Source organism: Heteronotia binoei, chromosome 7 (assembly GCF_032191835.1).
Source record: "Heteronotia binoei isolate CCM8104 ecotype False Entrance Well chromosome 7, APGP_CSIRO_Hbin_v1, whole genome shotgun sequence".
NCBI lineage: Eukaryota > Metazoa > Chordata > Lepidosauria > Squamata > Gekkonidae > Heteronotia > Heteronotia binoei.
The window spans coordinates 134,319,746-134,542,937 of NC_083229.1; the positions used below are offsets into that span (position 1 = coordinate 134,319,746).

General features: G+C 47.2%; 2 protein-coding genes and 1 non-coding gene across 3 annotated transcripts; 2 read left to right on the forward strand and 1 right to left on the reverse strand.

The window, feature by feature from the left end:
- The first annotated feature begins 9,227 nt into the window (after positions 1-9,227).
- OTULIN (OTU deubiquitinase with linear linkage specificity) lies at positions 9,228-27,800 on the forward strand. The gene is made up of 8 exons (XM_060244313.1): positions 9,228-9,582; positions 13,787-14,104; positions 18,615-18,691; positions 20,388-20,491; positions 21,357-21,500; positions 22,736-22,852; positions 25,568-25,837; positions 27,574-27,800. Exons 1-8 carry the CDS (start codon positions 9,257-9,259, stop codon positions 27,766-27,768), a joined length of 1,551 nt encoding a protein of 516 aa, XP_060100296.1. The 5' UTR covers positions 9,228-9,256; the 3' UTR covers positions 27,769-27,800.
- Positions 27,801-42,002: 14,202 nt separating this feature from the next.
- ANKH (ANKH inorganic pyrophosphate transport regulator) lies at positions 42,003-189,078 on the reverse strand. Its single transcript, XM_060244314.1, has 12 exons — positions 188,938-189,078; positions 90,191-90,407; positions 85,348-85,466; positions 84,788-84,871; positions 82,427-82,597; positions 80,677-80,811; positions 68,413-68,505; positions 65,913-66,008; positions 47,457-47,586; positions 46,817-46,940; positions 45,393-45,492; positions 42,003-43,933 (listed from the first exon to the last, which is right to left on the reverse strand). Exons 1-12 carry the CDS (start codon positions 189,031-189,033, stop codon positions 43,817-43,819), a joined length of 1,482 nt encoding a protein of 493 aa, XP_060100297.1. The 5' UTR covers positions 189,034-189,078; the 3' UTR covers positions 42,003-43,816.
- On the forward strand, positions 173,334-173,400 carry TRNAA-GGC (transfer RNA alanine (anticodon GGC)). The gene has a single exon. It is a non-coding gene; the product is annotated as a tRNA-Ala (tRNA).
- Positions 189,079-223,192: the final 34,114 nt, after the last annotated feature.

The window sequence follows — 223,192 nt, forward strand, 5'->3', positions numbered from 1 at the left end:
CGTGCACACAAAAGCGCATACCCTGAATAAAATGCTGTTGGTCTAAAAGATGCCCCAGACTCAAATTTTATATTATCATTCCCAGTTTGACTTAGATGATGAATGCATCCATTAAAATCATTTTGACATATTTGGTCAATTCTATTCCTTACCCATCCTCTGGGTTTTCCTGAGAGGAAAAAACCCCAGTCTACTTACATGGCAACTGCTAGATGCTGAGGAAGTCAACAACTAACAGATTTCTATAAATGGGAAAAATTACATTTGTTAGCCTGGCAAGAACATCTAGAAGAAACAAGAGCACAAAACGGAAGCAGGTGACTAAAATAAGAAGGAGGGCAAATGTCTAGACCTGCCTTTACTGGACCAAGCGGACAGAAAACATGAGCTTTATGAGGTACATGTAAGAAGATGGGAGCCACGAAAGAGATCGTTCGAAGACAGCAACCTCAGCAGTAGAAAAACAATACCTAGCCAAAAAGGCATTTCAGTTGCCACATCATTGCCAATTACAGCTTTTGGAAGCAACTTTAGTGGCACAAACTCCATAGGGATTTGATTAACAATGCAATCCCATACAGATTTACTCCAGTCTAAACCTACTAATTTCAATGGATTTATACTGGAGTAACTTCACATAGGATTGTACTGTAAGTGTAGCAGTTAAGCTTCTGGTCTGTTAGCGATTTCCATGGCTAAGGATCACTGATACCCATGGACAGAGGGGGAGGGGGGGTTGTAGAAAAAGCCCAGCAGCTCATTTGCATATTAGGCCACACCCCTGACACCAAGCCAGCCAGAACTGTGTCCCTGTGCGTTTCTGCTCAAAAAAAGCACTTCCGATGTATCTCAAACACTCTAAGCATTGAGGAAAACTGCCAAATAAATATAGGTTTAAGCAAAAGACTCCTTACCAATGTCTAGCTTCTCTCTCTTTCCAAGGATTCAGCTGTTCAAGGGCAGTAATAATGAAATGTGAGAGGAACCGAACGATGTGTGTGAGTGAGGGGGACGGAGGGCAACATTTACAAAGGAGGAGGGAAAAGACTGTTCAGACTCATGGCCAGGAGCTCTTGGCAGCAAACTGAAGGGACTATTAATTATAGCTCTCTTGTGACAGCAGGAGTAGCCAAAAACAAAGATAAATGTGCACTTTGAAAGCAAAACAAAGAAATTGTCCAGTTGCAAGTCCAAAAATGCACATTTGGGGAGGGGGTGAAAAACAAATCTGTTTTCAGGCCCAATCAGGTGACCGTGCTAAATATCAGGATAGTAGACCCAGAACAGGAGAGTAACCATGACAGTTCGAAGCCTAGCTATGCCTGAAAACAAGACACCAAAGCGTAAGCCTTGCTTTCAACACACTTCAGGATCCATGACTCTATAGTGAGAGGGGAAGGTGCCACTTGTGGCCATTTCTGAGTGCAGTCCCTTAAGCCAGACATGCTTATTCTGGCTAACCTTTCGTGTATTACCAGACTAGCATAGAAAGTTGCTTCTCCTGATCTTTTACTAACATCACTATATTGTCTGGTGATGGGTTTGTCCCCTCACTATGCCTGTCCTCACTGGGCATAGCAGAGCTAGCCCGTTGACTCCACAGGAAAAGAAGTTAAGGGGGGCATAATATAGTGGGTTCAATGCATGGCAAGGCGAGGTGGTGGTGAATCATCAGCTCTTTATCGATTACAGCATCTTGAGGCAGGCCCATAAGACTGGCTAACTGGGCCCACAGGGCCAACTAGATACACACCCGTGTTCCCGCGCAAGCATTTGATTGGTCCATTCAAACCAGTAGGAGGCCCGTGATTGGAGCTGGGCTGCAGGGTTTTGGATCTCAAGTTGCCCATTGTTCTCAGGTCCCCAAGCTCTGGCCCTCTGGCTCCAGTGAGCCCGACAGGAATGTGCTTTCAGTGCTCACTTGAGTCCGCATACATTACATTCCTCCCCTCCTAGTTCATGAGCCCTGACATACATAGTCTTTGAGGTACGTCAGCTTGTGGCACTCCCTTGTTGACCGCCTGGTTGCCAGAGAGGGTGGCGGTGTTGTGGCTGCTTCGGGCATGACGGATGGAGGAGCCAGGGATGCAGAAGCTTCTGTTGGTGGCTCCCGGATGTGTCCTGCTCTGATGGAAGATCGGGGGTTGGAATTGCAGCCCCCATTGGTCCGGGGTTTGTCAGAGCCGGAACCACCAGCAGGTCCTGTGTCCCGCTGTCTTCTTCGCCCTCTTTCCCGGGTGCCTTTTGAGACCTCAACTGGGGTCTCAACTGGGGACATTACATACCTCCCCTGCTAGTTCATGAGCCCTGACGTACGTAGTCTTTGAGGTACGCCGGTTTGTGGCACTCTTTTGTTGACTGCCTGGTTGCTGGAAAGGGTGGCGATGCTGCGGCTGCTTTGGGAGTGGTGGATGGAGGAGCCGGGGATGCAGAAGCTTCTGTTGGTGGCTCCTGGATGTGTCCTGCTCTGGCAGAAGGTCTAGGGTCGGAATCGCAGCCCCCGCCGGTCCGGAGTTTGTCAGAGCCAGAACCACTGGCAGGTCCTGCGTCCCGCTGTCTTCCTCACCCTCTTCCCCAGGTGCCTTTCATGACCTCAATTGGTCTGTGCCGCCGCATTGTGAACCCCCCCTCGGTGGTGATCTTGTAGATGACTGACCCCACCTGGGAGATTCTGGCTGGAAGCCATGCTGGGCCACCCCCAAAGTTCTTTGTGTACATTGTGCCTTGCATGCGTGGGTTTGAATCCCACCTTTGTCGCCACTACTAGAATGAGGGTGATCAATCTTGACTGGGCTGGTACTTTCTAACGAGCAAGAATCGTATGTTCCACTCTGGCCCTGGGTATGCCTCCTCCTGAGTCTCTTCCTTTTTATACTAGATCCCTAAAAACACCTAGTCCCAGATGTGCTTTCACTCTTGCTAGGCTTAATTCTTTTCTCACTGCTGAGCTGACAGGTCGCTTTCCTAAAGTCCCGTACTTGGATCATTCATGTGATTGTGGGTCTCGAACTGTAGAAACACTTGTTCATCATCTAGTATTTTGTCATCTGTGGTCGATTCCTAGATCAATTTGGATAATCCCGTTCTTACCAAAAAACAATTACCAACTGAACTTTAGGTGGTCCCCTACTTGTTGGCAGGTGTCAATCCTGAAACCATCTATTTTGTTACAAAATTTTTAACGATAATTTTATCTGCAAAACGGCAAAAATCTGGATTGATCTGATTGTAATAGAATCAGGTATATGTTTGACTAACATGATAATTTTAGGTGAATGATAGGTTTTATTAGAAATCCCTGTTTTAATATGTTATTTACTTTTAGATTTATTATTTTGACTGCAATTTTTGAATTCTGTGAATATTGTGAGTAATGTTGTATATCCATATACATTTTGATAATTGATCTATCTTGGTTGAGCTTAAGACCTTTGGTCATGGAAGCCAATAAAGGAAAGAAGTATGAGAGAGACTTGTGCAGAATTGATCACTTGATGCAAGGAAAGGCAGAAGCCCAAGGAGGAGTGACTGCTGGTGAGGAATCGGTACAGGTTTGTAATTCTGGCTTCCTGACAGCTATACCTATAAGGTACATATTTGTCATGTTCACCATTTTAGGTATAGGAATATGGTTATTAATGTCCACATATCTATAGAAATTGTCATTCTGACTTCAAAACTGATAGACTTTAACAAACCACTTGAAACTACAGGTGAAGGGGCTTTGTGAGCAGCTACACCTCCTCCCCAGGCAGCTTTAAAGACCCCCCCCCATTTTTTTTGTGTGTGAAGAAACCAGCAGAAAAGTTTTCAAGGAGCAGCTAAATAAGAATCTGGGTTTAGTGAGACCACCCTTGCAAAAGAAGTCAAGCAGTGTATTTCTGCACTCCTGCTTTCTCCACAGAGCTGGCGGGGATGGCTCCAGACGGATTCACACAAGGCATTGTAGACTGTGATCTCTAATAGCTCTACATACTGACTGGAGCTTGGAACTGGCCCAAAAGCAACAGCACAGCCTACTAACATTTTATTTCCAGTATTCCCTGATGGAATTCACTGAGCCTGCACAAGTTTTTTGGCAAAATGACATTACAGTGAAGAATTCCGCCCCCCCTTAAAGCAACCTGCACCCTTAAGTTTGCTCTTTTCAACCCACACGTCATACAGCACATATACTTCACTATATGGCCAATGGACAGAGGATCTTCGGGGAAGACAACGCAGGAGAACGTTAGCAGACCTGAGAGGGGCACGTCTAAACAAGCTGTAAAAGAGGAAATGCCTTCTCCTTCCTCATTTCCTGCTTCCTGTGCAAACAACCAAGTGGCAATGCATAGATCTTTCCACAGACTTATGTCACCATTTTGTTTCATTTTTTACATACAGTTAAAAACAAAATCTAAATCCCAACCCAGATGAACAGATTTTTAAAAAAATAAAAAACCCTGCAGTGCTGTAAGCTGCCTTGTCACCTGAACTGCAGAGCTTAGCGGTAAATACCCCAGCAGTTTTAGCTGGCTTGAAGCAAAAGTCCCAGTAAAAAGTCCTACAACATTCAAAATATAAATCATTGGACTGCAAGATGAATTAGCACAATCCAAGGGCAAAGTGGTTTCTAGCAGTCAAGGCCCTCCCCACCCCACCCCCCCAAAAGTTGAATTAGCCTTTTAGTGTAAGCGGCCAAAGTCCTCCTGTTAGAGATCCTTATTCTTCCCCTGCCAACACACACACAGAACCCCAACAAGGAACCCGCTTGTGGAAAGGGCGGGATAGAAATTTAAGGTAATAAATGATAAAAATAAATAAATAACCCCCCAATTTCCAGCCTTTCCCAGGCCCAGAATGCCTACCTTTAAAGCTGGAGCAGAACTGGGCCCTCCAATGGGGTGCTCCGTCAGGACCTTTACTTTGGAACAGAATAAAGCAGGCAGCCCCATAAGCAGGGCCGGCTCACCTACTAGGCAAACTAAGCCTAATTAGTGGCAGGTAAACCCCTCCCCGCCCCCAAGGCAAATGCAGCTGCCATCGTCACTGCCTCCTCCTCCCTCCCCTGCGGGTAAAATGCTGCCACCCTCGCTCCCTTCTGCAGTGGCACACTCCACCACCCTCCCTGTGCACTCAAAGGAGCACTAGAATCGACCCTACCCACTTAAATGCGGCCTGGGTCTCTCAGTGCTGAACAAGGCTTTGCTCTTCTCTCACTACTAGCAGCGCTCCTCTAAGTGCACCAGGGGGGTGGGCAGTGGAGTGCGCCACCGCAGAAGGGAAGGGGGAGGGAGGGGTGGCAGCAGTCAGCTGATTGGCAGGGGGGGCTTTAAAGAGCCCGGGGAAGCGTTGTGCTCCACAGCCCCTTCCTGGGCACTGTAATGGTGGGGAAGGGAGGGAGGAGGAGGCACCACAGAGGGGTCATGCGCCCCAGGCCAGCCCTGTCCATAAGTAGTAGAAAAAAGGAAGAATTCAGGAGCACCTTCAAGAAAACCCCTCCCCTACCACAAATTCTGTTAGACTTGAAGGTTCTGGATCTTTTCTGTTGCCGCAGACAGCAAGTCCTATGGATGTCCGCAGGGCCTTTTCCACAGTAAGCATGCTCAGGAGGACTGAAGAAGACGACATTGGATTTATATTCTGCCCTCCACCCTGAATCAGGGTCTCAGAGTGGCTCATAATCTCCTTTATCTTCCTCCGCCACGACAAACACCCTATGAGGTGGGTGGGGCTGAGAGAGCTTTCCCAGAAGCTGCCCTTTCAAGGACAGCTCAGAGATAGCTATAGCTGACCCAAGGCCATTCCAGCAGCTGCAGGTGGAGGAGTGGGGACTCTTATTCTCCCAGATAAGAGTGGATTCAAGGGAACAATATTATCACTAAGGAACAAACAGAAGGGAAATTAGGAGCCAATATCAATTGGTATCAATACCTTCAAGATCAGAATATGGTATATTATCTTCAGAGGAAAGTAATCATTAGTTATCAATTGACGCCATTTGAAGTCTTACTTAAAGATGAGGACATTAGTAAGAAAGGTTTGCTTTCTAAAATATATAATTATTTAATTGACTCTTCATTCATATCCATCCTCTTATATTAAACGTTGGAATTTAATGCTACCTCAAAGGCTAGTGGAAAACAATTGGGAAAGGATCTGGAACTCTCCTTCCATTAAGGCTAAAAGCATTGGTATTCATCTCCAATTTTTAAAAATGTATTCACTTTGGTATTTAAACCCTGTCACGATGAGTAAAATCTCTAGGGTCTCAAGTTCAGATTGTTGGAAGAATTGTAAACTAAATTGTAAAACCGTATCATATGTGGTGGGATATCAAACTTTTGGAATAAAGTGGTAAAGCAAGTAAAACTTATATTCAATCTAACTATTCCAGTAGATTTTAAACTTTTATTTAATATCTGGCCTGATAAATTGATGAGTAAAGATCAGAAACCTTTAATCTCGACAATGTTGGCGATAGCTCTATGATGATTGCTAAGAATTGGAAACCCCCACATACTCCCACGATTGAAATGTGGTATGATGAGTTATGGGACCAGTGTGTAATGGGAAAGACAATGGATAACCCTTTCTTCAAAAATGATACTGATTTGGCTATAGATCATTTGTCTTGGGCCCCGGTTTTGGAATTCCTTGGGAATATTTCCTTTTTGCCTAATAGAATAAATGATAGGCTTTTTCTTAATTCTTAATACCTGGCATATTATTTATTTATATCCCGCCCCCCCCAAATATTATGTATTGTTTTTGTAAATTGTTTGTTATGCACATCCAATGATCTAAATTGGATTCTTGTATGTTGAATTTGTATTTCTGTTATTTGTTTTCCCTATGTTCCCCTTGGTTTGGATTGGATTCAATAAAATAAAATTTTAAAACCGTCGGTTCTCCCAGATAAGATTCTGCACACTTAACCACTACACCAACTGACTGATGCCTCACTCCCTCCTGTTGTGCCCTAGAAGTCATGAAACTGAACCAAAACAGGGCATGGCAGAATTTTCAGGCTCCCCCCTTCATATTGTTATCTGCATTTACATCTGAGGATCTACGGCCACCCCAGGGGCTGGCTGCTGAACTATTGTAGATGTGATCAGAATTGAAGTTGCCTGGCTCATTGGAGCCTGCAGGACTGAGCTTGGGGACTCAGGAACAATAGGCGGCAGGATCCAAATCCCTGCTGTCCTGCTCCAATCATGAGCCCCTGCTGATTTGAATGGTCCAATAGCATGCTAGCTTGGGAACCTTGAGTGTATATATAGTTGGCCTCATTTCAGTCTTTGAGTGCAGCGCTATACTATGCTGTATCGAATATAAGAGCTATGATCACTACCACCTTGCCTCATCATTGCATGGAACCCACTATATTATATGAACAATTAAGGAATTTTCAGCAACCTCTTGTGGCAGAACCTGGGAATATCTATAGTACCTAGGGTTGCCAACTCCAATTTAAGAAATATCTGGGGACTTTGGGGGTGGAGCCAGGAGACATTAGGGATGGAGCCAAGATCAAGGCTGTGACAAGCACAATTGAACTCCAAAGGGATTTCTGGCCATCACATTTAAAGGGACAGCACACCTTTTCAATGTCTTCCTTTCATAGGAAATAATGAAGGATAGTGGCACCTTCTTTTGGGGCTCATAGAATTGAACCCCCTGGTCCAATCATTTTGAAACTTGGGGATATTTTGGGGAGGGGCACTAGATGCTGCACTGAAAATTTGGTGTCTCTACCTCAAAAAACAGCTCCCCAGATACCCACGGATCAATTCTCCATGATTTTCTATGGGAATAAATCTCCACAGGGAATAACAGAGTTCCCAGCAGACATTCCCCTCACCTCCCCCCCGCTTTCTGATGACCCTGAAGCGGGGGGGGGGGGCTCCAAACCGGGGGATCCCCTGCCCCCACCTGGGGATTGGCAACCCTAATAGTACCTGCTGCTGCCTCTGTTGCCATTCTTGAAACAAGGAACGAGTGGAATTTAGCTCCTCCTTTCAAGGAAAAGACACACAGAGACACACACACTTCTTCACCTTGGAGCAACTGAACTCTTCCAAAACTATTGTGACTGTTTATCCTAGAATACTTTGCTTAGAATGCCTGTAATAATTATTAGATTTCACAGAACAAAGTTTGAGTCCCGTGGCACTTCTAAGTCCAACGAAGTTTAATTCTGGGGATAAGCTCTTGTGTGCATGCACGAGCTCCTTCTCTGCCACAAATTTTGCTAGTGTTTAAGGTGCTACTGGACTCATGCTCTTTTCTACTTCTTCAGGGATTATACTTGTACTTGAAGATCTCAGGAACTGTTATGTTGCTTCTCATGTTTGCCAATGCATAACAATTGGGGTGTGTGTGTGTGGAGGAATTATATACATTCCCTGCAGCTTTCCCCTTCAGTTGCAAATGTAGCTGTTTTATATTTGAATCACCGAGTGTTTGGCATGTGAGCTGATTACAAATTGCATCAAAAATATATATATTTTCAACCCAGTGGCTGATATTGTAAGTTAGCACTTCTGCGGTCCTATAAAGAAATGTACATTTTTCATCCTCGGGAAAGCCTTTTCTGTAAAACGACACACCCCTTCTGAAACCCTGGATTTGAAGGACACCTGCTGGCGGGAACTCCCAGTTCTGAAATCTCTCCCCTGCCAGTGTCTCAACTGTTTTCAAAAGGTTTCTGAGATCGCTCTTCGGTTTTTAGGGCAGGCTTTGTGCGGGGTGCTTTGCCACTGCCTTCCCCATCAGCGGCCCCCAGCGGGTTCGGTGGTTGCTGCCCCAGAAAGCTCGCTGGTCTCGCTGGCGCAGGGCCTGCTTGGCCGCCCGTGCCGCGCAGCTTCTGCTCCTTCCCCCAGCCGGAGGCTTGGCGGCCGAGAAGCCCCCCAGAGGCCACCTGTTTTGGCGACGCCCCTGGGCCGGAGCGGCGACGAACTAGAAGCCTCGCTGACCTGCGCCCGACCGGAGGCCACGTGGCTGCGCGGGAGCCGGCCCTTGCGGGAGCCGCTGCTGCCCGGCACGCCTCTCGCCTGCAAAGCCCGCCCCGGGCAGGGAGGGAGGGGCGGGGCGGGCTGCCTCTGCGGCTGCGGCTGTTCCGCGTGCGGGGCTCGGCCCCCCCTGCCGGGCGGAGGGCGACTGGAAGTAAGCGCGGGGGGGGGAGGCGAAGGAGGAGGAGCCTGGCGCTGCGGGCCCCGCCCCTCCTGCCCGCCGGGGGGGGGTCACCTCTTCCGCGTCTCGCTCCGGGATGCGCCCTGCCGCTGGGCTCCTTCCCGGGCTGCGGCCTCTCCCGCCTGCCCCGCCCTGCTCAGCCGCAGCCTTCATAGGAACCGCTCTCCCCCCCCCCCCCCCCTGGCTGGAGCCTGTGCAGATGAGCCTGGAGAAGAACGAGCGGCTTTGCCCGCCGGCGCAGGCTGCTGCGGAGGAGGAGGAGGAGGAGGAGCCCCAAGCGGCTGAGCCGAGCTGCGCCGCAGAAAGGCAGGTTTGCACAAGCGCCGGAGTCAGCGCCCTGACAGCCCGCACCAAGCGCTTCCGCCTCAGCAGCACCAGCCCGGAAGCCGCCTGCCGCCCAGGGTAAGTCCTGCTCCCCCCGGAGCGCTGCTGCAGCGAGACTCTTGCTGGGTGACCCTCCCTGGGCCTCCCCTGCCTCCAATGCGAGAGGAGAATGAAGGCAGCTCCCCGTCCGGGCGAAAGGAAGAACATTGATGCTTTCGTTTTGTTTTATGCACACACAGTCTATGGACAGGTGCTACACAAACCATGACCAATTTGTTGAGGGTTCTGGTTACCAGGCCCAAAGCTTAAAACCCACCTATTGGCTCTTTCCAACAGACAGTGTGGCAGCCGAGCACCTTGGGAGGACCTCGGAGGTTGGCAGGCTCCCAAGATGCCTGAAGAGCTCTGCACTGGTGTTTGGATTTCAGAAACACAGTTTAAGTTTGGTAAAGTGTGTAAATCATCCTGGTGTCTGCTTTCAGGTACCACAGCAGCTGCTCTGTACACAGAGACCACTTTGGTGTCCTGCGGCGTCTGTGCTCAGCTTCACCTTCTGATTGACTGGGCCCCGCGGGGCTCCTTGGTGGCAGTGACACAACTGGTGCATGCCCTGATTTCATCATATGCAATCATGTACAATGCAGGAAACAGTTTTCTACACAGGTGTGTTTTTGCCAGGAGCAAAAGAGTGGGCTGGAGCAAAGAGTTCTTCCTATCTGAGAAAGGGAGGGAGCTCTGCCTCTCAGATCTCTTGGGGTTTTAAATCTTCCTCTTCTTCAGCAAGACCACCCACCTGAAACTTGCTTCCCCTTGGTTTGCATGTGGGTGGTCCATTCTCCCAGACACTTTGGAGGTCACGCAGTCTTCCTCTAGTTGCCCAGCCTACAAATCCTTCTCAGATGTTGATCATCAGCACCAGAGCAGCTGTTTGCACCTGCTGTGACTTGACTGGGACTTCCAGAAAGCCATCTTTTGGGGGTGAGGTGGGGGGATTTCAGCCTTCCCAGCCCTATTGCATTCACTGGCTAGGCAGAATGCCCGTATTGAGAAGCAGGATCTCTAGATGTTCAACAGTCCTGCCTTAATGTTTTGTCTGGAGGCTTCCTCAGCATCATCCACTGGGACCCCAAAGGCCTCCACTGCCTGCTGCAGCCAGGACTGGGAGGGGGTGGCACCCAGCAGGAGGTATCCGGGGAGCCTTAGGGAAAGACTGCCATGAAACAGTAAAGGGGGGGGATCATGTGGGTGGTTCTGGAATGCTCTGCTAGGAAAATGACCTTGGGAAGGGGAGGGACAGATGACTGGAGGTGGGAACCGTCGGGTGTGGGGGCAGCAGGAAATGGAGAGGGGAAATGTGTCTGTAGCGGGCTTGAAACTTCAGAGTAATTGTAGCCCTGTTCTGAGGGGAATGTTAGGATTCTTTTAAAACACAGGTTTCTCAGGGCCCGTGCCAAGTTACGACTCTTGAGAGATCTTTGGGGAAAGCCAGGGCAGTTAAACTGGTATAAACCCTGATGCATGTTTGTAATAAAGTAGAGGAGAAGAGAACCATATAAATAACTTTTGGTTCCCATTGGAGAGAAAGGGGAGGGTCTAAATGAAGGACGTTAAAATAGGCTTTGAGGGGCAGAGACAGTAAGTGCTTCTGTGATGTCCCGGGGCAGTCAGAAGGCATATAGGGAGCAGGTCGGGGAGGACAAAGGAAGAGAGAAATTCGAAAACCAAAATTAGCGGCCGTGTAACATCTGTAGCCTTCTAAAGTGACAAACAATTCTCATTCTGATAATTCTTGGGGCTTAGTCTCATGGCATTTCGATGATGATGAATCGCCCCATCCCAGCCAGTTCCAGGCTCTGGGCAATGTACAACATAGAAATAAAATACATACATATAAATCAACAAAACCAGTTACATTAAAAAGAAGTTCTCAACCCCAATGCTGTTGTTTAGTTCCGAGTCATTACATCGAGGGGGATGTTTCATCAGTCTATCCCCTTTCCTCCCCCACCATTGCACATTTCTTATGGGGAAGTGTGCATGTTTGTAGCCCCTGCTGGTGTGTGGTGGATTTTCCAGCGTTGACTGTTGAAGAGATGCTCAGATTTGAGTTCAGTGACACTGCAGGGTTAATAGTGTAAAGATCTGTGGTTCCTCTTTGAAGATCTCTCAGGTGCAGTTTTTTCTATTCACGCCCAGCAGGCCGTTCAGTCTCTGACTAATAGGAGCTACCTGCGTTTGTTTTGCCCCCCCCCCCACCCCCACGTGATAATCTGGTAATTCCAGTTCATTGCCAAATTGAGTGCAGAGTTGAGAAGTGGGCGGGGTGGGAGAGATTGTTCCCCAAATAGGTGGGTTAAACTTTCAGAATGTCTGAACACAGAACCTTTGTGAAAGCAGAGAGAAAACTTTCAACCTCAGGAGGGGAGAAATGTCAGTCAAATATTTAAAATGCAACAGCCTGACTTTGAAATTTCTTGAAACTATGTAATGTGGCTCATAGTGCCATTGCACATGAAAATGAATGTTGATTACAAACACAGGGATTGTACAAGTGTGTTCATCAGGGAGGCAAGTTGCTTTGCCCCTCCCTCACGAGATGTGAACCTGAATATTCTTCATTGTAATATGTGAACTTGCCTTTCCTGTAGTTCTGACAAACCCGTATAATGGAAAGCCTTGTGCCTTGAGATGTTTTGAGTAAGTTAACTGATGGATTAGGAGAGAAACAGTCCAAGTGAAGCCATCGTGGTTCTATAGCTTTTGGAACTTAAATCTTTATACTAAGATTTTTAAAACTGGTATGAGTAGCATTTTCAAAGGAGGGTGATATACACTGGCTGTCAACATTTTTATCCCACCTTTCTTCTAAGTAGTTTACAGCAGCACACACGGAACTCCATTGCTTGATCCTCCCAGCAGCCCTTTGAGGTAGGGTGAGTGTGTGTCACAGACACAAGTCCATCCTGTGAGCTTCATGGCAATGTGCAGATTAGAACCCTGGTTTCTCAGATGTTACTTCAGCACTTTAACCACAACACCACAGTGGCTCTCACTGACTGAGCATGTAACTTGTCCAGCTTTTGTCAAGCATCTGTGGTGCCCATCAGAACAGAGTTGGAGTCCAGGGACACCTTTAAGACCCACACAGTTTAATTCTGGGCCTGAGATTTCATGTGCATGTACACTAATTCAGATTCACGTGAAAGCTTAATGAATTAAACTTTGTGGGTCTTAAAGATGCTACTGGCCCAAACCTTGTCCGGTTGCTTCAGATCAACAAGGCAACCCACCTGAATCTATCTTTGTGGAAGAACTTTATGGCATCACTTCTATAACTCTGCCTTGTATGTACCACGATGATAGCTGTCCAGTCTGGCATTGCCTACCCAGGAGAAATCCTCCTCCTCCTTGCCGTGTTTTCTGTGGGACGGTGGATTTGGCTGTGTTGGAGGGAATGGAGAGTGGCCCTCCCCCAAAAGGGACCTCTCCCACCAGAGGCTCAATAAAAACACCTCATTTTGTTTCCTGTTGAGTGCAAAAAGCAAAGGATGTACGTGAGCACCTGGCAAGCTACAGTTCAGAGCTGATAAGCCTCATTCAGCTGAGGGGATCGGGAGGTATTCAGACCTCTTTTGTCAGGGCCCGATGGATCTTTCCACAGAATCATAGAAGCCATCTAGTCCCACCCCCTGCTCAATGCAGGATCAGCCTAGAGCCAATACCTGACAAGTGCTTGTCCAGCTGCTGCTTGAAGACTGCCAATGAGGGGGAGCTCACCACCTCCCTAGGCAGCCAATTTTGAGCAGACTTCCCCTCTTACATTCACCTATGTATAATAACTTCTGTCAGCCTAACGTAACATGGTGAAAGGTTATAGGCACTCATAAGAACATAATAACTTAAGAGAAGCCATCTTGAATCAGACCAGTGGCCCATCCAGTACAACACTGTGTGTCACACAGTGGCCCAAACCCAGGTGCCATCAGGAGGTCCACCAGTAAGGCCAGAACTCCAGCAGCCCTCCCACTGTGCCCCCCCAGCACCAAGAATACAGAGCATCACTGCCCCAGACATAAGAACCTGAAAAAAGTCATGTTGGATCAGGCCAATGGCCCATCCAGTCCAACACTGTCACACAGTGGCCAAAACTCAGGTGCCATCAAGAGGTCCATCAGCAGGGCCAGAACTCCAGAAGCCCTCCCACTGTCACCCTCCAAGAAGACAGAGCATCACTGCCCCATACTCAACACTCACCATGGTTTTTCATCTGTTTTTATTCTAGCCCTGGGATGTTGCAGTCCAAAGCCAGGAAAGCAGCCAGCCCTTCGTGTACCACAGACGAAAAGCTCAAAAAGAGTGTGTTTTCTCTGCGGCTGACTAGAAATAAAAAAGAGAAACATGTTCCCCATGACAGAACCGCTTTGTCAAGTGCCAGCCACAAAGGAAAGCCTACCTCAGTGGCCAAAGAAGATGGTGCACGTCATAAGGAGAGGCCTCAAATAGGCATTCCACCAGCACTTCAACCCAACCAAGAGAATTACAGCAAGGGTGAAGTAAAACCGTCAGCCATCTCTTCACCTGCCGGATCCTCTGTAGACTAGTGAGTCCATGTCAAAGTTTGGCTGAGGCAATCTGTTTCAAATGCTGTTGAACCACCTGCTTTTCTCTTCCTGACATGTAGTAGGTAATACGATGTGTTGTACAGGAAGAAGGACCAAGCCTCCATGTCCTGTTACATCTTTCCTTGGACCAAAGCAACATTAAAATGGCAGCCTGGAGCAGATGCCATTTGGCTCCCGATGATGATGGCGGCTTGCAGAGTGGAGGCAGCTTTGGGACACCCCGATGCTCTCCTTTGGAAATCGCTCCACTGCCTCTTCGCCCCTCTTCCAGGGTCTGCCCCAGCTGTGCTTTAATGTTGCATGCACATCAACACAGATGACTGGGCGGCAGTTGACCAAAGCTGGCCAATCCATTTCAAACCCTAATGGCTTCCTTTTGGCCCACTTTTCCTTTTTGCTGGATTTTGCTATACTGGCAGGTACAGCTGGTAATACAGATTCCCTTCTGGCAGATCTACAAGCTCTATTCTTGACGCTGACATTTTTTCATCTTGCAGCAACCATGGTAAATGTTTTAATGATTTACTGAAAACAGGTATTGCCCAGGGATTGGATCCCAGAAATCTGGTCAGCCAATAGAGCAGTCTTTATCTAATGCTTTGCCCTGGAGCATGACCTCACTTTTGGGCAAGTCAGTCATACCCCTAGGAAATCAACTTTACAGTCTTGTTTTATTTTTTCAGGTGACAGGCAATGTGATCAGTATCTACATGGTCTCTCTCTCTGATCAAACCCTGTAAGTCTGAATACAGACTTCCCTGTCCCCAACAAGAGGCAAGGAAGGAAGATTTTTGCAGCCATCTCGTTTTTCTCTCCTTGCATCCTGTTTTGTGGGAAGACTATTTGACTAACAGAGGTGCTACCCAGTCAGTTGGTTTTCTCAGATAAGATGTCTGTGGTGCATATGATAGGAATAAATCCCAGAGGGTTCTAGTCTGACAGCTGTATTGACGGATGTTCCTGGAGTTGTGTTACTCCCGAGAGCACTCAGACACCAGAGTTGTGTGTTCATCAGTCCTTGATGTCTCTGGTTGTCTCACCAGCTGCAGCTGGGTTCTTGGTGCATGCAGGAGTCTCCTTCAGCAAAGGACGGTGTCAGAATATTGTTGTGTTTGTTTTTTCAGAACAAGTTTAATACAGTTCAAATAATCACAGGAGTGCCTCTTTTCAATAACAATAATTGGTAATCGCTGTATGGCCATGTGTGTAGAGTAGCCAGGAGATCCTAAGATTGTCTGGCAGGCAGAAGTTCTAGCTCTTTCAGCATCATGCCTCACTAGGTGGTGAACTAGACTTGTTTTAAAGGCAAGAGACGTTTTGGAGGTTGCTTTTGAGGGCCTGGGCCAGTCACAGTTCTCTCTGCAGACTCTCACAAACCTTCCCCTCCTGCCTCACAAAGTGTCTGTTCTGCTTTGAAACTCTAAACCCCCCTCCTCTTCTTCTAGTATTACTGCAGCAGCGTTTACCATCACTAAAGGGAACCATCAGAGCACAGTGCTCTGGTCAGTGTTGTAAGACTCAGGTGGTCACCAAGCTAGACCGTTATTTGCTTATTATTAAAAGAAACCCCAACTCTACCAAGCAGCCGGATGGCAAAGAGCCATGTTTCAGCAAATGCAGCCTTGTGCTGGAGGCGTTAGAGGCTCAGGCTGTGGGGAGGCTCAGTGCAGGACAGTGACCAAAAAGCTGCCTTTATTTATTTATTTTTCTACTCTTCTGCCCCTCATGGATTTCTGTCTCCTCCTGCCCACTAGGATGACTTAGCATGCATTTTGATGGTGGTGGTGCAACGATGCCCCCCTGACCTCGCAGTTGACTCACCAGGCCTACAGTAAGTAATTCTCTAAGTTAGCACCTTTCCTTTTTCTAATCTCATGGCAATTTGGGCTGACGCGTTTCCCTGAAACCACCACCAACCATTTTGTTAAATCCATTGGGTACGATCCCAAGACACCGGAGGTTGCTTCTGTATGCACCCTGGGATTTCTTGGACTTGCTCTCCCCAGAGCAGCTCAAAGAAAAACCACTCACTGAGGCAAGCATGGGGCGGGGGGGGGGGGGGGGCTACCACATAATGATGGACTTTACAGTTAAGAGACGTTCCCTTGTGTATTATGCACTGTTATGAAATTGGTCATTTGTAGACTCGCCCCAAGAGGACACGACCTTAGTTTGTTTCGAAGACAGTTTAGAGCAGGGGTCCTCAACCTTTTTAAATAGGGGGCCAGTTCACTGTCCCTCAGACTGTTGGAGGGCCGGACTGCCGTTACTGTACAAGGCCGTGGGCCGTCAGTTCTACGTCTTCTGCATCTCTCTCCCTTCCCCACACCACACACCCTGGCCTGAGAACTCACCTCACCTCGGTATCACCTCACACTCTGTCTCCGCCGCCTCAGCCCAGTGCCGGAAGTGTGCGTTGCTAACGCGAGTTTAGGTCGAACGTCACTTCCGGTCTGATTTTGCCATAACCCGGCGGGCCGCATAAACGTCCTCAGCGGGCCGCATCTGGCCCGCGGGCCGTAGGTTGAGGACCCCTGGTTTAGAGGCTTTAAAATTTTATTTGTTCTTCAGATTGGAGACACTTTAAGGTATTCTTCATTCTGGAAGTCTTTAACTGTGGATCCAGAAATATTACAGCCATCCAAAGCCAGTCAGGGAAATCTCATACACAGATCAAAGCCCCTTCAGTTGTGTCCATATGGAGCTCTCTCTGTGGAGCCTTGGTGTATTCTTATGCGAACCACTTTTTAAGGAACAACAAGATTACAGCAGTGAAATCTTTAGCCACCCTCCCCTTTGGGCATAGTCTACACACAGCTACCCCAAAGTAACCTATGCCAAGGAAATCTGATAGCCCACATCCCCCACATTTGTACATACCTGCTTGCTGCATACAATTTCCTGTGTCTCTGCTAATAGCAGAGCAGAACGACAAGCTACAAATGCCACGATTCCTGCCCCTTCACCACTGGGGCCCAACCTCGTAAGAACATAAGAGAAGCCATGTTGAATCAGGCCAGTGGCCCTTCCAGTCCAACACTCTGTGTCACATAAGAACATAAGAGAAGCCATGTTGGATCAGGCCAGTGGCCCCTCCAGTCCAACACTCTGTATCACATAAGAACATAAGAGAAGCCATGTTGGATCAGGCCAGTGGCCCCTCCAGTCCAATACTCTGTATCACATAAGAACATAAGAGAAGCCATGTTGGATCAGGCCAGTGGCCCCTCCAGTCCAACACTCTGTATCACATAAGAACATAAGAGAAGCCATGTTGGATCAGGCCAGTGGCCCCTCCAGTCCAACACTCTGTGTCACATAAGAACATAAGAGAAGCCATGTTGGATCAGGCCAGTGGCCCCTCCAGTCCAACACTCTGTATCACATAAGAACATAAGAGAAGCCATGTTGGATCAGGCCAATGGCCCATCCAGTCCAACCCTCTGTGTCACATAAGAACATAAGAGAAGCCATGTTGGATCAGGCCAGTGGCCCATCCAGTCCAATACTCTGTGTCACATAAGAACATAAGAGAAGCCCTGTTGGATCAGGCCAGTGGCCCATCCAGTCCAACACTCTGTGTCACATAAGAACATAAGAAAAGCCATGTTGGATCAGGCCAGTGGCCCATCTAGTCCAACACTCTGTGTCACATAAGAACATAAGAGAAGCCCTGTTGGATCAGGCCAGTGGCCCATCCAGTCCAACACTCTGCGTCACATAAGAACATAAGAGAAGCCCTGTTGGATCAGGCCAGTGGCCCCTCCAGTCCAACACTCTGTATCACATAAGAACATAAGAGAAGCCATGTTGGATCAGGCCAGTGGCTCCTCCAGTCCAACACTCTGTGTCACACAGTGGCCAAAAACCAGGTGCCATCAGGAGGTCCAACAACAGGGCCTTCCTTTCTATGTTCTGAGACTTCATTGGGCATTATCTGCACATTCAAAAAGTGTCTTTAAGGGCTAGAAACTTGCTTTTTAAAAAAGATTAGGAAAATGGTGTGTCTTGCATTTAAAATGCTGAGGTCTTTTTTTTAAAAAAGGGCATAACTTTCTTAGATTGCGTTTGAGCCAAATGAGACTTTTGTTTCCTTGTCTAATCTCACAGGTTTTGCCATCACCAGCAGAATGCATTCTAAGCCAGGAGGCATCAGCCTGTTGCAATATCCATCATGGCCTCAAGGGGGGGAAAAGGTGTGTCTTTTAAACTCTGATGATGTTGCTTTGAATCTTTGCAAGATAGATGTTCCCCCTTCTTTTCTGAGGTTGCTTAGATGAACATGCTGTTAAGTTACATTGCCTTCCAGTAACAGTTGCTAGCAGAAATTGTTTGCACAAAATGAGTATTGGTGGATTAGACTCTTTTTGCAGTTCTGTGACATGAGGCTGTTTCTCTGCTGCCTCTTCAGAGTCCAGAGGCAGCTTGCAGTTAGAACGCCATTGTAATACTAAACACAAGCTCTGATGTGTGTCAATGTTGTTGCAGTGAGGAGGACATGTACCGAGATGCGGAAGAAATAGAGAGAGAGAAAGAGTTGCTTGTGTTTGGGACAGGCACTTCAGGTACATTTCAGAACTACTTGTGCATGCTGCATTGCCTTAGCTGAACAATACAGGAAGTTTGGGTTGGGAGCCAGAGCCCTCGGGGTAAACCTGGCCCTCTGAGGAACACGAAATGCCCAACAGATATAGAAACCGTCATCGGAAATTCAGCCTCATTCTTTAAGAGGATATTAATTTGCTCTTGAAAAGTAACTATATTGGTGTTCTCTAGCAGAATCAGAAGTCAGTGTTCACTTTGTCCAGCACCTGAAAGGGCTTAGATGACGGTAGCCATAAAAAGCAGCAAAAAAAGTGTTCTAGGAGGACAGCTGAACGTGTCAGGCCAATCACATGACAAGAGCAGATTGCTGTTCAAGGCCCACAGGGGAAGGACTTGCTACAGATACTCCTTATGGATCCTGCCACAGGAGGCTGCTGGGATGTGGTGAAGAGGAAGGGCTTTCAGAATCTCTGGTTCTGAGCTCCACCTACCATGCCACGTTTCTCTGTTGCATCCCTCAGGCCATGCTGTGGAGGGCGCTGTTGCCCATGTACCAGTTGTGTTCTTCTGCCCATCCCCTGCAGTCACAAGCTCAGGAGCAGACTGGGAAGGGAACACGGCTCTGGAGCAAGCAAGCCACGTCTCCCCTGGGGGACTATGAGCCAGCGCTGCAGGGCTCACCCAGTGGTGCAAACAATGGGCATTAAAGGACATCCATTGCTCCTCCTGAAAACTACAACACAAGGAGTTACAAACACAGGATCAAACATGGTGTTAAAGGTACAGCAATGCAAAAAACCCGCCATGTACTTCAAAGATAACTCTTATGCAGTCTTGTACTTTTGTAATAATAAAACTGATATATTTGAAAAGCAATATGTGTGACAACACTCAGGTTATTAAGTGTTGCCACACATATTGTTTTTCAAATATATTGATTTTATTATTAGAAAACTACAGCTCTGTATAGGCGTTGCCTTTAAAGTGCATGGTGGGGTTTTTTGCATTGCTGTGCCCTCCTGAAAGCTGGCAGGAGTGTGAGAGGGTGGACAGTTGGCGAACCAACACCAGCTGCCTGTTGCCAATGAAGGGCCTAAGCCGAGGGGCCTCTGAGGCTCTGGCAGAGTTGGTAGACCTTGGTTATGCTTGCTCCCGGCGACCAGCGGCCCTCGAGAGCAGTGGCCCACCAGGAAATGTCCTGGCTAGTCCCCCCCCCCCTTGCAAATGACAGTTTGTTAATGGGGGGCTGAGAGATGCCAGTCATCATTTAATTTAATTTAGGATTTATATCCTACCATATCCCGCAATCAGGCCCAGGGCTGCTTTCAACAATAAAATCGAACAGAATTAAAACAGCATCATATAAAAGCAAGTAATGCAAAATCAGGAGCAGCACAGTAACAGACTTGCCGACATAGGTGGCAAAACCACCCCACAGCAAGTGGCTGGTGACTAACAGCATGAGGTAAACACCATAATGGGGAGATTATGAAGCTGAGTGTGAAGTTAAATAGATGGGGTTCACCTGTACTTATAGGGGCATTTTGTACCTGGCCTCTGCCACTTGACTGTGAGCAACCCTGGGCTTCCCACGGTAGAAGGGAAAGGGCTGGAGTTTCTGAATATGGACACACACAGATTGCCTTCCCTAGAGTGAAGAAGAACCGTTTCAAGATTTCCTGCTAAATTTTATTTTCTTGTCTTAATTGCAAACAGTTTCCACAGAAAATAAACTAAGTGTTGCACCAGAAGTAGATATCATGGATTATTGCCAGAAGGAATGGAGAGGAAGCACTTCTAGTGCCAAGCGTATGAGAAAGGTCTGATCTCCCTGTTGTTGTAAAAATTTCAGAAGTTATAAATGTAAACCAGATTTATCTCTAAAGGAGTAATATCTATACCCCGATGTTGACAATAATATTCCTTCTGTATATCACTGTGAGGGTTTTCAAAGTTAAGATTGCCAAAGTACACTTTTTCTGCATTAAAACCAGATGTATAGGCACTACCTGACCACAAGGAGTCCACTTTAAAGCAGGTGGCCAAACTGAGGCTCAGGAGCCACATGTGGCTCTTTTGCACATACTGTGTGGCTTTCGGAGCCCCCCTTGCCCCATCAGCCAGCCTGGAGAAGCCATTTGCCTCTTTAAATTGCTTCTCCAAGCCAATCTAGCCGGTGGCTTGGAGAATGCATTTAAAGTTAAAGTTGCTTTCTTTCTACCTTCCTGCCTTGCAGCTCTCAAACATCTGACATTTATTCTGTGCGGTTCTTATGTTAAACAAGTTTGGCCACCCCTGCTTTAAAGTACACTCCATAAAGGAGTGTACTTTAGTTATTCCTAAAAATTATAACTATTGATCTTCTAATTATGTAAAATTCTGAGACAAGCTATTGATATGCAACATACGTACTGAAGTGTTTTTGCTGATTTCCACCCCACCCCAGAATTTCCTCTCTCCAGCCTTCATGTTAAATGCCAACGACGAAGGTTCAGTGTTGGCTAAGCCCCCCAGAGCTACAATAGGTGGGAGGAGAGAGCAAGAGTAAAAGACCCCTCTTCCTCCACATAGCACATGCTCATTTCTTTTTTAAAAATTGGGGGTGGCTAGAAGGGAGGGAAAGAGTCGGCTGAGAACAACAAATTATGTGCACAGCTAAAATATTTTCTGCTTTTTTAAATGTAGGGCTATGAAGCAGTTTCACAAAGGTTCATTTCCATCAGGAGAGTGCGAGGGGACAACTACTGTGCAGTCAGGGCGACACTGTTTCAAGCCCTCAGCCAAACACTCCAGCTTCCTGGCTGGCTCCAGAGCAAGGACCTGATGCTGGTAGGCCTCACCCTTCTAGTCCTTCCCATGATAAACCTTTGCACGGCAGGTGGCAACTGAGGCACTAAGCCTCTGGATCCAAGAGCCAGGAAGGCCTCAGCTGCTGTGCCCTGTTGTTGGCCTTCTGGAGGAACTGGTTGGCCACTGTGTGAGACAGGATGGACCACTGGTCTGGTCCAAGAGGGCTTTTCTTATGTTCTTATGAAGGTCTCTAAGCCCTGATGTTGGTTGTCCAGAGGAACTGGCTGGCCACTATGTGAGACAAGATGCTGAACTAAATAGAACCTCACTGGTCTGATCCAGCAGGACTCTTCTGAGATTCTTCTCAGGGGAAGGCCTCAGCCTCTCTGTCCTGTTCTTGGCCCTCCAGAGGAACTGGTTGGCCACTGTGTGAGACAGGAGGCTGGACTAGATGGACCCTCACTGGTCTGATCCAGCAAGGCTGTTCTTAAGTTTTGTTCTTGATAATATTGGATTTATATCCTGACCTCTACTCAGAGCGGCTCACAATCTCCTTTTATCTTCTTCCCCCACAACCCTGTGAGGTAGGTGGGGCTGAGAGAGCTTTTTACAGCAGCTGCCCTTTCAAGGACAACCTCAGACAGAGCTATGGCTGACCCAAGGTCATTCCAGCAGCTGCAAGTAGAGGAGTGAGGAATCAAACCCAGTTCTCCCAGATATTAGTCCACACACTTAACCATTACACCAAACTGGCCCTCTTAGGTGGTTCTTTAGGTTGAATTTGGAAGCCATCAGAAGTACCTGGACATGCCCCTACCACCACCACCATTCTAAAAGGGCATTCAAGGTGGCTTCCTTCTCAGCTTTTTAGTTAAAACAATTTCATTGGTAACATATGGTAACAAATCTATTTCTTACATCTTAATAACTTCTTTTATCTACCCCATATATTACTTTCTACCCACCCCTTCCCCCGTTACTTGACCCCCGCCAGTGTTATTTACTTAAAATGCTAATATTTAAAGGTACCCTTAACTATTAAAACAAAAACTTGTATTCTTCTTCTTTCTAAAACTTAATCATTATCAAAAATTGTCCAATGTCCTTTTATTCTCCACTCTTTTTCTACATATCTTCTAAACGTTTTCTGCTTCCTTCTCAACTTGACTTTCAGTTAGAGAGTTACGAGTGGTAGGGAGGGAGGAGGGATATTTTGACACTCTCTTTTCAAATGTTGATATTACTCCTTGGTAACTCTGTAACCCTAATTTTAGCTACCAGAAAAGTTGATGGCCAAATACGACTGGATCTCGGAGTGGCAAAAACTAACTGGGAAGGCAGAAAACTGGACTGACGAAATCAAAGAATGTTTACTGTTGCTGAAGCAGAAGGTCAGGAAAGCTGCACGTTCATTCTTTAAATAGCTATCTGGCCATTTGATATAAACTCTTCTGTAAAACTAGCAACTGTTTGAGAAGTGACATGTCTGTGGCAGTCTTAAAGCAGCCCATTTCAGCCAGGAAGGCAGCTAAAATCCATTATGCAGAATGCTTGTTCTTATGCGCAGAACATAGATTCATGAGAACCATCAGCTCTGGTGGTCCTGATCCTGCGGGGTTGCCAGGGTACAGAAGGCAGAGCACAGGAGGCAGCCAGAGCGAAGGCCGTCTGTGTAGCCAAAGAGAACCTCACCCACTGGACACGTTGACTGTCTGCCCAGGGAGGGGGGGTGTGCTGCCCCCACCTCTGCTGAACTGCTGAGTCATTTCCATGGTTTAAACATTTGTTTACTTTATTGGATTTATGGGATTTCTATCCTCTCCCTGTTTCCAAGCTCAGTGGGATAACATAATAAAAACATTCTAAAACGTAAATACAATAAATATAATAAAATACCTAACAATACAACACATTATGTTATAACAGCATAATAAATAATATAATAAAAGATGGTGTAAAACTCAAGGGGAAGTGGGGTACAATTTGTCTCCTCTAATGGGGGGCAGAGAAAGGGAAGGGAGAGAGGGGACGCCAATCCTGGATGAAACCTGTCAGTGTCCTCAGCCATTGGCCCAGTGGAACACCTCTGTTTTACAGACCCGGAGGAACTGCATTAAGTCCCACAGGGCCTGGATTTCACATGTGAGAGAAGTACCTGTATCTGCATCCTCACTGATTCCAGGGAGGGGTGTGTGTACAAGCGGTTTCTCTGAGCATTCAAACTGTATAACTCATAGTCTTGGGGGAGGGGGTCTTGGCCTCATAGTCATGCTTAGGGAGGAGGGGGGACCGGTGTGCTGGTTCCTGCTTTTCCTCAGCACACAGGCAGGTGGTCTACACAGAGCTTGAAGCCACCGGCATGTGAGGATTTCTGTCCAGGGGCCTTGGATGTGTCCCTGGATTAGCCTTTTGTCTCAGAGGGACATCAAATTGGGAAGAACGAACTGATTATGCTTGTACCCAAACAAAGCATCTCTTGGGATAAAATCTGAGGGTGTTTTCTTTTAATGTCTGCCAGGCAAGAATTCTAGCAGTTCAGCTTGAGCACATTGTGTGTCTTTTTGGTTGGCATCAATAGTGTGTAGTGGGGCTGGCTTGTTGTGTTGGTTCCGTGCAGCAACTACCTTGGTGTTCAGCACCTGCCAACGGCCTGGGTGGAATTGTGCTCTGGGCAGGCGGGGGGGGGGGGGTGCTGCTGATTCATTAAGGTTCAGCTGGCACAGGAACGTAGCTCACATCTGTTTCCATAGGCTTATTTTAACACCTTGCCTATTAAGTCAACCAGAAACTCATCTATACCAGAGAAAAGTAAAAGCATTTTGGGCTCTTAGTTGAGTGAGTGTTATAAAAGCTGGTGATGAATCAGTTAGCTGAATCACCAGTTGGCCTAGTATACTGATATGTGTATGTTACCGAAACCTAATACCTGCCTTTGTTAGCTGTTAGGTTCAGGTGGGTCACTGTGTTTGTCTGAAGCCAGAGAACAAAGTTTGAGTCTCATGGCACCCTGAAGACCAATGGAGTTTAGTTCTTGCTTGAGCTGAGATTTAGCTGAAGCTGCTGATCCTTAAATAAAATAGTATAAATGGCCTTCTCAGTTCCACAAATAAACCACACTCAAATTAGTCCCACCAATTAAAAATTGGCTTCCGTTGACTAGTCAAATGAAGCTTCCGGTCTTGGTGGTCTTTCTGGCTTGGCTCCAGCACATGCAAGTGGGAACATAAATAGACTTAATGCAGTTCCATTGATACAAGAACTTGTGCAATACTTAACACTTTCCTCCCATATATATATTTTATAGTGCCCAGAAATTGGTTGCACAAGATTTTGCACAAGTGGAAATACAAGTCGGAATATGATAATTTTACCTTGCTGGGAGTGGTTACCAGGGTCTTTTGCTTTTCCGCTTGCAAAAGAGCATGTGGAAAAGTGATGTGTCTTCTGATTCAGTGATGTGTCTTCTGATTCAGTTTTAAATGCAGGCATAAGACGGTGTTTTTCCCCTGAGCCAAAGTCCACTTTGTCAAGCATGCGATTTCCAAAAGAATGAGTCAAGTGGATACAAAACTACATTTATTGCTAAATTGAGATGCTCTCTTGGTTCAGGACCTTGAGAGTGATACTAGAAATACATTGATACAATTCTTTTAAGACACACTTCAAAGGATCCTCAAAGGAGGGGGTAAGGAATACCAGCCAACACATAAACGACCATAAATGTCTACGTTCCCACAATGTTATCAGTGTCTTGTCCTTGCTTTCCCAGATGGCTTACGCTCCCATGTAGGAATGTATGGGAAGGTGTTCATTCTTCTTCTCCCGCTGCTAGTTTCATTTCTCACCATTCTACTACACAAAGCAATAAAGCAAGGGGTGTGTGTGTGAAAGAATAACAGAGCCAAACTACACTGACTCTCCATGATGTTTCACAGACCAGCTTTATGGAGGGCCCCTAAAACCATAGATCACCATTGAGCTTTTACCATGCTTGACACACTTGTTCTAAAAGTATGGCAGTTCTTTACCTTGGCAAGGTGTGGCCTCCTCTCCCACATTCTCCTTGTCTGCCATTTATCTGATCATCACTCCTATCCCTTCTGCAGTGGGAAAGCATAAGTGAAATGAAGACCCTTGTGGAGAGGCAAGCTGCTTGCGATGAGCTTTTCAGAGGCGAAGAGGACGAATACAACCTGTACGAAGCAGTGAAGTTCCTCATGCTCAACACGGCCATCAAGTTATACGAAGACAACAAGAAGGGGCTGGAGGTGCCGGAATTCTCCTGGCTTCTCTTTGCTCGGGACACGTCCAGCGACCCTTTTCAGCTCATGAAAAACCACTTGAACCAGCTTGGGCACACAGGAGGCCTCGAGCAAGTAAGCCCTGCTCCTGGTTCTTTGGTCTGAAACTCATATTTTTAACTGGTGTCAGTCCCTGCCGTGTGCTTGGAGCTGTACAGAAGTGGCAGCTTCTCCCCCTAATGAATTAAGTAGGTAAAGGGGCATAATGTAGCATCCCCAAGCAAGAACAGGGTTAACCAAGAAGTTCTAACTGCCTGACGAAGTGCTGATGCACATGACATCCTGAAGAATTTTGTTAGCCTTTAAGGTATTTCTGGATTTAAATTTTGTTCAGCTGCTACCAACTGACACACCTGTCCAGCTGGAAGTCTCAAAGAGTTCTTATTGGCCAAGCTACAAAAACACGAAGCTTCTTTGCCTTTAGACAAAATACTTTTTAAAAGTAGTACTTGCTGTTCATTTCACATACATTTGAATATATTAGAGCCATAAAACTTTTATCCTCCTTGCAAAATTTGGGGTGTTTTGTTTTTAAATTTGCACACCTGAAACATTTGTTGTTGTTCCCTTTGATTGACTCGCTGAATAAGCCATCTCTTAACCAGTTGTGGTTTCAAAAGGTGTAATACAGTTGCAGAAGAAATATACAACTGAAAAACATGTGCTAATCTGAACTAAAGAACCCCAATAATCTCTTTTTGAATATGCCTTTTTGTATGTCAGCGTTTTGATATGGAAAATTCCAGGAAAAAACCTGGGGACCTGATTCTAGGAAGCCAGGTGGGTTAGCAAATAAGTACTATGAATTAATGGGACCAACCACTTTGTGGTGTTGCACAGTTGTGATGCATCCTGTGCAGTTCTCATCAAGTCAGCATCTTTGATTTGAATCAAATAAGGATTTTATTGAAAAGATACATGTTCACAGCAAGATGTTCTTTGTTAGAACTGTCCTCATTGGATAAGGCTGGGCACTTAGTGCAACAGGTGTGTTAAAGTGGCAGCAACAGGTGTGTTAAAGTGGCAGCAAGAAGCATTTGAATCATTGTGTGCTCAATAGTACTCTCAGTGAGAGTAAAGCTCCAAACCACTCTTTCCAGCAGTTTAGAGAACCACCTGCATTTCAAGGCTGTGAGCACATTCCAGTTCACTCTAAAATTACTTGGGTTATAAAGCAATGGCAAGAAACCTCTTGACACCCATGCTTGGATTCCGGGCCTTGTTTTGCCAGGCTGCTGGGAGCTCCTTGTCATTGAGAGATGGTTGTCAGGCTGCAGCCAGCAGCCTCCCCCAGGAGAAATGGAGGGGGGGGGGGCTGGTGTACCTGCCTGCCAATGTCACTTCCAGATGTCTTTGGACACTCTGGCATTTACAACATGTCATCAAATGCTAGAGCATCAATGTTGTCACTCCCCGTTTTTACCAGAAGTGCCATCAACATTTGCTCTTCCCCCCACCCTGTTTCCTTCCACCTGTGCTTGGGGCACCTGCAGTCAGTAAGCTGGGATATTGGAGGGCCTCCTGCTTTAGCAGGGGAAGGCAGGCATCCTCAGGCTGGAGGAAGGAGGTAATGATTGGAACTCAGTAGAGCCTCACCCTCTTTGCACCCCACTGAAGAAGCCCTGTCTCTGTTTGCCACTTGCAGGCGGGGGCACCAGAAAGCAGGACTAGGACAGGAGGAAGCAGAATTCCCAGTCCTCTGTGACCTCACAGGCAAGACCCTGCATTGTGCCCAGAAAAAGGTGGGCAGCCAGTGCCGGTATTTTTCAGCACAGGGATGATGAACGCACCTCTTTTGTTTCCCTGCCTAGGTGGAGATGTTCCTCCTGGCCCACGCTCTGCAGCTTTCCATCCATGTTTATCGCCTGTACAAGCACGGCACAGACGAGTTCCTCGCTCTCTACCCCAGTCCCCCCGTAGCAGACTGGCCCGTGGTGACCCTGATCACCGAAGATGACAGACATTACAATATCCCTGTCAGAGTGTGTGAAGAGACAAGTTTGTAAAATGACTTTTGTGAATAAACAATGACCAGGCAGATTTCTTCCATTTCTGTTTGTAGCTGCACTTATGGTGGTAAAAGGAGCTGCGTAGCTAGGTTTACAGTACGTGGCAATGCTAATTTCATGAAAAGTGAAGTCCCCCACCCCCACTTCCTCCTGGGCCAGGCTGATGAGAAGGTGGCAGGAAGGAGGCTGCAGACTTGTATAGGAAGACAGGAACAGAGCAGGGGGGGGGGTGCGTGCAGGCCGCTGGGCTCTTCTGACTCAGGGGCCCCTGAATTAGTGTCCTCCCTCCCAAATGTCCCGCTGAGGCCTTGCAGACGGAGAGCCTTTGTGGATCCCTTCATGCAGTGAGGCCATCTCAGGATGAGTCTTCCTCTTTTCTTAGCATCACTGGGATTAGATAGATTCATGGAGGAGAGGTCTGTATAGACCTATCTAGGTAGGTCTATCGATTCATGGTAGATGGCAGATGGCTGGGGAAGGCAATGGCAAACCACCCTGTAAAAAGTCTGCTGCAAAAACGTTGTGATGCAACATCCCCCCAGAGTCAGAAACGACTGGTGCTTGCACAGAGGACTACCTTTACCTTTTATCGATTCATGGAGGATAATAGGCTACTAGCCATGGTGACTGAGGGGAACCTTGATATTCAGAGGCATTAACCTGTGAATCCCAGAGCCAGAAGGCCACATCAGGGGGAGGCCTCAGCCTCCATGCTTTGTTGTTGGCCCTCCAGAAGAACTGGTTGGTTACTTGTATAAGACAGGAGGCTGGATGTGATGGACTATTAGTCTGATCCAGCAGGGCTCTTCTTATGTTCTTATGAAGGCATCAGCCTCTGTGCCCTGTTGGCCCTCCAGAGGAACTGGTTGGCCACTGTGTGAGACAGGAGGCTGGACTAGATGGACCCTCCCTCGTCTGACCCAGCAGGGCTCTTCTGATGTTCTTACGAAGGCCTCAGCCTCTCTGCCCCTTTGTTGGCTCTCAAGAGGAACTAGTTGGCCCCTGTGTAAGACAGGATGCTGACCTAGATGGACCCTCACTGGTTTGATCCAGCGGGGCTCTTCTAAAGTCTTATCCAGTGACTCTTCACACAATGTGACCTTTGGTCATAGTAGCTGAGCCTGTTTGGGGAGGACGGGATATAAATATGATAGAATAAAAAATAAAATAGCTTCTAAGGAAAGTTCAGCCTTGATTTGATCTAGAACCCACTGATCTGTCTTTGGCGCTCCATGGAATCTAAAATTTTCCTCCAGCACCACTTTTCAAATAAATCTGTTTTCTTCCTGCCAGCTTTCTTCATTGTCCAACTGCCCATGTGCTAATGGGCTTCCTGCACAGTGGTGCTCTGAGGGGATCCCAAACTGCCCCAGGAGACAAGCCAGATGGGCCATCAGTGCTTTCCTGTGTGCTGTTGTGATTCAGCAGCAGGAAGGGGGATATTGGCCCATTTCCCCCCTCCAGTTAGTCCAGCAGAATCTAGAGGGGTTTCCATGCTGACAAGTGTGCAGCCAGAGGCTTGGCTTGCTGTTATACACTGAACAAAAGGCAGAAAGGAAAAACCTCTGAATTGTCCATTCTGTGTAAAATAGCTGCTGCCATGCCAATCTTCCAACAATGCTGCTTAGGTGACTTGCCAACAGATGGCACTGTAGGCAAGAGAAGGTTATTGTGAAAAGCCTTCTATCTATCCTTGTTCTCTGTCATTCATATAGCAAAATACTGTAAATTTCCATTGGGCGGGGGAATAACTTTTTTCCAGGTGTGTTTCCTTTTGAACCTAGATAGTTCAGTTGATGTGATGTCATTTCCAATGTCTTGGTTTGACAAATCCGTTCAAGAACTTTGTGGTTCTAACGTAGGGTTGCGAAGTCCAAATATCTGGGGACTTTGGGGGTGGAGTCAAGAGACTTTGGGGGGTAGAGCCAGGAACAAGGGTGTGACAAGCATAATTGAACTCCCAAGGGAGTTCTGGCCATCACATTTAAAGGGACAGCATGTTTTTAAATGTCTTCCTTCCATAGGAAATAATGAAGGATAGGGGCACCTTCTTTTGGGGCTCATAGAATTGGACCCCCTGGTCCAATCGTTTTGAAACTTGGCAGGTACTTTGGGGAGAGGTGCTAGATACTATACTGAAAATAGTGGTGCATCTACCTCAAAACACAGCTCCCCCAGAGCCCCTGAAACCTCCAGATCAATTCCCCATTATACCCTATGAGAATCAATCTCACATAGGGAATAATGAAATGCTCATCAGATGTTTCCCTCCCCCCCCCCCGCCCCTGTTTCTGGCGACTCTAAAGCAAGGGATTGGCCTCTCTACTCACAAGTTGCTGCCAACTTCTTCAAAGTAACACAGACACACCATCCCAAGAGGAAGCCTTTCAATCGGAGACTGAAGCCTCCGGAGGTGGAAAGGCACATGGTCCTCTGGCTTCCCCCCACCGGCCAGCTGACTGGGGGCAGGAAGGAGCCTGGGAAAGCAGAAGAACCCCCGCTGGGACCTGGGGATTGGCAAGCCTATTCTAACGGCCTTGCATTAAGCAAGGATGGCTTGGCTCCTCTGCTTTTCGAAGGCAGCTCATGTGCAGTTTAGAAGAGAGGTGGCCAATTCCTCCAACTCCCTGTTCCGGACGGCCAGTTGTCATTTAGAAAATCTGCCAGGGGGTTCAGGTGTTTCCACTAATAGAGCAGCCATCCAGTCACTGGTCACAGCTCAGTAGCCAAACATCTGCTTTGCATCCAGAAGGTCACAGGTCCAGCCCTCAGAGCCTCCAGTGAAAAGGTTCAGAAGGCAGGTGACAGGAAAGATTCCAGCGAGCCACTACCAGTCTGCATAGACAACACTGACCTTGATGGACCACAGATCTGATTCAGGAGTGTTGACATTCTGTTATGACAATAGAGCTTCTCAGGCTCTGCAGGTAAAAATACACCTGCCCTAATTTAAGACCTCGTGTTCTTTGTGCTTTCCCTTGATTCCAAGAGAGTGTTCTCAGGGTGCTCTCTGTGCTTGAAGAGAGTGTCAGGGTCCCTCAGTGGGCTCCTTCAGGCCGAGTGAGGGGCCACTTTCACAGCAGCAGTTTCATCCAAAACCACAGCTGTGGATGGAGACAAAGTACAGACCTGGCCTGTGCAGTTCACACAAGGGCTTTTACAGAGTGGCTGATCTACACAGCTCCTTGATACAGTTTTGCTCCTCGGCAATCCGTGCTGAACTAAGGAAAGCTGGATGTGCAGGAGGCAAAAATACATGGCACCCTGCTGCATTTCCTCAGTGGGGGAGGTGAAAGGAGCAGTTTGGGCCCCACTGCCAACCATGAGTCTTGGAAAGCAGCCATCTCTCTCCCCCCGCCCAGTGGGGCCTGCACCCTTGGCAGCCACAGGGGCTCGAAGCCCTTCCTCCCTGTGAGGGCAGATCCTTGGGGGAACATCAGCGACTGCCTTCTTGGGGGTGGGTTCAAGTGGGTGCCCAGAAGGCTCTGAAGCAGAATGAAACTGGGCTGGTCTTAAAGGTGCTGCCAGACTCCAGCTTTGCTCTGCCTTCTCCAGGGCAGAAGTTCTTGCACCACAGTGGCACTTTTATCGGGGCAGAACACGCAGGCGCTGACTAGCCAGGACAGCAATTGGGCTGAACATTTGGGACTTTTGGGCTGTAATAAAAATGGAAAAGGGATCACAATCCTTCCTCCTGTCAAAGACCTACATTGCATTTGCAAGGCCTCCAGACTCCCAAGAGGCACCCGCCCCTCCCTCACGCTAGCCCTCTGAGCAAATCCTCCAGACCCCCGGGACCAGCAGGATGAGCTCCTTCACAAAGAAGTTCACCTTCTTTCTAAAAAGGCAGTGCCATTTTGCTTCTCCCAGAAGGCACGGCCTGTTCAGGACCAGCCTAGGGCGCCAGCCTTCTGGGGGCACCAAACTGGGCATGCCCATGTGACTCTGTGACATGATCAGTGCGGGGGAGGGGGCACCAGAAGTTAGCCCTGCCTGGGGTGCCCGGCATTCTGGGCCTGCTGGTGACCTCTGTGTCCTGAGTCTGACTTGCACTCCTGCGGGGAGGGTGCTTCTTCAGAGAGATGAGTTGCCATAATGGACATGAATCCCAGCCCAAATGTGGAAGACTGATATGCCGATCAGAGCCGTTGATGGAGTTAGACGTGAATCACAATTCAGTTTAATCACAGGGAGATGATTAAATGTTCATGTTCAGATTTGCCCGTACTGCCCTCTCAGGCAGGCATGTTTGGAGCAAGAATGATGAAGCCCCTGGCCCCTGTGGGGCTTTGGGGACGTTTTGTCCTAATTCCCTCAGGGGCACTTCTCTGTGAAGACAGGGTGTCCGTGACGTTCCTTGGCCTCTGTCCCAAAAGCAGAAATAGTGAAGATTTCCCATCAGTGACTTATTTCAGGGTTTATTCCAACCATTTACATCCTCACTCAAACTTATAGCAGCTTATTACAATGTTTACAGTCCCTGACTTATTTGTGATGCGACCCTGCATTTCCGCTACTGCAGTTACTCAAAAGGAAGACAATCTTGACTGCTAGACCCTCTTGCACACGTGATGCACAGAAAAAAAGAATTTTTGGATATGACTGTAATTTGGATGACAAGCCCTCTCCTTTTGATGGCATACCTGGGGGGAGGAGCTAGTCATGTAGTTGAGTAAACACTGCCTTTAGGAATAACAGAGAAGAGCCCCGTAGTGCAGAGGGGTAAAGCTGCAGTACTAGCTCTCTGCTCACGATCTGAGTTCGATCCTGGCGGAAGCTGGGTTCAGGTAGCCGGCTCAAAGTTGACTCAGCTTTTCATCTTTCTGAGGTCAATAAAATGAGTACCCAGCTTGCTGGGGGTGGAGTGTAGATGACTGGGGAAGGCAATGGCAAACCACCCCGTAAAAAGTCTGCTGTGAAAACATCGTGATGCGACATCACCCCAGACTTGGATACAACTGGTGCTTCTTGCACAGGGGTCTCCCTTTTCACTCTGTAACAGGTATCATTCAGGGAGAGTGTGTAAAAGAGTCATGGAGATGGGGGGCTGGCTGTGTGGGCTGGCCTAGATTCTGATGAGGTCTTATGTTGGGTCAGGTTTAAGAGGCTCCATACCATTACCCCCAAAGCATAGTTAACTAAGCTTGAGAGCAGTTTTGTGCACTGGTTAAGAGCACGGACTCTAATCTGGAGTACCAGGTCAGCTGGGTGACCTTGAGTCAGTCACAGTTCTCTCAGGGCTCTCTCAGCCTCACAGGGTGTCTGCCATTGGGAGGGGAAGGGAAGGAAATTGTAAGCCACTCTGAGACTCCAAGTTAAAGGCGAGGTATAAATTCAATCTTCTTCTTCTTCTTGATATATTTTAATGTTTTTATGTTTGCTGTGTCTTGGACCCTGGTTGGGCAGAAAGGTGGCATAAAAATGTTTTAAATAAATAAAGCTGCTTCCAAGGAAGTGACACAGCCTAAAAACTGAAACACAATCACATGTTCCTGAAGTCAGAGGTCTTCCTTCACTCCCAAAGTCAGAGTCCTCAAACTTCTGGAGCCTGTGGGCATCTTTGAAATTCTGACCCAAGCTAATCAGGACAACCGCAAAATGGCCACCGTGGGAGGTGGAGCAAGCTACAAATGGCTGCTCTGAAAGGCAGAGTCACACACAACAGGAGGGGGCAGGAAGAGTTATTTTTAAAAATACCCTGGAAAAGAGGAGACAGAGAAAAGACAACCAGCACTGGGGTGGGAGCTGCCACCACAACAGTGTTCTTCTAATTTGCATAGCCAATCAGAAGGCCTGCTGGGCAGGAGCCTTGCCTGGCCCCACCCACTTCCTGAGAACACTGGGCAGGCTTCAGGAAAGGTGTTGGCAGGGGGCATGGGCACCATGTTCGGGCAGGACTGGACCCAGACTGTCTGGCACCCGAGGAAAGGCTAACTTCTGCCCCCTCCCCACCGCACTGATAACATCACTGAGTCACATGGGGCGCCCCAGAAGGCTGGTGCCCTAGGCAATCACCTAGTTTGCTTAGTGGCTGGGCCAGCCCTGTGTTCAGGACCCCTGAACTACATCACTACACATTAGTAAATTGTAGGACCTTCCTGAAGTGGCGGATGGGGTGTGCCTTGACGGTTCTTGAAGGCTGCGTCATCAGGACTTCACTTTCTATGGCCATCTCGCAATTGCAGGCCCAAATTCAGATCTGGTTGTGGCCAGCAGGCTTCAGACTGGGGACACCTCTGCAGCGTCACCCTGCTGGGCCCTCTGCAAGGAGGACGCATGGCTGCAAGCACTGCGGCCACTGCGCCCCTCTCCGCGCACCACGCCCTGGCCGGACCAGGATGGGTCTGTCTTTGGCTGCCATGCTAGTCTTCAACGCTGCGGAGCCAGACATCACAAAGAAGATTCCACTCTGGGAGAAGGTATTTAAAAGTCTTTAATCACGATGTGACTCGATATTCAGTCAACGTCAGCACTACATATTTGCAATCCCAAGGAAAGCCATCCAGGGCAGAATGCTTTACAAGAGGCTTCCTAAAAGGCAAGTGAAGACCCCCCCCACCCCCCAAAAAACCAAAACCCACAATAAGGAACAAGCAATCCTCTTAATAAATATTAAACTATCCCATCAGGAGAAAAAAAAAAACCTCTGAAAAGGTCCTGTATTTTGAAAGAGTTGCAAGAAACTGTAACAAAAATACTCTCCTAGAAGCGACTGAATTATCTTGTGTGTATATTTTATAGCACTTCAAGGCTACAGAGAATGATGCACATCTTTTAATCCACAGCCAAAGGTTTCCATTTCTATCCTGGCAAAGGCTGAAGGCTGCTTCCGGGGGTGCAAATGTGGGCTTTCTTTCTCCCACCAGTGTTGCTCTTTGGGTCTTAAAGCATCACTGCACTGGTGATAATACACCCTGCTGAAACGTCCTGCCAATGCACAGTGACCCCATGGGAACAACACTGCACTGTGTGAAGTGAACAGAAGCCTTTGTGCCCAGTGTCTCTCTCCTAATACTAGTCGGGGGCAGGGGTGGGGCTGCGGAAAGACCAGATGGTGCCTTACGCTGCACCCCTTTCTCTTCCGCTGAAAATGCCTCTTGGCCACTGTGTTATTTTATCTTGATCCCCAAATTGGTTCTAAGAGAGAAACCCCCCTAACAGCTGGGCTGTGGGGGAAACAGGCAGGACACCTGGCAGCCTCCTTGGTAGCTTTACCTCCAAAAAGACCTACCCCCAAGTTGCACATTTAAGAGTAGCTAATTCTACAATCCATGAACTTTTGTAAGATACTTTATCCTGTGCTGGTAGAATTCACATATTGCAGGCAATTCTGAGCCAGACGATGGATGCCCTATTACCAATAAGACCTGTCACTGGGTGCCTTCATACCCCTCTAGTCTTAACTGATTGGTTGGCCGGCCGAATGTCTTTAGCAGCAGTGTCCTGCTTCATAGACTTCATCACCTCCTAACTGTTGCTTCCTCTGTGGAGCCACAGTAGCCATAGGTGTCCACAGTAGTACATGAGTGGACAGTGCATTGCCAATGATAAGCCTTCTGCTTGGTGGTGAGAATTAGGCTCCTTAGATAATGTGTGTGACCAACAAGACAGCTGAGTAACATCAGAGGAAGCTCTACTGGCCTTTTAGTCCTCCTTCCTGTCTCACACAGGGACCAAGTTGATTTGAAGGACCAACAAATTCTCTATTCTACATGCTGGCTAAATTGTGCTATCAAAAATCTAAGTCAATTAAATCCGATTATAGTTTAAATGTATGCTCTTCCATTCAATTGGGTTGCATCTTTGTTCTAAGAGGTGGCAACTGGCATGGGATACAATCCCATCACTACAATTAAAACGTTTTCACCTCTGTCTGCCCATGTGAAATCATGAGAGCACAGATCACTTGGCTACGATTGTTTCTCAGGAGTTGCACCTTGGTGAATCAAGTCCATACAGCTGGCCAGCATAAATTCCTCCTCCAGGACACGTGGTTCGCAATAGGGCAAAACTTTCATGCTTGATGTGCTGTGAATGTTGCACACACACTTTAATGGCAAAGCTGATCTTACGTATTCTAAATGAAGGAACAAAGAACACCAGCAAATTGTCTCCTTACAAGATCATTATAAAGACAGACATTTGGGGTCTGGTGGGCTGGGCAGGGATCGACCTCTCCGGGAACAAGGAAATCCTTGTCATGAGTTGTTGAAGCCCCTGGGATGGGCACTGTTGCTCCATTCGGCTTCCCTCCAGCAGTGAGAATCCATCCGCTGATGCAAGACAGCTCCTTTCTTACACTTGTCCCCCCCGTCCCCTCCCCCCCGCCCATATTCTCTCACTAGGCCGTTTCTCACAAAGCTCTCTCATAGCCCTACGCCAGAATGGAATAACAGGGGAGGGGGACCCAGCACTAGGAAATCTGAGACTGCTGTGGGACCTCATCCAGCACACATGGAGCTGCCCATGGCTGACAAGAGCCTTGCCTTCCCCTCTAAGCCCTCAGAATGGAAGAGGAGGGGACTTCAGTCTCACATTAATCCTCCACTTACCCTAGGAAAAGTCCCCTGTGCAAGCACCAGTTGTTTCTATCTCTGGGGTGACATTGCTTTCATGGCAGACTTTTTACGGGGTGGTTTGCCATTGCCTTCCCCAATTTTTTACACTCCCCCCCAGCAAGCCGGGTACTCATTTTACCCACCTCGGAAGGATGGAAGGCTGAGTCAACCTTGGGCCGGCTACCTGAACCCAGCTTCCACTGGAATCGAACTCAGGTCGTGAGCAGAGCTTAGGACTGCTGTACTGCAGCTTTCACACTCTGCACCATGGGGAAACCTGTACATCCCCTAGGAGGGACTTGCAAAAGCTCCTCCCCTGCCACAAGGTTGGTTAGTCCTGAAGGTGGTGCGGCTGGACTCTGGCTCTTTCAAGCAGCTACAGGCAGACTAACATGGCTGCTGCCCATCTTGATCTATATTCTTCAGGTGACTGAAGCAGTGAGCCATGACTCAGGAAAGCTCCTCGCCTGCCACAGGTTTTGTCTGTCTTGAAGGTGCTCCTGGACGCTGGCATTCTGAGGATGGTCCTAGGCCTTGTGTGCTAGCTGTCTTTGGAGGAGACATGCACAGGAATGTACAAATCATAGAATCCTAGAGTTGGAAGGAACCTCCAGGGCAGTATGAAGCTGCCTTACAATCTATCAGGCCCTTGGTATATCAACATCTGCATTTACTCTGTCTGGCAACAGTTCTGCAGGGTATCTTTTGATCCTTTTCCAACTGGAGATGCCAGGGATTGAACCTGGGACCTTCTGCATGCGAAGCAGGTAGCCCATCAGTGAGCTAGAGCCCCTCCCCAATATCAAGAGTCACCCCGGCATGAATGTTCCTAGTGTGACACAAAACCAAGATCACAACAGGAAGACCTGCAGCCCTGTCTTGCACCAAGTTAATTGGCCCATGGAAATCATTGTGAGTTATATGCTTGCCATTTCCCAGGGTCCTGTATTCTGCAGGCAGGGCCAATCAGGCCTCCTCGAGGGGCAGTGGCCTTGGTCTCGGAAGCATCAACAAGAGCTGGAGGTGAAGCACTAGGTTTACAGTGGACAACTGATCCAGCCCCAGGCTGAGAAGGAAGCCGTTCCAACTACCCTGGAAGCAGCATCTGGGGGTCACTCATCTATCCAGGCTGAACTGGGGCCACCAGCCTGCAAGGCTTGGCCCAAGAGGAGGAGCCTGGCTTTGCACCTTTGTTGGGCTGTCCTGGCAAGAGCTCTATGTCACTTTTGCTGAGTGAAGGCAGATTCTGGTGGGCTTATGAACCAGGTACTGGACTGGCACTTTATTGCCCCAGGACTTAAAGGAAGAGAGGGAAGTGCTGGTGGAGGAGCTCCTTCTGCAGGCTCCTCAGGGGCAACTTCTGGAGGATCTCCAGTTGCAGGTTCCTCAGGGGCCAGTTGTGGAGTGTGAACTTGTAAGCTGGAAGAAGACTGGGAGGGACAACAGAGGAAGCCCTGTGGAGGCTGTCTGGTTGCAACAGGAAGACTCATCCCCTGAAGTAATTTCAGAGTTGGAAGAGAGAGGTGAGCCTGTGAGGAAAAAGAGATTGGCTCGGTATGGAGCTGAGAAACATCTGCAGAGACAGGGCAGAGAACCAGAGCTGAGAGTCAGCTGGTGTGTGGAGCAGAGGGAGGAAGGGAGGAGCAGCAAAGACACACCGGCTCAAAGCTGCAAATCAGCTGGACTTCAGAATGCATCTCATTGAGAATGGAGAAGGTGCCTGCCAAGGAAGAAGGGGAGTTCGTTGGCCATGAAAGGGCCCTGGTGAGCAAAAAGAGAAAGCTCTGTAAAATTGTAGCTACTCCAAAGCAGGCTGAAGAATGGTGGCAACTGTTACTTATCCTTCAGGCTCCTTTAATATATTTTGCTTGACATTATGGCTGAGTCTGGAGCCCACAGTGGCCAGGTGTTAAAACAACAGTTTCTAACAAATGACAACTTAGCATCATGCACGGAGCCCTGATTTGGAGGTCCTCCCCCTACTTCAGGGTCATCAGAAAGCAGTGGGGAGGGAAATGCCTGCTGGGCACACCTTGATTCTCTATGGAGACTGATTCTCATAGGGTATAATGGAGAATTGATCTGCAGGTATCTGGGGCTCAGGGGGGGGGCTGTTTTTTGAGGGGGAGGCACCAAATTAGCAGCATAGCATCCAGTGCCTCTCCCCAAAATACCCTCCAAGTTTCAAAAGGATTGGGCCAGGGGGTCCAATTTTATGAGCCCCAAAAGAATGTGCCCCTATCAATTATTTCCAATGAAGGGAAGGCATTTAAAAGGAGGGCAGCCCCTTTAAGCGTGATGGCCAGAACTCCCTTTGGAGTTCAATTGTGCTTGTCACAACTTTGCTCCTGGCTCCACCCCCAAAGTCCCCAGATATTTCTTGAATGGGACTTGGCCACCCTAGTCTTGTGTGGGGCAGCTCAGGCTGACCAGCCAGGAACATCTGGGCCTCAGCATTGATGCCTGGCTTGGAAACCTACCAGGATGGCTGGCTGGCTGTGGGGCTTCTGGCAACTTTATGGACACCAGCTTTGCCCAGCAGCGTCAGCCCAGCCCAAGCCAGTGCCTGTCGCTATAGAAACCATTAACAGAAGGCCCTGGGACTTTGAGGATGGTGCTGACAGGGAACCACTGGGAGATAATTTCTTTCAGCCTGGCCATGTCCCCCCATTTCCTGGTAGTTCTGACACAATCTTCCAGGGCCACCAACATGTCACCTCCCAATCCCCCCACTGCTGGGAGCCCTCCAAACTGCTGGAGCCACTGCTCCTGAGGGCTCTGTGGACCAGCCGACCTCCCTTCCAAACGCCATGACCATGCTGACGTCTTCAGTCCCAAAGAACTGGACATGCTTTCTCCACACTGACCCTAAGACGACCCTCCTGATCTGATCCCTGGAACTCCGACTCCAGCAGGGCAACTAGATTCCCTCTCAGAGCCAGAACTGGCTGCCTTGAAAAGAACCTGGCCAGAAGGTTTATCCGGCCTCCGTCTTCCCTGCGGCAGCCCCTGCTCTCTTTGGCAAAAGGAAATCCCTAGAGCTTTGCCTTTGTAAGGACCGCCATGCCCTGAATAAGATAACCCTCCACAACAGGTAGCCTCTGCTTCAGTCTCTTTGACCAAGTTAGCACTTTGAGGATCACCCAACCTGGTCCAGCTCCAGGAAGGGGACAAAGGGGGAAGGACATTCTGTACACACTTTTGAATATACTTCCATGACTTTTAGTGATCTTGGACCCAGATATCCTTTGCCCTTATGCCAAATTACACTCCAAGGTGGCCCTTTACACACCTGTACGCTACCAACATTCTCTCTCTATCTTCTCTGAGCATTTGTTCTTCTGCATGTTGACAGTCTGAATCGGCCCATTAGGGGTTCACCAAAGGACATTCAGGCACAAAGCAAAAGAAATGTGGTTTTGCTTGGTCAGATAATATCTGCTCTGTATGTTCCAGTAATATATAGAAATTTAGATTAGAGTTTTTATTAAGAAAATACCTGCAGATTATCTCGCAGCATAATGGTTTGAAGAGTTTGGGGGGTTCAACCGTACGGATGCTACAGCTTGGCAAAAAAGGAGAACATTTGCTTAGTGGAGCTGTGCTTGGTCAGAATATGCTCAACTCACTGAAAAATAAAGATTAAAAATATCATAAGAGCCCTGCTGGATCAGACCAAGAGTTCATCTAGTCCAGCGTCCTGTCACACAATGGCCAGCAAGAGGGCAGCTGATCCCCTGATGATGCCGCCTGGCTCTGGGACTCAGAGATTAGTGCCTCTCCATGTGGAGGTCCCCCTCATTCCCCACGGCTAGGAGCCACTGGCAGACCTCTCCTCCAGGAATCTGTCTCGTCCTCTTTCAAAGCTGCTTGTGCCTGTGGCCATCACTACATCCTCTGGCAGCAAATCCCATTTTAAGCACTCTCTGTGTAAAGTCGTATTTCCTTATAGGATCATATCTTAAGACGACGGTACAATTTAAACATCTCCAGCAACAGTTATCAAACCCTGGTGTGCTGTGATTTCTGTTCATTGGCTCCAGTGACCTTACCCCGCAGTGAAAAGAGGGAGGAGCTACACTGGAGATCACAGGACAAAAAGCAGGGGGAGTGGGGCTGTGGGTACTCAGGAGCGAGACTGAGGGGAAAAGCTGGCTAGATCCAAACCACTATCAAGAATAACAACAAATAATAATCTAATATCTGCCTGGAATTGAACATCCTTTCTTTCAATACAGCAGCATCTGAGGGATGGCAGTTGCAGGGCCAGAAGCTTCCTTATTTCAACCATCTCTGTCCCCAGAAAGTTGCTAATTATCCATCCACCTAGCTAAGAAAGAAGCACTGAAATACTGGAGTTTTAAATTTTTTTTTTATGGCTCTAAGCCAAAATAAATATACTGCAGCATACATTTCTAAAGACATACCAGAAGAAACATCACAATAAAACCACTCTTATTTTAGAAGAAATGCAAGTTTAGAGTTTGCTAATGTTGAAGAACTCTGTGTTGCCAAAGTGCAGGGGGAAAAGAGGAACGTCTGTTGAGATTTCTGTGCACGAGTGCTTCACACACAGAGAAGTCATACGGTACACACAGAATAGATACTATACGGTACTGATTTTCCTCTGTTTAACATCTGTAAAAATCAGACCGAACAGCATTGAAAACTTCAGATCAGGATTGTTCTCCTCTGCTTCTATTGTGCAACATTTCCAGTATTTAGACCCCCCCTCCCCCTCCCCCCCGTTCAGCAACTGCCCTGGCCTGGATCGTCCCGCAGGCCAGCCTGATCCTGGAAACTAAGCAGGGTCCAGCCTGGAGGGGAGACCATGAAGGAATAGCAGGGCTGCTGTGCAGAGGCAGCCAATGGAAAACCACCTCTGGCCTTCAGAACTCTTTTGGGGTCATCAGAAGTCTGCTGTGACTTGATGGAAAAAATAAAACCAGAAACTAGTCTTAGACCCATTTTGAAACTAGGTGGGGGGAGGTACAGCCCCCCTTTCTTTCTCCATGGTGGGGTCTTGGCACATGCTGTTGTCTCCAATGCTGCCTTCACACACAACTCGCCCCTTTGGGCTGGCATCAGGAGTGGACACCACTGGGCACTTGTCAGGGACAATGACTCACTGCCAACTCCTGACAGTGTGGTGATGCAGCAGCCACTGCAACCCGCCTTTGTTCTCCAGGTGGCATGACTTGCTGTCTTTGGTGCTGCCCCACACTGCCACCTGGTGGTGACAGCACTAAGTCCTCCTCCCTCCTCTTCCAGATTCCGAATAGCAGCACCCGTGGGCTGCCTTCTTGACTGCACACAAGCAAGGATGTGTGGCCACGTAAGCATGTGCCAGTGGAACTGAGGAGGAACTGTTGCTCAGGAGGAGGAGGAGGAGCTGCCGTTTGGTGGGCACGGCCCTCTGAAGGGTTTCTTGCTTGGAGCTCCCTAAACCTGGCGTCAGGCCTGGATTGGCAACCAGAGTCCCCCTGGCATTCCCAAAGAGCCAGATTTGACTCTGGAGCCTGCAGGTGCTCGTCCCTTTGGAGAACAGATTCATCACATTAGCGTCTTCATTGCAACTGTGCAAGTGCAAAGCTGAATATCAACTCTGCAGAGATGTGACGCTTCCCAGCACAGCAGACTTCTTTAGACTTAGTTTCAGCACACAAGCAAAACTTGTATTGTACAAGAAATTCTTTACTGAGCTTTGGAAAAATAAGAAATTTACTGCAGCCTCAAATAAATTACACATAATATACAATATATATATTTATACACTTACATGTGTATATGTACACATATATTGATATAGGATTGCCATTTTATTTTTTAAAGATTCCATCTATTCTAAGCTACTTGCTCTAGAAATCTAGAAAATGGATTTGTGCAAAATTAAATAAAATAATTTCCACCATTCTAAAGCATATAGAAAAATATAATTTGGCTAAAGAAACCTTGAAATATTTTATTTCAAGACATTTCCTTTAGGATTAAAAGAACATTGTGTTGCACGGCCAGAGCCAGCCCCCCCATGGCCACTGACGCACCAGCTGTTCCCTTTGCAGTGCACATGTGCATGGCCACTTCCAGGGAGCTGGAGTCAGCTGTGCAGTACACAACCACAAGCACAGGAAGAGGGCAAATCCCATCCCCACTCCAGCAGCAGAAAGCCAACTGTAGAGGTCCTACAGCCGTCCCGATGGTTGAGAGCTCCAGAGGAGCCTGAAGCCCTGTGCGCACCTGGCAACACATTCAGACCATGGGCACATGCCTTGCACAGTCAGATTGATGGGCAATGGATGCACCACTTATTCCTTGGATCAAGTCCTCTCCAGGTCCCCTTTATATGGCATGGAAGGACCTTTATTTTTGACAAAAACATCCCTCTGGTGCATGCTTTGTTTCTAGAGTTCAGTCTTGGAGAAGTGTTGCAGTAGCAGCCCTATCCCAAGCTCTCTACATCAAAATGGATAGACCATGATATTCTCTGTATAAGTTAGCAAGTATATTTTTGAACAGACAGAACAAACAGCCACACTTTCAAAACACTGGATTTGAACTTTGGTTTAAATATCGATGGATTCCTCCCCCCCTCTTTGTCATCTTCCTTCTAGGAAATAATCTCAGAAGCAATTTCTACACCACCTCTCAGCACCGTCTCCTGCACACCGTTAAGCAGAGGAACAAAAGGCTTCTCAGGAAAGGGCCTTACATGGGACAATAATATTCTATATAAAGCTTCCACTTTAAATACCCATCATATTCTTTAGAAAACATCTGTAAGGTTAGTGTAGTACAGGTACTGGTTCACAGCTGAGAAACCAGAGATTTATAAAAGACTGTTCTGTATCTCAGATGATACAATGAACTCTAAACAGAAAGACTTGTCTTGTATTTATCATGGTCTATTTAATGTAGTCTATTATTTACCTTTTTTCTTGACTCCTGCCTCCGTTTTGACCCTTGTTTCGTAGCAATATACAGCACATCACATTGAATGACGAGAAAGCTCAACTCAGTGAGTCCACCATGACACATGTCAACAAGTCTTTTTCAAGCAAGTAAAATAAAGCTAATTTTTGTCAAAAACGCTGCATTTTCAATCATTCGTTAATTAAAAAAGAAATTGTGTGTGTATGCCAGAGTGGAGGGAAAGCTTCAAGGAAGTTGAGAGGACGGCAGCAGGGTCCATAAATGAATAGCGTGACTTTGGTTGACATACGGAGACTGCTGAAAGAAAGGAGGTTCCCTCTACATCACAGCAGCCACATCTGTTGAGTTTGCATGGAGTGAGAGGCAGAATTCAGCTGAAGAAGAGAAAGCAGAGACTGTTCCTTTAAGCCCCTTGTCTATGTCAGCATACTTGGTATGCTAGGGAATTCATTATCTGAAACCTCTGGAATCAAGGCCTCTTTTTTAAAAAAATAAACCCAAGAAAGAGAAGAAAGATGTTTCCAGTTTTCCTACAGAGAAGAGTCACCCCCAATCCGTCACTCATTCTCTTCTCTCATTTCTACGATGTCCGTCATTTCCTCTGTCTGAGGCATGTCAGTCATTGCTGAGTCTTCACCTTCTGTAGCTGTCTCATTGTCATTCCTCTTCTTTTTCTAGGTTACAGAGGGAAAGAAGAGCAATGGGGCAGAGGGATAGCACTCGCGCTGGATTTTCAATCAAGGAAAACGCTTCCTTCTCATTCTCACTGTGGTGGGAAACTGGTCTCCAGGCTGTACCACTCTAGACTGCAGCTCATACGGCTGAATGCTTCTCCACAGAAAACATTCCATGCACTCAGGAAACTAGATGTCAGGGAGAAAGCTAGGCCACAGCACTGCTTCCTGACATCTAGCAGTAGGTGGGGAGTTAATTTGTGTATGTTCTGCTGGGAGAATCATGCAGTTACGTGAATCTTCCCCTATCGTTTGAAAAGTTCAGGCTAGAAACAGGTTTATCACTTCAGAAATATGTCCAAACGTACTTCATGTATTATGCTTCACAGGTGGGGAGACTACATATGCATACACACGTGTAAGTATAAAACATTTAGCACTGCCATTCTTAAAGCTTCAGCTTGCCTTTGATACCTGCTCCCTTCCTCTCTCCCTCCTGCGGGACTATTCCCTTTTATGTGACTCAGGGCCCTTTCTTTAGTTGGCTTCTCCGGAAGGGAAGAGGGTCACATCAGTTTCCTACATTACACCCAAGGGTGGCTTGCAAGCCAGTCCATTAAGAGGCTCTTCTACCCCTTGGGAGAGAACATAAGAGGAGCCCTGCTGGGGCAGCTGCCTCCCCGACCTGTGCTCCCCCCCAGCACTGAGATGATGAGGCAGGTGCCTCTGGTACTGCATCTCTCTATCAGGGCTAGCAGCAGCCATTGAGGCCAGTCCCAATGGAGAGACCCATCCTCCCGGAAGTTGCCCACTCCCCCTTTAGAGCCTTCCAAGCTGGCGGCCCCAGCCCCATCCTCTAGCAGCAAGTTCCACAGTTTAACTATGCGCTGTGTGAAGAAGAATCTGTCCTGAATCTCCTACCCCCCCCCCCCCCAGCTCCCCTGGGGGCTCTAGCGCTATGGGAGAGGGAGAAGAGCTTCCCCCTGTCTCCACACCATGCAGTTAAGTACACCTAGAACATCCATGAACATACAGAAAGGGGAACCAGTTCAAAGAAATCACATCTTACAGACCTTCTTGACTCAAATTCAAATGTTTCAGCTCAGTTAGTAAAATTACACACTGAGATGCTCAATAAATAAAAGATAACAATTAATGAAAGAAGGGAAAACTCCATTGATTCGTAGACCAGACTGCCTCAGATGTGGAAAAAAAATCCAGCTGTTGGCAAAAGTCCTTCAAGGAGTCATCAATGATTATAGGCCACAATATATAACTATATAAAATAGCAATCCATTAAACAACAAAAAAAAGCAAGGTTAGAAGCCAAGAAAGAATAAAAATAGGCCTCTGGTGAGTAGCCTGAATTAATATATCTGGAATTCAAGAGAGGTTCCTTTCCATTTCAGCAGTCAGACAAACAACAGCAGAGATCATTTCTCTGCAAATGACCACTTACCTCTTTCTGATAAACGTAGCAGGCTGCTATTGCGACCATTGTGGATTCTCCAACAAAGCCAGCCAGAAGGGATCCAACACCTAAAGTGGCTCCATGGACACTAACAACAGCAAAGGGGAAACAGAGAATCCAGGATCAGCCTTAATGACTGGGATGCTACACTACAGGCTTTAGAAACGATAAAGCAGAGTCATTAATTGCCAGTCATTAAAACGGCATCAAACTGTCCACAGAATTAGAGTCATATTGATTGGGAGCCTGGAAACTGCATGCATGAGGAGTGGGAGCCACATGCAGTTCTCCCCATTTTGTCTGAAAGAAGAAACGCGTATTTTCAGCTTCAGTTCATGTGAATTAGAACCCTGGAAAATGAGCGCGTGTGTGTGGGGGGGGGGAGTTAGGGCTGCCAGGTCTCCTGGATTAAAATATAAATTCAACTGGTTCCGATGTGTAAATATGGTCAACATAATCAACACCAGAAATATATTTATTATCACACCAAAGTGTGTAAAAACATATATTTTAGTGACAAAGACTTAACAACATTCAAACCTACAGTAATGCTCCCAGAATAGCGCAATCACAGAAGAAGTCTAACGGTGAAAAAGTCCACACAACTCCATATATGGGGCAAAGCCCGCTTCCTGTGCACGTTTCTATGTCCTGTCGTCTTCTGTGCTACTACCAAGGAATCAAAAAAATTCCACTGGAGAGAGAAAGGGGACCGCACTCCTAGGTCAAATTGCGGTTTCATTCCTTGTCCCTTCATCAGCCTGATCTCTCCACAGCCATCGTTTTATGGAGCCACTGAGAAATAGTTTTGCTTTCAGAAATTATTAGGAAGGGAATTGAAAACAAATCAGCCAGTATCATAACGCCCCTGTATAAATTGATGGTGCGGCCTTATTTGGAGTACTGTGTACCATTTTGAGCAGAAGCTCACAGGAGCAGAGCTCCAGAACCTCTAAATTTTACTGCTCTCTCCCCCCCACCAAATACTCTGGGCTCCATTGTCCCCGCCCCCCTTCCCGGTGTGAATTTTGCTGAACTCTAAGATTTGACAAACTTTCTAATATTTCCCATTCATGGGAAAATAGGCCAAACTGCCCCACTCTCATCAGATCTCGGAAGCTCAGCAGGATCGGTCCTGACTAGTATTTGGATGGGAGACCTCTAAGGAAACCCAGGGGGATGAATCAGAGGCAGGCAAGGCCACACCACCTTGGAACGTCTCTTGCCTTGAAAACCCCACCAGGGGTTGCTATGACTTGGCAGCCACTTTCACCTCCCCTGTCTGTCTCTTGTGCACATCACTTGCCAAGCAGATGGATCCAGTATTGTTGGTTTATGTCGCATATTGGGAAGTGGGATGTGTGTGTGTTGGAATGTCAGGGGAAGTGGCAGAGAGGAAAGGGGGCTCTTACCCCAAGTAAGGCAGCACGATCAGGCTGGTGATGAGGACAATAATCCGCAGCACTGAGCTTGGGGCCAGCACAAAGGTCTTCTTCAGGGTCATCAGCCATCCGGTCAAGTGTGCCCGCACTGTGACTGTGAAAAGAAAGACTCCTCAGGTCTCAGCCCAGGGCAGCCCGAAGCAGAGATGATTTCAGCGCTCTCTGTCAAAATGCACAGCCACATTTGGACCCCTGCGGTCCTCTGAGATCATGTGCTCACAAGGGCCTCATAAAAGTTCATGCTTTGCCTGACAAAGTTCAAATTCATCAGGGGTTATTATTAATGGCTCGGTTATCGTTAATGGTTCAAAGAAATTAATAACATTGGTGAGATGGGAACACCTTGGGCTCAGCTGTTTGACAGTGTGATCATAATGTCTGTCTACAAACTAAAGTGCAATGTATGAGCCAAACTCCAGTTTCCTATATTGCAAGACAAAAAAAAATTGGACATTCTCCATCAAAGCACTTTCATCTTTTGGGTGAACTATCACGGAGTCACGGTGTTCTCTCCAGCTGAACTTTATTCAGTAACTCTGTAGAGCAATGAGGGACTGCTGTGACCAGTGTTATCTTCCCTGCCTCCCTCCCCCACACATTTTCCCCATACCTGGAATTGGGAAGAAGGAGAAGATACGCAAAGGAATGACACAAAGCTCCGCAAAGGCAAAATCCACTCCAATTATGTCGACTAATATCCTCTCTGACACGTTTGGAGTCCAAAACATCACAAAGCAGAGCTGGGGACAAAGACCAGAAAGGAAATAAGAAAAGAAGAACCGGACAGCATCTCACACTTTCCCAATAACTGGCCTTTGACACTATTTACTGACCTTTGAAAGCCTCCATCCTTTTTACATATTGCTGCATTTTCAGCAGGACCACTGTGATGCCTTCTTGCCTAACAGTAAACCTCACCCTCCCTCAAGGAATCCCATCCCTCTTTTTAAGAAATATACTTTTATTTCCAGGAGAAAAAAATGGTCAGCCTATAAGACCTGCCCCCCCCCCCCTCCCCAGACCATGTCATCTGGCATGCAGGCCACGTGATGTTCCTCCTCAGAGCCCTGCTTGGGCTGTTTGAGCCAACTACCCCGGCTGACACCTCTTGTGTTTGACAACGTGGCTCACAAAAGCACAGGCCACTACAAATGTGTCTGAACACCAGGGGTCGTTTTGTAGGAAAAGAGGTGGTGGAGCTCATCCAGGGATTGTGATGCAGCTGCACCTGCTATTCAATGGACAAGGAGGTGGAACTCTCAGAAGGAGGAGGTGGAACTCTCAGAAAGGTTCAGGAGCTGTGCTCCTGTGAGCTCCCACTGAATCCGAGGCCTACTGAAGACAGCACACAAATGTAGAATCTGTCGCCAGAGAATTACAATTTCATTCAAAGTTATTAAACTCCACCAAACTTCGCCTTCTTGATGTACCAAGCTAGGAAGCTGTTCAGCAGCATCATACAGAGACAATGAGTGGCATATTCACAGAAACTGACAGTGACAGGACACAGCAGATGACCCATCACAGCCAGACTAGACCAAATAACTGCACACTCTGGGCTCTTTTAATGCAGTACTGCTTAAGAAACGGATAGCAGAGCTAAATACATGATGGGTTCCATTCATTAGACTTTAGCACATGCCAATGGTTTCTTTTTCTTTATGAAAAACCTGTTCCTTTTTCTCTTTGCCCCCCCCATATGTCATTACACTCTATCTGAAAAGAGGAAAGGCTGTGAAAGGGGCTTGGGGGTGGGGCTTAGAACAGGTGTCACCCACCTTTTCTTTAACAAGAGCTGTTTCTGCATAATTAAAAATATCCCAAGCTATTAAAGTGTTGTACGTAAATAAGTTTCCTGTTAATTTATTAAATTTGCTTCCCACCCATAAGGCAGACCTCATTCCAGCCCCCTTCACATACATACATGTGTGCGTGCACACACACACACACACCCACAGAGACTCTTCTCAGGTCTTTGAGTTTTGCATGATCATTCTCTACCAGCAGCTGAAGAGCTACCTATGGGAGAATCCCGCTTACAGGAACGTTCCAAAGTTAGCAACGAAAGGGAAGGAAGGAAGGCTGTTTCATTCAATATATATTTTAGTAATACTATAAAAGGCTACCATGCAGCTCAACAAGGTCTTAAATTAGGCGTGGACATTGCCTGAAAGGGTACAATGATATCCACCCAGTCTCAGTGGAAAGCTTAATGGCCAGTGCCAATAAAGTGACATTAGATAAGCCCTATGGCGATTTCCATGCTGTGTAGTTTATCTGACTGTTAATTCATTTCATGTGCCCCCCCCCCCCATTTGTGTTTCCATTCTCCTCGTAAGAAGCACAGCAAGTGTCCTTGGTCTCCCCCTCAAAGCAACCCTGGGGGAGAAATCAGCTCCATCTGAGAGAGAGAGTGACCAGACCTCCGTGGCTAAATGGCAGTGCCCGGGGTCCAGCATCTCCTTAGCCTTCCCTTCCTACCCCATACTGGCTAGTTACAGGCTCCAGAAGCATCTGCTTTCCAGTTCTCACCCCATCACTTCTAGAACAGCCCTGTCATAGAATCATGGAGTTGGAAGGGACCTCCAGGGTCATCTAGTCCAACCCCCTACACAATGCAGGAAACTCACAAATACATCCCCCAAAATTCACAAGATCTTCACTGCTGTCAGATGGCCATCTAGCCTCTGTTTAAAAACCTCCAAGGAAGGAGAGCCCACCACCTCCAGAGGAAGCCTGTTCCACTGAGGAACCGCTCCAACCATCAGGAAGTTCTTCCTAATGTTGAGCCGGAAACTCTTCTGATTTAATTTCAACCCATTGGTTTTGGTCCTACCTTCTGGGGCCATAGAATTCCACACCATCCTCTAGATGACAGCCCTTCAAGTACTTGAAGATGGTGATATCACCTCTCAGCCGTGTCCTTTCCAGGCTAAACATCCCCAACTCCTTCAACCTTTCTTCATAGGACTTGGTCTCCAGACCCCTCACCATCTTCGTCGCCCTCCTCTGGACCTGTGCCAGCTTCTCTATATCCTTCTTAAAATGTGGTGCCCAAAGCTAAACACAAGACTCCAGGTGAGGTCTTACAAGAGCAGAGTAAAGCGATACCATCCCTTCAGAGCCAGTTTGGTGTAGCGGTTAAGTGTGCGAACTCTTATCTGGGAGAACCGGGTTTGATTCCCCACTCCTCCATTTGCACCTGCTGGAATGGCCTTGGGTCAGCCATAGCTCTGGCAGAGGTTGTCCTTGAAAGGGCAGCTGCTGTGAGAGTTCTCTCAGCCCCACCCAGCTCACAGGGTGTCTGTTGTGGGGGAGGAAGATAAAGGGGATTGTGAGCCACTCTGAGATTCGGAGGGGAGGGCGGGATATAAATCCAATATCTTCTTCACATGATCTGGACACTATACTTCTGTTGATACAGTCCAAAATTGCATTTGCCTTTTTAGCCACCACATCACACTGTTGACTCATGTTCACATATGGTCCACTAAGACCCCTATACCCCTGTCGATGGTACCGTCTCCTTTTCTGCCATGACCTTAACCATCCAGCTGTTCCCATGGAGCTCATGCCCTCTGTCATTCTAGAAGCCAATAATAGGAGACCTAAAAGGTGACCTTGCTACTGAAAGCAGAGAATAAGCTGCAAAGAATACAGATGAACAGAAGCTGAGCACACCATTGTCCAATTAAAAACCACTTTGGAATCCTTGTGATCTTATCTTACACACACACACACACTAACGTGGACATGGAGAATTAGATAAATTCAAGGTTGGGTTTTTTTTTAAGCTCTCCTCCTTATTGTTCTTAATTCTAGAAAGAGATTTATCCACTTTCATGGTTGAAGAGAAGGCATTGAAGAGGGGGAGGATTTGCAGGATGGCAAATATCTGCAATTATAACAGCAGTGGAGCAGGCAGATTTGAAGCGCAGCATATTCAGAGGAGAATAAATTAATGTTTGCTTGCACAGACAAGTACTTATGAAAGTCAATTCCCTTTGTACATCAAGAGACTCTCTTACATCTTCTAAAGGCAATCGGATGTTAGATTTGTAATGCCATGTATTTCTCTTGTTTGTTAGGGGAGCTGAGATCCCAGTGGTTGGGACTAATGAAAACTCAAGTTGCTTTAAGGCCTTGCCACAGGAGCTGGGACACAAAACAAAGGGGTATGGGTAATGATTTCTACATATTTAGCAAGTTACGCTTCAGTGAGTTCCTTGTTCCTGCACTGAATATAAAAGCCAGCAATTCTTCTCTGTACAAACACAGCTCCCTTCAAAGTGGTCCCCTGTTATTTAGGTATACCTGGGCAATGAAGAAAAACACTCTCCTGCTCAAAAAGTCCATGGGTAGGTTTGCTCTAAAAGGAGCAAACAAGTTGCACAAATGACATTAAATCTTGAAAACATTTCACACATTAAACTGGAGACTGCACTGCAGCAGAGTCAGGATTTCCTGCTCTGGAAGTCTGAAGCAGAGTTCAGGGCTCCATTCAGAAGCTGCCTGGAAGCGGGAGTTCGTTGATGCCTGTTTCACTGCTGAGGCTCCCTCCTCCCCCCCCCTGTGCCCTTTGCCGAGTCTGAAGGAAATAAAAACAGCTTGTGGCGACATCTGCATGTGGCCAACTGAGGCTTGCTTTAGTTCTTGAACTAGGAGGGGGGGGGGGAAGGGGAGTGGTTTCATCTGAAATGAGGCCAGGCTCAGTTTCCTTTCGCCATCCAAAGGTGTCCCTCTGATGTGTAAACTGCTTGCTAGCCAGCCTGGATGAGGTATTTCCACATCATTGCAGTCAAAACAAATTTATTATAAATGAAGCAGAGAGAAATCATGACTGTGGTCCATCTTTACAAGAGTTCCAGATATTCTCATTGCACTATTGGTGTGTGCTAGCTTTCTACCATGCAGGGACAGGATAAGCCCAGCACAGCCTGCTTCCCTGCTCTGCCCAAGGCACAGCAGGCTGTGAGAGGGGAGAGGCCAGCAAACACCACCTGGACAGGCAGCCATCTCCGCCTCTGCACTGCAGGCCACTCCTGGGCCAAGCTCCACAGCCAGTTCTGGCCGAGGCAAGAGTAGACTGAGGAGGGCTCCAACCTCATCCAGTCTGGCCTTGTCCGGAGACAATTTTATCTTCCTCAAATCACTAAAGGCCCCAACTCAGCAAGCCGTGCACGAGCATGGAACAGTTCCTTAGGGATCTTTCCACAATACTGGTTACTCGGTCTTCCATCAATCGCGGACTAGCGGGCGGGGGGGAGGAGTGGCATTATTTGCACGGGAGGCTTACTCCTTTAGGGCGCTCCCGGCCCCAAAGATTGAGGGCATTGAATGTGCCGGACTGGCGTGGGGGGATGAAGAGGGGTTGGCGATTTGGCTGGTGTACCGTACGCCTAACGCACCGGCCAACGCCTTGCCGTCCCTGCTTGAGGCGGCGACAGGCTGGGCGCTGGAGCACCCAAGGTTGATAATCCTGGGTGACTTCAACGTCCATGCCGATGACCCGTCCTCCAGCCAGGCGATGGACCTAGTGTCTTCCATGGCGACACTGGGACTCTCTCAATTTGTTGTAACCCCCACCCACCAGGCCGGGCACATGTTAGACCTGATCTTCGCGGCCGGGATTGTAGTGAGCGATATAACCACAGAGGTTGTGCCATGGTCGGATCACTTCGCCCTCAAGGCCCGTGTAAATATGCCCCCCCAAACCTGTTTAGGCGAGGAGCCGATTATGGCTCGCCCGCGGAGCCAAATGGACCCGGAACGGTTCCAGATGGCCCTGCGGGACTCCTGGCCCTCTGGTGACTCTCTTGATGGCCTGATAGAGACCTGGAATAGCCGGCTCTCTGGGGCCATCGAGGAGATCGCACCTCGGCGCCCTCTGCGACCTCGGATTAAGCTGGCTCCGTGGTACACCCCGGAATTACGCCAGCTGAAACAAGGCCTTAGATGGCTAGAGAGGCAATGGCGACGCACTCGTGACGAGGCGACTAGAACATCTTATAGGAAGTTTATGAAATCCTATGAGATGGCAATCAAGGCTGCAAAGAAAACATACTTTGCAGCTAGGATTGCATCTGCAAATTCGCGCCCAGCCCAATTATTTAGAATAATTCGGAATTTGACTACATTGCCTCAAGGCAATTCTAAAGCTAAGGAATTGGAAATTGGCTGTGAGGCTTTTGCGAAATTCTTTGCGGATAAGGTCCAATCGCTCCGCCAGGACTGCCCCGCCAATTTGGAGGCAGTAAGTGGACTCGAAGCCCAATGCGTGTCTTCTGATTCAACTCTGGATTGCTTCGACCCGCTCAGCTTGGACGAAGTCGACAGAATTCTTGCCACTGCACGTTCCACGACTTGCGATCTGGACCCTTGCCCCTCCTGGCTAATTAAGGCCTGCCAGGAGGAACTAAGATATCCTATACGGGATATTATAAATCGATCCCTTTCAGAAGGTGCCTTTCCAACACCTCTGAAAGAGGCATTGGTCCGCCCTCTCTTGAAAAAACCGTCATCAGACCCGGCCGAATTGGCACACTACCGGCCGGTCTCAAATCTGCCTTTTTTGGGCAAGATTATTGAGAGGGCCGTGGCAGCGCAGTTGCAGGAATTCCTGGAGGACGCTTCCGTCCTAGACCCATGCCAGTCCGGCTTCCGCCCGGGCCATGGGACAGAAACAGTCCTGGTCGCCCTCATGGATGACCTCCGACGGCAACTGGATCGAGGCGGCTCGGCAGTATTGCTGCTGTTAGACCTATCGGCGGCGTTCGATATGGTCGACCACCGGCTGCTGACCCGTCGCCTCGCCGACGCAGGAATTCGGGGGCTAGCCTTACAGTGGCTCTCCTCCTTTCTTGAAGGTCGGGGACAAAGGGTGGCAATTGGGGGGGAGCTGTCTCAGAGATACCCACTTCATTGTGGAGTGCCTCAGGGAGCAGTTCTCTCCCCGATGCTGTTTAACATCTTTATGCGTCCCCTTGCCCAGATTGCACGGAGGAATGGGCTGGGTTGCCATCAATATGCAGATGACACCCAGCTCTATCTATTGATGGACGACCGGACTGGTGATGTCCCAGCAAACCTGGACCGGGCACTACGAGCCGTGGCTGACTGGCTCAGGCTGAGCGGGCTGAAGTTGAATCCGGCGAAGACTGAGGTCCTTTGCATGGGCCGCGGCGAGCCAGGAGGGGAGACTATTCTACCGGCCTTCGACGGGGCGCCACTGGTACCGGTGCGCAAAGTCAAGAGCCTGGGAGTGCTACTGGAGTCCTCCCTATCAATGGAGGCCCAAGTAGCTGCCACTGCTAGATCCGCCTTCTTTCATCTTAAGAGGGCGAGGCAGTTGGCTCCCTTCCTGGAGCGCGCCGACCTAGCAACTGTGATCCACGCAACGGTCACTTCGAGGTTAGACTACTGCAATGCCCTCTACATGGGGCTGCCCTTGTACCGGACACGGAGGCTTCAGGTAGTCCAGAACGCGGCGGCCAGGCTGTTGGAGGGACTACCACGGTGGGAGCCTGCACGGCCTGGGCTGCGTAATTTGCACTGGCTGCCGGTTGTCTACCGTGTCCGATATAAGGTGCTGGTTATCACCTTTAAAGTCCTATATGGCCGAGGACCTGCCTACCTAAAGGACCGCCTCTCCCCGTATGTACCCCGGAGAGCACTGAGATCTGGTTCCCAGAACTTACTAACAATCCCTGGGCCAAGAGAAGTTAGGTTGAAGGCCACTAGGGAGCAGGCCTTCTCGGTGATAGCCCCTCGTTGGTGGAACGATCTACCAGAGATGGTGCGAGCCCTGCGGGACCTGAACCAATTCCGCAGGGCTTGCAAAACATTTCTCTTTCAGTTGGCATTTGAGACAACATGTGGTAATTGAATTGATATAGAACCGGATCAACGAATGAACAGATATTTAGCCATCCTAAATACATCTGGATTACATCATTCTAGCACCTACCTTAATATATCTTATTATATTTTATTTGTTTTTATGTATTTTAAATAACTATTTGTAATTAATGTCAAATTATTATGTTTTATGAATCATGGGACTCCCATGTCTGTTATACTGTCCAATAAGAATCATGGGATTCCCGTGCCTGTTAGCCGCCCTGAGCCCGCCTGGCGGGGAGGGCGGGATATAAAAATAAAATATTATTATTATTATTATTATTATTAAATCTTGCTACGTTCCAGGATGCTTTTTGTCCACTGTGTGGGTGTTGGGGGGGGGGGATGTGGGTGGTTTTAGGTATCTGTAAAGAAAAAGAAGCAGCAGCAGCAGCAGCAGCAGTACTCGAAGGGCTGTCATCTAGAGGATGGGGTGGAATTGTTTTCTGTGGCCCCAGAAGGTAGGACCAGAACCAAGGGGTTGAAATTAAATCAAAAGAGTTTCCGGCTCAACATTAGGAAGAACTTCCTGACTGTTAGACCAATTCCTCAGTGGAACGGTTCCTGTTACCATTAGGTGGATCTGTAACTGGTTGACAGATCGCACCCAAAGAGTGCTTGTGAATGGTTCCTCATCCTCTTGGAGAGGAGTGACAGGGATCTGTCCTGGGACCTGTTTTGTTCAACATCTTTATCAATGGTTTGGATGAAGGAAAGAGGGAATGTTTATTAAATTTGCAGATGATACTAAATTGGGAGGGGTTGCAAAGACAGTAGAAGACAGAAACAGGATACAGGATGACCTTGACAGGCTGGAAAACCGGGCGAAAACCAATAAAATGAATTTTAACAAGGATAAATGTAAAGTTCTGCATTTAGGTAGGAAAAATCCAATGCATGGTTATAGGATGGGGGGAGACTTGTCTTTGCAGTAGTATGTGCGAAAAGGATCTAGGGGTCTTAGTGGATCATACGCTGAACATGAGTCAACAGTGTGATGCAGTGGCTAAAAAGGCAAATGCAATTTTGGGCTGTATCAACAGAAGTATAGTGTCCAGATCACATGATGTGATGGTATCACTTTACTCTGCTCTGGTAAGACCTCATCTGGAATATTTTGTTCAGTTTTGGGCACCACATTTTAAAAAGGATATAGACAAGCTGGAATGGGTCCAGAAGAGGGCGACGAAGATGGTGAGGGGTCAGGCGACCAAGTCCTATGAGGAAAGGTTGAAGGAGCTGGGGATGTTTAACCTGGAGAGGAGGCGGCTGACAGGTGATATGATCACCATCTTCAAGTACTTGAAGGGATGTCATATAGGGGATGGTGTGGAATTGTTTTCTGTGGCCCCGGAAGGTAGGACCAGAATCAATGGGTTGAAATTAAATCAAAAGAGTTTCCGGCTCAACATTAGGAAGAACTTCCTGACCATTAAAGTGATTTCTCAGTGGAACAGGCTTCCTCGGGAGGTGGTGGGCTCTCCTTCCTTAGAGGTTTTTAAACAGAGGCTAGATGACCATCTGACAGCAATGAAGATCCTGTGAATTTAGGGGGAGGTGTTTGTGAGTTTCCTGCATTGTGCAGGGGGTTGGACTAGATGACCCTGGAGGTCCCTTCCAATTCTATGATTCTATGATAAGAAGAAGTCATTTGTCAACTGTCATCATCACTATTTTATTATTATTCCACACTCCCCCCAAATGAGGCTCAGCCGATCAAATTAAACTGCAATACAGTTAATATACAGCCAACCACTTTTCTCCTCCGCTCTCAGCCTTATAAAACACCTGAGTGTTCTACGTGGAAGACATCCATCCGATTAACCCTTAGTTTTTGTATTCAGAAATGGGGGCCGTCATTGTTCTCCTTCTCTTCTTTCTGAAAGGCTGGGGGTGCCTGTTATCACCGGGGCTTTGCACACAGCAAGCTGGATCATGAGTCTGTTTGAGGCCAGGAGAAGCAGGCTTGGGAGGCAGTTTGGAAGTTCACCTTCTGCTTCAGAGACTGAAATAAACAACAGCAGAAGAACAAAGACCATCTTTGAGGCCAGCCTATAATTCTGGAGGGGGCTACGCACAGGCAATGGAGAAGGAGGGTTGTAGATACAGCCAGGGCCGCATTCCCTCCTGCCAACCCCCCCCCCCCCAATTGTGGGAGAGGAAAAGCAGCTTCTTCTCCGACTTCCCTCCGTTGAGGCTTCTCTCTGCTAGGGCTCCTTGTAGTTTAGGGGGCCAACAGTCATAAAATATGTTGCAACTATATTATTAGCCCGGATACATAACTTTAGAAATAAAGTTGCCGATTTCCTGTCCCTTTGATAAAGCTGAAAAACAGGTTTCCTACCTGTAACTGATGATCTTCGAGTGGTCATCTGTGCAGTCACACTGATGGGAGAAGGCGCCAACGCCGATCACGATCGGTAACTTCAAAGCTGCGGATTTCCGCGCCCCTGTCTCGGTGCACATGCCCAGAAGCCCCCCTGCGCATGCTCACTGGGACAGGAGCGGACATCCCGCCAGTTCTCTTCTGACCGCCGCTGGGATCAGTAGATCTTCGCTTCGGTCGGTGGATTTTCTTCTTAGCACTTCGTAGGGTTTCCATGGAACCAACGACACGTGTACTTGTTCCTTCCAATTCCACTAATCACACGGGTAGTCCAGAAACTGTCCAGAGAACGTCCGAAGGGAGTGCTGGTCACCCCATGGTGGCCCAGACAACATTGGTTCTCCCCCATCCTACGTTTATCCAGGGGAGTCTTCCACCATTTTCCCATGGTGCCGAATCTACTGCTATCCCACCAGGGGCTTGTGGTCCACCACGATGTCCCGCATCTGAAGCTAACAGCGTGGAGACTCATGTAAACTCTTTATCCCGGAGGGTTAGGCAGTTCCTTCTGACCGCTGCATGAGCCCTAGAACGGACCGGCAGCAGTGGGGAAGGTGGGCGGGTAGTGTGACTGCACAGATGGCCACTCGAAGATCATCAGTTACAGGTAGGAAACCTGTTTATCTTCTTCGTAGTCTCTGTGCATCACACTGATGGGAGAATAGCAAGCTAACGGCCTACCTGGAGGAGGGTGCCCCGGTCCGTCAACAGGAGAGCGACTGCAGGACAGCCCGGCCCACGGACGAACCTTGATGCCACCGAAGGTCCAACGCATAATGTCTGATGAAGGTATGCGGAGAGGACCAAGTAGCAGCCTTGCAAATGTCCCGCAATGGCACCCCTTTCATGAACGCTCCCGAGGTGGCCATTGCCCTTGTAGAATGCGCCCGAATAGGCCCTGAAAGAGGCCTCTTGCTCAGTAGGTAACACAGTTTAATTGTCTCTGTCAACCATTTTGAGAGTCTTTGAGATGAGATCTTCCGACCCAGTGAGGGCGGGGCATAGGAGATGAAAAGCCTAGGGTCCTTCCGGGAGGGCCCTATCCGATGCAAGTAAAAGGAGAGCGCCCGCTTGACGTCCAGGGCGTGGAGCCTCCATTCTGACTCCGTAGCTGGGTTAGGGAAATAGACCGGCAAATAGATTTCCCTGTTTAGGTGGAAGGATGACACCATCTTGGGCAGGAAAGTAATGTCTAGACGTAGCCATACGACCTCTGAACTGAACCGGAGATATGGGTCATCACACCGTAGTGCTGCGAGCTCCCCTACTCTCCGTGCTGAGGTGATGGCCACCAGGAACGCTGTCTTCCACGTCAGTAACTGCAGGGAACACGTTGCCATGGGTTCTAAGGGCTTTCCCATCAGGGCCTCTAGAACCCCAGCAGATCCCACGATGGAGTCGGATCTTTAATAGAGGGGTATAACCTCATCAACCCCCACAGGAACTTCTTCATGGTAGGATGCGCGAAGACCGAGTGCCCTTTGATGTGCACATGGTTGGCCGAGATAGCAGCCAAGTATACCCTCACGGATGACACTGTGAGCCCCTTGTCTAGTAGGGTAAGCAGAAAGTCCAAAATTACAGGAAGGCCCGCAAGAGTCGGGTCCCCTGGAGTGTTGGATTTAAACTGTACAAACTGCGCCCACTTGTGAGCGTAAGACTTCCGCGTGGATTCCTTCCTACTATTGAGGATGACATGCCTAACCTTCCGGGATAAAGAGTTTACATGAGTCTCCACGCTGTTAGCTTCAGATGCGGGACATCGTGGTGGACCACAAGCCCCTGGTGGGATAGCAGTAGATTCGGCACCATGGGAAAATGGTGGAAGACTCCCCTGGATAAACGTAGGATGGGGGAGAACCAATGTTGTCTGGGCCACCATGGGGTGACCAGCACTCCCTTCGGACGTTCTCTGGACAGTTTCTGGACTACCCGTGTGATTAGTGGAATTGGAGGGAACAAGTACACGTGTCGTTGGTTCCATGGAAACCCTACAAAGTGCTAAGAAGAAAATCCACCGACCGTAGCGAAGATCGACTGATCCCAGCGGCGGTCAGAAGAGAACTGGCGGGATGTCCGCTCCTGTCCCGGTGAGCATGCGCAGGGGGGCGTGGAAATCCGCAGCTTTGAAGTTACCGATCGTGATCGGCGTCGGCGCCTTCTCCCATCAGTGTGATGCACAGAGACCACGAAGAAGATCGATTGGAAACGGGATAGTGAAGCTCTCCAAGGCCCACCACCTCTTCACTGCCTGCAGATCAAGCTGACATGAACAGGAAGGTGAGAGGGAACCGTTTTAAGGCTGGCAGGTTTTGTGGGAGAGTTGTGGTCTGCACAAGAAGAAGAACCCAGTGGCAAAACTCTTCCTAGACTGTACCACGTCAATGCTGAAATTAGGGGCATTTGCATTTTTGCCAGCTCAGGTTCTCTAGGGGGACCTGAGCCCTTCTCTGGGAGATTATGGTGAATTTTCTCCTCCAGAATGCTCACCCCAAGTAAAAGGTGGAAGTGAGAAGGGCCTTTCTCCCAACCTCATGGGGTCTTCCTGTTAAAGACTGTGTGGCATAAGGGCATCTGGACTCCCATTTGCAGAGATCTCTTGAATACCATAATGTACATGGTCAGAGGCCTTCGCAGTTTTGAGGGCTCTGGCTTCCATGTTCTGCTGTGTGTGTGTTTGTGTGTGAGAGACAGACAGACACACTGAATGTGGCTTGGCTCTTTCCACGTGTGGCTATACAATGAGATATCGTCAACATACTGCTCCATGAATCTCACCAGACACTCCAGTAATCTTGCTATGAACATATGAAGCTGCCTTCTACTGAATCAGACCCTCCTGGGTCCACCGAAGTCAATATTGTCTATTCAGACTGGCAGCGGCTCTCCAGGGTCTCAAGCTGAGATTTTTCACACCTATTTGAGTTGGAGATGCCAGGAATTGAACCTGGGACCTTCTGCTTACCAAGCAGATGCTCTATCACTGATCCACCCTCCCTCACCTATGCTTTCATTCCCTTACGGTAATAAAAGATTTTCTGTCTTGTCTCTGCTGGGACAGCACAGAAAATCAGTTAAGGCCTGGATCCTGGTGCAGCAGCCTCAGGAAAATGCTGCAGCTGACCTATGGTGACCCCAGCAATGGTCTGTCCAGGTGAATGAGAAGCAGAGGGGGCTCCCCCTGCTGCCTTCCCTCCCAGGACTGCTCTGGCCCCAAGGCTTAGACTGAGAGATGACTGGGAAGAACAGACTTGCAGGGAAGTGCAAGAGTTGTGTTACTCTTGCCTTTTCAAGGATTAAAACCAACCCAGATGCCTGCATTTTTGATACACAAATCTGTAGTTAGAACGTTCTGCACAAACTCCATCTTTAGCATGTGCCAAGAAGTCAGGGCACCTTCGTTTTCTAAGTGGGCTTAAAACCTTCTAAGGTGTCAAAGGAACCAAGTGCTATGCATTCAGGGTATGAAGAAGGGCAGGCACACAACTACACTTTGCAGCCCATAATCATTCCTCCATTTAACAAGTAATGTTGAGAAAATTCCTCCCATCTTCCAAGTCAAAATTAAGGATTTAAAAATACACCTTGCACCTTCTTGGGAGGGGGGGAGAGAACAGAGTGTACAGAACAGGCAGTGCCAGATATACTCAAAGCTGCAGAGCCGGCACACTCGCAACCGTCCAGTGGCCCCCATGTTGCTCAGCTCTGCTACTATCTATTGATGCCCCTCTGGAAGTCACAGAAGGGCCACTCTCCTGGAGCGGGTGCAGGAAGCTCCGCTGCCCCCTGAGCCAACGACCCTGCAGTGGGAGCCCAGGAGGCCCCTCGTGATGAGGAGGCAGCAGGTCCCTCTAAAGCTCCACCCACAGCCTGATGTGGCACAAGCTCAGCTGGCACAGCACCCCCCCCCCCCCCGCCAGTCACTGGGTTTTCCCCCCCAGACAGAAATCTGAACCTTTCCTCTTCACCCCGACAAGGCAAAATATGACCCTCACAAGCTGCTTTGTTTAGATCCCGCTAGGAAGCAAAGGAAAGGCATCACTGGGTCTTTTCCTAATCCAGAACTTATTTGCCACTTCATTAGCCACTTGTGCAGCGACAAAATACAACAAGAAAAGCTAATAGAGATTGAATGAACCAGCACAAGAATGCCAGCAGCTCTCTTTCCCTTTAGCTGATGCCATTTCTAATGAAACTGGGCTTCAAGCTGCTGAACATTGTGAAGCCTTCTTAGCCTCTCCCTTGGCTGGCCGGCCAGCCAGACACACAATAGAAAGCTCCTGGCATTGGAGCTGAAGAAGTATTCCACTAATGAGAAATAAACTGATCATACATGGGGGATCAGATTAGCGACAGATGTTACAAACGGACTCAAGAGTTGCCCGATGTCCCCATCTGTAGGGCCCTCTCGTTACAGGCAGAAAATGGCATTGGTCCAACCCCTCCACCACAGGCCCCCTCCTCACTTGGCAGGTCTCAGCCAAGGACGCAACAAGGGCATTGGTGGAGTGGAGGCAGTCTCAGCTGGGCCAGGAGCCCACAGGAAGCATCACCAGGCAAAGGGGAAATCCTCTGGGTGCTTTGTTTGCTAAGCAGGAGGAGACATACAGACACTCCCAATGGCCTGGTTTCTACTAGGGACAGTCCCTGTTCTCTGGTGCCTGGTTCTGGCAATCACTGTCCCCATGTGGGGACACTCATCTGCACCAGCGCATTAGATGGCTGCACCCTCCCTTCCACTGCTGCTGCCCTGGGACTACTCCTGAGCATGTCTGAGTTGCAGCAATGCAAAAATAAGTACAACCAGAACATCAGTGCATCCTTTAGATGATCTCACAATGGATGTATGAAATTGGTGAGCACTGATGTTTGCAAGTTACAGCAACCTGTTCCTCCAGTGGTGAAGAGTGAGCAAAACAAGGTGTGCACCATGAGAGACCACAGCCTATGACTCCAGGATAACACTTCACAGAGAGATGGAAGCTATTTGCAAACTGCTGCTGAGGTTGCAGTTGTATTACCGGGTCAGCAAGCAAGCTCCCCGCCCTACAAACAATGCCCACAAACCTCTGCTACAAATACAAGTTGATGGGGTGTGAACTGGCAGAGACTGACCAAGAGAGAGATCTTGGGGTCGTGGTAGATAACTCACTGAAAATGTCAAGACAGTGTGCGTTTGCAATAAAAAAGGCCAACACCATGCTGGGAATTATTGGGAAGTCAGTATCATAATGCCCCTGTATAAATCGATGGTGCGGTCTCATTTGGAGTACTGTGTGCAGTTCTGGTCGCCACACCTCAAAAAGGATATTATAGCATTGGAGAAAGTCCAGAAAAGGGCAACTAGAATGATTAAAGGGCTGGAACACTTTCCCTATGAAGAAAGGTTGAAACGCTTGGGGCTCTTTAGCTTGGAGAAACGTCGACTGTGGGGTGACATGACAGAGGTTTACAAGATAATGCATGGGATGGAGAAAGTAGAGAAAGAAGTACTTTTCTCCCTTTCTCACAATACAAGAACTCGTGGGCATTCGATGAAATTGCTGAGCAGACAGGTTAAAATGGATAAAAGGAAGTACTTCTTCACCCAAAGGGTGATTAACATGTGGAATTCACTGCCACAGGAGGTGGTGGCGGCCACAAGCATAGCCACCTTCAAGAAGGGGTTAGATAAAAATATGGAGCAGAGGTCCATCAGTGGCTATTAGCCACAGTGTGTATATGTGTGTGTGTGTATATATGTGTATGTATTAGCCACTGTGTGACACAGAGTGTTGGACTGGATGGGCCATTGGCCTGATCTAACATGGCTTCTCTTATGTTCTTATGCTGCAGTCTAGTTAAGTGGCAAAAACTTAAGAGACTCCAAAACAAGCCTCACAGACTTGTGAAGTATTAGGAGCAATGAATTACATTCCATTCTCCTGGTTTAGGAACCGTCATGTTCCTCCTCTTCTCCTGCCCCTTGCATGGCTGAACTCAGACTCTCCAAAAGGCACCCCATGGCGGTGATGGGAGTCCATCTCTGTGGCACCACAAGCAAGCCCAACGCTGCTGCTGGGACTACAGATGAAGCTGACCACTGGGGCCCCTTCGCTCCACTCCATCTGCTCTGGCCACATTCCCAGGCAGGACCCTCACAGCAGATGGCACCAAAAACCTCCTCTGTGCCAAGCAGATGCTGTGCCGCTGGACCACAACCCTTCTCTTCTACAGACGGACCATGAGGATCCTAATCAGGGTCCAGGTTTTACTTCCGTCCTCAAGAAGAACATCCATTGTTCCATGAACAACAGAAAAGACACCGTCAGACACAAAATCACCACCAGGTTTCTGAAGCTGAAAGGATGCAGATCAAACCAAGGGCAAAAGAGGCATGCAGCCATTTCAGTTTGTCCCATCAAAGTCCACAGGACTAGCAATTGATCTCAGTCTCATTTGGTTTGTGAACTACCTGCCGTAAATGGCCACTTAACCATTCCAGAGCAGTTCAAAAAAGAAAACTGACTCGGAAGGTACCAGTGCAACCCTTTCCACTGTCACTATCCTTCTGTATCTGAGTCACTGTGGCACAGCCAGGGCTTTTTTTGCAGCAGGCACTCCTTTGCATATGAGGCCACACACCCCTGATGTAGCCAATTATCCTGGAGCCTCCAGTAGGCCCTGTGCAAAGAGCCCTGTAAACTCATGAAGGATTGGCTACATCAGGGGTGTGTGGCTTAATATGCAAAGGAGTTCCTGCTGCAAAAAAAGCCCTGGGCATGGCTATGCACAATGCCTGGTTTAAACCATTCAGAGTAGTTGCAAAGTTCTCACTAATCTGATTAATTAGACAGGCCCTCTGCTTACATTTAAGAGCTGCTCTTGAGCTGCATGAAGCCCTTGCAGTCTCTCAGTGGAACCGTCTGTGTAAGGAAACCTTTTCCCCTCAAAGGCAGCCATCTCCCTAATTGCCTCTCCAGTCATGCAGGGCTGCTCCACTCTCTGTTCTCCTGGGGGATTTGGTGAGTCGATCTAATGGATCAGAGGGCTCCTGAGTTCCCAAACGATGCTCTTGTCTCAGATGGGCCTAAGGCCAGGCCAAAGCCTGGTTACCTGCTGTGCTGCAGAGTGCAATGTAGTGCAGGCTCCCCACTCAACCTGCACAGTCCCAGTCCCCCCATACTAGAGTCATTATGGACCAGTTTGGAAAGCTCTTCTCCCAGCACTGTTTTGGGGACTGGGACACTTTTCAAGAATGCCTCCTTGTGCCTAACTTCTCCAATCCATTTCTGGCTTTAATGAGCTCTCCTGCCTTCTTATATTGGCTCAGCAAAGTCCAGCCATTCCCCTCCCATCCCAGCCAAGTGCCAGAAAAGGAGTTGATGAGAGAGAGACCAGCTGCCTGCTCCGAGCTGCTTTCCCAGAGCTGGCCCACCTGCCCTCCTCCTCAAGGTAGCTTCATGCAACACAGACCCCACAACCTCCATAGGATGCTCATCAGCACCCACTGCAGCAGGTGGTGCAATGGCAAGCAGTGGGACTTGCTGCCAGGCCCATGGGATGCAACAGCGCTATCATTATGAGAGACTGAGGCCCAAGAACCGTGAGGCGCAAAACTGCCTTTGCTTAGATTCTGCACTCCAAACAACCACACCATGCTGATGCCATGCAAAGACTTCTTACGGACTCCAAAAACCACCAGGGCCCAAGTCCAGCATCTCAAGCTGAAGCCATTTCTGTCTGTACCATCTTCTTCCAGGTGGGGTGAGGCTCCCTACAAAAGCCCAGGAAGAAGCAGGTCCCCCCCCCCTCATGCTTCACCCTATGACTCTGCAGTGAGCAAGAACAAAGAGGGAGGTGAGTGAGGGCTGGAAGAGGTGGCGCCAGCAGCTCGCCTCCAGTGAGTCAGCACCCCTTTCCAAGTTCTTATGCAAGTGCCCCTCACTCCCAAGCACGGGGAGAGCAAATGACACTGATGGGCCTGACTGTGTTTGCAGGAGCCTCCTCTGCTTTCAGCTGCTGATTTATTATCCCTTGAGCAGGAAGCAGGCGACAGGCCTCGCATACATCGAGGACAACCTTTTGCATTTGTGAAAGGTTTTTTTAAAAAGTCTTGAATGCCGGAATACACAACCTTGTTGGAATCCCATCAGTTGCCTTCCAACGTAGGCCAGCAATATTTCCCCCATGCTGGACACGAGAGGAAGGGAGGCCCAGAGAAAGCCGCTTGCCTGAAGTGACCCTAATGTATTTCTGGCTGAAGTGCAAACTAGATATTATGTTTGTCACAGGCTGGGATCGGCACTGCAAGCCTCCCAGCACAGCAAATAGGTCCACCCCTGTGGCCATCTCAGCTGGGGAAACCAGCATGGGAGGGAAGGCTGAAGCCCCTGCATCTCCAGCACCGGGCTCCTTGGCTGAATAGGGCCCCAGCACCCTTGGGAATGCGAGTTCTCTGACATGGTGTCTGACTGTAAAAGCAACAGTCATGCCATGGCAGGATAACTCTCAGCTCAGGACTTTCCCACTCATCCTAAATTCAGTGGACACAGAAGGGCTAGACTTCACTTAGGGTTGCCCTGTTAGTCTCTACACCACACCACCACACCGCTACAGACAATCTCTCTCTCTCACACACACACACACGTGTGCACGTGCCAGCACAGAGGCAAAGGAATGGAAATATGCATTTGGAATAAGCACTTGGTTGTTCTTCCCTGTTCTGACACCCTGTGAGGATGAATCCCATGCTCAGTCCAGTCTGTTATCTGGTGAGACCTGCCAGAGTTGATTCCTTACCGTCAAGGAGAGGGCCATGCAGACAAAAGTGAACTTTTTGATATGTGTTGCTGTGACGGTGCTGCTGGTATTCACCATTTTATTGCTGGGGTTATTCTAGGGGGAGAAAAGAAACAACAGGCATCAGTATCTAGAAGACCACCAGTGAGAATCTACAGTAGAAAAAAAGGCAAAAAGAAAGTCTCCGAAAGGAACAGAGTGCACAGAGTGCTTAAGCGAACATTGATTTGGCTGCTTAACAATCCTCCCTCTATGCTGAGGAGTCTGGCGAGCAAAAATTCTACTTTGTGAGCTCCTGGCATTAAAGATTTGAGCAAGCAATTTGACTGCAGCATAAATTAGTTTGCTCTGGGGCCATCCTTCCTGAGCTAAGTGAGAGCTGGACGCTAAAAAACTGTGAGCTAGCTCACACTAATTCAGCTTAGAGGGAACACTGCAGCTGAATGCTACTGAGTTTGAAGCACAGAGGAGCTAAGGGGGAGGGACTGGCCAGGGTTTTGTTTCATGCAAATACTGACCCCAATGCAGTGAAGCAGCCCTGTCTGCCCAACCAGAGTTTACCCACTGCTGGGAGGTGAACTGGAAGGCACCCTATACCCTTGGAGCACCCCCTCTGCCATGGATTGCATTGCAGCAACAAGACACGTGTGGGGTTTGTCCCATCAGCTGTGTTACCGCAGGGCTCCATCTCTGCAGTCCTACACATGGTAATTCAGAGCCAGTGAATTTGTGGCTGCGCCAGTTATAACTAACTGGGTGCAGCTTGGAGAGAGAGAGAGGCCCCCACAAGGGAGAGGACATTTTTCCACATCAACAACTGGTGTACATCTTGGCTCTGAATTAATTAATCTGCTCTGTTTGTCTGATGTTTGCACTCTCAGCCCCTTAATGGGAGTTTAAACAAGGAAACCCAGTGGCTTAAAAGGCAATAAAATGCTACCGGAGGCGCTGAACACATGAGCAGCTTCTGCATTTCTGTCTTGCACAGCTGACAGAACTCGGGGCAGCAGCCCCTGACTCATTACCTCTCCAATTAGCAAAGGAAACAATCCACGGAAACCAAACCTCTGGACACCTGGTTCTGATGCACTCTAATGATTGGTACACAAGTTAAGTGCCCAATGTTCTGTCCTGCCCAGAGATGCCGCACAGGCTGTGTAAACACCGAAGCTCCCACTCCCCCCCTCCACCCAAATGTCACTATGGAAAAATAGCCGAGGGCCTTCCACACGCCAGCAGGGGAATCCTTTACAGACACTGTCAGTGTAGACTTAGGGATGGAGCTGGAGAAGAAAGAAGAAATGTTTTTTGTTGCAGCCAGATTACTGATACACTTTTCTCTGTGATTTGCACCCCCACCCCCCGCAGTGAAAATGGGAAGAGGATGGGAAGGGAGGCAAAAAGCAGGGAAAACTGGTCCGGCTCTAACAGAAGATGAGAAGTGCAAAAATCCACTTGCCAGACATGGGCTTTTCTGACTCTTCATGGATGCTTTGTTATGGCCCAGCACCCCTCTTTCGGTAATGTATGTGGGACACAACAGAGAAACTATCTTGGCCATTCATTTTGACTGGCTTTTTTAAGTATGTAAAAAGTAAAGAAGAAGACGAGTTTGTTTTTATACTCCACTTTTTCCTACCCTAAGGCATCTCTAAGTGGCTTCCAATCGCCTTCCCTTCCTTCCCCCACTGGGACAGAGAGACAACCGGGACTGGCCCTCCTTCGTGGGCTTCAGGTGGAGAAGGAAGGAAGGAAGGAGGGGGGAATCAAACCCAGTTCTATCAACTCTTAACCCCTACACCAAACTGGCCCTAGACATGCACGGGGGGTGAGGGGAACAAAATCCATGGCTTGAATGGAGATTTGCAGAGCAATGATTTGGAGTAACCTCCTCCTTCGTCCTTCAAGGCAGAGCCAGGCTGGCTTGAAGATTTCTTCCCCCTCCCATTCCAGGGCAGGGGCTTCTTAGTATAGGAACCCAGGAATCACAGGAAACTCAGCCAGGTTTTGAATTTGCACAGGGGAAGCAGCCATGCTGTAACAGGCTCTTGAAAGGGGCCACTCCTACTAAGTGTACCCAAAACACTCCATGACTTCCTGAAGCATTTTTTTTTGGGGGGGGGGTCTCATTTTGTGCATGGAGTCTCCACTGCTGTGGCAGCTCAGACTGATGCACTGCTTCTGGAAATATCTGTGTCCCATGATCTGATTCACCTCAGGCGGCTGTTCAGACTGCCTGTCCGGATCAAGCCCACCTTGCCAACAGCCACCACAAGTAAGACGCTTATCACGGGCACATTTTCCAGAAATGGAAAATGCCAAACTCTCTTTTATACTAGCTGCCACAAAGATTCACATGATCTCCCTCCTTTTTTTAACCCCCCCCCCCAAAAAACAACCTATAAATAAATCCGCAGGATTGTCGGGAAGCACATTTCAGAGGGAGGCATTTGAAAGAGAAGCCAAGGGTTCATTCTTATGGCAAGAGAAACAAGCTCACCTTATCAAAAGCAGGATAAACAGCTCGGATCTCTGTCAGCCAGCCATACGGCATGTGTCCCACTGGATAAGTAGCTGTCAGAATTGCCACTGCCTAAGGAAGAGGAAGAAAGAGAAAACGACAGGTCACCTCCTCGAGAAGCTCCCTAGACCTGACTGTCACCTGATATTCAGAGAACCCCCTCAGAGCTGCCTCCAGTGTTTTCAGTGGCCACAGTCAGCCACAACTGGAGCAAAACGAAGCTGGGTTTGCAAGGCAGGGTTTTTTTGATGGCCCACCTTCTTGGCCACTGGCTTCATTTGGCAGCTTTCCAACTCATCTCATGAGCATTCCTACTTTCTTTGTTTGGATGGCTACTGACAGACACTGCTGCTCAAACTGCAATGTGATGATATAACTGCATCTGTTAACAGAAGAGAGTTCCTCAGCTAAAAGGAGGGAAAGGCTGCCAGTCTAAAAGCCAAGGAGACAGCTTTAGCCTGGATAATCCAACAGCAAAGAGAGGACATCAAAAAGTAATTCTAAATTACAGCCTGGTTCAGGCAGAGGGGTGCACTTAAGAAACTCTGGGGATCTAGTTAGCTTTCCTGTACCAGATCATTTAACTCCTGGCCAGAGGCATACCTCAGTAATGCCACAGGTTCATTCTGGGTATAGTACTCTCTATACATATGTATAGAGTGAACTCACTATAAGCCAAGAAATATAATCTACCAAGAGATGTGGTTATAAGATATATGACAAAAGAAATGGTGGGGAAAATCTTGAATAAAAATTTTGAAAAAGACATTGATAGTGGGAGGCAGCAGAGTAAGAATCATGAAAGAATTGCCAAGACAAGTGATAAATGACAGAAAAGCATACAAAAAATTGACAGAAAAACTACGTGACAATGAAATGAGGTATAGATGGATAATACCTGAAGGTCTGAGCTTTGAGCTGCAAGGAAAAAGGATTACAATTACAAGCACACAGGAACTGCGTAGGTTTTATGAAGAACATAAATAATTTGCACCATGATGGATTACAAATTATTATCTTGGAATGTAAATGGACTAAATTCACCACAAAGAAGAAAGGCAACGTTTCATTGGATTAAAAAGCAAAATTGTAATATAGTTTGTTTACAAGAAGTGCATATCAAACAAAAGGATTACACATTTTTATGGAATAAACAACTGGGACTAGAATTTTATTCATTGGCTGAACAGAAGAAAAGGGAGTGACTTTCTATATTAAACAAGAATTGGAGCCGAAATTAGTGTTTAAAGATAAAGATGGAAGATTTGTAGCGGTAAAAATAATATTAAATGCAAAAAACCCCGTTGTTATTGGGACTGTATGCACGAAATGGATGCTTTTTAAAAAGACATTATACAACAATTTGATGAACTGACTTATGACCAAGTTTTGATAATGGGGGACTTTAATGGAACAATTAAGAACACACTGGATAGGTCTGGGGGTAAAAAAAAAATAATAAGGAAGGAAAATTGCCAAAGTCTTTTTTTGAATTGGTCAAACAAGAAAATTTGGAGGATATATGGAGGAAATTTAATCCTGAAGTGCGGGACTATACCTTTTTTTCAGCAAGACATAGAGTTTTTCTAGAATTGACATGTTGTGGTGCACTAAAGAATTAGGCCTTATAACAAAGAAAATAGAGATTTTACCTAAAATTGGGGCTGACCATAACCAAATAATGTGGATTACAAAAGTGTCTAAGAAGTTGAGAAGATGGGGATTGAATGAAGATTTACTACAGAATAAAGAAATAGTGACATCTCTAGAAAATGAAACTAAAGCTTTCTTCCAAATAAACAATAAAGAGGATATAGAATTTCAGACCGTCTGGGATGCTTATAAAGCAGTAATGAGAGGAATATTGATTACATTGAATAACAAAGATAAGAGGGCAAAAGAAAAACAGATGTTGGACATTCAAAATGAAATAAAGAAAAAAGAAGGGGAACTGAGAAAAAGGCCAGGGAAAAAGAAAGTTATAAGGGAGATTACAATATCACAAACACAAATGAGACATTTGTTAAATAAAGAACTGGAATGGAATCTGAAAAGAATGCAGCAGAAATCTTTCGAGGGAGCAAACAAACCCGGAAAATATTTGGCCTGGCAACTGAAGAAAAAGAGAGAAAGTAAAATTATTAATAAAATTGTGGTGGATGGAAGACAGGTGGTAGATCAAGAAGGAATAAAAAGAGAATTCTTTAAGTATTATGCCAAGTTATTTAAAGGTGTTAAAATAAGGAAAGAAAAGATGGATGAGTACTTACAAAAGATAAAAATAGCACCCTTAGCAGAAAATATGCAAAAAGTTTTGAACGATCCAATTGAAAAAATAGAAATTGAAGCAGCAATTAATGCAATGAAAAATGGAAAAGCACCTGGGCCAGATGGATATACAGCTATTTTTTTTAAAACCCTCAAAGAGGAGTTAATCCCGAAACTTCAGAAATTGATGAATATGATAAAAACAAAAGGGAAAATACCAAATACGTGGAAGGAAGCTGTTATTTCGTTGATTCCAAAGGAAGATAGAGATGTTACAAACGTAAAAAATTATAGACGAATTTCATTATTAAATAATGACTATAAAATATATACAAGAATCTTGGCAGAACAGTTTAAACAATATTTGATAGATTTTATAAAGGAAGCGGGGTTTCTTCCCAAAAGGCAAATAAGAGACAATATCAGAACTGTTGTAAATATTGTAGAATATTATGAATATTGTAGAATATTATTCTTTGTGGATGCAGACAAAGCATTTGATAATTTAAATTGGGATTTTATGTTTGCAGTAATGGAGAAAATGGAGCTGGGAGAAAGCTTTATAAGAATGATAAAAGCAATATATTCTGAACAACGTGCAAGGCTATGTATAAATGCTGATCTTACAGAAGACATGATAATTAGTAAAGGTACAAGACAAGGTTGTCCACTTTCCCCACTGTTGTTTATAATGACTCTTGAAATATTACTGATGCAAATTCAAGAAGATAAAGAAATAGAAGGATTACAAGTAAAAGGATTTACTTACAAATACAGAGCATTTGCAGATGATATAATGTTTATAAATGAAAACCCCATACAAGTCACACCTTTGTTGTTAGCCAAAATACAAGAATATGGGGAGTTGGCGGGACTTTGTATTAATAAAGAAAAATCAAAACTTCTATGTAAAAATATGCAAATAAATAAGCAACAAGAATTGCAGAGACTAACAGGCTGTGAAGTTACCTCCAAGGTATAATATTTGGGTGTGGAGATAACAATGAAGAATATTGATTTGGTCAAAAATAATTATGAGAAGCAATGGCGTAAAATGGATGAAGATATGTTAAAGTAGAATAAACTTAATTTGTCACTGTTGGGTAGAATAGCTGCAATTAAAATGAATATTCTACCAAGAATAATGTATTTGTTTCAAACTATTCCGATTGTGAAAGACAGTAAACAATTTAATAGATGGCAAAGAAAAATTTCAGAGTTTGTGTGGGCACGGAAGAAACCAAGAATTAAAATGAAAATTTTAACAGATGCAAAAGAGAGAGGCGGATTTCAGTTACCAGACTTAACATTATATCATGAAGCAGTTTGCTTAGTATGGATAAAAGAATGGATAATGTTGCTAAACAAAAAACTCTTAGCGTTGGAAGGTCATGGAAATAAATTTGGCTGGCATGCTTATATGTATTATGGGGGAAAAAGATAGACGGCTTTTTCTCTCACTGTTATATAAGAAACAGCTTGCTAAATACATGGATGAAATATAAGAAATATGGAGATGAGAGAAAACCGTTATGGATAGTGCCAGCAGAAGTGATAAAAATAACAGCTGAGACGGGTGAAGAAAAGCTGTTGTCATATAATCAACTATTAAAAATACAAAGTGGCAAAATAGAATTGAAAACTGCTGAAGAGCTGAATAATAAATATGATTGGTTTCAAATGCAACAAATAAAGAGCTTGGTGGAGAATGACATTAAAACAGAAGGAATAAGAAAAGAGCAAACAGAAATGGGAAAAGTTCTGCTTGGAGACAACGAAAGATTAATTTCAAAATTATATAAATAACTTTTAAAATGGTCTACGGAAGATGAAGTAGTGAAATCTCAAATGATTAAGTGGGCAATTAATGTAAATAAAGAAATACAGATGGAAACTTGGGAATATTTGTGGAAGAACTCTAGGAAGCTTTTGACGTGTTGTAGTATTAAAGAGAACTGTTTTAAAATGATGTATAGATGGTATATGACTCCTAAGAAATTGGCAAAGATGAATAATAAGATGCCAGACAGATGTTGGAAATGTAAAAAACATGAAGGTTCTTTCTACCATATGTGGTGGACTTGTGAAAGAGCAAAAAAGTATTGGCAGATGATTCAACAAGAAATTTCTAGGATCTTGGGATATGAATTTAAGAAAGTTGCAGAGACTTTTCTGTTGGAATTACAAATGGAAAAATTTCCAAAAGAAGATAGAACTATAATTTGGTACTTGCTTTCAGCTGCTAGGACATTATATGCGCAGTTGTGGGATCAAGAAAAAATACCAGAGAAATGGGATTGGATTTTAAAAGTTATGACATGGAGTGAAGTGGACAAATTAACAAGCATTTTAAGAGACTATGATTTAGAAGTTTTTAAGATGGAGTGGAAAAAGTTCAGAAGATATGTAGAAAAAGAGTGGAAAATAAAAGGACATTGGACAATTTTTGATAATGATTAAGTCTTAGAAAAAAGAATATGAATTTTTGTTTTTATTAGTTAAGGGTACCTTTAAACATTAGTACTTTAAGTAAATAACACCGGCGGGGGTCAAGTAACGGGGGAGGGGTGGGTAGAAAGTAATATATGGGATAGATAAAAGAAGTTATTAATGATGCAAGAAATATAATTTGTTACCATACGTTACCAAATAAAATTGTTTTAATCACCATTCTGGGAATAGTACTCAAGGAAATGCTATTAGAGAATCCTGCTTCCATTCTAAGATTGTTTATTAAAGCACTAGGAATAAGGCCTGTTGTGAAAATAAATACATCGGGCTCTAGAAAGGGGCTCTGACTGAGTGCCTTGGCCTTGGGCACTCAGCGTCAATTTGCTGTGGTGTCATAGCATGGCAATGGCCATGCAGACACTGAAGCTCAGAGTTCCTTTTGTATGCAATGCGTTGATGTTTCCTTTTCTCGTCATATTCAGCCTTGCAGCTTTTAGCATCAGCATGCACTTGTGACATGATCTGTCTTTTTTGGCCTGGCATGAGCCCCATGGTTCAGAGTGTTAAGCTTCAGTACTGCAGTCCAAGCTCTGCTCACAACCTGAGTTCAATCCCAGTGGAAGCTGGGTTCAGGTAGCTGGCTCAAGGTTGACTCAGCTTTCCATTCTCCCAAGGTCAGTAAAATGAGGACCCAGCTTGTTAGGGGTAAAGTGAAGACAACTGGGGAAGGCAATGGCAAACCACCCTGTAAAAAGTCTGCCAAGAAAATGTCATGATGTGACATCACCCCATGGGTTGGTAATGACTTGGTGCTTGCACCTTTACCTTTTTTATGGTTGTGTTATGGTATACCATAGAGTATGCACCTCAAGGTGGCTGTTTTCTCCAGTGGAACTGATTGGACTTCAGCTTTCCATCTCCTCCCCCTGCCCTGCAGCCTCTACCTAGAAAAAGTACAGTCTTTCTCCACACCAAAGCAGGAGGGATGCAACTTCAGTAGGGCATAAGGTTTTGCCCAGAATCTATCACAAGACTTCTTGAGTGGATGCAAAAGAAGCTTTAAAGAAGAATCAGATAATAAACACTTGTAGTATGTGTACACAAGACTACTTGTCTTGCCAGACTGACAATACACAAAACTTACAGCCCAGATATAGGTTAAAGGAAGTCTGAATTAATTCCCAGACCATGGTGTTGCTTCTCTCCATGGTCACATTCCAGCCTGACATTTTCAGTTGGTACCTGTCTTCCATTCCCAGGGAGATGAGATTAGGCCCTTGTTTCCCACTGTAAACTATACTCATTTATGGCCTTATATGTTCCCAATTCTAGTCCACAGAGTTCCATTAGTAAATATTGACATTATAATATGGGAGGGAAGGGTACTGCAGTCATGAATACAAGTACATAAATGCATATATACATGGAACAATATAATAGTGGATGTATGAATATGCTTGAGACAGTTAGCCATTCACCAGCAATGACACTAATATTAGGAAAATCAATAAGCTGTCACTGAACCACAAAATTAAAACCAATCCTTGTCAGGCACTTGTACCTGGCCATAGTGTCACAGAGCAAAGCAGCCATTTTCTCCTGGACAGCTGATCTCTGCCATCTGGAGAGCAGTTGTGATTCTGAGGCCACCCCCTGCCTTTTATTGACAGAACCAAGCTTGGTTGCCTAGCAACAGCCACTGCCTAGCAGCTTCCAAAGTGGCCAGTTCTTCTCTGTCCTGGGGCTGGAAGGTGGGGTTGCTCTTTGAGTGACATGTGTCTCAGCCAAAGGGAGGGTAGGTTAGGTCAATGTGACCTCCTCAACCAATGGAATGCAATAGAACTTGTGTGGTGATTGACAAGCCAATGGCTGATACAGTGAGTTGTCCCCCGTATGTCTGAGCTTTTATATAAATAAAGGATGATTATCTGTGTTATTATTAACACAGATAACATAGTCAAAGCATTATACCATCCATCCATCATTGTTACATAGATAATTAAAAGAGAGAAATTATATGAGTCCCAAAGAGTTTCTTATCCCAAAAGGAAGAAGGTCAAAGGAAGGAGCTCCTTTTGAGAAGAAGCTCTCAATCAATACAACTTCTCCTATTTATAGGATTTTAAAATCATCCTCTAACAAAAGCCAACTGTCCCACTTGATAAAGGCACCACACATTCTTGGTGAACTCATTAACTTATAACTTCAAATACCATCCGAGGTTATCTCTACTTAAAATAACTTTCTAGAATATATAAAGAATGTTAGTTCATTTTTACTACCTTTTATCTTAACAAAGTTTGTTTTAAAATAATGATTGCAAGATTCTCACACGTGTGGATCTGTTCTGGCCCTCAACCAAAACCCCCATCCTTGAATCATATCTTCACTTCTGTGAAGTTGGACAATCCTGCAGTTCTTAGATATTTCTGGGCTGTGTCTCAGCAAATTGGATCTACAGATAATGCGTTAGACAGCTTCTAATCTTCACAAGACCATATAATTGCTGCCACTCTGTCTTCTTACTGCCCTTCAAGGCTATTCTATTCTGCATCAAGGCTATTCTATTCTGCAGGCTTCCCTGAGAGCCTGAGTTTGTTCTGTTTATGGGTGCTGTAACATCCAGGGCTGGCTCACTCACTAGGCAAACTAGGCGGTTGCCTAGGGCACCAGGAGGTGCCCCCCTGCCCATGGCAAATGTCTAGTTTGTCAGCCTCCCTCTTCCCCCCCCCACACTGCCCTCCTCCCTCCCTCTGCAGCGTTGCAAGCCAGAGCTGCGTTCCGTCGCCGCCACCCCCCCCAGCTGAGCCCAGGCTGGTCCTTACGAGCTTCAATGTGGCTGGCGCAGCTTCTAATCCTTTTCTGTGCACGTACACTTCTTCAGATATCTGATGAACTGTGCCTGCACACAAAAGCTTATACTTCGAATGAAACTTTGTTGGTCTCAAAGGTGCCCCTGGACTCCAGCTTTGTCCTGCTGCTTCAGACCAACACGGCTGCCCACCTGGATCTAGATTGCTTTACAGTCTCTCTCCACTTTCTTTCTTTTTTTTTTGACATCTTAGAGATACGGCTTCCACACCAAAATGTCAGTTTCCTGTTCAAATAATCCAATGACCCGATAGCGACTCTAGGACAACAGAAATCGCAATATTTCCACCCTCGAATTCCACCTTTGTATTGAAGCGACTGCAGCCAAACATTTTTCCACAGCCAGTGTTATACCAAACCCAATATCAGTTAGAAAAAAAAGCCAAGGAAGCAGAAGAAGTCCTGGAAGCCATCACTGGCTGAAGTCAGACATTTCTCAAAGGCAGATCCAGGTGGGCAGCCGTGTTGGTCTGAAGAAGCAGAACAAAATAGGAGTCAAGTTGCACCTTTAAGACCAACTTAGTTTTATTCAGAGTGTAAGCTTTCATGTGCTCTAAGCACACTTCATCAAACGAGGAATCCAGTACAGTGAGCAGAGCCACACATAGCTACCCCAGAGCCACACACAGCTACCGGATTCCTCGTCTGATGAAGTGTGCTTAGAGCAGGAACTGCTACTGCCTAATCCTGCTGCTGCTTGTGCTCCTCTAGTCCTGCTGAGGCGTGGCCAGTTCCCGAAAGGGACCCAAGCAGGCAGAAGGAAACCCCTGGCCCAGGCCAGGCTCACAGTGGCCTAGCCTGTCTTGATGAAAGATCCCTAACAGAGCAATCCTTATCAGGTCTACTCAGAAGTAAATCCCCCCAAGCTCATTAGGGTTTACTCCTAGGTAACTGTGCAGGGGACTAAAGCTTAACACTGACCCAAATGACACACACCCCTTGGAGCCCGTGGACTTTGGTGTAAGCATCTCAACAAGAAAATCCAGGAACTGAGTCCCACGTGCAAGTGAGCTGTTTCTCCTTCTCTCCTCTCCTCTTCCTGCCCCCATCAAGGTTTACGGGCTGCACCATGTGCAGAAATCTGCCCTGCGCTTGGCTGCCTGGATTGTTGGCTCTGCCAGTGCTTTCCTTCCAGCCCTCTGCTTTCAGGAACGGAAGCAGAAAGAACAAATGAACAATGGGGCACTAATGAAGTCAGCTATCAGCTGATAGCAGGAGAGGCATTTGCTTTCAAGTGACTTGCACTTAGCAACACAAACCATGCTCAAACGATGTACTTAAATATTAATTACACAAAACGTTATGGGTAGAAAGAGCAAACTGTGCAATTTCCAGATGGACGAACTCCGAGATTCATCTACATCACAGAGTTCTAATGATGCAGTAAAGGATGAGCAGTAATGACAGGGCTGTAGCCAGCAGAGGGGCACAAGGAGCGGTGCACCCTATAAAATCTGCAACACCCACCCACCCATTCTGCAGCTTCTATAGCAGGCAGTGCCCCTGTGCCCTGAGTAACGACACACAGAAACCGCCAGATCAATACTAGCATCTATTGCTCAGGGACACTGTAATTGTGTAAACTTTGGTATTGGAGGAAACATTCTGAGAATCTTAACTTTCGTTTGAATGGATAAAAGTACCTAGTCCTTAAGAGCTGCAAAGATAGGCTGAGAAAAGTATGTGGGAAACAGATGGGGAAACCTCAGTCTCCTTCACGTGCATTCCCTGAATTCTTGGAACTGCTTCAGTGTGGTGTGCTCTAAATGTGCAGCTATGCATGCATGAACTGCATGACTGTATGGAAATGAGCAACCATGTGGGTCTTACCTGCAAAACTGACACCTTCGGCAATGAGCCAGTTCTATGGAAATGACTCCTCCTGTCAGCCCCAGCCCCCCAGAGGACAGGGAAACACACCGTGCTGTAACAGTTCCAGTGCTGCCGGGTGTGCATGTGAGGACGGGTCATCCGATTCATCATGCAGGCTGTGGAACCCAGGAAGACTCCAAGAAATCATGGCTTGGGGAAGGGGGCAGTATTGCTTTCAGGCCTGTAGCTAATGGGGGGGGAGGCGCAGCTTGCTTCCCCCCCCTTTTTTTGTCATGGCTGAGCCAGCAAAATGTCATCAGTGTCAGCTGGAGCCAGATGTCGGGTGCAAGTCCCTGACCATGGTTGCGTTGTGGCTTTGTGAGTCAGAAACAACCAAGCGATTTTCTTGTTGGTATTGTATTGTTATTGCTACTGAATGGTCAGTTACTCAGAGTATATACAGTGGCGGTCTGGGTCTAAAAATATTGGTTGCCAGGGGGACCCAACCACAACTCTAAGGCTATCATTTAATTTTTATAAGAAATAAATAAAATTTTCAAAAATACAGAAGTGGAAAAAATGTACAATTAAAACATTTCCGAAATAAATATATGTATATTTTAATAATTACAGTGTACATATATTGTACCTATTACTAGCAGTATACAGTAGATACTAAATGTAAATACAGATTGCATTTTCTCCAGGGAAGCTGGAATCTCGAGATCAGTTGGAAAAGGAGGAGATCCCCAGGCCCCACCTGGAGGCTGGCAACCCTAAATGCAACATAAATTTTAGTGGCATTACAGGAGTAATATCGGGACATCTATTATATTTTCAAGCTACTAAAAGGTTATTAACATTTTTAACATATTGTCTAAAGTTTAAAGGGAGCCGCTTCATCAGGGGCCCACATCTCATTGGGCAAGCAGACACCCTGGCCAGCCCCCCACATATATTCATATAATCATTCATATCCATTTATATATTCACATATATTCTTGCATTCATATCTCATATACTCATGTATTCATATCTATATTTCCACTTGTATGGTTTTATATGGTTTTGTATGTAACTATCCACGTATATTGATGACTGTATTAATCTTTGCCTTTTAATAACAGCATTGATTAACACACACACACAGATAGTCCCCTGTACAAGCATCAGTCGTTTCCGACTCTGGGGTGCGGCCGCTTTCATGACGTTTTCATGGCAGACTTGTGATGGGCTAAGAGTTCCCCCACAGGCTTTGGCTGGAGCTTCAACCCTCCTTTGGAAGCCTGAGACTGTCTCCGCAGGGAGGTGGCTTTTCCTGAGCCTGACCTCTGGCTGACCTCGCCTAGGACTGCACAGCTCAGCAGGCAGCAGGGGCTCCCCTAGACCTCAGGCGGAGCTCCTGCCTGCCTTCCAGCCCCCACAGCTTTCTTTTTTTAAAAAATACCAAAAAATGCCAGTGTCTGAAATGGTGATCTTTGGCACAATGTCTGGCTCATGGAAAAGCAGCTGTTAGGTGGACTTGGATAACTTCTGCCCCAAAGGACAGTGAACCACAGATAGAGCTCTGCTCATAGAACAGCACTTTCCTTTATTCATTTAGAACATTTTCTAGCCTGTTTTCCTCCAGAAGAGGATTTGGGGTGGTTTGCAAGATTAGTCCCCTGGGCAAGCACCAAGTCATTAGTGGCCCATGGGTCATATAATACAGAACACAAAACAAGTCTACAAAATATGAAGCAAAACCGGATGTTCAATTATACACCAAAATACAAAAAACTAAATTATGTTCAAACCCTCGAAATGGTTAGCCCTGCATTCAAAAAGCCTGTCTCAATAATTTGGTCTTGCAGTACTTCTGAAACATCAACAAAGGGAAGGCCTGCCCTGCCCTCCCTGCCCTGCATAGCCCAGGCCAGCCCGCTCTCCTCAACTCTCAGAAGCTGAGCAGGCAAGCACCTGGATGCGAGACCTCCTTGGAATACCAGCAGTCGGGAGGCAGAGGCAGGCTTTATTCAGCCACCTCTATGAATATTCTCCAGCTCCTCCAGCAGGGGTCAGTCTCACCTGAGGTCGTTATGACTTTTAGGTGCACACACAGACACACACATGCACATAAAAATACAAAAAAGGAGGGGGAAGGTCCTTCCTGATATACCAAGATGGGGGCTACCACTGAAATAACTCCCATCACCTGCCTGTGAGATGGCACCAAAGAATGCCCAAAGAGAGATGGTCCTGTAGGCAGGGGGTCATAGGCCTTCTCCCCCCACCCAACACTTGGCAGGTTTCCCTGCCCTGGCATGACGCCCTGGCAGTCCAGAATTCAGAAAAAACATAGCCTGTCATTTAAGATTTTATATTTCAATTAATTTATTGTGCTGTTTTTAACTAGTATATTGTTTTAATGTTTGTTGCACATCGCCCTGAGCTGAGAGAGGGTCATTCATTAAGTTGAATAAACAACGATGATGAAGCCTAATTGCATAATGTCACCCTTCTGCCTCTTCCTTCCGCTGGTGCCCAGAAAACAGTGCTGGGCATGATGCAAGCCAGCTTTGAGTCCCCCCTCCAACAGGGAGGAGTGTGGCCTCTGTGGAATTTCTAGTGTGGCCTTTAGTCAGGACAGAAATTGCTATAGATACAGGAATGGGCAGGAGTGAAGCTTGGATTCTGAGACTATTTCATGCAGAATTTTTCATCCCCTGAGAAAACCCGAGATCTTCAGCACCTTAGCAATATTTCTAAAGAAAAGAGAGGGGATACAAGCAGTTGCCTTATGGAAGTTTGGGTGCCCTGCTTTTCCACACATGTTGTGCATTTCAAAAAGACTCCTCCTACCTCCGTGGCTGCTGAGCTGCCGCCCAGATCCCGGGACACAAAGAGGTTGACGATCGGCCGGCTGATTCTCTGCGTGGCCAAAATTAACGCCAGAGGCCACCAGAAGCTCAACATCTTTCTTATTGTAGCGTCTCCCTGAAGGGCAGAATGGAGAGAGTGGCTGTGAATCACAGTCTCAGAACAGAGCTCACCCCCTGCTAAAATTGAAGGAAAGATTTTTCACTTCAGCAAGAAAAAAGAACACACATGCACAAACCCCACACACAAAACAATGACAAAAGGAAGCAAAAAACTCTGAACAATATGACAATTTGGGGATAACTGTTGCACAGAAGAAACTCATTTGCATATTAGGCCACACCCCTGACGCCAAGCTAGCCGGAACTGCATTCCTGCTCAAAAAAAGCCCTGAGATTGTGGTTCTAGCCAGGGGACTGCTTCTGCCCATATGAGCCCTGTAGGACCCTATGACTGGGGGCCTAGCATCTTCTGGGGGTCCCTGGCCCCAGGGAGGTCTGATTTGCCTCCACAAGGGCCTGGGCCTTTTCAGTGGAAGGAGCTTCCATCAGAGGTCAGGGCCCTGCAGGACCTACTGCAGCTCTCTTCCACCAGGCCTTCAGGCGTCTCCTTGCGATTAGGCCTCCCCTGAGCCACAGCTGAACAACTGTATTTTTCTGTCAATGGCTGCTGAATTTCTGGATGTTTTAATGTGGAATGTGAATGTTGTGTTTTTATTGTTGTACGTACATAGATGATGGCACCTGCCCTGAGCCTGTAATGGGAAAGGAGGGATATAAATCCAATAAAATAAAATAAATAGCCTCCAACCAAAGGTATTATCAGCAGCTATGCTGGTGCTGCAAGGCATTCATGCAACCACCGGTAGGTCTTCTGATGCGCTTCTCTGCAAGGGATACAATAATGCCCTGGGCTTGGACACTCCTTAAACGGCCATGCTCAGCAGAGACAGAAACCAGGGGGAGGGGAATTGCCAGGTCCGGTTCTGCTGCAACTCTCTTTACTTCCTTTATACCCCCACATTCCTCTCCTGTGGCAACCCAGAGTGGCTCACAATATCCCCCACCCCCTTTATCTTCACTCAACAAAGTTCCCCAGCAAGCTCCCAGGGCAGAGGGGAAATCCCAGCCTGGACTTCCCAGGCCCGGGCAGAACAGTGGAAGGAGAGGCAGGGACAGTAAAAGGACATTTTGTGTACAGAATTTGGCCATCCTAATAGTCACTATACAACAAACCATTAAAATACACAACGAAACTAAGGAAAATAGATTATGCTGAAATTAGTGGGTCTTACTGCCAAATAATGGGTACAGGATTGTAATGTTAGTCCATTCTTTAAATAGAAAAGAATCTGGATCATTTATCAATTTAATAATAACAATCCATTGCAGTCCCTTCCCTGGTGGCCTGGGGTTTAAAAAGTGCGCTTCTCTTGCTGCAGGGACACACCTGTCGGACTATCATTTCCCGTCTGAATCGAAGGTCCTTCTTTTGAGTTACCTTCACATACTGCTCTAGATAAAGACTTGGAACTTATTTGGGGCTTGATCATTACTACTCATATTTGCATTGCTGCAAATACCCACCATCACTTATATATTGGTTTAAAATGAACATGGGATTTCACATTAAAGACAAAATGAATATAATAGAGCAAGACCTACTAGGCAAAGGAGTTCCTGTTACAAAAAGCCCTGCATATAGTTAGATCCATGAATGCATCAAGACCTACCCCCATCTCGGGCCCGCTGCTGTCGGGAATGATCTCATGGATGTTCCTGTAGTAGCCCAGGCATAAGGTGGTGCATCGGACTAGGGCTCCCATGTACAAGGACAAGATAGGAATAAGGAGAGGCTCTTTGCACTCCAAGTGACTGTGCAGCAAAATGGCTACGAAAACAACCTGTGGAGAGGAAAGAAAGGGGAAAGAAAACTAAACCACTGAGGACACAATCAGGGTACTCAAGATACACTTTAGAAGGTAATTCAGAGCATAATGTACACTTCCATGGCTATTCAGAGGTGCTGGCTGCTTAGTCATTAAGAGCAGACCACCAACTCTTTTGCTCCAGCCTGCTGCTTTCTCAGGAGACGGAAGGCAGTAACAAGCTTCAGGCTGCCTGACCCACATGTCTGGGCTGGGGAGGAAATTCCCTCGATCCTGGACATCGATGCCTGAATATTCATGCTGTCCAGCTTAGGGAAACACCTTGGAGGTCAGTGTTGGGGAGCTTTCCAAACTCTAGTATAACTGCCCACCCCCTTCTCAAGTTCTATCGAGGAGAAAAAAGATGTTCTCAGGACTTTTGGCTAACAGAGCTTGCGGATTGTATTAGAATGATCGTTCTGATGTGAGCCTTTTCAAGTGGCCAAGTCTCACCAACAAGCTGACAACAAGATAGATTCAGGTGGGCAGCAGAACAAAGCTCAAGTCCAGGGGGACCCTGAAGACCAACCACAGTTTATTCCGGGTAGAAGCACACACAAGTCGATACCTTGAATAAACTTTCTTGGTCTTCAAGGTGCCCCCGGACTCAAAGAACAGATACAAAGTTCTTCTTTTATAGGATAAGACCAAACAAAGGGATCAGATTTTTCAACAAGAATCAATCAATTCTGTAATTCACTCTAGCCTCTGTTTAGAGTACACCCTACATTCCTAAGAGAGACATAAAGAAAATAAACCTTCTACACTTTTCCCTGACAGATAAGGGAGGGAGAGACCCTTGACTGAGCTCTGGTTCTGGAGATCAGGAGGTCAAAGAAGGGCAGAAACATCCTAAAATACAGCAAATCAATCCAAAAGATAACAGATCAACCTCACTAATCAAAGTTAACACCAGGTTCTTAAATCTTTGCTAAATTCTTACTAAGTAAACTTGAGGTCTGTTCTTTGCTCTTAAAACGCAAGATGCAACATTAAGATCCCTAATGATTATGCTCAGCATTCATGCTCAGCTCCTTTAAATGTGAACAGTCCATCCAGTTTAAAACTGTTAAAAGCTGATGAAGGAAATGTAAAACAGTTCACTCTTGACATCTTTGATGCCTCAGTTTTTAAACTACTATTTATTGCTTTATTATGTATTCGTGTGTTGTTATATTGACTAACATTTCATAAACATTATTTTTCCTGCAGAACTGGTCAGCCCTCCCCTCTCCCCCTGGAGCAGGTGTCTTGTTCTGTTTGTCCCCCGCCCTACTGAGAGGCAAGGGACCCCCTCGAGTGCTCTCAGAGGGACCTGCAGAACCACAGCACCAGGATGCAGCTAGTACACTTCCAGGTTAATCCCAAATAGAGTTACACCCTTCTAAGTCCACTGAATGGGTTTAAAATGGTATAACTCTGCTTAGGATTCCACTATCAAAAATCCGTAATATAATAATTATTTAATGACAATTTCTGGAAGAGTCCCATGGCGCAGAGTGGTAAAGATGCAGTACTGCAGTCCTAAGCTCTGCTCATAACCTGAGTTCGATCCCAGGTGGAAGCTGGGTTTTCAGGTAGCCAGCTCGAGGTTGACTCAGCCTTCCGTCCTTCTGAGGTCAGTAAAATGAGTACTCAGCTTGCTGGGGGGAACGTGTAGATGGCTGGGGAAGGCAATGGCAAACCACCCCATAAAAAGTCTGCCGTGAAAACACTGTGAAAGCAACGTCATCCCAGAGTCGCAAATGACTGGTGCTTGCACAGGGGACCCTTCCTTTCCTTTTCCAATGACAATTTCTAAGTGCTGATGTTGGCCATGCATAAATTTTCGCCCCATTATAGACAAATGTGTTTGTGCAATGCACCAAGTTGCAGCCAACGTAAGGTGATCCCACCAAGGTGCTTTCCAGGCAAGTGAGAAGCAGAGGTGTTTTGTCCCTGCCTTCCTCTGCACAGTCTTTCTTGGAGGTCTCCCATTCAACTACTGATTTTGCTTAGAATCCAAGATCTGATGAGACTGGCTTGTACCATGACTGCCTTCCCTCTCAGCTACGGACAGATGCTGCATCAAAAGCTGTTCTGTAAACATTACATGTTCCAAGTACAAGTATGGAGTACATTTAGCTAGGTCTAATCTGCAATAGAAATACTGGACTGACTTCTTACCTGAGCAATGACATCTGAGATGGACGCACATCCCACTAGGAAACTGTACTTGTGTTTCAGAAGAATGCCTGCATGGGTCCAAGCCTGAACAGGACAGAGCAATGAAATCAGTAAGGCTGACCAGAATGGGTGACTGTTGAGCTTGCCACCAAGAATAGTGGAACGGCCCAGGGCTGTGTGAACTGCCTGCCCTGCATGCATGAAGCTACCCTGCAGGGAGCTACCAGAGCACCTGCTGGGCGGCCTCTCCCAAGAGTCTCAGACAGAGGAGATTCACATCACCCACTTCCAAGCCGTCTCGACTGGAGGTGCTGCCAGGGACTGGATCTGGGACCTCCTGCATGCCCAGCAGATGCTCTGCTACTGAGCCATGGCCTGCCATTTGCCAGCCCTCATCAAACACTGCCCAAGAATAACTGGGGCACAAGGATTTTAGCTCTTCTAAGAAGGAGGAAAGACTTTGGTGCAAACTGTGGCTCCCAAATGTTATATGAAAAGCACTTGATATTCTGTGACTTCATGCAATTGTGCCCAAGAATGTCCCCACACTGCAGACTCACCATGGCATCCATGAATGGGAAGGCAGCGAGATAAAGGAAGGCCTTGCGTGTCTTACTTCCCACCGATTCATCAACATGGTGCAACTTGTTGATAATGTAGTATCCCAAATCACTGTATGCTGTGGAAATAATGGTGATTCATTATTTTGTGGGTCCCCCCCCCCCAATCAAGTGTTTATGTAACACGCACACATCACAAAATGCCTGGATGGCTTGGCCACTGGAAATCCTTCTTCCTCCAAATGGCAGCTGGGCCAGATGCCTCCTTCTGCTGTTCCACTCCTGGCCAGGGGATGTACCCCCGCTTGTCACCCCCCACGGCCTTTCCACTACGGATGTGCACAGGGGAAAAAAAAAGGTGTTTTTTGATCCAGGTATTGAGGAGGGCATAATTATCAGCAGGGGTGATTTTGTAGAAAAATAGGTGGTGGAGCTCATCCAGGGATTGTGATGCAGCTGCTCCTACCATTCAATGGACAAGGTGGGAAGGAGGAGGTCCAACTCTCAGAAAGGCTCAGGAGCTGTGCTCCTGTGAGCTCCCACTGAATCCGAGGCCTGATTATCAGTATCCCAGGTTATTTGGGTACTAAATACTGGTTTGATATCTGGATTCCTTTTTTGGGGGGGGGGGGCATGATTCCAAAATTATTCGGGTCTATTATTTGGGAATCTTTCAGGAGGAGAGGGGGGAGGGACTGGTTTTGGAGAGACTGCATCAAGACTGCAGCAGACTTAGTGCTGACTGTCCCCTCAGCAGCCCCTCCCCAAGTCCCAGGTGAATTAGGCCAAGGGGTTCTTGAACAAAGTGCTCCCAGCCATCCTCCATTATTTCCTATAGGGGGAAAAAATCCCCTGCTTTCTCCAGGGTAAACACACAAGAGCCGGCAACCACTGTCCACAACTTCCCAACACAAACAGAACCAAGAAGCACAATACAGCCAGTGTCAAACCAGAGAATCCCAATAGAACCAACCTGGCAAGATCCCCTAATAATGGGATCCCTTTGGCTTGTGAGAGCTGCCTCCCTCCCCTCCCCCCCCCCCCCCCCCCCCCGCTGCCTGGGGAACCTGCAAAAAAGCAAAACAGTCCTTGAGTATGGTGCTCTAAATTTCAGTCACAGATATTCCTGAACATTCCTAAATATTTTTAGGAATATTCTGGATTGGGACACCAGTATTGACCAGGATTCTTTAATGTGTATCCAGATCCAGAATACACCTCAACATTTTGGGGTCTATTTTTGGATGAGATATATCGGAGCACAAATCGCTACTTTCCATAGCTCTCTTTTCTACTCTCCTGTCCTACTTTTTCACACCACAACTTTCTGTTTTCCTCATTAGCTTCTTGCCTGGATTTCTACTGGATAGAGTCAAAGTTCCATTTTAAGGGGAATGAACTAGGATCAAAATGTACAAACGGACAACTGCGTTTTTCAATATGTTCCTATTTTGCCATGTTATCATTATGCATTAGAATATTTTATGAGATGTAATTAAATATACAGCCAATAAAGCCTTGAAATATAATGTGGCAAAAAGATCTTTAATGTAATCTACATGAACAAGGTAGTTCCATTTTGCTTGAGTTAACCAGCCTGTTAGGTCTCATTAATTGCTTGTATATTTCTTCTAACAGCAGATAACAGATCTGGGAGGCTATTTAAGGGCTGGTGTAATAGTGCAGGGTCAGTTTCACACACACACACAGCAGTGGCCCACACCTCAGCTACAGAGCACTGGTGCTGCTTTTTATCAGCCAAAAGCCATTCACAGATTTTACTGAATCTGTTTTAGCCATATGTTCAGTGGAATTCTGACATGATCAAAGCCTAACACTTTATTTACTGAAGTCCTCGGTGCATGACAGGGAAATCCGTGTCAGTCAAATCTGTGGATCCCTGATCATCACAATCTGAAACTGCAAGCTGTAATAATAGCTTGCAGTATCTGCTTCCCACCCCCTTTAAGAACAAAACGGGATAGCTGCAGCCAGTGGTCTTGAGGGTTTATTAGATTTTCCCAGCAACTTTGCAGAATGTGTTTATGAACTCAAACAAATCTCCAGCCTAACCTTTGAAGGATTATGTTTAATCCATCTGACTTCATGATTGCATCATCAAAAGAAAGTCCTCCTTGATTAGGTTATTACTGTTTGTTTTCAAAGTCCTTCTCCAGCTATTGCTCTCCCATATTGCCAAATCTTCTCGAATGACTCTGGACTGAAGCTGTGTTTCCCCAGACACATTTTCATTGCTTTGGGGGCAAATCTGAAAAATGACTTCTGCAAACTTATAGAATGAGGAGGTAGCAGGTGAGAGGATCCCAGAACCCCAGGGCTGCATTAGCTCAATTGGCTTGAACTAACCTAATTTTTTTTGGGGGGGGGGGGGAGATGAATGGGTCCCACAGAGATGACAGGACCTCATTTAACTTGCTCTGTAGGTCATATGTGACTTTCAGACATCAATGCAAAATGGTGAAATCCAACCAGATGTGAAACCCCCCCCTTTTGCCACTAGTTTTGAGGAGACAAGACTCAGGTAGCCTCGCACCAGTAACAGATTTTGCCATGTCATACCAAGCTGGCATTGGGGATGCCATCATTATGCGGGGCTTAAGACGAGGTAAGAATGTCTTAGTGCAGTTGCTTTAATAATAAGGTAAGGGAAGCTGCATCATCCTAAGAAGAAGAGGATGAAACTCAGAATCCAACTCTGGACAGATTTGCACATAACCATACATACATAACATCACTTGCACATGTGTTTGCTTTATAACCGGAAAGCCTCCCTACCAGGCCAACTCAAAGGAAGGATCGATGTCAACCACCAGCTAGAACACACTAGTGGTGGGGTACAAGATTCATCTCCATGGGACACAGGGCTTTCCTAAGGATTACGAAGAATTCACTTTCCCACAAGCCTTATGTCTATCTGCAAATGTGATCTGCACAGTTTTTTTTAATGTTCTTAACACTTGCTGTAAATAACAAATATAATAGCTTGGATTCAAACTAGATATTTCTGCAGTTGCAAGGATTAGCTTTTATTGGAGTGTGATTTCCCTGAAACAGCCCAAAACAGGTTGGTGTCCAAAGCCAGCACAGCCCTGGCCCCACACTCACCAGCTCCACCCAGGGCTGGCACACCCACTAGGCGACCTTAGGTGGTCTCCTAGAGCGTGGCCCTGGCGGCCTCCAATGGAGCACTCTCTGGGACGGGGGGGGGCTGCCCAGGAGCAGCCAGTGCCCTTCTCCTGCCCACCAGCCCCTGCCCCCACCGGCAATTCAAATCACACAGGAAGAGCAGGAGGAGCAGCTGCTTCCCTTCCTGCATGATTTGAAGACCCCGTTGGCAAGCTGGTCATCGGGCTCTTTAAATGGAGGGGGAGGCCAGCCTAGCTACCCGTGATCAGGAGAGCACCCAGGAGCAGGTGCTGGCCTCCCAGGCAATCAGCTGATCGGTGGGACCTTTCCTGGGCACCAGAAGGTAATGGCTGTTCCTGGATGCCCTCCCACACAATTTAAATTGCCCAGAAGGGAGGGGTGGCCTCACCTTCCCATCCTAGGGCACCAGCAAGCCTAGCACCGGCCCTGCCCCAGCAGAAAGAGGTGATGCAGGATGGCCAGGAACGGAAAGAAGCAACTGGGCAGCTTGTGAAGCAGAGGGAGAGATGGCAGGAACAGCCAGTCCTAGGGGGATGGAGGGGCGGGAGCCTGTGTGGTCCAAGCAGACAGCCCTTTGAGGCAAAAAGGAGGGCCAGAAGGCCCAGAGGCTGTGGAGGAGGAGCCATTAGCACTGGGCCCTGTCCTTCCACCAAGCCCAGCCCCAGGACTGTTGGGATTGAGATGCCCCCAGTCCACCCTTGAAAGAAGCTGTCCACGGGTGGGTCAGAGAGGAAGAACCCAAGAAGGGGACAAGGTTGAAGCTGAACCCTGCTCCTCTCACGCTTTTGAGGCCCCTCCTAGGACAATGTCAGAAAGGAGGCTCGAGGGGGAGCCAGTCCTGGGCTCCAGGCACCAACGGGGCAGCTGGCCTCATTTGCTTGGAGAACTGGCACATGCTGCTCTGATGGTTCCAGATATGTGCTGAGTTTTACTTGCACAGCCCTTCTTTTTAATTGGCACTGACAGAATGACCAAATATGTTTTGAAAGTTCTCACACCTCAGGATGGAAGATGTGCTGGTAAACTTGAGCAGAACATCTTTCCCGGAGGGAATAAAGTTTTTCTGGAAGCACCCCTGAGCATCTGCAAAGGAAGTTCCACGCTGACAAATGTCGTTTTATATTAAATCAATGCAAGGCTAGAGTGCATCTCCAGAGCATCAAGTATCATCTTTTATCTACAAACATGCATGCCTCTTTTAGAAAGCAGGGAAATAAGAAAAGTACTCCTCTTTTTGTTCTCGCCAACGGGCAAGACAATGAAATTCTGGGCAGTCATTCTGGCCTTCAAGCAGACTCAGGTGCAGAGACCCCATTCATATCTAATCCCTTCTTCTGAGTTTCTTCATTCCACTTTTCTTCAGCTGCCACTTTGCAGAATGTATCTGCTCATAAACGGTCCACTGCTTTTTTGCTCTCTAATTTAGTTGGACAAGATGGGGCTTCTGACTCCTGCCAGCCTGTCACTCTTCTGCAACGCTGCTCATGAGCAAGTCAGGCCGTGGCCAGCAGGGATCAAACAACAGACGCCATTTTAGGTGGCCCTAAGATCCTTCCCGTTCCTTAAAAACCTCCATGAGCACATATGTAGGAAGGCAAGCTTTGCAACAAGGTGGGGGAAGAGGGAGGGAACCAATCAACTGGTCTATGCACCCAATAGGGGTAGGAGGGCTTACCTATCAATGTGTGAAATACAGCGGCCACTGCACCAGCTACGACCATGCACAAAACTGCTTTGGTTCTGTCTCTTTTGCTGTTAACAAACACCAGACCCACATTTTTGAAGTCACTCATTGGACCGGTGAAGAACTTCATGAGGGAGTAGGCCAACCCATAGCTGGCTAGCATTTCCACAGCATCTTCTTTGACGGCTGCAATGCCTCTGTTTAAAGCCTGAGGATCAAAAGCAGAGGGAAATAAAGTGTTAAGGTATGCCAGGAATTTTCAAAAACCCAAAATGACAAATAGCACTAGTCTATTGTGCTACAGAGAAGGCAGATAACAAATATACACGTGCCGGATAAAATTAATAACCCTAATATATTTTTAATTTGTTTTACACCACGTAGACACTGCTCACCATGCCTAACAATATGGCTAGCCTCACCAATAAAATGTACAAGGAGCAAATTGGCTCAAAATTTATTTGTTTTATTTATTTAAAATGTTTTAATGCCAACCTTCCTTCCCCGCTGTCAGACATTGTAACTCAAACTTATTTCTATAGCAAATAGATGTACTTGCTTGACATGACTAACCCCATTTCGTAGGCTGCTATAACCCCTGCCTTCTACTAACCCTGGGAACAGAGACATGCATTTCAAACCAAAGCAACTGCTAACCACAAGGGGGGGAATTTCTCACTTGGTACAAAGAACATCTGGGTCCTTTAAAGCTAGCATGCCCCAAGGTAACCAGCAGGGTTCCTTCCCTGGGAAGGAGATAAGGGAGTATGGGAAGCGTCAGCTGTCTCCGAGAGTGTGAGAATGGTTTTATTGTTATGCTCCTCTGTAATGTACAAAAGCCCAAGGTTTAGCCTTGGAGAGTATCAAACTCAATCTGCTTCTATACCAGACCGCTTGTTCTCAAATAAATGGATTAATTTTGAAACAAAATGATTCATTCTTGTTTGAAGTTCCAACGTCTGACACCCGCTTAGATTCTCCAAGGCAGCAATCACCAATGGGAAAAAAACCCTTTAAAATAAATTTATAACATGAACTGGAAGAAAGGTCAATGAGAGTCAGTGATGGAACGCTGAACAAAATGGAGAAAAGTCTTTGTCTGCTGGTGGAAGGCAATGAGAGAATGGCGCAGACCACTCTCCTGGTGGAGGGAATTACACAGTTTTGGTGCCATGACTGAAAAGACTCAAGACATTTTGGTACCTGAGGCAGAAAAGCCATATTGTGCCTTACATGGTGCTAAAGATGTGGCACAAAATAAATGTCAAATCTGCTGCCATTTGAGGATACTGAAGGATCAGACACCACATAGACACTGCTCATCATGCCTAACAATACGGCTAGCCTTGCCAATAAAACGTACAAGGAGCAAATTGGCTCAAAATGCTTAATTTTTTTTTTAAAAAGCATACAAGACTGTAAAAATTTCCAAACTGCTGACAAATCAAGATGGGCAGCCATGTTGGCCTGTCTGTATCAGTAGAAAAGAGCCAAAGATCCAGAGTCCAGGAGCCCCTTTATGGCCGGCAAAATCTGTGGCTGTAGGAGGGGCAGCTTCTGTGAGTCACAGCTCACCTCTTCAGATATCTCTAAATCACTGACCGAATGATTCTCTTTCAAGGTGTGATTAAAATGAGAGACCAAACAGGTTTCAAAACTTCTGCATTTGGGGTTTTGCAAATTCTTAAGTACTCTTCATGGAAAACAGCATTTTGAATGGCTAACAATAATGGTCGCCAGCTTTTTAATTAGTACTGAATATACATCCAACTAATAAATGAAAATGGAGAAAGAATGTTGGGACAGAAATACAACTGGAAGGAAGAGATAAGGAAGAATATGGCTAGAAATCTGATAATTAATGTTTAGTTATATGAAAATGTTTGCATATAATAGTTCAACTGCTGTAAGACTCCTGTATGTCTCGCAAACCAATACATAATTTACAGAATAATTAATTATTGACATATCATTTCCCACTTCAAAAAGAAGACTATCAGCTGCCAGATGAATTAATTGGTTTTGTTTTTTACTGAAAATGCACTGGAAGAGTAAATTTCCAAGACAATATTCAAATATATATTTTCATTTCGTAAAGTTATTATATATTTGTATATATATTTGAAAAATAAATAAAATTAATAAATAACTATTATAATTACAAAAAAATAGTTACTGAAAGGGGGGTTATATTTTATGCAACAACTCTCAGATTCTTTATAAAGGCAAAATTATTTACAGTCATAGCTCATGAATTGTTCAGGCAGTAGCTGGAAAATCCAAAATATCATTGAATATAATTGGGTATGGTATCTCACGTAAGGTTTTGAGGCTCATCTGAGGCTCAGTATGCTAGAGAGAACTTTGCAATAAATTTGTTGTATACACTGCCCATAGGGGGTTTTGCAGTTATTTTTCTCCTTCTTCTGGGGGGCGGGCAGAGGGTGGCGCTTGGGGGGTGGACCTCCATGTATCATCCAGTGGAATGTGGTGTGTCACAGGAGGCGATCCTCTCACCAATATTATTTAACATCTATATGTGCCCCCTTGCCCAGTTAAGAACATAAGAGAAGCCATGTTGGATCATGGCAATAGCCCATCCAGTCCAACACTCTGTGTCATACAGTGTCATAATTTTTTTATATATATATATATATATATATACACACACACACACGCACACACTGTGGCTAATAGCCACTGATGGACATCTGCTCCATATTTTTATCCAATCCCCTCTTGAAGCTGACTATGCTTGTAGCCTCCGCCACCTCCTGTGGCAGTGAATTCCACATGTTAATCACCCTTTGGGTGAAGAAGTACTTCCTTTTATCTGTTTTAACATGACTGCTCAGCAATTTCATCGAATGCCCACGAGTTCTTGTATTGTGAGAAAGGGAGAAAAGTACTTCTTTCTCTACTTTCTCCATCCCATGCAATATCTTGTAAACCTCTATCATGTCACCCCGCAGGCGACATTTCTCCAAGCTAAAGAGCCCCAAGCGTTTCAACCTTTCTTCATAGGGAAAGTCTTCCAACACTTTAATCATTCTAGTTGCCCTTTTCTGCACTTTCTCTAATGCTATAATATCCTTTTTGAGGTGCGATGACCAGAACTGCACACAGTACTCCAAATGAGACCGCACCATCGATTTATACAGGGGCATTATGATACTGGCTGATTTGTTATCAATTCCCTTCCTAATAATTCCCAGCATGCCATTGGCCTTTTTTTATTGCAACCACACACTGTCTTGACATTTTCAGTGAGTTATCTACCAAGACCCCAAGATCTCTCTCTTGGTCAGTCTCTGCCTGTTCACACCCCATCAACTTGTATTTGTAGCTGGGATTCTTGGCCCCAATGTGCATTACTTTGCACTTGGTCACATTGAACCTCATCTGCCACGTTGACGCCCACTCACCCAGCCTCAACAGATCCCTTTGGAGTGCCTCACAATCCTCTCTGGTTCTCACCACCCTAAACAATTTAGTGTCATCTGCAAACTTGGCCACTTCACTGCTCACTCCCAACTCCAAATCATTTGTGAACAAGTTAAAGAGCATGGGACCCAGTACCGAGCCCTGCGGCACCCCACTGCTTACCGTCCTCCACTGCGAAGACTGCCCATTTATACTCACTCTCTTCTTTCTATTAATCAGCCAGTTTTTGATCCACAAGAGGACCTGTCCTTTTACTCCGTAACTCTCGAGCTTTCTAAGGAGCCTTTGATGAGGAACTTTATAAAAAGCTTTCTGGAAGTCAAGGTAAACAACATCTATTGGGTCTCCTTTGTCCAAATGTTTGTTCACCCCCTCAAAGAAATGTAACAGGTTAGTGAGGCAAGATCTTCCCTTGCAGAACCCATGCTGAGTGTTCCTCAATAACCCGTGTTCATCAATGTGCCTACTCATTCTGTTCTTGATAATGGTTTCTACCAACTTTCCCGGTATTGAAGTCAGACTGACTGGCCTGTAATTTCCCGGATCTCCTCTGGAACCCTTTTTAAAGATGGGGGTGTCATTTGCTACCTTCCAGTCCTCAGGAATGGAGGCAGATTTCAATGAAAGATTACATATTTTTGTCAAAAGATCCACAAGTTTAACTTTGAGTTCTTTCAGAACTCTTGGATGTATGCCATCCATACCTGGTGACATTAGTTTTTAATTCGTTTGATCCTTTTGGAGCTTATCCGAAACTGGTAACTTCGGCTGGATGGCCGCCAAAGCACCAGATAACGGAGAGCCCACAGAACCAGCAGAAGAGCCGACCGTGCCCCGAGGAGTGACGGTAACGCGGAGGAGAGCAAAGTCACCCATGCACTTCTCCTCTACACCCCGAAGCAGTGGAAGCCGTGCACCTCGATGGCCCTGATGGACGAAGTGGCCGGCCACTTCAACAAACTACTGGCTGGAGCGGGCGCCGAGGGAGAGGAGGACGCGGCAACAGGGGTCGAGAGAGGGGGCCGAGATGAGGACAGCAGCCAAGCCGCAAAAGGGACCGAGCTGCTGCGGAACGAGATGTTCATCTGGGCGAGGGAGATCCACAACGAGGTCCACGCCAGCCACGTGCAGATCACCCGAGAACTACAGAGACAGCTGGACACGATCCGGGAGCAGATCCGGGGGGCGCCAGTTCCGATCGAGCCGCCAGCAGGAGGCAAGCTGGTGGAACCGCCGGCCGGAGGCGAACCAGCGGAGCCAGGGCAACCCGGCGCCCCAGTTCCAGGCCTGCCGCACATCCTGGCGCCCCAACCCGCACTACCACCCGGCTGGCCAGCCGGGCCTGCAGCACCCTTTGCCCCGGGGCCGTGGGACGGAGCGAGGGGCAGAGAGCTGCAGATCACATTTGACGGGGACCCGGAGGAGGTGGAATACTTCACGATCCAGTGCAACAGCTTCATGACCCACTAGGGAGTGACCTTCCCAACCGAAGCGAGCCGGGTCAACTACCTGGCGTCCAAACTGAAGGGTGCTGCGAGGAAGTGGTTCGTAAGCATCTACGCGACCTGTGGGCCGGCGCTCGCAATGGTGGGCGACTTCCTCCAAGTGATGCTGCGCCAGTATGGGGACCCGCTCCAAGAGGTGAAAGCGCTCACCGCCCTATGGGGAATGGAGCAAGGGTCGAGAACGATCCGCAAGTATGCGGCCAACTTTCAGAGCCACTGCGCCAAGGTCCAAGGATGGAGCGAGCGCATAAAGTATGAGGCCTTCCAGAACGGTCTCAATGCCAGCATCCTTGACTGGTGCTACCAACAAGGGCGCCCCGAAACCTTAGTGGGGTGGATCCAACTGGCCAGAGAAGTCGAGACCAATCTGCAGCATGTCATACTACGCCGCCAGCAGCAACAAGCGGGGAAAGGGGGAAGAGCGCCAAAAACCGTCGCCAAGCCAGAAGGGAAGAAAGCCGCAACCCCGGGGACCAGCCCGGCTCCGACCCCGGGGAGGCTATGCTTCCGATGCGGCGACCCAAGGCACCTAGCAGCCAACTGCCACAAGAAGCCGCAAGCGCCCCGCAAACACCGAAAACCACTCCCGGGGCCCCGAAGAAAGGCGGAAGCAAGGGGAAAGAGCCCAGTCGGGGCAACGTCGCCACATCCCTGGCGATAGACAAGGATATTATAACCGTCGAGGACTCGGGAGAAGAATCGTGGGACCCGGAGTCACCGGGAAACGACAGCGACCTGCACTGAAAGGTGCCGAGTGGCAGGTCGTGGAGCTGACGGCACCACTGAGGACGAGAATAACGGGGGAACTACTTTTTATGTCTGTGACACTAATGAACCCCAAGCTGAAGAGGTTCATGCACACCCGAGCTTTAATTGACTCGGGTTGCACCCGGGAGATCATCACCCCCCATTTAGTAGAAGCCCTGGGGTTCACTAAGGTCCCACTCCCCCACCCTATCCAGTTCGAGCAGATGGATGGGACCACGATGAGGGGAAAACCGTGCACAGAGGAAACCCAAGAGGTGCCGGTCGGGACCATGGACCACTGGGGGTGGAGGTGTTTGTGATAGCTCCCTCCTCCTCTTTCGATGTAGTCGTGGGGGTGGGGTGGTTAGCCAGGCACCAGCCAGACATCCAGTGGGAGGCCCAGAAGATAGACTTCACTGACTGGCGGTGCAACCACCACCATTGGCGGATGAAGTGGGGCCCCAACCCCCCTCCGAAAAATGAAAAAATAGGTGTGACTGTAGAAGAAATCAGGTCCATCCCCAAGGAGTACCGAGACTTGAAGCGTGTGTTCAGCGAGGAGGAAGCTGACGAGCTGCTGCCTCACAGGGACACTGACTGTGCAATTGAACTAATCCCGGGGCAGGAGCTTCCTCGCACCAAACTGTATTCCATGGGGTGGGCAGAGAAGGAAGAACTGAGAAAGTTCATAGACAAGAACCTGAAAAGGGGTTTTATAAGACCCGCCACGGCGCTACATGCCGCCCCATGGAATACATTAATCCCTCTTCTGGAAGAAGAAGGACGGGAGTTTGAGACTTTGCACAGACTTTCACGGGATTAATGCGATTTCAATGTCTAATGCCTACCCCATCCCCCTCATCAAAGACCTTTTAAGCACGGTGGCAGAGGGGAAGGTGTTCACGAAACTCGATCTTAGAGATGCCTATTTCCGTGTTAGGATTAAGGAGTGGAAAACGGCGTTTAACACCCCAATGGGCCAGTTTGAGTTCGGGTTGCAGGGGGCGCCGGGGGTGTTTATGAACTTTATCAATGCAGTACTGCGAGAGTACCTATACAAGGGGGTGGTGGTGTACCTGGATGACATCATTATTTATTCCAAGGACCTAGAGTCCCACGTGCCACTAGTCCAAAAGGTGCTAACAACCCTTTACCAGAACAAACTGTACGCCAAACTGTCCAAATGCGAGTTCCACCAGACGGAACTAGACTACCTGGGGTTTCGGGTCTCGGGGGAAGGCTTAGCGATGGACCCAGCGAAAATCCAGGCAGTGTTAAACTGGGAGACCCCCAAAACCAGATGGCAGCTACAATCTTTCCTCGGATTCTCAAATTTCTATAGGGGGTTCATTAAGGGGTTCGCCCAGATAATGCTACCCCAACCGACCTATTAAAGACCAAGGGGAAGGGGTTAGAAGCGAAAAGGGTCGGGGCGCGCCTCCCCTGGACCCCACAATGCCAAGCAGCGTTTGAGAAACTAAAAAGGGCATTCACAAGTGAACCCGTGCTCGCCCACCCCAACGAGCTAAAGCCCTTTGTGGTACAATGCGACGCCTCCAATGTAGCCATTGGAGCAATATTAATGCAAAAAGACCCAGAAGGGAGACTCAGACCCTGCGCCTATGTGTCCCGCAAATTCTCGAACGAGCAGAGAAATTGGTCGGTGTGGGACAAAGAGGCTTTTGCAGTGACCTACGATCTAAAGACATGGATTTCCTGGTTAGAAGGAGCTCGGGTCCCATTTGAAATCTGGACAGATCATAAGAACCTAGAGGCCCTGACTGGGCGGCGGAAGCTAACAGCCAAACAAATCCGCTGGGCAGGGTTCTTTGCCAAATTCGATTTCGTGCTAAAGCACATACCCGGTTCGAGAAACTTTCTGGCTGACGCCCTATCCTGCCTCCCGCAGCATGAAAGCCAGAAGGAGGAGGTAGTGGACTCCCTCATTCCCCCCTCAGCCATAGCGGGAGGGGTGACCACCAGGTCGGGGAAGAAAACGGGACCACTCGAACCTGGGGGGGGCAGCCGAATCCAGGAAGAGGCAGAAAAGGAAGGGGAAGGAAGACCGGAGAGTGTAGAGAAAGGGGAAGGGGGGTTCTAGTACCACAATGGAAAATTTTACGTTCCCAGAAGCCTCAGGCAAGAGATATTGCAGCACTGTCATTGCAGCAAAATAGCCGGGCACTTCGGGTATGTAAAAACCCTCCACTTGGTGAATAGACAATTCTGGTGGCCTCAAATGAAAAAAGACATCTCAGAATTCGTTGGGTCCTGCCCCACATGCATTATGGCAAAAAAGAGGGGGGGGGAACCACCAGGCTTGCTGCAGCCACTATCTACCGCATCCCGACCCTGGGCGGTCGTGTCCATGGACTTTATAGTCGAATTACCCCCTTCTCAAGGGAAAACGGTGATATTGGTGGTAGTGGACACCTTTTCCAAGCAAGCGCATTTCATCCCATGCAAACAACTCCCTACGGCCAAGAAACTAGCCTATCTTTTCTTCCATCACGTGGTCAGGCTACATGCGTTCCCAGAGAAGGTCATTAGCGACCGTGGCCCGCAGTTCGTTGCCAACTTCTGGCGGGAGTTTTGTAAATTGCCAGGGATAGAGCAAGGGTTGAGCTCAGCCTACCACCCCCAGACGGACGGACAGACAGAGAGGGTGAACGGGCTTCTAGAACAGTACCTGCGCTGCTACATTAATTTCCAACAATCCAACTGGGTGGAACTGCTGCCCTTCGCTGAGTATGGTTATAACAACAGCCTGCACAGCTCAACCAAAGCCTCACCCTTTCAAATTGTGAACGGCTACGAGGGGCAGCCCTTCCCGACCCTGCCTGCGAGAGAGGGAACAGCGCCACCTAGCTCGTGCCGGCAGTGGTGGGAAGGAGTTAGGAAAGGGTGGGAAGTGATCCAGGAGAAACTCGAAGCTGCCAAGAAGGACTACAAGGCCAAGTTTGACAAAAAGCACTCACCACAATGGGAGTTCAAAGAAGGGGAGAGTGTATTTCTGTCAACCAAAAACCTGCCCCCACCGCAAACCTAAGGGAAACTAGCATACAAATTCTTAGGGCCTTTTAAGATCAAAAGGGTGATCAACAAGGTGACAGTAGAACTGGAATTACCCAAGTTATTTAGTAAGATCCACCCTGTTTTTCATTGCAGCCTTCTTCGCAAAGATCCTGGGCCCATGTGTTGGCACCCCCGCCCTCCAGAGCCACCTCCAATTCAAGTGAAGGGTCAGAGCCACCAGGAGGTGCAAGAGATCCTGGATTCCAGGATCCAGAGGGGGGTGCTGTACTACCTGGTCCGCTGGAAATATTTCCCCAACAGCTGTGACGAGTGGGTCAAGTCATCCAACCTATGGGCCCCTCAGCTTCTCAAGAAATTTTACCTGATGCACCCAGACAAACCCCGAGCACGAGCTTAGGGGGGGCAGTATGTCAGACATTGTACCTGTTTTAACTTACTGTTAGCCTGGCTTCCAACTGCTCGAACCCCCCGGCCGTCAAACCTCCCCAAGGGGGGGCCAAACCCAGTACTCTTGGCCACAAGAAGCAGACCAGCCGCCCTAAGGAAGCGGCAAAGAGCAGCGTGGCGGTATCAGAGGACCTGCTGGATGAGGAGGTGCTGCTGTCAGCGGAACTCGCCAACCTAGCCTGGGTGAACGAGCCGGCGGGAAACGAGACCGGCCTGTTTTGAAGGGTGCCAGCCAGCAGGTCCAGCCGGAAGAGGCACCAGTGACGGTGAGAGTAACAGGACGCTTGTATTTTGTTACGGTGAAACTTCTGAACACCAAATTGAAAAGGTTCATGCAGATCCGGGCCTTGGTAGACTCGGGGTGCAACCGAGAATTAATTTCCCCCAAGGTAGTGGAGGCATTGGGACTAGAGAGCTCTCAGCTACCGCACCCTATACTGTTTGAGCAGATGGACGGGTCGGTGATGCGCGGGGAGCCGTGCACCCTAGTGACCAAACCACTCCCGATGGGAATTGAGGAAAACTGAGACCAGGAGACTTTTGTTATTGCCCCGTCGTACTCCTACCCTGTGGTGCTAGGAGTGGGCTGGCTGGAGAGACATGAGCCCTGCATCCGGTTGGAGGCCCAGACAATCCGATTCATAGATCCCCTCTGCAAGGACCACTTGTGGGACCCGGCCTGGGGCCAACGCACTCCTGTAGCCAAGGAGCGAGGGTGCATGTCAGTGGAGGAAGTGCACTCCGTCCCGAGCGCGTACCGGGACTTGATGGGGGTGTTTAGCGAACAAGGGGCCAACCAGCTACCCCCCCACAGGAGTACGGACTGCGCCATAGAGCTGATCCCGGGGGGAAACCTGCCCAAGGCAAAACTGTACCTGATGGGGTGGACGGAGAAAAAGGAACTCCGCAAATTCTTAGATGTGAACTTGGAGTGAGGCTTTATTAGACCGGCCACAGCCTCCCATGCCGCCCCAGTTTTGTTCAGGAAGAAGAAGGACGGATCGCTTAGACTTTGCACAGATTTTTGCGGGATAAACACGATTTCCATGTCCAACGCCTACCCCATCCCCCTCATTCGAGACTTACTGAGTACCGTGTCGGGGGGCAAAATCTTTACTAAACTGGACTTAAGGGATGCGTACTTCCGGGTGTGCATCAAGGAAGGGGATGAGTGGAAAACGGCATTCAATATGCCCATGGGACAGTTTGAATACCTGGTGATGCCCTTTGGGCTACAGAGGCCCCCGGGAGTGTTCATGAACTTTATCAATGATGTACTTAGAAAATTCCTGTACAAGGGGGTGGTGGTGTACCTGGATGACATCATTATTTATTCACAAGACGAGCAGTCGCATGTGAAACTAGTGAGGAAGGTGCTCAGCACCCTGCTGGAGCACCAACTGTACGCTAAGCTGTCTAAATGTGAATTCCATCAGACAGAGTTGGATTACTTAGGGTTCCGCGTATCGGGAAAGGGGTTGGCGATGGACCCGGCCAAGGTACAGGCGGTGCTAGACTGGGCCCCCCCGAGGACACGTAGACAGCTCCAATCCTTCCTCGGGTTCGCAAATTCCTACAGAACCTTCATAGAGGGGTTCGCCCACATTGCCCTGCCCTTGACAGAGCTCTTAAAGACGAAGGGAAAAGGGCCAGAGGCTAAATAGCCGGGAGCCCGGTTAAATTGGACCCCGAAGTGCCAAGCGGCCTTCGATAAACTGAAACGCCTGTTCACAAGTGAGCCGGTCCTGAGTCACCCCGACGAGCAGTGGGCCTTCGTGGTGCAATTCGACGCCTCCGACGTTGCCGTGGGAGCCATTCTCATGCAGAGAGACAGGGAGGGGAAACTAAGGCCCTGCGCTTACATCTCCCGGAAATTCTCAGGGGAGCAAAGGAACTGGTCGGTGTGGGACAAGGAGGCATTCGCTGTTATGTTTGCCTTAAAAACCTGGCGGTCCTGGCTAGAAGGGGCGAAAGTGCCATTCGAGATTTGGACAGACCATAAGAATCTCGAAGCCCTCACTGGGAAGAGAAAGTTGAGCGAGAAACAGGTCCGGTGGGCGGGGTTCTTTTCCAAATTCGACTTCACCCTACGGCACATCCCAGGGACAAGGAATTTTCTAGCGGACGCCCTCTCCCGACTTCCCCAACACGAAAGCCAGAGCGAAGAGGTAGTAGATTCCCTGGTCCCGCCTTCCCAAGTGGTGGCCATGGTCACCACCCGATCGCAAAAGAAGAGGGAGCTAGAGCAAGGAAAGGCTGGCTGTGGACACAGAGAGGGAAGGGGAAGAACGGCCGGAGGGGGTGCAGAAGGGGAGAGACGGACTATGGTTCCGGGGGGAGAAACTGTACATCCCGAAATCCCTAAGAAGGGAAATATTGCAGTTCTGTCACTCCAACAAACTGGCAGGGCACTTCGGCTATGTGAAGACCCTGCACGTGGTCAGCAGGCAGTTTTGGTGGCCGTCCCTTAAGAAGGACATGTCGGAGTATGTGGCTGGCTGCCCCATCTGCATCATGGCAAAAAAGAGGGGGGGGGACCGCCAGGACTCCTCCAACCCTTAGAGACCGCAAAGTGCCCCTGGTCGGTGGTGTCCATGGATTTTATAGTGGAGTTGCCCCCCTCGCGAGGGAAGACGGTAATCCTGGTGGTGGTTGATACATTCTCAAAGCAAGCCCACTTCATCCCGTGCACCCAACTACCGACGGCGAAGAAGCTAGCCACCCTATTTTTTGACCACGTGGTAAAACTCCACTCATTCCCCGACAAGGTCATTAGCGACCGCGGGCTGCAGTTCATTGCCACCTTTTGGTGGGAGTTCTGCAAACTGGTGGGAATAGAACAAGGCCTAAGCTCAGCCTATCACCCCCAGACAGACGGGCAGACTGAGAGGGTGAACGGGGTTCTGGAACAATACCTCAGGTGCTTCATCAACCACCGCCAGTCTGACTGGGTTGAACTCCTCCCCTTTGCAGAATACGGTTACAACCATAGTATACACAGTTCAACCAAAGCCTCCACTTTTTCCACGGTACATGGCTGCGAAGGCAAGCCAATGTCTTTATTACCAGGAGGGGAGCTCGCCGGGGAGCCCTCCGCTTTCGAGCAGTGGTGGCAGGGACCGAGCGGGAGATGGAAGACCATTCAGGAGAATTTGGAGGCAGCAAAAGAGACTTATAAAAAGTACTATGATAAATCCCATGCCCCAGTCTGTGTTTCTGTCAACAAAAAACCTGCCTCTCAGCCAACATTCCAAGAAGCTAGCCTACAAGTTCCTGGGGCCATTCAAAATTAAGAGGGTCATTAACCCAGTGACTGTAGAAGTAGAATTGCCCAAAGCCCTCAGTAAAATACACCCTGTATTTCATTGCAGCCTGCTCCGTCAGGACCCCGGTTCTTCGACTTGACATCCTCGAACAGCAGCCCCCCAACCGGTGTTAATTGGAAATCAGAGTCACCACGAGGTCCAAGAAATCCTGGACTCTAAAGTCAAAAAAGGGGTTCTGTACTACCTGGTGAAGTGGAAACATTTCCCTGTCAGCGAAAATGAATGGGTAGCAGAAAAGGATGTATTAGCTTGGGACTTGATTAAGAAATTCCACCAGACCCAGAGGCGGTGGAGGGGGCTTAGGGGGGGCAGTATGTCAAGTCTGTATAAAACTCTGGTCAAGTCTGTATCTAACTTTGGCTTGGGAGAAAGGCACCCTGGGTAAAACCAACCTGTATTCCATTGCTGCTAGCTTGAACTCTCCTTTCCCCCCTCCTTTCCTTTGTTATGTAGTTATGCTTTGAAATGGGAATATGTGAACGTTTTATCTGAGCCTTCTCAGGGTGAGCTCAGGGGGAGGCTGGAGCCAACAACGCTCAAGGCCAAAGTAGGCCTGAGAACCAAATGGTAGCATCAATGTGTGAATGTGCCCTGCATAGTCCCCCTCCCTAAAGAATCCCTTTGAAGTGTACCTTATATGATTGCATTCTACTGTATGATCTTTAGTCTTTCAATACTAGCCTAGTCAAGAACAACAGTATCAATAAACTAGTTATTTTGTTTCAACAACGACTTGTTATTGAATCTGCCGACTTGACATGAAGGGATCCTCCACATTCAAAGGCACTAAACCTCAGAATCCCAGAGCCAATAGATATCAGGGGAAAGCTACGGCCTCTGCACCCTGTTGTTGGCTGTCCAGATGTACTGGTTGCCCATTTTGTGAGACAGGATGCAAGACTAGATAGATAGATCAGTGGTCCTGATCCACCTGGACTTTCTGATGTTCTCACTTATGCATCCTAAAATTTCTCATCACATATGCAAACTAAGCTATGTATATCATACCCACAATTCACTATTGCAGGCATTTCCCCTCCTATAAAAAATATCAAAGGAATCAAAGGAAGTGAAGGTGAATTTGTCAGCTAAGAAAGTGAGCAGTGACTCACAAAAGCTCACACCCTGCCACAAATGTTGAGGGTCTGAAGAAATGGATAAAAGAATTGGTGGCAGAAGTATAGAAGACTGGACCCAGGGTGAAGCTCTATCCAGTCCATGAAAAGATAAGCCCACATTAGCCAAGTAGCCGACAGCCTGTCCAAGCAAGCTTAGAAAGCTATAAAGCATAGGGGATAAGATGGACCGTTTTCTGTAACAAAATTGGTAGTTGGTTACGAGCTAGGAATGCTAACCGATATTTCATAAGGACTACGAAGTTACTTGTGAACAGAGATGGGTTCTGCAAATAAGCAGTGAATACATTGCATCACCTGGTCCTTTTTTTTAGAGGTACCTCCAAGAGTAAAGCAGATCCCGAGGTCAGTGAAAAATGCTGGACTTCACTTAAGAACAGGAGGGCCACTAGGCCACTAGATTAAAGAGAAGGCTTATTTCCAACAAGATGAGGCAGATGTTTCTTCCCACAAACCAAAATTACACATTAAATTTTCCCCAGTTAAGCAGGATCAGCCCTCATTAGTACTTTGATGGGAAGTGCCAAGGAAGTCCTGGGTTGCAATGCAGAGACAAGCAATGGCAAAATTATCTCTGCTTACCTCTTGCCTTGGAAACCCTAAAGAGCAGATACAAATTGGCTGTGAGTTGACAGCGGTGTCCACCACCAATGAGATATATATAGCCTCGTGAGCGCGCTGTTCTTTCAAATCTCCTTCTGCTGGGTTTGGGAAGAACATGAATGACAAAAGAATTTTGAGCCTAAATTCCCCTCTGGCCTACTCATGCTGGTCTACATCTTGGTTTACAGTTACTGCCAGTGTTCCCTCTAAACTGAGTTAGCGTGAGCTAGCTCACAGTTTTTTAGCCTCCAACTCACATATTTTTGTCTTAGCTCAGAAAAAATGGCCCCGGAGCAAACTACCGTAATTTATGCAGTAAGCCAAATAGCTCTCTCACAACTTTAATGTCAGTAGCTCATAAAGTAGAAGTTTTGCTCACAAGACTCCACAGTTTAGAGGGAGCATTGTTGCTGCAGCACCACTGTTAATGTAAGCCAGTATTCCATTTTCAGCAAGATTTGAAACCATCATAATCCATTACACGTTGCAGCAGCCCAGGATTACATAGTCCTGGATCTACAATACACCATTGCAAAACAAAACGTACAATTTTATTGTTTGCATGTGTTTCAGGACACTATTGATTGAGAACTCCTCAGCTCTTCCTACCACCCTGTGGATAAAAAGTTGTCCACTGCTTCTCTGGCCCCTGAATGCACAAAGTTCCTGGCAGCACCTAAAACCGGTAGTATCGTATCATTCCATGACTAACTCACAACTCCTTTTTTCTTTGCTTTTCCACATTTTTGTACCCATCTGTTAAAACAAAACAAACCCAAACCTTGGGATCCAGACTGGGTGTCACAAAGCCATTCGATGACGTAGATTCAAGCAATGAACTGGTGATGGTCTGGGAAGAGCAGCCAGCCAGTCGGAGAAAGTCTGTTTGCCAGGAAGAGTGATGACTGCAAACATCTTCCTACATCATTGCCCAAAACAAATTGTTATCCCAACGTAATGGGCAAATGCCAGAAACCTCCTATGAATATGAATACTGTAAAATGGAACCCAGACTGAACTCTATTTATAACTGCTTGGGGCCTGAAATAGGATTCCTGCATGTTGTGGTGTAGGAGATGTAATTAAATGACTTCAAACTAGAAAGGAGATTCAGGGGAGTGACTGTGTTGGCCTGCAGCAGCTGAACAAAGTTTAAGTCCAGTAAGGCACCTCGAAGACCAGCAAAATTTTATTCTGGGTGTGAGCTTTTATGTGCAGGCAACTTCTTCAGATACATAGGAGAAGTGTGTGTGCACACAAAAGCTTCTACTCAGAATTAAACTTTGTTGGTCTTAAAGGTGCCTGACTGGACTCAAACTTTGTTCTTCAAACTAGAAGATTCTGGACAATTCTAGAAAACTTCACAGCTCTCAGGAAAGCCCAAGGAGATGTAATGTGTAGAAGAAATTTCTGTATTGTGTATTAGGTCATAAGCAGCCCCATTTTCAGCTCTGGCACCTGCATAAAACTCTCGTTGTATGGCAGAAAAACAAGTCATAGCAGGGCCAAGTGACAGGGCAAGAGTTCAGTAGATGCTTTTGCATCTACACTGAAGTAGGACTGCACCACTACAGTGCCCTACTTGCAGTCATACTGCCAAGACAGATATGGGCTTTTCCCTCAGCAGTGGTGTAGGGAGGGGAGGGTGGGGGGGCGGGTCGCCCCAGGTCTGGGGGGCCCCCGCATTGCCAAGGGGGGGTCCCCGTTCACCTGCCGCCGGCTGCAAGTTGGCGCGAAGTTCGCCGGGCGACGCAGAAGGGCCCCTCGTGCTCGGCCGTCCTCCCCGCGACAGCCCCACAAGTCAAGTGAGGCAGGCAGCTTCCCCGCGCCACCTTTTCTCCTCGCGCTCGCTCTGCCTGCCCGGAAACATTTTAGCGCCGCAAAACGCTTCGCTGTGGCCGTGCCATTTAACACTTTGAAGTTCGCGCAAGAGAAGACTTCTCCCCCCTCACTTCCAGTTCCAGGAAGGAGGTCTTCTCTCGCACGAACTCCAAAGTGTTAGACGACGCGGCTGCAGCGAAGCTGGTAAGGTCCAGTTTCGGCGCTGCTTGGCTCGGCGCGATGGGAGGGAGGGAGGGTGACAATGACAGAGCACCATGCTGCATTGCAGTGCTCCCACTCTGCCAGCCCTGGGGCAGTGGTGGGTGAGTCAGCCCTGATGCCGTCCCCGGTACCAAGAAGGTTGGGGACCACTGTCCTAGAGAGTGATGTGGAATTCACAAAACAACTTAACCCTTTTTTTTTAAAGTATCACATGCTAGCAGAGTCTCATGAAGGTAGTCCTGGGAGCTCTCCAGTGCTGTTTTGGGTTGCCATGGCAAAGGCAACTCCAGGCAACAATGCCACGACTATGTGCCTCACATACAAACTTGTATGAAGCTTGCAAATGTGCTTATTGCCTATTCTTAAGCATCAAGTGTCTCACCTCACTCAAGGGGCATGCAAAAAATGTTTTTTTTCCAGTTCAGGATATGAAAAACATTAGTTTTCCCAAATACCAATATTGGTATTATATTGGGACTTGGGCACACATTTGGAAAACTTGCTGAGTTTACTTGCCAAGTCATGTCAAGTGAACTCAGAAGGGATTTAAACTTTAAATGCCTTCTGAGTTTACAACTCGGTAAGTGAATTCTTATCTGTGGTGGCCATCTTGCGGAAGTGACATCACCGGAAGTGACATCATATCCTGTTTCTGGCGGCGTGCACACACATAGGGGGGCCCACATAAATCTTGGGCCCCAGGCCCCCAAAGCCCTAGCTACGCCCCTGTCCCTCAGTAACTCCAAGAGGCAAAGAGAGGTGATAGACCTCAACACTCCAACACTTTTATATTTCTGAAACCTTTTTGACAAAGATACTATGAAGTTATGCTATAAAACAATTACAACTTCATCTTTTCAAAACACTCAAAAATTCTCATTTCCTTCTCTTCAACCTTGCCTGTCCATTGTCTCCTCCCAAGTCCATTGTCTCCTCCTCCCCACTGCTCAGGCCCTAAACTTTGAACTGCCATGATCCAGTAGCAGCTTTCATAAGACTGGGGTTTGAGACTGGATGGCAAAATAACAACCTGACATATTTTGACTTCAGCTACTGCACTGATAATAGTCTGGAGGAGCTAGCAGAATCATACCTGCAGAAAACTGCTCTGTACTAATTAAGGTAATTATGGGATGTGCCTGCCAGGAGAGGTGCAAAATTTTGCATTCAAATATTCTAGCACTATGGAACTGAATACCTCTGAGCATACACAAGGCACTTTTCCTTTGTGAATACAATCAGGTAGGTTATTTTTAAAGCAATGGACTTATAATAGAGTATCTTTTGAAGGGATGTACAGCATGTTCTTCCTCTTTGATAGAAGAGGCCATCTAGCCTCTTTGGTAAAATGATTCACCAGCCCTACTTGTGCCTGCCTGTCAGCGTGTTTCTTCCACAGACCCCTTTCACACAGCAGCCAGAGGCAACCTGCTCAGCAAGGAGCTGCAGCCCATCAGTGTTTCCTTACAAGGCTGGAGGACAGTTGTGCTCACAAACATGCGCATTTACACTTTATAGCTGAAGGCGTATTTACACCTAAAGAGCCCCATGGCACACAGTGGTAAAGCTGTATTATTGCAGTCCGAACTCTCTGCTCACGACCTGAGTTCAATCCCAGAGGAAGCTGAGTTTTCAGGTAGCTGGCTCAAGGTTGACTCAGCCTTCCATCCTTCCGAGGTGGGTAAAACGAGTCCCCAGCTTGCTGTGGGGGGGAGTGTAGATGACTGGGGAAGACAATGGTAAACCACCCCGTAAAAAGTCTGCCGTGAAAATGCTGTGAAAGCAACGTCACCCCAGAGTCGGCAATGACTGGTGCTTGGACTACCTTGACCTTTATTTACACCTCAGGTGCTGAACAACTAAACACTGGCCTGCAGAAAAGCTGGAGAGGGAGGGTGACTGAATCTGCTCTTCTTTTCCACACCCACACTTTCACTGTGATGCGCCAGTTCTTATCGTCATCTTACAGCTCAAGGCTGCTTGATCCTGGCTAGTTTTCTTGGACAGCAACGTATCAGTCGGTGAATCTCTCTCAATACTCAAGAGGAGAAAAAAAGAATTGTGGAAAAGAGCTCGGATGCCTTTTTTTTTTTTTAAAGGTAAAGCCCCTGTGCAAGCACCAGTTGTTTCCAACTCTGGGGTGACGTTGCTTTCACAATGTTTTCATGGCAGACTTTTTACGGGGTGGTTTGCCAGTCACCTACACTTTCCTCCCAGCAAGCTTCTACCGCCCTTGGAAGGATGGAAGGCTGAGTCAACCTCGATCCGGCTACCTGAAAACCCAGCTTCTGCCAGGGATTGAACTCAGGTCGTGAGCAGCTTGCCATGGAGTAATGTAATTACTGCACACTAAAAATCCTAAACTGTGTTTGAGAACGCTGAAGTCCTTTTCTAGTCTCTAATGGTGCCATACCCTTGTGTTTTTAAGACTGTTTTTGTCAGTATTGCTCACTTTCCTGTATCCTTCTCCCACCAGATGTCTCAAGTGGAATGAAGCTTCATTCCATGACTGAATTTGAAAGCCCTTCTCCTTACTAAGTGCCCTGGAGCACACCAAGCCCACAGACGAGGCTGTGGTTTTCATAAAACAGCAAGAATACTAAACAAAGTCTCAGACAGCACAACAGGAGGCTTCAACAGCCAGAAGATGCCTGACGCTGCCAGAATCATCAACAAAATGATTAGGGTATAGAAGTTGCATTATAAAACAGATGACAATTTTGTTAGCCTTTTTATTTGTTGCTCTTGGAGTCTACTGTTAGCATTTAGAAGCTGGGTTGGATTTAGCCAGCTCTTTCATTCATTCTTACTACAGTTTCAGTAGGGTGGCCAGCTTGGGATTGGGAAATACTTGGAGATCTGGGGCGGGGGGGGGGCAGGCTCTGGAGAGAGGAGGGGCCTTAGTAGGGTACAATCCATCGCCTTCAAGGCAACTGATCTTTATTGGCTGAAGACCAAAAGCAGGAAATCTCCAGATGCCACCTGGAGGATGGCTACCCCAAGATTCAGTCTCATGTGGCCTTTGTCCATCCTGGTCCCATGATGCCCAGAGAGACTTTTGGAAGTTCAAAGCTGAGCCCCTTCCTCCTTTTTTCACCGGTGGAAAAACTGGTTGGAGCCAACCCAAGTTTACAAACTGATGTCATCATGAAAGGATCAGCAGAACAACACGGCCCTCTGACCTTTTCATTTGAAATTGTCTGCAGGTATTATTAGTTTAGCAGACACTTAGCAGTAATCATGACTCCTACATAAAATAAATGCTAGCAAATTCCTAAGCAGAAGGGACAAGATTTTGCTGTCCATCATGAGTTTTAATTTCTTTATAATACAGTTTATCTGGCGTGCATTTCACAGAGCAGCAGAGATGCTCTTTAGAGGGGGCGGGGGGGGGGGGATCCTCACTCCTATATGTAATTATTTCCCATCAAGTACTTGTTTTTCAGCCAAGTCATTAAGCTGCTGTTATTCTAAGAAATGGGTTCATGTACTAGTTATGCATATTATAAGAACATAGGAAGAATACTCTTGGATCAGACTAGAGGTCCAGCATCCTGTTTCACAAAGTGGCAAACCAGTTACCATGGAGGGCCAAGAAACTGGGCATAGAGGCCAAGTCTTTCTCCTGATATTGCCTCCAACTACTGGTATTCAAAAGCAAGATGCTGAAGTACAATTCCCTTTCTAAGGAGTACAGCCAAGTTAGAGACCAATGGCACCTTTAACACAAGCAAAGTTTTATTCAGGATGTGAGCTTTTGTGTGCATGCACATTTCGTCAGACAGAATGGAGTGAGACGTAACAGTCCATACTTTGTTCTGTTGCTTCAAACAAACATGGCTACCCACCTGGATCTTTCTAAGGAGTGACTGTTTTGAACTATGCTGAGAACATCAGTATAGTTGTCCAAAGGCATTAAAAAGCAGTATTAAAACATATTGGGAGGGGGGTGCAACAATCTAGAATATATTTAAAATTGTGTTCATGAATGTCACCATCTTGTCCTTCACATTACAGCTTGACCTACCCGCTGAAATTCCTTCCTTCTTTCCTTCCTTCCCTCCCCCTCTGACCTACAGTAGGATCAATCTATCCCAGCCATACTGAAATTTTAAATAGTGCTTCTGGGTAGTTGTGACGGTAATGAGCGGGTTAACAAGAAAACTAAGGACGCATAGAGCCTGCGTCAGATGATCTGAGGGTGGGGGCCAGAGTGCTCGGAACTCTCAGAGGTGATTGACAGCTAACAGCTGAGGGCAGTTAGTGACAGACAGAGTCTGAGGGAGACTGCTGAAGAGAGCAGTTGGTCTGAGAAGGAGCTGAGACAGGAGCTGAGGAGAGTCTTCGAGAGAAGTGAAGCTCACTGTTCACTCTATAAAGACAGCCACGGGGCTGTGTGTGACTAAAGGAGAGTCACAGTAAAAGACCTGTGAGATCACAGACACAGAGACACTTCTCTTAACAGCTAAAGAGGTGGTTGAGGGAAAGATGTGGGTCTAGAAGTCTGAAGGGCTGGGAGAAGAGACACCAGTCAACTTAAGAGACTTGGCACATTATACCCAAGAGGCCAACCTAGAATAGTGTTGGAGAGTGAAATCTATATGATCTGTGAAACCTGAAAGACCTAAGCGAAATTAATATTATAAAGCCTGAACTATGAAGAAACTGTTAACTGCTTGAGATACAATATAGCCCATGTATATATTTCCCATTCCCCAGCTGAAGACGGTGTGTGTATGTTAATAAATTTCTGTGGTTTACTTTAAAGTTCTCTGGGGCCAGTATATTGGGAAAGCTATCAAAGCTGCTGTGGTCCCCTACAAACTGACTTCATATCCATCTGAAAGCAAAACAAAACCCCCGAAGAGACTAGTATTGAGAAATCCATATTACACCCACCCCTTTAGTTTCATAGCCGTGAGGTAAACACTGATATCACATCCAGGTTTTCAAGGGGATGTGATGTCACACATTGCTGGAGGTCCTTTCACCCTCCACTGCAAGGTGCAAAGGGAGGAGGGGCCCAACCAACAGGAGGCCTCATTCTACACACTGGCCACTCACATCTCAAGGGTTAAGCAAGCAAAGGGTCTATTGCCATGACAGAAGAGGCCTGGATGTCTAGCCGAACTGATGGAAAACTGGATACTAATATCTACCATTTCATTTGTTTCAGATTATAATTTCCAGGATGTGTCTGGAGGCACTTTATACATCAACCTGGCTGAAACTAAACAGCAGTCAAATCCATGCCCTGATGGAAGATCTCCAAGAAACCTTATGAAATGAGTTCTGCGATGAAAAAAGTGGAATATACATGTTACAAGCACCAAAATATGAACACTTTGGGCCAGAGTGGGGCTCTAAGGGACAGGGCTACAGAGAAGTTCCATTCTGCTGCTAGAAGTGCCTTCTGTTCACTGGAAACAGTGGATCCAACTTAGTACCCTAGGTAAATTCTTCAAAACATCCATGTTAAGCTTTTTGTTTTCACTTTTTTAAAAAAGGCATACCCGCTCTTGCCCCTGTCTTCTCTCAAAGCCAATACATATTTTAGAAACATCAAGTAATGAACACTAGATCAGTCGCACAAATCATCTGCCTTCATATTAAAAAATGAACACAAGCGACCCACAACATAGTTTCTACTAACTCTGGAAAGAACTTCTGGAATGTGATCAATCCATAACACCATGAATAGGTCGATTCAGATGGGTCTCCACATTGGCAGGAAGCAACAGAACAAAGTTTGAGTCCAATAGCACCTTGGAGACCAAAAAAGTTTAATTCTGGGGGAAAGCTTTTGCACGCATGCACATGAAAGCTTCTACCCAGGATTAAACTTTGCCAGTCTTAAAGGTGCCACTGGACTTTGTACCAGGAACGTGTAGAAAGAGTCTGTAGGGTGAGGAATTCAACAGAGATCTCACCAAAGAACCACAGTTCCCAGTTTGAAACATTTACAAGGTAAGTGTCCTCATCCCTAACTGAGCTGCAGGTGCAATCACTCAAGCTCCGTATAACATCCCCTTGGTAATTATCAATCTACTCTTAGATTCATTTTCCTCTTCTGACTCACTGCTAATGGTCCCATGTTTTTTCCAATTTGTTTTCAGTAAAACACTTTGGTAGTGTCTGATTTGTGTTTAGATAGGGGGGTTTTTGTGGTGGGGGGAGAGCAAAGTAGCTGTTTGACCACTGCTGGCCACACAAAGAAGTTCTGTTAGCTGCGAGAGTGTGGCCAGCCACAAGATTCGCTCACGTCTTAACAGTTCTGAAGCAAGGATTAGAGGTCGCCCATATCCCCGGCTCATCATTTCCAAAAACTTACAACATTAACTGCATCAAAACACACAATTAATGGTCCTTTCCACTGGCATTTCCCCTCCCTAGAGTTTAATATTTTCAAGTGAAATGGTCAGGGCAAGCTGAAAATAGACTTCTTCACAGTAACATTTCCTCTGTGAAACAAAGTTTGGGTCCAGAGGGGCACTTTGAAGACCAACAAAGCTTAATTCTGGGTAGAAGCTTTCAAGTGCATGCACACTCCTTCAGATACATTGAAACAGGTCTCCTTAAGCATGCACATTAAAACTTATACCCCAAATTAAACTCTGTTGGTCTTAAAGGTGCCCCTGGACCCAAACTTTGTTGCTTCAGACCAACACGGCGACCTACCTGAATTTCCTCTATTGATGAAGGATGCCACTGAAAGGCCAGCAGGCAGACAGACAGGCCAACAAGCAAGCCGGCCTGGTCCTGGTGAAGCCATGTAATTGAGTTAGTGGAGGGTCCCTGGCTCAGTGGAAGAACATTTGCTTTTCATGCAGAAGGCTCCAGGCTCTGGCATCTCCAGTTTAAAAAGTGTTCTGTGAATCACTGGGGAGCTGCTGTCAGTCAAAGCAGACAACACAAGCCTTGCCAGATCAACAGTTCAAATAAGGTGGCTTCATGTGTTCAAATGTCACTCACTATATGTTAGATGCAGGTGTTGGTCTGCAGCAAGAGAACGAAGTATGTGTCCAGTCAGTGGCACCTGTAACACCAGCCAAGTTTTGCTCTGGGTAGAAGCTTTCATCAAGAGAAGACTCACTGGAAGAGACAATAATACTAGGAAAAGTTGAAGGCCCAGAAGGCTGCAAGACCTAGAATCACAGAGTTGGAAGGGACCTCCAGCGTCATCTAGTCCAACCCCCTGCACAATGCAGGAAACTCACAAACATCTACCCCTAAATTCACAGGCATTCGATGCAATTGCTGAGCAGTCAGGTTAAAACGGATAAAAGGAAGTACTTCTTCACTCAAAGGGTGATTAACACGTGGAATTCACTGCCCAGGAGGTGGTGGCAGCTACAAGCATAGCCAGCTTCAAGAGAGGATTGGATAAAAATATGGAGCAGAGGTCTATCAGTGGCTATTAGCCACAGTGTGTGTGTGTGTGTGTGTGTGTGTGTATATAATTTTTGGCCACTGTGTGACATAGACTGTTGGACTGGATGGGCCATTGGCCTGATCCAACATGGATTCTCTTATGTTCTTATCTTCATTGCTGTCAGATGGCCATCTAGCCTCTGTTTAAAAACCTCCAAGGAAGGAGAGCCCACCACCTCCCGAGGAAGCCTGTTCCACTGAGGAATCGCTCTAATGGTCAGGAAGTTCTTCCTAATGTTGAGCCAGAAACTCTTTTGATTTAATTTCAACCCATCGGTTCTGGTCCTACCTTCTGGGGCCACAGAAAATAATTCCACACCATCCTCTATATGATCAAGGCTGTCCATGACAAGACATTGTGGAGGTCATTCAGTAATAAGGTTGCCATAAGTTGGGAGCAACTTGATGGAATATACAAAAGCATGTTGTGAAGGATTCTGTTTAGGGAAAAGGACTGAAGGAAGACCTTGTGGTACACACAGGTTAAATGCATATAATCCTCTGGACACAGGACAGTAATCTTTATGGGATGCTACTATTATTTCTTTGAAAAAGTAAAATCGGTCCTGTGCAGAATACCTACATTTCATTTGCCTAGTTGATGCACTCACATCAAGATGCAATCAAACGGAAGAATCGGTAAAAAGACCCTAAATTGGGGACAACTTCACACAAACAAGTGGCATTTATTTCCTCCATGCAATCATGCACTTAAATATACAATAGTGTCTAGAAACTTTTAATGGGAACACATGAACATGTAAAGCTGCCTTTTACTGAATCAGACCATTGGCTGCCTGGTCCTCTGAACTGCCTGGTCCTCTGAACTGGAGATACTGAGGACAGAACCTTGGACCTTCTGCATACCAAGCAGATGCTCTGCCACGGAGCCATGGCCCCTCCCCAAACCATATGAGGCATAACTGCAAAGATTTCTCTGGTCACAACTGTTCTTTTTCCAGTACACAAAGAAACAGGAGTAGCTCTAAACAGCTTATTCTCAATAAAAGTTTCTTCTTAAGGCCACATCATTGCCTGCATGTTGATGTGAACATGTTCTGCGTGTTGTCATGTGCTCTCATCTTCTACCCCAAATTGTGCCTTTTGATATTAAAGTGTCCAAGACTACATGTAACTAAGAAAACAAATCTTGCTTGTAAATGCAATACACAATGATTCTCGCAGCATACTAAACTCACGCCTACATTTGCTGCGATGATGAAACCCATTTTTGCAGGCTGTTTCCTTTTATCTCTCGCAACAATCTAATCCCATAAACCTGGCAAGAAATTAAGCCTTTCATCTCTACCCTCCCTGTAAATCTTTCACCCATACATGATGAGTACTGGTTGACCTGAAATGTCTATTTTGCTTTGCTAAAGAATGTCGTGTGGCTGGTTCAATAAGCAAAGGCCTGGAAAGTCTCACACCACTTTCATTCTGCAGTAAGCTCAGCTGGGTTTTTGACAGCATGTGCTTTCTCTGGTGGCATCTCCCAAGCAACCACTGCAATCTTTGGGCTGCAGCCTTCCAGTTCTTTTCCTCTCAGGGTGGCCTCCCTCTTTTATCGGAGCCTCGACTCTGTGAGAAGCAAAGGTATGGAGAATGCCACCGTTATGAGTTTTTTAGAGGGTGCTGCAAGGCCATTTTGCCTGTGAGGGGCTTTTAGAAATGTTTAAGGATCAGGCATTTTCTTGAAGGGTTTACAGTACTCTGTATATTTTTAACTTTTGGAATTGTCAGCCACTTCCGAGCCATAAAGGAAAGGTGGGCTGATTACAGACCGGGCTGACTCAGAGACATCTGCTGCCCGTCCCCATCCCGCACTCACCCCGTCCTCCCGGCTGCTCTACCAGGCTCAAATTTTTGGGCTGGCCGCCAGGTGTCTCAACGTTGTCCAGAAGGGGAAGGGCACACAGGAGGCAACTTGGCAGTGTGGAAGCGCCAAGTCACCCCGAGCCACTTCCGGCTTTTTTTTGCTTTGCAGCCTGGTGGGAGCACTTGCGCACAGGAGCACACAATCCATTAGGGAAAAAAACATAGCGCAACTTCTGAGGCACCTTCCCATGTGGAGGTGCCCAGCTGCCTCACAGGATGCGAGCGCCATGGGGGTGAGCATGTGGAGGCTCCGGAATGGCTCTTTTTGAGCTGTCCTGATTTGGGACGCCTCCAAGCCACTCCAGAATACCCGTCTGTTCTCAGCCCTGGTGTATCAAAACTTTAAAAATATGCATATGATAAGCATAAGAGAAGTCATGCTGGATCAAGCCAGTGACACACCCAGTCCAACACTCTGTCATACAGTGGCCAAAACCCAGAGGCCATCAGGAGATCCACCAGTGGGGCCTGAACTCCAGAAGCCCTCCCACAGTTGCCCCCAAGCACCAAGAAGACAGAGCATCACTGCCCCAGACAAAGTGTTCCACTGATACCTTGTGGCTAATAGCCACTGATGGACCTCTGCTCCACATGTCCAATCCCCTTTTGAAGCTATCTATGCTTGTAGACACCACCACTTCCTGTGGCAGTGAATTCCATGTGTTAATGACACTTACACAAGAATTTTTGTACATTCCTAAATGATATGACCCCTAAATGCAAGTGTTGATTTCTGTTTGCTGCCTGTCACTTTTCAAGAGGCCTGGGGAAGAAATGTCCTTGGGCTGGGGGTGAAAATCATACTGCTTATTGTTTGGCAGCCACTGCAAGTGGGAGATGGGGGATGCCTAAAATCCCAAATACTCCAAATTACCCCACCTCCTTCTGAATGCCCCCACCAGGCTTGTAGAGGGATACAAAGCCTGTTAAGACTCTGGCTGCACAGAGCTAATGAGCACAGAGTCAACAGCTCACTGAGCGGCTGTTCTGCTTAATTTGCGGCCCTCATCCAACCTCCGAGCAAGCGACTACATGTGTAATATTCCATCTGCCATCTTATAAAACACCGTTAATGATTTGATACTATCCTTACATGATTTGATACTATCCTAACAGAGAAATCCTAAGAATGCTTTCCTGGGAGTAAGCTCCATTCAGTAGACTTCAGTAGTATCTTGAGTAGACCTGTTCAGCATTGCACTGTAAATGTAGCACTTGATTATTTGGTGTCCATTTTGCACTCTTGCCCAGGCAGCATCCAGAATATGGGCCAAAATCAACCCACAGCAGTTAATACAAGTGAGAGAACCTGACAGGAAACTGGAGACATCTCACAAGGAGAACTCTCTCTCTCCCCCACCCCCACTTAACCACTGCACCAAACTACACCAGTATGGTGTAGTGGTTAAGTGAATGGATGCTTATCTGGGAGAACCAGGTATGATTCCCCACTCCTTCACATGCAGCTGCTGGAATGGTCTTGGGTCAGCCATAGCTCTCACAGAAGTTTTCCTTGAAAGGGCAGCTTCTGGAAGAGCTCTCTCAGCCCCACCCACCTCACAGGGTGTCTGTTGTGGGGGAGGAAGATAAAGGAGATTGTCAGCCACTCTGAGACTCTGATTCAGAGAGAAGGGCAGGGTATAAATCTGCTCTCTCTCTCTCTCTCTCTCTCTCGGCTCTGGAGTAACAACCAAAACCTGCTCTGTACTGAAATCCTGGTCTGGCCCTGCTGAAGTCAAAACTAATTACCTGAAGCAGAGAGCAGTGACTCCCAAAAGCTCGCCCCCTGCCACAAATTTGATAGCTTTTAAGGTACTCCTGGACTCTGGCTCTTTTTCTTTTCTCATTTTGCCTCCTCATCAGCTCAATCTGTCCTGTGTCCTCCTGGAAGCAAAATCCTGCTTTAAAGACAACGCCAAGGAACCCTTATTATCCCCTTGGTAATTCTTAAGAAGTAACTTGATGGCCATCATCACACTTTAACACAAAGTTGTGTCAACAGTAATAACTATAATTGTGGCTGGTCCGTCACTACAAACCCTGCAAAGTAAACAGCATGAATGCCAAACAGGAAACATTTATTTTGTTCTCTTTTTACTCATGCTCATCCATTTCAGCCAGAACCAGAGAACACGTTAGCAAAATACAGGCATGGTATGCCAGAAACATCATGAATGATACAATACTATCTCTTTGATCAACAGGGCATTCATAATGAACTAATAAAATGTCAGATTTATATTTAGCTTGGAATGTTTTCACCAAATGATTGGCATTATTCTTCTCTGCATGACTAAGCACGATTAAAGTTGAGCACCAGGCAACATTCTTTCTCTGCTAATAAAAAAGGTTGGAAATCAGCTGCTAAGGCCATGTTTCAGTTTCACTATAGCCCCAACTGCGAATAGATCCAGATGGGCAGCAGCCATGCCAGTCTGCCTGCAGCAGCAGAAAGGAGCCAGAGCCCAGCAGCACCTCCAAGGCTGACCACATTGTGGCTGAAGGGAGGGGCTTTCCTGAGTCACGGCTCACGGCTTCAGTATCTAAAAAAAAACCAGTATCTGAAGAAGTGAGCCGAGACTGACAAAGCTCCTCCCTGCAGCCACCAATTTTGTTAGTCTTGAAGGTGCTTCTGGACTCTGGCTCTTTTCTACTCCCAATTGCAAATATACAATTTAAATATATTTCTTTTGATAAGTTTTCCATTAGATCTGAAAATTTCCTAAGAAGCTGAGGCTGAGAAACCCTGGGTCACCTGAAGCCACCTTGTGAGTTTATGGCTTATGGGGGGGGGGGTGGATTAGTGGCAGATCATCTGCTTTTTGTGCAGAAGATCCCAGGTTCAATCTCCAGCATTTCTAGTTGTTGTTGTTCAGTTGCGCAGTTGAGTCCGACTCTTTGCAACCCCATGGACAAAGTCACACCAGGCCCTCCTGTCTTCCACCATCCTCCGAAGTCTGCTCAAATTCGGGTTTGTTACATCTTTTGCTGTCCTCATCTTCTTTTGCCTTCTGTCTTTCCCAGCATCAGGATCTTCTCCAGTGTGTGCTCCCTTCTCATTGGGTGGCCAAAGTATTTGAGCTTCAGCTTCGCCATCTGACCTTCCAGAGAACAGTCTGGGTTGATTTCCCTTAAGACTAACTGATTGGATCTTCTTGCAGTCCAAGGGACTCTCAAGAGTCTTCTCCAGCACCACAGCTCAAAAGCTTCTATTCTTCTTCACTCAGCCTTCCTTATGGTCCAGCTCTCACAGCCATACATTACTACTGGGAATACCATTGCTTTGACTTTATGGATTTTTGTTGGCAGTGTGATGTCTCTACTTTTTATTATACTGCTCAGGTTTGCCATAGCTGTCCTCCCAAGGAGCAAACATTTCACGGCTACAGTCATCATCTGCAATGATCTTGGATCCCAGAAATGTGAAGTCTGTCACAACTTCCATGTCTTCCCCTTCTATTTGCCATGGTGTGATGATCAAGATGTCATGATCTTAGTTTTTTTGATGTTGAGTTTCAAGCCTACTTTTGTGCTCTCCTCTTTCATCCTCAGCAAGAAGTTCTTTAGGTCCTCCTCACTTTCTGCCATTAGAGTGGTATCATCTGCATATCTGAGGTTGCTGATGTTTTCCCTGGCAATCCTAATTCCTGCTTCTGCTTCATCCAGGCCAGCATTCCGCATGATGTACCCTGCATATAAATTAAATAAGTAGGGTGACAATATACATCCTTGTCGAACTCCTTTTCCTATTGTAAACCAATCAGTTGTTCCATACTCCATTCTGACCGTTGCTTCTTGACCCTTATACGGGTTTCTCAGGAGACATGTGAGGTGGTCTGGTATTTTCATCTCTTTAAGGACTTGCCACAGTTTGTTGTGATCCACACAATCAAAGGCTTTAGCGTAGTCAATGAAACAGAAATAGACATTTTTCTGATACTCCCATGCTTTCTCAATAATCCAGCGAATGTTGGCAATTGGATCTCTAGTTCCTCTACCTCTCCGAAACCCAGCTTGAACTTCTGGTAGTTCCCTATCTATGTACTGCTGAAGCCTAGCTTGTAGGATCTTTAACATGACCTTGCTGGAATGTGAAATGAGTGCAATAGTGCGATAGTTTGAACATTCCTTGGCATTACCCTTCTTTGGGATTGGAATATAAACCAACCTTTTCCAATCCTGTGGCCACTGCTGCATTTTCCAAATTTGTTGACATACTGTGTGCATCACTTTAACAGCATCATCTTTTAGGACTTTGAATAGCTCAACTAGGATACCGTCATCTCCGCTCGCTTTGTCATTAATAATGCTTTCTAAGGCCCATTTGACTTCACACTCCAGGATGTCTGGCTCAAGGTCAGCGATTTCACTGTCATGGTTGTCAAGGACACTGAGGTCCTTCTTATATAATTCTTCTGTGTATTCTTGCCACCTTTTCCTGATCTCTTCTGCTTCCATTAGGTCCCTACCATTTTTGTCCTTTATCATGGCCATCTTTGCACGAAACGTTCCCTTGATTTCTCCAATTTTCTTGAAGAGATCTTTTGTCCTTCCCATTCGATTATTTTCCTCTATTACTTTGCATTGTTCCTTCAGGAAGGCCTCCTTATCTCTCCTTGCTGTTCTCTGAAAATCTGCATTCAGTTGGGTGAATTTTTCCTTTTCACCTTTGCCTTTCGCTTTTCTTCTTTCCTCAGCTATTTGTAAAGCCTCATCAGACACCACTTTGCTTTCTTGCATTTCTTTTTCTTTGGGATGATTGCTGATTGCTGCCTTCTGTACAATGCCACGAACCTGCATCCATAGTTCTTCCGGCACTCTGTCTCAACTCTAGTTCCATAAACCTATTCTTCACCTCCACTGTATATTCATAAGGGATGTGATCAAGGTCAAACCTAAATGGCCTGATGGCTTCCCCAGTTTTCTTCAGTTTAAGCCTGAATTTTGCGATGAGTAGCTCATGATCTGAGCCGCAGTCAGCTCCAGGTCTTGTTTTTGCTGACTGTAAGGCGCTTCTCCATCTTTGACTGCAGAGTATATAATCGATCTGATTTCTGTGTTGCCCATCAGGTGATGTCCACGTGTAGAGATGCCTTTTAGGTTGCTGGAAGAGGGTGTTCGCTATGACCAGTTTGTTCTCTTGACAAACCTCTACTAGCCTTTGCCCGGCTTCATTTTGTTCTCCAAGGCCAAACTTGTCAATTGTTCTGGTTACCTTTTGATTTCCTACTTTGGCATTCCAGTCCCCTATGATGAGGAGGACATTTTTTTTTTTTTTGGTGTTAATTCTAGCAGGTGTAGATCTTCATAGAACTGGTCCACTTCAGTCTCTTCTGCATCAGTGGTTGGGGCATAGACTGGGATTACTGTGATACTGAATGGTTTGCCTTGGATACGGACAAAGATCATTCTAACATTTTTGAGATTGTATCCCATTACTGCCTTCCCCACTCTCTTGTTAACTATAAAGGCAACACCATTTCTTCTACGGGACTCTTACCCACAATAATAGATGTAGAGATCCTCTGAGTTAAATTCACCCATTCCCATCCATTTTAGTTCACTGATTCCCAAGATGTCGATGTTCAGTCTTGCCATCTCTTGTTTGACTACATCCAGCTTACCTTGATTCATAGATCTTACATTCCACGCTCTAATGCAGTATTGTTCTTTGCAGCATCGGACTGTTCTTTCACCATAAGACACATCCACAACTGAGCGTCCTTTCGGCTTTGGCCCAGCTGCTTCACTCTTTCTGTGGTTACTAGGACTTGCCCTCTGCTCTTCTTCCCCAGTAGCATACTGGGCACCTTCAGACCTGAGGGGCTCATCCTCCAGTGCCATATCTTTTAACCTTTTGTTACTGCCCATGGGGTTTTCTTGGCAAGGATACTGGAGTGGTTTGCCATTTCCTTCTCCAGTGGATCACATTTTGTCTGGGTTCTCAGCTGTGGCCTGTCCATCTTGGTAGATGATCTAGTAGATGATGTGAAAATCTCTTCTTGTGACTTTGGAGAGCAGTTGCCAGTCACTGCAAGAATGACCCTGACAGATCAAGAGCCTCACTCAGAGGTACTTTCATACGTTCATGTTTAGAATTAGGGCACAAATCTGTTCAACAGGTTATAATCTTTCCTCTCGGGACTCCCTACTCTCCACCCAGCACATCCATTATAAATACCCCAGAGAGAAGGAAGACATTTCTTCTGAACCAAAAACATCTTCCTATGATCCCACACCGGCTCTACAAACCTCTTGGGGCGTTCCCTGGTCATGTAGTAACATAGATCTTAGATATTCATATTATCTCTTTTTAAAAAAACTTTGAACAAAATGGTTCACTGAACAAAGCGTTTATTAAAGTTGATTCCATTTAATCTCCAGGATTTTCTTAATGACATTGTTGAAACTGCTTCCTGTATAATTGGCAGGTTTCCACCTCCTACACTTGTGCCTTAAGGTGACCGTAACATCTAAGGAGTTATCGACTGAATGGTGGTGTAGTGTACATCAGCAGGCCCGGCCCACCACATCCCACCAGCTGTCACCTGCCTGCATGGCTGGTTCTGGAAAACAGGGGGCCTCTCGAGCAGCCTGTCAACCTGCTGCATGGCTTTTGCCAGCCAGATTTTGTTTGCAGCTGGAAGACACACAAGGTGGGATCCAACCAGCTTCCCCACTGGTGAGGAAGGGAGGAAGAGGTCCCTTGCAAGCCCCAAAATGGCCATGCTGGGGATCAGAGGACCTGCATGGACTTACAAGCCTTACAAGATGCCACTGTCAGTCTGTCTGGAGCAGGAGAAAGGAGCCAGTCCAGGAGCACCTTCAAGACTAACCAGATTGGTGGCCGCAGGGAGGAGCTTTTGTGAGTCACGACTCACTTCTAGCTGTATCTAGAGTTGCTCACAAAAGCTCCTCCCCTGCCATAAATTGTGTTAGTCTCTTGCTCTTTCCTACCGCAATAAGAAGGGCAACTGAGAGAAATGGAACGGAAAAGCTGTCTGGATCCATCTCATCAAGGAAAAGGAAAGGTCCCCTGTGCAAGCACCAGTCATTCCAACTCGGGGGTGATGTTGCTTTCACAATGCTTTCATGGCAGACTTTTTACAGGGTGGTTTGCCATTGCCTTCCCCAGTCATCTACACTTTCCCCCCAGCAAGCTGGGGACTCATTTGACCAACCTGGGAAGGATGGAAGGCTGAGTCAACCTCGGGCCGGCTACCTGAAAACCCAGCTTCCGCCGGGGATTGAACTCAGGTAGTGAGCAGAGCTTAGAACTGCAGGACTGTAACTTTAACACTCTGCGCCACGGGGCTCTTTCATCTCATCAAAGCCACCATCATTATTGATAGGATTTGTAATGAACATTTATGTTAGCTTTGCACACTGGTATAAAGAGCATGTTATTTATAACATCTACTCCACACACACGGTATTTGGATTTTTCTTTCTCTGCCTCATATGGCTGCTAAGCCTTATTAAAGTATGTACAGTTAAAGTAGCAGGGCTGAGACAGGAAAACTGGGCTAAAATCAATAAAATGAATTTTAACAGGGATAAATGTAAGTTTCTGCATTTAGGTAAGAAAAATCCAATGCATGGTTATAGGATGGGGGAGACTTGTCTTGGCAGTAGTATGTGTGAAAAGGGTCTAGGGGTCTTAGTGGAGCATACGCTGAACATGAGTCAACGGTGTGATGCGGTGGCTAAAAAGGCAAATGCAATTCTGGGCTGTATCAACAGAAGTATAGTGTCCAGATCACGTGATGTGATGGTATCCCTTTACTCTGCTCTGGTAAGACCTCACCTGGAGTATTGTGTTCAGTTTTAGACAAGCTAGAACAAGTCCAGAGGAGGGCAACGAAGATGGTAAGGGGTCTGGAGATCAAGTCCTATGAGGAAAGATTGAAGGAGCTGGGGATGTTTAGCCTGGAGAGGAGGCAGCTGAGAGGTGATATGATTACCATCTTCAAGTACTTGAACGGCTGTCATATAGAGGATGGTGTGGAATTATTTTCTGCGGCCCCGGAAAGTAGGACCAGAACCAATGGGTTGAAATTAAATCAAAAGAGTTTCCGACTCAACATCAGGAAGAACTTCCTGACCATTAGAGTGATTCCTCAGTGGAACAGGCTTCCTCGGGAGGTGGTGGGCTCTCCTTCCTTGGAAGTTTTTAAACAGAGGCTAGATGGCCATCTGACAGCAATGAAGATCCTGTGAATTTTGGGGGGAGGTGTTTGTGTTTTCCTGCATTGTTCAGGGGGTTGGACTAGATGACCCTGGAGGTCCCTTCCAACTCTATGATTCTAAGCAAGTCTTCCCATTCATCCCTCCCACAGAGGGAGGCACCTGAGCTCAGTGACAGAAGGCATGTTTTGCTGACATCCCAAGAAGGTCCAATGTTCAATCAAGATTCCCTCTAATTCTCCCCACCCCCACCTGCTGTAATCTTAACAATTAAGATACTGAAATGGGCGTTTGAGAGAGAACTTGGCTGGAATTTTCAGTTGGCTTACGAGGGAGCTGCAGGAGCAGCGGAACGCAATCAAAGCCGGAGTTTGCGTGAAGGCTAGAATTTTTCCTTCAGAAGCCAACAAGCAATGGAGGGACTCCTGTGGAACTTTATTATTGAGTCTTAGTACTCTATTTGGAATTAAGAGACTGTGAGGGGTCCTCCCTGGAATACTGTATTTGAGACTCTTGTTTGGCTTTAATTTTTGATTGTATGAATGTATGCCTACTTTTGTAGGCTGCTCATTATATGACACAATACAATTTACTTAATTTTGCATAAACTATTCAAGAGTGTGTGTCTTGCACAATATTTTTGATATTTTTGTAATCTTAACACGGGCAATGGGCAGTGCAACACCCACACAGGACTTCTTGTGTTCCCACGCACAGTTCTTGGAGGAATGCTGTGTCCAGTCTCTGGACTCTCCAGTCAAAAGACTTAAAGTAGCACGGCTGAGACAGGAGCTTCTGTTCTGAGACAGGCCAACTGATCTCCATACAAGCAGGGACCCCCGAGATCCACACTGGGGAGTCCCATCCTGCCACCCCCAATTGCAGCCAGGCTCAGGGGCCAAGGGTGCAGGCGAGACGCCCGTGTCTCCAGCTCCCCTAACATTTTCACCTGTTTTAATACCAATTACTTTTGATGTTTAGAAAAAAACCTTTGTTCAATATAGCATATAAAATTTAGATGGCATACTTTTAACAAGCTTTATTTATCAAGCAGACATCCTAAACCAGATCTCTCAAAAACATTTCCACATCACTGGTAAGATTCCAGCTTTGGTCCTTGAGATCTCCTGTAAGGAATGCGCGGGCAAGGCCAAGGGAAGGAGTCTGTGCCTGAACCCTTGGTGCTAGGATCCCCAGTCTGGCGCCCCCACCCCTCCAGGCCCCACCCCCACGTTTTTAGAGTCAGCAGGGCCAGGGGGCCTCCTGAGATGGGCTGTGCAGGTTAACAGGCATCCTGCTGAACAGAGCTTCGGCCTTCAATGCTGAAGAATCATCACGGGAGTTATGCACAACCTTTGCTCAGTGGCATTTTGTGGCTGCCTCTACTTCCTGCAAAGACATGGCCAGGCAAAGCCGACTAGTAACCTGACTCTGTCTAAGGCAGTCCCACATTCAGTACCACCTGCAAACCCCACTTTCTTTGCCTGAAATAAGCAAAAATGGCCTCACATGCGGCTGGACTCTGTCAAAGCCCAGCTTTTCAAATGACTTCACAGCTGCCGTTCAGTGAGTTTATAGGTCACTGCTATGACCTTAGCAATAGCCTGACCACAATGAGTTGATGCCAGAGTCAGAAGATCCAAAAATAGCAGCCTACAGATGCAGGGCTGATGGTAGCTCTTAATTATTACACTGTTAAAATAGGATCTCTCCACCACCACCCCCATTTAATTTTTAAACACACACACACAAAGACTATTAATAAATTCTAGATTATAAAATGAGACAGTGAGGGAAATCTGCCATGCCCCAGAGTTGGGGGCCCCGGAGAAAGGCACAGCAGGGCCAAGGCTTAGCTTCATGAAAGCCCTCACACCCAGGAAATCACAGCAAACAAAGCTCTTCTCCAGAAGAGAAAGCAAACCTTGAGTATTTGGTGAATTTCTGGGAGCATAGGTAACTGCATATCTCATTCTCTCCACCAAAACCAAACACCTTATCATGCCCACCTGAAATGGGCCTTGTTCCCGCCACCTGCAGCCATGATGTTTCTTGAGTGAGACCCCCCTTTGCCCCTGGCATGCAGGAGCCTTAGAGGAAAGGAGAGAATGAGGGACAAGATGAGGAGCTCTTCCCTGTCAGCCAGAAAGGGAAACATGACCTGGGCCTAAGAACAAGAAAAGGGCCAAAGATCTCCCTGAGGAGAGAGTCCCCTCACATGAAGTTCCTGTCACCTGGGTGTTGGTCTGGAGCAGTTGAACAAAGCAAGAGTCAAGCTGCACCTTTAAGACCAACCAAGTTTTATTTAGCACATAAGCTTTCATGTGCTTAGAGACTTGGTTGGTCTTAAAGGTGCAGCTTGACTCTTGCTTTGTCACTAGGAATGTCAAGTCAGTCAGAAGACGCCAGAGCATTCACTCAAGAGACCTGGAGGTAACTTTAAAATGTCCACTCAACAAAAGGCGGTGTGAGTGCCAGCACCCAAACTAAAATTCTACTCTCCTGGAGTCGGTTCTGCACAGATACAGACCCGCTCTCTCTGGGGTGGCACACAAGACCCTCAAAGAAGGAAACAGAAGAGGGACAAGCAGGGAAAGCACTTCAGAAGAAGAGCAGCTCCAAAGGGCAGCAACAGCCTCAAGACTCTTTGACAGGGAGGTGTAAAACCCTTTCTCATAATTCTGCAGATCCCTTCACCTCCCCACCTCACCTACTTGGAACTCAAATTGCTATGACAACAATATGGCCCTGAAATGCATGACCCCACTGGCCATGGTGCCATCATGGTTCTCATCGAAAAAGTGCAGACTTCTCCAAGGAGGACAGTGGAGATGGAGATTGCTCTTGTTTACCAGTGACCTCACTGTATGCCTTCAGAAGTAACTGCTGGTCATTGTGTGTGTCTTATTTACAGTTGGCTTAACCCAGGACATCATCTTTCCTATTCAAAAGCAGCAGTCTGAATCATCATTGTGCATCACCAACTTAATAATTCCTCTGGCAGAAATCAGGCTCCTGTCCAGGATACTGATCCACCACAGCGATTAGGCCCTGCTCTCTCGTCAGCAGGAAAACACAGATTATTTACAGCATCCCTAGCCGCAGACTACAGAAGTGCTGTTTGGATTCTGTCCTGGGCACAGTTCACCCCTTTCCCATTTCAACCCTTTTCGCTACAAGGCAGCTTCATGCGTTCATGTGACTTTTGCACTGAAGTCCATGAAGTGATTTCCTGATTTATTCATTCATTTTTGCTCCGCCTTCCTCACTGGGCCTCATGGTGGATTACAAGCCCCGTTCCATCGACCAGTAAGCCAGTTACACAGTCTGACAGCAGCAGCATGTGAGTCCCACAGTGGAGAGCTGCTCCTAGCAGCGTCTGAGCAAAGGCTCAGTTCTGCCGCTGGCACAGAGCTTATTTTCGAGGCAATCTTATGAAGCAGAATGGAACAGCACCAAGCCAGTGGGAGGCCAGGCTGCTGCTTCTAGCCGGCGTCACAGTGCTCTGTGGATCTCTTTGAATCACCACGTGGGCGAGTTCCTGGAACTAATGCTTCAGTTGCATTCAAATGGGCAACATACTTTTTACCCACGTAACAAGTCAATAGTTAAGCTTGTGCAATGGATCAGGTACAACAACAAACACAGAGTGCCTGTAGAAGGGGAAGCATTCAGATTCAGCACCCCAGAAAAAAAAGGGACAGCCATCAATTCCCTTTGCACATAAACTGCCCTCTTTCACCCTGGGGGTAGCAAGAGACGTTCTCTGCCACTTCCTTTTCTCCACCATCTTTTTACAGTTTCCACAGAGAATTAATTTTGTTACAATAACCTTCCTTTTTCGGTCTGCTTTCCACCTTTGGGTACAAGAAGCCAGCATTCCAATTTGAAGGACGCCCCTCCCCGTCAACCACTCAGTTCTGCCCTGTTTATCTCCTTCCCACAAAGCAGCAAGGTCAAGCAGTTCAATGATGCCATCGCCTCCTCGGAGCAGCTATGGTTTCCCAAGTGGTCTTTTTATAGATGTTTATCTGCTTGTCTTTCTCCACACTGTGGTTATGCCTGTCGCCACCCTCCTCTGGTTTGTGAGGGCTTCTTCTTAACACCCATGCAGCCAGCTTTTGGGATGGTCCAGTCAGAGAGGGAAAGGACCCCTGAGCTGAATACCCCAGGCAAGTCTGATCTTGACGGATCTTGGAAGCTAAGCAGGGCTGGCTCTGGCTAGTGCTTGGATGGGAGACCTCCTCAAAATACCAAATTGGGAGGACAGGGGCAGAATATTTTCCAGGCCCCCAGTAGGGGTCAATCACCCGAGGTTGCCATGACTTCCAGGTGCGCGCACACACACACACACAGAGTACAAAAAAAAAAAGGGAATGGGATATCAGAGGAGGTATCTCCTTTCCATCCAGCTCCCATCTGGCTGGATATTAGGAAAAATTTTTTACAGTCAGAGTAGTTCAGAGGTGGAACCAGCTGCCTAGGAAGGTGGGGAGCTCCTCTTCATTGGAAGTCTTCAAAATGCAGCAGGATGATTATTTGTCAGAGATGCTTCAGGCTGATCCTGCATGGAGCAGGGGGTTGGACTAGATAGTCTGTATGGCCCCTTCCAACTCTATGATTCCATGATTCATCAAGAGTCCTCTTTTTCAACAGTAGTGCAACAGAAGCACACTACAGCTCTTTAACTACGCCTTCGGCCACAGAAAATTGTCTTTCTTCTTATGCCAGTTGCACTGCCTTGAATAACAGGGGTCTCCTATTCTTTTCCTAGTTACATCTTTATTTGCACTTCAAGTTGTACACAGGCGATGCAATTACTAAGAGTCTTTCTTGTGCTGAAGTGATCCTGGGCTTCCACAAGCAGATGCAGGCAAAGGCTGGCCAGCTGCAGCCCACAAGGGGCTTTCAAGGCAAGCCAGAAGCCGTTGCCTTCCCCTTCCCAGATCGGACAAGGCAGGGCTATAGCAGGCCATTCCACACTCCCACCATTCATGGATTGCCACAAAATTCACAGGGAACTAACAACAAGGAGCAGATTGAAACTCCTTGGAGCAGAGAGTGAGGGTGAAACTCTGGCAACTTAGAAGACTTGGACCAATTTCGCACTCAGCTTACCCTGTTGTCACGTTCCTCTTCTCCTTCACATTTCCCACTATCTGCTCCGCAGCTGCAGCAAACATCGTGGTTTTTGAGTGGCAAACAGAAACCGCTAAAAACCAACCGCGATGTCTGCTGCAGCTCCAGAGCAGATAGTGGGAAATCCGAAGGACGCTGCGCAAAGAGGAACGTGACAGCGGGGTAAGCTGAGTGCAAAATCGGTCTTGGTGTATGTTGGAGACTAGGTATGGAAGGATGGTGCTTATGTTGTACTTTTAAAATATTTTCTGCTTAAACATTTACTTCTTTAAATAGTAAAAAAATATTTTTTAAAAAATTGTGCCACTCATATTCCTTTGGCGTCAGGTGCCCTCAATGTTGAGGACAAGAGGAAGAGGGCAAAAAATGAGTCCTCTGCAATGTGTAGGATGACTCTTTCCCCCTCCCCACAAATCCTGTGTGACTCACCCGGTTGGCCAGCTATTACCCTGACATCATCAGACCCGCTCTTTCCTCAGTTTCTGGAGGGGGGGGGCAAAAGGGGGACTTTTGCTGCCTGCAGAATCAAGCACTAGAAGTAAAGAGACACAGCACACTAGAAATCAGTGAAGTGACATTTGGAGAGCTCTCTCATGAGCAAAGTGGTTTCCCAGGTCAAGAGGCCTCCGGAAACTGCCTAGAGTGTCCACTTTGTGCCGGAGAGGAAAACAACCTCAGGCCTCCAAAATGCTCTCTATGTATTCTCTCCCCCACCCAAGGGTTTAGGAACATTTTTCAGATTGGAGGAACTTAAAACTCTCGACTCCTAAGCTCCATTAGGCAGGGATTCTGCAAAGGAATCTTTTGTTATATGGCATTAAATAATCTAATGTCAAGGAAGGAAGGAAGGAAGGAAGGAAGGAAGGAAGGAAGGAAGGAAGGAAGGAAGGAAGGAAGGAAGGAAGGAAGGAAGGAAGGAAGGAAGGAAGGAAGGAAGGAAGGAAGGAAGGAAGGAAGGAATTCCCCCCCCCTCCCCGAATTGTTTAAAAATCAAGCAGGGTTTTGTATACATATTATGGAGGAAATTTTGGTGTGGGGGACATATTCTTGGCATGGCTCCCCAATAAATAATCCTTAGCACTTATAAAGCACTCATTGGAAGCAATTCATAAGACATTAGCTTAAGATAAAGATTACTGCAATAAATCTATGAAAAAGCCTGTAGATAGAAAGTGGTTGTGTCCTGCAAGACAAGGTGCTGTTCTCTGCATGCCACAGCTACACAGATGAAGAGGTAGTGGACCAAATCCTGCCTGGAGGCACTTCCCTCCAGCAAAAGACTTCTTCTGCCAGAAGAAAACACCTCCACCAGGGAAAAGGATCTGTGGGATCCAAACCTGTGTGGCTGATCTTGTGTCCGCTGGAGGCAAAATCTGAACTGGGACTACTTTCCCCAGTCTCTCTCTCCCTCTCTGCCACTACATGCCTGAGACAATTGATTCTATGCCTGCAGAAATCTTTCCATAGATAAAGGTTTGTATCAGCAGCATGTCCAGCAACTCACAGCAAAGGCAACATTGCTGTGGGCTGGTTCAGACAGACCACCAGGCTGTGTTGTGATTGTGCTTTTCTACTGTGGTTTGAAAGCAAGCAATCTTTATTTCCTTCATTTGCACCCTGCCCTTCTCCCCAGTGAGGAGCCAAAGTGGCTTCCTCCCCTAACCCACTTTATGCCCCCAACAACCCTGTGAGGAAGGATGCAGAGAGCTGAACCTGCTGTGAAGTACCTGCAAACAATGGTTTGCCACAAAAAGGGGAGAAGGGGACCCCCATGCCCAAGCAAAATAGGGCTTGGCATTACATCTGAGCTTAGCCACAAGCTGAACACTTGTCAAAGCAGAAACTACCTGCCATTAGGGTGGGATTCAACAGGGCAGGCTGTGCCACAGTGCAAGAGTCTAGGTTAGCTGTTCCTCAATCTCAGATGTGGAGACAGCAAAAAGAACGACTTTTTCATTCAAGTCAGCTGCTTTATCAACGTGACATTTCTTCCCAATTGATTAAATCTAGTGTGTTAAAAATATCCTGCTGTGGCTCGTGTCTTTCTGTGGCATCGGATAGCACAACCACAGCTGTGCATATTCCTGGGGATTGAGCTGTAGGAAAATGTCCCCAGGTCCCACTGGTTGTTACAGGTAGTTTGAGAAGAGGTGCAGAACAGCTCAAGAAATTAACCTAAGGTTGCTTTTGGATGCCCAGGTGTCAATCAAATTAAATCCACCTGTGTTCCCTAGAACATTGTGTCTTTTGGTTACCTTTCCCATTTTTAAAAGACCTAAACGATATCCATGGCGACAAAGCAAGGAAAGATGAAGATCCCACTGCCAATACTGTTCTAATTTAGAAACACAACGGATGCTGCCTCAGCAATTTGCCTTCTTTATTTACACCATCTGCCTGCTTCAAAGGCTGTTTCAGGCTTATCTCAAATCAACAACTTTTTTTTTCAAAGGGGCTGGGATTGCCTGTCTATAATAAGCTGCTATAAGGAGGCTGCAATAAAGGTCATCTCATTGGCTCAGCTGACCTTGTCATCAAGATGGACTTTGCAAGGTCACTCAGCTGAATATGGTAAAGAAACCCCAGCAAGAGACCCCAATTTCTTCTGGTTTCAACGTGCTGCAACTTATGATTAACCTTGGGAAACAGATCAAGCATGGAAGGCAGTTAAGGAGTTTCTACATTCTGGGTTTAAAAATTTCAAAGGCCTTCACTGAAGTTACTTAGAAACAGCATTTCTCTGTACATTTCCAGTTGTCCAGCACCTTCCAAAACTCATGACTTGAACTTTTAAAAAGCAACTGAACAATACCCTGAAGGGAGGTCAAGATGAGTAACCATGTTAGTCTGTCTGCAGAAGTGAGCTCAGGACAGCTCCTCCCCTGCCATGGGTTTGGTTAGTCTTGAAGGTGCTCCTGAACTCCACCTCTTTCCTCAGACCCTCCTAACGAGTCGGACCAAGGGAGAGCAGGGCAGTACTCCTGGGAGTAGGTTAGGCTGAGAGAGACTAACTGGTGAGCAGCATGGCTGAGAGAAGGTTTAACTTGGAGTGAACTGAACAGATATCTCGCAGAATCATAGAGTTGGAAGGCAGCTCCAGGGTCATCTAGTCCAACACACACACACACACCCCCGCAATGCTCGTGTTGGCTGTGATCGCAAGAAGCATGGGCCCAGGGGTCATAATGCTTTCAATAGACTTTTTGTCAGCATAACTGCGAGATTTATATGGGGATTCAGAGTAAGGGTGGTGCTAAACTGGATGTAGAGAATCTGGATTTGAATTTCCCTCTTGGTCAGGAAAGCTCACGGGCTGGCTGATTATGGCCAGTCCATTTTAAACTCCTTTACAGGATTGTTGTGGGAATAAAAGTAGCGGTGGGGGAGAATGATATTGTGAGTCTACACAGGGAGAAAACCAGGCTATAAATGCTAATGCACTTTAATAACTGAATGATTTTTAATATGGGAACAACATATGCTGTTGTCAAAATATACATTTCTGGCCAGTAAATCAGAGGTGCTTTAAAAATAAAAATAAAAGGACTGGATAAAAATGGTTACTTAGTTTAAACCCTAATTCTGGGTATAAGCTTTCTTCAGAGAAGTGAGCAAGTATACAAAAGCTTATATCCAGAATAAAATTTTGTGGGACATAAAGGTGCCACTGGACTCAAAACTTGTTCTGTTGCTTCAGACCAACACAGCAGCCCACCTGAATCTAGTTTAAACTCAGTTAGTTAAGAATTCTTAATTGTCTGAGAGAGAGTCTGCTGGACTCTAACAAGCCGCGGACGTAAAGCAAGGCCCTCTTTTGAGGACTGGGAGTGGCTGATCCAACTGGAAAACAAAATCCATCATTTTGTTTGGGTTTGTGAGTAATGATCCCTGAAGCCAACTTTTCCAGAAGGGGCACTCTCTTGGTTTGTGTGGCCAGGATGTTTTGCCACCAACGTGAAGGTGGAGTTAAAGAAGAATTTGTTCTGAGGCTTTTGTGGTACATTAACATGTTTTCTAATTTTAAATTTCTCTGCTGGGCAAAATGCTCCAGTTCCTCTGGACCCAGGCGGGCACTCGAGTTTTCCTGTTGTTTACGCCAGCTGAGCCCAGAGAGAGAGAGTAGCTCCTGGTGAGAGGGCTTCCTTGGCCTTAGCTGGAATGAAGTTCTGAATCAAAGCTCTTCTTCTGGTTTTGATTCTTTTGCATTGCTGGAAGTGCATCTCAGACTGAACTGTTAAGGCTACCTGGAAAATGCTCCCTCTTTGTCTGCAGCCCTGATTTTAATTTTTCTGGGAAATTCAATGGAGCACAGTTTCACAGAAATGTATGAACTCTGGTAGTTCCAAGAAGACAAAAGACTGCAGTCTCAGTGGCCACAGTCCAGCCACCCAAAGTTCCACTAGTTTCACGGGACTGTAAAGTAAGTATTAGAATCTTTCCCACTGAAATTAATTAAATGTAAAAAAATTAATTCTGCCCCTCAGTGTTGGCAGAACTTCTGCACAATGCCCAAAATCTCATGGGAGTCCAACTGTGGCAGGGATGCCCCCTGTGGGTTGAGAAATGCCTGAAGATTTTGGGGCTAGAGCCTGGGGAGGGCAGGGGTTGCAGAGGAGAGGGCCTCAGCCAGAGAGAGTGCTACAGACTCCACCCTCCAAAGGAGCCATTTTCTCCAGGGGAACCAAACTCAGTTGTCAGGAGATTAATTGTAATAGTGGGAGAGCTCCTGGAGGTTGGCAACAATAAGCTGCATGCCAGACTACAGCCTTTCAAGAGAAGTATTGAGGTTGTTGCTTTGAGTATGAGAACAATGTAGGTGCGTATAGTTAGTATATACTCGAAGGTCAAATCTTGTTCTTTTCTACAAACTAACATGGCTGCCCATCTTGATAGCATCCCCTCTCCAACTGCTTCTCTGACTCCCAACTGCCACAGCTTGACCGTTAGAAGCAGCTGCCCAATCACAGTAGTTCCGTGACCCGTCACTCACTGAGAATTCCATCATATGCACTGCCCCTTTCTCCTGCACAGGCTTGCAGTTCATCACAGCAACGATGTCATTAAGGGGAAAGAACGTGTGTTCAACACATCTTCTTAATTGACCAAGAAGAATGAATATGAAAACACTTATTGAAAAATATCCATGCAACTTTTTAAAGGTTGCAAACTACAGATATGCATCCCTGGGTATTTACAAGGATTGGCAATTCTGGGATTGGTAAATTCCTGCAGATTTTATACAGCCGCCCTGAGCCTGCTTCGGCGGGGAGGGCGGGATATAAATAAAATGATGATGACGATGACTTTATGCCCTATTGCTGGCCCTCCAGAAGAACTCATTGGTCATTGTGTGAGACAGAGACTGGACAAGATGGACTACTGGTCTGATCTAGCAGAGCTTTTTTGATGTCCATATGAAGGAAAATCTACAACAATTAATTCTTATGGAGGCTTCAGCATCTATGTCCTGTTGTTGGCTGCTGTCATGATCCCCTCTTCTTGGGTGGCAGGGGGGTTTTGGAGGGAAACTAGCCCAGAGAGGGGTGGGACCCGGGAGGAGAGCACAGACAGGGTGGGTCCTCTCTGGGAAAGGCTGCAGGAGAGAAGGCAGCAGGAGCGCCACCCAAGGGGTGAGTTTGGTATTAGAGCAGGGAATGTTTAGCAAGTCGAAATTAGGGCTTTTCTTTTTGTTTTGCACCACCTTTATTGTTTATTTCACTGTTTTTACCCACTTACTATTTGAGCACTGTAAATAAACTATTGTTATACTGCTTGGGTCCTTACATCTCCTTAGTCACAGTTAAGTATTTACTAATAAGGAAGATACAAGGGGGGTTGGGTGCTCCGGGTCCTTCCATGCAGATGGTGGCAGCCAGTAGAAGGCCCTCCTAGGCCCCTGCTGTGTGACAGCTGTCCAGAAGAACGGGTTGGCCACTGTGTAAAACAGAAGGCTGGATCTGATGGACTATTGGCCTAATCCAGCAGGGCTCTTCTGATGTTCTTGGGGGAAGGCCTTGGCCTCTCTGCCCTGTTACTGGCCCTCCAGAGGAACTGGCTGGCCACTGTGTGAGACAGGAGGCTGGACTAGATGGACCCTCACTGGTCTGATCCAGCAGGGCTCTTCTGACGTTCTTCTCAGGGGAAGGCCTCGGCCTCTCTGCCCTGTTGTTGGCCCTCCAGAGGAACTGGCTGGCCACTGTGTGAGACAGCAGGCTGGTCTAGATGGACCCTCCCTGGTCTGATCCAGCAGGGCTCTTCTGATGTTCTTCTCAGGGGAAGGCCTTGGCCTCTCTGCCCTGTTGTTGGCCCTCCAGAGGAACTGGCTGGCCACTGTGTGAGACAGGAGGTTGGACTAGATGGACCCTCACTGGTCTGATCCAGCAGGGCGCTTCTGAGGTACTTCTCGGGGGAAGGCCTTGGCCTCTCTGCTCTGATGTTGGCCCTCCAGAGGAACTGGCTGGCCACTGTGTGAGACAGGAGGCTGGACTAGGTGGACCCTCACTGATCTGATCCAGCAGGGCGCTTCTGAGGTACTTCTCGGGGGAAGGCCTTGGCCTCTCTGCTCTGATGTTGGCCCTCCAGAGGAACTGGTTGGCCACTGTGTGAGACAGGAGGCTGGACTGGATGGACCCTCCCTGGTCTGACCCAGCAGGGCTCTTCTGACATTCTTCTCAGGGGAAGGCCTCAGCCTCTCTGCCCTGTTATTGGCCCTCCAGAGGAACTGGTTGGCCCCTGTGTGAGAAAGAAGGCTGGACTAGATGGACCCTCACTGGTCTGATCCAGCAGGGCTCTTCTGACATTCTTCTCGGGGGAAGGCCTCAGCATCTCTGCCCTGTTACTGGCCCTCCAGAGGAACTGGTTGGCCACTGTGTGAGACAGGAGGCTGGACTGGATGGACCCTCACTGCACTGACCCAGCAGGACTTTTCTGACGTTCTTCTCAGGGGAAGGCCTCAACCTCTCTGCCCTGTTATTGGCCCTCCACAGGAATTGGTTTGGCCACTATGTGAGACAGGAGGCTAGACTAAATGGACTATTGGTCTGATCCAGCAGGGTTTTTCTGATGTTCTTACAAATCAGCTATGATCTTATTCAGAAAAAGTAGAAGCCTCAGGCAAGACTTGTAGTATGAATTTAGGGGGGAGGTGTTTGTGAGTTTCCTGCATTGTGCAGGGGGTTGGATCAGATGACCCTGGAGGTCCCTTCCAACTCTATGATTCTATGTAGTTCAAATCTGCCTTTAAAAGACTTTTTGAAAACATTTTTCTTACATAAAATATTTGCATATATTTTGCAGTTAAAACATTTGGAATGATGCCCACATTCAGAAATGTCAGCAATATTTCACTACATTCAACACCATCTACAGATGACCACCACCACCACCACCACCACCCCGGGAAGCATCCGGCTTTCAAAGGGAGAGGGTGAGTTCTTAAAGGATGGGCTGTCGAGATCTGTTTTTTATATGCTGGTTTACAGCTTCTAAGTTTCAGGAGCAAACTCTTCTGTCATTTTCAGCAACACTGTTTGTCAAGAAACCCATAAAGTCCCCAAATGACCAATCAATTTTCTAACAATGAACACAATAAACAAAGCTGGCTCTCCAGAGGTAAACCACAAACCACTTTTGCGTACTTTCTTTGTTACAATCTTTATGGCTTTAAAAAAAAACATGCAAGTGCTTAGCAGGTCAGAAAATATATTTTCAGTGTTGTGCTTCTCTTCTCAAGTGTTGCTGCATCTTAATTTGCTTTCTGGTTCATCTCCTTGCTTTGGGTCACTATAGCAACAGGATGTCTGGAGGAGAAGAACAGGAATATATATTGCAGCCCCATGAAAGCAGGTGCCCAGCAGCAGGGCACGATGGACAGGAGGTTTTGAAGAAGGGACTCTTCTGTTTCTCTTCCAAAGAAACCGACTCCAGCAAGAATTTCACAAGATCTGTCATGGTGATATTTCAGCATGAAACATGACATACATTCCTCCTTCTTGTAAGAATTACTGGAAGATGTTAGCTTGTCCAAATCTCTTTCTTTTTCATTTGAACCATTCATTTTGCCACCTCTGGATCTGAAGACAGCCAGAAGGCATCCGCTGAGGAGCTGAAAGGCAGCCAATGCTATGTAGTTAATCCCCCCCCCCCACACACACACATGCCTTAATAAGCAAAGGGCTGCAAGCAACATAGCTAACAGAGGGAGGGACCACACAGAGAGAACCATTTTTATATGAGGAAAAATCTAGAATACAGGATTATTTTAGAATGAGAAAAGAACTCTAGGCTAACCAGCAGAATTGCCCTTGTGTTCCCCCTGTCTTCGTCCCCCTCCCCAAATTGCTTTCTACTGATTTAGTACAATATTTGAGAGTCCTGCAAGGGCTAGTCTTTCTGAAGACAAAGAACAGGGGATGATGCTAGATCCTTTCTCTAATGTCAGCGGCCCCATTTCCCTTCCTCTGGCGATGGTCAGGCAAACGCCCCACCCCCACCCACAAACCTCAGCAAGCTCAGGGGTGCAGGTTGCGTTGGCTCATGGGAAAGCCATTTGCTCTGGAGGTCACTGAGTAAGGAATTAAAGAAAAAAGGCTGGTTCTTCATGGGTTGGCGAACACGTCCTGCCTCTGTATGTGTTATTACGCATTCCCCACAACTCTCCTCCAAGCAGTGGGGAGCCGTTTACTTGAGGGGCCCACCATGTCCCAGTGAGTGAGGAGGACTGCACAGCCGAGGGATGCAGCAACACCCCCCCAGCAGCACACGCATACACATACACACCCAGAGAAAACAAACTAAACAACAAAGCAGGACAGCTGGGAGCTTATAGCCTACACAATGCCAGAAATAACCTTTTGTATCACAGAAAATAGTCACCTCTCCCACACAGACTGATCACGAACACAAAGACTCAGTTTTGGCATCTCTGGAAATGGCTTCTTGGTGAAGGCTTCCCACGGGCTCAGGCCTCAGCGGGCAGCTCTCTGGCTATGAAGCAGCCCATTTCTCTCCCCAAGCACCAGCCGGCCATCCCTACCTCCTCTGCCATTCTGGCTTCTCTTTCACGGAGGTGACAACATCATGACTGCTTCAGAACGTGAGAGACAGCTCCCACTTGGAAGAAAACACAAAAGTCCCCTCTGCCTAGAAACCTAGGCTCCACTCTTCCTTCCTTGAGATGCATGCCTGCCTTCCAGGACTAAGGCTTTTTTAATTTACATGGGAAGTGTTTTGTCATGAGAGTCTTCATTCACCTACTGCAACGTTTTCCAAGCCCTATGGAGAAGTGGGAGGATGTGAACAAGACGCAATTTAACAAGGATAAGTGCCGAGTTCTACATCTGGGTAACAAAAGTGAGGGACTCGCATATTGGATGGGAGTAGCAGTGAGTGTGAACAAATCTTGGGGTAAGAGTGGATTGTAAGTTAAATACGAACAGCTAGTGTGATGCCACAACAAAAAAAAGCTAATGCAATCTTGGGGTGCAGCAACAGAGGTATAATATCCAAACTGCAAGAGGTCCTAGTCCCACCTTGGTAAGGCCACACCTGGAGTCTTGTGTGCAGTTCTGGAGGCCTCCCTTCAAGAAGGATGTAGGCAGAATGGAGGGGGTGCAAAGGAGAGTGACAAGGATGATCAGGGTCCTGGAGACCAAGCCCTACGAGAAGGAAAGGCTGAAGGACTTGGGAAAGTTCAGTCTGGAGAAGAGGAGGCAGCGGGGGGACATGATTGCTTTCTATAAGTATCTGAAGGGCTGTCACTTAGAGGAGGGCAGGGAGCTGTTCCTGTTGGCAGCAGAGGAGAGGACTCACAAGAATGGGCTTGAATTAAAGACAGGAAGGTACTGGCTGGATACCAGGAAAAACTTTTTTACAGTAAAAGTTCAGCAAAGCAGTGGCTGGACGAGCACTCGTCAGAGATTCACAAGGCTGATCCTGCACTGCGCAGGGAGTTGGACTAGATAGCCTGGATGGTCCCTGTCAACTCTATGATTCTAGGATTCTTACTAATTCACTCAGGGCCAGCGTTTCCCATATGGGCACCCCTTCCATGGCAAGCGAGGGCAGACTCTGAAGAAGAAGATGATATTGGATTTATATCCCGCCCTCCACTCCAAAGAGACTCAGAACGGCTCATGATCTCCTTTACCTTCCCCCCCTCCACAACAGACACCCTGTGAGGTAGATGAAGATATTGGATTTATATCCCACCCTCCACTCCGAAGAGTCTCAGAGCGGCTCACAATCTCCTTTCCCTTCCTCTCCCACAACAGACACCCTGTGAGGTAGATGAAGATACTGGATTTATATCCCGCCCTCCATTCCGAAGAGTCTCAGAGCGGCTCATGATCTCCTTTACCTCCCCCCCCCCCTCCACAACAGACAGCCTGTGAGGTAGATGAAGATATTGGATTTATATCCCACCCTCCACTCCAAAATATCTCAGAGGGGCTCACAATCTCCTTTCCCTTCCTCCCCCACAACAGACACCCTGTGAGGTAGATGAAGATATTGGATTTATATCCCGCCCTCCACTCCGAAGAGTCTCAGTGTGGCTCACAATCTCCTTTCCCTTCCTCCCCCACAACAGACACCCTGTGAGGTAGATGGAGATATTGGATTTATATCCCGCCCTCCACTCCAAAGAGTCCCAGAGCAGCTCACAATCTCCTTTCCCTTCCTCCCCCACAACAGACACCCTGTGAGGTAGATGAAGATATTGGATTTATATCCCACCCTCCACTCCAAAGAGTCCCAGAGCAGCTCACAATCTCCTTTCCCTTCCTCCCCCACAACAGACACCCTGTGAGGTAGATGAAGATATTGGATTTATATCCCGCCCTCCACTCCGAAGAGTCTCAGAGCAGCTCACAATCTCCTTTACCTTCCTCCCCCACAACAGACACCCTGTGAGGTAGATGAAGATATTGGATTTATATCCCGCCCTCCACTCCGAAGAGTCTCAGAGGGGCTCAAAATCTCCTTTACCTTCCTCCCCCACAACAGACACCCTGTGAGGTGGGTGGGGCTGGAGAAGGCTCTCACAGCAGCTGCCTTTTCAAGGACAACCTCTGCCAGAGCTCTGGCTGACCCAAGGCCATTCCAGCAGGTGCAAGTGGAGGAGTGGGGAATCAAACCCGGTTCTCCCAGATAAGAGTCCGCACACTTAACCACTACACCAAACTGGCTCTCCAAACTGCCTCTGGGCACCTCCAAGTGCACCTGCCATCATGCCACCCCCACTCAGCCCCTTCCCCACCACAACCTGCCTTTCCACCGCCCTCCTCAGCTTCACTGCCTACCAGGAGTGCTGCGGGTAGGCGGTGGCAGGGAAGAGGCTGAGCAGGGGCAGTGGGTGCGTTCGGAGCTTCCACAGCAAGGGAGGACAGGCTCCAACCACACAGCCACCCTGCTGCCCCGCTCTGTGGAAGCAAAGACCCGGGAAGGCTGAGCAGGGAAAGCGCAGCATCATGTGCTTTCGGAGCCTGCCCTCTCTTGTCGCGCAGCCCTGCTGCCGCCACACTTGCCCTCACCACCGCCCAGTCTAGCCAGGAGTGCTGCAGGTGGGCCCTGGCAGGAGAGGGGCTGAGCAGGGGCTGTGGGGCTGGCGTGGGGGGGGGGTGCCTAGGGCTCCAAAAATCCTCTATTTCCTAATGCCTAAACTGATTGTGTGAAACAGGATGCAGGACTAGATGGACCTTTGGTCTTCATCTACGAAGTCCCATTTCAGTCTGGCGCTGGATATTTAAACCAACTTGGTCACCTGTTGCAAATGGGCTTCATTGGAAAAGAGACAACGGGGAGTATAGGGATGCTTTACATCTCTTCGTGGCTTTGAAAGACCATGGTCTAACTCATAAGCAACTGCTGGTGATGGGAACTGGACTCCAAAATCCAATTGTTCCATTCCCATTAGAGAAGGTGGGAGTAAAGGAATTCTTCTCTGCTCTACATGTTCACTATAGGGGGCTCCATCTTGACCTATATTATTCAGCACATATATCAAACTCTTGAAAGCCATTTGGGATCTGGATGGAGTACACGGACGACTCCTACCTCTATTTCTCCTTTTTGTCAAATCCAGGGGAGCAGGAGGTTCTGGAGCTGGGCTACTAAATGGACATTCATTCCAGATAAGACTGACACTCTGTGGCAGGCAACAACATTTGTGGCAGTAACATTTGTGCTCACACTCACAGCCAGGTGTACAGCTTATCTGTTCCTGGAATTCCAAATGGCATCTATGGTTCACCAGCTGCTCAACCACGCCCATCCAGTTATTCATGCTGTGATTAGATGGATTACTGCAATCTGTAATTCTCGGGACCATCTTTGAAGACTGCTTAGAAACTTCAATTGATGCAGAATACAATGGCTAGGATAATAACTAGGGTCAGGAGATCTAGCCATAACTCACCAACACCTATGTGCTAGTTTGTTTCTGGCCAGAATTCTGTCCATAATGCTGCTTTGGACACTGAAAACCCTATACAGCCAGGGTTATTTTAAAGGATTATCTGCTTCTAGTTCACTACCTCTTGATAGGTGATTAATACAAAACAGGGCCTTTTCTGTGGTAGCACACAGAATTTTGAAGTCTCCTCAGCTTTACCTATTAAGAGTTCGTGCTGCTCACTTTCAAGGCATCTATTTGGAAAAAAAAAATCTGGTAGCATCCAATAGGTCTGTGGCCCAGTTTCCTTTTATGAACTACTACTAAAGGGCTCTCTCTCTCTCTTGATCCTATAACTCCTTTCCACAAAGAGAGAAGTCTGGCTCTGGCAGAAGGCACATTGCTCCTATTATCTTTTTATGTTAACATTATAGAGGCAGGCAGTGGAAAACCACCTCTGCTCCTCTATTGCCTGGAAAACTTTATGGGGTTGACATAAGTCAGCTGCAATTTGACAGCCCTTCCCACCCACAAGGAATGTCCCAAGCTCCCCGGGAGACAGGATAGAAATATTTCCAAAGGGCTAAGGGGGGGTGAGGGCATTCCAACCCAACAGTCGGCAATCCCCTGCCTGTCCCCAACAGCCCACAGTGCAGGTGTGCAGTGACTGAAGGACCAGCGCAGACTATGCCAGGCCGCTGGAGCAGACGCCTTGGCAGGATGTTCTGATCCGTTAAGGCACAAGAGAGAAGGCAGGGACCTCTTCAGCATTCAGGATCCAAGCCAGTGACAGACAAAATTCCTAGAATTCTAAAGGGGGGCACAGAATGCAGCACAGCCCCCCGCCCAACCACGTCACCATTCAGGAGGGGGCAGAAACTGCTCTTGCTTTAAGAACAGGTTTGTGTCATGCAAGACCCAGCCACAACAGCTCACCTCTCCCTGGCTCTCTCCCTGGTGCTCTCGCTAGGGCTTGGAAGAATTCCTTCAGTAGGCATCGGGGAATGTCTTTGAATGCATAAAAACACTACATCAAGTCAATAACAGTGAGGCAGATTAGACATTTTCTGTGATCAACAGGGAGCTGTGAACGGCTGCCATTTACCAACTGACACACTGGTTATTCCTGTAACCCACAAAACGTGCACAGATTGATTTTCCTGTATACCTGCAACAAGCAGTTGCATCTGTCCAATACATAAAGAGCTCTGGAGCTTGCCCACTCTGCAAACAGCTCTGTGGAAACAAAATGCATGATGCAAGGAGGGGAGAAAATGCTGTTTTAAATCCAACACTGTGCTATGCTTTTTCACACAATACATAATTAACTCATGGGATTTATGACCACAAGATGCAGGGGTGGCCACAAGCTTAGACAGGCTTTAAAAAAGGGATCAGATGAACTCATAGCAGATGGGTTTTATCATTGGGTAAGTGGAACCTCTACGTTCCAAAGCAGTGCACCTCTAAACACTGAGGATGAAAATCAAAAAAAGGCGGTGCCCCACTTTTTGGCTGTATCTGGCAGCAGTGACCAGGAACAGGAAGTGAGGCAGGAAGGACACTGTTGACATCAAAAGCATACAAAGAAGCCTCACGATATGCTTAGGCGGTTTGAGCTTCAAGTTAGCTTCGCATCGCTTAAGGGTTCATTTTGGGGGGAAATAAGAGCCTCTTCACATTGCCTGCCCCAATCATGTTTACTGTGGCTGCAACAGAGCCTGCCATACGATGCATAACAACGGGGAAGGCAAGGCCTTGAAGCCACAACAGGCTGAAGCTCCTGACCACATGTCCAGCTCAGTGATTAAACAAGACGGGTGGCCAACTGTGTTCATCTCTCTCTGGCAGCAGAAAAGAGCAAGAGTCTCACAGCACCTTAACAACCGGCCAAGTTTGCGGCAGGGGAGGAACTTTTGGGACACACCGTGTGACACATGGAAGTCCATGCCCCGCCACAAGTTTTGCTAGTCTTTAAGGTGCTACTGGACTCTTTTCAATGAGTATAGGTTTTTTAAATATAGTCTCAAAATATCTGTTTGTTTTCCTTTATGTCACTACTTTGGGGGTGTGTGTGTGGGGGGGGGGGGAATCTCTCATCAGCCAGTAAAAAGACTCACTGTTAGCATACAAGTAGCTTAGAAATACATCGACACCCACGATCACACCTGAAGCTCCCTTGTACAGTACTGTCAACTCAGACTGGCAGCGGCTCTCCAGGGTCTCAGGCTGAGGTCTTTCCCATCACCTCCTGCCCTTGTTTGGTATTTCTGTTTTCTGGAAGTCATGGTGACCTCAGGTGACTGACCCCTGCTGGGGGCCTGGAGGATTTTCAGGGAGGTGGCTGATTAAGCCTGCCCCACCTCCTGACAGGGGGTGCGGTCACACTCACCATTAAATCCATCTGCAACGCGCCTGTATTATAATCCGCAGAACCAATTTTCCAATCAGACAACAGCCAGGCTCCCGTTCTATCCCATGTGGGTCCCGTCGCTGGTCGATCAGATTGCTCTACCGGACCACGTTTCATGAGACGTCAATCTGCATTAGCGCAGGCGCAGTGATGCCCGCTATCTGCAGCGCGTCACTTTTAAATGGGTCAGATCACTAAAGTTTTGCTAGTCCATTGGCACTACTTTTCCAGCACGAGCACTACGCGTGCAGAAAAGAACCCAGGAATTCATATCAGTTCACATCTACTTTCAAAAGTGATTTTTGTTTCCGGACATAAGGGCGGGTAAACGACTTATCGAGCCAACATTCGCTCGCTCATTCACTGGCGCAGTGATATCACTTGCGGGGCTTTGGGAGGGAAGCGGTGGTGCGCTTCCGACGAGTCGCCAACGATGGAGCGTTCAAACAGAGAAACTCCGCTCAGGAACCGTCAGAAGGATTTTGTTCCTGATTTAAAGCAGTATCAAATTAGTCCGCGCCCAGTCGTCTCAACGCGGGACTCGAACGAGCTAACCACCATTCGCAGATGCTGACGTTTGGACAACCGCTTAAAATCCGACATGCTTCCGGACTCCACTCATGCTAGTAGCGGGATTCTATGAACGTCTGACCTCACCCTGGGTATTTCAAGGCCAGTCTCCCGTCCAGTCGACCCTGCTTAGCTTCCGAGACTGGGCTCGCCTGGCCTGCCCACTTTAATTGGAGAGGCTGCTGGGGACTGAACCTGGAGTCCTCTGAGCTCGGAGAGCTTGCTGAGCCACGTGGCAGAAGGGGGAAGATGGGAAAAATATGCAAATCTATCAGATTTAAAAACACTGGACTTTATTATTGGATGAAATGAAAAGGTGGAATTTAGCACCAGAATGAAGACCTTCCCTCTGAGGAACGGCTGAAGGGTTTGGGACTTTTCACTTCAGAAAAGAGAGGACTAAGGGAGGGGGGAGCATGCCTGCAGTGGAGAGAGTTCCCTCTCCCAAAATATTAGAGCTCCAGGGCAACTGATGAGTTAATGGGAAGTAGGTTCAAGACAAACAAAAGGAAATACTACTTGACCCAGAGCAGGGGTGTCCAAATGGCGGCTCGGAAGCCATAAGTGGCTCTTTCACAAATGTGGCTCTTGGTCAGCTTGGGGAAGGCATTTGTCTCTTTAAGTCCAAGCAGCTTGGTGAATGCATTTAAAGTTGCTTTCTTTCCACCTCCACCTCTCCCATTTCCTTCCTTCTTTCAAGCATCTGATGTCCATGTCTTGCAGCTCTCAAACATCTGACATTTACTCTATGTGGCTCTTATACTATGCAGGTTTGGCCACCCTTGACCCAGAAAGTGATTAAAAATTGGTGCCAGAGGATGTAGGGATGGCCACAGGATTAAGCAGCTTTAAAAGAAGATTAGGTAGGTTCATGGAGGAGAAGTCTATCAGCGGCAATGGTGACTGAGGGGAAACTCCACATTGAGAGGCAGTCAGCCTCCAACTCTGAATGCTGGGTGGCAACATCAGGGGGAAATCTCAGCCTCTATGCTCTGTTGTTGGCTGGCCAGAGAAACTGGTTGGCCACTTGGTGAGACAGGATGCTAGACTATATGAACTATTATTCAGATCCAGCAGGACTCTTCTTAGGTTCTTAAAAGCATGTGCTTTTTCATTCTTCTATAATGTTATTGTTGTTGTTGTTATGACTCAAAGCCCCAAGCAAAAGAGCAAAAGAAGAAGAAGAAGAAGATGAAGAATATATTGGATTTATATCCCACCCTCCACTGTGAAGAGTCTCAGAGCGGCTCACAATCTCCTTTCCCTTCCTCCCCCACAACAGACACCCTGTGAGGTAGATGAAGATATTGGATTTATATCCCGCCCTCCACTCCGAAGAGTCTCAGAGTGGCTCACAATCTCCTTTGCCTTCCCCCCCCCACAACAGACACCCTGTGAGGTAGATGAAGATATTGGATTTATATCCCACCCTCCACTCCGAAGAGTCTCAGAGCAGCTCACAATCTCCTTTCCCTTCTCCCCCACAACAGACACCCTGTGAGGTGGGTGGGGCTGAGAGGGCTCTCAGCAGCTGCCCTTTCAAGGACAGAGTCTCAGAGCAGCCTACCATCTCCTTCCCCTTCCTCCCCCACAACAGACACCCTGTGAGGTGGGTGGGGCTGGAAAGGGCTCTCACAGCATCTGCCCTTTAAAAGACAACCTCTGCCAGAGCTATGGCTGACCCAAGGCCATGCCAGCAGGTGCAAGTGGAGGAGTGGGGAATCAAACCTGGTTCTCCCAGATAAGAGTCTGCACACTTAACCACTACACCAAACTGGCTCTCCATTAGATGTGATTAGAGTCCCCTCTCCATAGCTGGGACCAACATGGTCAGGTCTCTCAGAAGAGATGATCCCCTCCCTCCTGTTATGGTCAGACAGCAGCAGCCAGACAAGCTGGCCGGCCTTGTGTGGGTGCGTCTGGGGAGATCACCGAGAGCCACATGAACCAGTTCCTCAAGAGACACATGCGGCTCTTTCACACATAGTTTGTGGCTCTTGAAGCCTCCACTGCGCTGTTGGCCAGCTTGGAGAAGGTGTTTGTCTCTTTAAATCACTCCTCCAAGCCAAGCCAGCTGATGACTTGGAGAATGCATTTAAAGGTACAGCTGCTTTCTTTCCACCTCTCCCTCCTTCCCCCATCTATTTGCCTTCCTTCCTTCCTGCTCTCAAACATCTGACATTCATGTCTTGTGGCTCTCAAACATCTCAAAGATCTTGTGGCTCTTACATTAGGCAACTTTGGCCACCCCTGACCTAGAGGATCGGTGCTTGCCAAGGTATCATTTCTAATTATCCAAGATATCATTTCGAATGATCTAAAGCACAGCAGACACCAGTCTGAAAATGAAGTGAGCTCAATTGGTTGCTTGGGGGGGGGGGGGGGTGGAGGGGGGGATTGCCAAAGCAAACAAGACAATGTCCTGAGGAAGAAAGGAAGTGGGTTGGTGGAAACAGCACCGCAGGGTTGTGGGAAGCATTTTAAACTTTATTCTCAGCCATTTGACGTCAAGAGGGAGGGGAATACAGGTGTTTGGACCAGACTCTTTACTGTGACGTGAATGATGCACTGTTTAGAAGGAAACACTGACACCCTTTAGAAGGAAAGGCAGCCTTGGCTGCTGCTTCTTCACTGGCTGCTAAGCTGCTGGGTTAAAGAAAAAGTTAAAGACTCAGATGTTACAATTAAATTGGAGCAGCCAGCTCAAGAGTCACAATGGAAAGAATGGTGGCGATACCAGAGAAAGATAAGATTCTTGGATTTTAAAAAACATATTAGAGGTTCTTCAGGGGGGTCACCATGCTGGTCTGAAGCAGCAGAACAAAGTTTGGATCCAGGGCACCTTTAAGACCAACAAAGTTTTATTAAGAGTAGAAGCTTTGATATGTGCCTGCACAAAAAAAGGTATATCCGGAATAAAACTTGCTTGGTCTTAAAGGTGCCACTGGACTCAAACTTTGTCTATAGTAGGGTTTGTGATGGCTGCTGCTTCTCTTCTGCATAGGAAGGAAGGGGTATAAAGGCAGAAACATCTTAAATAATTATGACAACCCTTCAATGTAATGCAATGGAACACAATTACATTGCCATAAATGTATTCATAACTGCCATAAATTAATTCCATCCCCGCCCCCCCCTTAATAAAAAGCATCCCTACCTGCTCCTCTCACAGCAATGGCCTTGAAAGGAAAACAAGGAGCTTGGTCATTTGTAAAACCTCTTTGCCTCCAGGCAATTCTTACTCATCTCAAGCAGTCAGGAGTGGCTATTTACAAGGCTGACTGAAAACATCAACAAAGATATTTCCAACACCTTTATATCATCTTCAGGATTAAAAAGCACTGCCTCTTCTAATTCCTTGCTTAAAATATAAGAAACAAGAACAAGGGAATGTCACTCACAGAAGGACCACACTCCAGAAGCCTTTTTTAAAGCTGGGGGTCCCAATCCTCAGGTTTGCAAGCTTTAGGAGCGACAGGCTCCTCATTCACCGCAGGGCCTAGGGCAGTTCCAGGCACAGGTCAAGTTGAAAATCCATTTTTCCCCAGTGTTTAGAGTTATGTTGGTAACATTCAGGGCTTTTTTGGTAGAAAAAGCCCAGCATGAATTCATTTACATATTAGGCCACGCCCCCCTGATGCCAAGCCAGCCGGAACTGCCCTGGTATCATTAAAACTGAGAGATTGTTCTTCCTCCCATTAGTCTTTGTTACATAACTCTGAACATTTGTCTGATCCACTGTATTTAAATTATCGCTGAAAAGGAATGGAACGCTATGATGGGAAGTGAAATGGGACTGGAGTAGAATCAGCCTTCCCCCGCACCCCCAACAAGAGGCTCTGGGCATCTTGTGTCAGGGAAAGAGCCCTCCCTGCTCTAGTGGAATGGATCCCCCCCAGGTGCAGCCCCACAGCCCCGCCAATAACAGCCACAAGTGACTAGTGGAGGTAACATCAGGCAGTGGTGCAGAGTTGGGGGGGGGGGCAGACAACAAACATGTCATTTTCAGCAGCTGTGGCATTTTTCTCACAATATTTGGTTTCAGCCGCCATACCCCATTCATTCTGTTATAGTAATACTGAGATTATGTATCTTGTACACAAGTGTTCTCACAGGATCCAGTTTCATTCACTTCATTTACCACCCCCCCTCCCATTTCTGCCCTGGGGAACCCGAAGCAGCCAACCTCGTTTGCCTCTGATTAGAGCAGGGGGGGCCAAACTTGTGAGGGGCGGCCCAGGCTGGGCAGGTGTGCCTGGCCCAAGGTCACCCAGTAGACCAACCACGACACCACTCTGATGACTGCATCCTGGACAGCTGCCAGCTGCCTCATCTCACAGTTCCTGGTGAAGTCAAAAGACTCGCTGTTACAAGCATGTCCATCATACACTGTAATATATTTTATGATGCCGAACTCCTTGCTGAGATGGTGCTCTGCACTCCCCTCTCCAATAGCTTGACTGCATAAAGCGAAGGCCACAGAGAGGGACTGGGATGGAACTGCCTTCATGTTGCTCTTCTGCCTTCCTGGAAAGTGAGCCTGGCCCCTCCCCTCTAAGGTTCACTGTGCACACTTCATGGCCTTCAGCCAGTCAAAGTATCCTGTGCTCTTGAGCCACAATGCTCAACCCCCATATCCGCATCATGAGAATGGAACTCCCTCTGGCATGTCCTCCTCTGCCTCCTCTGCCCCTTCTCATCACCCATTTGCCATGAGGGGTCATCCTGGCACCAAGGGCAAGACAGCCTCCTTGCATGCATGAGCTCTGCAGCTTAACCCCTGCCATCTCTGAGGCTTGTGGGCATCAGGGGGTTGGTGAGACTCAGAGACCTTGGAGGTCAGAGTAGACCATACTGACCTTGAAAGACCAATAGCCTAATTTGGCAGGAACCACTTCATATACTCAGGTGCATCTTCTTGAACCTACTCAAGACAGGGATCCTTTTTTTTAGACTCCTCTGTGAAGTGTTAAATATATGGATATACATATCCAAGCAAAATAAATGTGATGGTGAGAAAAGCCAGACCTTGTGAAATGCCCTCATCTAGACAATTCTGAAAGCATTTCCTCATATCCAGCTACTCTCCTTATGGCTAAGGGCTGTCTACTAAAATGCCCAGTCCTTAATTTCGTCATCTAACCTGTCTTTACTGATTAACAGTTAAATAACGCTCTAAATGGAACACTAATGCTAAAAGACTAGTAGAAATCCAAATTAGTAATCCGGTTAATGTGAAGGATGTATTTTTTACTGTATATTTGTTTGTTAATATTCTATGTGGTTTTTAACTGTTGCCAGCCACCCTGAGCCCATGTGGGGAGGGCAGGATACACATTTGAGTAAACAAACAACTTCAGCAACCCCTCACGGGGGCAAGTTGAAGCCCTCCTGTTTTACGAGATGGAATATTTTTTTTGTTTATTGTTCTGCTGCTTGTTCAGCAGTAATGAATTTTAAAATAAGTGGATGAATTAAAAATATTTTAAAATTAAACCTCATTTTGACAACTTGCATTTCCCTGCAGCATTTGGCCAATATAAACGCAGCATCCTTCAAGCACCACATGATGTCTGGGGGGCCTACCTCACATAGTGCCCCCCCCCATGAACTGCAATCCAAAGAGAGTCATGTGCAGGCTGAAAGGGGTCCTGCCAATTTTGCCTTTCAGGTACAGCCCTTCCATTTGTGGGAGTTTGAGGGGGAGGTTCAGCCAAGAGCAAGGCAAAGTTTTGCTCAGGTATCACTTGGGTAGACTTCTCATGCAGATGCAGAAAAAGTGTATTTGAGGTGAATCAGCAAAGCAAACGCTTGTTACAGCCTTGTAGCATGTTAGCAAGATGGAGGTATTGCCAGAATGAAATAAAAACAAAACCTAAAAGTCTTTTATAGACACCAGATAACTGACACACCCAAACCTCCCTCCAGAGATTCCAAGCAGGGTTCCTCTAACCTGAGTTAGTGTGAGCCAGCTCACAGGTTTTTAGCCTCCAGTTAACACTTTTTTTCTGAACTCAGGAAAAATAGTCCCAGAGCAAACTAAATTATGCAGCAGCTCACAACTTTAATGCCAGTAGCTCATGAAGTAGAATGTTTTGCCTACAAGACTCCACAGCTTAGGAGGAGTGTTGATTACAAGGTAGCCACCTCTTGGTTTCTGCTCATCTCCGCCTCTCTGGAGACGAGATAAAAGCTCTCCAGGATGCTCTCACTCTCATACATGCCATTCTACTAATGTTAGGTTAATGCTTTAAAAAGTTCAGGGTTACAAAATAAACTTGTTAAAAAAATACATGGTGGTTAGTTCCAAGTGAATGCATATAGCTAACTGAATATATGAATACATGGTGAGAGTTATTTGGCTAAATATAAAGACAATTGGTGCATAATAATAAGTAATGACAATAACAATAATCCAAACCAATCAGAACAAATTTACAGCACTGAACCAGAACAAATGATCTTGTCAGGACAAGCAACTATCAAGATCTGACTTTTCAGAGGCCCTAAAGGACTTGGGTTTTGAGCAGTGGGGACCCTGCACCATCTGTGAGCCTTTGGATCACAGCCATCGTGTGAAACTGGACGTACACCAGAAAAGCTGTGCCCATTTCATACAATGCAGACAGGAGCACATGGCAAGTATAAAAGCCAATAAATGCCAGTCAGGTGCCAAGTTTCTTTTTTACCTAAAAAGCTTTTTGCTCCTACTGAAATTGACCCAATAGAAGGCCCATGGCTGTTCCGAACCTCTGCAGCTGAGACCCCCAAGTGTCTATACAAAAACTAAATCCTGAGCTGTCCTCTGAAGATGGAGCTAAAATGTTTCTCATGTACTGACCCATTTAGCCTCTTTTTCTTCTCTGCTGTTGATAAACTGCCAGATCTTGCTCAACTGAGATCAAACCACTATAGCACTAGCATAAAAGAAGAGCTGGCACTAAAGCAAAGTACCAGAATATTGGTTTAAAAAGGGGACTCAAGATTAAAGATTTTCATCTTGGTGACTGCTGTTCTAAAAATCCAAAACCCTGGTCCACAGAACACTTGATTGGCTTTTCTGTTTCTTTACTGAAAAAGTGAAAGTGAAGAAGTGAGCAGTGATTCTCAGAAACTCCTTTCCTGCAGCCACAATTTGTGGAAGTCTTTAAGGTGCTCCTGGACGCTGGCTCTTTTTTACTGGGAAGCTGGCTATTAAGCCAAGTCCCTGGCTTTCGTGAATTCTGCCAGTGGCACCTCTAAGACCAACAAAGTTTTATTCTGGCTGTAAGCTTTCATGGGCATGCAGACTGTATCTGAAGAAGTGTGCATCACGTGAAAGCTTCTACCCAGAATAAATCTTCGTTGGGTCTTAAAGGTGCCTGACTGGATTCACACTTTGTTCTGCTGATTCAGACCAACATCTATCCTCTCTAAAACGTCAACTCGCCTGAGCTTTTCTATTGTCTAAAACGATTATATAATCTTCTTTTATAAACATTCATGGAATGATGGGATTTGTTTCCAGACCACTTTGCATATGATGTTCACTGCCAGGAGGCTGGCTTCCGGGGCTGCTTCAGCCCCCACAATGTGGATTCTGCACGGACTCCTCTGGGGCATTCATTTCAGGGCATTCAAACCTGTCTCAATACAATCAGCATGGCTGTTTAACATTGGCCGGATCTTGACAATGCAGTTTTAGAGCCAGGGGAGTTATAGTCGTGTCCAAAGGCATCATGGTTAGGAATTCACAACAAAACTAGGCCCTCTTTCCTCCCCTTCCCTCATGAACTAGATTTTTGGTGGAGGGAACATTTTCTAGAGATGTTCTTTGATATACAGGCTATCAAACTGAGGCTAATCAGGGGCCCAGAGACCGAGGCTGAGAGGATGTTCAGTCTAGAGAAGAGGAGACTGAGGAAGGACATGACTGATCTCTTGAAGTATTTGAGGGGCTGTCACTTAAAGGACTGGGGAAGGCAATGGCAAACCACCCCGTAAAAAGTCTGCCGTGAAAACGCAACGTCACCCCAGAGTTGGAAACGACTGGTGCTTGCACAGGGGACCTCTCCTTTCCACTTAAAGGAGGGCAGGGAGCTTTTCCTGTTGGCAGCAGAGGAGAGGACTCGTAATAATGGGTTTAAATTAAGGATGGGAGGTATTGACTAGATATTAGAAAAAACTTTTTTACAGGAAGAGTAGTTCAACAGTGGAATCAGCTACCGAGGGAGGTGGTGAGCTCCCCCTCACTGGCAACCTTTAAGCAGCAGCTGGACAAACACAGGTCAGGGATACTGGTTGATCCTGCACTGAGCAGGGGGTTGGACTAGATGGCCTCTATGTCAGCATATGCTTGCTGCTTGGAGTCAGATGCCAGAGATCTGTGACAGTCCCTGACAGCTTCCCTTATCTGGTTCATACCGGTTCTGTCCAGACTATTGTGCCTATGCAAGGTGACTCAGCACTGAGTGCTGATTGGTGCTTCTGTATTGCTGCAATGTATATAACTGTGAATAGACTGTACAGTTCATCTCTGCTCTCAATCGTGTTGTCTGGTGAAGCACTTTGTCAGTGTGTACCAGCATAACTGCAAACTTGTAAATAAATGTAAATAGTTAGCACAAGTCAGTGTGCCACAGTTGCTTTCTGTTACTAAGCCTCACAAATCCAGAGCATAGCAGCACACACGTCAACACTCTATGGACCCTTCCAGCTCTAGGATTGTATGATTCTATGTCCTCAAGAGGAATACATGCTACACCAGTCAGATTCCAAAAACCAGCTACATGTTTCCAGGGGGCTGTCCTATATCCATTGCCTCTTCAAAAATACTACACCCCCTGGCTACCAGAAGGGAGCACACATTGCCTGCCCCCCGCCCCTCACCAGACACCAGTCTTAAGGGAAAATGTCTCCCTCCAAAATGTTTCCTTCCTTTAGCAGTTCAAAGCAACCTGGCCCACCAGCTGCTCCCAGCTGACACTAACCCCCTCCCCCCCATGTCTGAGCAAGAACCCCAAAGCACAGAGGGGGAAGAAGGGCTCTTTTCACATGGAAAGGGAGAAGAGAGAACATTGGCACGATGATTCCAACCCACACATGGCTGCTGGTTCTTAGTGCTGGTGCAGCCAAAATGTCCATCAGGGTGGGGTGCTGGGCAGCAGCCTCCCTATGGGAGGGGGAGAGGCCATGGAGCCAGACTGGAGGATCAGGCGTGCTAAGGGAGTGGGAGGGGGCACAGAGCAGGGCGGCTCCCTGGTCCCTGCCATTAGCTGAGACCGAGCAGCAGGGGGCTGGGGAGATGCTTCATGCCTACCTCCTGAGGAGGCTCTGCAGCAGGTGAGGCCAGACGGGGGAAGGGCCAGGTGTGGTGCAGAGAGGAACCGGCCCCTCAGCCAGCCAAGTCAGCCAGCACACAGGGAAGGACAAGACGGGTACTGAGGGAAGAAGAGGCCGGATGACGCAGAACCCCCTCCCCTCTCACTTTCAAGGGGGGCACCTGGTGAGCAGAAAGGGATGGGGCAAATGACAGTTTAAAAAGGCTCCATACATAGGGATGCCAACCTCCAGGTGTGACCTCATTATCCTCTGGAATTACAGCTCATTGCCCCCCCCCAAAGAAAATGGCTGCTTTGGAGGGACTCTGGGGCACTGCACCCCACTGAGGCTCCTGTCCTTCCCGGGCTCCACCCCAAATCTCCAGGAATTCCCCAGCCTGCATCTGGCAACCCTTCCCCACCCCCACCTCTATCTGCACCCTCACCGAAAAGCCCCAAGTGCTCAGATGCTCACAAAATATTCCTGCCCTGAAGAAGGGTGGGCATTGGGTGGTTCGAAGAGGCAGGACAGACTTGCTTAGACAGCCAAGCCTTCTAAAAGCCACCCCTGCGTCGAAGGAGAAATGGCCCCCGGGGGTTGGGTGGCACCGAGTGACTCCTCCAGGTGGAATCTCAGAAGAGACCTCCACGTAAAGCAAAGGGACAGCTGAGCTCCCCCAGGCAAGCAGGCCCTCTTCAACATGGCTCGGCATCATGGCTACTGCTAACCATGCTTGGGTCGGGGGGTTTAAATCTTCTAAATCTTCTGCAACGAAAGCTGATACCAGAATAAAACTTTGTTGGTCTTAAACGGTGCCATTGGACTCTTATAAGATGTATATTATTTGAACAAGCACAAATGCCAATTTTGAAAAGGGGGAAAAAGTACTCCTAAACTGAGGTCAGAAGAATCCATGGCCTCCTTCCAGCCACTAAATGGCAGGCAGTTTGCAAGGGCTCTCCATCACAGGCAGAGAGCGAAACCACTCCATGAATGCATGAGGCTGCTCTATGCCAAGTCAGGCCACTGGCCCATTCACCTCATCTGGGCAGCTGCCTTCCCCAAACTCTCTCCTGGCCTCTCATCTTGGGACCTTCTGCAGGGGCCCCTGCCCTTTAGCTGCTCGTTGGGGCCAGAGCTCTTAACTGATGAGAGACCCGTGGGAGGTCATGACCAGTGACAGCCCAAAGGGCCAGTGCTGCCGCAATGTGCACAATGAGCAGCAGGCACCCCTCACCCAAAACATGGGCTGCGTGTGAACCTGCATTTTGCCCATCTTCTCCCCCCTCCCCCCATCTCAGAGTACCTCACAGAGGACACTTAATCATATGTTACCCAGGTAGAAGCTGTGGCCGCCAAGCATAGTATTATGCCTTCTTAATTGCACATCTGACTGGCCTGCGATCTAAATGGGGCTTGGAAAATAATACTGTCCTGAAATTGCTCCTGTCTTCATTTTTCCTTTTCTTCTTCTTTTTGCCCTCGTGCTGTAGCTGTATTCTGCATCCTATATAATGAGATCTTTGTCCTGAAGAGACTGGAAATGCAATGACTATGGTCTGAGAACTGAACACGGGGCAGGGGGAACACTCCAGATCAAGGCTGAGCCGCTTGACTAAGTGACTTCTTTCCCATTCTAAGATGCCCTTCTCTTTCTGTTGTCCTCCTTCAGACAGAGTGAAATGCTCCTCTCTTGAATTCATCAGTGGACACATCAGTTTCCCCTCTTATCTCATGAAGACAAACTACCAAGGGTGGAAAACACACTACTGAGAAGGGTAACTGGAGTACCTAATGTTCAGTCCCTCTTGAACATTTGGGCCATGTTTTTAAACCAGAGGCACAGTGTTTGTTCAGAGGAAGACTGAAATGGAAAGGGTTTCAGCCAGGGCAAAGATACACAGTCTATTATCTAGATTTAGACCCATTTCTTTTTTATTATATTCAAGGTCTTGACCCATGAATGTTCACTGAATGCCAGGAATGGAAAGTTTCTGTGTGAAAGGCAACTGTTATTTCTGCAATTCTGTGCCATTCATGTGGTAAGCTATTATTTTAGCAAGCTCTCATTTGCATTCAGTTCTTCAGCACTTCAGTTCCACATGAGTCAACTCTGAAGGGAAAAACTGAACGACGCTGGAGAATTTTACAAACACATGGGTGTAACTGAGGAAGAACCAAAGAGGGTCTTTTCTGGGCACAGGAAAATGTAGAGGAAAAAAATACTCCTCAAGAAACACCTGAAGCTGCTGGAACTCATCAGTGCAGAAACTAAGGAAACAGTCTGCTGAGATCATCTCCACTTGCACCTGCTGAGATGGCCTTGGGTCAGCCGTAGCTTTCACAGAAGCTGTCCTTGAAACGGCAGCTGCTATAAAAGCACTCTCAGTCCCACCTACCTCACAGGGTGTTTGTTGTAAGGGGGAGAAGGTTGAGGAGATTGTGACCGCTCTGAGACTCTGAGATTCAGAGCATAGGGCGGGATATAAATCCAAAAATCATCTTCTTCTCCAAAGACTCTATTCCAGGTACTTCGTATCCCTCAGCCACAAGACTCCTGTCCCTGTTAGACAAGACCGCTTCCAGAGTGGTCCATGCCCCAGTTGGAGCATCCGCTCCCCTCCTCACTCGCCCCTTTCAAAGCACCAAAGGAGGAGTCCGGCAAGCTGTGAATCTGGCTGATTCTGCAATTAGGAGGAACAGCTGCTTCTGGATGCCATCTTTTCCTCTGCTGGCTTCACATTTTGACACCGGGTTATCTCTAACATCTTATCATCCACTTTGGATATTTATTGTAAAGAGTACAGAGTACATTTACTTCTAAACAAACAAACAGAGAGTGAACAGTATAAACCCAGCAGCTTTACACCCTTCTAAGGGCCAAACTACAGAGTCCCCAGGGACACTGCTGCCACTTCACTACTGGAATCCCCTCACTTGACAACTGCTGCAGGGCCTGATTCTCCTTGGGACAGCAGTCCAGGAAGGACTCCTCTCCCACCTGTTGCCATTTTCAAGAGCCCAAGCTCCCTTCTTGCAAGTGGCTCAGGGCCAGAGACGCACCTTCCTCCCCCACCACTGCGCTCCCAAGCAGGAGAGGGCTCCAGGGTTACATCAGCACAGTGAAGAAGGGCCAGTGGTGCCCCGAGGTAGCCACGATCATCTAGTCTGGCCCACTGAAGTCTGAGGGCTTCTTAGGAGGGTATAACTCTGCCTAGGGTTGCATTCTGACTTGGAACATTTCACAGAGCCTGCCACAGTAGCTGGGGGATGACCTGCTCACTTAGTAGTGGGGTGTAGCCAGCCATGCAGTTCTTTTGCCAAAATGGCATTTCTGTTGGCCAAAGAGGGCACTGCCATTTATGCCAATACCTCTCCTCCCACAAAGCCTCCAACACTGTTCCTGAGGTTTTGCTGATCCCCAGAACAAAATCTGGGATGGCTGACCAGGAGGAGGAAGCAAAAGGTTCAAGGGTGGTTGGTCAGACCACAGAGGGGGTCTACCCTTCAGATCATCACAGCTGCAGCAGCTATAGAAAGCTGTGGGAATATGACCCACTCCCTAGAACAGATCTTTGAGTATAGACAGAAAGATCTGATATGTACTGGCTGTGTCAACCCACGATCCACAGTGAGGAAGGCAGACAGCCAGCAAGCCCCATATGGATACCCTAGAGTTATTGGATGGTCAGTATCCCTACATCCCTTTCCTCTCATTCTCAGTTCATGAGTGCTGTATTCCATAACTAACTACCTTTGTTTCTCCCCCTGCCCCCCCCAAAAAAGCACATGGTCTTACTCAACAGAATTTGTCTGTTAAGTTCAACTGTTAAGTTTTACTGCTATTCTCCAGGTCACAACAATTCATTGTGTATTTTAGCTTCCTGATCTAACCTGTTGTTGTGCGCAGGTATCATGAACATTCATCCCTATTGCAGATCACTATTAAAAATGTTAAATAAAATGGGCCTTAGTATTGATCGCCAAAGACTCCAGCAGTCATTTCCCAATAACCAGAGTCTGTTTGTTTTTTATAACTTGTCACATAATGTGCAGATCTGACATCCATCTTTCTCAATTTGAATTTTCTTATGCCATGCTGCACTGAGCACACTGCTAACATCCAAACAGATTTAGACTTCCTATGTTTCCTTGGACTAGAAACCCAGTTACATTCTCAGAAAGACTTATCCACATTCAGTCACATTGGCCACCAAGGTAACTGGCAACAAGCCAACCAACACAGACAATTTGGTGGGGGGGGGGCAGAAATAAATATATATATATATATATTGTATGCATGACATTTTGGACCAAGACAGACAGTGATGACAAATCAATCAATGAAACCCGTCTTTGATATATCGTTAGCCTTTGACACAAACCCATAAGCCAGCATGTGATAGGGCATTCAAGAGCAATATCATGTATCCCTCCTTGCGCAGTCCTGAAACTCTTGAAACAAGCATTTCCCGATGAAGTCTGCCTGTTTCCCTGCCTCCCCCCCCCCAGCCCTGCCGCAATCCTCCAGGAGCCCCTTTGCCTTCTGCCCCCACTCATTCTTTCCCCAGAGACTTCACAGAGGCCTGTCTGTTCCTCGCCTGCCCTCCCAGTAATGCCTCCACAACCCAGAGAACAATCCAGGCCTCTTCAGAAAACCGGGACGCAGCCACTCAAGAGCAGCTTTCTGTTAGAAGAAAAATGTTGTTTTTACATATTTCCCACAGAAACAAAAACTAATAAAAACTTCTTTTAAAGCTATGGCAGACATAAAACATACAAGTCTGTCTACATCACTTGCAGCAAGCGCACCCACCACACTTGTGTTGCGCTCTGCCAGGGGTGTCACCAACAGGCTCCACCCATATTTTGGGGGACAGGCCCTGTTCTCTGCTGCTTCTACAGCTTCTAGAACTATGTCACGACAGAGTCAATAAACTTTATCCCACTTTCTCTTGATCTCTAGTTCCTTTTAATGTGAATTTAATGTTTTTAATACTGTATTGTTTACTTGAAATGCTGTTAGCCGCCCTGAGCCTGCTTCGGCGGGGGAGGGCGGGATATAAATAAAATTTTACATTACATTACATTACATTTGTCTTCTCTCTACCTACATATATATATATTATCATTCTCCACACCCATGCAATCTCCAGAGAGCTCATGGCAATATAAGCATGGCAATATAAGCATGCTGTGACTGCGTTCCATTTTGACGGTTGCCTGCTAGCCAATCAAATGCAGACAAGACTGCCGTGCTCCGCCCTCAGGAAGCCAGCCAGGGGGCATTTTGCTTCCAAGCCAGAGGAGGAGGAGACGACAGCAACAATACCAGAACAGGCGAGCAGCTGAAAAGGAGGAGACTTATTTCAAGGAAGCACATTTTCTTTAACAAAACCACTTAGGAAAGTTGACACAGAAATTAAATAAACAAACATTAATATATGGCACAAAGTTTGAGTCCAGTGGCACCTTTAAGACCAACAAAGTTTTAAGAGAACTAAGGCGGTAAATTGTAGAGAAAATCTATTTAAGATGTTTCACAGGTGGCATATCACACCAGCTCAGCTAGCTAAGACATACTCAGGAGTATCGCCAAAGTGCTGGAAATGTGGTGAAAAAATAGGCATGTTCTATCATTTGTGGTGGACATGCAGGAGGGCAAAAAAAAATTACTGGGTTAAAGTTCATGAACTCCTTCAAGGAATGTTGAAAATGGTAATTCAGTTTAAGCCTGAAATTGTCTTATTAAGTCTGGTTAAGAAAGACGTGGCAAAGGAAAATGTTCATTTAGTAATACACATTCTCACTGCCGCGAGAATGTTATACACAAAATATTGGAGACTGGAGAAAACTCCAGACATGGGGAAATTAATAGAAAAGGTTTTATAAGCTGCAGAAGCAGATATACTTACGACAATAGTCAATGGAAAATAAAAAAAAATTGGCTACTCAAAGATGGGAGAAACTATATGATTGGATACAAAATAGAGTTAAAGACGAGGAATGTAATGCAAGTAAAGGGTTAAAATTGGAAGAAATGATCAATAGAGGATAAATAAATGAAAATGAATGGTTGGACTGTAAAGAATATTAAGCAATGTAGGAATTTATGAAATAACTATCTTTGTTCTCTGTTTTAATAATTTTGTGGGGGGGGGTTCTGATTATTTTTGTCTGGATTATGAATTAGGATATAAATATCAGGATGTATAGTATAAAGATGTAATGTGTGAAGAATTTATAATCAATAAAATTGTTATTTTTCTTTAAAAAAAAGACCAACAAAGTTTAATTCTGGGTATGAATTTTCAGGTGCATGCACACTTCTTCAGATACGTGCACATGAAAGCTTCTACCCAGAATTAAACTTCGTTGGACTTAAAGTTGCCCCAGGACTCAAACTTTGTTCTATTGCTTCAGACCAACACGGCTGCCCACCTGGATCTATTAAAATATGGCGCACCTTTTCAAGTTTAATTCATCACTCCCCACGTTACAAGAACAGTATATTCTAATAAAGTACTATTTTTTGCTTATTTATTTAAATATGTACATGCCTGCCTTTCTCCTGGGCCTCTTAGGCCCCCAAGGCAGATAACAACGAAGTAACTAGACCCAGAAATCAACAAGCAGCTGATGAAGGGATCTCTGAAGAGTATTGTGGTTCCCTGGTGAGCTCTAGATAAGAAACGGGCTGCGGTATCTTGCACCAGCTGCAGTTGCTGGATTGTCTTCGAGGGCAGCCCTATATACAATAAGCTAACCTTGAGGTTACTGGCACACAAATCAGCCAGCTTGCAGCTAGATATGGCTGCAAAAACAAAACTCTGCAGCAGAGGCCAGGATCCAGCGAGATCTCCAAGCCATTAACAGAGACTTTCAGGGAGAACTGCACACCATGGCAGGAAGAAGTGCAGACCACCAATGGCAGAAAGTACAACCCTATTTAAAGGAGTGACCCTCCCAGACAGCATCACCTTCGTCTCATCTAGATGCAGCTTCAGTTTTTTCTCCATTCAGGCCCGACGGCTGGGCCAAGACGGAGCAAGCAGTAGCCGGGGCTTATTCAGTGTAGTGTGTCATCAGCAGACCCACTCCAAAACTGCAGATGATCTCATTATAAGGGACTTTACACAGACATTAAACAACAGGGGAGATAACACAGAGCCTTGTGAGCACTGCTCTGAAAAGCTAATCCATCATCCTCTTGTGGGCTCACAGTCCTTCAGCTGACAGCTCTGTTGATCAGCAAACAACGATTAGCCCATCCTGTACACTTTGAAGAGATCCTGGTTTCCCTCATCTCCCTACTGAGATGAGCAGGAGAAGGAGGATCTATACCTGCCCTTCACTGCCCAAAGGAGTCTCAGAACAGCTTCCAATCTCCTTTCCCTTCCCCACAAAAGACACCCTGCAAGGTTGGTGGAGCTGCAAGAGCTCTGACAGAAAATGCTCTTGAGAGGAGCAGCTCTGAGAGAACTTGTGACTGACTCAAGGTCACATCAGCAGGTGCATGTGGAGCAGTGGGGAATCAAACCCAGATCTCCCAAATAAGAGTCCGCGCACTTAATCATTACACTAAACTGGGAATGAATCTGTTTTAAAAACTGCCATCTAGTTTTTAAGCTCATGTTACTTGGAAACTAGATACAACAAAAACATATGCAAAAGGAGCAAAGGTAGCTTCCATCTTGAGTTCTAGTGTGAGGCAGGAAATATGGTGGTCTAATTCTGACAGATGCTAAGAAGCGATTTCAGTAAGCTCAATCCATCTCCCTCTAGAGCAACAGTTCAGACTCCTGCAAGTGTAGTGCGTAAAAGCTGGTATGTATCACAGGGGATCCCATGAAACCTCTAATGTCTGCTAAAGAGCTTTCAGTGAATGAGACTAAAGAGCGCTGCTAATGAACAGGGTGCAATCTAGCCCTGCTCAAGCAATTAGCCTCTACAGGAAATGAGCTGCCTGCCCTGAACAACTCCTCTGAGGGCACTCGCAACATAAAACGGCCACAGACTAATTCCTTGCATTGTATTGTAATAAGGCTTGCAATCTTTCATCCTTTTAGAAAGAAGTTTTTAAAAACACATTCGTATCCTCTTTTGATAGAATCATTTGTGCCCCAACAGGTGTCTGGCCTGCTTTTTATATATATATACTGAGGGAATGAGCTGCCAAAACAACTGGACTGTTGTGTGAGCCAGGAGTTCTCAGCCTTTCTGAGCATGCAGGCATCTTTGGAATTGTATGAGGGGGTGGTGAGAGCAGTAGGGAGGGTTGGTATTAATGAATTTCCTGCATTGTGCTAGATGACTCTGGAGGTCCCTTCCAACTCTATGATTCTATGATTCAAAATTGCTGGCACAGGAGGAGGAGTCTGAACCAAACAGAACCCCTCCCTCCTCACACTGCCTGCCAAGAAGGAGAATGGAACCAGCCACTGACCAAGGGCAGCCCTGGTGCTTCCCAGCCCTCCTCCTGATCCTCCAGTGGAAAACCCTTTCAGTATGACAGAGGGGGCAGCCAATAACAAGCCCAGCTTTACAATGGCCTCACCCACTTTCTGAAATGCTTGGCAAGCGCTGAGGGAAGTAGGGTTGCCAATCCCCAGGTGGGGGCAGGGGATCCCCCGGTTTGGAGGCCCTCCCCCCGCTTCAGGTTCGTCAGAAAGCGGGGGGAGGGGAGGGAAATGTCTGCTGGGAACTCTGTTATTCCCTATGGAGATTTATTCCCATAGAAAATCATGAAGAATCGATTTATGGGTATCTGGGGCTCTGGGGGGGCTGTTTTTTGGGGTAGAGGCACCAAATTTTCAGTATAGCATCTAGTGCCTCTCCCCAAAATACCCCCCAAGTTTCAAAAAGATTGAACCAGGAGGTCCAATTCTATGAACCCCCCCAAAAGGTGCCCCTATCCTTCATTATTTCTTATGGAAGGAAGGAATTGAAAAGGTGTGCAGTCCCTTTAAATGTGATGGCCAGAACTCCCTTTGGAGTTCAATGATGCTTGTCAAAGCCCTGATCTTGGCTCCACCCCTAATGTCTCCTGGCTCCACCCCCAAAGTCTCCTGGCTCCAACCCCAAAGCCCCCAGATATTTCTTGAATTGGACTTGGCAACCCTAGAGGGAAGTACCAGCAGGGCCCCATGCTGGGCGCCACACTGGGGCACCCTGGTGTTAGGGAATGTCAGGGCCAAACTAGGTGGAGAGGAGGACAGGTGACAACCTGATCTCCTGTGGGTTTTGACCTGATTCCATACAACTGCGGAGAGGCCTCAATCAGGCTGGGGAAGCAGCTCTAGAGCACTGAACCAAAGGTGTTAGTTAACCCTTGAGGGAAAACACATCCCTTGTCCTCAACAGGCCCATCGAGAGAGGAGCCACCAGTGATGGGGGGTTTCTCGAAAAAAACTGAATTGGAAAACATTCCAGGAATTTTTCTGGATCTTCCTCCCAATCCCAGAAATTCCAAATAAATATTTAAATAATGTCAGCACAGTTTTAAAAATGTAAGCCAAAGAAGGCAAATACAACCATGCCCAAGCCTGGGCTACCTCCAAGCGAGTCCCTGACAGTGTCAGGCGGGGGTTCATTGAAGCTCACAAGTAAGCAGACTTGGTATTTTGAAACAAAGTTGCATTTATTGGATACTTCAGAGTTACTTCAGCATGGCAGGTATTGGAACTGATGGAGATCAGCTCGAACTATCGGCATTTAACCTTCTACATCAAAGCAATTGTGTCTACCCCCCTCATTCCCAAAACAAAAGGTTGCTTTGCATGTGAGACTTTTCCCAACGCTTCTCCCCCCTTATCTCTTCCGTTGGTGGTTACATTTCCCGGAGGCAACGTCCTTGGGGCCTCCAGAGAGGAGGTGAGAATCTGGCACATACTGTTTACTTCAAAGAGACCTTGGCAACCTTTGATATTCCTGGGAAACTGTTTTCTACTCTTCCCCCCTCCCTCCTTGCTACCCCGGCTTCTATGTTAGTAGGCATTCCTATGCAGCATTGAATATGATTAGTAACAACATTTATTAATATCATATATGAACAGAGCCTGACAGACAGTGGTATGCCTCACTATACTGTTATTTTTGACATATTAATTAGCATTCGATTCCAGCTGCGGGGAGAGAGCCTTGCCTACTCTAGTCTCCCTGGCAACAAGAACTGATACCAACAGGAGATGGCTGAGCCATCAGAATGTGGCCTTGAAGAAGAGGGCCACTGAGGCCTGGGAACAGACTACATAGGAGCAGGTTAGGTGGGAAAAGATGCTGGGCCATTAAGGGGTAGTCAAGATCTGACCTGTAACTTTCGTCTGTTCCTTAGTCTGGCAAGACACAGTCTTGTGAATCACATCCTGATAATGGTTGCTACCTAAAGCTTCTTCTATCTATACTCAAGGGCTGATAACAGACGGCCAGTTCGAGAAAGCCGCCGAGAAGAAGAGCACCCTGGCGCTTCCAGAGGGCACTGGAAGAAGGGGCGGGCCTTGGGCAGCTGGGGAGCATGTGGAAAGCTCCCACATCCCGCTCGTGGCTCCCCAGGCACTTGTAAGGCACTCTCTGAGCTTCTGGCCAGCCGGCTGCTGCCTCAGAGCCGCCCCAGCAAAAAGGGACCACTTTCCAAGTGATCCCTTTTTGAGCCAGTTACAGCGTCTCTCGGGACAGGGTAAGTGTGGTATGGGGGTGGCCGGCAAATGTTGCTGTGTGGCTGGGTTTTTTGGGTCGACTTCAGAGGTGTCTCTGAGTCAGCCCAAAGTGCCAGTCTGTAATCAGTCAAGGAGTCTTATGATCGTATCTGGGCAGAACTGTACACCAAGCTTTGTATCCCACTTTGAGCCCATTTAACATGATTGATTCACAGCACAACAAGCCAGACAACTATGGAGGAGGACTGTGTTTATATCTAAAATTTTCCACCCCTCACCACTGTTTGCCAGCTTCCAAATCCAGAACCTCAGTTTGCCCCAGAAGTGCCTCCAAGTCCTCTGGGATGGTTTGAAAACCAAAGGACGGGGGTGGGATTTACCATAAATTTACCAACACTAGAATGGTCTTCCTACATAACACAATAACTGGCGGCTTTTTGACAGCTTATATCCATGGTTTACAAACTACAGAGATTACAGTTGCATCTGCACAGGAAACAACAGGAAACTTCTTTTGAACCTTCTAAATTGAGCACTATAGCACTTGACCAATATAGTACTTTAGCGCTACAGTGGTACCACAATAACACTGGAGTGACTTTGTGACCAACACTGAAGTCCTCAAGAGGGCGGCGGTTACAAGCATCGAGGCACTGCTGTTGAAGACGCAGCTGCGCTGGGCAGGGCATATTTCTGGGATGGAAAACCACCGCCTTCCCAAGATTGCTCTGTATGGCGAACTTTCCACCGGCCATCGAAATAGAGGGGCACCAAAGAAGAGGTACAAGGACTCCTTGAAGAAATCCCTTGGTACCTGTCGCATCAACCATCACCAGTAGTCTGACCTAGCCTCAGATCGCAAAGCATGGAGGCACACCATCCACCAGGCTGTCTCTTCCTTTGAGAACGCACGCATAGCTGGTCTTGAGGACAAAAGGAGATTGAGGAAGAATCGCACTGCTACAGCACCAACCCCAAATCAGACTTTTCCCTGCAGCCACTGTGGCCGGATCTGCCTGTCCCGCATTGGTTTTTTCAGCCACCAGCGAACCTGCAGCAGACGTGGACTACTGCACCCTTCTTAAATCTTCGTTCGCGAAGTCAAGCCGAGAGAGAGAGAGGGTACCACAATACTAGACTAGCGCTATAGTGCTCAACTTAGAAGGTTCAGACAAAGTTAGAGGAAGATCATATGACAAGAAAAGGGCAAGGGGAAAAGCGCAGCACTGTTTGAAATGGCCAGATCGCTTCAGAGACAGCTCACTAGTGGAATGGAATGGAATGTGCTGTATGAAACCTCCATTCCTGTATCGCTTTCCTTAGAACTGGTCAACAACAGATAACAACCAATTTAGAACAGTAATGTGAAAAAGGCCAGAATGATCTCAAATATCTGATAATTTTGCTGAAATGTGCTAGACCCATGCAATTTGCCCAGATGCTATGTACTCCTATAATAATTAAACACCATGTTCAGATACCTGGTCTAACCTGTGGAACTAGTGATTAAAATACAGAAGAGCTTATGTTATCCCCAAAGTTGTTCCTGAGGTCACCATGTGATGTTCTATATACAGAACAAGGATATCTGAAAGGATCTAACCGATGCACAGCACCGCCACCATAGCTCTGACAAGCGGAAAGACCATGCCTGCTGAAATCACGGTCCCTGGGAGATGGAGCCTACAGATGACCCTTTCCATCAGTGATGTTCCACACAGGTGTTTCTCCAGTGCAGTGACCATGCTGGGATGTCTTAATGGATCCTCTACACAATCAGTGTCCCATTCTCCAACGAATGTTTCATTTCATGCGATCACTGCCACACAGAATATATCCATTGCTCCATCATGGCACTCTGCAGAACCAACTTCATCATGGTTTCTTTCCCCAATGCACAGGCAGGATCAGCTGGTCCTCAAGATGAGGTAAGTGTGGAAAAGCTGTGCAATGGATCGCGTTCCTTTTTCCACTGCCTCTTTTAAAGTAAGGGCCTGCAGTGGTAACTGCTTCCATTTGTAGCCACTTTCTGTGGCTACAAATGGAAGCAGTTCTACAGGGAGGGACGGTGGCTCAGTGGTAGAGCATCTGCTTGGGAAGCAGAACGTCCCAGGTTCAATCCCTGGAGTCTCCAAAAAAGGGTCCAGGCAAAAAGGTGTGAAAAACCTCAGCTTGAGACCCTGGAGAGCCACTGCCAGTCTGAGTAGACAATACTGACTTTGATGGACCGAGGGTCTGATTCAGTATAAGGCAGCTTCATATGTTCATGTATGTACAGTATTAATCTAGAGCTTCTACAGTATTAATCTGGAAAGGCACGTTTGTTGCTTGAGGTGGTCTTTGACAAAGTTTTTAGTCCTTGGGATCTTTAATAGCCATTATAAGTATATCTGGAGCAGCTCAAATTGGGACTTAACTTCCCCACCTGTCCCGCCCAGCCCGGGCGGGGACTGCGCGGAGGAGACCCCCCGGCGCCTGCCAGCCGTTCCAAGCCCTCATCGTCGCCCCAAGAGCCTTCCCCACCTCTCCAAGCCCCCGTGGCGGCCCCACCCCTCACCTCGACTGACGGGGCGACAGCAGCCACCCGAGCGACGCCTCCCTGACGGCGAGCCCGGCTTCGAGTCCGCGAAGTCTGGCCAGGGCAAGACGCCGGGGAGCAAGAGGGAGAAGCTGAGCCCAGCACCGGGCCAGGAGGGGGAGAGCCATTCGTCTCATCGCAGCGCGAGACGCTCCATCGCAGCACGCAGCCGAGGGCTAGGATGCCCGAGGCACGCCCAGTCAGCCCAGCCCCAGCGTGCCTCTCCCGGACGTCTGGGGCTTTGAAGGGGGGAGGAGCCAGAGAGGGGCAGGACCTGGGAAGGGGGAAGGTTGGGTCGGGAAGCATAAAAGGAGGCAGGGAGGAGGTCGCTGAGGAAGCTGGCTGATGCGCAAAGAGGCTGCCTCACGAGAGAGAGGGACAGGAGCCACGGCACAGCCAGGAGGGGAACGGGGGCCTGCGGTGAAGTAACCCAGCGCCCACCCCCCTGTTTCTGAGACCTCCGGGGAAGGCCCAGGGTGCCCGGGAGGGGCAACGGCGACGCCGGGAGACCGGGAGGGGTACCGAAGACCCGACACCACCTTTATAAATTATTGCCTTTGTTAGTTAAGCCCACCACACAAACACACCTGTACATGGGGACAGAACACACAAACATGCACTGATGCATCCTGAAGAGCTTGTCCATTGTCTAGCAATGAACAACATAACCTTAAATGTGAGCTGAACTAGACGGCTTGAAGAGCCCGCCCCCCAGAAGTCCTGCTGAAAAGGGATCTCCTGCTGTCGAGAGAGGACTGATCTGCAAAATAAACATCTCTGCAGGTCTACACAACCCTTCCAATGTGGCCATTTCTACAGTCTGTTAACAATGCTGGAACTGGGCCTAACCAGGAGACCATTGCCTGCTGTTCAAAAACTTATTTGTTTGTTTTTAAAAAGATACCAAATTAGAAAAGTCGACATGCTTTAGTGACCAGAAAGAAAAGGTCTGCCATTTTATACAGCAACTCAAAGTTTTAATAGCTCCAAAGAAAACATTTATTTATGTGGTTTCCATTAGCACATTTATGGACACCTTTTAACAGGTTGGAGGATGCTTGAAATGCAATAGTGGCTTACGCATGCAAAATTACCATGATTGCAAGATAACTGAACACGTTAGCAGCGCTCTCCTAAACAGAGTTACACTCTTCTAAATCCACAGAAGTCAACTGTTGCTGAAAGCAGCCGAAAGAGCCACTGATACGAGCACCTATTCCAAGAGCAGAATGCACATCAGGCACATATATGACCAGTGGTTCCTGGGTGACCTCTCAGTCTGCACACAAGGATACATGTGAAACTGCCTTTCATTCTGAAACAGTGCTAAGATCATTTCACACCTCGTCTAACAACTTCCACCACAGGGGATGGATTAATTGCTGTTCCACACATGCAGCTTATTGAGCAATAAAATGTACCCTTGTCTCTCACTTGCTAAATACAGCCCCTCACATAATCCTGCAAGGGAACAAAGTCTGAGTCCAGTGGCACCTGCAAGTTTGATTCTGGGTATGAGCTTTCATGCACATGCACTGATGCATCCTGAAGAGCTTGCATGCACATGTAAACTCATACCCCAAATTAAACTTTGTTGGTCTCAAAGGTGACACCAGATTCAAACTTTGCTCTACTGCTTCAGACCAACATGGTGACCCGCCTGCAAGGTCACATGTGCCATCATACGTGCCCCCCACGCAGAAACAATTTGTACCTGAGAAAATGCAATACTGATCTCGAATGGTACAAGCTGCTATTCTTGTTGGACACTGCCTACAAGGTACACAGTGAAAAGCAGAATTCTGTCCCCATTTGCTGGCATGTCTCCATGGCTTTGGGATTAAGTTTTACTTACATTTTTCTCTTGATGCCCGCAGCATGATTCCAGTCAAGTAGCTATTGCCTAATGATTTTTGAAGTGGCAAATGGCAGTGGCCCCACTGGTGGACCTCCTGATGACACCTGGGTTTTGGCCACTGCGTGACACAGAGTGTTGGGCTGGAGGGGGGCCATTGGCCTGATCCAACATGGCTTCTCATATGATCTTATGTGGGTTTTGTTGCTGTTGTTTTTTTAATTCTCAGGAGGCCTTGCACTCCCCCATCTCCAGTGCCAGAGCAAAGTGTCTTTTCTTTTTTTAAAAAAGCGACTTCACATAGCAAGACTATCCAAGCCAATCTGTGGACTGAATGATCTTGGTGCCACAGAATGGGCCTGTAACCACCACCCTCAGCCACGTACTAATGCCAGCCAGATCCTGGACGAGACTCTTGGTTTTTTGCAGTCCCAAGAAGGAAGGTTATGAGACCCCTATCTGGCCTCTGGGCTGTGCTCAGAGAGATGGGTGAAAAGTTGTGCCAACCTGCTTCAAAAAGGGCATTGTGCAAAGAATAGAAATGGGGATGGGGCACGCTTTAGCCAGCAATACTGCTAAGCCCTAAGGCAATATTTGCTTTTAGGCAGCTTCACTCTTTAACAATCTGTAAGGGATGCTTTGCCGACAACATTTAGGAAAACTACCTAAATACATTGCTAGGGCGGAGGTGTCTCCCCAATCAAATTAAGCAACAAGAACCCACCCCTCTCTGTCTTTTAGCTCAGAAAAAAACTCCCACTCATAATTTTGCTTTCAGTTCTGCTCAGTGTTGACTTTTAATTGGCCAGAAAGACATAAGGAGGGCGGCTAGTCTGATTGCAGAAGGATAAGGCCAAATATCAGAGGCTCTGTTGAAACAAACTGTTCTGCTGCAGAGATTCTTTTGTAAAAACAAAAAAGGTCTTCTGGGTAAGAGCAGAAGTGCTGCAGCAGCTGCCTGGCAGGGAGACGCACCCTCAGCTGTGACTCCAGAGGGCTCCGAAGCAGTGCTCTCCTCCCCCCCCCCCCACTTTCCTCTCTACTGTGAGAGCGGCCAGCCAACCGGCTGATGGGAAGAGGAAACCCGGAACAGGTATCTGACAATACAGATTACCTTGCGGGTTCTCTGCAGCTGGCATTACTGGCCACTCAGCCAAGAACACCCCCCCCCCAACCGCCTCCTCTCCTCTGCAAAGCAGTGTGGGGCAAGGATGACTGGCAAGCAGAGGGTTGCTGGGCAGATGAAGGGCTGCTCCCCCCCCCCCTGCCCGCTGCTTTCCTCACCCCTTTCCGCCCCAAGCCCCCCGGCAGAGCTGCAGGAGCCGCTGGGCTGGAGCACCACCAGTGGGGGAGCTGCTGAGGACAAGAGGTCAACAGAGCCAGGCAGGGCAGGATTAACTAGCCTATGGGCCCCCACACCTTTAGAGGCCTGGGCCAGCACCCCCACACACACACCAGGTTTTCCCCCTGCTTGCAACCCTCCCAGCCTGCACATGGTGGCTTTATGGTGTGTTCCTGTGTGATTTCTAGGAAGAGCCACAGATGTAAAGGGGAGTGCCCACACAAGGTCACGCTCCTCCAGAGCACAACTCCTTGGCCCACTGCCCACCCCCTGCCAGCTCAAAGAAAGCCCTTCTCAGTTCCCGTTCAAAGGGGAAACTGCAGGGTGCCTGGGGTGTGGGGGGGGAGGGGGGATCCATGTGGACATTCTACCAGCAGCCACTATATGGGGAGGGGGCAGTGCCGGATCTAGGGGGAGCAGAGGGGGGTGCTTGCCCCAAGCGCTGACGGAGGAGGGGGCGCCAAATTGGGTATGGAGTCCATTGTGTTCTATGGGACCATAAGATAGAATGGTCCATAAGGGGGCGCCATTTTTTAATTTTGCTCCCCCTCAAAAAACATGTCGATCCAGTCCTGGGAGGGGGAAAAGCTAAACATCACCTTCAAAGCAGCAGGACAAAGCTCACGGCTGCTCCAAGGTTTTGTACCCAGCTGTGATGCAGCTGTGCAGTGAAACTCTGTTGGGGAAGGGAAGGGAAGGGAGAGAAATGATGGAAGGATGACGGCTGCACTGAGGGGTGTCAGGAGGGCTCCCGCCCACTCTCCTGCCACTTCCTGCTGCCGCCTGGGGGGAGGGGGCCCATTTTCCTGCCCCTTGTGGAAGTAGCTTTCTAAGCCTTACCTGCCCCACAGGGCTGCCATGGGAGGGGGGGAAATGCTGTCCTGAGCACCCCTGAGGAAAATTGAAATAAAATCATGTTGATAAGCAACTATATCAATAAAGAAAGTCCCTAGAGGAGAAACATGTACCGTTGGTACTATTCTTTTTTTTTTACTTGTCAGTGTGAAATAATCTGGGTATGTAAAAAAATTCAGACCAAGCCAACATTTTTATGCATCATTCAGGGCACACTGGGAGATGTTTGACAAATCTTTTCAACAATCCATACTGCCTTCTTGTGTTTCTTCCCATACCCCAAGTTAAACAGGTTGAAACCAAATCACACCACACACAATGACAGTGCTGTCCTGATCAAATCTAATCAAGCTATTGCAAAAGCAAAACAACCACACACAATTTGGGAAAGGAATCCGAGCACTTTCCTGGGGCACTGCTGGATTTGCTCTCTCAGATCAAGTAGAATACTGAAATCTCAAGGTTGTGAGTTGCAATCTGTAAATGCAACCCCTATGCACGCTGACTGAAGGCATGGGGAAGGGAAAGTTTTATTCTGCTTATAAGCTCCCATGTGCATGCAACAAAGTTTAATTCTGGACATAAGCCTTCCTGTGCATGCAACAAAGTTTAATTATGGGCATAAACTTTCCTGTGCATGCAACAAGGTTTAATTCTGGGTATAAGCTTTCCTGGGCATGCAACAAAATTTAATTCTGGGTATAAGCTTTCCTGTGCATGCACATGAGAGTTTATACCCAGAATTAAATTTTGTTCATCTTAAAGGTGCCACTAAACTCAAACTTTGTTCTGATGCTTCAGACCAACATGGCTATCTGAGTTTAATTAATTTTAATCTTCATAACTCAATTTCACATTTATATTTAAAAAGTGCTGTTAAATGTTGTTGGCTAATCTTTTGATTATCATAAATGTTAATGTTGATAATGATTACTAGAGTCAAATGTCATGAGCTGTGACGGGATAAACAACCACAAGCTGGTTGCAAAATTAGTTGGTCCCACTACTTCAGCGATGACTGTCCTTCCTAGAAATCACAAAGGAACACACCATAAAGCCACCATGGGAGTGAAAGTGGGCTAGGGGGTGATAGAAAAGCGGGCAACAAAGGAACCTTCCATAATTAAGACCTTTCATCCAACACTGGAGCCTTTATTGTTCAGCTGGGCTGATTTATTTCATGGCATACCTCCAACTTCCCTTCCTTCATGGAACTCAAGGAAGCAAAAACAAGATTCTCAGGTCTCTCATCCAGGCAGTGACCACGCCCACTTACCTTCAACAGGGGGTCAAGTGGAGACTTCTGGGGGGGCAGTTGCAAGGAAGAATCAGTGGGCAGAACCTCCCCTCTCGCCAGTCTTTCCCTGCAAATGCACCCTGCATCTAGGGGAATGGGATTGGGACCATTCATTTGCTTATACAGAATATGGTCTAATCTCCAGTCCTCTTGAGTTTCCAAAGGACTACCAATGGGGGCCTGACTATTAAATCAGGGATAACAACATTAATTATGTCAATAAGCCAAAAGGGGTAGAGCAGCAGTGTCAAGCATGTGGCCCAAGTGCCGGATCAAGCCCCTGGAAGGCTCTTATCAGGCCTGCAAGCACCTCATTGTCTCTTGCTTCCTTCTGCATCACAGTTTACTTTGCCAGGCTTGCTCAATCACACAAGAGCTACAGAGCAACACCTCTATTTTCTCCATTGCCTGACCAACACATGAAGCAACTTATGTACAAAAGCTCACAATGTCCAGCCACTTCATATTTCCCCCTGGGTCTTAGGCTCAGAGCATTGACCATGACATTTCTGTAATGAATATCAATAAATTAAAAAGTAGGTTTCCAACTTACACACACACACACACATTCCTGAACAATACCTGAACAGCACAGTCAAGACTGCTACAGCACAGACATTGTCTCCAGATTTTGATGCAATAATTCGGAACAAGAGGTGTCAGTTATCAGAGTCTGTTAAATAAACAAAATATTGCAATATTGCTAATCTTTTAAGCATCTTTTAAGGTTTTTTTTTAATTAACTGTGTTTGTCTGTAGCCTTCTATAAAGTTTATGTCTGTGCTCCCTGGCATTACATTTTATGGCACACATGGTCTAGCCCAACAAGGTCTCATTTATGTCAGATCTGGCCCTCATAACAAATGAGTTTGCCACCCCTGGTTAGAGAACGACAATGTTTAGATCTGAGTCTTCTGTCTTCCGCTACTCCCATTTGATACAGTGCAGGGAGGGACGGTGGCTCAGTGGTAGAGCATCTGCTTGGCAAGCAGAAGGTCCCAGGTTCAATCCCTGGCATCTCCAAAAAAGGGTCCAGGTAAATAGGTGTGAAAAACCTCAGCTGGAGACCCTGGAGAGCTGCTGCCAGTCTGAGTAGACAATACTGACTTTGATGGACCAAAGGTCTGATTCAGTATAAGGCAGCTTCATATGTTCATATATGCTCAAAACATTCACCCATTGAGGGGGTCTACAGTTTCTACGAAAAGGGAATGTCCAGCCCTACAACCTACCATTAAAGCGCCCCTCTGTAGCTGGATGGTGAGCCCTCTATTTTAGGACCCAAATAGATCAAAAGTCACAGCCCTTTATATTCAAGGGCCAATTGCCATCGGCATAAACAGGCCAGAGTTTAGCTGTGTGTCAGAACAGAGGAAAAACCCTGATGGATGGGAGACCAGGGATCCATCTGAGCCAGTGTTTTGTTTCCAGATAATTCTGGGAGCTCCCATGCAGGGCACAAAAGCTGCAGCTCCCCCTTCTCTGTGTCAGGCCTCTGCCATTCAGAGACATGCAGACTGTGAGGTGAAGGTTCCCTCTAGCAATCCTGCTAACAGTCTCTAATCCTTCATACATTGGGCTGATCTTTTCATTAAAGCCATCCAAATTAACGACACACATTCCAATATGTTACATGCAAGAAGCAAGAAATGTCAAGACTCTGCCCCCCCCCCGCCCCCCAGTCCTGCTCCCTCTTTGTGTTCCCACCAGCACAGCTGAGGCAGCTGGCAGAAACAGTGTTTTCCCCACAGCAGCGGCATCTTACCTGTGGCAGATGCCCTTCCTCTCAAGATATGCCTGGCATTGATCCAGCTCTTTTTCATGTGCCAGGCTAAAAGATTTATTTTTACCCACCAAATCTTTTAAAATGCACCCCCCCACACACACACAGCCTGCTTCTAGCCTGATTATCACTGTAAAACCTGCTGAATGTTTTATGCTCTTTTATAGTTAGTTAATTTTAATTATTTTTATGTTTTTATAATTTTATCATGTTTTTGCTTTGTGGCCAATCTCTAGAGAGGCAGCCTATACCTTTTCTAAATCAATCGTACTTCACTCCAAAGTCCCAAATTTATCTCTGTCACAAGCTGGCCTAGTGTAGTTGTGTTGGGCAGGATGTTGAAGCCGGGCCAACAGCTTTGGTCTGGTTACAGAAAAGGTGTCTATGAGGTAAACTCATGACTGAGAGCACAACCAAGAGGAGACAAAAATGGCATTTCTGAAAAGAAGAGACTGAGGCCAACCAAGAAAAAAAGTGAGAAAAGGTGAACCCATCATGAATGGGGCGACCTCCTGATGTCCATCGAACTTCAGCTCAATTTACATGGTTCACAGCAGTCTCTTTTTCTGCCCTTGGCCTAATTTATGTTGTGTCCCACCCCCACCCCCCATGTTATCAGAATACACTACAACAGACTGTAACACTACAGTTCAGCATGTGTAAGCGGGCCAAACGAAATGTAATCTAGTGACCTAGTTGCACATTAACAAAAAGTCTCATTTCACTACTCCAAAGGATAAGATGACAAGAAAACTATGACTCCTCAAAGGGCTGCAATAAGAACAAGCAAAGGGCATCACCTCATTCCAGGTACCAGGAAAATTCTTTCCCTGGCTCTCAGCAGGGCTCTGCAAGTGATCTGAGTTATAACCAGTTAAAACAGTCCCAATGGCTTGTTTTTGAATATGTCAAAATAAAATTTATACTTTATCAGAGGAACCTTCCCCTCCACCTCTGCATGAGTCACTGATCTCAGCCTGCCTTCTGATTAGGAAGAGAGGCCAGAACTGCTGTTCATACAGAGTTCTCAACATCTCCATACTGGAGATGACTGAAGGGCCCAACCACATTCAGCATAGAGATGTGTCAGAAGCCCCAGCAGAGGGTAGCTCTGGCCATACAAAGTCCATCATTCTGCCTGCCCTATGTTACCCCATTCTTGCCTGGTGTATCTCTAACTTCCACACATACCGCCCCCCCCCCCCATTCACACCAATACACAAGCACAGATCTCCTTCATGGCTGCAACCCCACACTTGCTTGACAAGGAGTCCCAGTGAATTCAGCAGGACCTCCTTTGGAATAAACATGGGAAGGATCTTCTGGCCTGAAGCACAGAAGGATGTGAAGGAAGGAGACAGAGAAACCTCCCACCCCAGGCTCTGGAGATGCTCCAGAGAAAATTCAGAACCACTGCTCACATTTTTGTCTTGTGCTTCCAGTTCTCCCCTCCCCTTCCCAGCACTATGTTACCCTCATAACAACCTTTAGCAGAGATAATAGTCACTCTCTCACACACACACACCATGAATGATGAACAGCCAGCACCTGCACCATATGCTGAACTGGCTTGCACCACCCAGATGGGGGACAAGGCCTAGATCAAAAGAAAAAAGGAGAAAATGCCATCAGGCCACAACTGACTCCCGGCAACTCCACCGGCAAGGCATTCCAAGCAAGGGACTGGCAGAGGAGGTTTGCCATTGGCCTCCTCCACAAAGCAACCACAGTCTCCCCCTCCCCCCATTAGAACAGAAGTTGAGTCCAGTGACACCTTTAAGACCAAATGAGTTTTATTCTGGGTGCATCCATAATAAAGCTTCTACCCAGAATAAAACTCGGTTGGTCCCAAAGGTGCCCCTGGACTCAGTTTGTTCTGCTGCTCCAGACCAACATGGCTGCCCACCTGGATCTGCTCAGCTGAGCTACCTGGGCTGCTGGGATCCAGAAAGACCTGACGAAACAAATAAGGACCTTGCGGGTGCTGCAAGAAATAGGGAGCTTGAGGATGCTGCAAGCCACCCTGAACCGTTAGGGGAGGGCGGGATATAAATTTGATTAAATAAATAAATCCAAAGGTAAGCCAAGCTGGGCAAAGAGAACCACTGATGCAGCAGCTGCTTCAAAAACTGCCAGCTCTGAACTGCTATTTGACTGAACAAGGTTGCCCTTAAGAAAGGAACAGAGACCCTAACTTGACAAATTTTCCTCTTGGTTCTGAGCAGGGCTTTTTTTTTTTTTAGCAGGAACTCCTTTGCATATTAGGCCACACATTGCAATGTAGTCAATCCTCCAAGAGCTCTTATTCCAGGGTGTACTGTAAGCTCTTGGAGGATTGGCTATATCAGGGGTGTGTGGCCTAATATGCAAAGGAGTTCCTGCTACAAAAAAGCCCTAGTTCTGAGAGCTGAGAGCACCATAACTAGCTCAATTCTACCCAACTTTATGCTCTTCTCAGCAGCTGCTCCAGCCCCGCCCCCTGGAAAAAGAAAGGTCCCCTGTGCAAGCACCAGTCATTTCTGACTCTGGGGTGACGTTGCATCACGCTCCACCCACCCCCAGTCCCTCCCAAATGCCCCCACCTGCCTGTGCCTGTCGCCTCCCCAAAGTTAGTTCAGATTATTTAGAGTAGCTAAAAACCAACTAAATGCATTTTCCTATTCAGACCTTCCAGCTGTCATATACTGCATGCAGCCAAACTATTGATTAATATTACTGTAGAGAGCTCACATTGTTTGATATGTATTTATGAACCAGAACTTTCAGCAGCTACTGGGATTAATTCCAGAAAGTCTTCCTGAAAACTGTTCCGAACAGACACAGCTCAACTAGAAGAGATTCCAATGTTTTATTAGCATTTCTTTTCAGGCTCTGCTTGACATTAGAAGGCTTAGGAGAACTCAAAGGAGAACTTCCATCATCATGATTTTCATTGGTTGCATTGGCTTTCATGCTGTGACATCACAAGCAATCAACCACTGACAACATAATAAAAATCGATACCTGGATGCTCTATGATGCCAAATACAGAGCAGATAATGTGATATCTTTGCTAGACAGACGCCTAGTAGGAAAAGGATGGAAGCTTCAGCACAGAATCCTTCATGGGTGGTCTAACGTGCCATCGACTCACAGCTTACCTATGACCAGGGGCAACCTGAGGGCAAATGGCACCCTAGGCAAACTCCTGGGCCCCACCCCCCCCACCCCCCCACCCCCCGTGGCCGTGCCTGCTCCTCCCTCCCTTCCCTCCCAGTGCCAGGGAACTGACTGGGGGGGGCATCTAAAAACAACAAATAATAGTCCTCCAATCCAGCCATCACACCCAAATATGTATTGAGGCTCCAGGGAAAAGAAACCACAGAAGGGGCACTGTGCTAGTCACAAAACTAAGGCATTCTCCAAAAAGTATTAACAACAAAAAATGCCCAACACTAGAAATTACTTAAACAAAAAGTCCCACACAGATTCCTAAAGCCCAGCATTCCAGAAACCCAGGGTTGTTTTATTTTCTCCATTTCAATCAGCAGTCTTCCACAGTGGTTATGGCTAAAATTAATATTACAAATAATTAATAATTGCATTAATACAATTAATTGAAAAATGATTTCCACATTAATGTATGTATTTTATATATAACTGGCTGTTAAATATATATATTACTAAAGACAATATTAAACATTACTAAAGACTAAATTTAGTAACAGAAACAACTGTAGTGAGCTAACCTTTTAAGTAATATTGGAAGCCAAAGCACTTCCGTTTTATACTTGTATTCAGTTTATGTATATCTATGTATAAATAAAATAAAAAAATTATCACAATCACGATAATGTGATATTTAATTCATATTACAAACAAACAATAAAGATTACAGACTCACCCTTTTCCTGAGCTTCTAATTGAACTTGATTATTGTTTGTTTGTAATATGCTCACTACAATTGTTTCATAATGAAATTATTTTTGAATTGTTGTATAATAATGTGGAAAATAATGTTTAATATTGTCTTTAGTAATAGAATAATAATTTGTGGTTGTTATTATTAAATAGATAATGCCAGAAGCATTTTAAAATATTTGGACCACTGGCGTCAGAACTCATTTGATGAAGGTCAGCCAGTCATATATAAAAATACATACATTAATGTGGAAATTATTTTTCAATTATTAATTATTTGTAATATTAATTAATTTTAGCCATAACCACTGTGGAAGACTGCTGATCGAAATGGAGAAAATAAAAAAAACCCGGGTCTCCAGAGCCCTGCCCTTCACTCGGAGTCTCAGAGCAGCTTCCAGTCTCTTTCCTTTCCTCTCCCCACAACAGACACCCTGTGAGGCAGGTGGGGTTGAGAGAGTTCTTAAGAGAACTGTGACTGACCCAAGGTCACCCAGCTGGCTGCATGTGGAGGAGTGGGGAATCAAACCCAGTTCTCCAGATTAAGGAGGAGGAGCAACAACAACAACAACTATCAAATTGCAGCTGGCTCTTGGCCACTCCACCGTGGCATAGAGGGGTCAGCTGCAATACTGCAGTCCAAGCTCTGCTCATGACCACCCCGTAAAAAAGCCTGCCATGAAAACGCTGTGATGCGACATCACCCCAGAGTCAGAAACGCCTGGTGCCTGCACAGGGGCTACCTTTACCTTTTCTATGGCCACTCCCTCCACAGGGCATTCCAGGCAGGAGATGAACAGAGGGGATTTGCCATGGGCTTCCTCCATCCAGTGACCCCCATCTTCCACAACAGCCTCCCATCCAGTATTGACCATGGCCAGCCCTGCTGAGCTCCCCAGCACTCGCCCGCTTGTTCCAAACTAGGCTAAATGGGCTGCCAGCATCTAAAAACCGAAATGCCCCTTCACTGGCTCCCCCCACAAGATGTGCAGATCGTCCTTCCAGGGCTCCTACTTCAAATAACAGTGGACCAGCAAAATCTGGGATCAGCAAAAGACCTCTCTGTCCCACCCAGCACTGTCTATAATGTCTATCATTAGTGTTTGGGAATAAAGTGGATAAAGCAGGCTCTCCTCCTGCCTTTCGTAGTTCCATGCTCACCTCCCTGTGATCCGTTTCCTTCACTTTCCCACCTCAGGATGCAAAGGGGCCATTTATTCAGGGCAAAAAGAGGCTGACGTGAAGCCCTCCCAAAACCCCAAGGGATTCATCAGACCACCCAGATGTGCAAACCTGCCACCAACACTTCAGGTACTCAACCTGGGCAGCAACCCCAAGCAGGTCTGCTCAGGAAAAGCCCCCCCTCCACTGGGACATACTCCCAGGATTACAATCCCCACAATCATCTCAGTTATTTTTTCCTTCCATAGCTTCAAACCACTAATCCATGAAAGCATAACCCCTTTTTTGGGGGGGGGGGGGGGATACTCGTGAAGATTATTACAGCAAGCACTGAAAGTGGGACAACAATGAAACTGTGAAACAAAATAGGAATCCAGCAGCATCTGAAAGACTCTCAACGTTTATGAGCTTTTGTGAATCACAGCTTGCTTCTTCAGAGGCAACAGAAAAATGGAAGATCTTTTTCTTTGTGTTACACAGAACATGACAGACGGGCAGGGAGGAAAGGGGAAGGAGCCGAGTTGGTGGGGGAATGTACACAGTTCTGGACACCTAATAGAGAAAAAATACTCCCAGGGCAGGAATAAAAATTTATTTATTCCCAAGTCTTCTGACACTTCCTTTAGAAATTGTTAGGCAAGCTGCGATGAGGGCCTGGTCTGTTTTCTTTTATCAAATCATGAATGGGACATGTTCATGCTTCTGCCTGATACAGGAAGACATCACTTGGAGGGGCATTGGTAAGACTGCCACCAATTAGAAACAGAAACAAGGGCTGCCAAAACAGATGTGAATGTGACCTAAATGAATTTAATACCAGCAAAGGAAGGAAAAGGAAAGGTCCCCTGTGCAAGCACCAGTCATTTCCGATTCTGGGGTGATGTTGCTTTCGCAACGTTTTCACGGCAGACTTTTTACGGGGTTGTAATGTATCGACTGAAATACGCGCCCACGCACAGAGGCGGCTGGGTATCCCAGGCATCTCTAGCGCGGGCGCGCAATCCCCGCCTACCACATCTGCGGCGGGAAGTTTAACAGGTCAGGATTGGCCTGACCTGTACAGGAGGCTGAACCGGGTAATGTACATAAGCGGGGCCCGGCCCGCGTGTTCTCTCTCTTGCAACGTGCTCCCATTAAAGAATGTTGCCCTACTCTCGTCTCCGCTTCGAGTACGTTACAGTGGCGACGAGGATGGGATTCTAGCCTCATCGGCTACAACGGAGATCTAGGGCAACCACCGGCCACGACCGCTGACGCCGCCATGGCAAGCCAGAGCGGAACCACCGGGTCCATCGAGACCTTCGACCCAGCGAATCCAGAGGGATGGGAGTCCTACTCGGAAAGGGTTGAGTTCTACCTCAGGGCCAACAAGATCACCGACGCCGGCACAAAGAGGGACGTTCTCCTGAGCGTTTGCGGGGCAGCCACGTTCGAGATCGCCAAGGGTCTCTCGGCGCCCGCCCGCCTCACGGAGAAGTCCTACGAGGAGATCATCAGGCTCCTCACCAGCCACTTCTCGCCTCAGCCTTCACGGGTGGCCCGCCGGTTCCTGTTCCACAGGAGGGACCAGGCTGCAGGAGAATCGGCCGCCGACTATCTGGCAGCCCTCCGCAAAATCGCCGGGACCTGCAACTTTCCCCAACTGGAAGAAACCCTGGCCGACCGATTCACGTGGGGCCTCCGCGACGAGAGGCTCCAACAGAAGCTCTTCGCCAAGGAAGAGCTCACCCTCCAGAGCGCCTTTAGCGAAGCGGTGGCGTTCGAGCGGACAGCCCGGACCTTCCCCAAGGGCCGGACAGACGCCGTCCACCACGAGGAGCTGGACTACGACCGCCAGGAGGAGGGGGAGGCCCACCAGCTGCGCCGCCCAGCGGGGCCACCTAGCAGAGCAGCACCACGGCACCGAGCGCCCGAGCGACCCCCAGCGGCAGAGAGAGCCCCGGCAACCAAGTGCGCCAGCTGTGGCGACCCCCACGACAGAAGGAACTGCCAGTATCGGACCTGGGACTGCCGGAGCTGCGGGAAGACCGGCCACATTGCACGGGCTTGCCGAGCCAAGGACAACCGCCGGAGGCCGACCACGCACCATGAGTCGGCGGACTTCCACACGGCGGACTCGACAAACCCCCAGGTACTGAATTTGCCCCTCAACAACCCCGGCAAAATCAAACTGGCGGTCCTCATAGAGGGAAGCCCCTGCCAAATGGAAGTGGACCCAGGGTCCTCCCTTTCAATAATAGCAGAGGACACGCTGAGGGGGCTGTGCCCCGGCCGGCGGCTGCAACTCAGGCCGGCGGACTTAATACTCAGGGACTTCCAGAGAAACCCAGTACAAATCGCGGGGTGGGCCCGGGTGCAAGTCGAGCGGGGCCCCTTCCGCGGCCCGCTGGACATACTGGTGGTGAAGCGCCAGCTGACTACCCTGTTGGGACTGGCATGGTTCAAGCCCCTGGGAATCCGCGTGGAGGGGGTGGAGCAAACCCTAGCGCCCAAGGGGTTCGGGGAGATTTGCCAAGAGTTCCCGGACGTGTTCGATGGGACCCTGGGGAGCTACAAAGGGCCGGCAATTTCCCTACCACTAGACCCCACGGTCAGGCCGATTCGGCTCAAGGCGAGGAGGGTCCCTTTTGCCTTAAACCCGAAAATAGAGGCGGAACTACACCGCCTCACGGCCCAGGGCGTCCTGGAGCCGGTGGACTACGCCCCCTGGGAGACCCCCATAGTAACCCCAATCAAGCCAAATGGGGACGTGCGAATCTGTGCCGACTATAAGTGCACGATAAACAGGGCACTACAGGACAACCCCTACCCAGTGCCGGTGGTGAGCCACGTCCTGGCTGCTCTAGCGGGGTCTAAGGTCTTTGGAAAGCTGGACCTGGCCCAGGCCTACCAACAGCTCCCAGTAGACGCCAAGACGGCGGAAGCCCAAACCATAGTGACACACAGGGGGGCCTTCCGGGTGAAGAGGCTACAGTTCGGGGTAAGCGTCGCTCCGGGGATTTTTCAGAGTATAATGGACGCTCTCCTTAAAGGGATCCCCGGAGTGCAGCCGTTTTTCGACGACGTTTTAATCGCCGCCCCTGGCCCCGAAGAGTTCGGAAATCGCTTGAGAGAGGTGCTCCGCCGGTTCCAGACAGCGGGGCTCAAGGTCAAACGGGAGAAATGCTTGCTGGGGGTCCCACGGGTGGAGTTCCTGGGTTTCGCCGTAGACTCCGCGGGAATCCACCCAACAGAAGAAAAAACTCGAGCCATCCTGCAGACCCCGGCTCCCACCTGCAAGGCGGAGCTCCAAAGCTTCTTGGGGGTGCTGAACTTTTATCATTCGTTCCTCCCCCACAAGGCAGCCCTCGCTGAGCCCCTCCACAGGTTACTGGACAAAAGGGCCCCGTGGGTGTGGGGAAAAAGGCAAGCCGCCGCATTCCAGGCGGTCAAGGACATCCTAGTATCTAATGCGGTGCTCCACCATTTTGACGAGGGTCTCCCCGTCATCTTGGCGTGCGATGCGTCGCCCTACGGAGTGGGGGCAGTCCTGGGGCACCAACTCCCGGACGGGAGAGAGGTCCCGGTGGCATACTACTCCCGCACGCTTACTCCAGCCGAGCGCAACTACGCGCAGATAGACAAAGAGGCGCTGGCAATCGTGGCGGGGGTCCGCAAGTTCCACGAATATCTGTATGGGCGGAGGTTCACTATTGCCACCGACCACAAGCCTCTCCTAGGCCTATTGGCCCCAGACCGGCAAACCCCCCAAATTCTCTCACAGCGCGTGTTGAGGTGGAACCAATTCCTCAACTCCTACACGTACACACTGGTGCACAGGGCAGGCAAGGCCATGGGCCACGCGGACGCGCTCAGCCGCTTGCCGCTCCCAGAAGTAGGCCCAGACCCCGCCCCCGCACACCAGGTCATGATGATGGAGAGCCTCCCGGAGCAGCCCCTCCACGCTGCGGAGGTCGCCAAGGCCACACAGAAACACAAGACACTGGCGAGGGTGCTCGACTGGGTGATGAGGGGCTGGCCTGAGGGGAACATGGGGGAAGAATTCAAACCATACACGACCAGGAGGGAGGAACTAGCCGCACACAAGGGGTGCCTACTATGGGGAAGCAGGGTGGTGGTCCCGCCGCCGCTGCAAAAGCGAGTCCTGGAATCCCTACACGAGACCCATCCCGGCATAGTCCGAATGAAGGCGTTAGCCAGGAGCTACGTCTGGTGGCCGGGAATGGACAGGGAGATTGAGACGTGGGTTCGCAGGTGTCAAACGTGTCAGGAGTCAAGGCCTGAGCCTCCCAGCGCCCCCGCCACACGGTGGGAGTCCACCCGGAAGCCCTGGTCGAGGCTCCACATCGATTTCGCGGGGCCATTCCAGGGCCAAATCTTCATGATCATCGTGGACGCCTACTCCAAATGGCTAGAGGTCATTCCAGTAGGGTCCACCTCAGCGGCCGCCGCCATCAGAGCGCTGCGCAGGGTCTTGTGCACACACGGTATTCCGGATACCATAGTCTCCGATAACGGGACAGCATTCACATCGGCGGACTTCCAAGTATTCCTCAATAGATACCTGATTAAACACATACTCCCTTTCACCCAGCCACCAACGGCCAGGCGAGCGGATGGTCCGCACAACCAAGGAAGCCTTAAGCCGCATCGTTCAGGGGGACTGGGACCACAGACTAGCTGCGTTCCTTTTCGATAACCGGGTCACCCCCAACCCGGCCACCGGGGTTAGTCCGGCCGAGCTCCTCATGGGGCGCAAACTCATAACACGGCTGGACAGACTACACCCTGACAGGACCTCTGACTCCAGCGGAGGTCCCGAGGTCCGGGACGCGGCAAGGGGGTTCTTCGCAGGCGACCCGGTGTATGCCCGGAACTACGCTAGGGGACCGGAATGGGTGGCGGGCCGAGTGTTACGAGTAACGGGGTCCCGCCACTACGACATATCGACCGAGGGGGGCCAGGTCATACGGCGGCACATCGACCAGCTGTGCCGCCGGACGCTGCCCGAGGAACCGGCGGACATAGAGGAGGCGGAGCCAACCAGAGGCCGACCAGACTACGCGCCCCCAACCACGGCATTGCCGACGCCAGAAGTGCAAGGGCCCACCGAGCCCGACCGACCCGAGGCACCAGCCCCGCAGCCTCTGGCGGCACCACAACCCCCAGACGGGCCCGCCAGGGAAGCTGCGGGCCCCCCACAGGACCTTCCCAGACGATCCACCAGGGAGAGCCGACCGCCCGCGTATCTCAAAGACTATATTCGTTGACTAGGGGGGGAGGAGTGTAATGTATCGACTGAAATACGCGCCCACGCACAGAGGCGGCTGGGTATCCCAGGCATCTCTAGCGCGGGCGCGCAATCCCCGCCTACCACATCTGCGGCGGGAAGTTTAACAGGTCAGGATTGGCCTGACCTGTACAGGAGGCTGAACCGGGTAATGTACATAAGCGGGGCCCGGCCCGCGTGTTCTCTCTCTTGCAACGTGCTCCCATTAAAGAATGTTGCCCTACTCTCGTCTCCGCTTCGAGTACGTTACAGGGGTGGTTTGCCATTGCCTTCCCCAATCATCTACACTTTCCCCCCAGCAAGCTGGGTACTCATTTTACCGACTTCAGAAGGATGGAAGGCTGAGTCAACCTGGAGTTGGCTACCTGAAAACCCAGCTTCCACCAGGGATAGAACTCAGGTCGTGAGCAGAGCTTAGGACTGCAGTACTGCAGCTTTAACACTCTGTGCCACGGGGCTCAATATCAGCAAAAGCACCACACAAATGATACTTTATTGACCATACAATGCTATCCCCCTTACAGTCTACTTTTCCCATGCATGGCAACTGCTACTATGACTCACACATGAAACCGCCACATCCAGTCAGATCACTGGTCCATCTCACTCAGCTTTGTCTATCATGATTGGCAGAAATTCAGGCAAGGAAAGGGCTTTCAGCAGAGATACCAGAGATGGAACTAAAGACAGTTTGTGTGTAAAACATACATTCTACCATGGAGTTAACATCCCTCCTCAATCTCTGTGATTAATGATAGTATTTGCAGCACTTGATTCTGCAGAAATTAAGAATACGTTGGGGAGATCTAAATCTAATGCTTGCCTCCCATTAAACTTAAAATATAGTATTTCCACAGTTGTTCAGTGACTGGCTACCAGCTTAGATGGTTTCATAAAGGATTAATAAAAACATCAATGGCTTTTGTCAGGTACAAGTTTCTGACAAAAATTGGCTTCAAGCTTATGATTTAGAAAACAGCCTATGGATTTTCCTAATAGTATTATCATTGCTGATGAAGAGCCAATTGCCCAAAGTATATTCATATATCCATAACTGTATTATTGTATGTATTCACACATGTAGCTATACACCTATATTAATTCCTGCACTAACCCATGCATTATAACATGAGTACCCAATCTCTTCTCCATATTAACGGAAGAGAGGTACCAACAGAAGATGGCTGAAAACTGGAATGTGATCTTAGGGAAGAGTAACAGTCTGAGAAATAATTCAAAGACTTTGAGCGGGAGATGTTTAGATGGGAGGAATGATGGGCCATTAACCTATAAGCTATATTTGGATTGTAAATTTTGTTTTATATCAGTCTGGCCTGGGCAGTAGCCTTGTATATACATGCTACAAGTGTTTGCTATATATGTCATTAAAGTTTCTACTCCATTTACTCAAGAAGTCTGTGATAGATTCTGGGCAAAACCTTACTAGCTTAACCCTGATTTCAAGATGCACCTTCCATGTTCAGAAGCAGTCTATCTTTGAAAACCAGATACTGGGGAGAAACAACCAAGGAGAGGGCTCTTCCCTACTTGTGACCCTGGAAGCACCTGGCTGCTGATGCTGGGGACAGATTAAGATCAGACAGCAAGACACTAGCCAGCAAAGCCAACATGACTCTCCTAACAAGGAAAACAGTCAATGGCCACCCAGCCAGCAATGCCTAAAGCTCTCTTCCAGAAGTCTGTGAAGTCTTCATGGTGGAGACAGATAATGGCCTCTTTGTCAGCTCCTTCCTCAATTCAAAGTGCATTTGCAGTTGATCATTTTAGATCCCAGTTACTGCTGTTGATTTATTTATCTTCAAGATGGTTACGAAGATACTTTCCAATCCAGCACTACTTTGACTTTTGCTGTTGTTATCTTGACCTTCAATGAATCACCCTGAGGAAACAGAATCCTTCAACTTGGGCATGTTCCAATATGGCCTGGTCTGAAAAAGCTATTAAAACAAGTGTGTAGCAAGGAACTTATTGTTGCTCTATTTCTCACATTTTACAACTCAGACATGGTCAACTGCAGAAAGACTATTTGTCTGTACTACTACTGCTTTTTTTGCATTGTTCATATTATTAGTGTTCATTATTTGTGGATAGAGTATCTTGCATTTGCAAATACACTTTGATAATTTTACTCCTGTGAAATATACTATTCCGAGATGTTATATTATCTTGAAGCACATGTCCAAAACATAGCTAGTTATTATGCTGCCTTTTATATGCCTTAGGCCTTGGCTGTGCCTCTGTTGCCAGGCCACTGGTCTACCAAGGCCGATACTGTCTACTCTGATTTGCAACAGCTGGAGCTCTTTCACATCATCATCTATGACCAGATCCTTTGAACTCAGAGATGCCAAGGATCAAATCTGAGAACTTCTGCCTGCAAAGCAGATGCTCTGCTACTCAGCCATGGCACCAACCTCACCTCCTGTGGAAATTTAATTGAATAAATCAAATTAAGTACAGAGGTATTTTTGCTGGTGCATATTTTGTTGTAAAAATAAGCAAATGTTTTGAGAACAGGTGCAAAACATCAGCCCCTGTTCTCTTGAGATGCTCAGCAGAACTCAATCTATCATTCACTGCGACTCTGTCCTCCAGGGATCAACAAGTTGAAAAAGGAAATCTTAGGTTGTTGGTTGTTACCTGAGTCCCCCAGGTAACCAATATGCATACACACATGAGGCGTCTAGCATGATGATGACTCAAGGGAGTTGGGGGAGCAAGAAAAGCACTTCTGCTACCAGGCCTGAATGCACATTACTTCTCTTGAGGTCAGTTGTTTATCATGTTTTTAGGGGGTGGAATCAAGAGTCATTCAGTCCTGCCAGCAGAAATGTGAGATGTGCATCTAATACACAATACACATAATTGAACCAGGGAAGGCTGAAAGTTTAAAGGCCACATAAGAACATCCTATGAAAGAAGCCTGTCCAAGGGCCCAGTGACCCCTGTTATGGTGCTGCCATGACCAAAATGCTGATCATATATCATTCTTTCCTCTAATGGGAAATGATCATTAAGCGCCACCCAGTCACAACCAACATGTTCCGAGCCTACATGGAGATTACAAGGCAAGAGAGGTGGCTTGCCCTTGCCTGCCTCTGAATAGCAACCCTGGGACGCAGAACAGAATTTGTTCACCTGCCTGTAAGACCAATAAAGTTTCATGTGCAGGCAATGAAGTTTCATTGTGAGTGTAAGCTTTCATGTGCATGCACACTTCTTCCGATACACCAAAGCGGATACCCAGAACAGAAGGTGGTTCGTCTTAAAAGTGCCCCCGGACTCCAGCTCTGCTCTGCTGCTTCAGACCAACACGGTGACTCACCCGACTCTATCAGCACTAATTTAGTTACACTTCAGCACTCTGTAACTACCATTTCCGAGTCACATTTGGGCTGACAAAAGGATGCTAATCCATATTAGGGAGTGAGTTGAGAAGGCACAGGGAAGGCCAGAATTCACTACCCAGAATTGATTCAAGTGCGGCAGAGCAGGCGGGGGGGGGGGGGTGCGCCTTCCTTGTCCCCAACATGCTGCTAGAGAAGGAGGCTGGGAACCAGGAGCCCAAATCAACATTATTTGTAGTGCTCATTTGTTCATTCCCTTTCTTGATCTAGCCGGCAGCTGAAGCTCAGCCATGCAGTGGGCAGTGGCCAGCCTCAGTTAATGGCCCTTGCAGAGCTCATCCACGGCTTTTGCAGCAGCCCAGAGAGGACTGCAATCAGCCTCAGACACACAGCGGCTGTGCCCGGCCTGTGACAGCAACGTCCCCAACGACTGAGCGGGATCCGAGGTCAAGGGACCAGGCGGGAGGGAGGGAGGGGGGGGGAGGATGACAACACCACCAACATCAGGCCGGGCTTTTAGCAAATCTCAGGGCTTTAATTTCCCACCGGAATGCGCAAAGAGGCACCTCACCCCTAATGCGGCTGTGCCATAGAGGCCTGCTGCTGAGAGAGCTGCAGCCGTCCCCTGGCAAGCGGCCTGTCTGACTGGCTGGCTTTCAGACCTTGCCAGGAGGCAAGCAGCAGATTTTCAGGAACATCTTTAAAAGCAATTCAGGTGCAGAAATCCATGGAGCTCAAGGGCCTCCCAGTCGCAGCGGAGGAGCCAGATGATGTCCTCGGCGGGGCACGAAGCGGCCCAGCAAAGGGAGGCCGGCCGAGGGAAGAGCATCCCGGCGGGGAAGGCAGCAGCCAGCCCCACCAGCGCGCCCTCCCCATCGCCGCCCCCCGTCACGCAGCATTTCCAGCGGCGGCACCTGCCCGCCCGCCTCCCCGCCGCCGCCCCGGGCCCGAGGGGGGCTGCCGCTCTCCGCCTGCAGCCGGCTCTGCGAGCGCCCCCCCCCCCCAGCGCAGCGGCCTGGCCTGGCCGGCGGACCCACCTGCTCGCCGAAGTCGATGGCGATGTTGGTGATGCCGAGCGGCACGAGGAAGCGCACGAGCGGCCAGCAGTGGGTCAGCGCCGGCAGCTTCACCATCCTCCCTCCGCCCGGGCGCCCCGCGAGGCCGCCGCCGCTCCTCCTCCTCCTGCTGCTGCTGCTGCCGCTGCTGCTGGCGGGCCGGCGGGCGGGCACTCGGCGAGGGGGCGCCGCATCCGGAGGACGCCACGGGCGGGCGGGCGGGCTGGAGTGGCGCGCCGGGCGGCTGCGCGGCTCCCTTTAGCGGCCCGGCCCGGCCCCGCCGCGCTCAAGTCCGGCCCTCCCGCCCCCTCCCGCCCGCCCGCCCTCGCGCCGGACGCTTCTGCCTCCGCCCGGGCAGGTGGGCGAGCTGCGGGAGGAAGCGAAGGCGGCGAGGCGCTCTTGGCGCGGCTCCTCCTCGCGCCTCCGTCACGCGCGCACAGCGCCTCGGCCCGGGAGGCTCCCCGAGGAGAGGCCGGCTGAGGGACCCCGAGCGGGAAGGCCGAGGCCCCGCTGCCCCTCCTGGCCACTCTTTCGCCTTTCAGTCCTTCCCAAAGGAAGAGCTCGTTCGTGTCTCTTGCCCCAGCTGGCCTAAAATGGAGGCGAAGAGACTGGCGTAGCTCGGGGTCCCCACGGCAGAGGAGGCAGGCAGGCAGGAATGAAGGAGGCTCACAAAAGGGCAAGGAGAGGTGAGAATCCGTCGGAAGGGGGGAAGACTCACCTGCTCCAAGGACAGGAGCTTTGGCCTTTCCCATGATTCATTGCATCCCCACAGCTGCCACTCTTCGGAAGCCCTTGCTGTTTCCAGGCGCCGTCAGGAGACCCTTTGCACTGGAGTTTTCTTCCTGTGAGTCAGACCACTGGTTTCTCAAGATCAGTATTGTCTACTCTGACTGGCAGCAGATTGCCAGAAGAGTCCGTTCACATCACCTGTGACCTGATCCCATTATTTGGCATTGTGGACTGGACCTGGGACCCTCTGCACCAAAAGCCACCCTGCCTATCTCTTCACGGAGTATGCACAGCAAGAAAGAAGCAGGTTTCTCTTAAAAGCTCTATCAGTTTGCAGCTCATTTCCTCAAGGAATAATTCCACATCTCTGTACATTCAGCAAAAACTGCTTCAGAAGGGCCTTAAACTGCTTCAGAAGGGCTAACCAGATCTCATTAGATCCCAGAAGTTAAGCAGCATCAGCCCTGGCTAGTATGTGGATGGGAGGCCTCCAAGGAACACCAGGGACATGATGCAGAAACCTCCAAAAAGTCTCTTCTCTTAAACACAAGTCTAGTTCACCATCTAGTGGTGTATAATGCTAAAAGAACTAGAATGTCTGGCTGCTAGACAATCTTAGGATCTCCAGTCTATTCTACACAATGATATCCGATAATTATTTGATTGATTGTTCCAAAAGGAGACTGCAGAGTGAAGCTGCCAAGTCCATATGTGGATCTGACCCTGTCCAGCTTAGGCTGTATAGAGACTGGAAGAAGCCAGCTGGTAATAGGAAGTAACTGTACTTCTTAAGAGGTTGTGCACACCAGATAGCTGGCTTAGTCAGTACTTCAGTTTAGATCATTTGCTCTTTTGTCTAGCTGTTGTTTTGGTCTGTATTTTGCATAGTTGTGCAACACACTGTGGGATTGTGGGCCCTCTGGCTTCACTGGAGAAGCCATTTCCTTTCTCCTTAGGCTAGATTCTAATGGTCCCCTCATACTTGCCATGGGTGAAACTTTCACTCAGCCTGCCAGCTGAATGGAACATGCTGTATGCATCGGAGTGGTGGGTTCACATGCGCATGTGCTACGATAAGCATTGGAGATACCACAAAACTATTGGTCAGCCAAACACTATTTGGCTTGATGATGGATATTTGAAACCCTTCTTGCCATGTTTGTGTACCCCTTTGTTGTTGGCAAGATAAGCTGGCACTTGTTTGGTGGAGCTGAAGTAGAAGAGTTCATGTAAATTATTAAATTCTATTATTTGAATTATTGAAGTGTTTTATCTAATCTTTTGGGGAAATGCCAGGGATTCTTTGGAGCTGGGTGTCAGACACAGAATGCAAGTTTCAAACCAAAGTCAAGGGAGCCTCTGAACATGTACAGAATGCCTCTCTCTGACTAAAGGGAAGCCACAACTAAGCTTTCTGTGTTTGAAAACAGAGTGGCAACCCCCAGGCTAGAGAGTTAACACCCCGGCCTTTCTTCCTAAGTATTAAGCAGTGAATATTGTCCAATATATTTAAATACATGAATCCTTGTTAAATCAATGTGTGTGTTATGTGCCCTCGAGACATTTCCAACGTGGTGACCATATAAATTGATGAGCTACCATTTAAAGCCAGATCTTGCAAAGTGAAGGCCAAACTTCCTTTATTGAATCAATACATCTCCTGGCGATGAGGCTGGCTTCCTGTTTTCCTACTGCTTTCAGTTTTTCCTAGCAGTCTCTTTTCCAGTCTCATCATGGGGTTTTTGAAGTATGAGATTATCACAAGTGGTTTACAGTTTCCTTATTCTGCACTGTACTGACCAGGGTTGGCTGAAGTGGCACAGCCGTTGGCTACAAAAGTTCTCTGCCAGTGTCTCCTTCCAAGGATTCCCCTCCCCCATCCCCACTGGAACTGTCAGTCCTCTTCTGCTGATGTGGCCGTTAGTCCCTGGAGGGGGTGGAGGCATCTTAGGCTGGTGTCTCAGCTGCAACCATCCCACCCCGAGTGACTCTGCTAGGAGTTTAGCCCCTTGACAGAGTCTGAACTCCTGACAATACTGCTCTCAGCTTCAGACATACTCAAACCTCTCACTGTGTTAAAGTTTGTATCCAAGAGGGGGAGTTAAATTAATAGGAGCACACAAATACACATGTATGACCCGATCATCAGAGGTCTTTTACTATGGCACTCTGTTGGCAAGGGTGTCTGCCTACATTGACTTTGTCCTCAGGCTTTGTGCTAGCATCATTCCCTCCTGCATGAACAGGTGTAATCTAAGAAAAGAAAATTCTGTCCGCCATATATGCATATGCCAGTGTTCCATACAAAACCAGGAATGTGATCTCTGATAACACTGTTGAGAATTTTGGATTTTGTCCTCATCCACCATTGCTTCAGATCTGAGAGCCATCTTGTCTCAAGCAATCAATGGCATGCCTGTCAGGCGATGGAGACTCAAGGCCGTGTTCATTGATAAAATGGACACTTTATTAGAAACTCATTGCAAGATACAGAAGTTGAGACTAATGCCAGAGACTAGGGGTCCCTGGGTCTTATGGGATTCTACATCAAAGTATTATCTAAACAAAGTGATTCTCATAACAAAAGAAACTGAAGGTGCAAACTCTCCCATGGGAGCTCCCCCTTATCTCTTTGCCTAGGGGAGGATGCTGGCCGGACACGGTATCTATTAACGGCCACATTCTTTTACTCCTTTCACACTCTGCACAAGGTTAACACTTCAAACAGTCTCTCTTTGATATGCACACTAGCTACAACACAACAAAGGCTTTTGGGGTTAGTATGAAGAGTCCATTTGGTTGGTATTATATGGCTTTTATTATAGGAAAGTTACAGAGCCTGACAAAGCCATGGGAACCTGTTTGACCCCCACCCCTGCAGTACATACACTTTCTCCATTCTTTTTTCAAAGAACCTCTCCTCTACTTGAGATATGTTGATGACCTCATCATTTGGACCAACGGGATGGAGGCCCTTCAGAAAACTCCATTGGGACTTGATCCCGGGCCAGTTTGCATGCAGTAGGTTCATTTCCTGAATACCACTGCAGACAATGGGTCTGCTTTATACTAGAGAACAATACCTACACTTACCTTCCATGATGTGCCACATGGCCCAATGTCTACAGCCAAATCAGAAACAAGCATCTGCAGGGTTCATAAAAGATCTTCTAAAAGCTATGAATTCATTCAGGTAAATGGCATGCTCAGTAAAGACAGAAACAGAGCACCACTTGTTGCCATGAGCCTATTAAAAACCCCTCAAGCAATGTCACCAAGGACTACAACTTCTCCTTGAAGATGGTTCTTTTCTCTCATAGGCCTTTTGGGGGAGAAGGAACAGTGGCCTCTCTTTGCTTACAGATCGCTCCCCAATCTGGAAGAATCAGCAGCAACAATGGACCAAACCTAGTAGAGATACACAACCAGAGAGGCACCTTGGGAAACCCTTGGTGTTTGTTCTGTGTCCCCATTTTCTACTTGAGAAACTACCAGAGGCACAATATTAGCTCTGCCATCAAGCATTCCCATCCACTTATGCATCTTCTGGTTTGATTTTTGCTGTTGTGTGTGAGCAATGGTCTCCTGCTTTTTTATGTTGGTTGAACCTGGTGGGCTCACCCTCATCAGATCTCTGAAGCTGAGCAGGGCTGGCCCTGGTGAGGATTTGGATGGTTGCTGTGCACCTCTGAATGTCTCTTGCTTAGAAAACCCTACAGAGTCATGACAAAATAAATGAGCACCAACTAGACAATAAAACCAGGAGGGCAGCCTCCCTCAACATTCAATAAAAGACTTAAATGTTACCATACTGGAGCCCCAAAGTTTCCAATGGAGACACCTATTGGATGCTCCAAGTTGAAATTAATTTGTCAGTTTGACGCGGTCAAATTTGAGACAAAGTAGGAACCAAGTAGCACCTTTAAGACCAACAAAGTTTTAACCAGAATGTCAGCTTTCGTGGGCATGCACACTTCTTCAGGCAAGGGAATGGGGTACAGTGAGCAGAAATACACACTGATGGTGGATCTATGTGTATTTCTGCTCACTGTACCCCATTCCCTCATCTGAAGACAAAGGCATGCATACGAAAGCTGACATTCTGAATAAAACTTTGTTGGTCTTTAAAGGTGCTACTTGGCTCCTACTTTGTTCTGCTGCTTCAGACCAGCATGGCTGCCCACATGGATCTAAGTTATCATAGAATTATTTAAACTGGCAGAAACCAGCGTCAGAATGCCACCATTGCTGCCAGATTAACTTAAATTATTTAAATTATGAATTCTTAAATATTAACTGGTTTTTATAATGTTTAAATGTTTTTATTGTTAAACTTAAAGTTTTTATTTATTATTGTACATGTATAAAAGGTTGTTAGCCGCCCTGAGCCGCCTAGGCGGGGAGGGCGGGATACAAATAAAATTTATTATTATTATTATTATATTATTAAGTTTGGGACAAGTTATCCTCCCTCTATATAGGTTTATGTATGCTGTTCACGCTACTTTGTCAATTCAGCACCATTTAGGAGTGGGCCATATGCACTCCGTGGTTTCTAACGTGACGTTTACCTTGATCCTACATAGATCTGTGCTCTGTATTGTGATATAATGTCTTGAAATGCTGAATCTTTTAGCCACCCTTTACTTCTGCCCTTTTCTGTCTATTTTTGTACCACAAACATGTATATGCACGTTTGCATCCTTGTGGTACAACTAGCTCACAAAACTAGCAAATCTTTACATTGGCACAGGATTTTTTGTGGCAGCAGACAGACAGCAGTACCTTTCTAAATCAGATTATTTCAGTGGGACTAAAAATGGTTTATTACAGTGCAGAACCACTCTTTAAAATCCTGGTAAATCTTACAGTACTTTTCATAAAAACCAGTTAAACATTACTTATGACTGAAAATTCTTACAGCAAAATTGAGTATTGTTTTGGGGGATGAGCGATCAGTTCCTTAATCTTAAAAAGCAGCCAGCCAGGGATGGGGTGGGGGTGGTGTAGATATAGTTTGGTCTGCAGCACTCATAAAAAGTTAAGAGAGGATATGTAAATCCAGAACCTTGTTTCCTTCAGAACTGTTTTAAGAGAGAAGTGGTGGGAAGGAAGGAATGTTCAACCCCTTCCCTGTAGCACTGATTCATCTCTCCACATCCTCCTTCCAGGCTGTTTTGAACTAATTTTCCCACAGAGGGGATTTGAAACTAAAAGAGCAGCTGAGGAGAAGGGTGGTATTTGTGGGAGAGACTTGCTATTGCATAACAGGTAAAGCATTTCACCAGCTACCAGCCCCTTCTGTAAATGCCCCATCTCCCAGGTGCTGCCCAATGTAAAATATATATATTTTTGTTCTCCTTAATCTGTATCTTGCCTTTCTCCTCAACAGGGCTCCAAAGCAGTTTACATCATTCTCTCCTCCATTTTGTCCCTGCGAGGTAAATTAGGATGCTAGTAGTGTGTGACTGGTTTGGAGAAGAGCATTTGAGGGATCCTGTATACCCAGAATATCCTGGGTGTGGGCAGCATACAGGGACAAAAGCCAACCAATGCTTATATTACCCAAATCATTTTTGCCTTGCCAAAGGGTGGCAAGAAGCCTCCTCCTTTTCCACAGTAAAATGTCACTTGAAAGGTGATTCATTTATTTGCATGGAGCTCAAAGACAAGGACAGTTGCAAAAGCAAAATACCACTGATATTTGCATTTGAATGTTTTTGTTAGCCAGTGTCCCAGACCCTGTTTTAGCATAGATAAGGTTGGCCTATAATGCTTCTCTGCATTGGAAGCTTGGAGTCTTATCTAAGGAATGAATATTTTAAGATTACTTGAAAAAAACTTTACATCTGCTGGAGGAACCTTTAATTCTTAATTAAAAGAGTGGGATTCTTTTTCAGTCCTTGGATGGACTTTCAGTTCTGGAACTGTGACTATCTGAAAACAGATGGAGAACAAAGTCTGAGTCCAGTCAGGCACCTTTAAGACCAACAAAGTTTTATTCCGGGTAATAGAAATAAATCTTTGTTCTTAATGCTGCCACTGGACTCAGACTTTGTTCTGCTGCTCTAGACCACCAATGGCTGGGAGTCAGCTGGTGTGGCCCGGCAAGGAAGGGACTGCACCACCCTGAGAGGAGCATTCACACAGCTCCTGCATCTGCATGCGTGGCGCACCTAGGCCACTTAGACAGCCAGAAACACACTATGGTGAAGCAGCAAGAACTTCCTGGTAGCTTTTTCTATTTCCTTCCCGGCCTGTTCTATGATGAGATAAGGATAGGCAGGCTGTGGGGGGGAGGGGGCAGAGGTGCATGTGCAGCTGTGCACATTAAATCTGCACATAAAAAGCCCATCCCAATATTCCCTCTAATTTTTCCCCCTGCTGAGTGGAGCAGTTCAAATCCTGAGAAGGATACAACTGCTGAAATTTTAAAATGGGCAAAGCTCCGGATTGCTGCTTAGCAGGGCTTCCTGTCTTAATGAACCCACCGCTCAAAGGGAACTCTGCTACCTACCTGGAAACAGATGGATTAGTTGTATCTGGTTCCCAATGAGTACTAGTTGGCCAAGAAATTGCTCACAAGTCCCAAGGATGCTCACAAGTCCCAAATGTAGCTCTCTCTCTCTCTCTCTCTCTCTCTGTGTGATCAAGTTGATATCTTTAAGTCCATCCATTAATAATACCTTGTTGGAATTCAACAGAAGTTAAGTAAATTTTTTTGCTTAAGTTTTACATTTCACTTCAGGATAATGTTCACTGAGTCAAAACTGCATTGATGATGAATATCACATGTATGAAAGTTTCCCAGTGGATGCATTTACTCTTTCCTAAACGAAACAGAAAGGGACTCTAAGGAAATGCTGGAAATAATATCTACATTGCCTGACTTGGAGTTCATCAATTCATACCACCTCTGGTCAGCCTTTTAAGATGAGATTAATCCAAGAAATGAATAGAGTTCAATGAAGGAGATATATAATTGTGGGGAAATTCATTAATCTGACCATGACAGCTCAGTTGAGTCTCTGGGTAAAAATAAAAGGAATAAAAATAAAAGAAATAGCAGTGATATTATGGTGGGTTCTGCTATAGGCCATTAAGCCAGGCAGAGGACAAGATTGCAGAGTTCTCCAAGAGAAGGGACACAGTGGTCATGGGAGATTTCAACTACCCAGACATTTGTTAGAAGTCAAACTCTGCTAAAAATGAAAAGTCAAATAAATTCCTGACTTGTCTTTCCCAGAAAGTGGAGAAGGATATAAGGATCTGCTATCTTGGACTTTATTCTCACCAACAAGGGAGAGCTGGTTGGTGGAAATAGTGGACACCCTGGGCAGTAGTGAACATGTGATTTGGGAATTTACAGTTTCGGGGAAGGGAAAAGCTGTACATAGACATATAGGTTGGACTTCAGAAAGGCAAACTTTGACAAACGTAGAACTATGCTGGGTAGAATCCCATCCTCAGAAATATTAAGAAGAGGGATGGGAATTTCCTAAAAGTGAAATATTGAAAACACACAGATGAAGAAAAAATGAGAGAAGCCTAAAGAAGCCAAGGTGGCTCCGTAAACAGATTTATGGAAAAAGGAAAAGGGAAGAAGGAGAATCCAGGTAACTACCAACCTGCTAGCTGCTAGCTTGACATCTGTACGTGGAAAAGTTTTAGAAAAAATAATCAGTCAGTCAGTCCTGGAACATTTAGAAAGGATGGCTGTGATTACTGGAACAAGTCATGTCAGACTAACTCATCGCTTTTTTTGAGAAAGTGACTACCTTGTTGGATCAGGGGAATGTGGTAGACCTAGACTGGGGAAGGGAAAAGCTGCACTTTCGGCTCTGAGGGATTGGGGGAGCCAGTTTGGTGTAGTGGTTAAGTGTGCAAACTCTTATCTGGGAGAACCGGGTTTGATTCCCCACTCCCCCACTTGCACCTGCTGGAATGGCCTTGGGTCAGCCATAGCTCTGGCAGAGGTTGTCCTTGAAAGGGAAGCTGCTTTGTGAGAGTCCTCTCAGCCCCACCCACCTCACAGGGTGTCTGTTGTGGGGGAGGAAGATAAAGGAGATTGTGAGCCACTGTGAGATTCAGAGTGGAGGGTGGGATATAAATCCAATATCATCATCATCCATCCCTCAGAGCCAAAAGAACACTTGACACTTCACTTTCCCAATGCCCTCAGGGGACCCTGGGGAAGGGAAAAGCTGCTCTTTCTCAGTGCTGAGGGATCAAGGGAGCTCCTCCAATCCCTCAGAGCCGAGACAAAAAGGAGCAGGAGGCTCAGGGCTGGCATGAATGGGGAGGGGTGCCCGCCCCCACCGGGAGCTGGCACCCTAGATAATCACCTAGTTCACCAACTCCCACACACTGGCCCTGTGCATTCTTGTGTGTTCCTGTTCAAAGAAAGCCCTGCTTATAGCGAAGGCAAATTAGGAGCCTCCTGCCTGGGCTGATTACCTGGGGAGAGTTCCAGTGAGACTAATAATATTTATCAAAGGGGTTCTGCGCATCCCTGGACAGGTGAAAAGGATGGCCAGGCCATTACACCGGAGCAGCTTTGAGAAAACAACAAACTCCAAAAACCCAAAACCTCTCTCAGACCTTCCTGCCTTTTCCCGGTCTCTGATGGGTGAATTGCTAAGTTTCTGGATGAAACAGTCTGTTCTATCCTTGCATCACAATGAAGAATGATTTGTGCACAGGACTGTTTTTCTCAGCCAGAGCTCTCTTTCAAGATAACTCTGCTGATTATGGAGAACCATTGAGCCATGCAAACAAGGATATTCAAATGGTCATGTCTCATCCTGTTGGGTGGCTGGAGCATGCCCTGAAATTATGAAGAGTAGGTGGAACACAGTGTTAATTGACTGCTTTATAAAGGCAAAGTGCCCTTCAAACTTGTTTGGCTGGATAGCCTTGTAGGACATAAAGCATAAGGTTTCCAGAAGGAAGTTCTGCATACACTTGTCCTGTTCTCTAAACGTGGGCCCCCCAACTTTATTGAACTTGTGAGGTCTTTGGTGATTATGAGAACAGGCTGTGGGCTCCCTAACAAAATGGCTGCTTTGGGGGCTTGCATCCAATTTTCAAAACACCAGGAAATCCCACCAAGTGTGAGAGGGTTGCATCCTAAGGTGAAGGCAGCTGTTTTCTGAATGCATGTTTCCTGAGGCCTCCTGGACCTTCTGAAACCAGGGGCCTCCTTTTGGGACACGTGTTCTCAACACTGGCTTGGAATGACTAGAGCATTTATACGGGAAAAAGGACTGCTTTATACCGCCACTGGCATAGCATGACTTCTTTGCTTCCCTTTCACTGCAGCTCCAGAAACCCCCTGCTATGCAGTATTCCAGAGGGGGTTTGAAGCTGCAGCGTGAAAGCAGAGGTAAGTCATGCTCCATCGATGGGAACTCATCCTCAGAAGTACCTCAGTAGATCCAGGCCTCTGCCTAACCTGACCCTTCTCAAACGTGGGAGGACTTTGGGAGCAGTCCCTACTGCAGCTTGAGCTGCCCTTTGGAGGAAAAAATGAGGGTGATTTTGGTGTAAGTGTGCAAACAGCTGAGACACACTTGATCTAGCAGAGTAGCTTCACTGTTTATAAAGGTACGTGAAGAAGATTTCTTCTGGCCCCTCCAAATATTCTTTCCCAGCAACTGATAGCTTTGCTACAAAGCAGGCTGGCACAGCTGATGACAGAGCTCCACTGCATTTGCATTCTGCTCAGGATTGCAAAACCAGAGGCGTGGGCATGGGGGAAGACACCTGGTCCCTCCATAATTCATGGCTGCAGGGCCTCTTTGGCTTAGTGAGCCACACGTCCTGTGTTTGCAACAGAGCTGTGACGAAGGTAAGCTGAAAACAAGAATGGGGACTGAACCAAGCAGCAAATTTTGTGGAGTGTAGATCAAGATGGGTAGCCCAAGTAACATCTCTAAGGTCCTGGACTCTTGGTCTTTTCTACTGCTGCAGACAGACTAAAATGGCTGCACATTTTGGTCTACATCAGGATCAACATCCTTCAGATATCTGAAGAAGAAAGCCGGGACTCACAAAAGTTCATCCCCTGCCTCAAATTTGGTTAGTCTTTAAAGGTGCTACTGGACTCTTGTTATTTTGTGGGATGTACTTTGACATCCATGACCATGAGAAAGATCACATCATGATCTACTAGGCAGGTCTCCTTAAATGACCAACACACTGCAAAGGTCACTGTGCCTTCTGCCTCTATTCCAAGCAAGGTTCCTGCCCAGAAGGGTGAAGCAACTGGGAATCTCAAAAGAAACTGCCTGGCCGGTTTTTTCAGCAAGCTTTGCAATCGTTAACAGTTGCCCTTTTCAGTTCCTGCAGTTTTGGCTCACCTCCCTCATGCCCTGATGAGATGCCATTATAAGCAGTCCTCTCTGGGCAGTAAATGGGGCAGCTGTGAGGAGGAGGAGGAGGAGGAAGAAGAAGCAAACTAATTCCCTTTTGGATAGCTAATTGAAATACAATTGAAAACCCAGATTATTGGGGGTATTATTGTGTTTTCTTGTACTGAAACGGGCAAAATGCATTGCTCTGTCAACACAAAATGACAAATGGGTGGCCTGAGAGGATGAAGCATCTCTTGCTCTCCCAGTCAAAACTGCCAGGCTGCAGGTCACAGAAATGCTGCGCAGGTGGGGCAACTCAACAACCGTCCACAGTGACTTTTGCAAAAGTTTTAAAAACCTCCAAAGATTGTCAAGTGATGGTTGCCAGGAACTTCCATGTGACTTTCAGCATCCACTGGCCTGTGGCTAGAAAAGGGGGGAGGACATAGGTGTGTTTTCAGACAGTCCCAAAATTCATTGGGGATTGTCAGCATGCAGATCTGAACATTAACCAAGCTCTGGACACTTAATGACATTCTTGCTGTGCCGGTGCAGCATATTCATAAGGGATAGTTGAGGTTTTCATTTCTCAAAGCCAGTTTAACTAACAACCTTACCCTGAAGATAGATTCAGGTGGGTGACTGTGTTGGTCTTAAGCAGCAGGACGAAGTTTGAGTCTGAAGAAGTGTGCCTGCTCACAAAAGCTTATCCCCAGAATAAAACTTCGTTGGTCTCAGACCTTACCCTTAACTTTGGGGTGGATATACCTGCTCACAACACTGGACAACAAGGCTGATAAAACTGACAGAATCACCACAGTTGATGCAGAAATCCTCATAATCCGCTCCTATAGCAAGGCCTGCTAAGATGGGTCCAAGAATATTTTTATAAGGAAATCACCCATTTAATCCAAAGGCTCGCTGTCCCTACACTCAGTGCTAGGATCAAGGTAAACATAACGTTAGAAACTACGGAGTGCATATGGCCCACTCCTAAATGGTGCTGAATTGACAAAGCAGCATGGACAGCATACATAAACCTATATAGAGGGAGGATAACTTGTCCCAAACTTAGATCCAGGTGGGCAGCCATGCTGGTCTGAAGCAGTAGAACAAAGTAGGAGCCAAGTAGCACCTTTAAAGACCAACAAAGTTTTATTCAGAATGTCAGCTTTCGTATGCATGCATTTGTCTTCAGATGAGGGAATGGGGTACAGTGAGCAGAAATACACATAGATCCACCATCAGTGTGTATTTCTGCTCACTGTACCCCATTCCCTTGCCTGAAGAAGTGTGCATGCCCACGAAAGCTGACATTCTGGTTAAAACTTTGTTGGTCTTAAAGGTGCTACTTGGTTCCTACTTTGTCTCAAATTTGACCGCGTCAAACTGACAAATTAATTTCAACTTGGAGCATCCAATAGGTGTCTCCATTGGAAACTTTGGGGCTCCAGTATGGTAACATTTAAGTCTTTTATTGAATGTTGAGGGAGGCTGCCCTCCTGGTTTTATTGTCTAGTTGGTGCTCATTTATTTTGTCGTGACTCTGTAGGGTTTTCTCAGCAAGAGACATTCAGAGGTGCACAGCACCCATCCAAATCCTCACCAGGGCCAGCCCTGCTCAGCTTCAGAGATCTGATGAGGGTGAGCCCACCAGGTTCAACCAACATAAAATAGCAGGAGACCACTGCTCACACACAGCAGCAAAAATCACACCAGAAGATGCATAAGTGGATGGGAATGCTTGATGGCAGAGCTAATAATGTGCCATCTTAATCAGAATTCGATGCTGATCAACTTAAATGGACTTTGTAAGGTACAACACTTAGGATGGCATTGCAGATGAGTTAAAGTCTTGCTGGCCTGTTCTTGAACTGCATAACAATATGATATGTACAGTACCATCCTATGCAGAGTGTATTTATAGACGCATGCCCCCTTTTGTTTCTTTGTTTTAGATTCACGCTCCACTTTCCTACAACACCAGTCTCCTTTACTTCCCTTGTTAGCCTAGTAACAACCCTGTGAGGAAGGTTTCAGCTGTGAGAGAGCGCTTGGCCCAAGGTCACCCAGCATCCTTCCATGGCAGAGAAGAGATTGAAATCTTAACTTTCCAGGCCTGGTTCACGGATGTTCATGGATGTGCTGAGCCTGCTTTGATGGCCCACGTAAAGACCAGCTCTGCTCCTAATGTCCTTGGGAGTCCTCCTCAGTCAGTGTTCTGTTGTTAGAGCATCAGTTCAGGGTCTGGAAGACCCAGATTCAAATCCCCCTGGAAGGTTGCTGGGTGACCTTCAGGCAGTCACCCTCTCTCAGCCTAACCTACCTCACAGGGTTGTTGTGAGGATTCAAAGGAAAAGGGGAGAATCCTGTAAGATGCTTCCCCCCCTCCCCAGGTAAAAGGTGGGGTATAAATGAAGTAAATAAATAATGGTATGATAACATGGGATCCAAGAACATCAGTCACACAACTCCAGGGCCCAGGTCGGTAGCAATGAGAGGGCTCTCATCTGGCAATGCCCCCCGCCCCAATTCCTCCAGCCCAGCCAGGATTGTGCCATGTCTACTGTGGGTGGAGAGACAATGGTTTAAAAAAACCCCTTTGTAGGTAAAAGCTTTTTTCGTTTCCTTACTAGCTGTTGGCTTGTAGCAGGAGGTGTGAACTGACCTTCAGTGCCTGGCCAGGGAGGTCGTTAGCATTTCTAAAAGGTTGTTGAGTGAAGCTGGAGACTATGAAGAAAGGGGCTTTTTTAAAAAATGAAGGTGACATTGAACAAGTGAAACCTCCAAAGTTCTCCACAAGTAAAATTAATATGAAGGTTTCTATAAAGGTTTGTTTGCAAGCCCCGACCTGGAACAGACACTTCTTGGCTGCTGCGTCAAAACAGCCAGCCAGGGTTTATTGTGATCAAGGAGCAGCTATTTCAGATACAGTCACATTTTAAAAATTCAATACAAGATAAGCCAAATATAAATGTATAAAATATAAAACACAGGTTTACATAAAAAGTTAAAACAGAACCTTCTCCTGCCTAATTATACATGCACAGTACCTTGCCATCTTAGAAATCATCTCATTACAGCGATCAGCAAGGAGTAAGGAGACATAGAATTGGCTGAGTCTTCCTGGATACTTAGACAAAATTGGGGTGATGAATATTCTGGTAAAAATGGGAATTTAAAAGAAGGAAAAGAAAACTGCAGATTTATACCCCGCCCTTCTCTCTGAATCAGAGACTCAGAGTGGCTTACAATCTCCTTTATCTTCTCCCCCCACAGCAGACACCCTGTGAGGTGGGTGGGGCTGAGAAGGCTCTCACAGCAGCTGCCCTTTCAAGGACAACTCCTGAGATAGCTGTCTAACCCAACCATTCCAGCAGCTGCAAGTGGGGGAGTAGGGTTCTCCCAGATAAGAGTCCGCACACTTAACCAGTACACCAAACAAAAGGACATGCTCAATTGACTCAATTGAACCAGATTGTCAAGGGCACAGTTGTTTCTCATGGGAATACTGGCATATCTCCCTTCCAATAACACAGAAGGTAAGTTGAGCCAATGTACAGGATCTACAATGCTTAGGAAGTTCTAGCAAATATAAATAACTGGGGAGGACATACATTTGTATAGAATTCCCCACTGCTGGGATAGAATGGTCTCTCGATCTATCGTTCTGGAGATATACAGTCAAATCTTTGTTTGACTGTCACTTTAGTTTCTTTAGTCAAGACGTGGAACTTCAAACAGAGACGGATCATAATGTTGCAAAATTAATCCATTTATTTGAGAACAAACATTCTAGCAGAGAGGCAGATTGAGTTTGATGCCTTTCAAGGCTGAAGTCAGCCTTTTGTACATTTCAAAACAAGGAAACAATACAGCCCTTTCACACTCCCAGAGACAGTCAGTGCTTCCCATACATCTTATCTCCTTCCCAGGAAGGAGATTCCCCCGTCACCTTGAATATGCTAACTTCAAAGGCCACAGATGGTTTCTAGGCCGAGTGTGAGATTCTTCTCCTTGTGGTTACAGATTGCTTTGGGGAAAGATGCTTGTTACATTTCTCATGGTTAGTAAAGCAGGGGTCACACTAGAATACAATATGGCGTTAGTCATGTCAGGCTATTCTAATCTGCAATTCAGTTCAAGCAAGTTACACGTCTGACAGTAACCAAGATGCAGCAAAGATTCACTGAAAAAGCCCAAAAGTGACAATTAGTCCTCAATTGCGCTTACCAATCTTGAACTAAAATTGTCTAACAGGATTAGGGGAGTTAATCCTGAGGGGAAGAAAACGAAACAAGAGTAGCTTCTCCATTCCTTTACACAGCCCGATCCACTTAGCAGGTTTCCTTGGAAGTAAGCTCCACAGTGCTCTCCCCCCCCCCCCAGGAAAATTCCTGGCTACGGCTCCCAGGCAGCACTGCAGTTTGTCCCTAGTGCCATAATCCATCATTTGGGGACCAAACCTTCATGAATCCTTGGTTTAGAAATATCTTCTTTCATGGAGGACATTTAAATAATTCAGCAGTTCTTAATTTTATTTCTTCTGCTAACCATTTGACCTTGGCTAATTAGCTAAAGGTCAGTTTATATTCCTATCCCAAAGAAGGATAATGCCAAGGAATGTTCAAACTATCGCACCATTGCCAGCAAGGTCAAAGTTCCTACAAGCTAGGCTTCAGCAGTATGTAGATCGGGAACTACCAGAAGTTCAAGCTGGGTTTTGGAGAGGTCGAGGAACTAGAGATCAAATTGCCAACATTCGCTGGATTATTGAGAAAGCACGGGAGTATCAGAAAAACATCTATTCTGCTTCATTTACGCTACGCCTTTGATTGTGTGGTTCACAACAAACTGTGGCAAGTTCTTAAAGAGATGGGAGTACCAGACCACCTCACATGTCTCCTGAGAAACCTGTATAAGGGTCAAGAAGCAGCTGTCAGAAAAGGACATGGAACAACTGATTGGTTTAGAATAGGAAAAGGAGTTTGACAAGGATGTATATTGTCACCCTGCTTATTTAATTTATATGCAGAGCACATCATGCGGAATTCCGGCCTGGATGAAGCACAAACTGGAATTAAGATTGCTGGGAAAAACATCAACCTCAGATATGCAAATGACACCACTCTAATGGCAGAAAGTGAAGAGGACCTAAAGAACCTCTTGTTGGGGGTGAAAGAGGAGAGCACAAAAGTAGGCTTGAAACTCAACATCAAAAAAACTAAGATCATGGCATCAGGTCCCATCACTCCTTGGCAAATAGAAGGGGAAGACATGGAAGTAGTGATAGACTTCACATTTCTGGGATCCAAGATCACTGCAGATGGTGACTGTAACCATGAAATTAAAAGACGTTTGCTCCTTTGGAGGACAGCTATGGCAAACCTGGGCAGTATAATAAAAAGTAGAGACATCACACTGCCAACAAAAATCTGTAATGTCAAAGCGATGGTATTCCCAGTAGTAATGTATGGCTGTGAGAGCTGGACCATAAGGAAGGCTGAGTGCAGAAGAATAGAAGCTTTTGAGCTGTGGTGCTGGAGAAGACTCTTGAGAGTCCTTGGACTGCAAGAAGATCCAATCAGTCAGTCCTAAGGGAAATCAACCCAGACTGTTCTCTGGAAGGTCAGATGCTGAAGCTGAAGCTCAAATACTTTGGCCACCAAATGAGAAGGAAGCACTCCCTGGAGAAGATCCTGATGCTGGGAAAGACAGAAGGCAAAAGAAGAAGGGGACAGCAAAAGATGAGATGACTGGACAGCATTACTAGTGTAACTAACATGAATTTGAGCAGACTTCGGAGGATGGTGGAAGACAGGAGGGCCTGGTGTGACTTGATCTATGGGGTCGCAAAGAGTCAAACTCGACTGTGTGAGACTGAACAACAACAAAAATTAGCTAAGCTGACAGTGTGTATGTGTTGAAACAGAGGATAAAACTTCAGCTATTAAAAAAATTAGTTGATCAGCAAGCTTCATTCAACTCTCAACCCACACACATTCTGCCAGGTGATAAGTGTTCCTTCAGGGTTGGGTATTGTGTCTTGTTAACTGTATTGGTCAGATAGGTATGTTCCTTTGAAGCTGGCAGGAATTATTAGCTCTTCACCCCCTGATTCCCATCCACAAGCAGCGAAGACTTTCTCCCCCAGTTCAACTTAATTCCATTTCTAGAGTCAACGGGAAAAACAGAGGAAAGTGCCAGGGGCTGAGGGTTAGGAGAGAGTCCATGGGAAGGTGCCTCTGTGTTCTCTCCTGCAAATGCCAGCCTCTGCTCTAGAATCAAGCTGTGGAAGGAAGTTTTTATAGGTGTGATTGACTTTAAAAGCAAATTCTGGGGTCTCAGGAACACTTCAAATTCAAACGGTACTAAACACACAAGAGAATGCTGGGGCTTAGGCTTAGGGAAAGAGGCAGGGGTCTCCAAGAATTACATTCACTCTATTTAAAACAAACAGAGCCAAATTCTTAGGAATGCTTTTGCCAGTTGGGCTAAGTTTTTGTCTCCTTTCCTATGCAGGTATTTCGGTTGGGTTTGGCAATATGCTAGAGCTTTTTGCCAATAGCACAAGAGCCCTTGGTTTATATCCTCTGGCTCACCATCAGAGATTAGGGACCAACTGTGCTTTCTCTCCCCCCATCCCCCACTTTGTTCAATTGCATTTTTGAAAGCTGTTTTGTGTCTTTGTTGAGGAGGACAATACTCTGTGCATGGGGAGGGAGATGTTATGTTAATAGCCAAGTTTAAGTTTACCATTATTTACATTTTAGAAATAGGGAAAGATCAGACCAACTACAGTTTCTTGGAATGGAAATGCTAGATCGCTGGACCCAAGAACATTTTCACAACAAGCACATCAGAAGAGCCTTGCTGGATCAGACCAGTAGTCCATTTAGTCTAGCATCCAGTTTCACACAGTGGCCAACCAGTTCCCCTACAAACATCTGTAAGTCTGGAACACGAGGCATTAATAACATCTATATCAAACAAGAGGCAAGCAAAAAAAATGTACACTGCTGTAAATGTTTTATATTCAAAAGCAGATGGACTCCCAGAAACAGAATTTCTAAGCAATAGTTGTAGAACAGCTGCGGTATACTTCCCATTAGATGACAGTACTAGTCCAACTCTTTACATGTAAACTTTATCATATACACTTCTGCAACTACAATAAAAATCTATAAGTTAATAGTATATTCTTCTGAGAGCCTGTTTGGTGTAGTAGTTAAGAGCACGGACTCTAATCTGAGAAAACCAGGTTTGATTCTTCACAGCTGCTGATGTGACCCTCAGTTCTCTCAGTGGTGTTCCTCTCAAGAGCAGTTTCTGTCAGAGCTCTCTCAGCCCCACCTGCCTCACAGGGTGTCTGTTATGGGGAGGGGAAGAGGAGATTGTAAGCCCCTCTGAGAGACTGAGTGAAGGGTGGGGTATAAATTTAATATCCTCTTCTCTTCTCCTGAAACCTGGCAATCTAAAATTGTTTTTCCTCAGTCACTGAACACAGAACAAATGGATGACTGTTTAGCATGGTGGAATCAACTTTGCTATGTTCCTTGGCAGCCATCTTCCAGACGAGTGGCAACTCAGTGTGTGGTGGAGGACAACACACCACAGCTGTCTAGACTTCACAGCACACAGACAACATTCTTTCCAGGAAGTAAGCTGAATAGAGAGGCAGAACCTTTCTTTCCAATTAGGAAAAGTCACTGTTCAGTAATTTTATCCTCTTACATCATTTTGTGGAAATATAACCCTAATCTAGATTCTTCTCTGTCTCTGTCTGTCGCTCTCTCTATATGTATATATTCAAGTTTTCCTTAAATGCTAGAACTTTTCCCAACCTGGCTGGGCCCACCACACACAAGGCCCACGAAGGTGTGAGCATTTGATAGGAAGTCACATGATAACTTCAGACATTGGGCATCCACTCCAGGTGACAAGGATCCAGCATGATGACTTCACCAGCATCATGGACGGACCAAAAAAGCTCAGGGCGGGAAGCAAACGGAGCACCAAGTGGAGCCCAAGACTCCAAACCGGAGAGGACAAGTGACTTTGCTTCCCTGTCTGTCTGCTCCTCTCCACTTGCTTTGAAGAGAGGTGGTCGCGGGCTCTGCAGCATTTATGTCTTCACACCAACAGCAGGTCCTTCCAAAAATGGTGGTTCTATAGGGACTTATGAACCAACAAGAAGGGCTGATGACCTACTTGAGGGTCCCAGTCCCATGCATAAACTACTACTTCAAAGGACAAAATATAAGCAAATATAACATCAGCACTTTGAACTGGACTGAGAAATCAACTATGAGTCAGAGAAGCTCTTCCAGATAGGAGAAACATGCTCTTATTTGGTCGTCCCTCCCTCCTTATCTGCCTGCTGCCTTCTGGACGAAGTGAACGTTCTAGACAACCTTCAAAAGCAACCCCCATAGAAAGTGCATTAAAGTGAACAGTGTGGCCATAACTAACCGTGCCTGGACAATCGCTGTCTGAAAGCAACTATGGCTGGCATATTAGTCAAAACTTGTGAAGCACTACATACAACAGATGTCACCTGGGCATCCAGTTCAATCTAGAAGCTAGTGTAAGGTGGTGGTTAAAAGCAGTGGAGTCTAATCTAGAGAACCACGTTCCATTCCCCACTCCTCCCCCACATGCAGCTGGCTGGGTGACCTTGGACCAGTCCCAGTTCTCTCCAAACTCTCTCAGCCCCATCTGCCTCACTAGGTGCCTGTTGTGGGGAGAGCAAGGGAAGCTGCTTTGAGACTTCTTAAGGTAGAGAAAAGAAGGGTATAAAAACCAACTCTTCTTCCAAACTGCAAACATGAGCTTGAAGAGTGGAACCCTGGCTGGTCAGGAGCAACTAATCAGGAACTAACAGAAGCTCCATCTGCTTCTGCTTCCATTCCATTCTTTCTGAGGAAGTGTGTGCATACAAAAGCTCACACCCTGATTAAAACTTTGTTGGTTTTCAAGGTGGCACTTCACTCTAACTTCGTTCCTAGACACTCCATCTTATCTATATAACCTTTCAGTTTATGTCCATATGCAAACCATTGCTATTTCCAAGCACTTCTTATTGCATCTGCATCCTCACCTGATATGGATGAAAAGGAGAAGCAGCCTTGGGTTTCATTTGCACACTGGTGACACCTGACTCCAGATCTTTGGTTCGTCCCACAATGGTTTCAAGTAGATGTTAAAACAGCACTGGGGGAGTGGTGGGTGAAACGGAGTCGTACAGAGAGAGCCCTATAGCAAAAGTCAAGCAAAAGTCAACAGAGTGACCTCTGGAATTTGTCTGACAGCAGGGTTGGGAACCACTGAAGCAAGCACTTCTGATACCAACCCCTAACAAGCAATCCAGACCAGATCAACAGGATTGTACTTTCCCCATCTCTCTCTTTTATTTAGTGGATACCATCAGAGCTTTTTTTTGTAGCAGGAACTCCTTTGCATATGAGGCCAGACACCCCTGATGTAGCCAATCCTCCTGGAGCTTACAGTAGGCCCTGTACTAAGAGCCCTGTAAGCTCTTGAATTTAGGGGGAGGTGTTTGTGAGTTTCCTGCATTGTACAGGGGGTTGGACTAGATGACCCTGGATTCTATGATTGGCTACATTGGGGGATAGCCTAATATGTAAAGAAGTTCCTGCTACAAAAAAGCCCTGGATACTAGCATCCAATTCTAGGTCAAAAGCCAAATCAAAACTGATTCAGATAATTGCTTTGCCCCTATTATACACTGAGTGCCATAAGAAGAAGGCGTGGTTATCACTGGTCAAAGCACTGGCTTCTTCATGTGTAACCCAGACCACTCCCTCCCACAAGGAGCCATTCGGCACCACCTGGACGCAGCTATTGAGCTAGATACAATGGGCCAGCCAGGGCAAGGATCAGGCTTAGAGGTAACAGGTTGCACCTGTCCAAACACCTTGCTGGTATTCTCAGGTTGCACAATTGAAACTCACCCTGAGCGAGATCAAGATGGGCAGCAGCCGTGTTGGTCTGTCTGTAGCAGGAGAAAAAAGCAGGAGTTCAGGAACACCTTGAAGAGTAAAAAAAAATTGTGGCAAGGAAGGAACTTTCAGGAATCGTTGAAGAAGTGGACAATGACTCATGAAAACTCCCACCCTACTACAAATTTTGTTCGTCTTTAAGGTGTTTCTGGACTCTTGCATTTTTCATCCCAAGAAGTCTGATGCAGGCAAGTGCATTCAGTTTGGTGGATTCCCAAAGCCACTGGAAGTCAATGATAGCGACATCCATTTTCAGGCAAATCACTAATAATCCTGCTACCTGTTTTGTTTGTGTTTTAACTATCAAGTGTACCTATTTAGTCCTTTGTTCCTGACAGTGGTATACATCCTCTATTACTCACTGGCAGTAATTCAATTCTTTGGGTCAGGCTCAGTTAAGTTGAAAGCTCAGTGCTTCAGCACCTTTTTAAAAAAAATAATATTCAGCATGCCTTCCTTCCTCTTGCAGATTTAAATTTCTTCTAGCTTGTTTACATTTAATTTTTTCCCCCATTCCCCCTGACCCCCAGGATTAAACTTCACCCTTGGCTACACCTGTGGGGTTTTGTTAACCACAAGAGCACTGTGCAAAGGCATAGCAATTAAAGTTAGATGGACTTCAGAACCCCAACAAAATGAAATGCCATTATTTGTTACTTGGGGGGGGGGGAGTGATCCAACCATCCTCCAAGCAGGCTTCCTCCAGAGTAAGGCACTTCCCTCCATTCATGTGGAGGCCATCTGACAGCAATGAAGATCCTGTGAATTTAGGGGGAGGTGTTTGTGAGTTTCCTGCATTGTGCAAGGGGTTACACTAGATGACCCTGGAGGTCCCTTCCAATATGATTCTATGTGCTTTTTCCTCTGGTTGAAGAATAGAAAAACTTCAGACAAAGAAAATGGTGGGGCATACATATTTGAAATAAAATATTTTTTAAAAATGTGTAATATTTTAATAAATGCACATATAAACAAACTTTAGTCAAAGGAAGGGTAGTGTCAAGCACCGATATTTCCCAATAATAGAGTCCTTTGTTTTATTTCAAAAGATAATTTTATTTCAGGAAACTCAGGAGTTCTACCAAAGACACAAGCCTTGGGAGTAATGGGGTACCAAGGGTTACAAAGTTACTATATAGGATATCATCAAAGGTTATAATACAGATGCATGTTTGAGTCATGGGTTCAAAGGTTACTAGGCAACTATCTATTTACTATTAAAGCAAAACACCCTACAGACTATAAATTGCAGAAAGTCACAGAACAACCAGCACATTCCACAGAACAATCAGCACAGTCAACAACCATCTTCCTTATCTTCACACCCCTTCCAACCCTCCCAGCAATTAACACAGAACAATGGTCACATTCAACAGTCAGTTTCCTTATCACTACCCTTCCAGGAAGCCCCACCAAACAATGGGCACATCCACAAACCAATTGCCCTTTCATCACACCCCCTCCAGCCTATAAATAGCAGCTCTCCAGCAGCCCTGGCCCCACTCAATGCACAGCAGCCAAGAAGGTCAGAGCGCCTGCTCCAGCTGCAACGCCACTGAGGATGTTCTCCGCAGCTGAGAACGAAACGTCTGGAAGGAAAACTTTCTCCAGTAGAACACGGCACTTGAGCCCGAAAGATTCTACAAACCCTAATTCTCATACCGCTCTGTGAACAGATGTTGTCTGTGTGAAAGCAGGGGGAGGATACCTTGAGGTACCAACTACTAGTCCATACCATAAACATCCCAGGGCCAGATGGCTTTGCTACATGCCCTCTGGGTTGTAAATAATGGAGGAGAGCAGGCCTAATGACATGCTCTCTACACAGTAAAAAATGGTCAAGAAATGAGTGTGCTTGACATACTGCCACCGCTAAGCCACCCTTCAGGACTTGAAGGGATACTTAGCATAGAATTGTTTGACTAGAACTAGAGGTTTTACATTTGTAATTACCCATTCATCATGGGCTTCTGAGAAATGCTGAGAAACATAACACTCCCCGCTTCAGCTTAGCATCTAAGATTTCTTTCACTTCGTGGTGGTTCTGATTTCCCACAGGTTCCGGCACCTGTGGTATAAGGTACCATTGCATTGCGCCAGGGTCCCTCCGGAGTAAGCTGGAATGAAAAATTTGGTGGATCTTACTAAACATCTTTGGCAACTCTAGTTCTACAGTCACTTTGTTTATTACTCATTTTATACGAAACGGTCCCAGAAATTTGTATGCCAGTTTTTTAGAAGTTTGTGGTAGCGGCAAGTTCTTGGTTGACAGAAGCACAGTGTCTCCTACCTTAAAGTCCCAAGTGGGTGTTTGTCATAATGCATGGTGTGAAGGGACTTCACAAAGGCAACAAAAGAGGCCTGCCTCCAGCCATGGAGGGAGGTGGTTGTTGCTGCCTACTGGCATGCAGAAAAATTTACTTTGGATATTGAAAAAAGGGACCACCCACCCCAAAATAAATGTCCCAAAGGGTGCACTCATGGCCTCAGAAAGTGGAAAGTAGCTGAGATCCAGCAGCCCTTCCGAGTTCATTGCATCCTGGAAAGGGAAATGTGATGTGTGCAGGGCAGGCTTAATTTTGTGATCAATGGAGAGCCAGTTTGGTGTAGTGGTTAAGTGTGCGGACTCTTATCTGGGAGAACCGGGTTTGATTCCCCACTCCTCCACTTGCACCTGCTGGAATGGCCTTGGGTCAGCCATAGCTCTGGCAGAGGTTGTCCTTGAAAGGGCAGCTGCTGTGAGAGCCCTCTCTAGCCCCACCCACCTCACAGGGTGTCTGTTGTGGGGGAGGAAGGTAAAGGAGATTGTGAGCCGCTCTGAGACTCTTCGGAGTGGAGGGCGGGATATAAATCCAATATCTTCTTCTTCATCATCATAGAATCCTAGAGTTGGAAGGGGCCATATCTAGTCCAACTCCCTGGATCAGCCTAAAGCATCAGTTATCTCTCCCACCACACCACACACAATTATTTCCATGAGTCCACAGCTTGTGGCACTCTACTCTCACATGAATGTATGTAGCCACATCATACCAAGTAAGCACATCTGGGCCAGCCAAGTCTCATGTCTTCTCGCTGACAGCAGAACTCCACAGTCTCAAGCAGAGCAAGATCATTCCAAGCTGCCACCTGAGTCCCCTAACAGGAAACATCGGGGGCTGAACCCTGGATTTCCCCCCTGTGAAACCCTCCTTCAGCTGGTCCTCTGCAAGCCAGGAGTCGATGTCCTGAGATGGAAGGTGGGGGCGAATCTGTCCACAGAGAGCTTCCTGCAGGGAAATCAAGCTCATGATTGACAAGAATGGCTTCAGCAAATACTCTCAAGGATGCCGCACACAAGATGAACACAGGTGACCTTGCTGGAGGGAGAAGCTTGCACATTGCAAAGGTCTTGGCATGAGGACATCTGAATCCAGCAGCTGGTGCTTCACCTCAAGAGCACACAATGCCCACCGCTGCTATGCAGTTTGGTGGGGCTCCATCTGCTCATCAGTCTAGTGAGGCAGGTGGGGCAACTCATCTGCTTCTTCTTCTTGACAATTTGAAAAAAATGGGAGATTATTTTTCAGTGCTTGGGAGAGGGGAATGCCCTAACCCTCCCCACACACAAACCAGTATTTATTGCATATTTTAGTTATTTAGAAAACTGGGTGACCCTGTCGCTTCTCCAGAGATAGGCACCTCAGCAAATAAAAACAATAGTACAATAAAAGCCGTAAACATCAACCACATTATATTAAAGCAAACTGAATACTTCCCACCCCAGGCAGAAAAAAAGGATTGAAGTGGAGGGAAGAGAGCTGACTGGTGGGGATCATTGTGGCATTTTCAAGGCAGGAAACTCATATGTGGCTTGCCATTGCCGGCCTCTGTGTCATGCCGCTGGTATCCCTTGCAGGTCTCTCATCCAAATACTGGCCAGGGCTTAGCTTCCCAGATCTGATGAGATCAGGCTAGCCTGGGCTGTCCAGGTCAGGGCTAAAGACAACATTACGCAGCCTAAAATGGCACCCCTAAGCAGCCCTTAGGCTAGAAGCAGACTGCAAAACAGTTAAGAGGAATGGTTTGGTCTCGTGCCCTAAGAACAGCGAAGGAGGCACCAGAAGGAGAGGTCCTGTTTCTGGTCTTCTATCTCTGGCTGGGAACAGAGAACATTGCGGGGGGAGGAGATTTTAATGGATGGGCTGGACATTATGAGGATGCACCTGTTGTGCCTCTGCTGGATCGTGGCAGTGCTGGTGGTGACACAGGCACCAGTCAAGTCCTTGCTTCAACCACAGAACACCACTTGAGCCTCCTCCCCAAACAATATCAATATATAGGAACAACAAAATACAATATTTGTTAGAAACTGTCTGTTGGGTCTACCTAGAGGGGTAGGAGACAGACCTGTTGAATTCTAGGAGACAAAAAACTGCTCTACCTGCATAAATCATTGTCATTTTTCACCAATCCTTGCAACTCAATGGCTGAACCATTCTTGTCCTTGCAACATCAATTATTAACACTACATTTGATCCACTGCTGGCCGTTCTTGGGCGACTTCAAATTGGAATGATCAATAGCAATTAACATACTTTTTGTTATTGGCCATTTTATAGTGTGTGCTTTTTTTCATTCCTGTTTCTTTATACTTTGAAATAGAGAAGAAAAGGGATTCAGGATCTCTGTTCTGAATGTAATTTTTGTGTCCCCAAGTTGTGAGTGTCTTAAATAATGCTCTAAGTTGTGTACACAGTTCACAAACTCTTTAAATCCCAAAGAGAAAGGTTTCATCACAGTGAGTTCAAGAATTCTGGCATCCATATATACCCAGGATGTAAGTGTTCTCCTAAGCAGTGAATAGTCATAACCACTGCAAATGGCAGGGTGTGCCGTACCAGATAAGTTATTAACGTCATTGTGATGTCCGAATGTTTGTCCTTTTTGAGCCCATAATGTTACATTTCCAGGACCTCTTTTCTTCTAGCAAACCAGGTCAGGAAGAAGAGTGCCCCAAAGGACAACAGCACTGAGGAAGTGTGTGGGTATGTCGGTAGGGGAAAAGTACATATTACTAAAGTCCCACAATCCCATAATTCTTTTCCTATCACCACCAAATGACAAAGTATACATCCCTGTAGAATTATCCCAAGGCAAATCTCTGAAACCTTTTCATTTCCGTTCAAACATGGTTCCTGCCAAATTGTTATGCTTTCTAAAGCAGCATCACAACAGGATTTTGAACAGAGAGAAATGCTTTGATTTATTTCCATTCTTCCAGGCTTTTGTTTGGAACAGGTAACTTAATTTTACTCTAGATGCTCTAGGATTTCATTAAGTACTCAACTTAATGAAGTTAAGTTGTGAGCAGTGAAGTGTTTTGCTATTGTGGAATGAGGGCATGGCCAAGAAGGAAAGGAAAGGAAGGCTCCTGCCTTCCTCACCCAAAACTGTGCAAGGGGCAGAACAGGCCAAGAACGGTCTCTGGTGGGAAAATGGCCACAGAGATCTTGACAGTCCCCTGGCTGAGAACTCAGTGCTTCCAAAAGGCAGGTGTCCTTGGTAAAAACTGTATCATCTAGTTTCTCTCTACATGCTCAAAAATGATTTTAAAAATGACATTGAAAGTCTGAGTTCTGGCTAGGCTTGGTCAGCAGAGTCATGGGGGGACATAGATATAACTAGTTTGCTGTCTCAGGTGACTTTGTTAAGGACTAATTTTTAATTTTCACAGTGAGTGATTCTGGTGTGAGAAATATTGGCCCTGGACTTGACTCTCTATGACTTCAGGGGACAACACGGGAGCAGTCATGCAACAGGTACATGATCTTGATAATATCTGGCAGTGGTTTTCAAACGGCCTTTATCATGGAACACTCAACATGACTGAATTGTCCATGCCTGTGTCATAGAGAATCCTTCATTTTCAAGTGTTTGTGAGCCAAACTGTGTCCCGCAAGGTACTTCACGATACATCAGCATAGGTTGGTGCCATCACCACAGTCTGTAAGGATTCTGTCCCCGTAACACAATGCCCTATTACTGTATCCTGTATTGGGATTTGAACCCAAGTCTGAACATTTACCTGCTACACCCCACAGGCTCAACTGCAACACCACACAATGTAGATGGCAAGTTTCACAATGTCTTTAATGTCAACAACACTTCTTATGATCAAGAGAGCAGTCAAAAACAATTTAACAGCCCACTTTTCATACAGATGTAATTAATATACAGATATTAAAATTCATAGCCTTACTGTGCTGTAATTACATATACATAAAAGTTATTTAAAAGCTTGGGATATCTGCTTCCTGATGGACAAAGTCTCAGTGCAGAATTTGGTTCTGGAGCTGTCTGCAAGAAGGAGGTCTAGGTAGAGTTTTTCTGATCTTCTTGGGAACTTGAACAGTGTAGGAGTGAGATATGTGGAACGTATAAAATGGTCACTATAATCACACGTTCCACTGTTTTGACTGTGTTCATTGGCAGTACCACAGATGTTGAGGGCAGAGAATATGTAAATAGAATACCTCTGTTCCAGTAGTGCTGAAGGCAGGCAATGATCATAGAAGAGATGTTGTGGCTCAGTGGTAGAGCATCTGCTTGGTATGCAGAGGGTCCCTTGCAGGTTCAATCCTTGCAGCATCTGCAGTCCAAAGACCCAGGTAGTAGGGGACACGAAAGACCTCAGCCTGAGACCTTGAAGAGCCACTGCCGGTCTGAGTAAATACTGACCTTGTTGCACCTATGGTCTGATTCAGGATAAAGCAATTTCATGTGTTCATGTTTCAATTAAAACAGGCTAGCAGGAGAAGTGAAGAACTGTGGCGAGTTTCTTTGTACAGACGTAGGGTTACCAGGCCTGTGTGTGGCAATCTCAGAAGCTTCTGAGGCCAGAGCATGAACAGAGGAAGTGTTGTGCAAAGCCGTGTTCTCACTTCCAGAAGACTTGCAAGTGCTGTCAACATGATGCTCTAGGAAAGGGGTGGCAAACTGTGACTCAGGAGCCACATGTGGCTCTTTCACACATATGATGTGTGAGCTCCCCTTGACTGGCAGTCTGCAAAACATGGCTGGATGATTGTTTGTCAGAGATGCTTCAGGCTGATCCTGCATGGTTGGACTAGATGTCTATATAGCCCCTTCTAACTCTATGAATCTATAAGATTATATGATTCTTGAAGCCCCACCACCCCATCAGCCAGCTTGGAGAAGGCATTTCTCTCTTTAAATCACTTCTCCAAGCCAAGCCAGCTGCTGACTTGGAAAATGCATTTAAAGTTAAAGTTGCTTTGTTTCCACCTCTCTCTCCCCATCTATTTGCCTTCCTTCCTTCCTTCTATTGTACAGTGGCACCCAAAGTCTTCCCTTGAGTCCACATACATAACACTTCCTTCCTTCCACCCTCCCTCCCTTGTCTGACATTTATTCTATGTGGCTCTTACATTAAGCAAGTTTGGCCACCCCTGCTCTAGGAACTACCCCAATTTCTATGGTAAAGACCTAGAGTACTGCAGATGTGACAACCAGAAATGAAAGAAATGTCACTTCTTTGACATCATCTCCCCCTTTTCTCCAGTTGAGAGAGGGCAGAGCAAAAGAGAGCTAGCAGGAGCTGCCCACTGTGTCAGTATAGGGCACAACAGTGTGTCTGAGAAGGGAGGAGAGGTAGCAAGCTAGATAAGTACCATTCTCTGTACCATTCCTCTTGTCTGCTTGTCTTCTCTTCCTCTTCTCTGTACCATTCCTCTTGTCTGCTCTGCTGCTATCTCTTTGCCCAGTTTGCCTTCGGATGAGGAGCCAGAAATCCTTAGGTGTTGCTATGACCCCTACTCAGAACTTAATTGCTCTATGGAAAAGCCCATTTATGCCCAGGATGTAGATACATCCAGTGTAATTTATCAAGTGAAACCTGCATTCACCACAGTTTATCCTTAGATCAGGTTTTGAAAAGAGGACATCACACAGTAGAAGCAGTCATGGTAACAACAACTTTCTAGCTATGCACAGAGTATATTTCCTTCACTTCCAAATAGGGAAAAGTCATCTTTATATGCCACAGTTTAGGAGGCAAAGAATGTGGCTTCTGGAGAGGCTCAATATGCATTATGAGCCAGTTTGGTGCAGTGTTTAAGTGCACAGACTCTTATCTGGGAGAACCGGGTTTGATTCCCCACTCCTCCACTTGTAGCTGCTGGAATGACCTTGGGGCAGCCATAGCTATTGCAGAAATTGTCCTTGAAAGGGCAGCTGCTATGAGAGCTCTCTCAGCCCCACCTACTTCACAGGATGTCTGTTGGGGGAGAAGATATAGGAGATTGTAAGCCACTCTGAGTCTCTGACTCAGGGCGGGGTATAAATCCACAGTCGTCGTCGTCCGAGTATTCTCACCTCAAGCTAAACCGCAGTGGTGCAGAAGAGTGAGCAGAAGGTACATGACGGAAGAAGAAATGGCTTTGCAGACATTCTCTTTAATTCTTGATTTTTATTCCCTTTCCATTTGGGATTCAATGCCAAGGAGAGGAGATTGCCAGAAGTGGAACCACATCCTGAGGACATGACTAGTGAGTGACCAGAGTTCAGTCCTTCTTTTAGAGTCATCAGACCACACTTATTTTCAGCGACATGGTCTTGGTCTTGTTTCAGAAATCCATATTGGAAACTCACATCAATTTGGACACCTAAACACTCTTATATGTCGCAGAAGGAGCCCTTTCTCAAATACCTTTGTCTTCTATAGACACAGGATACATTAACAGCAGAACAGAATGAAGAAGTGCCATCACTCAGGAGCTCCTGAGAATGTCTAGACTGATCTGCCGAGAAGGCACACTTCTAGCACACCACGAGAGCAATGATGAAGTGCCAGGGCAGAAACCCTAAAAACTTATAACCAATACAGAAGCGCCCATGCAGTCTAGCAAATGGAGAAGAGATTAAGAGACATGTCCCAGAGAAATAAATTGTACAAAGCAAAGAGAGAAAATTTCTATAAAAAGGTTTATTGTAAAACAGCGGGGCAAACAAAATAAAGTGGTTGGATTCCAAAAGGCGGAGCAAAAGCAACAAAAAGCTAATAAAGGGAAAGTTACACAGCAACAACAGTTTAAAGATGTTCAAATGAAAAGCAATACAGTTGAACGATGTTAAAGAAACATTACCTAGGCTGTAGTAGGTTCCTCAGAACATGTGCAGAGTCCCTTGCAGTAACATGAGGTTAAAGGGGTCTTTAATAGTGATGGGCACAAACAGGTTCATTCAGCATGAACTTAGAGTTCAATGTTCAGCGAAGGCACCTTTAACTTTTCACTTTTGTTTCTCTCAGCAGTGGCTCTCCATGGCCAGGAGAAAGAGGAAACCGAACTTGCCAGACAGGCTCAGTTCATGTGGGGCCCTTTGGGCTTAGTTTAGTTCACGATTTGGTTCAGAGGCTCCCTCAAACCAAACTGCTTTTTTGGGGGGGGGGGGTTCATGGTTAACTCCTACTGAACTTCCTGAGGACCCAGTTTCCGCTGAAGGCTGAAAACTGAAAACACCTAACATCCAGGTATTTACAGTAAAAGCCCGCCTCCTTTTCTAAGAGTGACCAGCAATTTCAGTGAATCCCAGGAAAAGCTCCACCTCTGATATCAGAGGCTACTGCTACCAATCAGAACAGTATGACATACAGTCAGGGCTTTTTTTGAAGAAAAGGCCCAGCAGGAACTCATTTGCATATTAGGCCATACTCCCTGGTTTCACACAGGTTTTTTTGATAGAAAAAGCCCAACAGGAACTCATTTGCATACTACACCACACCTGTAAGGAAATGCCCCTAATTTCCAGAACATCGTAGTCACCCGTCTGGTTGCTAGAGTGCCTGGAGACAGAGCTCTCACACATCTGCCAGAAGGACGTGGGTTTGTCTACCAGACTGGAAAGGACTTATGAATACTAACAGCCACAACGCTAAAGCAGCGCTCCGGGTCCCTGGAGGAGCACTAGCAAGGAGAACAAATGGTTTCAAGTTGCTTTGGGCGAATGCCATCTCTATCTTGGAGAGATTAAGCCAGGTGCCCACCTGACAATTCCCCAGCCTCAGTTTTGAAGGCATTTTGGCTTACACACCCCCTGACACCAAGTCAGCCAGAACTGTGTTCCTGCTTTAAAAAAAGCCCCGCATACAGTCCCATGGCAAACACATGGCCATAGGTCTGAACTTCCATGACAAATTGGCTGTCTGGTCCAAACCGGATTGTCCATTATCCAAAAGGCTTTTGTCTGTGTCAAGTCGGCTGAATTCAATAACGAGTCTCTTGATAGAGTAACAAGTTTATTGTAATCAGAACTAGAGACCATGGCAGAGATTGAAGGACTGAAATACATATGCACTAATCCAGTATTTAAGGTATGAATCTAAAGGATTCCTACGGGGGGGGGGGGGGCAATCTATGCAACACATCTTCACACTAGGATGCTACTTCTTTCGTTCCCAGGCCGAAGCCTTGACACCCCATACTCCCCACAGAGAACAAGGCTGGGAAGGCGCCACTATCTTGTTCACATGTTAGCATTTCAAAGCAGGTTACACAACAAAGGCCTTTCTAGTGAGGGGGCAGGAAAGTGGGCTAGCAGCCCCCGGTGTACACTGTAAAGTACCCAGACTCCTTTACTTCAGAACCAAACTTAATACAGATATTGAGTAACTCATAGCAGACTTGACATACTGCCGGGCGGCCTTGCAAGGAGGGCGATTCACATTTATGGCTCCGGAACTCGGGCCCCGAGAGGCTCCGGCACTCCCCCTTCGAGGGGAGGGTTGGTGAATCTTGCAAATGCCATTTGGACGGCCCCGGAGATCTGCGCAGTAGGCTGCAATGAAAAACAGGGTGGACTTTACCAAGGGCAGGGGGGAGGTCTAACTCTACTGTCACCGGGTTGATCACCCGCTTGATTTTGAATGGCCCTAAGAACTTAAAAGCCAATTTCCTAGACGGTTGTGCCAGAGGCAGGTTTTTTGTTGACAGAAATACGGAATCCCCCACCTTCAAGTCCCAGACTGGCACATGGCTTTTATCATACTGTTTTTTATACGCCTCCTTAGCCAGCTTCAGGTTTTCTTGAATGGCTGGCCAACATTGGCTGGGACCTTGCCACCATTGCTCGAAACTTGAGCCCGTCAATCCCTCCCCCCCTGGCAGCATGGGGATCGGCTTTCCCTCATACCCAAACACTGTTGCAAAAGGAGATGCTTTTGTGGAACTGTGAGCGCTGTTGTTGTAAGCGTATTCAGCGAAGGGGAGGAGGTCCACCCAGTCTGACTGGCGTAGGCTCACAAAGCACCGTAGGTACTGCTCTAGCACCCCGTTCACTCTCTCAGTCTGTCCGTCCGTCTGGGGGTGATAGGCAGAGCTTAGCCCCTGTTCCATCCCTAATAATTTACAAAACTCCCGCCAGAAGGTGGCAACGAACTGAGGCCCCCTGTCACTTATGACCTTGTCAGGGATGGAGTGATGCTTGGCCACGTGGTCGAAAAATAAAGTCGCTAGCTTCTTGGCCGTGGGTAATTGGCTGCAGGGGATGAAGTGGGCTTGTTTTGAAAACGTGTCCACTACCACCAGTATGACTGTTTTCCCCCGGGAGGATGGTAGCTCGACTATGAAGTCCATGGACACTATGGCCCATGGCCGTTTTGCTGTTTCCAGAGGCTGTAGGAGTCCCGGGGGTTTCCCCCCCCCCTTTTTTGCCATCACACACACCGGGCAACCAGCTACAAAGTCCGACACATCCTTCTTTAGGGACGGCCACCAGAACTGCCGGTGCACTAAGTGCAAGGTTTTTACATAGCCGAAGTGCCCAGCTAATTTGGAGCAGTGACATAGTTGGAGAATTTCTTTCCTTAATGTTTCCGGGATGTACAGTTTCTCCCCCTTGTACCAAAGAGCGTCTTTTCTTTTCTGCAACCCCTCCGGCCGCCCACCTCCCTCCCGTTCGGCCTCTAGGGTGATTCGTTCTTTGCTTAGCCCACTCAATTCCTTTTTCCTCTGCGAGCGGGTAGTGACCATAGCCGCCACTTGTGTGGGGGGGATCAGGGAATCTACCACTTCCTCTCTCTGGCTCTCATGCTGTGGGAGCCTGGACAGGGCGTCTGCTAGAAAATTGCGGGTCCCCGGGATGTGCTTCAGGGTGAAGTCGAATCTGGAGAAGAAGCCCGCCCACCTGATTTGCTTTTCACTCAATTTTCTTTTCCCTGTTAGTGCCTCTAGATTTTTGTGGTCCGTCCATATCTTAAAGGGCACCCTGGCTCCCTCCAACCAGGACCTCCAAGTTTTCAGTGCAAACATGACAGCGAAAGCCTCTTTGTCCCACACTGACCAGTTCCTCTGCTCCTCTGAGAACTTTCGCGAAATGTAAGCGCAGGGTCTCAGCTTCCCCTCCTCATCCCTCTGCATGAGAATGGCTCCTACGGCGACATCGGAGGCGTCGCATTGGACCACAAACCCCTTCCGCTCATCTGGGTGGCTTAAGACCGGCTCGCTTGTGAACAGTTGTTTAAGCCGGTCGAAAGCCGCCTGACAAGTCGGTGTCCAATTCAGCCTGGCCCCTGGTCGCTTTGCCTCCTCCCCCCTCCCCTTTGTCTTCAGGAGGTCTGTTAGGGGCAGAGCGATCTGGGCGAACCCTTCAATGAATGTCCTATAGAAATTGGAGAATCCGATGAAACTTTGGAGCTGTCTACGTGTCCTCGGGGGGGCCCACTCTAGAACTGCCTGAACTTTAGCTGGATCCATGGCCAGCCCGTCCCCAGACACCCGGAAGCCCAAATAGTCTAGTTCCGTGCGGTGGAACTCGCATTTAGACAGCTTGGCGTAGAGCTGGTGCTTCAGCAGGGTGGCCAACACTTCCCTCACTAGTTTCACATGGGATTGTTCGTCTTGCGAATAAATAATGATGTCATCAAGGTACACCACCACCCCCTTGTACAGAAATTTCCGCAATACATCATTTATGAAATTCATGAACACCCCAGGTGCCCCTTGCAATCCAAACGGCATGACTAAATATTCAAATTGCCCCATCGGGGTGTTGAACGCCGTTTTCCACTCATCCCCCTCCTTGATGCGCACTCGGAAGTACGCGTCCCGCAGGTCAAGCTTTGTGAAAATCTTC

Bases quoted from the DNA above. Each gene is read 5' to 3' on its own strand.
- OTULIN (XM_060244313.1), top strand. From the start codon at position 9,257: ATGCGCCCTGCCGCTGGGCTCCTTCCCGGGCTGCGGCCTCTCCCGCCT. The intron at 18,692-20,387 runs GTACATTTCAGA...AATTGCAAACAG, and splicing joins GTTTGGGACAGGCACTTCAG to TTTCCACAGAAAATAAACTA. The intron at 22,853-25,567 runs GTCAGGAAAGCT...TCCCTTCTGCAG, and splicing joins TACTGTTGCTGAAGCAGAAG to TGGGAAAGCATAAGTGAAAT.
- ANKH (XM_060244314.1), bottom strand. From the start codon at position 189,033: ATGGTGAAGCTGCCGGCGCTGACCCACTGCTGGCCGCTCGTGCGCTTC. The intron at 68,506-80,676 runs GTAGGAGGAGTC...CCTCTTCCTTAG, and splicing joins GCAGCTCAGCAGCCACGGAG to GCAGTGGCAATTCTGACAGC. The intron at 45,493-46,816 runs GTAAGAGCCCCC...TGCTGTTGTTAG, and splicing joins ATCGTGCTGCCTTACTTGGG to TGTCCATGGAGCCACTTTAG.